Source organism: Pseudorca crassidens, chromosome 14, assembly GCF_039906515.1.
Source record: "Pseudorca crassidens isolate mPseCra1 chromosome 14, mPseCra1.hap1, whole genome shotgun sequence".
In the NCBI taxonomy this organism is placed as follows: domain Eukaryota; kingdom Metazoa; phylum Chordata; class Mammalia; order Artiodactyla; family Delphinidae; genus Pseudorca; species Pseudorca crassidens.
Window position 1 is genome coordinate 37076084 of NC_090309.1, and position 212524 is coordinate 37288607.

The window sequence follows — 212524 nt, forward strand, 5'->3', positions numbered from 1 at the left end:
GAATAAAGCCTTGAAGTGTAAGGAAGCACACTGGGAGTCCCAGAAGAGAGGGTAGCACTAACAGGGGAAAGACTATTTACTGAACTGTGACAGAAATTGTAGTCTGTAAATAAATACATAACAATTATGCTTCACATCTTTATGGTTACAAATTTAATTCAAAGAGACAAAGCATTAAAACTAAAATCACATAATGTTCTAACATTCAAAATCCTGATAATCTTATATTGCTGGTAAAGACTGTTTCAGCATTCACTGCATTGCAAATCCTGATAGTTTCATCAGTCAGTATTAAGTAAATTGTCACTGACACAATGCTTCAGAGACCTTACTAGAATGCATTCTTGGATATCTGTTTCTTGGATATCTGTTAATTGTTTTGTATCTTTATGATCACCAAAAAAGGGAATCTCTGATTTCTCTTGCTCTATCCACAATGAAGCTCCTTTTAAATTTGGTACTGACACTAAGGGGTCGTCCATGAAGAAAAGATATAAAACAGTGAATTCATATTTGCTTCTTTTTTGAAACTGTACTAGGTATCAAACCAGCAGAAACATTTACCCCTGGACTGCAAAAACTCTCCAATATTTCATTATTTAAATACTAATGTAAACATTTATACAACCCAATAAACCAATTTAACATTAGAATCCTACTGGTACCATAAAACAGTAAAATGAATCATCTTTATAAAGTAAACTTCAAGAAACCATTGTCAACTTACAGTACAGAAAAATCCAAAAATTAAACCAAATTATTTCTTTAAAAACCAACATTTGAAATATTACTGTTCCACAATAAACATTCATTTTACGTATCAGTAATTTATTGCTTCATTAGTTATAATGTTTACAGATGTGTGTGAGTACTAAAGACCAAATTTGTAAATCCTGTACTTTCCAAAAACTCAACTATGTTCTTTGGTGTAGTGTAAGCCAAGGGTGTGAAAATGACTATGAAGTGATTACTTATAAAATGTACGGTGTTTCTAGGAACAGAAGAAATTAGGTCATCTAATGCACAGGTAAAGTTTTTTCTATATTTTCCTGGTGCTATAAATGAGGGCTAAAAATGAATGTTAACTTAGTGTTGTCATGGGACTTAATATTAAGCCAACAGGAATGAGATCAACTGCAGGAGAATAAGCTCAAGCAACATCAGAAAGGACCTGTTTATTTTCTCCAAATTCTTCTACATAGGTCCAGGCTGAAGAGATTGTGTTCCCTGTCCAAATGAAGTAACGTAAGCTGGGCTGCCAGTTCCTTTGCATCTTCCAACGTAGTACAGAGTTTGTCTGGCACGAAGTAACTCGGATCCGTTTGCAATAGCAGGAATAACGATTTTATATGCCAAGAGTACTTTCCCATCTTGACTTGTTGCTGAATATAAATAATACTCTGGTGGTGCCCAATTATTTTTGTTGCAGTAATAATCCAAATGCATTACTTCAGAATTGAAATGATTGGATTTTAAAGAATACATACTAATTGGAGTAAGCTTTGTTCCAGGAAAAAATGGATAAGCGCATCTTTCAATTTCGGGGAGGCTTGGGCCATGCTGGCCATTGAGACAAGCTGGAAGAGTTGGTACCATGCCTAGAGTTTTTGGGTGGCTCTCTTCTTTGTTAGCAAACACAATCAGGTTTTCTGAATTGGGGCTAATCTGACCATTAAGATGCTGTCTCCAAGTGTTTTCTTTATTTACAGGTTTTCCCAGTGTTACCTCAATACTTGCTCCATCAATGCATTTTCCATTCATAACAGACATAGCAGCCACTGCATCTTCTCGGTTGAAAAAGTGAACAAAAGCATAATCTCTACGTTTCTTTACTCATTCAACTGCACCAGGTTTGAATTTATTGAATTCTGCTTTAATTGTTTCCTCTGTAGTTGAGATCATTACATTTCATACATAGAGAACTTTAACTCTCTGCATGGTTTCCTCATCAACCTCTTTCTCTGGGTCAGTCCAATCTATCTGAATGGTATGGCCCTACAGTTTGAAGGTTCCTGGAATTAGTTTTCTCCTAGCCATAGCAGTAGCTCTGTGAGATTCATACTCAACAAACGCAAAACTGCGATTTTTGGTCTTATCAGTTGCGCTTGGGTAAACAATGACATCTACAACTCCTTCTGTAACTTTCTTCATTTCATCCAAGATTTCTTCCTTCTTCTTTTCCTTCAGAATAACTCCAATAAATAATCTGCAATTATCCAAGCTTACACACACACCGATAAACTTCCCTGGTCGAATCTCATAATTATTAAGAATTCTGATGGCTAACTGGGCTTCTTCTTTTGTAGTACACATCACAAAAGCATAACCTCGATTTTCACCACTAAATTCCATCGTAAGTCGAAATTCATATATCTTCCCAGCTCTTTCAAATACAGGAACTAATTCATCTTCATACATATCACGAGGTATTTTTCCTACAAAAACTTCACATCCTCTAGGTGGAGGTGGACCTTCCCAACCTGGAGGCGTACCACCAAACTTCCTTTGCCCATTTTCTTGAACCATGTTGTATCCAGTCTTTTCCATCAAAGCAAGTAATGCTGCTTCATTCTGAGTACCAGTTCGGACTTTACTGCATCCATTTGTTCCATCTGTATTTTCTTCATTCATGGTTGCAGTTCCCCTCGGGTCTTCAAATGTTGGTGCTAAATGCCTGGGACCAACGACCACAAACCGCCGCCACCGTTTCGGGGCCAGTCGGTGGGAGCGGGGGTCACCGCAGGGGGGAGGGGAGCCCACGGGGAGGAGCTCGCGAGGTCCTCGCGCCTAGCCTGGTCTCCCTTTAATTTATTTTATTTTTGGCTGCATTGGGTCTTTGTTGCTGCGCACCGGATTTCTCTAGTTGCGGCGAGTGGGGGCTATTCTTCCTTGCGTGCGCAGGCTTCTCATTGCGGTGGCTTCTCTTGTTGTGGAGCAAGGGCTCTAGGCGCACGGGCTTCAGTAGTTGTGGCTCATGGGCTCAGTAGTTGTGGCTCGCGGGCTCTAGAGCACAGGCTCAGTAGTTGCGGTGCATGGGCTTAGTTGCTCTGCGGCATGTGGGATCTTCCTAGATCAGGGCTCGAACCCGTGTCCCCTGCAATGGCAGGCAGATTCTTAACCACTGCGCCACCAGGGAAGCCCTCAAACTTTTATTTAAAACAAAGTGAGAATAAATAAGCAATACAAAACAAAACAAAACAAAACAAAACAAAAAAACTTCCAAGCTGAACGAAAGCTTTCTATGTGTGCAGCAAACAGAGACAGACAGCATACCAAGTCCAGAGGTAGACTGCTTCAACAGATAACAACTCTCCCACTCAGGAAGCTTCCCGGCTAATAGACTTGCCCAGTATGGAAAAGGAAGGCTTTCTGGGGACAAGGAAGGAGGAGCAGAGGCTCTGAGACGGGCAGAAGGTGTTTGGGGGGAAAAGAGAGACTAGGCTGCTTGGAAAGGATTCCTCTTCCCCCTCCATCCTTCAGGCTAGGAGGTCAGATCTGAGCAGAGACTCAAGGCAGGGCCTGAGGATGATCACAACAGTCAGATTACCTACCCTGGTGTACTCAGTTTTCCACTACCAGTGGATGTCTGTCCAACCTCTAGATATTTAGATGTGGAAGTGGTACATGCAGGGACCACTATCAGTAAAAGAGGTCTTCTGGGTGGTCTCTAAGGGGTGGGCTTAGGCTTGTACTGCCCCATTCCTACACTCTCAAAGTTCCTGTAGTGACCATAGTGATCATACCATGGGGCACGATCAGCATCTAAGACCAGCTGTAGATGTGGACCAGAGCAACCTCACATGATGCAGCTGGAGGTCAACCCACAACAGATCATTGGAGCAAAAGATGACCCTCGTTAGCAACATTATCTGTCCCCTGCACTGGTAACAGGACATATCATTATATGGCATCTTTCACTAAAGTGGTTCCTCGTGCTTTTTATCTCCCCTGCTCCAAAATTCTCCTCCTCTGTATTGTCAATCTTCTTTGGTAGTGTCATCATTCACAAAATCACCTAAAGAAGAAATTTTCTAGTTATTTTTTGCTCTTTCTCCACCAACCACATTCTGGCCCAGCCAAGAAATCCTGATTATCCTCTCAAATAAGCTCTATCCTCTCTCCTCCACAGACACTAGTTAGTACACATCTGGATGGCTGCTGGCCTCTGTCTTCTCTAATTCCATCCTCATCACTGATTCTAGATGCTCTAAAAGTCATATTTGATCATGGAGCCTCCCATGCTTAAAAACCATTGGTAGCTCCCCAGGGCCTGTAGAATATGAGGCTGCATTGCTTTTGGAAACCAGGCAGGGTATAGATAAATGAATGAGTGAATGAATAGAAACAAAGAGATGGGGAAGAGGAATTGGGGGTAAGAGAGTTTTATTGAATTCCTGTCATGGGGGAGACCACCCACCGTAATCCTGTAAGCTCTACTATGCCCTGTAGTTGAATTCCAATCCACACAAGGGGATAAAAATTGTATTTAAAATCTTTTATTCCTCTATTCATGCCACCCCAGCCAGGCATGCTTCCAATTTCCTTCCTCACTCTCCTTATAGATTCCAAAAGCACTTCACACTGCTTCCCTGAGACCCACATGAGTGAGAAATGAAGTGCCATGTGGTCAGCTCCATGTAGCCTAGCAGACTGTCCCCCAGGGTGTCCTTCTGTAGTTAGTTGGGCGGGTGCAAAATTCTAACCAATTTTCCCTTCTAGCCCTGCCTAGCCTCTTGCTAGAGAGAAGAATGTGGTCTTAGAAGGGGAGAAATATTTCCTCTTTTAACACAGTCCCTTGTCTTATACTCACCTTAGAAAATGACCACTTTTTCTGAACACTCACACACAAACACACACACACACACTGCTTAGCTTCCTATAAAAACTGCTGTTATTGTGTTTTTGTCCTTAAGATCTGCATTTTGGGGGTGGTTGGCCCTTGCTGCTGCACTTGACAGGAGCTGACAAGTAACCACTTGTGGGTGTCACAGATGCTGTGACTGGACTGTCTCAGGGATGAGGTGATGAGAAGCTGGTTTGGTGTTTGTGCACCCAGGCAACCGTCATGTTTACTTGCTGTCTCTTTGGTAGGCTTCCAAACCAGCTGCACCACACCCGTTAACACTGGGCTCCACACTGGCTACTGACGGGTTCTTCTGCCAGTTGTGAGGAATTACTACTTTTCACTTGAGAAATTGTGGTTTCATTGGAGGAGTAGTTTTACAGACACACATCAGAATTTCGCCTGACAAAAATCCTAAATGCCCAACAAGGTGGTGTTCTGGTTGGGTGTGTCCTGCTTCCAATCAGACTGTCTGCTCCTCTGCTTGAGAGGCTGATATATATTGTGCTTATCAGCCCATTTGGATCTGTTGAGATCCTACTGTGTGTTTGGCATGGATCTAGACCTCAGGAACCCAAAGATAAATAAGGTATGGTCGGCCAGGAGTGATAACTAGGTGAATAGGTGAATATATTGCAGGGCCATAGGGCTAGAAAAGCAGGCAGAAGTAAAGTGCTGTGGGAGCACAGAGGAGGTGGAGGGCAACTGGGGACAGTTTGTGGAATGGAGGATATTTGAGCTGGGTGTAAAAGGCAAAGAAGAACGTTTGAAGAAGAACAGCACATGCCAGGCACGGTGCTTGGTGCTTTACCTCCGTTGACTCATAGGAGTGCTCACAACAGCCCTGTGAGAGGAACTATTATTACCCCCATTTTACAGATGAAGAAGCAGAGGCTTCTGGAGGGTAAGTCACTTGCCTAAGGTCACATACCTAGTAAGTCAAGAAGCTGAGATGTAAGATATTGCCATGTGTGTAGTACACACTCAGTAATCATTAGATATTATTATTTTATTATTATAATTATTAAGCCCAGGGCTACTGCCTCTAAAGCCCATGTCCCTGAGACAGTATTATCATGGCTCCAGCAGCATGTGAAAGAAGCGAATGTCTGAGTCTTACCCTGGGTCACTAAGGCATGAGTCCTTTTTGGTGGCAGTCTTAAGGTTCTGAGTCAAAACTTGGAGCCTTGCTAAATTACGAAGAAGGCAGACTTGGTCTTTGGATTCCATAGATCATAGGAGTGCCCCTGACCCCCTTATGCACTCCTCTTCCTTCAGGCTGCTGCTTCTACTCTTTCCCCATTTCTGAAAAATCTATTTCTTGATAAAGGATCAGACCATTCAAGTCCAAACCTTAGAACTTGAAACGTGGAAAAAGCCATGGAGATCATTTGGTTTAGATCCTTGATTTTACAGATGCAAAAACAGAGGCTGAATTAATCAAGTTTCTTTTTGCTTCAAGAGACATAACCCAATTTAAACTATCTCAAGTGAAAAAGGGTGTTACATTAGCTTTCAGGGGTGGAACTAGCTTCAAGGGAGAAAAACAAATGTCATTAGTTTATTTGTGCTCTCTTTTTAATCTCAGATCTTTTGTCTCTGCTTCAAAATGTGATGTCTTCAATTGTTCCTGGTACAACTGGAATTCTTTTTTTATGGTTGGTAGAGGATATGGCCAGAGAAAACCCCAGGCTACATCATTCCATGTTAGTGATTCAGATGAAAGAGAGAACTTCTGTCTCCTTGTTTCAGTATATATAAATCCCAGGGAAAGACTCTGATTGGCCCAGCTTGGGTCACATGGCTACTTCTTGGACCAATCACTGTGGCCAACTGGATGTGCTGCGATGATTGATGACCTGGGTCTCATGTTATCCCAGTGTGGGGTGGGGTGGGGATGGCAGGTATTATGGAGAGTGATCTTACCAGAATCATGTGTGCTTTTATAGAGGGAGGAGGGTTGCTCTCACCAGAAGGGCAGTGAGGTAATCAGCCTTCTAGGTTACCAGAGATCACCACTTCCTGATGTCTAGGCCTTCATGTAATCCCCTCCCCTTGAGTGTGAGCTTGACCTAGCGATTCACTTCTAATGAATAGAATATGGCAAAAGTGATGGGATATTCCTTCTGACATTATTTTACTAAAGTCTGTGATTCCCCCTTTTTCCCTTGCTCACTCGGATGAAGCAGCTCCCATGTTATAAGCTGCCCTATGGAAAGGCTCATGTGGCAAGAAACTGAGGACTACCTCTGGCCAATAGCCAGTAAGGAACTAAGACCCTCAATCCAATAGCCCACAAGGACCTGAGTCCTGCCAATAACCACTGACAGAGCTTGGGAGTGGATGTTTCCCACCTGAACCTTGAGTGAGGGCAGCCCTGGCCGACTCCTTGATTGCAGCCTGTGAGAGACCCTGAGCTGGACGATCCAGCTAAGCTACACTCACATTCCTGACCCATAAGAACTGTGAGGTCATCAATATACATTGCTTTAAGCTGCTAAGTTTCGGAGTAATTTGTTATGCAGCAACAGAAAACTTAAACAGGGAGGAAGGACATTCAGCAGACAGAAAAAATACACAGATATCCGCTGCAGAACCTACTAGTACACAAAACACCATCATTGTTCTGGTTTCTGAATGTCCTGAGCTTTCCTTATCAGACTTTCCCTGCCAGCTCTGTCTTCCTGCCTGCCTGTGTTACCCTTTCATTCTTCATAACTTTTATTTCTTTCCATTCTCCTTGCCTTTGTGAGAGCCAGCAGGAAAGGGAAAGGAACAGGGAAGAGACATATGTTGAGAAACTAACAATAATGAGGGCCTACTATGTGTCAAGCACTTTGCAGCCCACTTTCCATGACTCGTCTCATTTAGTCATCTCCCCAAACCCCATGAGGCTGGTTTTACTAGTTCTATTTCATAGATAAGAAAATTGAAGCATGGAGAGTTGACATAACTTTCTCAAGATCACTTATCAGGAAAGTGGCAGTGATGGGACACAAGCAAAGCATGTTGGTTCCACTGCAGCACGCTGCCTCCTGGCATGCAGGTTTTGTTCTTATACAATAATAGGTCCACTTGTTCCTGCTGATGGGGCACGGAGCTAACTCCAACATTAGGCCTTCATTCAGAGAGGGCTGACCAGTTTGATTGTACAGCTTTGACAGAATTACTCTGTTCTTTTCTTTCTGTGCCAACAGGTAAATTTCTAACCAGAACTGCTGCCAGCTAAACAAATCCCTTGGGGAAGGAATCCCTTCTTCACTCTCCAAGTCAGATGGCTTCTGTGTTAAGCCAAAGGCTGAATGTGCCAGGGAGGATGCAGTGCCACCTGCTCCCACGGGTGCCTGCAACAGCCCACCCCAGTGGAGAAGGACAACCAGGAATTTTGGGGCCCAGAGAGATTGTCCCAGGCCTACTCACCAAGAAGCGGGAGCCCTCAGCCTTGGCTTCTGCCACAGCAAATGGGACACATGATGGAGTGGAGGGGTTCTATTTGCAGATATAACTCTGACTCCTTCACCAAGATGGCACCATAAAGCCTCATCAGCTGAACAAGAGAAACCAAGAACAGAGACTAGACTGTAGGCCTAGTTTCAGAGACAGAGAAAAGCTATTTCCCTGAAGTGCCATTCTGAGCCATGTGAGTCATAGCTGAACTGCCAAGGGAAGCATTTTTAGAACATCACAGAGGGGACAGTCATAGGCCTAAGCCTTTAAAGAACTACATTTTTTTAAACATCAACTGCTTTTTCCCTGGAGGGAGTCCTTCTAATAGGGAGTATAGAAATGGATAATTAATAATTGTGATATTGAGAAAGTGGCCTGAAAAAGGAAAAAAATTACATGGAACCAGCTTCTCATCCAAGACATGCCTCTTCCCTCCCTGCTTTGCTCTGATCTAGGGATGCAGTGATGCTTAGCTCAAGTTTCCAGACCCCAGCTCTCACAGTCCTTACCAACTTACACTTGCATTTCATCATCAGTCTGATTTATAGAGCTGAGAGTCACGTTTTATCAGGGAACCACTAACGTGGAAATGTATCACAAATTCTTTTTCCTCCATTTGTATTTTCAATATTCTGTGTTAATTACCTAATCTTTTCCTCGTGACAAACATGTGATGTATTTGTGCGTGTACCAGTATTGAGCACATACCTTCTGTGTACCAGTAGCCTAATTAGAAAAATATGGGGGGAAGGAATTGGATGTATTAGGTTTGAAGGCAGAACTGCCTCCACATTTCTGGACAAGTCACTCATTTTCAGTTTCCACCCTTTCTTTAAGTATTTCTCCCAGGCTCATCTTCCATCTCCACTGCCCCTGAATTCCAAGCTTTTTCTGTCCCTGCTCGTTGGGCTGTTCTGCTGCCTCCTTCAGATTCTCCAAGGTCCCCTCTCTGCTGGGACTATGACCTGCTGAGGCCACATCTTCTCAATACTGTAGCTGACCCCAGAATGGATGAGATACTTTTTGCTCAGCTCCTGCAGCTGGGGATGTTCTTGTCAGGCTCACTTTCCAAGAGTTGCTAATAATGAGAACCGTCGTTGTGCGCTTAGTATACGCTAGGCTCGTGCTAAGCTCTTTATATACTTTGTTTTCATTAATCCTCACAAGAAGCTTGTCCCTCTGGTCATCCTCCTTTACAAATGCAAACACTGTGGAACAGAGATGTTAAGTAACATGCCCAGAGGCGCAAATCTAGTAGTGGTGCTGGAAGTTGAATGCCGTCAACTGGCTCCAAAGCCCCTATTCTGCACCGTGATGCTATTGGTTGGTTCCAGATCTTAGTCCATTTCCTGAAGGGTCCTTTGGGTCCTAGTTGTTTGGGTCAGGTACAGCTGTATCGTGGGATAAGACAGGTATTCAATAAATTCTATTGAAGAAGCTAGTGTTGAACATCCACTGGGGGTGCAAAGCACTGTTAACTAGCAAACGGGGGGTGTGGGTTTTGGTGTGATGAAGCATGCTAATCTTTCATTGAATGATTGGGAAGGGAATCCTTTTGCTTGCAAGTAGATCTGACCTGCGACAAAATTATGAGGTCTCTGTGTGTCCCATTGTCTGGCACTTCTTGAACTCGGTTCTGTTCTGTCTTCAACTTAGCTGGCTTTTCTTTCTCCTCCACCCTGTATTTTCTCTCTGTGCTCTCCACCCAGCACTTCACTCAGAAATAGGTCACATGCACCCCAGTGCATCTTTATTATAAGCCTTATCTTCAGATTATCCAGGAGTGCATTCTTTAACATTTATTTAGCCACCTGGCTCTGGAGAGGCCGTGATGAGTCATGGTGTCCCCAACTTCACTGAGCTTATACTTTGGTAGGTGAAGGCTGACATGAGTTCGTATAATAAGATACAATGAAATGGGAACTCTTAAGGGGAATACATAATATAAGGTAGGACCCCAAGCTGATTAATAAAAGGCATTGTTATTTTCTGGGGTGATGGAAATATTATAAATCTTGATTGGAATATTGGTTGCATAGGGAATATATATCTTCAAAGCTCATCAAATTGTGCACTGAAGACCTGTACGTTTCTTTGTGTGTAAATATTACCTGAGTAAAACCTGTGTTTTGTTTTTTCTTCCTGCTTTTGTTTTTTGTCTAAGAAATGAAAAAAGAATCATCAGTAAGCAGACACAGAGTCATTCCCAAGTGCCATTTGGTCAGTCATCTAAGAGCCATTCATTCAGCAAATAGTTATTGAGCACCTAATATGTACTAGGACTGTCCTAGAATCCATCAGTGAAGAGACAAACGTCCCTGTCTTCATGAAGCTTACATTTTACCAGGACCCTTTGGGGGCAGAGGAGAGAGAGATTTCCCCTGGTCTCAGCTGGAGTGCCGGGATGCTCTGATTTCAGATGGCCCTGTGATCTATGAAAAAGGGGGATTAGTGAAAAAGACTCACAAAGCAGGAAACAAGAAGTCGTCACAAGCTTCATAACCTAGAACTTCTCTTTCAGGTGGAGCCCAGAGAAGAGTCTGCAAATCTTCCAGCCCCAACTCCAGAGTCTCCTGGTGACTTTCGGGGGGGGCAGCATCCACATCACCTCCCACCAGCCACTCCGTGGGCTGAGAAGACAGTGCCTCCACCAGAGGGCCTGGGCTCCCTTCCGACGCATCTGCGAACAGGGCGTGGGCTCTGGCCAAAGCCCCAAACCAGAAGGTGGAAACTTTTGCTGAGCACTGGGAGAGGCGGGGAGGTGTTGGTGTTTTAGAAACCAAACCTACGTCCTTAGAAACACCGCAGAAGGGCTCGGCAGAGCAGCCAGGAGTTGGATGGTGCTGCAGTGAATCACAGAAACTCCAGGGAAGAAGAGGCCATCAGAGAGGGGAGGCAGGCTCTTTTTTTTTTGTGGTATGCGGGCCTCTCACTGCCGTGGCCTCCCCCGCCGCGGAGCAAAGGCTCCGCACGCGCAGGTCCAGCGGCCATGGCCCACGGGCCCAGCCGCCCCGCGGCATGTGAGACCCTCCCAGACCAGGCACGAACCCGCGTCCCCCGCATCGGCAGGCGGACTCCCAACCACTGCGCCACCAGGGAAGCCCGAGGCAGGCTCTTTTGAAGTCTCAAAATCTTTATTAAATAAAGGATCCAAGAGGCCTTGATCATAGAGCAAAGTTTAATAACGTTATATATAATAAAGGAAAATGAAGCAACAATAGCTATTGTTAGTTAAAAATGACCTAAGTGACGTATAATCTTTGAATTTACAAAGATAGCACAACTTATGCAATAAATCATATTTGCAGTTAGTCTTTTTTTCAGTAGCAACAATAAGATGATTTTACGGGGGTAGAGTTGGGGTTGCAGTTTGTGAGACTTGTCATAACATTTCTCAGCTCTCTTTCCAATTTTTGCTCTTCCTATACCTTTTTTTTTTTTTTTTGTCATTTAGTTGACCACAGTCACATTGTCTGCTTTCTCTTCCATTTTTGAAAACATATAAAACTTCCAAATGATATGGGAACTTCATTTGGAAGTTGAATAAGTGAAAAGAATTAAATTCAGAAAGTTTCCTTAAACCTAAAAACATGGAAAACTTCAGCAATGTTACGAAAATGACCAAAATGCCCCAATGACCCGAGGAATAAGCGAGCATCCAAGTTCTTCCCCAGCACATCGGAACCCTTCTCCAGAGGTGGTCTCATCCACTGGTTTGCCCAGCGCAGCATGCTGCACCGCAAGGGGAAAGAAACAGAAGAAAAGTCACAGTTCAGAGAGATCAACACACTTTTGGAATTTGGAAAGCTGATGTATTTTTGCAGGAATTGTCAAATTTTTCTGTAAAGGTCTGGATAGTAAATGGTTCAGGCATTGTGGGTTACTGTGGGCTCCGTCAAAATTGTTCAACGCTGCCATTATCACAGGAACGCCGCCAAAGACAATATGGGCATGGCTGTGTTCCAATAAAACTTTATTTACAAAAACAGGCATGGGTTGGATTTAACCCACAGGCCGTTTGCCAGTCTCTGGATTATTGGTTCCATGGCAGCAGGCCAGAGACAACTCCAAACAGGAGTTGGGGAAGAAGGGCTGAACAATGGAGTCAGGGACTGCTATGTTCACTAGCATTTCCTTTTCCTTATGGACATGTAGGTGGCCTATATTTTCCCAGCCTCTCTCATAGTTAGGTGGGGCTACGTGACTGAGTTCTGAATGCTAGTGGCATATGAACAGAAATAAAGTCTGCCATTTTCAGGCCTGGATTCTTAACAACATCCCAGGAGATCTCCGTGTTCTCACTTGCTCTTCCCTTATCTGCTGGCTGGGTACAGAGGATCCGGTGGAGAACTCTGAGACTCTGGAAGTAAGATATGCCAAGTGGCAAGAGCACTTGGTAGAAGAAACCTAGGTTCCCAGATAACGGGGTGGAGCACAGCTTCCTTGCCAACACCCTTGAACTTTGACAGGAAGTGGGCATTAAATTTTTATTTTGCAAATCACTGAGAATTGAGGGCCTGTTGATAGAGCAGCCAGGGTTATCTACTGTAATACAGAATCCAAGGATCATGTTACTTTGTGGTACAGCAACTCCCCTCTGAAAACCCAGACATTGAATACAACATGCACTTTTGAACATGTGGTGAGGGTGGGATTGAAATCAGCAGAATTTTTTGAATTTGGGGATTAAAAAAAAACAGTCAGAACCTGAGATCCTGCCCTAACTGCAAATTCAGGAGTCTTTTAAAAGGAGTTTTCAAATGTTTTGTGTAAAATGAATCTATCTGATTTTCATAGAAGCTTTGTGAGCAAGGGTATTCATTAGAGCTCTTCAGTTATGAGAAGCCGAGACCATTTAAGCTAGCATGAGTAAAATTGGGGAATTTATGGTAAAAAGATAAAAGCATTTCCTTAGACTTGAAGATAGGCATAAAGCTCAGCCTCAGGCCAGGCCAGGCCAGGGTTCAGGAACTGGAAATCCGTCAGGATTGTCTCTCAGCTCTGCCTCTCCCAGCAAGCTGCTCTGTTCTTCTGTAGCCCAGCTTCTTCTCTGGCCAGCTTCCTTTCTGGCCAAGCCCAGAAACTAAGGTTTTTCATTTCTTCCTTTCAAAAAATCAACCCATTCATCTGTCGATGGACATTTAGGTTGCTTCCATGTCCTAGCTATTGTAAATAGAGCTGCCATGAACATTGTGGTACATGACTCTTTTTGAATTATGGTTTTCTCAGGGTATATGCCCAGGGGTGGGATTGCTGGGTCATATGGTAGTTCTATTTTTAGTTCTTTAAGGAACCACCATACTGTTCTCCATAGTAGCTGTATCAATTTACATTCCCACCAACAGTGCAAGAGGGTTCCCTTTTCTCCACACCCTCTCCAGCATTTACTGTTTGTAGATTTTTTGATGATGGCCATTCTGACCAGTGTGAGCTGATACCTCACTGTAGTTTTAATTTGCATTTCCTGATGATTAGTGACGTTGAGCATCCTTTCATGTGTTTGTTGTCAGTCTGTATATCTTTGGAGAAATGTCTATTTAGATCTTCTGCCCATTTTTGGATTGGGTTGGTTTTTTTTTTGATATTGAGCTGCATGAGTTGCTTGTATATTTTGGAAATTAATCCTTTGTCAGTTGATTCATTTGCAAATATTTTCTCCCATTCTGAGGGTTGTCTTTTCATCTTGCTTATGGTTTCCTCTGCGGTGCAAAAGCTTTTAAATTTCATTAGGTCCCATTTGTTTATTTTTGTTTTTATTTGCATTACTCTAGGAGGTGGGTCAAAAAGGATCTTGCTGTGATTTATGTCATAGAGTGTTCTGCCTATGTTTTCCTCTAAGAGTTTTATAGTGTCTGGCCTTACATTGACAGATGAATGGATAAAGATGTGGCACATATATACAATGGAATATTACTCAGCCATAAAAAGAAACGAAATTGAGTTATTTGTAGTGAGGTGGGTGGACCTCGAGACTGTCATACAGAGTGAAGTAAGTCAGAAAGAGGAAAACAAATACCGTATGCTAACACATATATATGGAATCTAAAAAAAAAAAAAAGTTCTGATTAACCTAGTGGCAGGACAGGAATAAAGATGCAAACGTAGAGAATGGACTTGAGGACATGGTGGGGGTGGGGAAGGGAAGCTGGGACGAAGTGAGAGAGTAACATTGACATACATACACTACCAAATGTAAAATAGATAGCTAGTGGGAAGCAGCAGCATAGCACAGGGAGATAAGCTCAGTGCTTTGTGACCACCTAGAGGGGTGGGATAGGGAGGGTGGGAGGGAGGCCCAAGAGGGAGGGGATATGGGGACATATGTATACATACAGCTGATTCACTTTGTTATACAGCAGAAACTAACACAACATTGTAAAACAATTATACTCTAGTAAAAAAATAAAATAAAAAGGTTGGGATGTATTAATAAAAAGAGTAAAGTTAAAAAAAAAAAAATCAACCCAGACTGAGCCTGAACCTCCTGGTGCTTATTCTAAAATCCCAGGAGAGGAAGTCTGATTGTGCCTGGGTGAGGGTGGTGTCCACTCCCAGTCCAACCAGCTGTGGCCACGGGATATAAACATGGCCCATCCTGGGGCAACTCCCCATGCAGGTAGACAGGGCAGATATGTTTTCCTCTTTTCATACGATTAGACATACAGGCAGGGCAGACGTTCCCACAAGGGAAGTGTGGCACAGAGACGTTAATGACTTTCTGAAAGCCACCCAGACGCCTCAGCAGGGCTGGTACCACAGCCACCCTTTCTCTTCATCCCATTGTTCCATCTCTCACCACAGGTATCCTGCTTTCCACACAAATTAGTAATGCCTTTTGATATTTAACAAAAGTATAGCCTTCTCCAAAAGCAGGTCTTGCTTTCCCTACTGCCCTGCCAAAGCTTTTGCTTGGTTTGTCATGACAAGCAGGAATAGGGTGTGGGAGAAAGAGGCAGGAGGGCCACGGGTTTCAGCACTGCAAGGTGCTTTGTAGACTAAAACGTTTGGAGAGCCTCTGGTATAACTCACCTTCTGGACTCTAGACTGAAAATTACCTAAGTAGTATGGTTAGTACTATTTGTACTATAGTACTAAATAATACAATTAAAAATTTAAAAAAATTGTACAAGTATTAATAAACCAAAAGTTCTGGTGGACAGGAATCTTATCTCTCAGTACCAACCTAGCACAGGCCTTGATACCTAGTAGTTACTCAATACATATTTGTTGAAAGATTGAATGTATTTATGTTTCCTGAAGAAAAATTAATTTAAAAAAAGAAAGAAAAGAAAAATTAGAACGTACTGAGCAGTAAAAGGAAGACAATAAAATTTACACATAATCCCACAACTACCTCTTGAAATGTGTCCTTCATACATTTTTACAAAAATAAGATTTTATGGTACATACTATTTTGTTTGTTTCCTTCCTTCCTCTCCCTCTCCCCCCACCTTTCTTTTCTCCTTTCTTTCATTTTACAATATTTTGGGGCATCACTTGTAGTGGCAGCCTAGGTAAGATTCATCTTATGATCACACTTATTTATTGAAGCTGCTCTCCTTTAAGTTGTTTCCAGCTTTTTCCCTATTCTAAACAGGCTGTAACATATTCCCTGGCACCTCAGTCTTTAGGCATATCTTAGACTGTTTCCTTGGGGTAAGTTCCTGGAAGTGGAATTCCCAGCTCAAATGGCAGATGCACTTTTGATGCTTTTGATACTTTTTGCCAAATGTCTTGCCAACCAGGCTCTCCAATGCACGCTTCTCCTAGCGCTGTTTGAGAGTGTCTCTTTTTAAAGGTCTGATTTTTAAGAAGTGTTCTCTTCTGCTTTATCAAATGCTTTTAGGAAGCCTGTCTGTTCTTCCTGTCCAGGTGAGACTCCTGACTGGAAAGACTGGCCCGGACATCTTGGTGCTTCAGGAGGCTGTGTGCTGGCAAGTCCGTGGGAAGCTTGTCAGGAGGGCTTTAATCTGGAACAGCCTCTTGGCCCATCAGCTGCCCTTTGCATTTCAGAAAAGGAACAGAAGAAAGGAAGTCTCAGTGTCCACACTCTCTGAAGCTTACAAAGTGTTGTTTGACAAGCAGAGAGATTTCTTTTTACAGTGTTTTCAGCAGAAATTGAACCCTTTTGAGATCAGAGGCCACAGGATACTATGGCTACAGGTATTTCTCGTTGATCAAGTGAGTGTAGCGTGAGTCCGAGGACCACACAAGGCTGCCACCTGGCTCCTTCCCACCTGGGAATGGAGGTGAGCCTGAGTCCTGCTTGGGCCAAAGCCCTAGATGACCAGGCTCATCACCAATGACCTGAGAATCACCAATGAACTGAGAGCCAGAATGTGCTACGCCTGATGAGAAAGCCTACATCTTTAAAAATAATTTTTTAACATCTTTATTGGAGTATAATTGCTTTACAATGGTGTGTTAGTTTCTGCTTTATAACAAAGTGAATCGGCTATACATAAACATATATCCCCATATCTCCTCCCTCTTGTGTCTCCCTTCCACCCTCCCTATCCCACCCCTCTAGGTGGACACAAAGCACCGAGCTGATCTCCCTGTGCTATGTGTCTGCTTCCCACTAGCTATCTGTTTTACGTTTGGTAGTATATATAAGTCCATGCCACTCTCTCACTTCGTCCCAGCTTATCCTTCCCCCGCCCTGTGTCCTCAAGTCCATTCTCTCTGTCTGCGTCTTTATTCCTGTCCTGCCCCTAGGTTCTTCAGAACCTTTTTTTTTTTTTTAGATTCCATATATATATATATATGTGTGTGTTAGCATACGGTATTTGTTTTTCTCTTTCTGACTTACTTCACTCTGTATGACAGTCTCTAGGTCCACCCACCTCACTACAAATAACTCAATTTCATTTCTTTTTATGGTCAAAGCCTACATCTTAATGCACACTCACACTGAGGATAATTTAATCATCACAGTGACCAAAATCAAGGCCACAGAAACAGTTCATAACATGTATGAGGTGTCCTAGGTCACACAGCTAGAAACTGGCAGTTTCAAAAGGGGGAATCAGTCTCCTGAACCTTTGTTGTTTGGCTTTCCCACTGCCCTGTGCTGAATATGCTCATCCTCTCTATCCCTGATTACACCATCTTCAACAGAACCAACTCCAGAATGAGAACGCTAGGTCCATTTATTGAGTGCTTACTGCCAGGGTGACTGGTGACTTTCTAAACAACGGAGGCTCCATCAGCCCGGATCTTTGAATGAAGATGATGCAGAGCCCAACACTCTCCACCGACCTGAGAGAGACATGTAGTGATGAGCATGATGTAAACCTTTGTGTTTTCAGTCACTAAAACTCAAGGGCTGTTTATGGCTGCAGCACACGGTCTAAAGTGAAGAGGGCCGGGGGAGTGGGTGGGCTGCGATGGAGAGAAAGTTCCCTAGCAGCAGAGCCAAGCCAGGTTCCACTTGGCCTTGGTGTCTACTACTACCCACAACTCCCACATTAAATTACTGGTCTGTTATTGGAAGGAGGACGCTCATCCTCTTGGGCGTGTGGTGGTGAAGAGGAGGCCAGAAACTGGAGGGTCTGGCTGTGAGGACAAGAGTCTACCTCGCAGAACCATGCGTGCCCCAATAGCAGGTATGTGGCACTGCAGAACTCAGTGCCCTCTCTCTGTTCTCCTCAGCCTTCGTGATGGTCACAGATGCCGCAGGCTTGACTCTGCAGTTCAGCCTCAGTTCAGCTTCCTGCCCACCAGGGAGCCAAATACATGCACTGTCCCTCCTCCACATGGACTGTTCAGGTACCTGCTTCAGCGTATGAGTGCGATCCCAATACATTTAGGGGAACTTGGGGTCCAGCATCCTCATCCTCCTTATTGTCCCCACTCCATTCCTCTCATGGTCCATATTCCCATTTGCTGACCTAATATGGAGGCCCTTAGGGACTTTTGCCCTTCCCCATTTCATAGGGATGAGCAGTCCTCTGCAAGGTGGAGAATCTCAGGACCCATGGGTGAGTCATCCCTGCAAGCCAACGGCTGTTGGGAGTGTGGGTGGTGGGCATGCCTCGCAAAGTTGGCCTTTGGCACCTGTCTTTGGATAACCATGTCATTCTTAGATACCACAGATGATCAATTTATCTCTATTCACTTAAAACATACTTTCTGCTGGAAACAGCTCTATGGATCTGAACTGCCTGCAATTCTTCCATCAGACTACTGTATTTGCATACAGCCTCCCAAGGTCACCAGACAGTACTTCATCTCAGCCCTTCTCTTTTTTGGGCGTCTAACTAAATTGAATAGGCCCTTCTCTATTTCTGCATCTTTTTTCCTTATGCTTGAAGCAAAATACAATTTCTTGGAAGGTTGCCTTCATTATCCTCCCTAAACTGGGATAATCCCTGGAAAACACGTGAAGTATCTGGAGTGCCCAGCTTCCTGCCTTTCAGTGCCTCTCCAGCAGCCTCGGAAACTCCCATCTCACCTCTACTTCTCATGCTGCCTTCTCCTGCTCCTGGTTTTTCTCCTGCAGAGTCCTGGCCTAGGAAGCAGGATTATGGCAAACTGTGATTTTAAGCAGTTGACTTCATCTCCCTGGGCCTTAGTTTTCTAAAATGGCAATATCGGATCACCTTAAGAATGATCTATGTCTGCTGTCGGTTCCCTCTCTCACCTCAGAACCATCCTTCCAAGTCCCAGTCCTGCAGGGCGAATATGCTGTCCTTCCAGACATTTTCTTTGAATTCTTCCCAAGTGCCTTCTAGAGGGAGGGCCACGTCTCCAGAGTGACTCTCCTGGTGGGAACAGCACACCCTGCATCAGGTGGGTGAGTGATGTTGTGGAGCCTGACTTTGTGGTGTCCACCACTCATTGCAAACAAGCAGCTGCCCAGAACTTGCTAGTCTCAGTGGTGCTCTCCTGGTATAGACACCCCACTTGTACAACTTCATGCATAAGTAGAAGTTTTCCCTCTTTTAGGCCATGGGTGGAGTGGGCTGGACCTTGATCCTATTGCAGTGTGAACACAGATCAACTTGCTCTTTAACTTTCATGGTGGTGTCTCATATACAGAGTTGTTCATAAAAGCCTGTTCAGAGCACTCCATCCTACCCTTCTGACCTAAAAAGTGTCCAGTGTTTTGTTCCTTGCTTAACCAGGGAGTTACTTTTTCTGGGAAAGAGAAAATCTGGCCCCTTTCTCCTCTAGAGCCCTGGGTGGTTTGTCATAGGTTCTAGAATGGCTTCAAAATAGAAGTGTGTGCTCTTTGGGTTAAAGATGGAAGCCATTCAGGTGAATGGAAGGCAGTCTGAACCCCGGCGAATGCAAACCGTCTCATAGTCTCACATTTGCAAATGGCTGAACGTCTACCCAGAAAGTAGGATGTGACAGCCTGGTTGAATAATCAAAGCAGGAGCCTGCCCAGTGAGGAAAACTGTAAAAAATGTAAATGAACAACCCCCCTCCCCACAAAACACCATAACAAACAAAAAACAAAACAAAACCTAGAAAACCCAAACAACAACAGTAACAAGACGGGATGATTAGTAAGGCTCTCAGGATTCCCCAGAATCACAGCCGAGCAAGCTCATTCAGGCCTAAGTGGTTGTTTTGCCTCTAGCAGTAGCTGCTGGTGACCCTCCCTTCCTGAACTGATTCCTGCCCAGTGTCCTGGGAGAGCCCTGCTCAGGATCCCAGCAAGCAGTGAAGAGCAAAGCCACACCGTGGACAAGCCCCCTGAGTGCTCTGGACTTGTTTTTCTCATCGGCAACAAGAGAACCTTGCCAGCTCCACTATTCAGGTAGCCTCAGAACTGCTAAGCTGAGGTCCAGAGTATAAAACATCAGGTGAGGGAGACGTCACTCTGATGTAGTTCTAACAGCAACCATTTATGGAGCTCTTATTACACACCGGGCACTCTGCCTTATGAACCTTCTTTTGCTTAATCCTTACGAGTGTCTTGCAAAGAAGATTTGTGCAACCCCATGTTACAGAAGAGAAAAATGAGGGTCAGACTTGTCAAAACTTATACAAAGAGATCATAGAGCTGGTAAGTGGTGGGATCTTAGAGCTGGTAAGGCCCTTCTGTCTGTCCTAATGCTCTTTTCCTTTGCACAGTACCTCTGAGTAAAGAGAAATTGATTCCCCTCAAAAATGTTTCCAGATACAAAGAAGGCACTCATTATGGAGCCCCAACCAAGCCTTCAGATGACTGCAGCGCTGGCAGGTAGTTTAACTGTCACATCGTGAGAGACCCTGAGTTAGAAACACCCAGTAAAGCTGCTCCTAGATTCCTGACCAGCAGAAACTGTATGAGATAATCATTGTTCATTGTTGTTTTAAGCCTATAAATTTTGCGATAATTTGTTGCCCAGCAGTAGATAACGAATACTGCATCTGTCTACTATTCATTCATCTGACAGACATCCATTCATTATTTATTGTGACAAGCCCCAACCTACGTGCTTGGGATGCAGTAGTGAACACGATCAGTATGGTACCTGCCCTGACGGAAATGATCATTTGGCAGGAGAGATGAACATTAAGCAAGGAGACAAACAGGTAAAAGAACATTGAGAGCCAGGAGGCATCTTCTTTAAAATTAAGTTGTTGGGGAAGTTGCAGAGGAAACATTAAACCTGAGTCTTGAAGATAGAAAGAGCCAGAAGGTTCTGGCATTTTCCTCCCCACCCGTCTTGATGTCCTCACTTTTTGGCTGCCTTGAGTTCTTCTGGAAAATGACACAGGGTGTTAAAGAAACTAGAAATTGAAATGATAGAGAATTCTTATTTCTCTTAGGGGCAGAGTCTCCCCTGTGGAGGAAATGACCTTTGCTGGATGAATGCTTTAAAAATCCCCCTGGGAGAGCTGGTACAGGTCAAATAGCTCTGCATAGGAAGGGAATTAGGGAGATTTAAGAAGCAGCCAAGGAGAGGGTTGGAGAAGGCTACAAGCTAAAGAAGAATTTGGGGAGAAAAAATATCTAACAGGGATTTTTATTCCTTTGTTTCTCAAGTAATGTGCGGTAAAATGCTCTTCCTCCCAGTAAAATCTCTTGCTTTCTGATGCTTTCTGGAGTAGGTTGGCTTTTTGAAGATAAGACAAAGGAGAATATGCCTTCCTTCAAGACTGACTTCAGGTGAACCCAAGGCTGTTCACAGGAGACCAGCCACTTACAGGTTAAACAAACACATAAACACAGTGGTGTTAATCATAAAAAGAAAAAATGCTTCTGATCATCACTGCAGTTCCGAAATGGACAGCTGTGCCCCTGACGTTCGTCAGTGGCATCAGTGTCACTGCTGACAACTGTACAGAGGTTGCTGAAGGCTGAGGCCCAGGCAGGTGCTGCAGCAGCTGTCAACGCTGCTGGCATCTGGCACCATGCCTGGCACTTAGGAGAAGCTCAGGAAATGTTGGCTGAATGGGTGACTGAATGCTGCCTGCGCTGCCGCTGCCTTGTCCTTCAATGCTCCAGGGAGTGGGGTTCACGGGGTGCAGGGTGTGTATTGTAGCCCCTTGTTCTGAGATTCAGGAATGCCTCCATTGAGCTGGGCCTGGGACAATGTCAGTGACGACACAGAAATGACCAGAGAGCTGCCACTTTCTTCTAAAGCTTGCTTGTCTTCTTGAAACAAACCACCTTGTGGACATTTTTTTCCCCTGGGGTGAGTTCTTTCCCAAGGGCACCTTGGTGTCTTCTATGAATAGGCCTCCACTACTCTACTAGCCTTGAGGAGGTGCCTAGACTTTCCTGAATTTGAGGGTGAACATGGCTTAGGTTCAAACAGGAACTTCTGCTACCTACAATATTCCCTGAAGATCTAGACCAAACATAAGCCCAACAGGGCCTGATGTTCTAGACCTGAACTGTCCAATATGGTAGCCATGAGCTACATGTGGCTCTTTAAAGTTGTTAATGAAAATTAAATAAAATTTAAAATTCAGTTCCTCAGTGGCACTAGCCACATGTGAAGTGCTTCATAGCCCATATTGGACAGTACAGATTATAGATAGAACCTCTCCGACACCACAGTTTTATTCAACAGACCTGTGTCTAGAGCCAGAGCTCATAAAATGGATTCTGCTATCAAAGAACTGACCATTATGTATAAACAAGAAAACTATTCACTAGGGATAAACAGAAGTCTGTCTCACTCATGGGTTAGGCACAAAAGTCAGCATATAAGGCAAAAATGGCTTCATGTCAAATTTTCCCTTGAAAAATCCCTTAGGAAAATGTCACTTTGGAGACAAGCTCTCAGTAAATTCAAGACTGCAGTACTTCATCCAGCGTTGGAGCAGAAGAAGAAGGATCTGATTTGTAGTTAGGAGCAATGCACAAGAAAGATCAATGGTATCTGTGAACATGGGTGTGACACCGCAGGGAGCTAGCCTTCAGCTGTGAGAGACCCAGAAGCACCTGAAGGCACATCTGAATCACATCTGCATTCTCAGGCTCTCTGCTACTTCCATGGGATGGCAGGTGGAATTGCCCATAGCATTTAAGGGTCCTCTCTCTCTCTCTCTCTCTCTCTCTCTATATATATATATATATATATATAATATATTATTAATATAAATGTATATAAAATATATATTTTTATATATATATGGTGTTTTTTGTTTTATGCTTTGGTGCCAAATGTGTAGAGGTGAAGTTGAGTACATTAAACGTATTTACAATACGATTTCCCCACACACATTCCATGAGGCCGTCCGTTCTTTGCTGGGGGCTTGGTTAAAGGAAGGGACTCCCCTCCACCAGAGACCCATGTGTTTTGTAATTAAAGAACACCAGGTTTCTCCTTGAACTCTTTCTTTGGGAGGCCAGAATTTCAACTACATCACTGAGCTTTGGAAAACACAACACTGGCCCTCAGATCAAACCTGAAGTTGTTCTATACACTGGGGTGTTTGGGGGCAGCACAGAGGGCAAGGGGCATTCAGGCCCTTGGAAGCCCAGCTAAAATCCTTTAGACCCAGATGCCCTCCTGGGTCACCCCAGCGAGCGGCAATCTCTGTCCCTGGGAACTCCTGTAAGGTGCAGTGTTCTGCCCGCTTGGTCTGGTCCTATATATTGACAGTCATCTTTATGTATATTTTATACATACAACTGTCTTTCCAGTTTGATCATAAATTCTTCAAGGGCAGATGGCATAGGTCTTTTATCTCTTTTTATAACCCACAGTGTCTAACACGGTGCCTTCATATAAAAGTGCTCCATTCCTATGTAGCTTCATTAGCAACAGTTATGAGTGATTCCCTCAGGATATGAACTAACTCTATAGACATGCTTTAAGAGTACCAAGTACATGAAAAGGCCAGTATTTGCCCTTTCAACTTAGGAAGCTGAATTTTTAAAATCATTTACTTAATTTTGAAGTTGAGGATTGCAAGGGAGTTCCCAAGTCAGGAATTTACATCATTTGCAAAAGCAAAGAGAATGTTAGTTGCCTTAAAAAACCCCAAATGGTGAGGTAACCTCAATATTTGACATTAATCAAAGCCTTACCAAAAAAGCAGATCTGTTTCTAACCTTCTCAAAGAAAGAGACTGTGGTCTTGTATGTGGTTTTTTGTTTTGTTTTGTTTTTTTCATTTGAGGATTTAAAAAAAGCGGGATAAATGAATGGTTAATTAGAATCTTAGAGTAACAGACCACACAACTCCAGGAAGATTCTCATTTAAAAAAATTATTTCTTTTCAGTAATTTCTCATCATGTTGTGCATATCTTCCTTGTTCACCTTTTAACAACATTAAAAATCATTTTATGCTGAACTAAATATAGTTTTTATTGCATTAGGGGAAACCCATGCTTTCTAATGTTGGAACAGCTGTAATAATTCAGAGTAAAAAATCTCTGAGTACATTTTACAAACATCATTCTAAATATTGCCTAATACACTGCTAATTTTGGCTAGATTTTAAATAAAATAGGCTTCAATGAAATGATATGAAAAGCATGTTCCAATGGATTAGACACAGTCTCAAGGATTAACTCTTTTAATGCTGTTTCATTACAAAATCATGGAAGAGTATTGTAGAAATTGGTATCATGATTATTTTAACTTTGGCCTTATCAGCTGTAAGAAATGTTTTACTCCGTTGTCACCTATGGCTCTCCAAACACAGTGTCACAAGTTTCATTATTTCCATTTCCCACAGGAGGCAAATTAAGACTGGAGATTTAAAGTGCCCACCTGGGACTTCCCTGGTGGCGCAGTGGTTAAGAATCCGCCTGCCAATGCAGGGGACACGGGTTTGAGCACTGGTCCGGAAGGTCTCACGTGCCGCGGAGCAACTAAGCCCGTGTGCCACAACTCCTGAGTCTGCACGCCACAACTATTGAGCCCGCACGCCACAACTATTGAGCCCGCACGCCTAGAGCCCGTGCTCTGCAACAAGAGAAGCCACCGCAGTGAGAAGCCTACGCACCGAAACCAAGAGTAGCCTCTGCTCACCACAACTAGAGAGAGCCCGTGCGCAGCAACGACGACCCGACGCAGCCAAAAATAAATAAGTAAAATTTATAAACAAAAAAAAATAAAGTGCCTGCCTGAACACACACAACAAATCCCTGAGGCCCAGGTGCCTCTTCCTTCTCACCTTATCACAGCCTCACTGCTTCTCTTCTTCCCCTTTCAAAACCAACTGTTCAGGTAAGCTTTGATTGTTTGCATCTGTCTTTTTAGAATTAATGACGGAATACTGACAAAAAGGGAGGTGCTGGAGTTACTGAAAAATGTTTATTATTGTTCTTACTCATGAAAGCTTGGAAGGTCCCCAAAACCCCATATCATCCCCAAGGCCTGTGGCTGGCTTGCCACTTCCCAGAGCCCATTATTTAGAACTGTCTGGGTTGTCCTATCAAACAACGATGCCTCCTTACCTTCTGTGTTTGCTCACCTAGTCACCATCTTTCCCCGGGAGATGGAAGTGCATATCCAAGCAAGAGAAATTGTCAACAGCTATTTCTTCCCCTTCTCTCTCTCTCGGTTGAATATTGCTTCGGCACCTTGTATATACCCATTTAAATTCATTATGAAATATATGCCTCGCAAGACAGTTCTTTGCCTTTTGCAGGAGACATTTTCTTTTGTAGGAAAAAAATCATCGTGAAATTAACATGGTGATTAGGAAGCAAGTTAGGCATGCAGTACCTTGTACAAACTCAGCTACATTTAGTGAAAGGAAGACTTGAAATTCATTTCCGAAATGCTGTGAAAAGCTCATTTGGGCCATTACCACTTGCCCTCTGCCCTCTTCACAAGTTATAAGCCACCTTGTGTATGTGCCTTGCAGAACGTTTGGGAACTACCGTGGTGATTCTGCAAACGAATAACTAATTGAAATGCTTACGAACCTTAATCTTTCTCAGAGAATCCACTACTTACAATAGGTGTCAGGGTTCTACTGAGGTCCTAAACCAACCCCAATAAGGAGGATTCTTTACAAAACTCGACTGAAAGGCACTTCCTTTTACTACAGTGTTTGTATTGAGGTAGGGGCGGGAGTGAGGAGAGGTTACATCAGGGGTGAAGACACTTAGTCGTAAAGTTATAATGAAAGTTGCATGATTGTCTTTTGGCAGAGCAGGATGCCCCAGTGTTGAAATGAAATTCCCACAGAAAGATATCCACAGATCAGAATCCCACAGCCTGGCACAATTCAAGTTTGATTCAGTGAATGTTTTTGGAATTCCCAAAGTCAGAGCTGCTTAATTTGGGATCTGGGACCACCAACACCATACAGGGTGTTTCTTAAAAATACAAACTCCTGAGACCTTCTCCAGACCTACTGAAACATAATTTCCCTGGGTGAGATTGGACTTCTACTCCTGGGTGATTCTTAAGCACACTAAAGTTTAAAAGCACCAGAGTCTGTTTTACTCACTGATGTATCCAAGTACCTAGAATGGCAATTGACAGAGCTCAATAAACACCTGCTGAATGAATGAAGGTCCTAAGTGTTTGTGGCACTCAGAGGCTCCAGTTATACATATCCTCCAGACTGTCTAATTCAAAATGCTGTCATATGACAGGTATAATGTTATATCCCACAGGGGCGGGGGAAGCTCTCCTATCTCTGCCCAACAGTCTAAGCAAATTGTCCCCACTTTGACAGGACTTTCCCTGCCTATACTTCACTGCAAAAGCTGTGACAAAGACTGGCCTCACAGCTTTGCTTCCTTAAAAAATAAAAATGAAAAAAAAATAAAGGAAAGGATTAATAAAACCAACTAAGGTATAAGTAGGTACCCTAAATCCAGCATATTGAGTAAATTATCTCCGCTAAATCACCCATAACTGAAGCTAGGCAAAATTCTATAAGCCAGTTTTATTTGTAGTCAAAATAGCTAAGGGATCAAGTTTCCTTCCTAATCATTCAAACCACAGGAAAGAGAAGGCAAGAGAAATGCAATCTTGCTTTTGTATATACACTGTTCTAATAAGACTATATTAATGATTTATTAAGAACCGACTGCATCCTTAACAGGTGAATGAATAAAGAAACTGGTACATCCACACAATGGAATACTACTCAGCAACAAAAAGGAAAAACTTGATACACACAACGTGAATCTCAAATGCATTATGCAAGAAGCCAATCTCCAAGGATTATATGTGGTATAATTCTCTTCAAATGACATTCAGGAAAAGGCAAAACTACAGGCAGGTGGAATGGGTCAGTGGTTGCCTGATTAGTGCTAGGAGTGGGGGGCAAGTTTAACTACAAAGGGGTAGCTCAAGGGAATTTTTGGGGGGTGATGGAAGGATTCTACATCCTGATTGAGGTGATTGTTACCTGAATCTATGCATGTGTTAAAACTCCTAAAACTGCACACCAAGAAAAATGTGAATTTACTGTATGCAAATTATATTTTAAAAGAACCCATTGCACACACAACATGAACTCATTAGGTCTCTGAGGGCCCTCAGACACTTTCCTTCCCTTGATCAGTTTATTAATGTTGGCAACACACAAACAAGTGGTCTTGGAGTGTGTGCGTGAAAGTGAGGGAGGATTGCTCTACCATACGGTCCATGCTAAGTACATTACACCCCGTGCCAAATTTAGCACCTTATAAACTGGAAACCCTTTTGTAGAAAATTCCTTTATTATAGTGCAAATAACTTTCAGCAGTGACATAATAATGTAAGAACACATTTAGCAACATTTTACACCACGCAGTAAATAAGAAAGTGTTTCTTCGAAAATATGTCATCATAGGAACATTATTTCTACATTAATAATGTAGCTGGAAAATGCCAAGGCTGTTTCTCTCAAGGCAACAGGGCTCCCTCCCTCTTTTTGGATATTTGCTTTTTAATACAAATGAAAGGACTTGCCATTTTAACAAATCACCAATAATTCTAAGAGTCATCTCTTAGGAGGTTTTGAACTGAGGTTGGCAAGATATGAAATGGGGTTTCAAATTAAAAAAAAAAAAAGTTAAGACAATTCTGGGATAGCCCAGAAAGTAGAAGTCACTTCTATTAACTTTTAAGTAGATATATACATTCACTCCAATTTTGATGCAGAAATGAACAGATTGTCTAAAGCCTGCCTATTATTCCCCCAGAGCCTGATTGTTATCTATGTTCCTTGGTTTTGGTCATATTGCAAAATTAGGGCTCTGGTCAGAAATAACACCTTACGTACCCAAATGCTTTCCTGTGAAGCTTAAAATTGCACTTTCCATCCTGAATTCCCACCTTAGACCTCGCATGCTGATGAGAGGATGTGAACATTGTTTCCAGTTTACAGCTAATGATTAGTACAGCTGGATTAGCCCCTTGCTAATTTAACTATACCTGAATCAAATCATCACATCATTTAGATTAATTCCAGTAGGCTTAACCAAGAGGTTCCCCACACAGAAATGAAGGGTTAACAGTGAATCTTTACACTAGGCTGCCTAAGGGCTTGGCTGCTAACCAGTTAGCTGATAGGTAGAGAGAACAGTGTCAGTTCCAAACAGTTACACTCCCAACTCCTCTAGTTTCCGCTGAATTATGCAGTGGGTGGGAATGGATGGCCACTCAAAGGAAACCTCCTGTGGGGGTCTTCCACCATAAGGAGAATCAAAACCCCTACCAATATATTTCAGGGTACCCTCTAAGTCTCTCTACAAACACACATCAAAACCTAGTGGCTCTACAAGTTAATCACAGGCTCAAAAATAGCCGGAGCCACAGAACAGCCCTCCTGGCTGAATATGGCTGCTTAACTCAGCTGGTACATATAGCTTTTCAATACTCAGCCAGCCTTGTTGGATAAAGCATCTTCTTATATAACACAGTGGAACTGTGCTAAACAGTTTAAAAGTTGAGAAGAATCCAAATATATCACCTCTAAAAAATTCATGATTTTAGTTTGCTTTTTCTTAGACTTTGGTACCGAAACACTGTCTACATTCTCGACACATGAATATGACATGGTCACTTCAGTGCCTCTGCATGTTGTGTAAAGAAACTCAAAAGCAAAGCAGGAGAAGGACGTGTCATAACAAGACGCAGTATGCTCTACAGACAAAACCTAAATTATATATAAATACACACCCCACCCCAGCACCCCCTCTTCTCCCCACCAGCTGACCAAAGCAATGCCAAGGGTCCTTCTCTCCAGGGCCAGTAGAGTTTGTGAAATCCAGCACCCAGGACTCCAACCATCCCTTGCTGTGTGGTGACATCTTATCACTGCAGGCTTCTCCTAGAGACTCCCTGCTGTCTAACCAGTTCCACAAGTACAGGGAAACACCTAAAGCTTAATTGGGAGCATTCACACTATTGGCTGGACTCAAAGACCTAGAGTCCTGGGAGTTAATTTTTCAGATAAACTAACTGGATCATTTCCTAATTTGGATCCTGTCTTATCCTAATATCTCAGCAGAGCCAACACAGTAGGAAGCACCCTCTACTCCGAAGCTCCAAAGGCATTGCTTAGGGATATCAGTGAGGGTCACATAATAAAAGTGATACAATGAGCTAACAGCTTAAGTTGATATAAATTATTTCCGGGTAAGTTATTTGGGGCCATTTGCTTCTGCTTTCCATTGCATTCCAGAATCATTTTCATACTGTACTTTCAAAAGTTTATATAATAGTCATTTAAAAATTGTCTATGCAATCACTTCTTACGTGTTTTCAATTAGCTTAATAACAACTTAATGAGCTATTATGTAGGTCTAGGGAAAAGTAGTTAGTCTTAAGGAAGCCAATACTGTGCTACTTCACAGTAAGGAGAAAAAGCAATGTAAATAATCATCAATAACTTGAAAAGCAGTCTTACGAAACGTTGCAAAGCTTTCCCTAAAGCACTTACAGCAATTTATATCAAGATATCCTAAGTTTAGGGGTACGGAGGATAAGACTCAACTCTTTAAGGTAGAAATTCACCTTTATCATGATGGAATAGGTAATTTTCCCCCCAGACCTAAGATAATTGTACATTCAAAAGTTCATAACTTGCTGTTCTTGAGACATTAATCATTCTCTCATACACTGAGTAGAAATAAATAACTACAAGAAAGCTTTAAAAATCTGAATTAACATTATGCTGTGCAACAAAACAAAACAAAACAAACCTTGAACAACCTACATTCTATGTTAAATACCCTGACTAAAATGTCGGTTGTGCTACACAATTCCACTTCAGTGCAGAAATGAGTTGACTTCTGTGTACCGTCTTTGTTGTTGTTGTTTTAAGTCTTTAGCACTTTTGTTCTAAACATCAGCTTGAAACGATGAATAACTTACTACCAACTCACAAATCCAGTTCAGTTTAGTCTGAATAAAATCCAGCGTAAGTGTATTACTTTGTTCTGGAAATAATGGCTCGGTGTCTTTGTTCCGACAGCTTCCTAAGGGCAAACCACCGTTGAAGTCATTTTGGGTTTAAACCGCACAGAAAGAAGAGACGGTGAAGTTTCCCTTTTCGTTTTTGTTTTCTTTTTAAGTCTTCAGATCTTGCTAGGACACTTCTTCCAGACCAACAGTCATACAGTTGTGGCACCTGATGCTATCTGAAACAGACGTGGTTTAAACAACGTCAGCCAAGCTTCGTGATCTGGAGGTCCCCGTTTATCTTTATGGTGTCGATTGCAGATAACGTTTGAATGCGGTGGTAAAAATCAAAAAGTTGGTGTCCATCCACAAACACTCTGAAACGTGGGTGCTCACAAAGGATTTCCACCTGGAAGAAACAAAATAATAACCTCAGTTCATAATTTCAATGAACCCTGCTGGGGAAAACGAACAAACAGTACTGCATTTTGGAGAAAGGCAACATCCTCAGTGGTTCTCAAACACGGGAGTGCACTGGGATCATACAGAAGGCGTGTTAGAACACAGACTGCTGGACTCCACCCACCAAAATTTCCATTTAGTAGGGCTAGGGTAAGGTCTAAGAATGTGCTTTTCCATCAAGTTCCAAGATGATGCTGGTGTTGCTAGAATAAGGAACACACTTTATGAAGCATTGCTCTACACTATTCAATGTCCTTTAAAGATTTAAAATTGCTTTACTCTTTCTCCCTTCTCCTTGCATGCCAGAAAGTGATGGAAAGTGGCAGAGATTTATTTATACGGCACTTAATGTCTCCATCCTCATCCCCTGAACAATTCTATCCCACCTTCAGAGAAGCCCCTCGCAAAGCAGAACTGGTACCCATTAGTAGCATGTAATAATAGTCTAGACACCCCTAAACACTAAGCAGAGAGAAGGTTACACAGTAATTACCATTCGACCAAGGATGTGTAATTAATAAGGCTTTGCTAAGCCAAACAGAAATACTGATTCCACATGGTAAAAGCTTTTTCTTCCTCCTTTTTTGAAACTTAAGTAATTCACCATAGAGTTTAATCATTGGTTCTGTGCTATGTATTTATTAAAAGCATTTGTATTCATCATGCAAGGAGAGACTCCGTATATGATATTAGTCACATTTAATTCATATTATTACTAAAATTATATCACCAAGAAGGGGTGATTTCATTTCACCCCTTCACCCCTAGTGTTGGGGAGCACTATTCCTCCTGGCAGAAGCTTTGGTTACTCACACTCACGAGCTCTGCATTAAGATTCACCAGTAAGAAACTGACACAGTTCAGGGGAGCCTCAGGGTCATTACCATTCTAGAGAAGGGTAGGGGTGTCTTCCCCAGGCTACAATTAGAAGGGCAATTAGTCTCTATTCTATCATTGATGTGACAATCACGGATTCTTGCTTTCCCCCCAGACTGTAAGATGGGAAGAAAAAGTATGACTTATTCACAGGCCCCTGTAAATTTTTAGATGAGGAGCAACAGGTTAAGGGTAGTTCTGCTTTGTTAGGTGTTTATGCAACAGGGAGCTTTTAACTGGGTTGTCATTATTGTGATGTATGTTAACAAGGTGTAATGTAGACACTTCATCACCAGGTCTGACACGTCAGTAAATTCTTTCCTAACACATTACTGACTTGCATCTCTTACTTGGTATTGTCCTTCATAGAGGAAGGTGCTGCTAATGCTGCTTGATTGAAATGGAAGTTTGGGCTGTGCTTCCTGCCTGACAGATAGTGGGGAGCAAATCTATACTCATCCAGGCCCAAGGGAAGTAATCTGTCAGCCACAGAGACTGTGACAGTGAAACAGACTGAGGCTACTTAACCCAGAGAGGGAAACAAGGACATGACTAAGTCCTCACTAGCAAAGGGAACAAGAGAAAATAAAATGATAATCAACTAGATTCTTAAAAAAAGACATAACTGATATGGTTTGGTGCTACTCAAAGGTTGAGGAAAAAATGAGGAAAATTCTAGATACTTATTATTATTTATTAATCAAATATATTTTGGGACAGGTGTCTATTATATGCCTAGTACTATGTTAAATACTACATAGAAAAGTATTTATTTTTAACAATATAGACATGTAAATATGGGTTTATTTACACGTATTGGCTAAATAGAATTGCAAAAATTCTGGCTTAAAGTGTTCTTGGCACATACTAGATGAGAACATCACCATCCTGCCAGTGGTTGGAGCAGAAGCACTCGAGGCACTCACCCTGAATGGTTGGTCTGGGATGAATGGGAAGTAAGGGATCGCTGACTGTTCTTCACCCCTTTCCCCAGATATACAAGAATTTCTGAGTAGCTGCCGATCTGTGAAGACAGCTTTGAGTTCAATTGCCACATCGGCGGGAGGATCCTCCGAATCACCACAGGTCAAGCTGATGGCAAAGCTGAAAAGAAAATCATTTCACTTATTCACGGTGAGCAAAACAACATTAACAATGACCCAGGCTCCCATTTCCACAATGACCCAGGCTTCCATTTCCTTCTTCTTCTTTGGATTTGTCAGCTTTTAATGGGCCACTACTCTTCATATGGGGGCAGGCGTTGGGGGGTTTAGACTATGGAGAAATAGGATTACAATCAAACTGGTTTGTTACCCAGAGGAGGCCCTGGTGAAAACTTCAGTGGAGATGAAAATAACTAACTGTAGACATTTCATATACCCCAAACTACCCACACATCTGTGTCTTAATCCATTTCAGAAGACTCAAAAACAGCCCCATTAATTGACCAGGGGAAACGATATCTCGTAAAGTTTGGTTCTCATTTATATTGATAGTTCTTACTCCAAACACCATGTTTGGAAAAAAAAAAAATCCTTTCGCCTCCCTAAGGGTCAAAGAGAAAATGATGTGGGTCTATATTTATAATCTCTGATATAAATAGCTGTCTAGAGAAATGATGGCTGGGATTCATACACATTCTTTTCATGGGAACATAGTACTTTCTTGGCACTTCAAACTAGCAACACTGGCCACAGGGGTGGGAAGAGGAGGGGCAGTAAACCACAACAGGAGTGGGCAGGACCTTGTAACTGCCTGATAGGTCTAGGTGACAAGGACTCTGCCTTACCTCTCAGGGTTGAGGTCTACGATGCCCATCACTAATACCTTCTTGCCTGGTCTCATGCCACCTTTAATGTGCCCACAAAATGGCACGATCTGCAAAGGATGAGAGGAGAAACAGAAAGTTTACAGCCTGTTAGGGAAGAGCCAAGGCCTCAGATCCTTAGGACCTGACCTAAGGAAAGAAGAAAGAGGGTACAGGCAGACAGAGCACAGAACAAAATCATTTACCAGTCGTGGGAAGTACACGTCGGCTTGAACTGGAGAGCCCAAGGAGTTGTTTAAATGCCCATCATCTAGTTTCTAAAAATAGAAGCACACAGATTGGCTTTCCAAAAGCTTTTGTAGGGGGGTGTTAGAGGGAGCGGGGAAGAACCTACACAAATCTGGAGGAATCCAGCAGTCCTCCATAGAACACAGGAAGCCTCTGCAAAAGCTCCCACCTCACAGCCCACTGAATAACCGCATAAACTCCCGGAACAAAACCCGTCCTTTCCACCAGGTAGCTAAGCCTCTGATGATCCTCAGACCCTTCAGATCTAGATCAAAATGAAGGTCGAGGCCCACTGGGGAGCCAGAGCCCCGCGCCGAGGGAGGGAAGGCCCCTCTCCACCGCAAACGCCCATGGAACCGCCGTCGCCCAGGCCTGTCCTCGGGGACATGGCTGGAGTGCAGCGGCCGCGCTCAACTTCTCTCGCGAGCCCCTGCCGCGGACCCATTTCCAAGGGGGAAATCCCCGGAACGGCGCGGGGCGGGCGCGGGGCGCGCGCGCCGGACACACACACAGGCGCACGCTCACACGTGCAACATGCACACACCTGGCCGGAGGCTGCACAGCGCGGAGGGAACTGTCGGTCACCCCCCACCCCACGGGCCGCCCCCAACACCTCCCCTCAGCCAGCGGCCCTCCAGCTGGGGCACCCCTCCGGCCCCTCACGTCCGCCACGCACAGCCGGCTCCCGCTACCAGGTACTGGGGCGCCTTCTCACGCGTGGGGCGCGGGGCTGGGCCTCTGCCGAGCCGGAGCCGGCGAAGGGGCCGTGCGGGCTGCGGGAAGGGGGCGCCTCGCGTGTCCCCGCCGCACTCACCACCACTGCATCGCTGTCGGCCACCGACCCCGCCATCTTCTCGCGCAGCGCGGCGGGGTGCGCGGCTGGCGGCCGGGCGGTGGGGGACGTGGGACACGGCGCGCGGGCTGGGCTTCAGAGGCGGTCCTGCGCCGGGCGGGGGCGCGGGTCCGAGACTGGCTCGTGCGCGCACACACACACGGGCGCGCGGGCGTGCACTCCCGGGGGCCCGGCGCCGACCCGGCTGGCGGGGCCGGGGGGAGGGGAAGGAGAAGGCGGAGGCCGGGAAGGCGGCGCGGGCCCAGAGGTCGGAGGTGGCCGCCGCAGCCCGGACCGCGCTGACGAGTCGAGGCTGCTTTCTTCCTCGGGGTGCTGCTGCCCGAGGAAAAAGGAGTCGAGGGTGCGCCGTGCTGGCCCTGGGCTGCATTTAAAGGCCGCCGGAGCCCGGCTGGGGAACCGGGAACAGGGCGGGGAGCCGGCTGGGCTGCAGCGGCTTGCTCAGCTTGCCCTGCCCCTCGGCCATTGGACGGTGGCAGGAGGCTGGGGCGGGAGGGACTGGCCTACCAGGGTCGGGGCGTGCGAGAGGGCGGGCGCCCGGTCGACACTCTTCGGCGGCAGGGTGGGTGGGGCTGGGGCCTGCCAGGTGACAGGTGCTGGTGACATCACCGCTCCTCCTCTCCAGCCACCTCCCCGCCTTCCTTCTCAGGTTGTGTCTTGGGGCAGGTGGGACAGTGGAGGGCGAGGTCAAGGGAGGATTGGAGGTGGAGGTGATATTCCAGAGTTCGAGATTTCTTTCAGAGAATGCCAACAAAGAGCGAGGAAAGATTCATTCGGCTTTCTAGGGTAGAAAGATAATGAAAGGCTTGCATAAATAAATATTTGACCTAAAAGCAGGAGGCAGAGAGGACTCACAGTAGGGACTTTTATATTTATACAGGAGATGTACAGAACACACCTCCCTCCCCTGTGGAAAGATGGGCAAGTCTGGGGGTCCCTGGAGGCTCTCTCAGGCAGGGGTCTGGTTAAGTCTTACCAAATTGAACTGGGCACAGTGACTGCTCTCAGAAAGTCTTCATTGGGCCGATTTTTACAAGTCACCTTTCCAGTCTAGGCTAGTGAATTTCACACTGAAAATCTCCTGATATCCTTTGTGGAGTAATTCCTAGGGGGTCCACCTCTCTTTATTCCAAGGCACAAATTCCTTTATGGCGTTTCCACAGTAGGACGATTATGTAACTTCTCAGGTAAAGCTGTATCAACATAGCCTCTATTAGGTGACATCTTGGCTTAAACATTCCATTGTGTGAATCACCCTGGTGTTTTATACTAATAAGCAGGGAGCATGTGTGACCTGCTGCAATCCCAGAGGGGCCCTCAGAGGCTCCCTTCCTGCCACTGTTGCTGGCTGTGTGGCCTGGAACATCACTGAGGCTTTTGTGTCTTAGCTTTCCCTTTATGGACCAGAGCTAATCATGGTAATCTCAGTTGAGTAGGGAGAATTACCTGCACATGCTTGTAAACCAAAGTCATATCCTTTGTGTGCTCTGAATTTGAGTGCAGCACAAGTGGCTCACACTTTTGCTCTTGTTTACCAGTCTTAGCTCAAAATCATACCTTATTGATTATTTTAAAATGTTAGGCAGTCATAGGAAGCAACTGACATTTTGAAAGCACACTTTGATATATCTCAATTTCTGAGAGTTTGGTATAGGGGACACTCATTGAAGTATTTTTTTGTCATTAGCTAAGCTAAGAGTGACAGAATACATCATGGTGGTTAAAGAACGTGTGCCCTAGGTTCAAATCCTGGCTCTACAATTGACTAGCTGGGTGATCTTGGACATGTTACTAAACTTCTCTGTGCCTCAGTTTCTTCATCTGTGAACCAGAGATGACAGCAATGATGACAATAGTGCCTATCTTGTGTTATTGGGAAGATTAGGTAAATTGGTTCCTGTACCTTCCTTAGAATAGTAGCTGGCACTTAGTAAGCGCTACTCTTCATATGTACAAACATCTTGAGGGCTTGCCATGTACCAGGCACTGGGGAATACAGGGGGGACATTTTTTTGTGCTTCTACTTTATTATTATTTTAAAATTGTTTTTTAAATTGAAATATAGTTGATGTACAATGTTGTATTAGAGTCAGGTGTACAGCAAAGTGAGTCAGCTGTTCTTTTTCAGATTCTTTTCCATTTTAGGTTATTACAAGTTATTGAATATAGTTCCCTGTGCTATACAGTAGGACCTTGTTGTTTATCTATTTTAGATATATTAGTGTGTATCTGTTACTCCCAAACTCCTAATTTATTCCTCCCTACCCCTTTCCCCTTTGGTATCCATAAATTTGTTTTCTATGTCTGTGGGTCTGTTTCTGTTTTATAAATAAATTCATTTGTATCTTTTTCTTAGATTCCACATATAAGTGATACCATATGATATTTGTCTTTTTCTGTCTGACTTACTTCACTTAGTATGATAATCTCTGGGTCCATGCATGTTACTGCAAATGGCATTATTTCATTCTTTTTTATGGCCGAGTAATATTCCATTGTATATACGTAACACATCTTCTTGATTCATTTATCTGTTGATGGACATTTAGGTTGCTTCCATGTCTTGGCTATTGTAAATAGTGCTGCTATGAACATTGGGGTGCATATATCTTTTCAAATTAGAGTTTTTATCTTTTCCAGATATATGCCCAGAAGTGGGATTTCTGGATCATATCGTAACTCTATTTTTAGTTCTTTAAGGAACCTCAGTGGGGATTTTTTTTGTTGATCTTACATTCTAATGGCGAAAGGCAGTTAATAAACAAATAAATATATAATATGTCAGGTGGTAAAAGTATTAGAAAAAAATAGTAAAGCAAGTAAGGTGAAAGAGAGAGCTAGGAGGTGGGGCGATGCTCTTTACAGTGTTATCAGGGAAGCCACCTATGGTAGAGTGAGTTTGAGGACCTCTAATGGGAGGGGAGGGAGTGGGGGAGGCATTTGGAAGTCTGGAAGAAGAGGTTGCTGGCAGAGGGAACTGCAAGGGCAAAGTCCCCAGGGTGGAGTAAGGGAAGAAAGTGTTGGGTGCAGCTGGGGTGCAGAGGCGGAAGAGGTAAGTAATTAGAAATGGAATAGGCCATGTAGACACTGCGAAGATTGGCTTTTCCTTGGGAGAGGTGGGAAGATATTGGAAGTTTCTGAGCAAAGGAGTGACATAGCTTGCCTTCTGTTGTGGATGTATCCCTCTGGCTGCTGTGTGAAGTGGTCTCTGTGAGGAGGGCAGTGTGTAGGAGGCAGGTAGAAGCAGGACTTAGGAAGCTCCTGCAGCAATCCAAGCAAGATATAATGGTGGCTTAGACAACGGTGGGAATGATGAAGATAAGAGAAGCTGTGCGCCCTTGAAAAGTCCTAGCCATTGTCATTACATAGCTCTGAGAGTTCAAATTGACTTCTAAGCCTCAGTTTCCTCACCACAAAATTAAGAGGTTGGGCTCATTCATCATTCCTTCTTAGCTCTTAGAAAGTTCTTCTGGGGCTTCCCTGGTGGCGCAGTGGTTGAGAGTCCGCCTGCCGATGCAGGGGACACGGGTTCGTGCCCCGGTCTGGGAAGATCCCACATGCCACGGAGCGACTGGGCCCGTGAGCCATGGCCACTGAGCCTGCGCGTTCGGAGCCTGTGCTCCGCAACGGGAGAGGCCACAACAGTGAGAAGCCCGTGTACCGCAAAAAAGCTGTGTAAATGCCATCTAAATTTAAATGGTAGGTGCTGCTGAATGAAAATAATCTTGGGTTGAATCTTTCAATAAGTGGTTTTGTAGGGTGAAGAATAACCCTTTGATTTACATTGTCGGTGGAGTTGAAGATACTTGGATTGCTTGAGATGTTCTTTACATTCCTAAAATTCTTACATTTTAGGAATGTAAAGAACAGGAAGGTACTGAACCTGCCCAGAACATTTTAAACTGGAAAATTGCCTTTTATTCCAAAAATGCTTTGTTCCTTCTCAGTCATTCTATAGAATAGTTCATTTTCAATATGGAGAGCAGGGAGAAAGCCTAAATGAATTTTTTGTTATAATTAAAGCTGAGCAGAGTCAGACTACCCCTGACAGGGAAATTCATTAGCAAATAAATGAATTATAGAGCTTGAATTTTTAAAAAGTTGTAGAGAGAAGGACAGGCAAACTTTGCTCTGGGCTTTGATTACGGGCATTTTTGTCTAAAAAACATTAACCAAGATTGTGACCCTTTTATGAAATGCAACAGTGAACTGTATTACTGCTAGAAACTACTAAAAAGGCTAAAGAAAGTCAGCATCGAAAAAGAAATATACACAGGTCTTTGAAGATAGACTTTGCTAAATGATCTTCCCAGATGAAAATAGTAGATCACGTCCTTCTCTCCTTCCCATTTAATATGTTTTATTCAAATGTAGGCATGCAGAATTTCTAATACTGTGGGGAGAATATGGCATTGACGTCAATTCGGCAGCCATGTTATGAGCATTGTGCTGTGATACCCTGGACCAAGAAGAGATATATGAAAATGCATGGGTCTTGTCCTGAAGAAGGTCACAACTCACTCTGGGGACCAATGTAGAATGCAGTGGGTAAGATAATAAAGGCCTCAGATCTACAACCTGAGCACTGAGCGGGGAGAGTCACTCCCATTGGGAGGATTAAGGCAGCTGTCTGGAGGAACTGGCATATCTCTGACCACAAGCACGGCAGCCCCTTCCACCATCCCACCAAAGCAAGTCTGCAAAGACTGCACAGCAGCTCTATTCGTGGCCCGAATTCTAAACGCACTCCGCCTGGTCTGGTCACCAGCTGAACCCCTGTTTCCAGAGGCTGGTTTTGTCTCCTGCCCTGGTCCGGGTAGATATGTGCCTTCTTCCTTTACACTGTGACTGTGGGCCCGGATCCCCGAGGCCTGCCTTTGACTTTCAGACCACTTGTTTTCTGCGTATATATACACATTGGCAGCAGCAGGGTTTCTCGTCCTCAGTGCTATTGATATTTTAGGCTGAGAAATTCTTTGTGGTAGGGAGCTGTCCTGTGCATTGTAGGATGTTGAGCACTAGATGCCAGTAGCTGCTCCCCGGAAATGGTGACAGCCAAAAATTCCTCAGACATTGACAAGTGTCAAATGTCCCTGAGTGGGGTGGGGAAAACTTGCCCCCAGTGGAGAACCAGTTATCTAAAAGGTGCTTTAAGATTCCTGTTACTCATATATATGATATGAAATCCATCTGATCTAATCTGGAGTAGAAACTTGCACATCAGAAACATTTGCCTTTTTATTTGGCAAGTCATTGCTTCCTGATATTATGGGAGCACTTTACAAATGGTTCCACAGAGAACCCCCTACAATGAAGGAGGACCTGTGAGGACCCCTGTGGATGTAGCTGGCAGCTCAAAATGTCTGTAATATTGAGAAATTTGTGTGACTTTTGCACTCTGTTCAACAGATCGCCATGTTTATTTTTGGTATAAACATAATGTGCTCCCCACACCCATAAATACAGCAAAATTAAAGCATCTAAATGTTTACCCTGTTCATCTTGTGGCTTGATTCCCTCCCTGCCCCAGACCCCAGAAGGTGGCTGCAGCCCACTTTGAGGAAAAAGATAATGCACCATTTCACAGGCTGGTCAGGCTTTCATCTCTTCATAATTGTTTTCATCAGGCCAGTCTCTGCTCAGGATAAATATTCACGTAGGCAGAAAATATACAAACTCAGCATTCTTTGGTTACCTCGTTAGGTAGGAGGGCAAATAGTTATCAAGCTATTTTTCTGTATTTCAGTACATGATTAAAGTTCTTAATTATTCTAGGAACTATGGTCACGGTTATCAAATATTATTTTAGACACACACACAAATTTGTGTTGTACCAGTGTAATTAGGGGACAACCATAAAACTTGGCAGTCAATGCCAGTAGCTAACATTTCATTATTTTCAGTTTATTTATGAGGAAGCTAGAACCAGACTCCTGCTTGCGTTTTAATTACTTAGCGCAGGAAGGACTGATTGCAGAAAACCTCCAGACTGAAAAGGGTACTAATGAGCCCATTTCCCAGGAGGAGTTCAGGGCTTCAAAGGTATGCACTGCTTCCTACCCTGGGGATGTCACTGTGGGCCCTTTATCATGTCTGAGATGTCGCAGGAGCGCACCCCGAGCTGGCTCACTCCTGTGGAAGGTAGCAAGAGCCCTCGCCCAGAAAGAAGCACAAAAGAATGCTGCTTCCAGTCTTTGGAACTGGCAGCATGAATGAAAGATATTTTAAGATACAGGGCTTTGTGCTGGGACTGAGAGCCACGGATGTGCTTCTGTGCCTCCTCTCCAGCCTTACCTTTCAGCAATTCCAAGAGGCAGATCTGTGCTCAGCCAGCCTTGTACCAGTAAGGAATGGGACAGGCCTACGTGGCGGAGCCCCGGGCCTCATTTCACTCTTCTCATTATGCTTGATGTTTCTGTTTTCATCTGCTGGTTTATAGTCCTCCTTTTTATTGCCTCTGTGATTTTACTTTCTCGGTGTCCAGTGGCGTAATGGATTTCTTAGTTTGGTAGTTTCGTGGAAACTCATGTGGCTTGGCTGCGTGGAAGGAGACGAAGATTCAGAATTAACAGTCTGCTGGAAATCCTGACTAATGGGCAGGAAAACTCAGGAGTCAGGCTGCCAGGTGGTCATTTGATTTTTAGAGGAAATGTGTTTGAGTGACACAGATTTCTAGATTTCTTAAAAGGTGAACCACACAGAGAAGGGATTAACACAGACAGCTTCTGAACAAACCACCATCCAGGAGGGACCTGGGAATTTACACTTGGCATCCAAATTTGACTAACCAAAGAGATTCAGAGAAAACAGACTTCATTTATTTATTCAACAATTCTTTATTGAGCTGGGCTCCATTTTAGTTGTGATTATGATCTTTTTTACTTTCTTAAAAGAGGCCCAAACAACCATATACATATTTGGACTTAAAATACTTGCCCTCCTTTTCCATATGAGTTTCTTCAGGGCATCTCTACTTCCTCATATTGTAGATTCCTCCCTGCACACTGCCTGTTCCATCTGACAATATTCAGAATGGGTCTAAGAGCTCCGCTGCCAACGTGGCAGCATAGCCTCAAAAATAAATATAAAGTGTTTTGAATTCAGAGGCTGGTTTAATTCCACCTCCAAATGATTAATTTATTCCATAGAGAAAGATTAATTAAAGAGTTGAAGAAAAAAAAAGAGTTGAAGAAAATATTTTAAATTGCAGAAGTTCAAATTGGTAATCTACACTGATTAAACTCATCACATTTCATTCATTCACAACCTTGGCCTTGGTTGGCTCAGTGTTACTCTTAAACTTAAGAATTAATCGGAACTCTATAAATTCAGGGGGCTTTGGGGTTAGGCATGATTTTTCAAGATTGCCTGGTGTGTGTTTGTGTATGTGTATGTGTATGTGTGTGTGTGTGTGTAAGGCCAGTTGGAGTGGGGAAGGAGGGAAAATTCCACCTTTTCTTAAAAGCCAATCCTCATTTTAATACCAGGAATAGATAAAAGTAACTTCGGGGGCTTCCCTGGTGGCGCAGTGGTTGGGAGTGCGCCTGCTGATGCAGGCGACATGGGTTCGTGCCCCGGTCCGGGAAGATCCCACATTACGCGGAGTGGCTGGGCCCGTGAGCCATGGCCGCTGACCCTGCGCGTCCGGAGCCTGTGCTCCGCAACGGGAGAGGCCACAACAGCGGGAGGCCCGCGTACCGCAAAAAAAAGAAGAAAAAAAAAAGTAACTTCGGGAGAGGAAGCAAAGTCGTTGTCTGTGCTTGTTTTTGATTCCATTGATTTTAATGCCAGCAAAAACTCCATCAAGAGAAGAACCTCATACTTTTTTTTAGATGAGTGAGGCAGAGATACAAGTATTAAATTTTTATTCTTTGACACTTTCTCTGCTAACAGGGGTTCTCCTTGACACTGGTCTGGAATCTTCCCTCACACGACTCGATTCCCGGCCAGTTATGCCCACTTTAGACATCAGCCTTATGGGCACTTTCCCCAGTAATGCCAGCTTCTCCCCTCGATAGGCTCCCCCACTTCATTGCCAGCCCAGACTCCTCCCCACTCCTTCCATTCGCTCTGGGCTCTCCTCTTGGGCAGGCTCCTCCTCCACAGCATGTCTTCAGTGAGTAGACTCTCACGAGCCTGAAAGAGAAAATTTAAAACAGATAAACAGATTGCTTTTACAAATGGTCCTTCTCTGGAAGGCAGGAGTTGCTGTTTTTCAGGAGGCCAGTATGCATCGTTTTCTCTCTTAGTCACTGTTGACAGACTGGTGCCATAGCCAGGACAGGCCAGAAAATGTGTCATTCATTTCAAGCCAAAGTGATACAGCTAACAGTTATTCTAGAGAAGCTACAACTAACGGTTGGCTTTAGATGATTTATACAGATTATCCAATGTCAGGTGATATTCTATAATTAGAAATAAGAAGGGATGAGCTTAGTGAGAAGAGAGGATGGGTGGAATTTCTAAGTATGCGAAGGATGGGTGTTTCTTTAGGTCTAGTGGATGGTTTTAATCTACAATGTCGTTTATTCTCAGTGCCCTGATAGCAGCTTATAAAACAGCCACAGTTCACCCAAAAGCCCTTAGAAATTACTACACAGTGCTAAAATAAGGCATCGCCCAGGAATCTGAGAGTACCCACATCTTTTGTAAACTGTAATTCAACTCCCTTCTTCAATGTTGAGTTCATGTTAAGGCAGCATGGTCTCTTAAAAACATAAATCATGTACCATCAACCCTTCTTAAAATCACGTGGTGAGGGCTTCCCTGGTGGCGCAGTGGTTGAGAGTCCGCCTGCCGATGCAGGGGACACGGGTTCGTGCCCCGGTCCGGGAAGATCCCACATGCCGCGGAGCGGCTGGGCCCATGAGCCATGGCCGCTGAGCCTGCGCGTCCGGAGCCTGTGCTCCGCAACGGGAGAGGCCGCAACAGTGAGAGGCCTGCGTACCGCACAAAAAAAAAAGGAAAAAAAAAATCACCTGGTGGGTTCTCATGGTATTTAGGATGAAACCCTAATTCCTTTCCATGGCTTTTAAGGCCCTGTGGGGTCTGGCCCTCTTTCTCCACCTTCTCTTGGAGGCCGTGCTCCTCTCCCTTGCTCACTCTCTTAAGCCAAAACTGGCCTCCGTGGGGTTTTCCCAACAGCCGAGCACACTCATTCCTCAGGGTCTTTTCACTTGCTGGTCCTCCTGCCTGGAGCGTGCTTCCCCAGGCACTTTTTTGGTTTCTTATTCTTAAATTCTTCACTCAAATGTCACCTTCTGTGAGAAACCTTCCCTCATATACGCCCCTGCCAGGGTTCTTTTAGCGCATCCTCATCTTCTCCACTTCTTACCTCAGTCTTTAATTGTCTTGTTTATTACCTGGTGTGATCTTTCCATATCAGAGGGTAAGAGCCTTGAGAGCAGACTCTTGTCTTTCTAATTCATGAAGTGAAGTGAAATTGGGAGCAAAGATTTATTGACTGACTGAATGAATTAATGAATAATGCACAGCCACACATCTGCAGATGAAATAAAACCTCAGAGCTGTTGAGGACTCCAGGGTCCCAAGGCCAGAGTCCACTCATTTCCCTGTTACACAGCCTGAGAACAATCCTCTTTGGGTTGACATATAAAGACTCTGCCCTGAGATGTCCTTTCCACCACTGAGGAGTCTTGATTCTAGATGCCATATGGGTTACATATAAATTCGTCCTAGACATTAGGCAAGGTTGTTGACCCTAAAGTTTAAATGTTACTTATAAGCAATGAAAAGTTGAATTGGTAAGATCAAGTACAGGAAAGATAATAGTGAAAAAAAAAATCCCAAAGCACAAGCATAGCAATGTCAATAGCTTTATTAGCAGTATTATTGTTTCCTCATCCTGATTAGATAGACGCTTAGGCTCTTTAAAGTAACCTGATATTGAACATTAACTATAGCTTCTTCTCTAAGAGGGGTGAGCAATGAAGGTGCTGCCTTTCCCGATTACTTATTTAATTTTATTTAACAAGCACTTGTAGAATGTTCATCAAGCTCCAGGTACCTTTCTAAATACTTGACAAATGCTGTCTCGGGTTGAGTTCATTGGAAGCTATAGGGGAGACAGAGTTTGGGGTGTAAGGTGCTTATTAGGGATTAACACCTTTGAAGAGGAGGCAGAGAAAGCAAGAGGTCAAACTGCACTACAGGCTCAGGGAGTCTGGGAACCAGGCAGGGACTTGAGGCATGTGCTGCCTGTCAGAGTGTCCTGCATGGGACTGGAATGGCCTGCCTTTCTACCCCCACCTCTTTCAGGCACCAAATGTGGGCTCCCCCAGGAAGGGCATGGCCTTGGGCAAGGCTGCTGTGTAGCGGAGGCACACTGGAGTTGCTGAGAGCTGGAGTTTGTCTGCTTCCCATCCTCCCTGCTTCTGGGCAGCAAGTTCTCCCTTGAAGTGCACCTCTGGGTCTGCTCAAATATTAACTCATTTAACCCTCGTGATAACCCTAAGAGGTAGGCCCTTTTATTAGCCCCATTGTACAGATGACAAAGCTGAGGCATGGAGAAATTAGTTCACTTGCCAGACTAGGTCAGGTAGCAGAGCTTAAATTTGACCCTGGAAGTGTGGCTCCAGAATCAGAGTTCTTAACTGCTCAGCTATTCTGTCTGAGCTATTGCTTCATAGAAACTGTTGATGATAGCCTAAGAATAATAACAGTGACAATATTGGTTGTTATTTAGTTATTTCTAAGGTAGTGTGTGCATGCGTGTGTGTGCGCGTGTGTTTGCCTCGTATTGGTGCATTTCTTAAAAACAGCATCAAAAGAATGATAATTTTGGGTTGCCTACCGTATTTGAATATGAAATCCTGCCTGTAAAAATCTAAGTATCCAGACTAGATGCTGAGGGGTAATGACTGGGTTTGAATTCCAGTACAAGGTAGCCTGTGCTGAAATTCTCATGTTGGCCTGGAAAAGGCCAACCCCTTTGGAGTTTAGGTCAAGAGAATTGAGTAGATGGAAGAAAAGCTATAAAATACAGGGCAAGGCCAACCAGTTCTGTGCTCTGCCAGTCACAGGAGTGAGGTGTTAGTTAGATAAGGGCCTGAGGGAAAAGCAGGTGACACCTTGGGAAGAAGGTAAAGAAGGAGAGGGGAATTTAACATATGTGAGCAGGGTGGGCCCGGAGTGCTCTTGAGAGGGTCTGGAAGACAGTCCAACACTGAGAAGAACCAGGAGGGCAGAAGAGGAGGTAAAAGGAGTCCAGGCTGCTCCTAGAAGGGAAAGAGAAAACCCAGTGGCGACAGAACATTTTTTCCATCACTGTTTTTGGACTTATACATATACATGATCTTTTAAAGATATTTAAAAACCATTTCCCACTTTACATAATTAGATTTCTTAGTTCTAAAGACCAGGCTTAGGTAAGGAAGGAATCCAAGGATGACAAGTTTTATTTTGGATGATGTAGAATACATATTTCCCCCTATTTGCAATTCTCTTTTTGTCTGTAAGAGTCCAGGCAATAGAAGTCATTATCCTTTAGACTTTTCATTCCAGTGGGATTAACTGGTTTCACATTCTTTTTCTGAAGTTTGGTGAAATCCCCTCTTTAAACACAATAGAGAAATTCTGTTTTAACCCCTCACTATCTTTATTTGTATATAAAAACATGTTCCAAAAGGCTGGAACAACATCTTGGTATTAAGGGCTCTTTGCAAAAATAGTCAGCAGGGATAAAATTCAGCAACAGGACATGTAAACTTCCCAGCAGACCAAATGTGTCCTCTGAGCCAGAAGGATTAAAGGATTCTACCTGGGATATTAATAAAGGTCATTCTGGCTGCTGAACTGATTACGTCGCTATTGTTGACCCTTAATGTTAACAGGTTTTTTTCCCATGTCACATACTCTATCTATGGATATTTCAACACAGTTTGCCCATTTTCGTAACACATAATGCCGTCTTAGAAACTTACTCTGCAGCCCACAGAATAACAATGCTCTAAATAATTCACAAAGCAAAGCAAATATGTAGATGTTAAAAAGTAATTTACAACTGCAGGAGAAATCCCTGGCGGTTCAGTGGTTAGGACTAGGTGCTTTCACTGTCACAGGCCGGGGTTCAATCCCTGATTGGAGAACTAAGATCCCACAAGCCGCGTGGCTCAGCCAAAGGAAAAAAAAAAATGTAATTTACAACTTCAGGAGAACTCACGATGCCAAGTATGGTTCTTGCTTAGAGTACATACTCAAACTCATCTATTACGCTGCGCCAAATTGGGAGGATTTGTATCTGGAGCATAGTATATTTCTAACGCCATCCTCTTGAAAATGAGCATGGTTTCAGAGAAACTTAGTTGTTTCCTGGAGTTAAATGGTTTGTATTTGGGTCGGGGGACAAATAACTTCTTTCTGAACTCCAGGATTTTATTGAAGAACATTTCCCCCATACGCGACAGGCTTTATGAAGGCAGAAGCAGGAATAAGTGTGGAAGGTCAACCGTTGAGTGGTAGGGATTGGAGTGATGGGAGGGAGAGGAGATATCTTGGAATTCTTCATGCTCCCTATTGACCCTTTGACAATTCTGACTTGCCTTTCTGCGGTCATTTCTCAGCTGGGCATCGTGCATGGGACCCAATGAAAATAAGCCCTATTTTAGGGAGCACTCAGAAGGTGGGTTGTTTTAGGACATCGAGGTGCCTGTATTCAATCTTTGGACACTGCATTTGGAATCCACTTCTTCTAGGACATCTGTCTCTTCCAGAAGCTGAATTCAGTATCAAAAAGTGATCTGTTTCATAGACTATACTCACCAGGAAAATCAGGACACATTCTTGTGAAAAATCAAAGCATTTGACTATTTAGAGGTGAAATTGCTTGATTATAGGGTACTTGCATCTAGCAGTTTTATAGGTGCCGCTGGGCCAACTAAATACATTTTCTGCTCTCGTGTGGTGCATCTCCACTCAGCTGAACCAACCCTAGGATAAATTTATTTTCTTCTTCTAAAAAACAAAGACAGAATGCAACATCCAGGTCACCAAAATTCAATCTCTAAAAGATATTTGGTCACAGATAGATCTAAAATCAATTCGATGGGCATCTGATACCGACCCTTGGCCCTGTGCCTCTCCCCTGTGATGCAAGCCACACACACACACACACACTCTTCAGCCTGGTGTTGTCCTAGAATTAACTGTACACCTCTTTCATGAGATGACATTCAAGCCACACAAAGCAAGGTCAGTGAGTGCTGGAAGGGAAAGTGAGCATGGTTCATAAAACCAAGAGGCACTTATCATTTAACAAGATTAACAAGTGCTGTTGAAAAGAGCTACCCGGCCTGAGTCACAGAGGGAGAAGGATGCCAGCTCAATTCTCTGGGCTTGGCTGTCACACCACATGAGTGCAAAGCTCCTGAAAGCCTTGCATGAAACTGCAATAAAGCAATTTGGAAAATGATTGTATCTTTTTTTTAAAAAATAAATTTTATTTATTTATTTTTGGCTGCGTTGGGTCACACAGTGACAGTTCGTTGCTACACACAGGCTTTCTCTAGTTGTGGCGAGCGGGGACTACTCTTTGTTGCGGTGCGCGGGCTTCTCGTTGCGGTGGCTTCTCTTGTTGCGGAGCACGGGCTCTAGGCACGCGGGCTCAGTAGCTGTGGCTTGCGGGCTCTAGAGCGTAGGCTCAGTAATTGCGGCACACGGGCTCAGTAGCTCCGCAGCATGTGGTATCTTCCCAGACCAGGGATCGAACCCAGGTCCCCTGTGTTGGCAGGTGGATTCTTAACCACCGCACCACCCAGGGAAGTCCCAGTGAGTGTGTCTTTAATGATTATTTCTTTGGGATCTTTACAGAAAGAATGAGTCGTTCCTTTTCACTGGCCCAGTTATTTGCTGTTAACATTTCTTTTGTCTGCCTTGTTAGGAAGTTATGTCTGAAGCTTGCCCAAATTCTTAAATCCAAGTCATTTAATACATGGTCAGCTCACACTGGACTCTTTTAAAACATCTTCTACTAAAAAACTATAGTGGATTCAGTAACAGCAAGGTAAGGAAGACAGTTCTTCCCCTCTTCATGCTGTGTGTCAATGCATGAATTAGTGGTATTCACTAAAAAACTTGTCACTCAAATGTCTATCAATCTTTTTGTCCCTGGGCAAAAGGAGTTCTTCCAGATCAGCTTTTATAACAACTTCAATTTTCAGAACACACTATGCTTTTTGTTTCGTTTGCTGAAAGTTTATTTTAAATGTTTAGTGACTAGAAGATCTCAGGAATGTTCAGTAATCCTTATGTAAGCAATTTGCTAAATGTTATATATAGAGAAGGAACTCCTGAAGATAAGCTGGGTGTGTGTGCACATTGCAATACAGGCAGGTAAATAGAACCACACATTTATTTAGATGCTTTTTAGATGCCTGATTTTTGGGGTTATATCCATATAGAGATTACAAGGACTTTGCCTGCTGGTGCAGGTAGCTTGGTGCTTCCTTTACATCAGACACTTCCCACTGATTACCTAATATCTATCCCCCCTTTTTCTCCTTTCCTTACAAAAAGAACCTATTTGAGGTGAGCGGCTACTTGCCAGCTATAATGCTCTATTCCCCAGACTTCCTTGTTGTCAAGGTAGTCATATAATGTCCGTGTGATTTCAGTGGAAGCCTCATTGATGGGGCATTCAGAAAAGCCACTGTTTTCCCCATAAAGAGCTGGCCAGTGCCTTTAGTTCTTTGTTCTCCCTCCTTCTTTCTTACTGGAGCATGGACATAATGAGGGCAGAAGCTACACGCTAATCATGGCAGAGCAGAAAGTTAGGAGGAATCTGGTCCTTGATGGAATCAAGGACCCTTGGATGGCTAACCTGGAGTGCCATCCCCGCAATTTTTATGTAAGGGAAATAAGCTGCTTGTTTTAGGCACTGTAATTTGGTTTCTGTTTCACGTGATGGAAGCACTCATACACGTTGCCTAATTTCCTTATCATGGGTGCTTCTCTAAGGAGCCTGGTTCTAAACGAGGGTGGCTCAGTTGTCCCAAGAAGTCACTGCATTTAGGGTTTGAGGGAGATCAAATTTCAAATATCCTGAGGATTTGATTAACCACAAGAAAGAAAGAAAACTCTGAAATTCCTCTTTTAATCCTTAAGTTGTTTTCAGTGGTCCCTGTGACCCAGAAGTCAAGGAGTTATTTGTCTGATGGTCTCAACTTTGCAGAGATTGAATGGAAGAAGATAACTTTATGGAGTCTGTCTGAGTAACTCCTGGTAATATTTATGTCATTATTTCCCAACAATCCAATAAGTTTCTCTAGTAAACAAATAAGAATATCAAGGACAAAAGTCAGTTCCATACCCTGCAGCACCAAATAATCAAGACTTCCTTAGTGTGTACACATTTGTGAACGTGCACGTGAGCGTGTGTACACATGCATCGTGGATACCATTTTTTGGTATAGAAGGGAAACCTGGCCTTTTTTTTTCTAGTTAAAGGTCAGTTTAAATTGCATAAACATACATTTTAGTTTGGTAAGTAGAAATGGGCCTGTGATTGAGAGGACAAGAACCCAGAGTGGTGGACTTCTGTTTGACTGTCATGATAAAGCCCTTTCTACCTCAAGAGAGAAAGAACAAGATGTGTTGATAGAAGAGTGAATGGTTCATTCTGGGTAGGGTAGTTGGAAGCTGTGCGTGACAAGGCTGGAAAGGCAGACTTGCGTTTGACCACAGGCTGACTTGGGCCAGGTTCAGGAGTTTGGAATTCATCCCGTGCTAGCCTTTCCCAAAGGCTTTCTTAGAACTCTAGAGCAGTGAGATGTTTCGCAAAAGAAAGGTTCCATGGTCAGATAAATTTGGGAACTATACATATATCTCTCCTTGAACATTCACAATGTATAATTGTTTATTAAAGGCTGAGAAGTTCTGCTTTAAAGGAACAGGACTCCTCCCACCCTCCTTCCGTCATAACACCTGATAGCAGGAAGGTGCTGCCGGGGCAGTGGGGAGCCATTGGAGTTCTTGAAAAGAATAATGTAAGCAGATGCTTTAGAAACATTTCTGAAAGCAATGTACAACCTGGATCAATATTTGGGGAAGAGGGTGCTTCAAGAAAAAACTAGAGGCAAGGAATCAGTAAGTCAGGGGCTCCTCAACCTGTCTACATATCAGAATCACTTGGAGATTAAAAAGAAATTCCCAACTTTATTGTACTTTGAAGGGTTCTGATTCAGTAGGTGTGCCTTGGGCCTGGGAATATGTGTGTATATGTACTTCTGATGCAAAAACTAGTGAATTTATGAGTCCAAACAAATTGTGAGGATTATGACAGTCCAGTTGAAAGTTTATGAGACCAGCACTTGGAGAGAGGCAGTGGGAATAGGAAAGGTGGGGAAGGATGCAATAAGCAAAGTGAGGCCAGAATCTACGTGCCTTGGCAAGTGATGGAATGTGAGGGAGGAACAGGGAGGAATTCAAAGAGGTTTTACACCTGGGTCACTGGGGAGAATGATGGTATCATAATGGAGGTTGAAGGTTAGGGGGTAAGAAATTACTTTGAAGGTAGAGGATGCTCTGGTCTTGGATGTGTTTAGGTTGAGACGCAACATATGTGAAGGCCTACCAGGCAGTTGTAAATTCAGGTTTCAAATGCAAGAGAATGAAGGGGTCTGGATCTACAGAGAGATGGAGTTACAGCTCTAGGGATAGTTCAGTGTTCTAAGGGATGAAGTCTAATGAGAGAGAAAGCCACGAATAGAACTGTGGAAATGCCTTCATTCCAGGCTCATGCTCTTGGGATTCAACAGGAACGGTCAGAGGAGAACAGTCAAGAACTGTACTACGAAAGTAGGGGAAGAAAGCCTGTAGAAGGGTGCATTGGGTCAGGGGCCAGATCTTATAGCAAACAGTGCTACTGCAGGCTTTATGGCTGACTCTCTGCTCCACTTCTTACTTTCATGGTGTTCTTGAGCCAGTTTACTTAACCTCTCAGGGCCTCAGTTTCCTCATGTATGAAATGAGGATTACATTGCATCCATGCTATAGGTAAGTGCCAAATGTAATACCATGTAGTATGGTATATAGTGGTGTATAATAGAGTATATTATATTACTGCAATACATACTATATTGTATATATATTATTATCTTAGTGAGGTATCCTTTGACCCCTTAAAAATTAGTTATATAGACAAAATCAGTGAAATGAGGAAATAACCATAATTCTATCATCTTAAAAATCAATTCTTTTTATTTTAATTGTTCCATTTTAGTCCTTGATCACATGTATTTATCATTTTACATAGTTATAGCATCATTACAGTTTTGAAGTCTGCTTTTGAACTTAGCATTATACCCTAAGAATTTCCTCTCATTTTTAATTTTCTTATCATTAATTTTCTTAATTATCATTTTCTTTACTCAACAGTTTTTCAATCAGTAGACATCTAAGTCATTTCCAATCTTGTTTTCTGCTTTATTTTAAATAATTATCTAAGTAACTTAAACATTAATATAGCCCTTTAATTTTTATAAATTATCTCCTCTTAGATGAACTATCAGTGGCAGAATTATTGTGTCAAAGGGTATGAACAGTGAATGATTTTCAAAATATGTTGCTGAGTGGCTTTGTAAGAGTTGTATCAATTAACACAGTTTCCAGGGGTTATACCTGTTAACAAAGTATGAGTGTACCAGTCCCTGCATCCTCACCAGAACTAGTAATCTCATTATCTTTTATATTTTTGCCAGCATAATGGGAATTGACCAGCAGAAAACAAAGTTCATTGTTGCTTATTGTTTTGATAACAATTGAGGCTAAATATTGAATATTTTCCATATGCTCATTTTACTAATTGTACCTCCTCTCACAGAGAAATCCTGTTGATACTTGTTTAAAGGTAAACTTGTTGATCACACATTTGTTCACTTTCTAAAAAGAAAAGCTTATAGAAGTCACCCTTGGAATGTTGAAAGAAAACACAGAATTGGGTAGGATATTATGTCAGTCAAGGTTTTACTCTTCAGCATGGTCAGGAGTGCTTAATAAAGGGGATATTTTCAAAGGTGTGATGTGCCAAGGGAAGCTAACAGGGCATGGTGTAGTACCCAGGACTAGCAACAATGGCACCATTTCTAGGGGGGACCCAGACAGAACCCAGAGAGACTGCTGTAGGAAATGGCTGCCTGCCATCTGTAGAGCTATGACCTTTCAAAGGGAGACACAGTCAATCCATGGTGACCCAGCAGAAAGGGAACAGGAAATGAATATCCTGACCTTGATGAGTTCTACTCACCCTCTGATTTCCTGGGGTGCTTCCCACTGACCCAGTCCAACAGCCAGAGGTTAGTTAATGCAATCCGTAAAGGTCAATCTCCTCAAGCCCTCAGCAGGATGAGAAAGAGAGGTGGATGGATATGGAAGGACAAATGGAAAATATTCAGCATAGGTATTATGGCATTAAGATATTTTAGAGTGGCCGGTAATATGAGCCTTCACAAATAGATGCAAGATGATGGATCTGAGGTCTCACTTAATTCAACTTTTGAATGTTATTAAAAATCATTTAATTTACATAATTAAGCCTTCAAATGGAAACAAAACAGAATGTTAATGCCATTACTTGATTTGTTTTTAAGGAATCTGGATAGGAGAATTTATGCTTCACTTGAAGGAAGTTTTATTAAACCAGAATTTCAGAAACAAGTAAGAAAGAAGCATTCTAAATCATAGAAGTCAGTAAGAAAGCAAAAGGATAAGCAAAGGGGAAACAGTCCAGGAATGTTAAGAGTGAAAGGGATTATATTGAGTCTACCAAAAACTTTTTGATTCAGTAGGTTGATGGGCCCTGGAACTTTGTAATTGTAACAAGGGCTCCAGCTCATTCTGATGGAGCCAGTAGACTGTCATTTAGAGCAGCTGGACAACAAAAGCTTTAGAAAAAAGCTTCAAAATCTACAACCTCACAGATGTTAGTGGACTCGATCCAAATGGAAATGGAAAACTTGAAAATGATAAAACAACTCACGGGCAACAGGGATTTCCTTGCATTAAAAGCCAGCGCTTGGACCCACAAGTGTATATGACCGTTAATAACAGTGATGGTTCTAACATTAAGCACTTCCTACAGGCCAAACCCTTCTGACAAGTATTTAACATTAATTTTCTCCCTGAATCCTCTTAACCTCATGAGGTACTATTAGTATATACATTTCATAGAAGAGGAAATATAGGCTTATGAAGACTAAGCGTAAACCAGAGGACACACCACTGCCACTCCTCAGGCCCTGAGGTGCCTAGCCTGTTTGCCTTCTTCTCTCTACCTTTCAGAGTTTTCTCATGTTTGGTTTACATATAATATCCAGAGTTTTTAGAAGTACCTAGTGGGAGGAATAGAGAACAGTATGTCTACTCCGTTTCCCTGGAGGTAAAAGTACTTTAAAATATGTTTTAAATAAAAAGGGTCATCATATTTCCCTCCAGCAGAATTACTATTCTCATGCTTCCGTAACTCCCCAGTCTTTGGCCATATATAAAAGTACTTGTGTAAAGTTATAATCACAGTTTCTAGCATTATGATGGAGCAGTTAAGACCTTGGACTCTGGAGACTAAGATACTTGGGCCTGAGTCCCAGCTCCACAACTTACTAACTATGGGTTCTTGGATAAAGACCACATGGGGAGCCTGGACTTCTACCTCCACCTAGTTATAATTAGGTACCCATCCCCCTCCTTGCTGGGGTGGTATCAGAGGAGGCCTAGAGAAGAGTCAGGACGTTCACCATCACACAGCAGTGATGAGGCCATCCCCACCACAGTGTCAGTGATGACCATGTGAGGACCTGGAACTCCCACCCCTGCCCGGCAGTAACAAAGAACACCGCCCTCCCTTTTCACTGGCTGAGTGAGGGAACCTGGACTTCTACCTCCACCCAGGAGTCATGAGACGGCATTCCTCTCTCACCTGCTAGAGTTGTGTCAGAGAAAGCTGGCTAAAACAGGTTTAAATGAGATCCAGTCTCATAACATAATATGAACACGTCTAAGATTCAATCAGAAACCACTCATCGTACCAAGAACCAGGGAGATCTCAAACTGAATGAACATAGATGTCAACACTGGGATGACAGTGATTTTTAGAATTATCTGACAAAGATTTTAAGCAGCGATGATAAAATGTATTTCAACAGCAATTATGAACACCCTTGAAAAAGTGAAAAAAAAAAAAAGAAAACCTCAGCAAAGAAATAGAAAGTCTCAGAAAAGAAATAGAATCATACAAAGAAGAAACAAATGAACTGAAAAGTACAAAATGAAAACAAAAAACTCACTGAGTGCACTCAACAGCAGAATGGAAGAGACAGAGGAAAGAATCAGTGAATTGAAAGAGAGAACAATAGACATTACCCAGTCTGAATGACAGAGAGAAAGACTGGAAGGAAAAAAATTAATAATGCAAGAAAAGGAAATAAAAGGCATATAGATCAGTAAAGAAGAAATAAAACTGTCCCTATTTGCAAATAACACGAGTGACTGTGTAGAACATCCCAAGGAATCTATACAAAAAAACCTTCCCAGAAGCAGTAAGTTCAGCAAGGTCACAGAATACAAGATGCACATGATACAAGATGCAAAACAACATGCAAAAATAGATTGTATTTCTATATGAAATATAAGAACCATGGTCACTGAAATTAAAAATACAATATTATTTATAATTGCTCAAAAAAAGAGAAATGCTTAAGTGTAAACCTGATACGATACATTCAGGACTTTATAGTGAAAACTACATAGCACTGATGAAAGATATCAAAGAATATCTAAATTAATGGAAACATGCCATCTTCCACGGATGAGAAGATTCAACAAAGTAAAGATGTAAATTCTCCCCAAACTGGATACAGGCTTGGCGCGACTCCTATCAAAATCTCAAAAGGAGCTTTTATAGATACAGCAAGAATATTCTAAATTTTAGATCAGAAGGCAAAGGAACTAGAATAGCTAAAATAATCTTGAAAAAGAAGAATTAAGTAGGAGGACTCAGTCTGCCTGATTTCAAGATTTATTATATAGCTACAGTAATCAAGACTATGTGATAATGGTGAAGGAACAGAACAGAGAACCCAGAAATAAGCCCACACAAATATGTCCAACTTATTTTGGAGAAAGGTACAAAAGCAGTTCAATGATGGAAAGATAGACTTTTCAACAAATGGTGCTGTAGCAATTGGACATCCATAGGCTAAAAAAACTGAACCTTGACTTAAGTTGCACATCTTTTACAAAAATTAACTTAAAATGGATCATGGATTTAAAAGTAAAATATAAAACCATAAAACTTTTAGAAAGAAACATAGGGTAAAAGCTTCCGGATCTTGGGCTAAGTAGAGAGTTCTTAGACTTGTCACTAAAAGCACAATTCATAAGAGTAAAAATTGATAAATTGGACTTCATCAAAATTAATTTTTGTTCTGCAAAAGGCCCTAGGAAGAGGGTGAAAAGACACATTACAGAGTGGGAGAAAAAATTTGCAAACCACATATCTGACAAAGGACTAATATCTAGAATATATAATGGGCTCTTGAAACTCAATAATAAAAAAACAGAATCCAATTAGAAAATGGGTAAAAGACATGAAGAGACATTTCACTGAAGAAGACATACAGATGGCAAATAAACATCTGAAAATATGTTCAGTATCAGTAGCCATCAGGGGAAGGCAAATTAAAACTGCTGTGAGACATCACTACACACCTATCAGAATGGCTAAATAAAAGTAGTGACAACACTACCAAATGCTGGCAAGGATATGAAAAAACTGGGTCCCTTGCTCATTGCTGGTGGGAAAGTCGATTGGCATAGCCACTCCAGAGAACAGTTTGGTGGTTTCTTAAAAAAATGACATGCAGCTACCATACAATCCAGCAACTATACTCCTGGGCATTTATCCCAGAGAAATCAAGACATATTCACACAAAAACCTGCATATGAATGTGTAGAACAGCTATATTTTATGTAAATGCATCTTCAAGTCCGCTGGACTAATCTCTTTTTAATACAATTGACACCTCTTATATAGAAATTCTGGAGTCACTACTTCTGCCTTTGTAGGCTGAAAGAGAGAAAAAAATGTATAAAATAAAACCAAGTGAAGACTTCCGGGAAGATGGCGGAAGAGTAAGACTCGGAGATCACTTTCCTCCCCACAGATACACCAGAAATACATCCACGCGTGGAACAACTCCTACGGAGCACCTACTGAACGCTGGCAGAAGACCTCAGATCTCCCAAAAGGCAAGGAACCCCCCACGTACCTGGTTAGGGCAAAAGAAAAAAATAAACAGAGACAAAAGGATAGGGACGGGTCCTGCACCAGCGGGAGGGAGCTGTGAAGGAGGAAAAGTGTCCACACACTAGGAAGCCCCTTCGCGGGCGGAGACTGCCGGTGGCGGAGTGGGGGAGCTTCGGAGGCGGAGACTGCGGGTGGCGGAGTGCGGGAGCTTCGGAGCCGCGGAGGAGAGCACAGCAACAGGGGTGCGGAGGGCAAAGCGGAGAGATTCCAGCGCAGAGGATCTGGGCCGACCGGCACTCACCAGCCGAGAGGCTTGTCTGCTCGCCCGACGGGGCAGGCGGGGCTGGGAGCTGAGGCTCCGGCTTCTGTCGGAGCGCCGGGAGAGGACTGAGGTTGGCGGCGTGAACACAGCCTGCAGGGTGTTAGTGCACCGCGGCTAGCCGGGAGGGAGTCCGGGGAAAAGTCTGGACCTGCCGAAGAGGCAGGAGACTTTTTCTTCCCACTTTGTTTCCTGGTGCACGAGGAGAGGGGATTAAGAACGCTGCTTGGGAGAGCTCCAGAGACGGGCACGGGCCGCGGCTGGAAGTGCGGAGCCCAGAGACAGACATGGGCCGCTAGGGCCACTGCTGCCGCCACCAACAAGCCTGTGTGCGAACACAGGTCACTATCCACACCCCCTTCCGGGGAGCCTGTGCAGCCCGCCACTGCCGGGGTCCCGGGATCCAGGGACAACTCCCCCGGGAGAACGCATCGCGCGCCTCAGGCTAGCAGCGTCACACCGGCCTCTGCCGCCGCAGGCCCGCCCCGCACTCCGTGACCCTCCCTACCCCTGGCCTGAGTGAGCCAGAGCCTCCGAATCAGCGGCTCCTTTAACCCCGTCCTGTCTGAGCAAAGAACAGACGCCCTCCGGCAACCTACACGCACAGGCGGGGCCAAATCCAAAGCTGAGCCCCTGGGAGCTGTGAGAACAAAGAAGAGAAAGGGAAATCTCTCCCAGCAGCCTCAAAAGCAGCGGATTAAAGCTCCACAATCAACTTGATGTACCCTGCATCTATGGAATACATGAATAGACAACGAATCATCCCAAATTAAGGAGCGGTGTGGATGAAAGGCTTTTGGTGCTGCAGCCAGGAGTTAGTGCTGTGCCTCTGAGGTGGGAGAGCCAACTTCAGGACACTGGCCCACAAGAGGCCTCCCAGCTGCACATAATATCAAACGGCGAAAATCTCCCAGAGATCTCCATCTCAACTCCAGCACCCAGCTTCACTCAACGACCAGCAAGCTACAGTGCTGGACATCCTATGCCAAACAACTAGCAAGACAGGAACACAACCCCACCCATTAGCAGAGAGGCTGCCCAAAATCATAATAAGTCTACAGACACCCCAAAACACACCACCAGACGTGGACCTGCCCATCAGAAAGACAAGATCCAGCCTCATCCACCAGAACACACGCACTAGTCCCCTCCACCAGGAAGCCTACACAACCCACTGAACCAACCTTAGCCACTGGGGACAGACACAAAAAACAACAGGAACTACGAACCTTCAGCCTGCAAAAAGGAGACCCCAAACACAGTAAGATAAGCAAAATGAAAAGACAGAAAAACACACAGCAGTTGAAGGAGCAAGATAAAAACCCACCAGACCTAACAAATGAAGAGGAAATAGGCAGTCTACCTGAAAAAGAATTCAGAATAATGATAGTAAAGATGATCCAAAATCTTGGAAATAGAATAGACAAAATGCAAGAATCAGTTAACAAGGACCTAGAAGAACTAAAGATGAAACAAACAATGATGAACAACACAATAAATGAAATGAAAAATACTCTAGATGGGATCAATAGCAGAATAACTGAGGCAGAAGAACGGATAAGTGACCTGGAAGATAAAATAGTGGAAATAACTACCACAGAGCAGAATAAAGAAAAAAGAATGAAAAGAACTGAGGACAGTCTCAGAGACCTCTGGGACAACATTAAACGCACCAACATTTGAATTATAGGGGTTCCAGAAGAAGAAGAGAAAAAGAAAGGGACTGAGAAAATATTTGAAGAGATTATAGTTGAAAACTTCCCTAATATGGGAAAGGAAATAGTTAATCAAGTCCAGGAAGCACAGAGAGTCCCATACAGGATAAATCCAAGGAGAAATACGCCAAGACACATATTAATCAAACTGTCAAAAATTAAATACAAAGAAAACATATTAAAAGCAGCAAGGGAAAAACAACAAATAACACACAAGGGAATCCCCATAAGGTTAACAGCTGATCTTTCAGCAGAAACTCTGCAAGCCAGAAGGGAGTGGCAGGACATATTGAAAGTGTTGAAGGAGAAAAACCTGCAACCAAGATTTCTCTACCCAGCAAGGATCTCATTCAGATTTGATGGAGAAATTAAAACCTTTACAGTCAAGCAAAAGCTGAGAGAGTTCAGCACCACCAAACCAGCTCTACAACAACTGCTAAAGGAACTTCTCTAGGCAAGAAACACAAAAGAAGGAAAAGACCTACAATAACGAACCCAAAACAATTAAGAAAATGGGAATGGGAACACACATATTGATAATTACCTTAAATGTAAATGGACTAAATGCTCCCACCAAAAGACACAGACTCACTGAATGGATACAAAAACAAGACCCATATATATGCTGTCTACAAGAGACCCACTTCAGACCTAGAGACACATACAGACTGAAAGTAAGGGGATGGAAAAAGGTATTTCATGCAAATGGAAACCAAAAGAAAGCTGGAGTAGCAATTCTCATATCAGACAAAATAGACTTTAAAACAAAGACTATTAGAAAGAGATAAAGAAGGACACTACATAATGATCATGGGATCGATCCAAGAAGAAGATATAACAATTGTAAATATTTATGCACCCAACATAGGAACACCTCAATACATAAGGCAAATACTGACAGCCATAAAAGGGGAAATCGACAGTAACACATTCATAGTAGGGGACTTTAACACCCCACTTTCACCAATGGACAGATCATCCAAAATGAAAATAAATAAGGAAACACAAGCTTTAAATGATACATTAAACGAGACGGACTTAATTGATATTTATAGGACATTCCATCCAAAAACAACAGAATACACATTTTTCTCAAGTGCTCATGGAACATTCTCCAGGATAGATCATATCTTGGGTCACAGATCAAGCCTTGGTAAATTTAAGAAAATTGAAATTGTATCAAGTATCTTTTCCGACCACAACGCTCTGAGACTAGATATCAATTACAGGAAAAGATCTGTAAAAAATACAAACACATGGAGGCTAAACAATACACTACTTAATAACGAAGTGATCACTGAAGAAATCAAAGAGGAAATCAAAAAATACCTAGAAACAAATGACAATGGAGACACGACGACTCAAAATCTATGGGATGCAGCAAAAGCAGTTCTAAGAGGGAAGCTTATAGCAATACAATCCTACCTTAAGAAACAGGAAACATCTCGAATAAACAACCTAACCTTGCACCTAAAGCAATTAGAGAAAGAAGAACAAAAAAACCCCAAAGTTAGCAGAAGGAAAGAAATCATAAAGATCAGATCAGAAATAAATGAAAAAGAAATGAAGGAAACGATAGCAAAGATCAATAAAACTAAAAGCTGGTTCTTTGAAAGGATAAACAAAATTGATAAACCATTAGCCAGACTCATCAAGAAAAAAAGGGAGAAGACTCAAATCAATAGAATTAGAAATGAAAAAGGAGAAGTAACAACTGACACTGCAGAAATACAAAGGATCATGAGAGATTACTACAAGCAACTATATGCCAATAAAATGGACAACCTGGAAGAAATGGACAAATTCTTAGAAAGGCACAACCTGCCAAGACTGAATCAGGAAGAAATAGAAAATATGAACAGACCAATCACAAGCACTGAAATTGAAACTGTGATTAAAAATCTTCCAACAAGCAAAAGCCCAGGACCAGATGGCTTCAGAGGCGAATTCTATCAAACATTTAGAGAAGAGCTATCACCTATCCTTCTCAAACTCTTCCAAAATATAGCAGAGGGAGGACCACTCCCCAACGCATTCTACGAGGCCACCATCACCCTGATACCAAAACCAGACAAGGATGTCACAAAGAAAGAAAACTACAGGCCAATATCACTGATGAACATAGATGCAAAAATCCTCAACAAAATACTAGCAAACAGAATCCAACAGCACATTAAAAGGATCATACACTATGATCAAGTGGGGTTTATTCCAGGAATGCAAGGATTCTTCAATATACGCAAATCAATCAACGTGATACACCATATTAACAAATTGAAGGAGAAAAACCATATGATCATCTCAATAGATGCAGAGAAAGCTTTTGACAAAATTCAACACCCATTTATGATAAAAACCCTGCAGAAAGTAGGCATAGAGGGAACTTTCCTCAACATAATAAAGGCCATATATGACAAACCCACAGCCAACATCGTCTTCAATGGTGAAAAACTGAAAGCATTTCCACTAAGATCAGGAACAAGACAGGATTGCCCACTCTCACCACTCTTATTCAACATAGTTTTGGAAGTTTTAGCCACAGCAATCAGAGAAGGAAAGGAAATAAAAGGAATCCAAATTGGAAAAGAAGAAGTAAAGCTGTCACTGTTTGCAGATGACATGATACTATACATAGAGAATCCTAAAGATGCTACCAGAAAACTACTAGAGCTAATCAATGAATTTGGTAAAGTAGCAGGATACAAAATTAATGCACAGAAATCTCTGGCATTCCTATACACTAAGGATGAAAAATCTGAAAGTGAAATCAAGAAAACACTCCCATTTACCATTGCAACATAAAGAATAAAATATCTAGGAATAAACCTACCTAAGGAGACAAAAGACCTGTATGCAGAAAATTATAAGACACTGATGAAAGAAATTAAAGATGATACAAATAGATGGAGAGATATACCATGTTCTTGGATTGGAAGAATCAACATTGTGAAAATGACTCTACTACCCAAAGCAATCTACAGATTCAATGCAATCCCTATCAAACTACCACTGGCATTTTTCACAGAACTAGAACAAAAAATTTCACAATTTGTATGGAAACACAAAAGAACCCGAATAGCCAAAGCAATCTTGAGAATGAAAAACGGAGCTGGAGGAATCAGGCTTCCTGACCTCAGACTATACTATAAAGCTACAGTAATCAAGACAGTATGGTACTGGCACAAAAACAGAAATATAGATCAATGGAACAGGATAGAAAGCCCAGAGATAAACCCACGCACATATGGTCACCTTATCTTTGACAAAGGAGGCAGGAATGTACAGTGGAGAAAGGACAGCCTCTTCAATAAGTGGTGCTGGGAAAACTGGACAGCTACATGTAAAAGTATGAGATTAGATCACTCCCTAACACCATACACAAAAATAAGCTCAAAATGGATTAAAGACCTAAATGTAAGGCCAGACACTATCAAACTCTTAGAGGAAAACATAGGCAGGACACTCTATGACATAAATCACAGCAAGGTCCTTTTTGACCCACCTCCTAGAGAAATGGAAATAAAAACAAAAGTAAACAAATGGGACCTAATGAAACTTCAAAGCTTTTGCACAGCAAAGGAAACCATAAAGAAGACCAAAAGACAACCCTCAGAATGGGAGAAAATATTTGCAAATGAATCAACTGACAAAGGATTAATTTCCAAAATTTACAAGCAGCTCATGCAGCTCAATAACAAAAAAACAAACAACCCAATCCAAAAATGAGCAGAAGACCTAAATAGACATTTCTCCAAAGAAGATATACAGATCTCCAACAAACACATGAAAGAATGCTCAACATCACTAATCATCAGAGAAATGCAAATCAAAACTACAATGAGATATCATCTCACACCAGTCAGAATGGCCATCATCAAAAAATCTAGAAACAATAAATGCAGGAGAGGGTGTGGAGAAAAGGGAACCCTCTTACACTGTTGGTGGGAATGTAAATTGCTACAGCCACTGTGGAGAACAGTATGGAGGTTCCTTAAAAAACTACAAATAGAACTACCATATGACCCAGCAATCCCACTACTGGGCATATACCCTGAGAAAACCATAATTCAAAAAGAGTCATGTACCAAAATGTTCATTGCAGCTCTGTTTACAATAGCCCAGAGATGGAAACAACCTAAGTGTCCATCATCGGATGAATGGATAAAGAAGATGTGGCACATATATACAATGGAATATTACTCAGCCATAAAAAGAAACGAAATTGAGCTATTTGTAATGAGGTGGATAGACCTGGAGTCTGTCATACAGAGTGAAGTAAGTCAGAAAGAGAGAGACAAATACCGTATGCTAACACATGTATATGGAATTTAAGAAAAAAAAAATGTCATGAAAAACCTAGGGGTGAAACAGGAATAAAGACACAGACTTACTACTAGAGAATGGACTTGAGGCTATGGGGAGGGGGCAAGGGTAAACGGTGACAAAGCGAGAGAGAGGCATGGACATATATACACTACCAAACGTAAGGTAGATAGCTAGTGGGAAGCAGCCGCATAGCACAGGGAGATCAGCTCGGTGCTTTGTGACCGCCTGGAGGGGTGGGATAGGGAGGGTGGGAGGGAGGGAGACGCAAGCGGGAAGAGATATGGGAACATATGTATATATATAACTGATTCATTTTGTTGTGAAGCTGAAACTAACATACCATTGTAAAGCAATTATACTCCAATAAAGATGTTAAAATGAAAAAAAAAAAAAAAAACCAAGTGGTACTTGATTTGAAGACTTGATACTAAGGCCTCCAGGGAAAGGAGAAATTATACACTCTATAAACCCCAAGGAATTACAGTGTTGCTGTTGTAATCATTGCTCTAAATCTGGACACTACTGGACATAATTCAGAGTCCTGAAAAAATAGAAGGTTTTAAAAGTTTAATGAATATTTACTGAGCATGTACTATGTGTGAAGCATGAGATTTCTGCATTAAAATAACCTGTGTACCTAATAATTATCCCCATTTCACAGATGAGCAAATCTGGTGCAGAGAGGTTTAGATTTAGGTACTGGTCTGTGCCAGGCACTTTGATATTCAGCCATTATCTGATTTCATTCTCACAGTTAGTCTTGGTCAAAGTTTCCAACCTCCCGTTTCTCAGGTCTTTGGTCATCATTAAGAAAAGTATAATGGGAATGCTCTGAAATTAGACCCCAAAATTAGGACCATGAACCTTGAAGAGCTCTACATTAAAAAGTACAAAGCAAGGGGTTCTTGAAATATTAATCTTTGTGCTGTTCTTTCTCCCCTTGCATTCTGGGTTCTTCTTTTAGTGGGCTTGTTATAGTAAGAATACAAAAAGAAGAAAATACTGATATTGAGGTTATTATAAACTTCCAAACCAGGTTTTTGCAAATCAAAAGACAGGGCTCCGAGGGCCTAGGTGCACAGAGTTTATGCCACGGCACAGACAAGAAAGGTGAGAAAGGGGAAGCCATCCTTTGCCCAGCCCCCTACTCTCCAGGGAGGCTACTGGGGATCTCCTGCCCTGGAGGGGGAGAGCGCTGGGGTGCCTTGCTACGAGAGCCATCCTGCACCATTTGACTAGGAATATCACTTGTGTGCCAGGCAGGTCTTCTCCTGTTATTATGGGCTGAACTGTGTCCCCTCCTCTCATTCATATGTTGAAGCCCTCAATTTGAAGATAGGGCCTTTAAAGAGGTGATTAAATTAAAATGAGGCCATTAAGGTAGGCCTTAATCCAATCTGACTGGCATCCTTATACGAAGAGAAAACACAGACACAAAAAGAGATACCAGGCATGTGTGTATACAGAGGAAGGACCATGTGAGGACACAGTGAAGAGGCAGACATCCACAAGCCAAGGAGAGAGGCCCCAGGAGAAACCAGGCCCGCTGACACCTTGATCTTGGACTTCTAGCCTCTAGAACTGTGAGAAAATTAATTTCTGTTGTGTAAGCCACCCAGTTGGGGTATTCTGTTATGGTGGCCCTAGCAGACTAATGCACCTGCTATTTGGCGAGGCTCTCCCATCAACCATGGAAAAGAAGACTTCCCATGGCCAAGACATTTGCTGAGCTCCATCTGCAGCTCGGCAGACTCCTTCAACAACAGCCCGGGGCGCTTGTTAAGTCCCCCCACAACAGAAGGTCCTTGGCCCTGAGAGGGGTGAGGATGTTGTGGAGAGGAAGATCCATCAGAGGAACTGAGGTGGGGCCGGACTGGGGTGGGACGGAGTTGCGGGGAGCTTTCCTGGTTCCAGGTGCAGAAGTTCCTCTTGGTGGGCAGAGCTGCGTCTCTATGGAAAATGATTAACCTGATTGTGAAGCAGCCCGAGCTCCTGGGAGACGAGGTTGAGGGGAAATTGGTTTCTTTCTCTCGCTGGGCCCAGGATTCAAAAGTTGACTTGATGCGGACGTGCCTTGTCTAAGCAGACTCAGGGCGGCCGGGAGGAGCCGGTGATGAAATGGCCAGTGACTGGCAGGGCTTCTGAGCGGCACCATCCATGGAGAGACCCATGGGTTTGCCTTCCTGAGGCGTCCCAGGATGCCTTGGGTAGAGGATCCAATGAGAGGCCGGCCTCCTGGATACGTGGTTCAGGGGCTCAGACACTGTCTCTTTGGCCCCAAAGTGAAGGGTGGCATCTGAGTGATGAGAGGTTTCCTGTGGCCTACATTTTCTCACTTTACTCTGCGCCTCAGCTGCCACAGCAACTTTATCCTTAGAGTTTTGGGATCTGGATTTGGTGCTCAAATTGAAAAATAAATGACGAGACTGCATGTGTTGGGAGCAAAAGGAAGCCCATGGTTTTCTGCATGGGTAATGAGAGGAAGCAACAAATTCCTTCCTTTCTTTTTCTTTAAACTTAAGTCAAAACAACAGTCGCACAGATGAGTGTGTGTGTGTGACTGCGGCTGAAGTCTCAATCAGAGTGGATCTTTCTAAAACTCTAGGAGAGGCACAGTGAGGGCTTCCCTAGCACTGAGATGGGAGGAAAAAGCTCCAGCCTCCTACTTCTGGCTAAACCCCAACTTCTTTGCCTATAAAATAGAGAGGTTGGATTAAATGATTGCAAAATATTACAATTCTAGGATTTGTAATTTTACTTAGGTTCTTACAAGTGTTTAAGTCAAACCCTACATATCACTGTGTTTCTCTTTCCAAAGGTTAAATGGCTGTGTGTGTGTGTGGTGCGTATGTGCGTGTAGTGTGGGTGTAGTGTAGTGTGTATGTGCATCATGTATATGTGCTGTGTGTATGTGGCCTATGTGTGCCACGTGCGTGTGTTGTGTGTACAGTATGTGTGCATTTGGTGTGTCATGCACTATTTACTCTTGCTGTCCAGAGTGACCCCCCATTGCCCCATCTATGCTAGATTTCCAGATCCTTCAGAAACCCTGTCTCCCACCCCCAGCCAAGTAAGCAAGAACACATGTGAAAAGCCTTTCTTATTCCACGGCCTCTTGAGATGCAGCCAAACAGCTGGAATTACATGCTTTGTAGAGAACCAGGGACGTGGCATGGCAATAAAAAATTCAGTTTGTGTTTGAAAACCAAATTCCTTTTCCCAAACCTGAGAGGACAAGAGAGGGTAGAGGCTGGGCTACCTCTTGCTGGCAGCTAAGGGTGTGTGTGTGTGTGTGTGTGTGTGTGTGTGTGTGTGTGTGTGTGTGTGTGTGTGTGTGTGTGTGTGTAGGGGGTATCTTACATTAAAATCTCTGTCTTTTCTAGTGTTCCCCCATTTACACGTGTATTTGCATTTCAGGCTCCAATTTAAAAGTCAGCCTCTTCTTTCCTCTGCATCTCTTTCTCTAGTTCTTTTGTTCTTCATGCATCTCTCCAGCCCCCCTGCTTCCTCTTTTGCCTTGGAACAGCATGTCAAGCTCCTTGTGACAGCAGCTCAGTGTTCTTAATCTGCTGTGTGGAGGGGGCCCCAGATTAAAGCAAGGAAGGTTAGAATGGCTTATAGTTGCTAGGATGCTGGGCATCAGAATCTTTAACACCTCCACCTTCCTGGCCACAGAAGGGTTTCCTTTTGATTCTGGGGATGTACAGAGCTGCCAGGGTCCAGCTTGCCATTCCACGTGTGTTCCAGTTCTGTATTGCTGCTTAGCAAGTCACCCCAAATTAAGTGGCTTGAAACAACAATCATTTGCTTTGCTCATGAATCTGGGATTTCAGCATGGCACTTGCTGGGGTGGCTTGAAGGTGAGGGGTGACTCCACAGTTGGGGGTTGGAGTCATCTGAAACTCATTCATTCACGTGTCTGCTGTTTATTGCTGGCTGTTGGCTGGGACCTTAACTGGGACTGTTGGCTGGAACGCCTTCATGTGGCTTTTCTATGAGACTGGTGTTCTCACAGCTTGGTGGCTGGGTTCCAAGAGAGAATGTCTCAAGAGATAAGGTGGAAGTGCATATTATTTTTATGACCTAGTCTCAGAAGTCATTTAGTGTTACTCTGTCATAATCTACTGGCCAAGGCAGTTACAAAATTCTGTCCAAGAGGGGGTGACATAGACCCCACTACACATTAGGAGGAGGGTTCAATGTCATATTGTAAAAACAGCCTGTGGTGTGTATGTGTGTGTGTGTGTGTGTGCGCGTTCGCGCACTCTTGTAGTGTACTATGTACTCTATTGTAGTAATGTAGTGTATATGTATTAAGCGTAGTGAACATGCACTATGTTGTGACAGCTGTGTTTGAAAGTTCAATCTACTACCTCTCTTTCCACATTCACCATCACTTTCTTTGCCACTTACAGTCCTAGTGGTTTAAATTTATAGACAGAGATGGAATTTGTAGTAAGGTTTGTGTAACACATGGATGTTAAAGCTTACACTTTTGCTTGAATCATGTAGTAGGAAGAATGGCCTCGAGAGGGACCCCAAGATTCTGCCTCCTGGTGTACACGCCCCTCCCCTTAGGAGTGTGGGGGACCTGTACATATGATGGGATTTTACTGGGGTGATTAGGTTACGTGAGATGGCAAAGGTGAAGGGATTTTGCAGATGTAATTAAGGTCCCTAATCAGTTACTTTGGGTTAATAAAAGGGAGATTGCCCTGGTGGGCATGACATTATTAGGTGAGTCCTTTAAAGGACGGTCAGGTCTTCCCTAAATTAGAGAGAGATTCTCCTGCTGGCTTTGAAAAAGTAAGATGCCATGTTGTGAGAAGGCCATGTGGCTACAATATGAGGGTGGCCTCTAAGAGCTGAGAGCAACCCCAAACAACAGCCAGTAAGAAAACAGGGGCCTCAGTCCTACAACTGCAAGAAAATTCTGCCAACAACCTGAGTGAACTCAGAAGAACTCCAGATGAGAACATAGACCAGCTGACATCTTGAGACCCTGAACAGAGAACCTAGCTACTCCATGTCCAGGCTCCTGACCAACAGAAACTATGAGATGACAAATGTGTGTTGTTTTAAGCCACCAAATTTGTGGTATGTGTTATACAGCAATAGAAAACTCACACGAGGATGACCATGAGCTCCACCGACAAGAAAACGTTATCGAATGGGTAATTGGAGAAACACTCAGCAGATCTAGTAGCGAGACTGTGCACACGCTGTCAGACCCAGCTCAAATGTCACCTCCTGTAAGATCTTCTTGGAGTCTCTTCAGCTAGAAGTAATCTCTTGCATCTGAAATGCTATAGCTTGTTTGTCCCTCTTTTGTGGTACTTCTCATATTCTATTTGTGTGAAACCAGTGAACATGTTTTGACTCCCTGACTGGATTGTAGGGTCCTCCCGATGGAAATTGTGTCCTAGTTTTTGGCACCAAGGTACTTAGCATAGTTCTTTGTGTATCAAAAAATGTTCTTGATAATTTATTAGGTAGTTTTCTCAGTGATGGAACTTCAACTTTTTTGTGTGAAGGCAGTCTAAGAGTACATTTTGAAATAAGGAAATTCAAGAGATGGTATTCACTATTGTTTTAAGGCTGTTAGTTTAAAATATCAAAACTAGCCAAGCATTCTGGCCGTCACTGCAGTCAGTGAGAATGTTTCTGTCATTTGAGATTCTGAAATTAAGCCTCTGAATGTTCATCCAATAGACTCTGGTTCCCAGGCTCTGAAACTCTCTGCCAAGACAGAATCACAGATCTATCTGAGTAATCTTTATTTTTATCCTGAAAACGGAGAAAAGAACTTCCTAAACCACTGGGACAAGCTGCTGTTCAGCTGTTACCCCTAGAATCAGGACCACTATGTTCATGCAGGTAAGGATGACATTTCTTCTTAGAGCACTAACTACACGTCTATTTAGAGAAACACATAGACTTTAGGTTCTCTTTTGAATTTAGTCTGGGGACACTGAACGCAGAGGAAGAAGAAAGGCCAAAGGACATAAAAAAGTCACGCTTTTCATATAGCAAAACTTCTGTAGCAAAAGAAGCCAGCAGTTCCTGGGGGCTGGTTGGTTTGAGCCCCAGAGGTCTCTCATGTCTCAGGGGTGTGAGAACCTGAACACCACAGGGTACTGTTTTTGGCAAGCTTGATTACTAATAACAAAAAGCATTGCCATTAATAGTCTTCCTTGTAGCTCTTATAAAAATAGAATGGTATTACTGTGAGGGTTTCTTTGGGTCAAGTTGTTAGTCAGGTCTACACTTAACGTGCTTGAGGGGAGCACCAGCTGATTACTCTGGGCTCAGGAACACCTTTCGAGGACTTCCAGATCTGGGCCTTATAAAAATAGTGAATAGAAACACTGCATTTGTACTGCTTCTGAGAATTGGTAAAGAGTTTCATATACTAGGAAAAAGCTGTCCTCTGCTAATAACTTGGTCTACCAGGGGCAGGTGAAGTTCAGGGACCATGATTGTTAAGGCCTCAAATGGCATCCACTTTGTTTGGAAATTAGGAGTGTGTGTCCTGTTCTGGTTGCCAACCTCATGAGGCCCCAGATATCTGGAGCTGACAGATCAGATCACTACTAGTTATCATCAAGATGGTGTTAAAGGCCTGAGTCAGAACTTAATCACACCAGCTATTCTCTGGTTCACCCTGTGGTTATCCCCATGGTCAGTAATGAAACTGGATATGACAGGTCCAGCTTTTACATTTCATATGGAGGACAAGTAAGCATTTGTGAAATCTACTGGGAATTATTTTGCAAAACTCCTGGTATGGGATCTGTGGTCTATTTGCTGTTTAGACTCTAGATAATCCTTGAGCCTCACTAGGTATTTATCCTTATAAATGGTTGTAAGCTAAAGGTGTTAGGAAAAAAGACCACAGTATTGCGTACAAGCGTGTGAGTGTGTGTGTGTGTATGTGTGTGTGTGTGTATCTGGTGGGAGGTGGGACAGTAAGAAACTAAGAAGAGGGCTTCCCTGGTGGCGCAGTGGTTGGGAGTCTGCCTGCCGATGCAGGGGACACGGGTTCGTGACCCGGTCCGGGAAGATCCCACATGCCGCGGAGCGGCTGGGCCCGTGAGCCATGGCCGCTGAGCCTGCGCGTCCGGAGCCTGTGCTCCGTAACGGGAGAGGCCACAACAGTGAGAGGCCCGCGTACCGCAAAAAAAAAAAAAAAGAAAAAAAGAAAAGAAACTAAGAAGAGACCTGGCAGCTGCCGCTCCTTTCCCAGTTATATTGGGAGATGTGGGGACCAAGAGGAAAGAGAAAGTGTAGGATTCGAGAAATAAGAAGGTTGGGATACTTGAACTAGCCCCATCCACCTCTGCCTTAGCTTCACTTAGAGAGGTTTTTTAAAACGTAGATATTTAGACCTAGATTTAATGAATTACAATTTCTGGGAGTGGGGCCCAGGAAACTGCATTTCAAACAGACAGGTAATTTTGATGCACTGGTTTGTTTGCAAACCACTGGAATAACAAATAGATTACAAGTAACAGTGTAAAGAGCACTGGATGGGGAGTCAGGGTGCTGTGTTTAAGTTCTGCCACCAGCTTGCTGTGACCTTGTGAAATTCACTTTGCCTCTTTGGGTCTCAGTTTCCTCATCTGTAAAATGGGTGGTGGTCCAAATAAGTGGTAACATTCTATCCAGCACCCACATTATAATTCAAAGACTGTCTATGACACAAATGTCTGAAGCCACTCAGGGGTTCTATGAAGATCACTATGCAGGTGCAGGGAAGCAAGACACTGGGAAAGAGGCACGGGTATGAGAGACAAGTGGGGAGAGAGTCTCATGCAAAGGGCCTCTCCGTTGGGGGAATCCGCGTTTTGCGGGGCTTGACACATGTAATTTGAAGTGTCCTCTTTAAGAAAAAGAATGCAAAATTACCATGAAAATTTAGTATAAAAGCGAATATTTGCTTATCCAGAAAAAAACCATAATATCTTTATTAGTTCGTTGCCTGACATACCTTTATAATACTTTTTTTCCTATAGCTTTGGTCTTCATACATTTTGATTTTCTCTTCATGTGACAATAATTTTACACTATCACTTTATTTGGAGAAAATAGAAAGACAATTGTCTTTAATGTGTTTGAAATTTTTTTCTAAGCTATTGATAGTTTAGCAAAGTTTCTTTCAGCTTCACAACTCATTATTGGTCATGTTGTATACAATGTTAGGATTATAGTCAAATCTGGGAAAACCTTAATCAAGCTTCTTTCGTATTAGAGCTGTAAGAGTTGGAAGAATTTTTCCATGTACTAGCTTCCACCTTTTAATCCTTGTTTTTTCTCCTTTACCTGGATAGTTCTGGTGCTGAGCACTATGGTGCTGGTGCCAGGTTCATAGCACAATGTCCCCTCTGCACCTTCAGGTTGGGACACTGGGTGAGCTGGCAGAGAGGGCTGTCGAGGCCATTCTTACAGTGGGACGGCTCACCATCACTGAACTGCACGTGGAAATGAACACAAACATTCCCTTAAATGCACACCAAGTGTATCTCCAACTTGAATTCTTCTCAGCGAGATCCCCCAAATGCCCATGATCACTCCAGGGCTGCCTGACCTCTGAGGGATGCATGATAGAGGAGGAGGGAGAGTGGAAAGAGACTGTCATCTTAAATTATGGTTGTCAGAAATATATATATTTATATATGTATATTTTATTATTTGTAAGTTATATAGTATATATTTCAGGTGGACCCTGTGACTTGTATATAATATACATACTATATGTATCAATGATATATAATATATATACACACTATATATACAACTGTTATATATCATACATTAATAATATTATATATTATACTATATACATACACCATATAAATTGGTATACACACATATATATTGCCAATTTTACAAAAATATGTGGGCTGTATGATCCCATTGCTAGGGCCCTTCGAAAGCCATGGAGGAGCCAGTGCAAGGGGAGTCCCAGGATTTTAGAGCTTCGTTAGCTTTACAGTAGATCCACACCTGCTTTGATACTGGGACAGAGACCAGGGTTGATTGTGGGAATCACAGGGCTGAGATATTTCCCCAAGGGCGCGGAGAGTTTTGAAAGGCTTGGGCACATACCTCTAGGGTGAAGTGCTGTGACTCTGACTGCATTGTTGGTATGGAGTTCATCTGTATTCCTTCCCTCTTCTCCTCTCATCCCCCACGTAGGAAGGTTAGTGTCATGGCTGTGCAGGTAGCTGAGCCGACATTCCACAGTTAGTTATCCTCGCTGCCCCGCTCCCCATGAAAAGGTGGAGGTTAATCTTTCAGAGGAGTGGGAAGGAGGATTCTGGGATAAATACGTATCTTGGAAAAGGGCTGAGAAACAGAAGCACTTCCTTGGAGCCCACTTAAAGAGAGCATGGGCAAAGCTAGATTGTCAGCAGGGGATCCTGCAGAGAATATGGTTGGCTGTGTCATGTTAGGAGCAGAGCAGGCAGGAGGCTTTAGCAAAGACATAAGAGGGAACTCTGCTGGGGGATGGAGGAGTGGGATTGGGCAGTGAAGCTGCCTGTCTGGGTGATTGACTTCAAGAGGCAGGAGATAACTGGAGACCTGCCAGAATCCTCAAATATGTGAATACCCAAAAGTATACACTATACACAGTGGAATGTGGACACAAAGACAGTAGAGAACAGTAAAGTCCCCTTGCAATGCGGTTGCTGCACAGTTGGCCAGGTTCACTCACACTAGCTAAGTGACATTCTGGAGCACCAAGCTTCCAGAGGGAGATAGTCACAAGTGAGCCTCATGCAAAGGACACCTGCATCACAGGCATTCTGAATTATGAAGGACTAGTCAAACCCTCATCATTAAATTAATACCCTGAGCCTGCTTTTAAAGTTTTGCTCAGAACTCTGCAGTGGCTTCCTTTTGTAACTAGGGAAGGAGCAGTGTGGGGCAGGGAAGTGTACCTCAGCTGGGGGAAGACTGAGGTAATATACTAGAACCCAAATCCTGGGAACCCCTCTTCGCTGGAGGCTCAACTGGATGCAAGACTGGTGAACGGATAGACACCTTCTTCAGAAGGGATCCTTCTTCAGAATTCTTGCTCTCCTTTGGTTTTCTTCTTATTTTTAAAAATTTCAAATCAGAGAATATAATATATACAGTAAAGTGTTTATAGAGCATTAACCTTATGTGTACAGCTCAATGAATTTTTGTCTACATGTATATGCATGTGCCCACTGCTCAGATCAATATATAGACATTTTCAGCATCCCAGAAAGTAACCCTTGCTCCTTCCTAGTTAATTATCCTTCCTTCACTGTAGAGGTAACTAATATTCTGATTTATATTACCATTGATTAGCTTTTCCTTTTCTTGAACTTCATAAAAATGGAATTATTCAATATATTTTCTGTATTAGTATTCTATTGTGGTATAACAAATAACCATAAATTTAGTGGTTTAAAACAACACACGTTTATCATCTCACATTTTCTGTGGGTTAGGAGCTAGGGCACAGCTTACCTGGGTTCTCTGCTCAGGATCTTACGAAGCTGCAGTCAAGGTGTTGGCTGGGCTGTGTTCTCATTTGATGGCTTGATGGGGAAGAAACTGCTTGCAAGCTCATTCAGGTTGTTGGCAAAATTCACTTCCTTGTGGTTGTATGACTGTTTGCCAAAGGCCACTCTCAGTTCTTAGAGAATACCTGTAGTTCCTTGCCACATGGCCCTCTCACAGGCTCTCTCACAATATAACAGCTTACTTCATGGAAGTAAGGGAGAAGCTCTCTCTCTAGTTTACAAAGACAGAGTCTTGAATAAAATAACATAATCATGGGAGACGTGGTATCCCATCAATTGTGACATATATTATAACCTAATCAAAGAAGCAGCATCCCATTACCTTTGCTGTATTGTATTTGCTGGAAACAAGTCACAGGCTTTGCCTGCAATCACAAGGACAGGATTGTATAAGGATGTGACTTGTTGGGAGGGGGTCACTGTAGAGTGTGTCTGCCACATTCTGGGTTTTTTTTTTAATAAATTTATTGATTTATTATTTTTATTTTTGGCTGCATTGGGTCTTCGTTGCTGTGCATGGGCTTTCTCTAGTTGCAGCGAGCTGGGGCTACTCTTCGTTGCAGCGCATAGGCTTCTCATTGTGGTGGCTTCTCTTGTTGTGGAGCATGGGCTCCAGGGGCGCAGACTTCAGTAGTTGCAGCATGTGGGCTCACTAGTTGTGGTTCGTGGGCTTAGTTGCTCCACGGCATGTGGGATCTTCCCGGACCAGGGCTCGAACCTGTGTCCCCTGCATTGGCAGGCGGATTCTTAAACACTGCGCCACCAGGGAAGCCCCACATTCTGTTTTGTGTTTGACTGCTTTGGTTCAACTGAACACCTATGAGATTCACCCATGCTGATGAGTGTATCCATTGTTCATTCTTTCCCATCATTGTGTAGTATTCCTCTACATGAATAGACCACTATTTCATTATCTATTTTCCTACTGATGGATGTTTGGGATGTTTCTACTTTTTGGTTATTATGAATATAACTGTTGTAAATATTCTTATACATGTCTCTAGATGAACGTGTGCATTTGTTTCTCTGGGATTTATATTCAAGCATGTTTAGTTTTTTTTCCCCTGTAATTTAATTCATTCAACACTTATTTACACTGAGCCCTTCTTGTTGCAGTTTTAAAAATCATGACTTAGGATCAGGCTGGAGGATTAAAGAGGGGTTGACTTTTGATGTGACAGTTATGATTCACCTCCTCTCCCCTTGCCAAGGGCGGTGATGATTTGATCCCTATTTTATGGAAGCTTTCCTGATGATTCCTCTCCCCTCCACCTTTTCTTTCAGCAGCCAATAAAACGTAAAACAGCAACCACCCACCCTAACCCTGAGACACTGCATTGTGGTTGCTAATCTGGTTTCAGTGGGATACAGGTCTCCAATACTCAGGGACACCACTTTTTGTGCTTTTCTCTGTGCATGGTTTTCAGCCGTAGAGTCTTAGACAACAGAGGACCCCTATAGAAGCATGCGGTATCCTCCAAGGGGCTAGAGCCTAACTCTGTAACCTTCGGAGGACTGCCAGAGTCAGGCCCCACTCTCTGAGGAGCCTTTCACTTTACAGTGCAAGGAAATGGAAAGATTCAGTCATATATGAAAGGAAAGTCCAGGTAATGAATAAAACTTAGAAATACACAAAAAGAGGAACACATCTGCCTTTCCTTATAGTTTGGAGTTGAAGAGGGAGGAATTAGATCTCTGACTAATACAACCAGGGTGAATGGTGGTGCCACTTACTGAGAAGAGGAGGGGCCAGGGAGGAGCATATCTGGGGAGAGAAATAAAAAATTCTTGATCTATTAAATTTGGGATGCCCATTAGACATCTGAGTGGAGATGTGGAATAGGCAGATGGCTATAACAAGTCTGAAGATCGGGGGAAATGTAAGAGCTGGAGGTATAAACTTGACAGTCATGTGTATATTAGTGGATTTGAAAGCCAGGGTGTGAATGAGCTCATTTAGGGAGAAAGGGCAGAGAAAGGAGTTGCGAGCCTTGGAAGACACCACATTTGGATATCTGGCAAAAGAGGAAGGATCAAGAAAAGAGACTGAGAAGGAGTAGCCAGCAGGGTAGGAGGAAAACCGGGAGTCTATGGTGTCAATCAAAAGAGAAGAAGGTTTAAAGAATGAAGAAATGGTCAACTGTGCTGAATGCTGCTGAACAGTTGAGTGGGATGAAGATAGGAGAGTGTTCCATAGATTTGCCTACGTGGAGGTGGCATTGCCCTTGGCAAGAGCACTAGAGCAGTGGTTGCTGAGACAAAAATGAAGTGGATTCAGAGTGAATGGGCAGTGAGTAAGTGGAGATAAGATGTGTAAATATTGGCTCTTAAAAATTTGGTTTTGCAAACAACCCAATCAAAATATGGGCAGAAGATTTAAATAGACATTTCTCCAGAGAAGATATACAGATGGCCAAGAAGCACATGAAAAGCTGCTCAACATCACTAATTATTAGAGAAATGCAAATCAAAACTCCAATGAGATATCACCTCACACCAGTTAGAATGGGCATCATCAGAAAATCTACAAACAACAAATGCTGGAGAGGGTGTGGAGAAAAGGGAACCCTCTTGCACTGTTGGTGGGAATGTAAATTGATACAGCCGCTATGGAGAACAGTATGGAGGTTCCTTAAAAAACTAAAAATAGAATTACCATATGACCCAGCAATCCCACCCCTGGGCATATACCCAGAGAAAACCATAATTCAAAAAGACACATGCACCCCAATGTTCACTGCAGCACTATTTACAATAGCCAGGTCATGGAAGCAACCTAAATGCCCATCGACAAATGAATGGATAAAGAAGATGTGGTACATATATACAATGGAATATTACTCAGCCATAAAAAGGAATGAAATTGGGTCGTTTGTAGAGACGTGGATGGATCTAAGAGACTGTCATACATAATGAAGTAATTCAGAAAGAGAAAAACAAATATTGTCTATTAACGCATATATGTGGAACCTAGAAAAATGGTACAGATGAACCAGTTTGCAGGGCAGAAATTGAGACACAGATGTAGAGAACAATATGGACACTAAGGGGAGAAGGTGGCTGGAGGGGCGGTGGTGATGGTAGTGTGATGAATTGGGAGATTGGGATTGACATCTATACACTTATATGTATAAAATGGATAACTAATAAGAACCTTCTGTATAAAAAAGTAAATAAAACAAAAATTTTAAAAAAAGATTTAAAAAAAATTTGGTTTAGGAGAGGAGTAAAGGATGAGGCAATAGCCAGAGGGGTTGGACAGCAGAGAGTGAGGAAGAGATTGGTGTTGCAGGAGAGGGAGGAGAGACATGAAGGATTGAAGATCTTCTTGGGGAGGACAGGATGAGATCATGAGTGCCCCTGGAAAGACTGGGCTTTGGCAGGAGGAGGGATACTTCCTCCTCACATATTGGGTTGGAAGGAGATGCTGGTGGATTTAGGCTCTGATGCCTTCCATTGTCTCAAAGAAGCAGGAGTCAGGACATGAGCTGTTAGGAGGAAGAGAAGGGAGTTGTTGAGAAGAGAGAAGAAGGGAGGAAAAGAGCCAGTTTAGAGAGTGCTGTATTGGTCTAGGTCTTGCAAGAAGTAGATGCCAAGACAGGAGTAAACATGCAAGGATTTTATTTTATTTTATTTTTTGCTTTTTTTTTTAAACATCTTTATTGGAATATAATTGCTTTACAATGGTGTGTTAGTTTCTGCTGTATAACAAAGTGAATCAGCTGTACATATACATATATCCACCTATCTCCTCCCTCTTGCATCTGCCTCCCACCCTCCCTATCCCACCCCTCTAGGTGGACACAAAGCACCAAGCTGATCTCCCTGTGCTATGCAGCTGCTTCCCACTAGCTATCTATTTTACATTTGGTAGTGTATGTATGTCCGTGCCACTCTCTCACTTCGTCCCAGCTTACCCTTCCCCCTCCTCGTGTCCTCAAGTCCATTCTCTACATCTGCTTCTTTATTCCTGTCCTGCCCCTAGTTTCTTCAGAACCTTTTTTTTTTTTTTTAGATTCCAGTTATATGTGTTAGCATACGGTATTTGTTTTTCTCTTTGTGACTTACTTAACTCGGTATGACAGACTCTAGGTCCATCCATCTCACTACAAATAACTCAATTTCGTTTCTTTTATGGCTGAGTAATATTCCATTGTATATATGTGCAACATCTTCTTTATCCATTCATCTGTCAATGGACACTTAGGTTGCTTCCATGTCCTGGCTATTGTAAATAGAGCTGCCATAAATGTTGTGGTACATGACTCTTTTTGAATTATGGTTTTCTCAGGGTATATGCCCAGTAGTGGGATTGCTGGGTCGTAAGGTAGTTCTATTTTTAGGTTTTTAAAGAACCTCCATACTGTTCTCCATAGTGGCTGTATCAATTTACATTCCCACCAACAGTGAAGAGGGTTCCCTTTTCTCCACACCCTCTCCAGCATTTACTGTTTGTAGATTTTTTGATGATGGCCATTCTGACCGGTGTGAGGTGATACCTCATTGTAGTTTTTTTTTTTTTTTGCGGTACGCGGGCCTCTCACTGTTGTGGCCTCTCCCGTTGCGGAGCACAGACTCCAGATGCGCAGGCTCAGCGGCCATGGCTCACGGGCCCAGCTGCTCCGTGGCATGTGGGATCTTCCCAGACCGGGGCACGAACCCGTGTCCCCTGCATCGGCAGACGTACTCTCAACAACTGTGCCACCAGGGAAGCCCCTCATTGTAGTTTTGATTTGCATTTCTCTAATGATTAGTGATGTTGACATCCTTTCATGTGTTTGTTGGCCATCTGTATATCTTCTTTGAAGAAATGTCTATTTAAATCTTCTGCCCATTTTTGGATTGGATTGTTTGTTTTTTTGACATTGAGCTGCATGAGCTGCTTCTAAATTTTGGAGGTTAATCCTTTGTCATTTGCTTCATTTACAAATATTTTCTCCCATTCTGAGGGTTGTCTTTTCATCTTGTTTATGGTTTCCTTTGCTGTGCAAAAGCTTTGAAGTTTCATCAGGTCCCATTTGTTTATTTTTGTTTTTAGTTCCATTACTCTAGGAGGTGAGTAAAAAAGTATCTTGCTATGATTTATGTCATAGAGTGTTCTGCCTATGTTTTCCTCTAAGAGTTTGATAGTGTCTGGCCTTACATTTAGGTCTCTAATCCATTTTGAGTTTATTTTTGTGTATGGTGTTAGGGAGTGTTCTAATTTCATTCTTTTACATGTAGCTGTCCAGTTTTCCCAGCACCACTTATTGAAGAGGCTGTCCTTTCTCCACTGTATATTCTTGCCTCCATTATCAAAGACAAGTTGACCATATGTGTGTGGGTTTACCTCTGGGCTTTCTATCCTGTTCCACTGATCTATATTTCTGTTTTTGTGCCAGTACCATACTGTCTTGATTACTGTAGCTTTATAGTATAGTCTGAAGTCAGGGAGCCTGATTCCTCCAGCTCCGTTTTTCTTTCTCAAGATTGCTTTGGCTGTTCAGTGTCTTTTGTGTTTCCATACAAATTGTGAAATTTTTTTGTTCTAGTTCTGTGAAAAATGCCATTGGTAGTTTGATAGGGATTGCATTGAATCTGTAGATTGCTTTGTGTAGTAGAGTCATTTTCACAATGTTGATTCTTCCAATCCAAGAACATGGTATATCTCTCCATCTGTTTGTATCATCTTTAATTTCTTGATCAGTGTCTTATAACTTTCTGCATACACGTCTTTTGTCTCCTTAGGTGGGTTTATTCTTAGAAGGATTTTATTAGTAGAACCATCTGTGAGAGAAAATGGGGAGGGAGCCAGAAGAGGATGGGAGAGCTGTCAGACAGTGATGCAGGTCTGACTCCAAGTCAAGAGAGAGGAAAGGAAGGGTGGGTAGAAGTGTACTAGACTGCCATGAAATCTAGAGAACTTTCAGTAGGCCAATGGGAAGCCAAAATTGGCCATCAGAGGAGTTCCCTGTTTCCTTGTTGTCCCTGCTGAGCTCAGCCATTGGGAAGCAGCATCTGGGAAGGTGGTCTTAGCCTCAACACAGTGATGGATTTCAGAGCACAGCTGCTGGGGCCTTAGGCTAATTATGCTCCCTGTGAGGCATTCTCATGACTGCAACAATGGGGAAGATGAACTTACTAGAACAGATGTAGTCATGCTGCCAGGCAGTGTTGGGCACCCATTTGAAGTTTGTGATTATGAATTTAAAGTGAAAGCCAGGGCTCCCCTGGTGGCACAGTGGTTAAGAATCCACCGCCAATGCAGGGGACATGGGTTCGAGCCCTGGTCCAGGAAGATTCCACATGCCACAGAGCGACTAAGTCTGTGCGCCACAACTACTGAGCCTGTGCTCTACAGCCCGCAAGCCACAACTACCCACATGCTTCTACTTCTAGAAGCCCATGCATCTAGAGCCTGTACTCCACAACAAGAGAAGCCATTGCAATGAGAAGCCCGCACACCTCAACGAAGAGTAGCCCCCGTTTGCCGCAACTAGAGAAGGCCCATGCATAGCAACAAAGACCCACCACAGCCAAAAATAAATAAATAAACAAATTAATTAATTAATTTAGAAAAATAAGGTGAAAGCCATCTTTCCTTGGAAACTCAAATTTAAACGCTTCATGAATGCATGGCTAAGCTCTGTGGCTCTAGTGGACAGTTGGCAACTTCTAATGTGAACAAAGTTTAGGCCAACATCAGTGTGGCTAGTATTCCATGGGTGAAGGTTTGAGATCTTGACTTCTCATTGGTTTGTGTTCTGGATTGGTCCCAGCATATTTGTTGAGACAAAGTTCATTCCTTCAGTTGTACTGCCCCAGCCCACCTTCGGACAGAGATGGGATTGTCATTGTTCAGGAGAGTCATGGTCAGCTATTTAATTCTCATAACAGGTGCCAACAGATATCTTCTGACAAATTGATTTTTATAAATATTTTCCCAATAGCAAAAGTAATATACGTAGAAAACTTGGAAACTGCAGTGTCTGTCATCTGCCCATATTCCTCAATCCGTCCTGGAGGTCCCCTACAGTTGATGTACAGTTCCCTTATCTGTCAGTGACTTCCTTTCTTCAGCATCTCTGTCACCTTTGGGAGGACTTTATCTTCTTGAGGCCACAGGGTCCTGTTTGGCCTCCACACAGGGCAGGTCGAAAGTGCCGGGGAGTTAACACCTCAGGAGCAATCCTCAACAATGGGGATGAGAGTGGGTAGGTAAATACCCCAGCTGTCTGACCCTTAGTGCCAGACAGCACTGAGGTATGTTCCACATGGCCTCTCAGAGAGTCCCTGGGGATTTCATTCCAGTTGCTTACACTGGCAACCCACTCACCAATGCACTGCTTTTTGGCTTTCTTCCCTTCTCTGTTTCACTTTCCCACTTCCCTTCTAGTGCTTCCTGGGATTATCTCCAAACATACTACCTGCACCCAAATCCTTGTCTTAGGAGTGAGGAGAACCCAAACTATGCAAGAGCAAAGTGGTAGGAGTCTACTACCTAGAGAGAGACAGTTAGCATTTATACTTTCCTTCTACTCTTCTCTCTCTCTATCTATATTCACATTTTTCCACTTAGAAGTAACCAGTTAATATTTTATATCTTTCCTTTTCCCAGGGCTTCATGCTATACATCATATTTTGTTACTGAATTCTTATCTAACTGTAGTATTACGGACATTTGTCAGATCGTGAAAATTATGATATAGAAAATAATCGTTAATGACTTTCTAGTGTTTCTTTGGATATGTGTTAGATTGATTTTTAAGATTAATGATTTGCTTTTAATCAGTAATAGAACATTATTCTAGCTGGGTTCTTTTCAAATAATATAACTTCTAATTATGTATGACTCAACTTTTAACAAATATTTACAGAGGATTGCTTGAAAGATATGCAGTCCAGTCTTTAGATAAGGTAGATCTCATTCGTGGATCCACATCAGGTAAGTCTAATACCATGGGTAAATGTGTTTGGCTTTCCTCCTCTATCACCTGACAGAATTGCTGTCCTAAATTGAGCTTTGGAATATCTGTCACCCTCAGTGACCCTACGGAAATTGCCATAGAAACTTAGTGTTGCTTGGATTTCTGGAAAGCTGTTGAGGGCACTGGGAAACTGCCCTTTATGAGGACTTGGAGGAGAAAGATCACTAGAGTCTCAGAACAAAGAAGAGTAGAGTATTCCTGAGGAACTGGGTTTTGATCTTTTGTGCAATGTCAATTTTGTTACTTTCACATTTTCATTTTTGCTGTGTTTCATAGGAAGCTCACAACCTAATTTAGAGCCTACTTTTGAAAATTTTATAAGATCAGTTTAAATAACTGAGTACTGACTTTCCTTCTACATGAATCTCCTTTCTTCTACCTCTCCCCCATTTTCTCCTTATACCTTATTTCTTTATCAAATTTAAAAAGATTTTTTACAGTGGGTAGATTTTGTAAGTCACCTGAAAAAATATTTTAATGATATGCGGTATATCCCCACCATTCGTATCATATAATGATATGCATATTTAATGATAGGTGGTATATCCCCACCATTCCTTCCTCTCTTGTGTGGCGTCTCAGAGACTATACTTCTGGGGTATTTTTGGAGTGGGAGAGCAGTGAGGGCTGTCCTAAACCGTCATCTCAACCAGTTCAGACGGAGCTCAACAGTTTCAGGACCCACGTGCCCCTCCTCCCTGGGGTGGGCTCCTCCCCCTGTGGTGTGGCCCCTCCCACTACTATGTGACCCCCCCCCTCCAAAGCACTCAGCCAGCTGTTGATGTATAACTTCAACCCTTTCTGCCCTGGCGTGGAGATCTGCTGGTGGGAAGACACTGAACTGGCCGCAGGTGCGGGCATCATTTCTGCCCCGCCTCCTAGTACTCAACATGCTAGGCGCTGGCAGTCTGTCATGCAGACTCTTCCGCAGGCCGCCTGCATCTCCAGCCTCCCTCTGTGCCATCCCCCACGTCGGTGGTGGTGGGGGGGCTGAGGGGGCGGGGCAGGAGAAGGCCCCCTTGGAAGGGTTGTCGTCTGCCCACCCCTCTCTCCCCTCCTCTTCCAAATTCAGTTCCCTAGAGCCTTCCTTATTGATTCTCAAGAGCATCGTTTGGAAGAAAGGGAAAAATACCCCAAATGAATATTAACTATGTTTTTCTCTTTATATTTCTGCTAAGAGAATCGTAATTCTGGGCAATGTGCAGGCTTCTGACTGAAAAGGAGAGAGTGAATAGAGGAAGAAAAGCATAGTAACTGATTTATCTAGATTTATAGGGGTGAAATATATGCAATATGTATTTCAAGTGTGTATACATTTAGAATAGATATTTTAGTTTATTTTATAGATATCTATATGTGTATATGTGTGTGTGTAGTATATATGTATGTATGTATGTGTGTGAGTGTATCTCTCAGATCTGATTATGTCATGCTTTAAAAGCCTTCCATAGTTCCCTCTTGTAATAGGACAAAGTCTAAACTCTCCTTGGCACCTCCTCCATACATACCCTCCTCCTCGTCAGGCCACCCCCACCCCCACACGGCAAATACTCTTTGGCCTGCTGTGAACCTAGCCTTTTTTCCTGTCTAAGCCTTTGCACAAGTTATTCACTCTGACTACCCAGCTCCCGGCTCCCTCCCCATCAGGTGCCTCCCTTGGAAAGTTCTATTCATTTATCTCAAATAAGCTCACTGTCCCTCCTGAGCTAAGCCTGTTGAGATCCCAGTGCCTAGCACAGTGCAACCAACACTGGATGAACTCTCAGATCTCCCCCATCCCCAGGGACACTTGAGTGCCTTCCTGTCTGTCCCAGACACTCAGCTCACTAGTCCCTCCATGAGAGCATTTCTTAGGTGCCTGCGTCTCCCATTACAGCCCTCAGTGCAGGGCCCATGCTCCTCCTCCACAAGAGCATTCTCAGCATCCTGCACAGGGCCTGGCACATGGTTGCCACCCTGTGCATGCTCCTTGAATGAATGTGTACTTATAGATCACTATCCACGTGACAGAAAAGCTGGAAACTGAAAGCAAAATGTTGAAGGCCTTACCCAAGAAGCAATAATCAGGAACAGTGGTAAAGGCTCCCACCCAGGTGACTAGTTCACTGTGGAAAACTTAATTTGGTTTGCAAAGACGTAGACACCACCACAGCTCTCAAGGAAGGCAGTGGCTGTTTCTTTTTGGGTCCCCCCCTCACCCCCACCCATCGTCATGGGCGACCTGTGGGTATAATGGATTCATAGTTCCTGTAGCAACCAGAAAAGCAGCACCAGGGAGGGAGGTCAGAGGCCCCTCCCCTGGTCTGGGGGAGACTCTCTAACTGCCAGCTGCCCCCCAGACGTGAGCAGGGGGTTCTGCTGCTGCTGGGTCCAGGGCCCACCCGTCTAAGCTTCAGATGGCTCGCGTCCATACACGTGTTGGGGGAAATTCAAAGCTACACTTCCAGTTTCCCACTCCCATTAGCCGTTACACTCTGGGCAGGTTTTTCGGCCTTCTTGATTGCTAGATCTGGGCTTCAGGCCTGGTGAGCCCTGGATGCACCTATAAGATTGCAACAGGGTCAAAGGATATTTTCATACTCTGGGACTGAGCAACCTTCTAATTATTCTCTTTGTTATCATTTTGCTGACTTCCTGTTCCTTCTTTCCTTGTATTAAATTTCTAACATCTCTCAGTGCATAAGATCCACGACAGCACAATACTGTGAACAGCAGCTGGTACATGGTAGATATCTTGTTGGACAGAAAATGAATGAATGAATGGCTGTGTATTGGAACAAAATGAATGAAGGCTGTAGGTACTCCTTTGGTTGTTTTTTCAACTGGACTATCTCCCTGTAATCTGTGCTGGCTTAAGTCTGGCTCTGTCTGAGGGCTAGATGAGCTGGTCTAATTCTTCTGGCCTCAGGATTCTAGGACAGTGAGGCAGGGGGAGAAGGAAATGAGGGGCCTGAGAGAAGAGGTGGCTGGAAGGCCTTTCGGGAGCCTCACTGCCCAGTGAGATTTCCTCTGGCAGCTTACCCCCATTGGCCGGGGGCCTGCGCCTGCCCACTCCACGGAAGGAGCTTGGCTGTGGTTACACTGTCAGGCTCCAAAGTCAAGAACAGTGAAGGGAGGAGGGGCCTGCTCTGTGGGGCCAGGGGTTGGGAGGGGGGTTGAAGGGCAAGGAGTCCAGGCTCCACGTGGCATCCGGTTTTAAACAACTTTACTTAGAAATAGAAGAAATCCCTCCGGAAAATGGGAGGGCTCTGGCATGCTGCCCAGGCCTGAGGAACAGTAAGTTCCTGCCAACTTGTGACGGAAGTGGGGGATTTGTGGGAAGGGCAGAGGGAAGAGGGCATTGAAGGGAGTGGACACAACCCAGCAACATTTTTCCTGGTTAAAAACCCTGTTCGGAGGTAAACATGTTTCTGAAAATGAAGAGGGTTTTTATTCTTCCAGGCCAGCCTACTTCCTAGGCTGGGAATAATACAATTATTCCCAGGTGTGTGTGTTTGTTTTCAAAGAAGGACTATTATAAACTATTCACGGTCCCTGCCTGAGAATGCTTTGGAATAACGGAGTGCAAAAATCAGCCCCACCTCTTCGTGTTTCTGAGGCATGAACATGCCTTCTAGATTTTCTCTTCCAGGACAAGGCTGGGAAACTCTTCTGGGAAGCTCCTTTCCAGCCCATTAGAGCCAGAGCCAATCATGGCCTCTTCAGGGCTTTTTTAGGCTGGGGAGGGTAAGGGATACAGACGTGCAGACAATCTGCCTTGGCTGACTGCTCCGGCAAGGTGAACTCAGGGAAGGAAAGCTCTGAGGGGGAGCAAGGGGCCTTGATGAAGAGGGGGAAAGGAGTTACACATTTATCATTGCAGAGAGGTGTAAAATCAACATGGTTCCAACGAGACCCTAAGTGGATAGTCTGCAATAATTCATTCTCCTGTCCAGAACCCCAACCCACAGCTGTCCCTGGTGGGTTGGGGCATTTCATAATCTCTTTGACTTCAGAGCCTCATGGTGGCCACCAGAGCCAAGGGAGCCTCCTCTTTTCAGGAAGTGGACTGTTAATCTGGTTCACCTGGGAAGCCCACCTGGAAAACCTGTGTGAGGGCAGGGGAAGGCAGAGGGGGAGGAGTGGATGCTTTTTAAACCCACCCCCTTCACGAGGCTTTCTGAGAAGGTGGATCGTCTATGCTGCTATAGGAACTCTCAGGTGTTGCTGGTGGGAAGGTGACTTGGTACAACCACTTGGGAGAACTTGTCGTGTTATACAGGGAAGACGAAAATGCAAAACCAACCCAGAAATTCCATTCCTAGTTATTTGTCCTAGAGCAGCAATTCTCAAACCTTTTGGTCTCAGGACCCCTTTTCACTCTGAAATATTGTTCAGGACCCCAAATAACTTTTGCTTGGATGGGTTATATCGACCAATATTTACCATATTAGAAATTAAACCTAAGAATTCAAAAACTTATTAATTCATTTAAAAGTAGCAATAAAAACTCATTACACACTAACAAATAACGTTTATGAAAAATAAATATATTTTCTAAAACAAAACAGTAGGAAGAGTGGCATTGTTTTATAGTCTTGCAAATCTGACTTAATAGAAGACAGCTGGAATTCTCATATCTGCTTCTGCATCTGTGTGTTGTGATATCTCATGTGGTGGAAAACTCCACCATTTACTTATGAGAGCTTGAGAGTAAAAATGCCAAAAAACCCCTTTGTATTATTATGAAAATAGTTTTGACTTAACAGACCTCCCCTGCCCACCCCCCACCCCCCCGCTGAGATCATCTCAGGGGCTCCCAGAGGTTCTCTGCTATTCCAGAGAACATTTCTTACTTCTATCCCAGTAGATATATATGAGCATGTTCAGAGTGGTATAATTCATAACAGCAAAAAGAAACTCAACTTAAATGTTCATAAATAGTAGAATTGATAAATAAATTGTGAAATATTCATAGTATTGCTGAATCTCACAGACAATACTTTACAAAAAACAATAAAATATGATTTCGTATTTATAGAGATCAAAAACATAAAATATATTATTCAGTGATAAAAATATATGGCAAAACCTTAAAGAAAAGCAAGAATAGTGTTTATCTCTGGGGAAGAGGGAAAGGAATACCACTGCCAAAGGATATACATGAAGTTTCAGAGATATTTCTGTTTCAGTTATGATGAGCTAGTTATGCTTCAGTAACGAACAGCCCCTGAAATCTCAATGGGTTGGATACAACAGAGGTTCATTATGGGCCAGCTAATAGGGACTCCACCAATTGGTGTGTCTCTAGTAAGTGTGGTGGGGGGAGGGAACATGACAAGGCATGCACTGGCTCTTAAAGGCCATCCAGGAGAGGCACTTGTTGCTTCTGCTTACATCCTATTGGCCAGAGCAAGTCACATGGCCATGTATAACTTCAACGGAGTGGGGAAGTGCCATCTGATCATGTGCCCAGAAGGAGGGAAACTGAGACATTCGGGTCATTTGGTATTGTTCTACTTCCTTAGGACCATTTGGCTTTAAGTGGAGTGGTAGGTTCACAGGTATTTGCTTAATTGTTATATACATATAAATTTATAGATAAACTTATGCTTATTATTATATACTATATATGTATATATGTCTTATTTAAATATATATGTATCTTTATTTCTTTTTTAGGTATAAAATATTAGAAACAAACAAAAAGGGAGAGAAAAAAGAAGAAGCCTTTAATTGTGATGTACAAATTCATATATTTGGATAAAGGAAAATAGAGACCAAGAGAGGAGAGTGTGAGAGCCAAATTGAAAAACATTTGGAATTCCTGGAGCAGTGGTCTTTAAACTGGGGTAAGCATATTCCCAGGGTCCATGAACACATACTAAAAGTTTCCAGTACAGATTCTATTAAAGAATTAATTTCTAGATGCTCACTTCCAGATGTCCTCTTTACTGAAACTCGTCTCCCTGAGAATACTCCTGTGTTTGAGCTATTCTCCTTTCCCCTTTCCTCTTTTCAAAGTGTCCTTCTCCCATGTTTTTTCAGAAGAAAGATGTGGTCCATCCTGTCATTTTGTCATTGGTAAAAATCTCCAGACTCCAACCAAAGAAACAATTCAAAGTACTGGTTCTAGCTGAGAAAGTAAATTACTCTAAAGATAGGATTACAAATCCGTTTGCAAATCAGATATTATCCCATCATTTTAACAAAGGTGGAGGAGAAGCTAATGAACATTTAATAATATCACATGATAAATGATTAATAATAATATTGTCATTATGCATGAACTCGGAAAGAGTTCAGAGAATCAAATAATACCACTACAATAAAATCCCTCCATTCTGAACAAGTTTTCTTGGCACTTATATATATATTTTTTTTTCTGCGGTACGCGGGCCTCTCACTGCTGTGGCCTCTCCCCCTGCGGAGCACAGGCTCTGGACGCTCAGCGGCCATGGCTCACGGGCCCAGACGAGCCGCTCCGCGGCATGTGGGATCCTCCCGGACCGGGGCACGAACCCGTGTCCCCTGCATCGGCAGGCGGACCCCCAACCACTGCGCCACCAGGGAAGCCCCGGCACTTATACTTTTAAAAGTGAAAAAGCTAGAATTGAGGCTGAACCCACTCTCATTCTAGAGAGAGTAGTATTCATCCATGGATATATGGATAAAACAGCACCAATGCTTTCTCATTAAGACAAGCATTTCCTAATAAAATTCTTTGGGATAATAGTATTTTATCAAAATATTTAGTAATTGTGTGATATATTTATGTTATTTTGATGAATTGTGTGTTACTACTAATTGTAATGATAACTCATTCTGGAAGAAAATCTTCATGCTGTAGACCAGCGCTGTCCAATAGAACCTTCTGTGATGATGGAAATGTTTTCTATTTGCTCCATCCAATATAATTTCCATGCATCACGTGTGGCTATTGAATGCCTGAAATGTGGCTAGTGTGAATGAGGAACCGAATTTCAATTTTTATTTAATTAAAAAAATTTTAATAGTCACATGTGGCCAGTAGCTACAGTATTGGACAGCAGAGCTTTAGAGCTTTATGGCCACAGAAAAGGAAAAAAATTAAATTTGAATCTGTATACATTTTTGTTTTTTTATATTTTTAATTTTTTTTACATCTTTATTGGAGTATAATGTATACATTTTTAAGAGAACTATGACAAGGTGATTAATAAAATATTTAAATCATAAATTTATGTTATATTAGGGTAAAGTTCTATGGGGAAGAGAAATGGAAATACAGATTCAAGGAGATAAAGAAATAATGTAAAATTTCTGACTGTTAAAGGAGAGAGCATTCATGATATTTTTAAAAGGATGATGGAGGGTATCAGTTACTTTAGTGTTTAAATTCTATTTGGATACATTTAAATGAGTGACAATAGTAATTTTTAAATGTTTAAGCTATTAAAATATTTCACATTTACAATGGGCTTTAATCTTTTGCAGTTATTTAAACTTAAGATGAAAAATTTTAGATACCAACATAAAAATGTTTGAGGGGAGTGCAGTGTCTCACGATTCTTTTGAGCGATATGAAAGCAAAATGCTTGAAGACCCCTGAACTAGATGGTGTTCATTGTTCCTTTCAGCTCTTTGGATTTTGTGCATGTGGTCTAAGAGATCACTCTAGGGAGTGGGCACTGTAAATAATATAGGAAAACAGCCCCAAAGGTAAAGGTTCCCTTACAAACAGGAGTCCTAACAAAAAAACAAAATCCAAACAAACAAGCCAAAATACAAACTCCCCTTGTCTCTCTCTTACGCGCACACATGTACACACACACACACACACACACACACACACACACACACACACTCCCCCCAACAGACCCCACTTCCACACTGGGAATTCTGGTGCAGGCGGCTCATGAACCACACTTCTGAGAAACATGGTCTTGATTAGCAACGTGGGGTGGTCTGGCCAGTGAAAAATCTCCGGAGGTGGGGCAGCCTCAAAGAGGATCATTAAAGATCAAAAATTCCTTTTGAAGTCGTTTGAATTGCTGCAGCCTAAACCCCCTTGGTCTGAATAGAACCTCAGCAGACACACACAAAGGCCTCCCATGGGTGGTTGGTTTGGTTTTGGTGGAAATTGAAGCAAGGGCCTGAGTTCCACATCTGGGTACAGACCCAGGACAGTGCACGCAGGTCGCAACGTGACTCGAACTGAAAGAATCCAGCAGAAGCAGAAACTAGGAAGCAGGGGTGATCCCAAGAACAGAAGTCTTCTCTCCCCCTCCCACCCAAGGCAATAGCCTTCTCATGGAAGTGGGCCTTAGGTTGGGGTTCACATGCTTTGCGTTTTGTGAGGCATGATGAGCACACCTTGGTTATCCTCATTCTCCCATGGCATCCCTGCAGTGTTGCTCAACTCCAGGTGTCAGGGATGGTTCAACCCATTCCCAGTGGCAGCAGGAGGGCAGGAGGCACAGAGGAGACTGAGCAGGCAGGGCCCTGAATGACGTCAAGTCACCACAGCCACCACCCCACCCTGATGCTGAAGGGAATGGGAAAATATTCCTGTGACCCAGTGAGTGCTTCCCATGCAGGTGAGCGCTGACAGCCAGAGAGGGGCTGCTGGGTCATCCTGGCAAGTGAGTGGTGAGGAGAGTATCGTTACGTTGTGGGACTGGGATTCCAGATTGGCAGCTCTGACTCAGCCTCCAATTGGCAAAAGTCAATGGGCCTCCCTTTCCCAAGGGCTTCCATTCTCAGCTGGGCCCTGCCCAGGTCAGGCAGGCGGGAGGCCTGGTGCTCAGCACTGGCCCTGGGACCAGCTCCCAGGAAGCAGCAAGCGACCCAGGCAGCCTTGGCACCATTTTAAAGGCTGGCTTCATACGCTTATCAGTGGGCTTTTGTATAAGGCCCAGGCTGAGTTGCATAAGAATGTACAAAATGCCAGGGAAGTCAGAACTGCTTTTTAAAAATAAGGCTCAGACCATAGGCAAGGTGCTTCCACACCACTTGGGCCTTAGTGAAGGAAAATGCAAACATTAGCCCAGAGGTGGAGAAAGAAACAGACACTACCCTGTAGGAAAATGAGGGAATGACTCAAAGAGACGGGATGCAGAGAAAGGCAGGGTCGGCGCTTCTTTCTTTGACTGTTGTGCCATTTGTCATCTCTGAATGCCTCAGAGCCTGGTGTCACATCACATGGTGAATGCCCAGGATAAGCTGAAAAGAGCTAAGAGTCAACAGCAGTGCTGATGGCCACTATGGAGAGAATTCTGGAGATTTGAAGCTATGGTGACAAGGACAGGGAGGCATGCCTGCATTTAACAAACATTGAATCCTTGAAAAAAATCTAGAAAACACAATCATTCTCAACCTTTATTTTAACGCAACTCACATGACCTTTACCTGCATGAGTCACCCCACAGACACTGCCAGATTTTGACACAACCGTCAAATTTGTGTGCAATCCCTGGCTCTCTAGCCCGCATTCCATCTCTTCCTCTCCAGCTTAGGAGCTCAGGAAGAATGCATGTAAGAGTATTGGCATTATATGGTAAACTTGAATTGCTCTAATTCATTAAAACAGTAAATTCTTTGCAAAACTGAGAATGAAATGAAGTTGCATCTCTTTCATCAGTTCTATTACTTTGGCTCCAGTTTCATCCCCTCTATTGTAAGGATGACCTTCTCTCTTTCCCCAGGTCACTTGTCCTGTGATAAGCCCAAGAAGTCCAGGTTCCCAGGATGATTACCTGGAACCCAGTGGTCACTCCTGGTCTCTTGGGCCACTGGTGCCACCTCAGATGCATGCCTTCAGGCTGGGGGCTCCTCAGTTACTGCCAAACCCAGGGGTCTTGGGTGGCCACCAAAGCCAGAGGGGCCAGAGCCTGGGCAACAGCTTGTACGGTTGCTGCTGTTGCTGCCAGTTTGTAATTCCATGACCTTGTTTGAGCCCCAAAGCCTGTCCTGGTTGCTCACACTTCCTCTAACCCTGAGACTAGGACTTTTCTTGTTGCTGAACAAGTTTGTGGCACAGCCGGCAGCCCTGGTGCAGGTCCCACTGGCAATTGTCCTTTGAGCCCAAGACAGGACAATCCCTGGCCCCTTGAATGCTATGCTCAGCTAAAGCTACTGCCCAGCTGGAGCCACAGGGAGCCACTTCCCCTGGGCAGGCTGGGCCAGGACAGCATATGGGGACAGGTTCCCATGTCTGCCCCTGGCTGACTGAGGACCACAGTTCCATTCTCCTCTGCATTCCTACAGCCCAAGCCCACAGCCAGTTCCTATCACTGAATGAGTTATGTGTCTTTCAAGGAGACAGACTCCTCTGGGTTTCCTTAGTAACAAAGTCCTTGGAATCCATCTCATAGCCAAGGGGTTGTGATTCAGTCTTTGAGAACTGCTGAACTTGGAGATGGGCCCTCAGCACAAAGATCTACTCATCCCCAAACCAAGCCAAGCTCTGAGGCATCCTCCGTCTTGTTCTCAGAGGACCGTGTCTTGTTCTCAGAGGACCGTGTTGCAGTGGTATCATGCTGTGACATCAGCCATGAGTATCGGCCACAGGTCATGTTAGTCAGCGTTCCACTAGCTTCTGTAACAGTTAAACCCCGATTTCAGTGGTTTAACACATTAGAAGTCTACTTATCACTCATGTAAGAGTCCAGTGGCAGACTCCCAGTCAGCAAGTGGCTTTTTGTCATGTGGCTATTTCCATCCTGTGGCTCTTTCCATCCTAGGACCTGAAAGTGCTCTGCATCTAACTGGCGGATGTAGAGAAATCACATCCTCTTCTTTTTTTTTATTGTGATAAAATATACATTAAATTTACCATTTTAACCATTTTTCAATGTACAGTTCAGTGGCATTAAGCACATTCACATTGTTGTACAACCATCATCACCATCCATCTCCAGAACTTTTTCGTCTTCCCAAACTGAAACTCTATACCCATTAAACACTAACTCCCCATTCTCTGCTCTCCTCCAGCCCCAGGCAACTATCATTCTACTTTCCATCTCTATGAATTTGGCTACCCATATAAGTGGACACATACAATATTTGTACTTTAGTGACTGGATTATTTTGTTTAGCATAATGTCTTCAAGTTTCACCCATGTTGTAGCACCTGTTAGAATTTCCTTCCTTTTTAAGGCTGTATAATATTCCATGAGATGTGTAAACCACATTTTGTTTATCCATTCATCCGTTAATGGACACTTGGGTTGTTTTTACCTTTTGGCTCTTCACACCCTCTTCTTAGCCATCTTAACCTGCAAGTGACACCTTTCATTTGATCACATTCCTTAGGAGAACCTATTACATGGTCCCACCTACATACAAGGAAGGGTGGGAAATGTAGTCCCTGGCTCGGTAGCCACTTCCCAGAAGTAATTAAGCCTGTGGAAGGTGAGGCACAATTTGTTGGTGGACAACTAGCCGTCCTTTCCATCCCCTCACCTTTGGACTTCCTATAACAGCTATTTAGCATGGCTCAGGAAAAATGTCTTTTTTTCCAGTTTCAGTTCCTAACAGGACGAAGGTTTTGAAGTCTAAATGTGCTTTCAGTAAATAACTGTAGTAACATTTGTGTAGTCTTTTGCATTTTTCCATGTCCTTTTCATATGGTGTAGTGGTTCTGATTCTGTCTCTATTGCTTTCTCACCGGCTGATACTTATAGAGCCTGCAGTGCTACAGTAAATCCAATAAATAGTAATTATTAATCTTCACGGCAACATGAGGTATGATTATCTCCCCATCTGTACAGATGAAGATACTGAGGCTCAGAGAGATTACGTAACATGTTCAAAGTCAGCCAGATCGTAAGTGGCAACTCCATCTCTCTGTACCTCCTGCTTAGGGAGCCATCCTCATGGATTTGAGAAACAACCTTGATTTCCTTCAAAGGACACTTTGAGCCCCCAAACCAAACTCTGCCCCCAGAACACCCTCCTTGCACTAGAACTGATGGACTGTCTCCTGCAGGACCCAAGCTGAGCCCCTCTGGAGAATGTGGTAAGAGAGGGAGGAGAGATCCTGTCACTCAGGAGCCTGTGCTGTGTTCCTGGTCCCGAGGAGCTTCCCAGGGCCCTTGGAGCACAAAAAATATCTCCCAATGCTGCTGCTCTCATCACTTTCCAACAACATCCCTGGAGCACCTCCCATGTTCCAGGCCCCAGGGATGTTCATAGGGATGCGAAATGATCCCTCTCCTCCAAAGAGTGCATTGTCCAACCACCATGAGACAGACACAGGAACGAATGCTCTCATATCATAAGACAAGCAATATAGGCAGACAGAGTGCTGCTGTGGGAATTTGGACGAGGGAGGAATGAATTTTGCTTTGTTGTGGCAAGCTACAGCAAGAAGGTGACATCAGTGGTGGCTGTAGACAGCTGGGAGAGGATTGGGGAGAGCTCTTTTAGATACAAGGGACAGTAAAGTCTCGATGGTGTCAAAGAGCATGGTGTGTTTGAGGATAAAGAGTAGGTACTCTGAGGGTAAAGCACGAGTGGAGACAGGGTAGAGGAAGAGACTTGGGGAGATCGGGTGGGTAAAGGGCCATGATTCTGCAGATGAGGCAAGGAGATTATTAACTGGGGGCTAATACCACCAGAGCCATCTTATACAATGCTTCCTCTGGCTGGGATGAACAATGAGAAATGGAGCTGGTCACCCATTTCATTCCAACCGCACTCATTCTCAGAGGGCAGGCTCAACCCAGCCATCCTGGGGTCATCCCAGACACCACGTACCAGGGTCATTCCGAGAAAAGGCCAGCAAAGAGACCACTTGAGGACATCTGTAGTCCCATAATGACCCTTCTCCCTTAGTCTATAGGTGAAGGACTCGTGATAGACGTTCTCTCCCTAGTTGGCTTACAGGCCCAGACCAAGCTGCATCCTAAGTTGGTTGTCTCGAAGCCAGGGTCTCTATCTGATACCTGCAAAGACAGGATTGAAGTCTGGGGCGTGCCAGGACCACTATGGCTTCTCTCCTGCCCCATGGACTGAGTGTGGAGAAGGAAGCAGAGGGAGGCAGGAAAAAAGGTGGGGGAGGTGACAGGAGTATAGTGTCAGAACCCAGTTCACCATCCACGGCAGGTACCCACCAGCACCCCAGCACATGAGGCCCGGCTTTCGCACCCCCCTTATGTCAGAATGGGATTCCCAGACACGTTTTTCTAAGTGATTTACAACTAGAGGTGGAAAGCAAAGGGATTCTGGGTTGACAGTGAACCTGTGGTGAGAAATCCAAATCTGAAGGCAGCACCTGCCCCGCCTAAGAAGCCGAAGCCCTTCTCGCACGGAGGCTGTGGGCCAGAGATGCTTTACTGAGAACCCGCCTGTGCCAACCCTGAGGGTACAGTGATGAAGGGGACATGCTTCCTGCCTCCAAGGACTTCACAGTCTGGTGGCAAAGGCAGACAGGTACACAGCTCCTAGCCTCCCAGGTGCCATGCATTGTGTAAACTGTGATGAATTCTAGTCTCTTCAAATGGAAAATCTAATCAAGGTACTGGGTTATCTGGGTTCCCCTTCCACAAACTGGCCCTCAGTGAGATCCATGTCTAATATTCTGAAAGACACACTATGTCATCCTTAACTACTCATAAATGACACTGTCAAACTGATACAAAAATCTATTCAGAAAAACAACTCAGATTGTCTCATCAACACATGTCATTCTGTTGGCAAAGGCTGTAATTAATTATTTTATTTTCCTCTCCAATTTTGTTCTAGTCTTCAAATGACTTTATACAGCAAAGTTCTGGATTCCTTAATTCCCCTGAGCCCTACCAGGTCTGGGGCTGTGGTAGTGTTCAATGGTACGGCTGCTGAAACATTCAAAATTCAAGGCAGGCCCATGACTGGGCTTCATAAGAAACCACAAGTCTAAGCTGCTGATACCTTAGCAGAGCAAGTTTTTTAAGATCCAGGATCTATTTTGAAGGAGTGGAATAGAGGAATTTAAGAAATGACATTGATAAGGATAAAAGGATCTTTGGATGAAAGTTATAGGGAAGTGGGTTTGGGCTCAAAACAAGGAAGAGTTTACCATAGTTGGAGCCATCCAAGACTGGTGGAGGTAGTGGGCTTTCTGTTGTTCACAGAGGCCAAGCAGAGGTGTGATGACAGTAAGAGGTTCTTATACTGGGTGGGAGGTTGAATGAGATAAACTCTACAGCCCTTTGTGCTGAACTTAAGTCTTCACCCTGCTTTCAGCTGATGGAATAAACCTGGCCTGGAAACATCACCTCTCCTGGGCTCCATTTTATCATTGCTGAGTTGGAAAGAGGGAGCAATTGTCAGATCCCTTGCTGGCCACTGTGGGTGAAGCCCAGATCATTAACCCTGGACCTCAAAGGTGAGTGAGCATAGTCTTGGGATCTCTGCATCCTCAACTCCATCTGGTGACTCCGAAGTTCCTTCAGTCCTCAACACTTGAGACCAGAAAGCCTGGTTTGTCTTGTTCTAATTATTATTTAGATGACTATTTGGCTCATTCCTGAGCAAGGCTTAAGTCAAGTCAGACCTGTTAATTGAATCAAGGTTATATAATCATATTTGGGCATTTAAATGCAAACCAGTTATGTTGGAGCCCAAGCATCTTATATACAAGGAGGGAGTTCTATTACATGTCAGGAATGTATGATAATACACAAAGCCTAACCCCGAAAGTGGAGGGTGGAGTACTCCAGGGCACTTCTGTTTCAATGACGTTGTTGTAATAGTTATTGCTCTGGGCACGTTCTGGGAAGATACTGGAAACATCTCAAACAAGTATGACATTGACATTACCCCATCTTGTCAAACCCATTACGTTTGGAACGTGCCTTTCTGTAGCATTTGTCTTGGCATATAAATGTGTTATCAAAAATTGTAGGAGGCATTACAAGGAGCCCTCTCATGGCCTTTCGGGTCCTCAGCATTCCCTCCTCTTCTCCCTTGACAAACATATGCCATAGGGCCCAATTAGGCATTTCTGTTTTTCACTTGGGCCTCTTTCTAGTTTCCAGGCTGAGTCTAAAAGCCTCCAAATCTTGAAGTCCTCAAATATTAGCCTCCTCTGGAAAGAGAGAGGAAAACACGGAGGAGTAGGTAAGGAAGTCATTGGCGAGTTGAAGGGGGGACTAGTAACATAAAGCAACACATCAGGAAGAAGGCACCAGACTCAAGACTGAAGTGTTTGTCCCTAAACGCTCTAAGATTCATCCAGGCATAACAGCCTTGTGGGGCCTCTAGCCCAGAGGCTCCCGTATATTCATCCAAGCTCCGTGCTTGGATGGTGAGATACCAGATGCCTGTTTTCTGTCCAGTGTTAAGAACTGAGCTGGCAGGCTTTGTCAGGATCACTCAGCCTGAAAATCAATCAGATGCCATCACTGGAGATGAGGAAGAGGAATTTTCTGCTCTCACATTTTGTCTATGTCTCTGACACGAAAGCATCAGTTGCCTCTGAAGAGAAGCATTCTGGGGAGAGTTTCGTCTTCACCACCATCCTGGTTAGGGAGCTCTTACAGCCTTAGAATTGCAAAAGTCATGGAGGGGCCACTCACTAGAGGTGGGGACCTTGCTGCAGGTTTCATCGTAAACACATGGCTGAAATGTGTCACACGTGGGCAGGCATGCTAGTGTGTCCAAAATCAGCCTCTAGCCAGAGGACACTGACTTCAGCAAGACCAAATGAAACAGAAAGCTGATTTTTTCCAATAGGTTTCATCAGACCCACAGAGGACTAACCCTAAACCTGATTTTGGATTATGCTTTTCTTGCTAGGAATTATATTAAATGATTCTGTCTGGAACTGAAGGTCTTGATAGACTGGTGTAGCTTCTCAGTCTTTTGAGAATCCGCTATCAAGGGCTCATACTTATCCCAGGTCAGCCCTTAACCCCCTCCCCCGCAGGGCACCTGTGACACGGGCAAGTGCGTGATGTCTGGCAAGGCTGGCAGGATTGTTAACTTTAGGTGAGAATGTGGGTGTTAACACGTCAGAGTAGATCTGAGAAAATATTCCAAACCAACCTGGCCACACTGGGAGCTCAGTCCCTAAGAAAGAATCAAGATAAGGGTGAGCATCTTACCTCTGAGAGGGCAGTGCAGGGTAAAGGCCACGCCTGCAAAGTGCAGAGCTCAGGGAAGACGGAGGCTCAGCTGGGCCCTGCTCAGTCACTTGATGGACTTCCATAAACGCTACACTGGAGACTAGGGCGTGTGAAGTAGGAAAGAACACCATCTCTGCCCTGAGCTCTGAGATGGTGGCTGTAAGCCCCCAAGATGCCTGCAGAGCTGAAAGGTGGCCTACATGTTGCTTGGCTGAAGGATAATGGACTCAGGCCTAAACTTATTTGCCTCATTCACCCAGAGAGCTCTGACCAGGAGCTACTTTCAGATGACATAGATCCCCACAAGGCACTTGTCTGTTTCCTGTGACACTTCTAAGAGTGACTCTTGCCACATGACTGTAGTGACAAGTAGAGCTTTTCTCCAGTGATGCCATTGAGAATTCCAAACTTCCCCAAAAGGAAAAGGCTGTGACTGGGAATACAGACTTCCCAGTGTATCCTACTTCTTACACTCCCAGACCTGTGGGCGTAAAAGGAAATCTTAGAATGATGAGTATCCTGAAAATGAAAAGAAAAATACTTTTCAAGTTATGAAATCTAGTTGTTATCATTGCTAGTTTTAAATATGTGGTGTCGCTTAAGTTTCTAACACAGGAGGTGGCCAGATTCAGAGTTCGAAGTACCTAAGTGGTTGTTTTGGAACAGGTGTTTTAAGGACACTTAGTGGAGAATATTGGGGCAATAGGTTGGTAGTCACTTTCGCAGCAGTGCTCTGAGGTCTTGGGTTTCATAAAAGATAATTTCTCCTTTTAAGGGAAATTGAGTCTAAATGTAGTTTTTCCTTCCTCTAACTCCTTATTTCTTAATCCTATCCATTCTTCAAGACCTAGCTCAAATGCCACCTCCTTTCATAAGCCTTCCATGATTAACTTTAGTTGGAATTTCCCTCTCCCTTGTGTAACTCCCATGGCCACTTTGATCTACACCTCTTTGATGGCCACTTTCCACTTTCTATAAAGTAAGTTACACACTTGTTTTATGTTAATACATTTCAAAAGATTGAAATCTTACAGAGTATGTTCTTTGACAGCTATGGAATTAAATTAAAAATTAATAAAATAACTAAATAATTCTAAGTATTTGGATATTAAATAACATACTTCTCAATAACCATGGGTTAAAGAAGAAATTTTAAGAGAAATTAGAAAATATTCAAATTGAATGTTAATGAAAATTCAATATTACATTTCAAAATTTATAGGGTGCAGGTAAAGCAGTGCTTAGAGAGGAATTAATAGCACTAACCTGATCATATTAGAAAAGAAGAAAGGTTTAAAGTTAATTATCCAAATTATCACTTTAGAAAGAAAAACAAATAAGGAAATTAAACCCAAAGAAAGTAGAAAAAAAATAAAGACAGAAAATCAATATATTAGAAAACAAACTGTAGGGATTTTTAACAAACTTGAAAATTGGTTCTTTGAAAAGTTTCACAAAATTTATAAACCCCTAGCAAGACTGATCAATTTTTTAAAAAGAGAGAAAATACAAATTACCAATATATGAGATGGAAGAAAGGCTATCATTACCAATCCTACAGGCATTATAATGGTAATAGGGAAATACTATGAACAACGTTATGCCAATAAAGTTGAAAACAGGTGAAATGAACAAATTCTTTGAAAAATACAACTTACCAAAATTGACACAGAAGAAACAGAAAATCTAAATAATCTATGTTTTATAAAGAAATTGAATTTCACTGTAAGAAGCTTGCCACAAAGAAAACCCTATGCCTAGATGATTTCACTTGCAAATTATTGATTAAGGAAAAAATATAAATCTTGCATAAACTCTTTCAAAAAGGGAGAAAAAGGAAAAGTTTTCAAATTCATTTTATGACGTCAGCATAACCCTGATATCAAGACCTGACAAAGGCATCTAAGGAAATGAAATGACAGACCAGTATACCTGTGAACATAGACACAAAAATCCTTAACAAAATATAAGCAAATGGAATGCAGCAATACATAAAAATAATAATTCATTGTGACCAAGTGGAATTTATCCCAGGAATATATATAAAATGCATAAAACCCCTCTTTAGTAAATTTTCTTTGAACTTTTAAATGTATGGACATTTTTTATTATATTGGTTTCTAGCATCTGTTAAGAACCAATCTCAGGAGTACATAAAACCTCTTTTACTATTTTTGTAATTTCCTGTGTCTATAATTATTTCAAAATAAAGAGTAAAAAACAAACTAATCAAAAACAACAACCGAGTTTAAGAACACCATAACAAATCTTTATTGCAAAATTATACTTGAATTAAGTATTACATTTCTTGTGGAAATCAGCTCTATTACAAAATTTAGAAACCATTTAAATATGGGTTTGATATATCTGCATATTGAACAATACTTATACATGTATGAAATAACATTATTTTCCCCAAACATGTTCTTTTTCTTTATTTCCCATATTTAATCCTAGTTTTAAATGCCATTTAATTTCAAAATTATCTTATCTTTGTAAGATAAAATCTGAAAATTTAATAGTTTATTTCTTTTTGAAAAATAATTTTCAAGCCATAACTCAGGGAGGGGTAAAGCTCTGAACGCAGGTCCAGCTTGCTGACTTCTGTAAAAGAGGCCACAGCACAGCATCCCCCCATATTCCCTTCTGAACTGGCCCCCTGCAGTGGCGAGAGTAGTTTGTTGGGTCATCACTGTGATCTGGTGTCAGTGGAATTGGGGGAGAGAGTGGGAAGATGGGAATGGGCCCTGTATTTGTGGCTAAGGTTAGTTGGACTTCATACTCCAGGCAAAAGAGAGTCGCTAAGGCTTTTAACAGTGAGAAACACCATTAATCTCTGTTTAGGAAGGTACCACATTTCATCTAATCTAAGGTACCTGATTGTGTAACCTACTATTATTATGAGTACCTACCATTATTATGAGTACCTCTAAAAAAGAGGAAAGTGCAGCTCAGAGAGATTAAGTCACTTGCCCAAAGTCACACAGGTAGAAGCGAGACTTTGAATTCAGGTAGTCCATCTCCTGAGCCAGCACTCTTTACTGCCACACTATTATTCACACTCACAAAAGGCAAAGGAGGCTGCCAACACTGTAGGGATGTCAAATAAGATTAGGTCATCCATGCCCGGCAAGGAACAATTTGTAAAGGGGACAGTGTGGTGGGCAGAAACCAGGTTGCAGCGGGTGGTGGAGGGACTGGGTTTGAGGAAGTAGAAACACCACGGTGGACCTCCTTCATGAGGTGCAGCAATTAAAAGGAGTTGGTGGTTGGATTTTTTTTTTTTTTAGTGTTGAGAAGGACTTGGGCGGCCTTATTGGTTGAGGAGAAGGAGCCAGGGCAAAGAGAAAATGACCAAGGCCGGGAAATCTGCGGAGGTAACAGGAATAGGAACAGGAGTGGAGGTGAAGCCTGGAGGAGACAGGGGACACGTCCTCTTAGGCTGAACACATGGACCCAGGGCTCTTTGGAGATACCGGCACGTTTACGGGAGCAGGAGGTCGAGGGGCTCATACACTATTTCCTTGGTGGAACAGGTGGTGAGGCCGTTAGCTGAGAGTGAGGGAAATAGGGCCTTGATGATGAGGTGCTTTGGTATGGTGACTATGGAAAACAGGAAAGAAAGGGACAAGGAGCTATATACCCCACATTCCCCCAGGAATGCCCTCCAAGACTTTAGCCATATTATGCATTTCCAACTCATTCCACAAAGCCACCTCTGACCCCAAATGCCTGACTACTCCTGGCCCATCTCATCCTGAGAGGAACAGTCCACATCTCACCTGTGGGAGTAGCTTGTGGACATGCTTGGCTGGTGCCATGGCATTACTGGAAAGCAGATTTGGTTCCTTTCTTTAGGAGGAGCGATTAGAAAAGAGTATAGTTTCTAGATTCCTAGATTGAATCCTGGCTCCAATATGCCCCAGCTGTGTGACTTTGAGTAAGTGACTTAACCTCTCTGTGCTTCAACTCCTAATCTGTACAACAAGGATAAAAATAGTGCCTATCTTATAGGAGTGTTGTGAAGATTAAGTGAAGTTATATATATGAAACATTTTAGAACTATGCCAAACACATAGTAAGTGCTCAAAAATGTAAGCTATTATAATGAGATCTTATTCTGATCTCTTATCCTAGTTGGCCTTGAAAGAGGCAGAGAAAGGTCTGGCTGAAGGTATAATGGACCAATACTCATGGGAAGGCTCTAGAGGTCACTTATTTTTTCAACCAGCCAACGCAGATTTTTCTCTAGCTAGTGTCCTATCAATTATGTGCCAGATGCCAACGCAGGATGCCTGGCTTGCACTGACTGCTCTGGCCCCACCCCTCCTCTCTGCCATCTCCTCTCTAGTGTCCAAACATTTCTCCCTTTCTCAGGCAGAACAGTTTTCCAACCCTAATGGTCCCAGGAGAAGCTCAGAGTCTGCTCTTAAGTGCCATGTCGATGAATTTCTTCCCTCCAAATTCTTTTCTCCTTCATATCATTGTGATTAACTCCTTTATGTGTGTGTATATTTTTTCTTTTGAATGAACTTTCAAAGAGTGAGATCACATCTTTATTCCTATGACCGCTTTGCTTTCTTAAGTTGGCTGTACTCAGTCACAACATCCAAGGGATTTTCATACACAACAATTAATTCTCATCAATATGTAGACCAGGAAAAAAGACCACTCCTGAGGGCACCAGCCTGGCCACTCTTAGACCATTTCCCTGAAAGTGATGATACTTCTCTAGACTCGAGGTGACTGTCCATCTCAAACATGTCATCATCCACATTCATGCATTCCACAAGCACTAAGTGTCCACCCGGAGCGTGGAACTGTGCTGTGTGCTAGGCTGAGCGTTACAATGGTGTGCAACCAGCATGGTGATCTCTGCTTTCTGGCAATGTGACCCATGCATCTTCCCCCTAAAGTAACCACTACTACGACATCTGTTACCATAGCTTAGTTTTGCCTGTTTTGGAACTTTGTATAATGGGATCATAGAGTATGTGTCATTTTGGGTCTAACATCTTCTACCCAGCATTACCACCATGAGCTGCACTGTATTGCTCCCTGTAGCAATGGTCTGTTCTTTTTTATTGCTGTCTAGTAATCCATCAACCAATTATACCATAATTGATTTATGTACCCAAGCTTTTATTTGTTACTCCTTTACTGGATTGATGTGAACAGATGAGAAATAGCTTATGAGCATGGAGGCAGAGAGAAGCTTGAGGAAGTTCATTGTTAGGAATTCACAGAATTGAAGGGGATTTTTTGAACTCTCAGGGGCCTTGAACTGGATTTTGGGGGAAACTTTAAGTCTCTAGGGAGAAGGGATGCTTCTGTGTTATACTGACTGTGTGGCAGACCCTCTGCTAAGTGTTTGACCCTCTTTACTTCAGCTAATCCTCAATAACAACCCCTCTAAGTATTATTAGCTGCATTTTAAAGATGAGGAAACTGAGGCTCTTTGAGTTAAATGACTTTCCCAACAACTGCAATAGGTATGTAGAAATATGGGGAAGCATAATTAGAAATTTTAAAAGTTGAATAAATTTGTAGATAAGATTGATAATTATGGGTACAAAGACTTGAAGGGATAGATATATAAAAGATTCTTCTTAAAGTTCCGTTAAAGATTAGTGAAATCACAGAAGCTTAACATTTTCTTTCACTATTATATTGATTTTTCAATGAAAAAAGTGATTTGGAGGGCTTCCCTGGTGGCGCAGTGGTTGAGAGTCCGCTTGCCAATGCAGGGGACACGGGTTCGTGCCCCGGTCCGGGAAAATCCCACATGCCGCGGAGCGGCTGGGCCCGTGAGCCATGGCCGCTGAGCCTGCGCGTCCGGAGTCTGTGCTCCGCAAAGGGAAAGGCCACAACAGTGAGAGGCCCGCGTACCGCAAAAAAAAAAAAAAAAGAAAGAAAAAGTGATTTGGAAAAGCAATTTGAATCCTTCTTTGCACCTCCCAAACCACCATGCTCAAACCTTGTGACTCAACTTAGCCTCCTTCACCTCACTCTACTTTTCTCTTTCCCAGTCTTCAGATCAGATAAGACTGCCTATCTAAATTACCACATGACCCAGCAATCCCACTACTGGGCATATACCCAGAGAAAACCATAATTCAAAAAGACACATGCACCCCAATGTTCATTGCAGCACTATTTACAATAGCCAGGTCACGGAAGCAACCTAAATGCCCATCAACAGACGAATGGATGAAGAAGATGTGGTACATATATACAATGGAATATTACTCAGCCATGAAAAGGAACGAAATTGGGTCATTTGTAGAGACGTGGATGGACCTATAGACTGTCATACAGAGTGAAGTAAGTCACAATGAGAAAAACAAATATCGTATATTAACGCATGTATGTGGAATCTAGAAAAATGGTACAGATGAACTGGTTTGCAAGGCAGAAATAGAGACACAGATGTAGAGAACAAACATATGGACACCAAGGAGGGGAAAGTGGGAGGGTGGTGGTGGTGGTGGTGGGATGAATTGGGAGATTTGGATGGACATGTATATACTAATATGTATAAAAGAGATAACTAATAAGAACCTGCTGTATAAAAAAATAAATTAATTAAAAAAAAAGCCTGCCTATCTAGTTTCTCCTGTGATCTTACATTCTCTAAATATACGCACACACTGTTTTGTGAGATGAGGCTGCTTTTTGGAGTGTCAGCTCTTTGCTTAGGAAGCCTTGCTCTGGTTTGATAATTTTCTGCTTTACACTCATAAAAACTACTGGGACATTTATGGTTCTACATAAATAAAATCATTAGCACCCTGTTGTGGAGATGGGCCCCTCCCCACCTCTAGCATGTGAGTCTGGCTTGTGCAGCCTGGTGCAGTGGTCTTCAGAAACCTCCGACCTCACACAGAGACCGAATCGGCCCCTTGGCACATCACAGCTTCTGAGACGCGGACAGGCAGCTGTGCCACTGGCAAACCTCTGTTTTCTAGGTTGATTTGCCCACTTATTATTACAGATATTGACCCAGCTGTTGTAATGAAGACATGACATAACAGAGACTTAAACCAGGCAGAAGTTGATTTCTTTCTCCCCTAAGCAATCCAGGATGGATAGAAGGGCTCCATCTTGTTGGGGACCCAGGTTCCTTCTATTTTCTTGCTTTGTTAAACTTCAGTTATTGCCTTCACCTGCTTTCTCCAAGGTGGCCTGCCACCATATCTACATCCCAGCCAGAGAGATGGGGGAAAGGGGTAAGGAGGCCATGACCCTCCCTTTAACATCCTGACCAGGTACTGCACCCATCAACCCTTGCTTAGGAGGTAGAGCTGCACTGCAGGAACATGGCCACAGAGAGTAGTGGTTAAGCACTTGGACTCCAGGGCCAGGCCACTTGGGTTTGAGTCCTGGCTATACCACTTGATAGCTAGTTCACCGTGGACAAATTATTTATTCAATGCCTCAGTTTCCTTATCTATAAAGTGAGGCTAGGGCTTTCCTGGTGGCGCAGTGGTTAAGAATCCGCCTGCCAATGCAGGGGACACAGGTTCGAGCCCTGGTCCAGGAAGATCTCACATGCCGCGGAGCAACTGAGCCCGTGCGCCACAGCTACTGAGCCTGTGCTCTAGAGCCCGCAAGCCACAACTGCTGAGCCCACGTGCCACAACTACTGAAACCCGTGCACCTAGAACCCGTGCTCTGCAACTGCAACAAGAGAAGATACCGCGGGCTTCCCTGGTGGCACAGTGGTTGAGAGTCCGCCTGCCGATGCAGGGGACACGGGTTTGTGCCCCGGTCCGGAAAGATCCCACAGGCCAAGGAGCGGCTGGGCCCGTGAGCCATGGCCGCTGAGCCTGCGCGTCCGGAGCCTGTGCTCTGCAATGGGAGAGGCCACAACAGTGAGAGGCCCGCGTACTGCAAAAAAAAAAAGACACCGCCATGAGAAGCCCACGCACCACAATGAAGAGCAGCCCCTGTTCGCCTCAACTAGAGAAAGCCCGCACACAGCAACGAAGACCCAACGCAGTCAAAAAAAAAAAAAAAAAAAGTGAGGATAATGATGATGATAATAATAGTACTTTCCCCTCAGCATTGTTGAAGCTTAAGTGGGCTATTATGTGAAGCTTTACATTTATATGTAAGTTAAATTTATATAAATTATATATAAATTTGTATTTCAAATGTGATGCTTAAATGAGCTATTATGTGGAAAGTGCTAAGAATAGTGTCTGCCATACTATAGGAGCTTTGTATGTATATACATATATACACGTATACATTAACTAGTATTATTATGGAGGCTTTTTTGTGGTGTAGCATGAAGTCGTGGTGGTGGTTGTTGGTGGTGGTGGTGATGATGGTCATAATGATGGTGGTGGTGTTGATGGTGGTTGTAGTAGCAGTGGTAGGAGATGAGGAACCAGGTCATGTAGGTCCTCATATGCTATGGTAAACAGTTTGGAATTTATTCTGAGTATAATGGGAAACTGTTGAAACCTTTTGAGCAAGGCAGTGGGGTGAACTGATTTATAATTTTAAAAGATCTCTCCGGCTGCTGTGTGCTGAACAGACAGAAGAGAAGCAAGAGTAGAAGCAGGGGGATTAGTCAGGAGGCCCCTGCAGTGGTGCGGGGTGGCTTAGACCAGAATGCTAGTGAAGGAGAGGGTGACGATAGTCAGGTGTCACCCAGAATGGGTCAAGCTCATTGGGGTCATCACACAGCGTTTGCATGGCTGTTACCGAAGCCTGGAAAATCCTTCCCCCAGAACATCCACTGGCTCACCTCCATCCCTTTATTCATGTCTTTGTTCAGATATCGCCCCTCCCAGAGGCCTTCCCTGACCATCCTAGCTAAAACAATAAATTGCCCTACCCTGATGTATTATTCTTTATAGTACTTATCTAAAGTCATGTGATTTATTTTTTCACTCACTTGTTTGTCTCTTTCCCCCACCCTATAACATAGATTCTGTAAGAGAAGGGACTTGCTTATCTCCCACCACACCTGACATATTTTAGGTGCTCAATAGATGCTTGTTGAATGAATAAATAAGCGAAAATTCAAAGTGCTGGTGAGAAGGCTGGAAAGCATCACCTCCAGAGGCAGCTGCACTCGCAGGAAGAAGGAGCCATTGTATCAGCCACCTCTGCTGGGTGGGGGTAGAGAAGACATGTAGGTGGTTTCAGTTTAGCTCCGAGGTCAGGTACCCCACCTCATTCCACAAAGGATTAAATGTGGCTTATAGGAAATGCACAGTGCTTAGTGAAATATAAATGCAGAATAAAATTAGGATGAGGGAAAAGACCAATCAGAATAGATTCTCTGGACGACAGGGTCTTATACACCTGAGATATCTGGTAGCAAATGTATCTCTGAGTTTTCTGGTGGCCAAAAGCAGAAGGCACTAAACTTCCTATGAAACTAGGTAAGGACACAGAAATGAAAGTAGGACTGTGGCTGGTGGGAGATTGTCGGTGGTTCACTGTGGATCTCATTAGAGGAGCTGGGTTGGTGGACCCGGTCTTACATTTCCTCTTGCTCCAGTATTTTGGGGGTGGAGAGGAAGAGAGGGCTGGGAGGGAGGAATCTCTTAATGTCTATTTAGGTCTTCTGCCCATTTTTTTGTTTGTTTTTATAAATTTATTTAGTTTTGGCTGCGTTGGGTCTTCGCTGCTGCGCGTGGGCTTTCTCTAGTTGCAGTGAACTGGGGCTACTCTTCGTTGCGGTGCGCAGGCTTCTCATTGCAGTGGCCTCTCTTGTTGCAGAGCATGGGCTCTAGGCACATGGGCTTCAGTAGTTGTGGTGCGTGGGCTGTAGAGCGCAGGCTCAGTAGTTATGGCACACGGGCTTAGTTGCTCCACGGCATGTGGGAATCTTCCCAGACCAGGGCTCGAACCCATGTCCCCTGAATTGGCAGGCGGATTCTTAACCACTGCGCGACCAGGGGAGCCCTGCCCATTTTTTGATTGGGGTTTTTTTTTTGCTATTGCGTTGTATGAGCTGTTTGTACATTTTGATAATTAAGCCCTTGTCGGTCACATGATTTGCAAATATTTTTCCCAGTCTGTAGGTTGTCTTTTTGTTTTGTTTATGGTTTCCTTTTCTGTGCAAAAGCTTATAAGTTTGATTAGGTCTCATTTGTTTATTTTTGCTTTTATTTCTGTTGCCCTGGTAGATTGACCCAAGAAAGCATTGGTACGATTTATGTCAGAGAATGTTTTGCCTATGTTCTCTTCTAGGAGTTTTATGATGTCATGCCTTATATTTACATCTTTAAGCCACTTTGAGTTTATTTTTGTGTATGGTATGAGGGTGTGTTCTAACTTCATTGCTTTACACGTGGCTGTCCAACTTTCCCAGCACCACTTGCTGAAGAGGCTGTCTTTAGAGATGTATCCTCTTGAAAGAGATCACATTCTAGGAATGCGGTGATTTAGACTAATGAGTTTAAGATAAGACACAATCAGAAGTGTGTTTCTGTGCTTTCACTATAAAATTCCTATCAATAATTTAACATGACTAGAAAACAAATTACTGTTTACATTCATCTGCATACTCTGAATAAAACTTCCATTTGTGGTCGTCATCAAGGAAGCACAGAACAGCCTTTGAGAGAGTGATTGGCAGCTGGTGGCATGATGAATGATGCAGCATCATGAGTAATGATATAACCAGTATTAAACAACAGTATTAGGGAAGTAAGAAACCTGTACTGTTTAATTACAAAGGTTTCCAAAGCACCATGGAACTGTGAGAAATAATTGTGTTGCTACCCTTTTGGGTGCTTGAACTTTACAAAGAATCTTCGGGTAAGCAGCTTTACTGATTGAACGATAAGCACAAACAGAAGTACCTCTTTCCTACCCATTATTCTAAATCTTCATGGATACATGGCTATATCTAACACGGACCTGTGAATTTAGTAATACGTTTTTAAACCATATGTTTTTTATAGACAGAGACCCGAGGGGTGGCCCTGGTATCTCCTCTTATCTGTGCCAAGCTTGTTGCCTTGGTTCAAGAAGCAGCTCCCACAGCCAGGTCCCCCAAGTCTCTCATGAAACCATTCTCCTCAATTCCTGCAAGTGCCTCTCAGCACCAGGAAGCCCATTCCCGTGATGATAGTCCCCAAACCAAGGAGTACTCTTCGCCAAAGGTGAAAAGAAGTATCCACCTCTAGAGGCTAAAAAACCCCTGGCACCTTTAAGGTAATGGTCATTTTCCAGGCTCTTAGCCCCGCCACCAGCCCACCCCGCTTCCTTTCTTGTCATTCCAGTTTTAAAATCTTTAAATCAGCCTCGCCACTCTGTGTATGATGAGTGTGTTATCGACAACTTTTGAAGTCAAAAACATTTCTCTCAAAACCTAATCACCATCTTGCAGGTATGTAACCTCAGGAAATCTACTTAACTGAAGCTTCACTTTCCTTTTATATAATATAAGGACACTTCTCTTTATTTTGGTCTGAGAATGAAATGTGTTAACATTGAACTACCTAGTACAGTGCCTGGCATAGAAGGCTAGATGTGTGATTGACCTCAGTCCCCTTATCTTTCTTCTCTTTAGCGACAGCAACTTAAATTGTTTCTCAGCAGGTGAAGTTTGCCTATTTGGATTGTGAAAAACACACTTTCCCAAAGGTGTTTTACATCCTCTGGGCTCCACTGGGTCACGTTGTAGAGCAAGTGCTGGGTTGAAGGTTCAGGGCTGTAGTTGCAAGGGAGGAGGGAGAACAAACCCAGACTGATTGTTTTTGCTGAAGCCTCCTGAGACAGCAGCAGAAAAATAACTGCTAATTTAGAAGGTTCAAAGCCAAGCTCATGAAACTTTCCCATAACTGCTAATAAAAGTCTTAATGAGGAGAAAACAATCATGTTTTGGGAGACAGATTTTTCTACAAATATAGAGGTTCTCCAGGTTCAATATTCTCTCCGTGACAGGACAGGATGGAGGGCAGAAGGATTAGAGCTACAGTAATAACAACTCTCATTAGTTCAGCACTTGAGGGCTTAACAGAGCGTTTCCACCACACTTGGTCCTACAACTGCGTGAATCAAACAGGCCACGTATTATCTTCATCCCCAAAGAAGACTTGAGCCCTGGTGTCAAAATGCTACTCTTTCTGTTCTACCCTCTCCCCAGCATAAAGTTCTTGCATTCATTGGTCAGGAGAAACTGTTCTTTTTTCGCTTGTACAGCAAGCTCAAGAAGACAAAGACACACTGAGAAATCAGCCCACTTCTTCATGGACCTGGTTTCTAACTGGGCTTGAGATATAAGTGTGCCTTCACTGCATCAGACAGACTGAAGCTGGTGAGGGGAGTGTACCTGGCAGGCCCTTTCTACAATTTTGTTTGAGCTCTTCTCTGTGCTGGGCACTGGCCCCAGCTGCAGTGCTTAGTTCCAGCTCACAGCCTAGCAGGGCCAGACCCGACAAGGGGAAATAAGTATTACATAGGAGAGCAAAGGGGAATTGGAGCCAGGCTGGTCACGAACTCCACCTGCCATTTCTTAAGTCTGCAACAGGATCAGGGGGATCTTTTCAGGCTCATCTTTGTTCACCTTCCCAGGAGAGAGTCTCATAAGAAATGATCTTGCTGGACACTGTGGGAGGAAAAGAAAGACCAGGCCGAGTGGATGGGCAAACCAGTATTGACAGTTCTGTCCAGCGCGACTGGGGCTACTGTTCATTGAGGATGGAGAATCTGAGAAAGCACGTGGGCATTATTTTCTCAATGACAGGGATAGACTGTTGGTCTCTGATTCTATTAGACCGACTTCAGACAGAAGGGGGAGAGATGAAAAGAGAAAGACGTTGTCTTTTGAGACTGCGAAGATGAGAACATTTCTAGGCAGAGCATGAGGGAAGCAAGGTTGCCAGGTCAGAAGCTAGATTATAGGGAGCCTTTGTATGAATTAGGAAAAGGTGTCCCTTCTAGGTACACAGCCCAGTGAGCAAAGAGGGGTTTTGTGCAAAGGAATAAAAAGGATGCAGCCTCATACCAGAGTATATGGCTTGGCAAAGAAAGCTCTGGCTGAGTTTCAGCCTCCACTCATCCCTTCAGCAGGGCAAACTTGTGCAGTATGCCACCTACACAATAGTCCACGATGGCCCTAAGGGTCAACTGAGTTATTACTGAGAGAATCTGAAGTTACTGCTTTTCCTGAATGGAGGGAAATATATCACTAGGAACTCTACCTTTCCTGCTGAAGATTTTCGCAGCCTACTCTGAGGCCTGAGTTTCGCTGTGGGAAGTATCAGTGGAAGTTCTGACGAAGGAGGAGGAATTGTACACTACCTTAGGACCTTCCCAGACTGAGAGGAGGAAGCACGTTCCTGGTTCATGATGGATAAACACCCACGAGTGGAGGATAAGCTCCAATGAAGGCCACACCTAGCATCACCCAGGGAGGGAGAATTGCCAAAACTGCAGGAATGAGGAAGAAGGCAGGAGACAGCATCCCTCTGGGGCCAAGGGAGAGACTCCTCCCCAGAGGTGAAACAGCTGTTCCTCTCCTGCGCAAGGCTGTGGAGGGAGGCAGCTGCATTCCGCAGGCAGCAGGTCACAGTCTCTGAGCAGATGTGGAGTGAGAGTCGAGATGATTTGAGCAGGGGAGGGGCCCACCACTGTCAGCCAGGTCTCAAGGCCCTGTGGTGCTCCACGTTCTTTCTCCCAACCCCACCACTTTTCCTGTGACCTGAGCTGGTGTTTATCTGGGTCAGGCTGCCAGATAGGGCTTTACTCAAGCAGGAAAACGCAGGCACCCCGAAGTCTAGCTTTACAACCGGCCTCAAGGCCTGGTCACCTGCCTCGACCCAGCTGGCCTTGACTGAGGTCAACGCACGGTTGAGAGAATACAGGAAGGGTGTGTGTGTGCGTGCGTGCGTGCGTGTGTGTGCATGCATGTGTGTGCATGTATGTGTGTGTGTGTGTGCAGGGGGTGATGTGGAATCTCCAAAGAGGGAGTCCTAATCACTGTGTGTCTTCTCATCAGAGTCTTTGTACCTGAAACTCAGGGAACATGGCTCCTCAGGTGAGGTAACCCCCGTGGGAATCACCACCTCCTCTCACCTTAGTGTGCCATGGTTGGCAGGAGTAGGATTTATTGAAGGAAGAAAAGGCTCGTATTCAGTGTCTGTCCCAGTTGTGGGCTGAGGGCTCTGCAGGTGGCCTAGAGGGGTCTGACCTTCAGTGAGCAGGCTGCAAGGCCGTGGCCCCAGGTCTAGCTCCACTGATGAATGGGAGACCCAAGAGGACCTCCTCCTCAGTGTTCATCTTGTTTCTCTCCCAAGAATACTCTCCCTCACCTTTTCTCTATCCTTCAGGAGTCACCTCGTTTCCCCTCCTCTGTTCCCGATAACTTGAGCCCCTCACATGCGTGTGACGTGGGAATCAGCAGGGCAGGAGAGCAGAGTCCCTTCTCTGAGAGGAAGGCCCACGGCCACCCCAGAAATCGTAGCTATGTGCAGTCGTAGACAGGCGCTCCTGTGGGAGGGGTGAAAGTCGGTCCACGTCCCTGCCCTGCTCTCCAGAAGCTCTCCCTCTTCCTTTAGGGGTTCTTTGACCCACAAATGTCCCTGGAGCCTCAGGCTTGGCGTGGTGTCCTGTCAGCTCAACTCAACTCAGCCTCCCCAGAGATGTTGCTGGAACTTCACAGCCACACTCTCTTAAGTCTGGTTCCTGGGAGCAGACCCTGAGATGAGGTTTGTGCGCACGTGATGATGTGTGTGTGCACGAGAAATTTCTCGTGGGAGCAGGGAAGTAGGCAGGGCAGGGATATGGATATGACCTGAGATGAAGCCCAGCTCCAGCCGGGCCCCGAGGAGCTCCGGAGTGGAAATCATCCCTCAGTGTCTGTACCACCTTTAGGGAAGGTTGCTGAGCATTCATCCTACAGTCATCCACGGCTACAGGTGACCCTGGCAATGGGGTTTACACATTCCCAGGGCTTCCAGCTCCTGAAGGAGAAAGTGGCTCCATTAGCCCAAGGGCGGGCCTTTAAGGAAGCCACAGGTGCAGGTTGTTAAAAGCAAAGCCCGCACAGAGGGATCTGGGAGGATGGGGTGGAGCACTGGCGCACCATCAGAATACTCAGAGCCCCTGGGAATCGTCTGCAATGGGTGGGGCCTGGGAGCAGACAAGGGGCTCCCACACTGGTGGCTGGGATGGCCTGTCAGACTGGAGAGATTGGGCACAGCTTTTGAGATCACCACAGGCACCCTTTCAATATCAAGCTTTCAGTGGAACTAATGGATTTTCAGGGCAGAGTCCAAGGCGTTCTTTTCCAGAATTATAATTCCCCCTCCCACTCTGCTCTGTCCCCTTCCTCTTATCACCTGTTTCCTTCATTCTTCTGAATGCCCATATCACATACTGTGCCACTCTTGGGGCTGCTCAGGTTGCCTGGCATCCTTATGGGGGAGCTCATAGCAGTGGTTCAGTCACAGGCTTTGGAGATGGACTTGGGCTTGGACTTGGACTTGATGCTTGGCTTAGCCACTTACCTACTGTGTGACCTAGAGCAAGTCACTTAACTTCTCTGAGCTTTACTTTCCTCTGTAAACTCTCGTAACAGCAGTACCTGCTTCAGGTGTACTGTGAGGATGAAAACGGGTCATCCGTGTAACGTGCGAAGCACATATATCTGGTGTGGTCCCCACTTCCTAAATGCCAGCTACCGTTTTGAAATGATAGTCGTTATTCTTGTGCGCAGATATGTGTTCCACAGTACACTGCGGTCTCCTTGAGGGCAGGCGCCAGCTACGGTCCCCTATGTACCTAAGTAGGTGCTCATACATGCGTGGGGTTTAAACACAGAAAATTATGGGCAAGGAGAGAATACAAGGCTTCGGGCCCCACAGTCAGTTTAATAACAAAGCCCAGGATTTCCATGTTCCTCACGTGAGACCTACTTCTCCGAATTCAGGGCCCGGCATCTGCCAAGAAAAGTGCCCCCTGGCACCATGCTGCCTTTTTAGTACCCCAGCACCAGGGACGTGAGGAGGGAGGGCTGCCAGCCCTCGGGTAGGGAATACAAGGCTGTGAGCCAAGAGGCCACGTTAGAGGCTGATGTCCCCCGACCCCCTGCCCGCCCCAGGCAGTGAGGGAGGCCTCCAGCGTCGCGCTCTCCCCAGGACATTGGTGGGCCCAGAGCAGAGAGGGAGCAGGCCTGGCGTTTCCAGCACTGGCTGCCCTCCCCCAACTTCTCTGAGTCGGGCGCTGCCTTCCCGGCCTCAGTCCTCCGCCGGCCACTTTTTACACCGCGGAGGAGATGGAGCCGCCGGCCACTGTTTCCACCGCGGAGGAGGTGGGGCCAAGCGCTGGGGCCACCACTCTGCGGTGGGAACAAGGCTTCGCTTCATCCGCGGCCCCTGCCCGGGGAGGGGGAGGGGGAGGAGGAGGGGAGCGGGCGTGCGTCCTGCTGAAAATAAACCCAGCCGGACCTAGAGAACCGGGTGATGGGGCTGGGGCGCTGTGTGAGGAGTTCAGGGTGGACAGGGGTGGGGGTGTTGGTGGCAGCAGGTTCGTCTTGGAGGAGAGTCCAGTCATTCTGGGTGAGTGTCACAGAGCCTGGGAAAACTAGGGCTGTGAACACGGAAAGGCAGGCACATGAGATACGGCCGCCTGTCGTGTGACACGCACGCTCAGTGGGAGGAGGACTGCAGCGCTTGCTCGCTCTCACACTCACATCGTCTCACACTCTCTCACATATTCTCTCACACACACACTCTGCCTCACACACCCGTACACTCTCACACACTCGCACACTTTCATACACTCTCATACACACATACAGTCACACACTCCCTCACACACCCACACACTCATACACACACTCACACTCTCATATCATACACACATGCACTCACACACTTTCACACACACACTCTCACTCTTTCACACTTTCTCTCACACTCATACACACTCACACACACACTCACACTCTCACACCGTCTCTCTCTCTCACACACTCATCAATGTTCAAGATAGAGGGTGACAGGTGGCCACTAATATGCTCCTCTACCTTTCACGCTCTCAGAAAACCAAGTAACCCATAGTCTCTTTCTGTGTCCACAGAGGCTGGTCTAACCCAGATAACCTCATTCTGTACCTTGTGCCGGAATGATGTTAGAACTTACCCGCTCAAGGCCTTCTAGGAACAGCGGAAAGTTAAAACTGTGGGGAAGACAGTGGGAAGTTGATGGGCCAAAACTTTTGCAGTTTCATGGACAATTTAAAATATCTGAAGAAAATTAGAGGGCTCTCTCTTTAGAGAAATGTGCTTAAAGCCTACAGATGCAATACCCCATATATAATTTCAGGGAGTCATGGGCCCTGCTCCCCAAGACCCATCTATCAGCCCTGGGTTAAGACACCCCATTCTGAAGGATTCAGTCCCAAGGAATGGAGCTGCCTAAAACCAAACACAAACAATGCCAGCACCACCTCCTACCACACCCAGAGACCTGAGCTAGATGATGTCATCCTGAGACTCAGAGAATGACAGGTGACAATGTCAAACCAGTGACACATCCCAAAGAGAAACCATCCCTCACGAAACACTTGCTTCCACGGCATCTAGGAGCTTTCTCAGAACCACCCATTTGGTTGCAGACCTTCCAGCGTTCAGGGAACCACATTCCTGGGCCAGTGGGAGAGCAGGCTTAGAGTGGCTGATGAAACGTTCTTGGCGGACAGTCCCCAGCCATAGCAAATAGGGAGCTAACCTACTGTGGTGAGTTTCCTGCCCTGTGGAGGAGGCAGCAGCAGAGCAATTCTACACGGATTGCCCCGCTTGGGAACCTGGGGACCGAGTCTGGAATGTACTGTGATGCAAAGTACACACCCAATGTGCAGCAGGTGGTGTGGGGTCTCTGAAGGTGAACTTGAATGCCAGGGCATGGTATCTGGGGGCAGCCATCCACTTCACCTTACTTGGGACGTGCACCTATGCATTGAGCTAACATTTATTGAGCGCCAGGGTATACTGGACATAGAGAAGCAGATGCAGTGACACAGCCCCAGTCTTCAAAGTACTCACAGTCTACTGGGAAAGAGAAATCTACACTGAACATTACAGGAAGGTACCATGTGATAGATGCAAGCCCAAGGCTCTCTGGAGCTGAAATCCTACTGCTAGAAATCATCTGTGGTGAAGAAAAACCTTGTGAAGCTGGTGCCAGTGTGTCCCAGAGTTGAGCTCTCAAACTTTGCTGTGCATCTGAATCACCTGGGAAACTGAAAACCAGGCCACACCCAGGCCATGTAAATCAGAGTTTCTGGGGAAGGTCTCCGCCCTTAGCACTTTTTAAAGTTCCCACTGTAATTCCAGCATACCAGGTTGGAGAGCTATGGGCCAGAGCTTCACGGCCCCTCTCATGTGGTCTTGCACCAGAGAATCCCCCTTGTTGGAAACTTCATGGTTGATGAGTTAGGACCTTAGGGGACAGCCACGGTGGGAGATGGACAAGTGAGTAAGATGACACACGAAAAAGCTTTCAAATGTTGTTTTATGTTCGTGTAACTCAGGAACCTGCCCACTACTAGCCTTTTCAGTGTCCTCAGGCCTTGAACCCAGAGAGATTATGGTTTCCCTAACTTACATCTAAGGCGCAGAACTAATTCTTCTGTGATTGAATGGCAGTGAGAACATCTCTTCCCTTCAGGGAAACCCTCTCTCAAGTCCCACTGAAAGGGTATGACCTGGCCCCGTGGTCCCAGCAAGGCAATCATCATAGTTTATAGAACATTTTCCAACATTCCAGGAAATATGTGGGAAGTGGACTTTTGTTGGTATTGGGGCATGGAAGTCATGATTCAAAATATCATGGAATCAGTAGGAAAAGGGTAAATAGTCCAATAGAAATAAACCCAGGGAAAATGACACACAGCTGCCTATCAGGATACTGTACACATGGCGAGTGAGGATAGAACTCTAGGTCACACACCCAAACCACACTTCTCTCTCTCTCTCTCTCTCTCTCTCTCTCTCACACACACACACACACACACACACACACAGATTTTAGCAGCAGGCATTATCACCCAGGATGAAGACAAGAATAAATTCGTTTAATTTCCAAATGCTCAGAAATGCAGATCAGCCCTGGTTTTGGATTGGTTGGCTGTGAGACATCCTTGAGACACTGACCAAGGAGAAGCCACAATGGCAGGTAGTTCTGTGAGCCAGTCTTGGACTGGAGAGGTCTCAGTTGGTAGAAATTTGGGCGTCAACAGCATAAAGAGGGAATTTCAGTCCCTGGGCACTGATGAGATGACCCAGGGAGGGCATAGGTAGAGGCGGACAGAGGCTGAGACAAAACCCTCCATTTGTCCCAACATATGAAGTTGGATGGAACAGGCTAAGCAGATGGTGGCAGGGAGGGAGGAAGGAAGGAAACCAGCAGATAGGTTGACCTGGAAGCCAAGCTAGGGTCCAGGAGGAGGGAATGGTCAGATCAAAAAAGATTAGGACAGGGCTTCCCTGGTGGCGCAGTGGTTGAGAGTCCGCCTGCCGATGCAGGGGACACGGGTTCGTGCCCCGGTCCGGGAAGATCCCACATGCCGTGGAGCGGCTGGGCCCGTGAGCCATGGCCGCTGAGCCTGCGCGTCCGGAGCCTGTGCTCCGCAATGGGAGAGGCCACAGCAGTGAGAGGCCCGCGTACCGCAAAAAAAAAAAGAGAAAAGATTAGGACAAAAACACAACCATTGCACTTGGGCAGTCACTGGGGACCCCGAGACGGGTCATTTCAGTGGTGCCATGAAGGCAGAGGCTTCGGCAGTGGGCAGAGTATTCTAGAAATTTGGGTACAATGGGAAACAGGGAGGTGGGGCTGTAGCCAGGGGATATGAGAGGATGGGAATTTTTCATGTGTATTTTCTTTGTGAATGGGAATGATTCAGGAGAGAGAGAGGTATCAAAGCAGCAGAAAAAGAAGGACTTCACTCCTTGCGGAGTGAAGACCTTGGGAAGATGAGGGGAATCATCCCGTGGGAAGGAGAAGCTGACATTTGGTAAGATGAGGGATATCTAACTGTTCACGTGCAAAGGAAGGAAGTTAACATTTATTCAACTTTGCTGTGAGGGAAAATATTTCTTGATTCTTTTCCCCCCAGGTGGTGTGTGTATATGAGGTGAACCTGGGAGAAATCTCCTCTAACAGCAAGTGGAATGTAAGGTAAGTGATTCAAACTCTCCTGCCCTGAGCTAATCAGAATTTCAAAAGGCATATTTGGATGTCCTGTATTATATCAGAATGGTACGGGTGAAGCATGAGCTGTTCATCACTATCTGGGTCGAACTTATTAAACTATAGAACTCTGAGCTCTCTTTAATCCATAAGATGAAAACAAATATTTCCAGACAGCAGCAAGAGTACAAAGGAGCATTCCATCAATGTGACCTCAAAATCATAGAGTTTTAGAAAAAGTATAGCAAATGTCATAGTCCAACAGTCAGGAAAGCCAAAGCAACACCCAGATACTGTTTTTGTCTAACTTTATGAGAGAATGTTCTACGCTTTACCCCACTCACTGACAGAAGAATAGCCAATAACCCTTGACAATTATTTATGAAAATGTGTTAAAGTGTTCCTGGGACATAGCACACGAGATATGTCCTGAGATACGGTATATCTATGGAAATGGACTGTTGGTGATGAAATCAGTCTTCCAGAGAAAAAGTTGTTTCTTTATGTTTCTTCTCAAAAATGGAGGAAGAGATATCCAGGGAGACAGAAAAAATATGCCGAGAAATACATTATTTGTGTCAATTCTTGAGTGCCCATAGTGAAGCAGGTGCAAATAGGCACTGCACAAACGAAAGAAGGGGGAGGCTTGCCTGGGTCTGAGGAAAACAGGGACAGTGCTTGGGATCTTGCTTCTTCCGGTAATCTCCCTTCAGAACCCACCCTGCAGCTTCTCTTTCCTTCACGTGGATTTCCTTCAGCATTTAGGCATTTGATCCTTGTCATGATTTCACAGCCTGTCTTTCCAGAGACATTTCCTGTTCTTTGAACACTGGCTACCACTCGTTGTCCCTCCTGCTCAACAGAGGGTTCTTACTCTTAAATTTGCCTCCACAGCAATCACCACTTTTCTTTTTTTTTTTTGCGGTACGCAGGCTTCTCACTGTTGTGGCCTCTGCCGTTGTGGAGCACAGGCTCCGGACGCACAGGCTCAGAGGCCGTGTGGTTCACGGGCCCAGCCGCTCCGCGGCATGTGGGATCTTCCCGGACCAGGGCACGAACCCGCGTCCCCTACATCGGCAGGCGGACTCTCAACCACTGCGCGACCAGGGAAGCCCGATCACCACTTTTTGAACGCATTAATTAACACTAGTTGAATTGAACCAAAAAACATGTCTGCTCTAGGCTAGGTAATGCTGCCCGAGGGTGGAACCACAAACTCTGCTTGCTTTTTCTTTACCCTGTAGTCTCTGTGTCCTCCTAAATTTGAATTAGACTGAGGGCTCAGAGAGAGCAGAGGGGTTCACTCTACTCAGGACTTACCGTGGCACCTGGGTGTTCACACACCACCCAAGTTTTCAACAAAGTTTCCAAGGCCTTGTGAAGGGTGGGAATGAGTGGAGAAGTCTGGGAGGGGCCTCTCAGCTGAAAGCCAGAAGGAATTGAAAGTTTGCCAGCAGGCCCTAGAGGGTGTCTCAGTGGGCAACAACTTTATAGAGAAGAGTGGTGAGTAGGGATGTGGCCAAAAGAGGCGTGAGGAGAAGATGCCTTCCACACATTATAAAGCTAATGTGGCTTGGTGGTTCAGTCAGCATTTCTCCCCAGTTGGTATTGAGATCTCTTCCAGCCTGGCTTCCGCTTACCCTCCAACTCTGGGTCTTGTGGGACCCTGGCTCTAAGAGGGTTCCTCCCTCCTACTCTCCCAGTGACCTCCTCAACCATAACCAAGAGAGCAGAGGAAATCAGTCACCTTGGGAGCAACTGATATCTTGAGGGTACATGGTGACCACAAAAACAAAGAGCTGTGTTTGTGGTTTGGAATGTCATTCCAGTTGCGAGGATGCGTGTAATCCCGAGTATGCAGAAGCTTGCTTGCGGTTCAATGGGGACAGATTACAAACTCCGTCATGTGTTTCTAGGAAACACTGATACCCTTTTCTTTGGGGATTGTTATTATTAGACCAAGATGCCAACCGTGCTGACGGCCTCAGACCTGTTCCCCATTGGCTTGGCTCTGGGGTATCCAGTAGCACTGACACTAGATCCTGTGCCAGTCTGGAAGAGAGGCCTGGATGCCTGTGGGCTCCGGTGGCACCTGAAAAGATGCTGGCTCCATGTTGCCAGTGTCAGCCACATACACAAAATGTGACACATGTGACTCTGCTCAGCCCTCGTCACCAGCTAGATCGTCTCATCCAGAAGGAGCTGGGTGGGTCCCAGTCTAACTCATAAAACCTATTCGAATGCTAATTTTAAAGAAGCCGCAATTGCCAGTAAATGACTAAAAGTTATTGCCTATTTGTACGTGAGGAGGAGAGTGTGGAACAAGGGTGGGAGAAAGGCTTCTCAATGTTTACCTTTTTACTTCTTTTTGAATTTTGAACCATGTGAGCATATTATATGTTTTAAGGCAAAAGAATAAGAAAAACCTCATTATCTCAGAAAGTTTCTTCTATCCAAGAACCTCCAAATGGTGTTTCTTAAAGTTGTTTGGTGTACAGAAGTACTAGTCCTATGTTCTGTATCAAGGATGTGCTATGTGCCCTTGGACTCCAGGTGACTCCTCCCCAAAAGTCAGAGACTCCCACACATCAAGCAGTGAGGGTGGGATAATGTCTCCCCAGTTCCCAATAATCTCGTGGCCTATAGAAAGGTGTGAAACGGGACGAGATGACTTCCTGAATCCCCAATCCTAAAGGGCATCCCCAGAGAGCCCAAGGGTTTTTTGTAGACCCAGGGGCGTAGTAATCGGCAGGATTACCCAGGTTTGACACAGACACACCGTGTTTCCAAATGGAGACCAGCGGATGTGGCTTATTTACCACCCAAGCCATGGGGGCCGTGTTGGAGTCCAAAGCAGAAGGAAAGCTCTGTGCCCCCATATGTAGTTGTTAATTATTACTTTTTTCCAGAACATTAAAGTAGTTGAAAAAATATTGAAAGATTGGAAAGTAGGTACATTAAAACTCACATTATTTTAAGTTTGAATATTTGATTTATACCCCAACAGAATTTATTCTGATTTTAGTTCTGCTTAATTAATTTAAAATTATTTAAGATTGTCACTTAGTCAAGAGAAACTGTCAAACATGACAATTCTCTCAATTAAAAATGAGAGAAGCAGAGAAGTAGATGTGGAAAATATGACTGATGAGTTTGCTTCCACTAAAGCCAGGGACTTACATTTTTCCTTTTGCCTCAGGCGCCAATATATTACGGCCCCGTAATAGTCTTTGTTCATCTTGGATTTTTTTGCATTAATTTTTATTTTTTAAAAATATGGCATTAGGGCTTCCCTGGTGGCGCCGTGGTTGAGAGTCCGCCTGCCGATGCAGGGGACACGGGTTCGTGCCCCGGTCTGGGAGGATCCCACATGCCATGGAGCGGCTGGGCCCGTGAGCCATGGCCGCTGAGCCTGCGCATCCAGAGCCTGTGCTCCGCAATGGGAGAGGCCACGGCAGTGAGAGGCCCACGTACAGCAACAAAAAAAAAATATGTGGCATTAAAATATTATTTTTCTTGATGACTGAGTTTTTTGGTGTCCCCTTAAATTTTGCACTGGAGGTGAGAGCTTCACCCTAGTCCTGACCCAGTTAACCACAGTGGCCCAAAGGCGGCCCTATGGATTGCTTCCTAGATCGATGTTGTCAGACTTGTATCTTCATTCAAATCCTACACAACCATCAACCGTCCTCAGTGCCCATGACTGAGGAGCCACTTGCCCTCAGAGAACTTGTCTCTGCATCACATCCTCATGATTTAAAGCGCTAAGCCCTGGAACCATCTTCAGTTATTCTTATTTTTCACGTGTAAAGCTATTCAGAGGCTTGCCTGCAGTTGTCCTTCAGCCATTGGCTATATGGAGCATACAAATGTAATTCCCTTAATCTCTTGCAAGGCCTTTAATCATTCATGACACACTTAGCCTGATCTGGTGTGCCAATGGAACCCCATCCTGACGAGGTAGATTACAGGAATAAAGAATGACACCGACAATGCAAGAACAACTGACGCCCACCTCCTTCTGAGCCCCAAGCCCCTAACACCATCCGCATTCCTCCTCCTGATGCTGCCTTGGGAGAAGGGGCATTACAGTGACTCCTTTTCATTTTCCCAGCTGACACCTACCCCCCGACCCCTGCCAGCCAGATGTTTTACAGCTGGAAAAGAGGGTGGGCAGTAAGTTTCCTTTGTAAAGAGCTGTGATATGAATATAATTTCCACATGCTGAATCATGAGGCTATCGGTGCCCTTGACCCCAGCTCCAACTCTTTGGCTGACTTAGCGCTGGGGTGGAGAAGTGACTTTGATCTAGTAATTTAAGTTACTCTTGCCTCGGTTTTCCTGTAAGGAGAACACTTACTCCCTTCTGCAGGCAGGGGACAGACTCATTTACCTCTCACAGTCTCTTCCAACCACAGGATTCTATCAGGCTATTTTTAGAATCGTCTGGACAGAGCTGCAGTGTGACATGAGGCTTCTAGGGTGTGCAGAGTCAAATGAAAATGTTTACGGGTGTTTGGGGGCACCAAACCGTCTCTGACTGTCTTTCTGTTGTCATTCAAGTTTACTAGGGTTATTTCTCTGAGCATTTCTTTCTGCTAAATGTCTCTGTTTATTTTCCTCAGTCTGTTCATTTCTTTAGCCTTTCTCTCATGTTTTCCATCTTGACTAGGTTCCACTTACATAAAGGCAGGGAAGCCTCATTCCTGCTGGTACCCACCACCATGACCCACATCGAATCAGGCAGAGCTGGTTGGTTCCCAGCCTGCTCTTTGCTACCTAGATGGGCCGTTGGGCAGATGACCTAACCAGTCTTTGGGCTCCAAATTCCTCTTTTATAAAATGGGATGACAGTATGTCACTCATGGAATATTGCACGGATTTCGGCAGATCAAGTACAGAACACAGTGTTCAGCATCGAGTGAAGAGTAAAAAATATTAGCTGTTTAGTGAATCAGTGAGCCTTTGCATGATAAAAAATATAGTTGCACAAGAAATACGTGTGTCCCTGATGCATAAGTTCAAATAATACGGAAGTATACAGAGTCAAAAATGAGAGTCCTTTCATTTGTTGCCCCTCCTCACTTCCCTCCCTTCCTCAGCATTAATAATAATTCTTTCTTTGTCTCTCTTCTTTTGGGAGGAAGGAGTTAATTATCTGATATGTAAATATAGTCCTACTGTAAAGATCCAAATGTTCAGAAGCAAACCACCTCCCCAAATCTGAAGAAGTTCCCCTTCATCATCTCTTTCACTCTTACCTCTGCCTCTGGAGGTAAGCACTCTTGACAGAGATTATCCCCATCTCTAGTCTGTTAATTTACATGTATAAAATATAGATACTATATATATGCATACGCATATATACACATACACACTTATACACCTTGCTAAAAATACGTCTTTTAAAAAATATTTTACCAGGGATGGTAGGCTACTTCCAATTCCATCTTAGAAAAGTGAAAATGTGCCGGTCACCCAAGAAAGCCCTGGATTAATGTCCCTGGTACTTTCCTGCAAGGGGGTGAGGGTGATTTTTGCAAAGTACCAAGGAACCAGGAACACAGCTGTAAAGAAATCAAAACCTCTGAATACAAGCTTGGCCTTGCCCTTTGAGGTGGACCACTGCGAATGTCAGAGAGGGGGTATTTGGGACATTAGGGATAGGAGACCTTGCTTCTCCTCTGGATCAAAGGTTCCTGAGCAGAAAGATGAAGCATGCCACCAAGTCCAGGAAAACATATTTTTCTCAGGGGAATGGTGAGTAAGATTTTATCTATAATCCATAAAAGAGAATGGGATTAATAAGTATACTAAAGATTGGTTATCAGCCAGTAGACCAGTGGTTCTCAACCCATGTACTGTCCATTCACAGGTTTGCTACCAAATTTTTATTCATATGTACAATTTATTTTTGCTAAAACACAGGATGCATATTACTACAGTGCTATTTGGCAGATAAAACACTTTGTCAAGGAAATTATCTAATGTCACATCAAGTGGAGTACAATTCATTGCAAGTAAGAGGTACAAGGCATGATATAATAACAACCTAGAACCAAATGAAATTTGTGGATTTACGAAAACATGGGAGAACAACACAGGCTAGAACAACATAGTGGTTAAAGGTTCAGACTCTGGAGCCAGCTCCATGGGTTCAAATCCTGCCTCTTCCAGTTATGGGATCATGGGTGAATTTTCCTGTGTGTAAAGTAAGGGTAATACTACCCAAACCATAGATTGGTAGGAAGATCGTAGTATTTCTAACATGCTCAGAACTTTCCTGGCACATAAATATTAGCATTATCTACTAGATTACACTACCCGTTATTCACTGTTCACTTAATAAATGCCAGGTATCTATTATGTGTCAGGCATTATGCTAAGCCCTGAGGATAAGTGGTAAGAAAAAAAGAAACCACTTGCCCTCATGGACTGGGAGAGAAAACATTAATTAATTATTACACAAACAATATAAAATTGCAACTGTGATAAGTGGTGGTACTTGGAGCCACGAGAGCTGGTAATGACCAACTGGGGGCAGGCCTTCTTGAGGAAGTGACATTTACATGCTATTTGATGCATTCACCAGGTAAAGTTTCACTAAGTAAAGACGGAAGGTCAAAGACCAAATATATATCTCGTATTATAAATCACAGTGTCACAGGCAGGTAGAGGTTAGGGTCAGAGACATCCTTGAAAGGGCTGTAGATTCTGGGGGAAAAGGTGACAGATGGCCTGGATAAAGATTGTGGTGGAAACAAAATAAATGGGGCACACCATTTCCCTTCTTAGAAGAACCTCTGAAAGGAGACCTATGTACCCCACTGCCTCTATGGGCCACATCCATAGAAATGCAACTAAGTCCAGGGTAAACCCATCAGCGATATCTTCTCAGCACTCATGGGTTCTGAGCAGGCATCAGAAGAAATGCAAAAGAGAAGCATGTGTTCTTTGGGTAATGTCTGTTTTCTCTCTTGGAACTCCTGTTTTCGCCAGCAGCAGGCATGCTCTTTACAGTACTGTAGGCAGCAGGTGTGAGGATGCAGGCAGGGCCATGCTGCACAGTCACGAGCGGCTGGGAGTTAAAAGCCTCTAAAATCGAGACTAGAGCCTGTACTCACATCTGATTCATTCAGTGTGCTTCTAGCTCCAGCTTAGCCTACACAGAGCCGGGTGTGGCAGCCAGGAGAGAGCTTTTAGGTTGTAGATAAACAGGGCTAGAATAAATAAAGAAATTTTTTTAACATCTTTATTGGAGTATAATTGCTTTACAATTGTGTGTTAGTTCCTGCTTTACAACAAAATGAATCAGTTATATATATACATATGTTCCCATATCTCTTCCCTCTTGCGTCTCCCTCTCTCCCACCCTCCCTATCCCACCCCTCCAGGCAGTCACAAAGCACCGAGCTGATCTCCCTGTGCTATGTGGCTGCTTCCCACTAGCTATCTACCTTACGTTTGGTAGTGTATATATGTCCATGCCTCGATGATGGGGGAGGAGGGCTGTGAATAGCAATTCCACCCCATCCTGTCACCAGATGAAGACCTGCTCTGAGAGAGGAAGGTGTGTAGGGGTTTGTTATGTAACTGTATGTAAACCAGTGAGCACAGTGTCTGGCGTTTAATCTATTTAACTTGATAGGTTCTACTTATCATTATCTTCTATGCATAGAACTGAATCATTTCACTTCATTTAAGATCTTGGGCTTCGCTGTACGCCTGAAACTATCACACCATTGTTAATCAACTATACTCCAATATAAAATAAAAAGTTAAAAAAAAAAGATCTTGGGTAAATGCTTGTGGTGTCAACTTTTGGAGGGGGAGACTTCCTACCTAGTGTCTGATTCTTTCCTGGCTCCTGAGGCCCACATCAGTGCTAGGGTCTCCTTGCCTTAGAGAAAAGTCAGACAGGGGCCCCCAAACACCATCATTCTCTCCCACATGGTCTGGCCTGTACCTCGGAGTAATCATTTCGTCTCTCTCTCCTCTCACCAGGGTGCTCAGGGCAAGAGAACTGGGAGAACTCATCAGACTATAAACAGCCAGCCAAAGGGGGCATTGCTCGCCTCTGAGGTGAGTACTATTATTACCCCCATTTCACTGATGAAGAAACTGAGGCTTAAAGAGTTTAAGTACCTGGTAAGTGAATAGAGTAGGAATCTGACATAAGCTGTCAGACTCCAGGGCTCATGTTGTCAACACTATTTATCCAGTTTTTCCAGGAAACCACCAAGGCTAGCTGTCCCCAGCTTTCCTTTTCCTGTTCCTAAGCAGCTGAGTGTATCTTAGTAGCTGGGGACTGCAGGGTATTAAACAGGAGATTGCACACATCTCATCGACTAGTGTGCCTGGACACACACAAGCTCTCCCCACCCCGGTTCTCAGCACCAGGGATGCATTCTGGGTAACAGATCCCATCCTTCACCCATCTGCTTTGACTGAACTTGGGGCTGTTGGTGAGAGGTGGGTAAAAGAAGTATCCACTTACCCATTCATCCAACAATAGTGATGGAACACCTACCCTGTGCCAAGCTCAGTGCAAGAGGCTATGTGCCAGAGGAGATAAAGGCAGGAACAAAACCCCTCTCTTCTAGGAGCTGACAGCCCGGTCAGGGGCGAGAGACAAGCAAATTTCATGGAAATTCTCATGGGGGTCACACCGGGTTGGGTGGGGACAGGACGGAGCAGGGTGGTTCAGGAAGGCTTCTTGAGGGCCTGAGCTGAATGCTGAGAGGAAAGTGAGTACGTGAAGGACATTCCAAGTAGAGGGATCATTGTGGTGAAATAAACAAGAAGAAATGGGAAGCTATGGAAAAGAAAAAAAAAGCAACAAGGCATGGCTAAACCAGTGGTTCTCAACTGAGGTGATTTTGTCCCCCAGGGGACACTTAGAAACATCTGGAAACTTTTTTCTTTCTTCTTTTTTTTTTTTTTTGCTTATCACTCTGTGTGTGTGTGTGTGTGCACGCCTGCTACTGGTATCTAGTGGGCAGAGGCCAGGGATGCTGCTCAATATCTTACAATGTGCAGGACAGCCCTCCACAACAAAGAAGGATATCTGGCCCAAGATGTCAATAGTGCTGAGGTTGAGAAATCCTGGACGAGATCAACAAACATAAAAACAAACTATAGCACTTTGATCATTAAAAACGTCATAGGGAATTCCCTGGGGGTCCAGTGGTTAGGGCTCTGTACTCTCACTGCCTAGGGCCCAGGATCGATCCCTAGTCGGGGAACTAAGATCCCACAAGCCACGCAGAGTGGCCCAAAGAAAGAAAAAAGGAAATCTGTAAAACAAAACAAAAAACCTTCAAGGCACATGAATAGACAGACCAATGAATATATATATTTTATGAAGACTATAAATACATTTAGTATATGATAAATGTGGCATTCCAAATCCAGTGACTCTTCAATAAATGGTGTTGAGATTCCTGGGTAGCCATCTAATAAAAAATTAAGTTGAAGCCATACTTCACACCATATACCAGAATAAATTCCAAATGGATTCAGCATTTGAATGTTGACAAGAGAACCACACAGGTACCAAGAGAAACCATGGGAGAATTCTTTTATAATCTTAGAGTGAGAAAATTATTCCTAATTATGACTCAAAAACCACAGGCTGTCACATAACAAGCTGATAAACTCAGCTGATAAAAGTTAAAAAAAAATTAGAGCTTGTGCACACCAAACAAACGAGCAAACCTGTATAAGCAAAGTAACACACAAGTGAAAATCTGCAAAGAATATACACAACTCAGCAGAGGGCTAATCTCCTTAAACCATGAAAATATAAACAAACCTCTAAAGAAAAGATTTATAAAAATATGGGCAAAGGATGTGAAAAGACAACACTCAGAAAAAAAAAAATACAAATGGCTGTGTGCTGAGATGCCTCTTATTTTTTTAAACCTATTAGCTTGGCAAAAACCCAAGTTTGGCTGTGAAGACATGACATTCCCATCCATTGCTGGTGAGCATGTCCACTAGTACAGCCCTTAAAAGGGTAATTTAGCAATCCTCATCAAAATAAACGCATACACCTTCTGACCCAGCAGCCCTGCTTCTTAGAGCTGACCCTACAGGGAGAAGTATTTGGATGCATATAAAGTGACATATGTACATGATTATAAATTGCAGCAAAAGATTAGAAGTGATTTAAATGCTCATTAATTGAGAACTGGTTAACTAAGTTAGGGGTCAGCGAACTCTCATTAAACTGGCCCTCTGCGTGCTTTTGCAGGGCCTGCAGCTGTGAATCGTTTTACATTTTTTAATGGTTGAAAAAAATCAAAAGAAGAATTCTATTTCATAACACATGAACATCATATAAAATTCTAACATCAGCATCTATAAGTACAGGTATATGGAATACAGCCGGGGCCCTTTGTCTACGCACCATCCAGGGCTTCCTTTACACTAGAGCAGAGAGGGGAGTGGTTTTCACAGAGACTGGATGGCCCACAAACCCTCAAATATTGACTCTCTTGTCCTGACTATCCTTGACTATCTGGTCCAAAAAAGTTTGCCAGGTTAGAGTATATCCAAGCAATTGATTACCACAGAGCTATGAAAAACAATGAGAAAGCTCTTTATGAATTGCTATAGAAAGGTTTCTAGGATATTATTACTAAATTTTTAAAACACAGATGTAGAAAGTGTCAATTACATTTATCATTTGAGTAAAAAAAGGGAGAGGAATATGCATAAAAATTATCTGGAAGGAACTACAAGAAATTAGTGAATAGTGGTGCTTAGGGAAGTAAGATATTATATGTGTGTGTATTAGTATTACCTACTCAAAAAAGTAAATTAAAAATTATTTTTAAATACACACTGTGCCAGATGAGAACATGGATTTAGGCCACTGCAAGTGCTTGGGCCTGGCTGGAACAAAGCTTGTGAGTGGGGCTGGGGGTGAGAAGGTTGGAGAAGTCTGTGGGGCCTGATAGGAAAGGGCTTGTAGCTTGGGCCAAGGAGTTTGCATTTTCACATATCCAAGGACAAAGAAAAACAGGATCAATTTATGCTTTAAAAAACAAGATTCTGGAAAGCAGAAAAGGGTGGTTGGACAAGGCTTGGGCCGGTAGGGAGAGAAGCGGGTGGACTGGAGGTAGGGGATCAGTGGCTGCTTCTGAGGGAGGACCTGGGAGGCTGGGGACCAGGAGTGCAAGGGAGGCTTACTTTTACTGTAAATGTTTTTGTCAGATTTATGCATGTGCATTCCTTTCCATGTGCATTTATTTCCTATAGAAATCATTTTGTTTATTTTTAAAAGGAAAGCCCTTCAGACCAGGTGTGATGAGGCCTGAACTGTGTCAGTGGTGTTGGGGGTGGAGGCGGTGGGGGGAGCAGGGAAGAAGGGGAAAGTTAGGAGCAGAGTTGCCAGGACTGACTGGAAGTGGGGGTGATGGGCCTAGAACTGCACCCACACCTTCGAGGACCTGGGGAACAGAACCTTGTAGGGAGGAGGGTTGGAAGGTAGAAAATTCACCTGCCCCAGGTGACTTCCCTCTGACTTCCTGAGGCCACAACACAGGCATCTGGAAGGTACAAAACATCACCCAGGCACTCTGACCCCAGCAGGATATTTATAGCCTGGACATGAACTGGGGGCAAGCACCATGTTATGCAGATGATAAGGTCCAGCCCAGGCCACCAGGAATCCCAGCTGGTCCCTTCCTCCCATCTCCTTCCAGCCCTGCCAACCCCTTCCCTTCTCATAGCTCCAAAGGGAAGCCCTGCACAACCAAGCTAGGATATTCTCTAGAACTTCTGTGAGTCAGTAATTTTCTTTTTATCTGTACATGCTATATATGCCCCAATGACAGTGCACCACAAGCTCTTTGGAGGCAAAGACTGAAAGGTCTTTGTGACCTCACAGAGGCACACCGTTTCTTTTCTGTATGGTAGGTACCCATGAATGTGCTGTTTGGCTGGTTGATGGGGACTCCCCAGTTGTCTTCTTAACAGCACTGCCAACATACCCGCCCTCCCAACACATTTGCCCTCCGACTCTGCAGAGCCCCACCTCCACCGAAGGAAACTCTCGCTCGTCCAAGAAGTCAAGGGTCTGCTCAGTGTTCACCCCACTTTGTTGGTTCTCCACATTCAGCCCTCCTTTGCCCAGGTAGTACCACCCAAACAGAAACCCAGTAGCCAAAAGCTGTCTTTAAGCAAGTGTTCTGTTTGGCCTCTTGCACATGGAAGGGAACATAACAGTGAAAATGATAATAAGCAACAATGATCATCACTATTTCAAAGAGACAACATCAGTGCCAGCAGTTCCAGTGAGACCCCGGGGTGTCAGTCACTTTATCTGCAAACAGAAAATGAAACTCACCTGCCTCTGTGGGTATAAAGAGTGCTTATAATGCTTAGAAAACTGGAAATACTTTATAACTGCCACTTATTGCTATTGTTCATAAGAGCGTTGTGATCACAGCAATCAGGATGCCAGTATGCTCTTGATACATGTGAGGGTCAGTACAATGAAATTAAGCGGGTACTAAATGTCAACCTCAGCTCAGAGCCCTGGACAGAAAATAAACCCATAACTCAGCTCCTGGGGCCACTGAAGATGGATGGTCTCACCCTTAGAGGGGGTGGGGCCTGGAATGTAATGGACTGGGGTCAGGGTCAGAAGTCCCTCAGCTCCCTTCCCAGAGGGAAGGGCAGATTCTGGGCAGCTCACAAAGGAGCATCATGGATCTGCCTCTTTTTTTCCCCCCACCTCCTCCTAAGGGAGAAAGTTCTTTTCTTTCCTGCCCCTCTGGGCAGAGCTGAAATTGAAAAGACCTTCTTGTTCCTAACAAGTTATATATATAGCTCAGCAAATGACTGCTGGGTCTCCAGCCTCAGGGCTGGGAGCTGCCTTTTGCAGCCACCCCGGACAGTTGTCCCAGTTAGCAGAAAAGCCAGGGGCGATCTTCTGGTGGCCCTTTATGCTTGTGGCATAAACTGAAATAGCGTCCCACGTCTCTGGGAAGGAGAGGACCTCACTGCAGAAATAATTTTCCGGAAAGGGATGCGGTGTTAGCTGCCTGAATAACATGGGGTCCAGCGCCACCTAGTGTCTACTGTGGGGCTTGACGCGCGTCCCGCTCCTTTGATGGGGTGTTTTGGAAACTGACTGTAACCACCAAAGGGGCTGAACTGAGGAAACACAGTACAGAGCACAGGGTTGTCCTCAAGCCCACGACGAGGGTCTATGATTTTGGTGGGAGAAGCTGAAAAGTTACAATTCTAATGCGTCATAGATGGGGGTGTGGGGTGAAGGAATGGGGGTGTCTTTCTCTTGGAAGGAAGATGAGGTGACTCTCAAGTAATATTTAGAGTCTTATTCCCAGAAGATTGGCTTGGGTTTGTCTGCTTGAATATTTTTGCTCACACTAAGGAAAAAAATACTGGTGCTATTTTATGACTTTTATGCTTTTCAAACTAGGTTCTCAGTGTTCCCCCAGAGCCAGCATATGGGCTATTTACACAAGTCCTTGCAAGCTGTCTCATCACTGAACCCACTCCTACCCCTTGCTAATGTCTTTGTGGGACAAGCAGTCTCCTTTTATTATCCTCCCCCTTCCTGGCTGCTTCAAACCATCTACTAATCAAAGCCACCATTTGCTCTTTGCTGTACATCGTTCATTTAAACCTCAGCACAGCCCAGAGAGTGGATGTTAGTATTCTCATTCTATATGTAAGAAAACTGATCCTTGGGGAGGTTAAGTGACTTACCCAGGATCTGTCAGCTAATAAGCAGAGGTGCGATTTGAACCCAGTTATTTAGCTTCATATCTTTTGTTCATTTCACCAGAGTATTCCATCTGCACCATGAGGGGGTAGCCAGCTAGTGCAGAGGAAGCTACCGTATCCAGGAGGTTCTGCAGAAGTCAAACACCCCTCCAGCTCACAGGACACTTCCTACTTTGGACCAGTCCCTGTGACCCCAAGGCTTGGCTGGACTCTTGGTGTTAACACCCCTCCTTCCTCACAGCATCAGTCCTGCTGCCTCTAACCCCAACACAAACACTTCCGCAGACTACACTCCACACTTGGAACCAGCCCAGAGGAATAATGAGAGCAAAGAGCAGGGATTTGGCAAACGTTCAGATTGCCAGGAGAATCGTGGATTTGTCTGCCTCCCTGGGTCTTGGCCTCATCCAGTGGAAAACTGAGAAAATTCCCTGCTGGCTCCTCCCTTCCCCTCCTCCCCCACCCCCTTCACCACTCTCCACCAAATACACACACCCTCCAGAGGAAGGTTAAGTAAGGCCACTCTCTGGAGTCCTCTGAAACAAAATTGTTGCTTAAATATACAGATTCAGAAATAAAGTTTAAATGGGTAACACACTGTAGCAGGATACAAATGCCGACCTCCACAAATGGGGTCAATGTCCAGGCTGCCGGCAGCCCGTGAGAGGTGGTTTGGGGTATTGGAAGGAGCACAGGATTAAGAGAGCTGGACTTAAATCCTCAGTCTGTCACCCCCAGCTGAGTGACTTTGGGCAAGTTGCTTAACCTCTCTGAGCCTCAGTTTCCTCATTTGTAGAATTTGTAGAATGAGGGCAATTTTTAAATTACCTACAAGGTAATAGATGAACAAGTGCTTTGTAAAGGCTGCAGGGTCGGGGGTAGCATATGAAGGAACGAACAGTGGGCATTAGCAGGATTTAGTTAAGAGATTTTTATTCACTTGGCCCTTTCCTTACTGCCCCCCTACCCCGCCATCCAAAAAGAGAGACGTCTCTTACAAAGTGTATCTTAACACACACATGCGCACGCACACACACACCCACACACATTCTCGCAGTCTCTGAGGGCTCATCACTTTTTTAGAGCTAACTGATCTTGGAAAACAGCTTTTCCAATAAAGACCCAGTGGCCAGGGACTGCTGGATGCGCTTTCTTTAGAGGAAGCAGGAAAAACGGAAGCAGGAAGATCGATGGCAGCACATCCATTATTTGCAAGAGGAAGGCCCAGAAAGGCTATTTGCTCTGTTGCCGGCTAATAAAGATGGACGTTTGTGGCCAGCACAGGAGCAAACGCATCCACAGCAGCCCAGCAGAACTAATGCATTCAAGGGGAGAGGAATAAAACCCTGAGGAGGAGCTGTTAGAGAGCCGGAGGTGGGGTGTGGCATCCTCTCTCCCCCTGGTGAAGCCAGCTTGAAAACTTCTCGATTTCTTCACACGCTCCACTTCTAATTTAAGGCGTCTCCACCCAGTTTGGAAAACGCTGTGCCTCTTGCACAGAGGGAGGAAAGAGCTTCCTAAGAGAGACTCAGGAAGAACAAAGACCTCATTAGAATCCACCACTTATTCTGACTACGCATTCCCAAGAATCTCTATTGATGATCTCAGGTACAAATGAAGTGGTAATTAAGGATACGATGCAAATGATTTTCAGCTTAGTAACTCTCCTTGTAATTGAAATTTACTAAATTAAGTCTGAGATTTTTTTAAACTGGGTCTTTAAAAAAAATTCCCACAGCTATAATACCCACTCTCCTCCCTGCCACCCACCCCTCTGTAATGTAATTACTTAAAAAAAAGATCTACCGTGGGGTTGACAGTGCACTGCCTACGGATATGTTAAAGTTGGCGCTCGCTCTCTGAAATGCTGGTCTCCAATAAACAATCCCCAGGAAGCAAATGAGGAGGGGGCCTTGCATCAAGCTGCTGTTGTATTATCACACATGGGACAAGGAAACTGGACGTAGGGCTGGTGGCATTGGCAACGCTGGACACAAATTTCTCAGCTTCTCTCTCCTGGTCCTTTCCTCTGATCTGGAGCGAACTGAGGACGGCTCAGTGGAAGGAGTGAACGATTATTGCTTTATTGGGGTAGGAGAGGAATTGGAATCTTTCCGAGGTCCTGACAAGGGTGCTGACTCGGGAGACGGAGGGTTTAGGGAAGATCAGAAAGCCGTCTCTGTTTTCTTAGAGGCCAGAGAGCCCAAGCTCAAACTGGAATAGCCCTGGGACACCTCCAAATCCTGTCCCCTGCCACCTGGTGCGACCACCGCTCGCCTTAGCTGGTTTCTTCCGAGCGGAGGGCCATGCCCACCAGGCTCAGTCAGCCGGGTGGGAAGCGATAGGAGCCTTGTGGCCTGAGACCGGGACCCCAGAGGCGCTCCAACCTCCCATCCTCACCCCCACTTTGGCCCTTGTCCAAACAGTAAAGAGGACTGAAAGTTGTCCGGAGGATATCTGACCTTCCAGAAGAGCACATTAGCTGTTTCATTGAACTCAGATGAAAACACCTGTTTGCCTTTGAAATCAAGCTCCAGTTTCCTCGAGAGCAACCAGCAGAATTGATGTGGGAGAACAGGACCGAGTCCCCAACAGCTGCCGCCTTCGTTCTCTTCCCCTCCCCTCGCCGCCCCACCCTCTGGGCACACAGCTTCCTGAAACACCTGGAGCTAATTGGCCCTCACAGTCCAAAAGTCCAAGGCTGCAGGTCCATCTGAGAACTCAGTAAAATGCAGCTCTCTGGCAGGAAGCACAGACTGAAGGAAAATGCTTCCTCCCACTGACCCCACCCCTTTATTTAAAACAAAAAATTAAATGAGATATAATTGATATGTAATAGTGTATTAGTTTTAAGTGTGCAACATAGTGATTCAATATGTGTATATATTGTGAAATGATCACTACAATAAGTCTAGGTAACTTCCTTCACCTCACATAATTACAATTTTTTTCTTGTGATGAGAACTTTTAAGATCTATTCTCTTAGCAACTTTCAAATATACAACACAGCATTACTAACTATGGTCACCGCACCGTGCATGACATCCCCCGGACTTATTTATTTTATATCTGAAAGCTGTTTTCTCTCCATCAGTTCCCATCACTAGTGTTTGAAACTTTAGTAAATGTTTAACCAAACAACTTCTGTTGGCAGAGACAAGCAGCAGAGTTGTTTCTGGAGAGCGTAATAGGTGTTTGTTCCATTAGTAAATCAGATTTAAAAAAAAGACAGGCAATAGCAATCTCGTCTACAGATAAGCTCGCACTTAAAACACTGGCCTGAAGTAACATGGGCGTGTTTTCTGTTGGGTCCCAGTGCCCAGTATGGGGCCTGGCACATGGAAGGTGCACAGTAAATATTGGCTGGATGAATGAGTGAATAAATGACTCATGGTCACAAACTTTTAGTAGCTTCTCAATGGTACAGGGAAAATGCCCTAATTCTAGAATCTGGTATTTAGGATCCTGCAATCAGACGCCAGCCCACCTTGCCTGCCTGGCCCCCTCAGACACTCTCTGCATGCTGACCGCACTAGGCCAGACATCAGAGTCACCTGGAGGGCTTGTTAAAACACACCCAGCAGGGGCGCACCCCTGGGGTTTTTGAATCAGCAGATGTGGGGTGGGGTGGAGGATTTGCCTTACTAACAAGTTCCTGGATGCTGCAGGTGCTGCATGTCAGGAACCACACTTTGCCCACACCTCTCCATTGCCACTAAGGGCACCCCTCCCCCCTGCATCCCTCCAGTTGGTCAAGGTCAAATGCTACCTTGTCAACAAAATTGAATAGGCTAGCAGAAACTGCTCCTTGACCCTTCCACACCTCCTAATGCTACAGACCCCTACGCCCTCCAGGACACTTCTTATTTTATCTGTTCAGCTGTATCTCCCTGACCTTGCAGGTCTACAGCGCCTGCTTCCCTTGACCCACATCTGCCCGATCTTCTGCTTCATTCTCCACATTTTGGAATCCCACTCACCCTCTGATGCCAGCAGAAACCCCACTCTCCCGGCCTTTCCAACCGCTCAGTAGAGAGCGCCACCCCGTGGACTTGGAACCTTATCTTCCACGATACACTGACTTCCCCAGTGCATCAATTTCCTCACCTCCCTCACTCCGATGGAGCTCCTTAAAGGCAGGAGGCAGGTCTCAAGCCTTTTCAACTCACCCCTTAAGGGCCTTGTGCAGTGTGGCCTTATAACCGGAGTGAACTAAAGACATGTTCCTTGCGTGCTCAAATTCCTTCCGCTTACTGAGACCTTAATAGGGAACTTAATAAAGTACCTGATACTGCACTCCCACCGGGGATCCAAAGGTGACTAAAACACAGAAAGTGCCCTAGTATTAATATCTGTTTTCCAGTTTAAATGTCACTGCTCATTATGCCCACTTTGCTTTTCTTCCAGTCCCTGGCCTGGGCTGTGACTGACCTACAGAGACCACTGGATATCCTTCCTCATCTAAACAGGTGAGGGGTCCCCATCACTAAGACACAGTTCAAGTTCTCGCCTTACTTGTTGTCTCTGAGACTCGGAAGGGAAGGGTGACTTTCGGTGGTGAGTCAAGTGATGTGACTCATCCAGGACAGGTGAGAGGCAGATGAAAGGAGACTTTCTGCAGCCTGCTGAAACATCAGTGACTAAGACCCAGGGAATGTACCAAGAACATTCTCAGTTCTCAGTTGTGGGCACCTGAAAGGGCGGTGCCTCACCCCATCCTCCTGTCGTTCGGGCTTACAGCTTCATGCCCTCACAACCTCATGATCCTAACAGTTTGTTATAGAAACCCAACTTAAGCAAAAGGGGAACTTTTTGCTCACCTTTGTGTCTTGACTCAGGGAAGCTCATGGAATTGAATAAGGAGCTATTGCATAGGAACCCGGATTTAGGGACCAAAACTGGTCCCAAGTATGCCAGGACCCTCTCTCTGTCCACCCAACTTTCATTTCTGCACATTTTTTGCATGTTGGCCTAACTCTCTCCTGCCACAGGTGGGAGAAGGGGTACCACGATCAGCCCAGTCTGGGTTCCACGCCTACCAAGGCCATATGAAATGGGAGGGGGACTGTTCCCCAAAGGAGAGATGGGTGTCAGGCAGACCAACATCAGAGATCCACTACAAATAGTTATGTCTTATAACATTCCAGGCACTGAGTTAAGTGTTTTACATACATGATCTCATTTGATTCCCAAGCTGATTCTATGAGGCAGGTCCTATATAAGACATTTGCCTTTCTTTTTTCTTTCTTTTTTTTTTAATATTTATTTATTTGGCTGTGCTGGGTCTTAGTTGTGGCAGTCTGGCTCCTTAGTTGCGGCTCACCCACTCCTTAGTTGTGGCATGCGAACTCTTAGTTGAGGCATGCATGTGGGATCTAGTTCCCTGACCTGGGATCCAACCTGGACCCCCTGCATTGGGAGCATGGAGTCTTAACCACGCGCCACCAGGGAAGTCCCTGCCTTTCATACAACTGAAAAGGCACAACACAAATTGTAGCTAGGTCCTTTCTGCCAGCTCCAGTGCTGGGCTTGGGACACTCAGAAAATATGGTCTGGAAATGAGAACACATTTTCTTTGGAAATAAACACATTGCTTAGGAAGAGAACCTGTAAACCAATGTTTTAACTCTGGTTGTCTCTATATCAGTAGCTAAGAGGCTAAGACAATAAATGTTGCTTATGTTTCCAGTTGTTAATTCTGGATAACTTAAATCTCTCTACGAAGCTACCAGCTCTCTGTGAATCTACATTGAAGGGAAGTAAGTCTCATCATGGAAGATCAAAGGGGCTTCCTCCCCTGTCCCATCCAGTCAAGAATACACATCCTTTGCGATAACATTTAAAAGGACAGTCAGATTAGATTAGAATAAGGCATGGGATTTTCTCTCCAGCCACAGGATATATGCCATCAGGAGAGGTTTTCATGGGTCCTGGGACCCCACTCAAAGAAGACCCTCTCCTCTCTGCTTTATTTCTATAACCAGTTCTTACCTGTGCTTCCTCCAAGAAGAAAGGCTTTGAGACTTGCTCACAGCTTTACCACTAAGAGAAAATGGATCATAACATACCCTGGTCACCGCCTGCTTGAGAGGTCCTGTGTTCCACCAGGGGTGTGGCTCTTTGGGTCCCAAGATTCTCCAGGGCTAAGAGCAACCTCTCCAGTGTTCGTACTAGACTGTGAACTTCATGCAGTTGCAGACTTGGCCTCTTACGTTCACCATCGCATCCTGACTCCCAGCACAGTAGCTGGCACACAATAGGTGCCCAATAAATGACTGTTGAATGAATGAATGATATTCCATTCTCAAGTGATGCCTCATGTAACTACTGAAATTAGTTGGTAACGATGAGCCAGGGTCACTGTGCTGGCCACTATAGTTATGAGCAGAGGGGACCATCTTTTTTAGTTTCAAAATAAGGACCCAAGTTTGTCAAAGACACCCAGCACTGGTCAGACCTGAGGGTCCTACTACTTTGGTTTTCATCAATGCAAATGCCAACTCTTTTGGTAAATATTTTCATAAATTCTCTATAATATTCTGCCATGTATTTGTTCAATATAAACATACTGGCCACAGACTTCAAATCTGGGGCAAAGAACATTCAACTGAAGTCAGATGACCAGAGTTCACCAGTTCTATCTCCACTAGCAAGAGCTAGTTTTACTGAACACTTACTATGTGCCTGGTGCTTTTATGCATGATCGCATTTAATCTTCAAGAAAATACTATGTAAATGATGCTATAAACATCTCCATTTTACCTATGAGTAATGTGGGGATTCTAGGGCATGAATACATAGTTCAGTGCCACATAGCCACATGGTAACTAGGGCAATCGAGGCTATAATCCGTCTGTCTGACTTCCATGCTGGTGTTCTCTGCAGCAGTTCACACTGTAGCCTTGCAAGTCATTTAACCTCCCGAGCCTCACTTTTGTCTTCTTTCTAATGGGGATAAAAATCATCTCACGGGATAAATATTATGTTGCTACATCGTGTAAACTGTAAAGCACCACTTACCTTTTAAGTTAACATTGTTATTGTTCCAGATTCAACACGAAGTGTTGGAAGCTAGCAGTACACTGATAAATGCTTTTCTTCCCCCATAGTCATCTTGCCAATGCTTCATTCGTCAACAAACTTTACCAAACGCCTGCTTTGTGCCATTCACACAAAGATGAACGAGGGTGTCCTTGCCCCCAGGGGGCTCACAACCTTATGAGCATTTCCATTGCTTAATGAGGCTCAAGGTTGGGTCTACACTCACCCCAGGAGTCACCATTGCCTGATAGCGTTCTATTCCTCTGGAAGAAAGGCAAAGGTGAAGTTTGAGCCTAATGGTCAGACCCCTCCTACAAATGATGGTACAACAGCTTGTTTAATCGGTTCAAACAGCTCCTTGCTTTCCTGGCCACACGACCTTCGGTAAATTACTTGACCTCTTTACAGCTCAGTTTCCTCGTCTTTTAGGGGGGATGATAGGGACAATTTTTAATAATATGTGTACAGAGTTTAGTTCAGTGCCTGGCATGTAGCAACCGTTAGCTGATGTGCAGGCAAAGGCAGTGGGAACAGCAATACTGGCTGCTGCAGGGACGAGCGTATGAGCATGTGAAAGGGGACACAGTGGCCATTGCCTAGAAGGAGGGCAGATCCTTAAGGAAGGGGGAGGGAGATGCACCCGCTCCTCAGTGAATTGGGAGGGGGCATTTGGAACGAAGCACCATTAGACAGCCCTCCCTTACACAAGGTAGCCAGAGAAAAAAAGGGCCAAAGCACCAAGTAATAAAATCGGAATGCCTTTTCCACACTGAAAACTATTGTTTGTTGGCAGGTAGGGAGTATCAGGTATTTGTGTTATGCTTTCAAATTCATCATCTCATTAGATCCTCAAAACACCCCTTACCCACCAGGCACACAAGAAGAAAATGATCACCCCCATTTTATAGATGGTGAAATTGAGATTCATGAGGTGAAGCCGTTTGTTTGAGGTCACACTGTTAGGAGTGGTGGAATTGAACTAGCATCCAGTGCTCAGTTCAGGGTTCAACACCATCTTCCCAAGCAAATCTTTGCGGAGAAAACTTGAAAAAATGTGGACGCACATCTGAGTCACCTGGAGGAGCTTTAAAACTCCAGATTCCCAGGCCTTCCTGAGACCTACTAAATAAGAATCGATATGTTACAGGAGCTCAGGAAGCTCCCTCGGGGGAGCTGATGCAGTTGGGCTGGTGAGGTGGACTGGTGTCTGGAAGCCAGTCGCAGAAGCAATAATGCTGTGTTTCTGGCTATAAGAGGGTTTGGAGGCTGCTATATGTCCGGCTGCTTCGGCCAGGAGAACTGCAATAGCCCACCAGCTGGGGTTACACCCATCAACAACGCTGCCACTTCTCTTGCCCTGCCCCGTCCACTTTCCGACTGCAACAAGCGTGAGCATGCCTCTATCCCCCACTGACCCACATGCTCGCAAATCCTGCTTAAACCCTCCTGAGTTTTCGCAGACCCCTAGCCTGACTGACAAACACTGCCTGATTCCACTGCATTATCCACCACTTTCTTCCTCACAAGCCTTCCTTCAGTCCCTAGAAATGCAGAGATCCTCTCCTACCACAGGGCTTTTGCACTGCTGCCATCTGCAATGCCTAGGGCTCCCCATCCTACTGCCCCACCCCTTCCTCTAGTTAACGCCGCCTCCTTCTAATCTCAGCATTATTTCGTCAGGGGAGTCTTCCTTAACCCCCATCTAGGGCAGAGTCCTCTGTTACATGTTCTCTTAGAACCAAGTTCCTTTCCTCAGCACTTCTTGTCACTGATTACAATTGTGCGTGAAGTGTGTGGCTATTTTATTTAGGTCTATCTCCCTTCACCACCGGCCGTGGAGAGGCGAGATCTTGGAGAAATCTGTCTCCTGTCTGCCCTGCTCATCAATGCCTTCTCGTTGCTGGGGACTCAGCGAACACGTGTGGAACCGTGTTCCATGTATGTCTTTAATAGAAGACATGATTTGTATAGTAGGACGGGCCAGCAGCCTGCTGCCTCCACCTCACCATCCCCAGGAGGCGAGACGTTTGAAAGAGGCCTGTGTGATGAAGCCATTTTGACATTAGTGCCCCGTCAAAGTGCAAAGTCTCGAGATTTTATTGCCAAGTGACACACACAGCAGACACTCCTGGCTTTGTGCTGTTCATAACCCCCAACCCTGACCCTGAGGGACTCCCACAGTCTTCTTGATCTCTGTTTGGTTTGAATTTTTATGAGGTGAAGTATTTTTATAACCAGAAAAGGCCATAAAGAGAATTTTTAAAGTCTGCCAGAACTGGGTAAGACTCTAGGGCTACATTAGTTTTGTCTCTAAAAAAATCATAAGTTGGGAGGAAGCGTAATGTATTTAATGTATGTCTTTAATAGAAAGTATTTTTTAAAGCCCTAGAAATTTAATTGACGTTTTTCTGGGCATTCTGAAGTAAGAAAGTATGGTTCAAAGGTCCTCATTGTCCCCCACACAACAGTGTGTTGTTACCTTTAAGGGATGGAGCAGAGAGTTTGAGAGGCGGACCATTAAGATATGAGCGAACTCTCAGAGAAGGGGCAATTGCTGTCTGTCTGACTGATGGCACCTGAGATGAGCAGAGCAAACACAGGAGCCTGGTTCTCTGTGCCAGGTGGTGTCAGCCCTTCCCCCTTTAAGCTCCCCCTTTCTTGGCCCTCACTTTCCTCCACTGCATCCTTCCCTATCCCCTGCCTCACCCCAAACCCTGCCCTGCAGAAAGGAAGGCCAGGGATGGAGTGAGATTATTTGACTTTGCACAGCATTTGTTACTTTTTAAAGCCTGAAGATTTAGTAGGTGTTTCTGTTTGGCTCTGTTAAAGGATAAAATGACTGCATTTGAATTTCACTCACCCGAGATGGTTCCTCCCCTCTGCCTGCAATGACCCTGGATTCTGGCTCACTTCTGGCTTCTTACTGGTAAGAATCTCTTTACTCAGTTAGTAGAAAGAAATATCAGATAGCTGTTAAAGAATTCATGCTTTTAGTTGGGTCTGGAGGTCACGGCAAAAGGCTGCTTTGACAGGAGCAGAGCAGTTAATAATGGCAAGAAGGTCAGGGGACCCAGCCCCAGCTCAGTCAGGCAATTCTCATCTCCTTTAGTGTCGGTGGCTCTTACCAAGTGACTTTTCTCCCTTTATCTCTGATGGGCCAGATCTAATGGTATCCCACCTGCTAACCTGTCATTGAGTTTTGAGCATTGGAATGGGAGTGGGTGATAGAAGGAAGAAGTTTTAAGCACACCAGATTTTTGGAGAGTCAGAGGAAACAATTCTTCCTGGATTTAATGATCAGGTGGGCTGGGAGACTGGCAGGCAGTTGAAAAGAAATGTGGTGGACTGGTGTACCCTCCTGGTTCTTCTCCGCAAGACCACTGTACAGAAATCTGTAAGAGTTTATGTGACCAGCCCTTATTCTGAATTGTATATGTCTACCATTTGATTATGATTCTATTGGATGGATCGATGGATGAATAACAGCCTTATTCTCAGTATTCATCCACTGCAGCAGACACTGTCAGTGCCTTGCCCATATTATCTCTACACACCAAAGGCTGCTTATTTCGCATACCTGCCACTCTGTCTCTGAGAGCCTTTGCCTGGCCAGGGGAGCACATGAGGCCTGGGAGCCAGAAGAGGAGAGTTAATGTTCTAGAAGTAGCCCTCAACCCATGGTGGATAGGGACTTGGTGGATAACAAGCCCAGTTGCCTTGCATCTCAGTTGGGGTGACCGAGGCATGTTTGCATGTTGCCCTCAGTGGTAACTACCTAATTACATATCCTTTAGAGCCTTTCTTTCCTTCCCTGTATCCCTTCTCCATTGCCCTTCCAATGTTTCCTGGGATCACCTTCCAAATGAACTACTTGTCCTGGAATCCTTGTTTTGGAGCACGAGTCTGTGGGAACCCAAACTAAAACCTCCAACTTACTGATTGCTCTGACATATGACTGAACAGTCCCCAGGGGTCACCCTTAATCTTCTATCTGCTTCCTAAAAACAAGAATAATCTAGTTGGAAGAATAGTGACATTTAGCCTCGTTGGAATAGTATTAAACCCTGTCAAAGTGCAAATTCACTAGATTTTATTGCCAAGTAATGTGCACAGCCAAACTTCCCCACCCTTGAGCTGTCAGTAACCCCCTCCCTGACCAGAGGGACTCCCACAGCCTACTTGATCTCTGGTTTGAATTATCATGCAGTGCATTATTTAGCCCACACCTAATTGGAATAGTATTAAACTCATTCTTAATTAATTCTCTCTGGAAACTCTCATCTTATTAAGTATTTAACAGAACTTCAGTTTCATTACTGAAGCTGATCAGAATCTGTTATTTAAGGACTGAAAGGAGGACAAATGTCAGACCTACAAGCCCATTTTCCTGGTCAACCTTCTCTGATGACATGGTTTTCCCATCTCTAAGGCAGTCATGTTTGTTAAAGGAACAGTCCTTTTAGCTTTTCTCTGATTATTAAGTTTCTTAATTCTCTACAGCTCCTCAGAAAACTTTTGATAGTTTCAAGCAACACTTTAAAGTGATGATTCTCTGCCCTAGGTGTGCATTGGAATCACCCGGGGAGCTTTTATTTCCAGGGACTCTTGGGACCCATGCCAGACCAGTCAAATGGCGGTGTCCGGGCAGCAGTAGTTTTAAAGGTCTCCAGGGGGTCCTAATGCGCAGCTAGGGCTGAGAACCACTGATTTAAGGGGCAGAGCTTCTGAGGCAATGAACACCAGCTGCCCCGGGAGCTGCAGCTCTGGGCAAAGCAGAAAGGGTTAAGAGTGTCATAGATGGCAGCCTCACGTGACAGCACACATCCTAATAATCCAGTCTCTGCACGTGTGGCCCCTCCACGCCTCACTCCACCTTCCACTCACGCTTCGCTCCCTGCACTTGAGCCAAGAGGCCTCAGGAAGCCTCTCAACGAGCTGCCCACGCTCTAAGGAGAAAACATCCACTATGCAAGGCAGTAACCTTTTGTTCCCATCAGAGAGCAAAGAACTCTGCTCCCCAAGGAGATTTCAAATCAGGAATTTTATTTTCTCGTTTGAAAGTTTGTGCCGTTGAGCCTCATGCATTTTCATTTCCCTATCTTCCAATCTGGGTAATTTGTGCTCCTGGCTGAACCTTCGGGTATTTTCTCAGCCCTGGTGGATGTGGCTGCTTTTATCCCTGGGGCATCATTCTAGAGTAGGAGTTCCTCATATTCCCAGAAACAAAGAAATCCAAAAAAAAAAAAAAAAGAAAGAAAATGGAGCCTACAAGCTGTGACATCAGTCTACGACTGGCCTCTATTAAGCCTGGCCCTTAATGAGCTTAGGGCCTTGGAGGACTTCTTTAAGCTTGATAATGCTCTCTCATAAAACGTTAAGAAACCACAGTGACCGTTTGGGACTTCAAGCCAAATGATAACACAATTTAATTAAGTTGGTCCGTGAACTTTCCAAGATGTTTGTGGATTTTGGTGTGTACATGCATTTTTCTGAGGAGACAGTCTCGAATTTTCATACGGGTAATGTGACCCCACAAAGTTTAAGAATTAGCGATTTCACGCTTCCTCCCTCTCTCCCAAGAGCCGAAACACAGATGTTTGACCTGAGGGACTAATGCTGAAACTTTCAAACACCCTTGGCCTCCTCCCTCACCTCTTTACCATACAGGGGCTCTGGAATGTCATAGCATGTAAATTCCTGGTCTAGAGAAAGGGGATATAATGTCACAGAGCACCTAGAAGCAAAGGGTGAAGGGACAAAGTGCCCTGGCTCTGAGGGTCCAGCAGTCCTTCAGCATAAAGACCTGGCATGGATTCTCAGGTGGCCCACGAGGTTCCCAGCAAATATTGTCCAAGACAAACGTACCTGAAGGCTGAGGGCCAAGTTAGTCAGAATAACCTCCCTCTCTTCTGGAAGTAAGTGGGGTTATTTTCTTTCCATGAATTCTTAAAAAGGCTTGAGAATGTGGTCATCTGCACTGTCAGGCTTTCTCTTGCATCAAAGCAGACGCTGATGAGTGGAGGGAGAGAGAGCTGGAGCCCTCACCCTGGCAGACACTTCACTCCCTCACCTTGGCCAAGTCTCATCTCCTCTGTTATGGGGAAGTGATTAATGATGTCTCCCCATCAGGGTGGTGGCACAGGACTTTGTAACTAAGTTCCATAGAGGGGAGGGGAACCGTGAGTGTGGATGAGGGCATGGCGGGTAGGGGGCACATAGGGAAGCGACATCTCGTGACTGTCTACTTGTGCCAGGCCTGTGTTAGATCCAAGGATACTGCAGGGTGCACAGCTAGCTCAAACGAGGGGGCAACCACAGCACAGAGCCGTACTGGACAAAGTCCCCAACCCCAAGGGACTTACTCTTGAAAGGGGCAGAGTAAATCTTTATACTGCTGGTGACAGTGACTGCCAATCGTGCCCCTTTCTCTTCTAGCAGCACTGTCCAGTAGAACCTTCTGTGATGATGAAAATGTTCTATATCCACCCTGTGCAGTGCCGTCACCATGAGCTACATGTGGCTGTTGAGCATTTGAAGTGTGGCTAGGCTGACTGAAGAACTGAATTTGACATTTTATTTGATTCTTTTAGATTTAAATAGCCACATGGGGGTAGTGGCTACCAGTATTGAGCAGTGAAGTTCTGGCATAGCCCCAATTTTCAGCTGGGCACACCGTCACTTGAAATAAAGACTGTTTCACAGCCTCTCTTGCAGGCATGTGATAATGTTTTGGCCAATAGATGTGAGGGCACGTGGTGTAAGTGACTTCCACATTATGCCCTGGAAGAAAACGGCTTCCCCTGGCTTTCTACTCCTTCTTGCTGGGTGGAATGGAAGGTAGCCATGCACCATCTGGAACCAGGTGATGAAGACAACACCTTAGGGGCAGCAGAGCAATCAGATAGAAGGAACCTGCATCCCTGAGGATGACTCCAGGTAGCAGAGTCCCAAGTCCAGCTCAGACGTCTACGTGTGGAGAAGCTAAGATTCGATTCTTTTAGCCACTGTTATTGTGGGTCTCTGACATCGAGCTGCACCGATATCCTATCCTAACGAATATACTGTCCTCCTCTCTCTTACAGAGATTGTGGGGAACAAATGTCCTAGTTATAACTTTGATCATGCGATTGCAAAGCTTCTGTCAGGTCTTCATGCAGCTTAAGGGCAGAACCCCGAAGTCAGAGACCTCTGCTTAGCAAAGCACCTTGGTGAGCTGGTAGATCTGCAAAGGTAGACGTGAGCTTAGTTGGGAGCAAGGGATGGAGAGCTAGATGCTATGCATGAGAAAGAAATCAAAATCCGGAGAAGACTGGCCCCTACAAAGGGAAGAAAGGCCTGGAGAGAGGAGAAGGATGCAACTGAGAAACAGCATCAAGATGGGCCCAAGGGATGGAACGGCCAGCGGGAAATTTCCCCAGGTGGCAGTAATTGATGGGCTTTCACACCAATGAGGTCTGTTGTTCCTGTTTTTCCTGTAACCGCTCCATTGCTCCAAGCACTGTTCTACGCCACTGCTTCATGTTGTGCTTTGGAGAAAATGAAGGATTTAGGGCAGTGTCCAGCCTGGGACAAAACAGTGGGGAGAATGGAGCAGTTCTAGGAGGCAAGACACACGGTAGCTCAAGAGTGCAGTGGAAGCAAGAAATCTGAAAAAAGAGGTGACTAGGAGACAAGTAAGCTCCTTGTGGGGAGGGGCACGCTGGCTTCCACCACATGTAGGATGGGGTCCTTGCCACTCTGCTTGATGCTGGAGAAAAGTGTCACCCCAGAAGTCTGTATAACCTGTGACATCCAGGCAGCTGACACTGGGTTTGCGGTTTCCTGTGGCACTATCTTTCCTCCTGGCCAGCTCCCAAACACCTGACAGCCAAGCAGAGAAGAGAAACAAATGTTTTCTTCATGCCTGCTCTGCATTGGCCTGGATGAAAGGAGATACGCTCCTCTTAAATCTAGAGCGCACAGTCATTAGGAAGAGTGAGAAAATCTGTAATTGGTCAGAAGGCCAAGATGGAATGATGAACCTCGTGTTTGGAGACATAGGGAGCAGGACCTTGGGAATTCTGGATTTGAGATGGGCCAGAGCCCTACGTCTCAACTGGCTCCTGAGGCAGAGCATGTAATACTTGCAGAAAAGTGTTTGCTGTTGTTACTGCTAATAGTAACACTTGTGTTCAACATCCAAATATACTCTGTTGACACTTGCTCAAGTGATGGAATTTTAGGAGCTGTACCTGGGGCAATAGAAAGGTGACCGTTTTCTATGGTAACCCTCCTGAATACGGTCCTATCATTATCTTTAGTCAGGTCAAGGCATAGACTGAAGGTTGGGATCAATTGGGAGAAAAACATTTGGGGATAATAATCATTGATGTTTATTGCCTTCTATGTGCCAGTATTATTCTAAACACTGTATAGTCTATATATTCTTCACAACAAGTCTATGATGCTTTTTTTTTTTTTTTTTTTTGCGGTACGCGGGCCTCTCACTGTTGTGGCCTCTGCCGTTGCGGAGCACAGGCTCCGGACGCACAGGCTCAGCGGCCATGGCTCACGGGCCCAGCCGCTCCGCGGCATGTGGGATCCTCCCGGACCGGGGCACGAACCCGTGTCCCCTGCATCAGCAGACGGACTCTCAACCACTGCACCACCAGGGAAGCCCTATGATGCATTTTAACAGATAAGGAAACTGAAGCTAAAGCAGATTAATAACTGGTGCAAAGTCACACAGCTAGTAAGTGGTCTGGCAAGGATCTGAACCCAGGCCAGCTGCCATCAGAGTCCACACACTTAGCCACTACCATTTTCTGCCTTTTTGCTCTGTGGGTGTTGTACTTGGGCCTTGGGTGCACACAACCCTTCAGAACCATTCAGAGCCCTCCCACGAGCACAGAACCTAGAGCAGAGGGCCATAACCTCAGATGGCAGATATCCTGGGATGAAACCACATGGCTATTAAGGTGCAGCTTAGAAGGTTTTGTTTTTGTTAGCTACATACATCTGTTTATCAGCTTAGTTACTAGTCACATCATAAAAACAGTGTTTCCAAAGCACTTCTGTTATTTGATGTTTCAAGCAGTTTGGATACCAGGCAAACAAGAATTTATTGTAATTCGAACAATAAAGGGTCATTTTTCAACCTCAATTTTAATTTTACTGAACTTGTAGCTCCCTCATCTTGTTATTTGTTGCCTGCCAAAATAACGACACCCATTTTTATTAACTTTTCCATTTAGTGGGAAAATATTTCTTTTAAATATACATGGATAGTAGTTCTATTGAATACAAACCTTAATGAAGCTCATTTTGGAGCATAGCAGAGTATCTGACTGAAGATTGTATACATGGTATATTTCTCTCTATCCTTTCTTAGGTTAATAAATACCTAGAGACCAGCTTAACTGTCAGCTTGACTCTTTTATCGCATACCTATCCAAGCACGTAATGATTCTGGAAGACAATTTCTTCTATTTTGAGATAGCATCACTAATCCTAGAATTAGAATTTGAGGTTTATCTGATACTGACTTTGCATGGTCAAAAAATACTTTGGAGATGATGACATTAATTTTTAAAGAGGGAGGTCCAGGATGGTCATCCTGTTATATAAAATCTGTATTTTAAATTTGTAATACGTCTTAAGTTCTGTATTTTGGCGTATATTGAACCCATATAACTCCATTGGTAGAAAGCAAGGAGAAGGTTTTAAATTTTTCTGTTGTATTAGCAGTTACATCAGATGTTGCAGAGGAGAAGGTAGACTTGAGCAGCTTGTAAAAGTAATGCATTTGATTTTCATTTTGTCAGATTCGTAGAGTGATTTGAGGATTTAACCTCATCCTAAAAAGGCTCTAAGTGAGAAGCATGTCAGTTGTATTGAAAAGGGCCTCAAAAGACCTTCTCCCTGCAGGATTCAGAACTTGTACGGTATCATCAGCTAATGTCAGTGCCACTGGTGAAATCTGGTTTCTCAGATAAAACAGGATCCCAAGAAATGACATTTACAAAGTGTGCGTCTAGGCAGTTTGGAGCAAGAATTCACACTGCAGTCCTCACTGCTGGCACAGACCAAATTGTGAACGTTTTTAGCATGAAGAGCTGGCGCTTAGCTCTGACCCCTGTGGCTAGAACCTGTGAAGAAACAGATAAGGGGTTGTACAGTTTGCTGCTAATAACCATGTTCTCTCGACACTGTGGAATTTTGCACAGAATTACCCAGAAGGCATACAAAAATGCTCCTTACTTCAGTAAAACCCCCTGTGAGTGAAAAATACATAGTGATCATTGGAGAGATTGGAGTTTCCTTTTTCTAAAGTTTTTGGAGCAGACTCTTAAGTTTCTTCCCACCCAGGGAAAAACTGCTCCAGCACTTAGGCGGAAAAAAGTAAAATTTGTTTGTTTTCAGTGTGAGTCATGACAAACCTAGGGATTAGAAACTTAGGAAGAGGAAAGCTTATCTGAGTGAGGATAGTAGCCAAAAACCTCAGAGCAGCGTTGGACAAAAGATCCTTTTCAGACGTGTGTGTCTGATGATGTTGGGATACCCTGCACCCAACTACCCACACTTTGTTGGGCTACACGATGCCTCAAAGGCTCAAACCAGTCTCCTTTTAGGTGAAGGCACATCTCCACAAAGTCAAGTAAAATGTTATCTGGAAGAAGGGATGTGTTAATCCAACATTGCTGATTTTCAGACTCTCAGAGTCCCTAAGGGAGAGACTAAGGACGGGTACGTTTGGAATGTGGTACTGAGTGGAGAAGGGAAAGGGGATCCAGTAATGGGTTCAGAGCATGAGATGGGCAGTGCCAGGCATGAAGGAGGACCTGGGTAGCCCAGGAAGCCTGGGTGCCTACGTTTTGGGAATAGGAGGTGAATAGAAGCAGATCATCCCAGGCTGCCTCTCCAATGAGTCCTCATTGACTATGACACAGGTATACAGATACTTTAAAACCAGCTTTTCATAAGCTGTTGTTATGCAACACTTGTCCTCATCAGTCACAAAGCCTCAAACCTCGCTGCACCACACAGTGGTGTGACTCTTTCCGTCATGTCTACGCAGTCCTGGTTTCAGTGTCTCTGCCGATCACAGGCGTTCTGGATTGTTCCCTTCCAAAGTGCTCTGAGCACAGGGGCAGCGGGGGTACCTGAAATCAACAGAGGTTGAGACTCATTGCAACCATCAGCCCTGACCTGCTCACATGGATTTTCCTACCAGAGCTGCCCTTAATACCTAAATAACCAGGCAACGTTTCCCCCTCCGGCCCCACTCCACCGCCTCCTGCCCTCTAATAGGGGCGGGAGGCGAGAGGAAAAATGTCAGTGAGTCTGAATTATCCTCACCCAGGACAATAAGCCCTGTAATAACCAGGAACCGTTGGGGTTCCCCTAGATATTTGTTCAGCATCCTCCCTTCACGCTCTGCTTCGCAGATGCATCACTCATCAGGCCCTGAGTCATGGATGATTTACCAGCTTTTTTACCAGTCGCATTACTTCACAGTGGGTGGAAGCTTCCAACTGGCCTGTAGCCCTCCGAGGCTAAAAAACAAGCCTATTTTCTACCACGTTGAGCTTTTAGGCTCTAGCAGTTAATATACCTGAGCCCCAAAGGGCGTCCTTAAAATAGGGGCGCTCCAGATAGTAGCCCTGACCCGTAGACTGATCTGTTTCTTGCCTAAATTTTAAAAGTCCAAGTCTGCCTTTCCCCCTCTTTCTGGGAAGCTGACCTAAACAAGTAAGGATGTGCTATAAATGTCTTTCAAGACTTGACTTGTAGGTTCTAATTATAATTAAGGCGATAATAATATTACTTTGTATTTTCACTGTGCCTTTCTTCCAAAGTGCTCCAAGCACTCTCAGCTGTGAGAGTCCGTTTGTGTCTACTTGCAGATTCTAATTACACCTTCTTTGGATTCTGGTTCCGAACTAATTTTCCTTCCCAGAGCCTGGGGCACAAGGTTCGCATCACCGGGCTAACTTTCCTGGGTGTTTGGCCTGCCCTCCACCCTGTTATCAGATGGAGGAGCTTTTCACCTGGTGGCTGAACCTGACCTTGCAGGGGGTAGGGTTCAGAAGCGCTGCGTGACTCCGTCCTGTCCCTTCCTGCCAGGATCTGGGAGCCTCTCCACTGGTGCCCTCATTTCCCAGACTCCCCGGTGCCAGAGTGAGCTCGACTTCCTGCCTCTGCCTCCAGGGACAGGCCTCTCCTTTGAACAGGCTGGAATCCTAAGCCTGCCCTCAGTGGACTCTGCACCCTCCTTGTCCCAGCTCCAGGGAAGGGATGGGCTTGGGCCTGCTCATGTCCCTGCTACTTTGTGCCAGTGTGACTGGGGGCAAGTGTCACCCAGAAGCTTGGTTTTGTCTTCTGGGATCCCTTAAAACTCGTACTGTGGGTTTTCCCCTGGCCCTGGAAGGAAACTCAGGCAGGCCCTCTGACTTTTCTGGTCCCTCTTAGCTAAAAAAAAGAGGACTGTGGTCATTTAAGTCACAAAATAGAGTCTCAATCCAGAAATAAAAATGTCCAGTCCTATGTAATAATAAAAACTCTGAACCAGATTTAAAGTTGAGGTCTCTCCTGGCTTCTAGGTCAGGCCAACCATGGGAGGGAGGGCAGCTGTGTTTCACTTTCCTTCCCTACTTCTTCTCTTCCCTTAAACTGCTGACTGCATTTTCTGACCGCCACCCTCCCAAACACACACACACACACACACACACACACACACACACACACACACACACACACAGTTGGAGGAAAAGAGGTCTGGAGAAGGGAGCAGGAAAGTTCTAGGAAGGGCCTTTTCAAGACTTGGCCAGTATTACAGTTCAGTCTTCAGAGACCTCCCCCCGTCAGCATCCCTGGGTTCTCTCACCTGTGGACCCCTGGACAACAAGATCTAGATCCCAGCAGTTGCTTATACTCCCTGGAAATTCAGTGATGTCTCTGCTTCTCTCAGCTGAGGTCCCTTTACCCCACCCCTAGATGACTCGGGGGGCAGCATCCAAGTCCCCATGCTGCTTTTCTCAGCATACATGGTCTGCTGCCTGCATTCTTTGACCCACACCCATTCACCCAATCCTGTCTCCTCAGTCTGCCATCAAGGTGGCTAGCCAGTCCATGTAGGTTTCCCAGGCTGGTCCAATCCACTGTGTCCCCCAAACTGAAGGTGACACACATTAAGTTCTCCATAAGCTCCTCTATTGTGAGGGGAAGCATGTGCATCTCTTCCACTTGTGTGAAAGGATGATGGAGGTCCTCAGCATACCATCAGCTTTCTCTAAAATTCTCAGTGAAAATCTTGCCTCTAAACTCACTTTCTTAAGTCTACTTTTAAGTTGGATGTTGAGAGGACATTAAGAATAATCTGTTTTTTTTTTCTATACCTTTGTACCTAATTTTTGAACTTTGAACTTTGTACCTCATGTTGAATTGTGGTTTCTTTGGATGTAGCCCAAATCTGGTAGGAGAGGGATGCATGAGCAGAAATCCTACCTGGCCTCCCTTTGGGATTTTAACATCACATGGTCCCTAGAGCATTTCCAAGTTAGAGCTTTTATGAACCAATGGTGTTAGATCTCTGAGGAAAATGGAACTAGGGTTTCTGTATGTGTTTCCTTGTGAAAATCAGTATAGCTGGTCCTCCTTGGCCTCCACCAAAGTGTACTTAGGCTTTCCAACTAGGGCAAGAGACCCATGGTATTTGAGTCCATTTTACGAATTTATCTTGTGAATGCCTGATACCCAGAAGGAGTTTATCCCATTCAGTCTCAATTCACTTCCCTAATTAAGATAGCTCTGGTATGTCTTGGAATACCTACCCTTTCTATTAGTATCCTCTAGGTGTCTAAAAGAACAATTTGGAGAAGCATCTAGACATTTTGAAAAATGATGGTCAAAGAAAGTGCCCAGTATATTACTAATGTCCCTTCCTTATAAAGGTAACTGTATGATAGAACACCTACTAAATTCAGTACCAGAAAATATTTCTATCCATACTTTATTCTTACTCATACTTGTAAGCTTCCTTTTATTTGCCAGTGAGGAAATATATAACCTGATGTATTTCTCATTTTGCTTTGCCTACCAGGAAGCTCAGAACTAAATTGAATGTTCCATTGCAGTAACTAATTCATTCCAGGAAGCTGGTATATCCATCTCATTCCACTTTCATTTGGTTTCCATCATTTCTTTCTCTCTTTAAATGTTTTGTTATATTTTTCTATATATTTTAACATTATAAACCACCTTCAGTCCTTTTCTTGAGGCCATCAGGATACAAATCCTAAATAAACATGAACAAAACTTATATTTGTTCATTCCTTCAAACATATTTGTTGAGGGACTTCCCTGGTGGTGCAGTGGTTAAGAATCTGCCTGCCAATGCAGGGGACACAGGTTTGAGCCGGGTCCGGGAAGATCCCATGTGCCATGGAGCAACTAAGCCCGTGCACCGCAACTACTGAGCCTGTGCTCTAGAGCCCATGAGCCACAACTACTGAGCCCATGTGCCACAACTACTGAAGCCCACGCGCCTAGAGCCCGTACTCCACAAGAGAAGCCACTGCAAGGAGAAGCCCGTGCACCTCAATGAAGAGTAGCCCCTGCTCTCCACAACTAGAGAAAGCCCACGTGCAACAACAAAGACCCAACACAGCCAAAAAAAAAATAAAATAAATAAACAAAATGTTATAAATAAATATATATATATTGATTGATTGATTGATTGATCACCTTCTACGTGCTCAGCATTTTGCAAGTCTTTCCCCAGAGATGGAGAGGAGATGGCACCACCAGCTGCCCTCTCTGCTCTTGGAACTTTAGCCAAACTGTAGAGAGAGAAACAATGGAGAGCAAGCAGATCTTCCCTCCCCTCATAGAGCTCACAAGGCAGCAGGTTTGCATGCAGGGGGAGGGGCACTAAAAACTCAGGGCCCGGGGTCAAGAACCTGAGAAGGAAAGTCAGGAGATGATGGAATTATGGATGGAGTTATGGAAGCGAAGGGAAGTGCATTTCCAAAGAAGGGATAACCCTGCTACAAAGAGACCAAGGAAGACAAGAGCTGTGCCCACTCAGAAACAAGGTCATTAGCTACTCTGTCCAGAGCAGTTTCACTGGAATATTGGACGGGTGATAAAGAAGTAGAGACAGCAAGTGTAGACAATTCTTTCAAGAAGTTTGGCTGTGGCAGAGAGAGATAGGGTGGTTGCTGGAGGAGGGTGTGATGGCTGTGCTCGGAGTGGACTCAGCCCCAACAGGGAAGACCATCTTGATACCTTCAATGATTATTTGAATTTCTGTTGAGTTCCAAGTCTTCTTGTGCTTAGAGTCAATACCAATTTCCCAGAAAACAGAGGGTGCCAGGATGCCTGGGCTATCAGGTCAAGGAGACAAGGAAGGGTTCAGGCACTTGCACTGCTAGCTGGTTGGCTGTCTTCTCTTCCCTTAAATATCATGGTGGCTGTGGCTAGTATCTTCCCTGAGTACCCAAGATCCCAGGAGCATCTAAGGACTCTATTCCCGACTCTGACGTCTGGCGCACTTGGCTGCCTGTCCACAGCTGGCCTCCATCCCAGCCTTCCAAAATCTGCACAATCAACTCCTCCACACAGCAGAGGGAGAGGGGTGCCAACAAGCCCCATGAGCGCAGGAAATATTATTGCACTATTGCAGCCCTGGGTTCAAGTCCCACCTGGCTCTGTTCTGGTTGCTTTCTTTATTTACCCTGCACTAGCTTGATTCATCTTAAGGATGGCTCCATTGACCTAGGGAAGCAGTCTGCATTGTGGTTTTAATATTGTGAGCCTAAGAAAAGAGCCAGATATCTTCAAGGCAGACAGAAGGCCTGTGCAAAGCTTTTCCAAATTTACTCTCCAAATTGATGAAAGAAAGGCAGTGACTTTCTCCAAAATCACAGTGACGCCATATGTAATGACATGACATTTCACCTCCCCTTCCTATTCTGTCATGCACTTACCTTGTACATCATATCAACATTCAATCAACTCCCATTTTATAATGAGATTTTTGCAATTACTTGCATTTCTTGCTTTTTCTTGGCTGCTAGGAGGATCATATTTTGGGTTTATTTTCAGATATAGCAACTTTCTTGACTTTTTTGTTGGCATCATCCCTTGTCCACTTTCTTTGGCTCTTTTCTTACTTTGCTCATATTTTATTTAGTTCCTAGATGTGACACTTTTGGAAGCTGCTTTATATCTTTTTTGAAACTGAGGTAGAGAATAAATAAAAATCAATAAACGATTATGCATCCCTTTGTTTTGTGAATTCATTCTACTTCCAGCTCACACTCATTTGTGGTATAGGAGGGATCCTTAACCTGTTTTCAGCGATAAACTTGCTATTTCACTGAAGACTTCAGGCAGGTGTGTGTGTAGCCAAAGTGTAGAGAAGAAGGAGAGGGCTGTGCAGTGGTAAATGGCTTAGAGATCACCCGACTCTGCTCAACAGGCCTCAGTTTCCTTGCTCTGCACACTCTTCTCCTAATTTCCCTGTTTTATTGGTTGGACCAAAAAACTCCAGAGGGAGCTGTGTCTATTCCTCAGTTTAATCCATCTCTTGAGCTTTTGATTCCAATGGTTTCATTTTTTATTCTAAGACTTTCAATTTGGTTCTTTGTTATTATTTATCAGTCACAGAGTCAGTTTTTATTGTTATAAAGTTATATGTGCTCATTGTTAAAAGAGGCAAAGAGTCCTGTAAGGGGATCCTGTGTTCTCCTCCCCAGAGAAGTCACTTTCAGCTCTTTCAGCTGATTGTTTGGGGTTTGCTCCTCCATCTCTAAATAACACATTTGTGTTGTTGTTTCTCGTCTGCTTATTAGTTTGTTTTGGTGGGCGGCATCATGTTGCAATCCCACTGTAGAAAATAAGGGTTTAGTTCTCTTTCATCCTCATGCCCCACCAGCCACCCATCCTGCTCCATATTCCATCCTTCCAAGTTTTCTCCTTATTTAATTAGATTGATTCATTGTTTAGATTACTGTGGTTATGTAAACACCTTTGATTGCTGGGCCCTGTAATGTACTAAGAATGCTTTTCCTTTCCTGTAACAGTTTTTGATTTCCATGGCATCAGTAACTACTTTTCTCAATTGCATAGTTTTCTATGAATTTCTCTCTCATTTAACCCCAACCCTCTAACAGTTGTTTCAGCCTCCTCTTAGCCTGTTCAAACATATCAGGTATCCCATCAACCTTGTCTTTTTCTTATTAATTCAGAGATTAATTAGAATTCTTATTCAAAATACTGATTTACGTATTCAAAATACTAATCTTTTGCTACTTACATTTCTTTCAAGTATCTTCTCTCATTTTATATCTTGTTTTTCACTCTTTTCGTGACATGTTATGGTAAATACATTTTTATGTATTCAAATTATGAATGTTTTCTATTTTTACACATTTTGTGATTTATGGAAATTTTCCTTACTCAGTGTTCATAAGAACATTCTACATTTTAAATAAAATGTTTGTTTTGCCTTTTCAATCTACTTAGAATTGATTTCTTTGTGTGGCATGTTGTAGGAACTCTATTTCTCCTTTTTTTTTTTTTTTTTTTGGTATGTTGACCAATTGTCCTAGCCCCATTAAAAATTTCTTTTTCTTCTAGTGTTATTGAGATATAATTGTCATACAGCACTGTATAAGTTAAGGTGTACAGCATAATAATTTGACTTACATACATCATGAGATGATTACCACAGTAAGTTTAGTGAACATCTATCATTTCATATAAATACAAAATTAAGGAAATAGAAAAAATAAATTTTTCCTCGTGATGAGAACTCTTAGGATTTACATATATAACATACATCTGTGTTAACTATATTTATCATGTTGTACATCAAGTCCCTAGTTCTTATTTATCTTATAACTGGAAGTTTGTGCCTTTTGACGCCTTCATCTAATTCCCCCTCCCTCCCACTCCCTGGTAACCACAAATCTGATCTCTTTCCCTATGAGTTTGTTTGTTTGTTTGTTTGTTTTAGAAGTATAATTGACCTACAACGCTGTGTTAGTTCCTGGTGTACAACATACTGATTCAATATTCCTATACATTTCAAAATGATCACCAGAAGTCTAGTTACCATATGTCACCATACAAAGATATTATATAACTATTGACTATATTCTCCACATTGTATATTTCATACCTGTGACTCATTTATTTTGCAACTGGAAGTTTGTATCTCTTAATCTTCCTCACTTATTTCTCTCCTTTCCCTACCTCTTTCTCTTTTGGCAACCAGCTATTTATTTTCTGTATTTGTGACTCTGTTTATGTTTTGTTATGTCTGTTCATTTGTCTTATTTTTTAGATTCCACATATAAGTGAAATCATACAGCATTTGTCTTTTTCTGTCTAACTTATTTCACTTACATAATACCCTCTAGGTCCATCCATATTGTCGCAAATGGCAAAATTTCATTCTTTTCTCTGGATGAGTAATATTCCATTGTATATACATCACATCTTCTTTATCCATTCATCTATTGATGGGCACTTAGGTTGCTTCCATATCTTGGCTATTGTAAATAAGGCAGCAATGAACATAGGGGTGCATATATCTTTTCTAATTAGTGTTTTTATTTTCTTTGGATAAACACCCAGGAGTGAAATTGCTGGATCATATAGTAGTTCTATTTTTAATTTTTTGAGGAATCTCCACACTGTTTTCCATAGTGGCTGTACCAAATTACATTCCCACCAACAGTGCATGAGGTTCCCTTTTCTCCACATCCTCACCAACACTTGTTATTTGTTGTCTTTTTGACAATAACCATTCTGACAGGTGTGAGGTGATATCTCATTGTGGTTTTGATTTGCATTTCCCTTATGATTAGTGTTATTGAGCATCTTCTCATGTGCCTATTGGCCATCTGTGTGTCTTCTTTAGAAAAATGTCTATTCAGGTCCTCTGCCCATTTTTTAATTGGGTTTTTTAATTGATGTTGAGTTCTTAGTATATTTTGGATATTAACCCCTTGTTGGGTGTATTGTTTGCAAATATTGTCTCCCATTCACTAGCCTGTCTATTCATTCTGTTGATAGTTTCCTTTGCTGTGCAAAGGCTTTTTAATTTGATGTAGTCCCATTTGTTTCTTTCTGCTTTTGTTTCCCTTGCCTGAGGAGAGAGATCCAAAAAAGTATTGCTAAGACCAGTGTTAAAGAGCAAACCGTCTATGTTTTCTTCTAGAAGTTTTACGGTTTCAGGTCTTACATTTAAGTCTTTAATCCATTTTGAATTTATTTGTCCCAGCTCCTTTTCTGATCATCCCATTCCTTTCTTTACTTATCTGTAACGCTTGCTCTGTTATGAATCAACTTGTTCTCGTACAGTGAGTTTATTTCTAAGTTCTCTTCCATTCCCCTGGAATGGTCTCTTTGCCTATCCCATCCCCATCAATTCTCCCCTCACCCAAGTCTTCATTGCTAGAGTTTTACAGTCCATTCTTGCCATCTGGCAAGGCAAGTCCTCTCCCTCCTTCTTCTACTTCTCCCTCTTCAGGATTACCTCTCCTTTTTCTGGCCCTTTGCCCTTCCATATACATTTTATAAGCAGCTGAGATTTTTCTGCAGAATATCCACAAAATATTCCCATTAAAATTTTGATTGAAACTGCTGATAAACTTGGGCAAATTGATTTTCATATTAGTGAATCTTCTTATCCTTGAACCTGATTTATTTTTCATCTTGACGCCTTTTAAACCTATCTTTTAATGAACTCATATTTTTACATCGAGGTCAAGACAAGTTTTTAACAGTAGTATCACAGCTTGGGTTTCCACATTCTGTAGATAATATGAGATTAGATCTCACCTTATACACAGTACAACTCCCATTCACCTCTGACTTTGAATTCTCTTTTTGCTTCTGCAACTTGGTGATTTTCCTTTCTTGACTTCATGCCTATTTATATATTAAAAACACTTTGATTATGTTTTGTCCAGAAGTTCTTAAGTGTTTGGAGTGAGTCAAGGGCTTCCACTTGTGTGTTTATCATCTTTAGCTGAAGTCCTCCCTAACTCTCTGCCACTTTCACAAATGAACCAGAGCTTTGGAAATTCTGTGATGAGATGTTATGACTTTCTAAGATTGGCCATGTCCGTCTGGGCTAATTCTCATCCTTCTCCTTTGGGGCTTCCTTACTTGTATGAATTGCCAACAAGGGCACATCTAATTCTTCAACGTTCTGATGACTTTTAAGAAGCATTTAATTATAGTAGAAATAAACCTATTAAGAGCTGACTGTTAAGGTTGTGCATATTTTATTAGTCACTTCCTCATGGATGGAAAAATTCAGAAACATCTATGGTAATAGCCAATAGCAGAACTTTTCTGGACTGCAGATCACAGGTCTTCATTCTCTTCTTGAAGTAAACAAAAATGCTCATTAACCCCAGAGGCTATCAGACAAATACCCATTGTGCTGACCTTGCTTGACTCCTTTTAGAAACGATGCATACCATTAAATTAATCTGCAGAGCTGTGATCCCAGCCAGCAACTACAATGTCAGTTTTCAGCAAGCTCTTGCTGAGTAAGAAAACAGAAGATTTAACCACGTTGGTAAGAAAGTCAATGTTTTAGTTACAGGGCCACGGAGTTGTGTTGCTGGCTGCCTTCTGCAGAAAAATCACAGGCAAACATACTTCCTTTCTTGAGATGATCACACTCAACAGACCCACACTCTCTCCCCAGTACACAGTACAGTCAAGTGAAATATCTCATAGATGAGTTGGGAAAGTTCTCTAACAGAGAAGCGTAAGCAGAGGATATTTCACAGAGAATTTAAAGCACGGTGCTATCTTGAAGGGAACAGGAAACAAAGAATTAGAAGACAGATTTCTGTATCTCAGTGGGCCCAAGTGAATTTCTGCTCTGTGGGGCTAGATCTTCATTTGGTATCAGAATGAATGGGATTCTGAGAGTGTTCATAACTCTCAAAATAAAAATATGACAAAAGAGTCCTAAATTCCCATGGTAAGATGATAAATCCTGTTCAAAAATAATAATGATAATGATAATGGAGTAAAAAGGTGAATTAAGAGGGAAATGGCCCCATTGGAGGGAGATTACCTGGTGTTTGGAGGAGTAGAAGCTGAAGCAGCCCTGCCTGGCCCCCTCCTCCCTTCCAGGAAAAGAAGATAGTCCCTGAGCCCGAGAAGGGAATGATGGTTTGGGCTCCAGGAGTCTTTGGGACGCTCAGGTTAATAGAGTCCCTGCTTCTTTGCAGTCACCCAGAGAGATGTCTCAGTCTCAGAGGAGAATAGCTAGGAGGTAAGCTGGAGGGCTGGGGAGGTGGGGGGACTGGGGTGCTAGGGGCTCTGGCTTCCAGCCCCTGCAAACACTGTGAACCTAAGCAAGGAGTGGAGGCAGCAGTACAGCCCCCCTCTGAGTGCTCGGACAGTGAACACATCAGCAAGTGACCAGTGTGGGCTGAAGGCCAGAGAGCCTCCTGGTTAGTTCTGCTCTGTGTGAGGGTCCTCAGACCTTCTCATGACTTGAGGAGAGTACGCTAGCCCCAATAATGAATAAGATGTAGAAAGCAGAGGCTCAGGATAAGATGTAATTTGATTTAGAAAGTAATCGGGTAATTCTGTACCCAAGTGTGGTGTTTGAAAACACTTACCTACCACCAAAAGCCACTTTTTTTTTCTTCGCACTTATATGCGAGGCATGGAGCTAAATATTCATATGCTTAATTCTTACAAAAATCATTTCAATGTACATATTACTATCAATTTAGACATGGCTTTGAGGGAGAGCAATGTCTGACACCCTACATCCTAGAGGGCAAAACTATTTAAACTGTTGAAAACAAGGCAGTGTGTGGATTTTGCTGTGTAAGTAACGTAACATGTGACATAAATCACATTTCTACCTGTTCTTTGTGCAAAAATTGCCAGCTTTCCATTAAGATAAAATATAAAAATGAAGAAAAACAATGAGTACTCTCCTAGGAGAGGATGAACAAGATTCAGCAGGATCCTGGATTTTGGAATAACTAACCCACTCAAAAAAATGAGCGTTTAGAAGCATGACCATGCACGGGCTGCCCCCCACCAAAATAAAACCCTCCAGTCCTGGCTTCTTCCCACTTTACAAATGAGGGAAATGAGTTGCAGAGAGGTTAAGCACCTGCTTAAGGTCACACCGCTGATAATGAAAGAGACAGGAATTGAACTCAAATTCATAGGATTTCAAAGTCTATGAAATTTTAGAGTTGAAGTCAATCCTTCCCTTTCCCTACCTCCCCATGATGTTTTGATGACCTTCCTTAAGATCTGATCACTTTCTTTCAAGATTACTCATTCTCTGTCAGGAAAAAGAATTGCATCTTGGCCCCCTGCAATGACATTCCAGGTTGGAAGCAAGAGAAACAGTTGCAGAAGCTGCACTGATATCCCTAGAGTTTTCATTCTTTCTTTCTGGAAGGAAGGTGGTGTTGGAAGCACACAGAACTACAATGTCTTCAGCTTACTGCTCCCAAAATGCAGTTTCAGAGCCACTTCCGTCCCTTCCTCCTCCACCCAGAGCCAGCCAGACGTCCTCCCGCCCACCTACCATGTGCTGGCCATGTGTAGTTAAGCTGCCTGTCCCTAGCACCTCAGCAGCGTGGCAACAGCTTGGGCCTATCAGTAATCGGCTGCAGAAACCTCGCTGCTCATCAGCACCCCTGCATCTCGAGCTAGAAATAGCCCTGGTGTTTCCATGTATCATAAAGAGCAGAACAGGGGTGGATGTGGGTAATTGTTTTTTTTTTTTTTAGAAAAGCTGTTTGATACTAAACAGTTTTTCTTTTAGGCTGTGTACATGAGTTCTTTGCTGTGTTGATAGAGCCTCTGCACATTTGGGGAAAGGAAGCCTTATGCTGCCAGCCAGGACACAGACCTGGGCCTGCAGCCTCATAGCCCTGCTGTCGACCATCCCATCCCCCTTCGTCTTCAGGGAAACGGGGTGACTCTTTTCCCCTTGCTGACAGTTTTGGTTTTAGACGTCCTCTTACAAATCTCCCTGCTCCTACTAGGAGACAAGCCCTTATCACTCTGAGAACTGGGTGTGCTGGAGTGGGTATGAGCGGTGGGTGCAGGCAAACAATGGTTCACAGAGAGTGAGGCCCTCAGAGTGGGCAACACTCCACCTCTCTGCTTTCTGACTGAACGCTAAAGGCAGGTTCTTTCCACACCCTCCTTTATTACTTTGTCAGTCTTCTTCAGAATGTGAGGATTCCTCACTAAAGGGCTACCTCCTCCTTGGGGCCCCTTTGACACAGCCTCTTGCCCGAGTTCATTGTCAGCGAGAAGAGGTTGGCTAGATTTCAGCCCCTACTTCCCCCTTGTCTGGGTGCCTGGTGGAGGATGTGACCTGCACAGCCATACAAGGAATCTCTTGTCCTCTCTGCCCACCTCCTCCTGCCAGTCTAAAGATGGGCATTTCACACATCCACGTCTTCTTTCCACGGTCCATTTCCTCAGGGTCAGAGAATCAGCCGCATTCTATGAACCCCCCTCTCCTGAGCAGTTTTAATCTGAGAGCTACCAAGAAAGGAAGGGTCCCTAGACGCCAAGGATCCACATTACAAGGGAGGATTCTTGTTACCAGGTTGTTAGCTCAGGCACCTGTCACAGAGCTTGCAGTTTTCAAACACTGTGGGACATTAGTCACCTAGCTTTCAAAATGTAATTGCCTGATTCTCCTATAAAATCTCCTTTTCTGGAGTAGGATATAATAAGGGTTAAATAAAAACAGAAGAAAGACAATTCTAAGTCTTGAATAGACTGAAAGCCCTTTATTCATTCTTTGTTCACCAAATGTGTATCAAGTGCCCATTGTGTGCCAGGAACTCTGCCAGGTGCTAGGATACAAGAGTGAACCAAAAAAGACATGATTCCCGCCCTTATAAAACTGACATAGTCAGGGAGAGAGAGATTAAACAAAGAATCCTACAAATGCGTATAATTACAAGCTGTAAAAATTCTGTGAATGAACAGTACTCACTGCCCTTGAGGACAGAGAGTATGTCTTATTTGTCTTGGTATTTCCAATGCTTTTTACTTAGTAGGTGCTAAATGAATAGTTGTAGAATCAATGGATGGCGGGATGGCTACAGGAAAGAAAGAATGATTGTCTAGCAGAAGGATCATTGAAAAGTACATCATTAATCAGATGTTGTGAGGATTGAGAGCCATTACTACTGGTCAATTTTCTCACCTTGGTTATTAAACTTTCATTGTAATCTGAGATGATCAAATCTCTCTGCAGGTCAGCTGTAAATTGGAGTGGTACACAGAGTCCCAGGCATGCGTTATCTCCTCACCAGACCTTGTTTGTTACTCTCTGAAATATTTTGACTAAATGTACATTTCTGGAAACAAAGTAATTTAAATAGTCCTTCAATAAGGACGGGCAGAATCTGCTGCAGGTGCTGTGTGATTTCTTTCACCTTTAGTCTTCATAGCCTTCTTTAGGTTTTCCTCTGGGCTTATGTCATTGTGGTCATCTCTGAAGCTCTGATTTCTACTTGTTTTGGTTGAAGACTCTTTGGTTACAAGATACTGAAACACAAAGGAACTAAAATATTTGTAATTAAGGAAAGGGGAAATCTCCTAGGAGTGTCAGTTTAGAAAGTAGGCATAATGATTCTGTCTCTCTCTCTCTCTGAAACCATGATGCATCTCATCTCTTCTTTGCTCTGTTTGTCTTCTCCATTCTCTTTGTAGGCTGCCTTTCTCTGCAAGGCTCTTGTTAGGATTACATTGAATCTATAGATCAAACTGGGAAGGACTGACATAGTGACAATACTGAGTCTTCCTATCCATGAACGTAGAATATCTCTCCATTTATTTAGTTCTTCTTTGATTTCATTCATCAGAGTTTTGTGTATGGATCTTGTACATATTTTATGAGGTTTATACCTAAGTATATCTCTTGGGGGATGCTCATGTAAATGGTATTCTTTTTTATTTCAAATTCTACTTGTTCATTGATTCTATATAGGAAAACAATTGACTTTTGTATATTAACTTTGTATCCTGCAAACTTGCTATAATCACTGATTAGTTCCAGGAGTTTTTTGGTCCATTCTTTGGATTTTCTACATAGATGCTTATGTCATCTGTGAACAAAGACAGTTTTATATCTTCTTTCCCAATCTGTATACCTTTTATTTCCTTTTCTTGCATATTACATTTGCAAGGATTTCAAGTACGATGTCAAGCATGATGATAAGCATGACGTTAGCTGTAAGGTTTTTGTAAATTGTCTTTATCAAGTTGAGGAAGTTACAGCATTTTCTAACACATCAATTTTTTTCTACCTTTAATTACAGTTATTTCTGTTAGCATCTTGCCTCCTTTGACTTGAGCTGTTCTCATTGGGTCTAGCACAAGGGCTGATTCCTATCTATTCTTGGCACTCAAGGACCTGCGTACGTTCTTTGGGAGTATACCCCATAGGTAAGAAGCTCTGGAGTTCCCTGCTGAATCATGGAGTCCTTTGGGACAGTCCCTCTTCCTAGGACACTCTATTGGAAATGAGGGTCCAAAGGGAAGTTTGTTGTTGTTGCTGCTGCTGTTGTTGTTATCCAGGGGTTACAGGAGATGGCGCTGGCCTCCAGAAGCTAAGATGTAAGGAAACATTCCAACTGCTGAGGATGTGGGGGACAAGTGAATGGGATAGAGGAGTGCCTCCCAGACATCCAACCCCTGTGGACAGCATATGAGTTAGAAGATGCACAGCTTGAATCTAAAATAAAGGACTGTTTTGAACATTCTTCTGGATGTCGAGCCTGTGCCTGGCCAACTGAGATAAACCATGGTACTCGTCTCTTCCTGTTATAGTCAGTAGATTTGTCCCGTTTCCCTAGAAAAGAGGAAAAAGCCCGGGGAAAGGGAACAGGAAGAGGGAAGAGAAACATTCTGTTTTGCTATGCACATAACCAGGGCATACAACCTGCACAGCTGTGCAGAGTGTGGCCCACCAGAGCCGATTACCAAATGACTGCCACATCAGGGTTGGTGACTGCTGTGTGCTGAACCTTGGCCAGAGAGTGGGTGTCATATAGGTTATAGAATGTCTAACGCCACTTCACACCCTCCTCTCCCTCTGCCACAGCCACCCAGACCTTTCGTCCCCCAGTATGCCACGTTCCTTCTCACAGCCAGGACTTTGCACATGACACCCCTTCCTCCTCCATTCTCCTCTCCTCTTCACCTAGGTAATTCCCACTGCTCTCTTAGATTTTAACTTGAATATTGCTCCTCAGGCAAGTCTTCCCTCTGATAGACATCCATGGCACTGTGCCCTCTCCACCCCAGCACATAATACTGTAGCAATTTTACATTTGTCCGATACTGTCTCCCACACCAGAATGTGAAGTTCCCCAAGGGCAGTGATTGGTTCTGTTTTGGTTCACAAGGCAGCTCCTGCCCAGCACAGTGCCTGGCACCTTGGAGGCCCCTGGTAAATATTTGCAGAGTCTACATACTTGACGTGGAGGCTGGGAGGCTTAAGCAGGCAGCCGGTACTGGGAGATGGTGGGGAAGCTGATGCCAAGAGGGGAGTGTGCAGAGCCAAAATCCAAGTCAGGGTGTGGGAGACTGTAGAGCAGGGTCAGAACCCAGAGAGGAGAGCCTGTGTCCAGTAAAACATGGAGGAGCCCCAAGGCAGCTCTGGGGAGGCAAAGTACAGGTGCAGAGGGTCAAACTGACAGCGATCAAAGTGGGGAATAGCAGGCTAAGCAGGCGAGTGGGAGGGGTCAGCAAGCAGAGGCTGCTGCCCAGGGCAGGTTTCTGCATGCCTGGGTGGGCAGACCACATTTAATGGGCAAAGGTTAAAGAGCAGGTAGAATGTCATTAGAGACTGTCTAGAGCAGTTCCCAATCCTGGCTGCACATTTGAACCACTGGGGGTGTTTTTTAATATAAAGACCACAGGTCCATGTCCAGAAATTCTGACGTTTGTTTTCTTCCTAAAGGGAAGGAGAAGCTATTGAAGATTTTAAAGGGGTGTGTGTGTGTGTGTGTGTGTGTGTGTTGATGTTTATTTGGATAACAGACTGGGGAGACCGGTTAGAAAGTTATTAGGCATATGAATCAAGAATAGATATTTTGCAAAAGTATCCCATACGTTTAAAATATGCAGTAGGGCTGGGAACCATTGTTCTAAAACGATAGTCTTTTTTTTTTTTTTTTTGGCTGCGTTGGGTCTTAGTGGCGCACGCGGGATCTTCTTTGAGGCAGGCGGGATCTTTCATTGTGGCGCGTGGGCTTCTCTCTAGTTGTGGCGCGTGGGCTCTGTAGTTTGTGACACGCAGGCTCAGTTGCCCTGTGGCATGTGGGATCTTTGTTCCCTGACCAGGGATCGAACCTGCCTCCCCTGCATTGGAAGGTGGATTCTTTACCACGGGACCACGAGGGAAGTCCCACAATAGTCTTTAATCTTGGCTGCGCATTGCGTTCATCTGGGGAGATTTTAAAACTGTTGATGCCTGGACCTCACTCCTAGAAATTCTGATTTCACTGGCTGAGTGTTGCCTGCGCATGGGGATTCTTTCAAGACCCCTCCAGATGTTTCTAATACGCAGCCAGGGTTGAGAACCACTGCTTTAGAGACTTGCCTCTCAAAGTGTGGTCTGAAGACCAGAGTACAGATATCATCTGGGAACTTGCTAGAAATGCAGAATCTCATCCCAGACCTACTGACTCAGAATCTGCCTTTGAAGGAGGTTCTCTGGGGGATTCTTGTATATATTAAAGTCTGAGAAGCATTGGTCTAGAGAAGTGATTCTGAAAGTGTGCTCCTGGGAGCAGAAGCAGCAGCAGCACTTGAGAATTTGTTAAAGGTGCAAATTCATTGGTCACTGAATGAGAGACTCTGAGGGGTGGGGTTCAGGATTCTGTTTTAACAAGCCATCCAGGTGATCTGGTGCATGCTAACATTTCAGAACTATAAATCTAGAGGGATAAAGCAATGTTTCAGACTGTAGTCCACTGGGGAATCTGGCCAGCTGAATGTTTTAGAGGCTTACAGGTTAACTCAGTTCCCTAAACTCTGTGTGTAACTCTGGCTTCCAAATCCAAAAGACTGAGATGAATAACAGTTTGTCTTCTGTGAGACCCACCTTCCTCCCATCTTGGGACATTTCCAGTCAGAGCAGGGATTGACATTTTTCTCACAATCTCTCTGATCTCCCACTCAGGATCCCTACCACAGGCTACAATGACTCCTGCCCCAAGACTGACTTACTGATGAGTTGCATATGAAACAAGGAAAAGATGGGGCAGACCAAGCAGGGAAGGGGAACAGCACAGCATGGAGACTCAAAGGTGCAACCCAAGAACTAAGGAAGCAAACAAACACTTCCCTGCTCACAGGAAGTGGGTCTTCTCTGTGGCCCAGATGCACAAAGTGAGACCTGGGGAAGTGAGAGAGACCATTGCAGTTGACTTAAGGAAGGAGAGTTCTCCCTACAGGTGCATTTCTCTGGCTGCTCCCCTCTGTGTAACAATGTGCAGCTACAGGTGTGATTTGTCACAAAGTATCCAACTCTTTTCTTGTGACTTTAGCCAGGCTTTGGGCAGACAGCAAGCAGTAGTAAGAGTGCAGATTTTTTGTGTGTGTGTGGTACGCGGGCCTCTCACTGTTGTGGCCTCTTCCGTTACGGAGCACAGGCTCCGGATGCGCAGGCTCAGCGGCCATGGCTCACGGGCCCAGCCGCTCCGTGGCATGTGGGATCCTCTCGGACTGGGGCACGAACCCGTGTTCCCTGCATCGGCAGGCGGACTCTCAACCATTGCACCACCAGGGAAGCCCTAGAGTGCAGATTTTGACAATGGAAGAGGGGGCTAACGTCTCACACTAATGAGATCAAGGGTGGACCTTCCCTCTGTTCTCTGTTTTTGTGGATTTTCAAGCAGTGTTCAGAAGGATCTGTAAATGTGCTTCAGGGACAGGATAGAGGGCTGAGTCTCCACTGGAGTGTTTAATATGGTACAGGAAGAGGTTCTGTGTCCTCATCATCCTCCTCCCCTTGTAGGAAGTGGAGGCTTGGTGAGACAGAGTAAAGATATAGATACTTTGTTAGCATAAGAATGGGGTCATATTAATGAGGGTCATATATTTCTGTGATGGGATAATTGAGATATTATTCTGAGGTTTGTTCTTGCTATTTTTTTTTTTCCTCCCACATTCCAAGAAGGTAGCTGGGCTCTTTGAGGTTCCTTCTGCCAGAAGAATTTTCCAAAACTGGGAAATAGGCAAGAGAGAGTAGTGCTAGGTGTTAAATGCAGTCCTTGACTTGACTTTCTGCTTCCTAAGGCAATTTTACAACTCTGTAGGGGTGAGGTTAACGTATAGATTTTTATTGGGTAGAGACACAAATAATTTCTGTCCAGCAGAACAGATAACCCCCAAAGTCATGGTTTATGGCCCTGTTGGACGTTAACCAGTTTTGTATCTAACCCAGCAATCTAATAAGTTGTGTATAGATACGAGGTTCTCAAATGCTCTTTAGACTAGTCTTAATGTCTTACCAGTTCCCTCATAAATTGGAGTTGAATGTAATCTTTGACATGTGTTCATGCTGTATTTACATGAGACTCATGCTTTTCAATCTTTTGAAAAGTTTTCACTCCTTCAAAAATGGTTTATATTACAGACAAACTCTTTTTCTGGCTTTTGTTTTTCAAAACCCTGAGCTGCCTCTGAGTTTATGCAAAGTGGGGAGGAAAAGAAGGCAGAAGTGGGGAGACAGAGTTGGGAGATTCCCCAAGGCTGGGAAGGTGATGGTCCCACAGACCCTAAAGAGTCTGGGACAGAGTCTGGGACAGAGCCCCAGAAGAGAAGCAGGATTTCCAGAGGGAAATGCTAAACAGGGCAACTAGAAGGCTAGAACCTAAGCATGGCGTTCCCAGCCTCCACAAGATCCAAGTACAGAGCAACAGTTCTGATTAAAGTCACTGGATTGAAGGGGCCTTGAAAAGGGACCAACGTGAGCTAAACATCTGAGGGTCTTTTGGGATCTTTACACCACCCTAGAGGTATTAAGATCTCAATGACTGAGCTCAAATTTCCTGCCAGCCCAGTGGACCAGAGACTTAGAATCAGATGGAAATAAAGCAAATAAATGTGACATTTCTCAGGTGTCTGTATAACGGAATAAGATTCCTGCCTGCTCCATTAGCAGGAGAAAGATTTGTCCTACGACTTGAAAGTGTCTGAAAGACCCCAGAACCCTCCCACAAAGGGGAGAACAGAGCACCTGGTAAGGAGGTGTCCCTAGTCCCCTGGGGAACCTCATCAGCCACTTCAAATCCATCAGAAATGCTTGAAAAATAGCTCTAACCTTCCTGGAGGGGCAGCAACTTGTCCACTGAAAGGTAGGCTCAATCGAGTGTGCAGTCATGGTAATCACTCTAGGGTGATTTGAGAGAATGCTTGGGAGGGTCCCTGAGCAAAAATACCAACCTCAGCCCCTAACCTTCCTCAGTCGTATCTTTATTCCTTCAAGTCTTCAGATTTTCAAATATCAGTACACGTATTTCTGGGAAACCATGAACCATATAAGTGTTTGTATTTGGTGTTTCCAGGTGGTTCATTGAAAATACCTGGATCAGAAACAGCTGGGGAACTTGACAAAAATGTGTATTCCTGCACCCTGCCCCAGGCCTATTGAATCTGGTCCTCTGGGAATGAGAAAGGGGGCAGGTTGTCTGTATTTTTAAACAGGTGACCCAGGTGATTCTGATGTCCTGTCAATTCTGAAACCTTCTGGGATGGAGTTAGGGGAAGGGCAGCAACTTAACAATAACCATGTGGTGCACGGGTCACTATCCTGGGGGGCAAACCACAAGGAATAGCTTCCACTGTCCATGTGACTCTCACCTGGTGTGAAGGGTCTGTGCGTATGAGCTGATGTGATTTCAGAGGAAGAGGAGGTCCTCACCCCATCAGGCCTCTCAAGCCTTGCTATTTAGAGCGTGGTCAGAGCAGCATCAGTGTCAGCGTCACCCTGGAACTTGTTAGAAATGCTGACTCTCAGGCCCCACCCCAGCTCTATGGACTCAATTTGCATTTTAACACAATCCTCTGGTAATTCTCTTGCACATTAAAGTTTGAAAAGCACCGGCCTTAGGTGAGCGGGGACACTGAATGATTTTGTGTGTTGTAGCAGATGCCCTCTCCGGGCTCTGCCAGGAGCCCGGGTCTGCTCTTCTGTGTGGTTCTGGGGCTCAGCCAGCCTGGGCCTCCCACCGGGCAGCCAGAACCATCCCCGTCCCGGGCTTCGGACCCTGCACCGGGAAGGTGAGGTCAGTATGGGGATGCCGCCGCGTCTCCCTGGTTCCCCTTCCCAGGCAGCCTGGAGCAGTGCCCACCTGGTCCTGCGGCTGCAGGGCCGCTCCCCGCGTAGTGGTCGAACTGCGAGGCGGTACGAGCAATGAGTGAAACTGCACCGCACCCCTTTGGCTGCAGCTGTGTAGGCTAGAGAAAGGGGGCGCAGGGGTGGCATCTCTTGGCCCTTCCCCTGCAGGCTCCCGCAGAGTTTGCTCCTTCTGAAACCGTTCCCAGCTGCTCAGCGCTCAGCCACACCATCCTTTCTCTTCAACGACGCCTGCCAGAAGACTCGTTACTCTGCTCCCAATATGTGGCTGGCCAGGGGCCAGGGTCTGGCTGCTGACAGACTGACTAACCGCTTAGCCAGCAATGGCTTCCCCCTCCACGAGCAGCAGCTGGCATCGCCTTGCCACCCCGTGGGCGTGGCTGAGGCTTCTCCGGCATGGCCTGCAAAGGCTTCTTGGCGCCACTGTCTGTGTCACCACTTTCCTACCTGCTCTCTCCCTTTCTCTTCTTTTTTTTAATTCATCTCTAATTCCTTCTGTTTTTTTTCTCCCCAAACCCCCGCAATCCATTGTCCCCATCTACACATGCATACACTTCACTACCCCCAAAGCTACCCTCCTTTAACCCCACATAGCCTTCTAGCCACTGCCCTAGTTTTCTCTCCCCAGACAGCAAAACTCCTCGGAACAGTAGTCTTCATGTATTATTTATCATTCCTCCTTTCCATTTGTTCCTTTACTCAGGGCAACTTGCCTTCTATCCACATGTCTCCACCCAAACTGCTCTTACAAAGCACCCCATGCCCACCATGGTGTAAATCCAACCATCACTTCAGTCTTCGTAGCAGAATTTGATATAGCGACACACCCTCAGTGCTTGTCTCCCCTTGCATCCCAGACTCTGTTTTCTTCCAAGCTCCTCCTGGGCTCCTTTTGTCAGCTTCCTCTTCTGTTCGACACATAAATGTGTCAGTCTATCTGCACTCAGCTCTGGCCCCTCTTTTCTTTTCTCCCTGCCTTTTTTCTAAAATTTAGGGCCTAAATTATTTCATTATAGAAAAATAAAGTCAGGTTTTTTTTCTAGAGCAGCTCAATGTGGGCTGAGATTCATCCCTGAAGAACAAGCAAACATAAATCTCAATTTCTAACCGCGATAAGTACTTTGAAGAAAAAATTTAAAGAGAGAGAGCCTAGTAGAGCACCTAATTCATACTGATGTCTACTGGGGGAGGCGGAGGGGAGGCTTTGCCAAGAAAGCAGCATTTAAGCTGACACCTGAAGGATGAATGGGAGTTAGGCAGGTGCAAAATAAAACAAAATAAGGAAGAGCAAAGGCTAAAACTGATGACAGCCACATTCCTACCTCCAACCCAGACTTCTCTGTGCTCTGTTTATACCTTCTGGACATTTCCATGGGGTTGTCTCTCAGGTATCTCAAACTTATTACATCCACAACAGAAATTTGGATTTCTTCACATGTACTTGTTTTCTTTCAGACATCCCCTCCTTCAGTAAATGGCTTCATTTTCCACTCGTTGCTTAAACAGAAACCTGACAGTTCTTACCACTCACTTTCCCTCATTCCCCAGATACACCCCAATGACAAGACCTGTTACTTCTACACTAAAACATATCAATAATCCATCCCCTAGCTCCACTGCCACCAACCTGGTTCGAGCCACCATCTTCTGTCACCTGGATGACCGCAGTAGCCTCTCAAACTGCTCTCCTAACCTGCATGCAGGCCACGCCCCATCCATTCTCCATGCAACAGCCAATGTGACCTTTAGGAGTTGGGAAGTGCTTGAAATCCTTCAACAGCTTCCCATGTCACCTGCAATACATGCTCTATGCAGGCATGTGTGAGCTGGCCCCTGCTCATCTTCCCAACCTCAGCTTGGGCTACCTTCCCCTCACTCACTGCACTGCACCATCATGGCCATCTTTCAGTTCCCCAAAGCCGTTCCACTCTCATATCTTGTCACAATTCCGGTGACTAAGACATATTTATTCTCTAAACCATTGAGTTCCCATTCTCCGGAATCATAGAAACTTATCTAAGGCAAGTTGGAGTTTCTCTGGCAGTGTCTAACTTCCTTGACGTTTAAGTTGTATCAGGTCACTGGGTTGGTGACAGTCCGTTGGTCTTGAGTCACCTGACCATGAGGGTGTCCACTGAGACATCCTTTGTTCTCCTAATTGTAGGCCATGGAAACCTGTTGGTCATCACTGAGATGTGTTCCTGGTCTCTTTGCCTCTTCACAAGTGGTCCGGGCTCTCCTGTGGCTTTCATGTCTCATTTGGGAGCCAGGACTCTGCCTGGCTGTGTAAGAACTGTTTGTCCAGACTCACTGCACAGCCATTCCTTAGCTAGGGTCTTGCTTCCTCTTGACCCACACCCTCACCTCCCACAAGATCTTCAGGACTAACAAAATCTCTGGCCTATTTATGTCCCTTCCACTTCCCCTTCCAAGGCCTGGGGTAACTTATCTAGTCCAGAGGAAACACTGCTCTTCTGAAACCCCACATCTCCCAAATATTTTGGCTGTGAATGGAGTCTGTACAGTCCCCTAAGGACCATAGGGCTATTGGAAACCAAAGCAAGAAAGACTCATTTCTTTCTGTTACATCTGCTGTAAAGCAGTGAGTACTGAGCACCTTGGCTTGAGGGATGGGCAAAAGGGAGAAGTAATAGGAACATAAAACACCAGTAAAATTTCAGGAATATTATTCTGCCCCATTTCTTCAGTGTCCACTTCTGTCACTGTATTAGTTAGAAACAGCACCAGTAGTGAATGGATAGGTGATAGATGACAGATGGAATGACAGATGGAGCGAAAGAGAGAGACAGACAGAAAGAGAGACAGAGTTAGTTTCAGGAATTGGCTCACACAATTGTGGGGGCTAACATGTCCAAAATCTGCATGGTAGACTGGAGACCCAGGGAAGAGGTGATGTTGCAGTCTTGAGTCCAAAGGCAGAATTTCTTCCTTCTTAGGGGTTATCAATCTTTTAAGGCCTTGAACTGATCAGGTAGATGGGCAGGGAGAAGGAGGGATTGGCATTTGCTTTGCTGGTGGCCGAAGCACAGGCTTATTCTGCTTTGTAGGTGATCCTATATGCCTCACTCCATGGTGGTGTGGAGTTAATGGAAAATCACGCAGACCCCTAGCCCACCTGCTTATGACAGCTATCATAGCTGTGGAATTCCTGGACCAGTCAGTGGCCAAGTCCCAATCATGGTCCTGAACCTCCTCGATGTCCAACTGCACAGGGATACAGCCTGAATCTTCTAGCTATGTTTTTTGAGCTATAGCTGTGTAAGTGTAACTCACATCCTCAGATACCTTCTAGTATTATTTTTATAGCAGTCAGTATACAGTCAAGAGATTCAAGTAGGATCGGGGGCCAGTACGTTAATAATCTCTGGAAGCAAAAATGGGAATTGAAGTAATTAATGAGAGCAAAGGCAATAGCTACTGGGGTCCGTTTACAACCACATGACTCTCGTCAAGGTCCACTCTGCTCTGAGTGCTTTAACTTAAATTCTAAGGGGCAACACTCATTCTGTTTATGTTACATATTATGTAACCAAATAACAAGAATCAGGCAATCCTGGTTTCAGATTTCACCCAGTCTCCCCTACCTTGCTCAGTGAAATGTACAAACAAGACTAGTCTAACACCCTGATGTCTATAACACAAGCAAGTATGGTAGGAATGGAAAGATCATAAGTATTCTGTGAGTTCTTGAGGAAACAGTGGGTCTGATCAGATGATTACCAGCTTTTTTACTCCTCCTCCAAGGAAGTGAGTTGAAACATTTTTTAAAGCGTGTTTTTTTTTATTAATTTTACATTCCTAAATGTTCCAGACATTGGAAAGAATTGAAGTAGACGGATTTTAAACATTCGCAGATTGATGCATCAATGTGGTTTCACCTTTGACCATTTAGGGGCAGCAGGTATATTTGTGTTCTGTCCAACTAAAAACTAAGTCATTTTTCTCCTTCCACTTTCTCCCTCCAAAATTCTGAAGGCTAAATTTAGGTTCTATGAAATAGTGTAGCTCTAATATTGAGATTCAAATTTAGTCAATTTTTATTTCCTCGGCGTAGGTTAGATACTGAACTACTGAATGGTCCAGTTTTTAAGGTAAATGGTTTTTATGTTATAAAGAACATTTTAATCATCAATGTACATTCCAAATTACAAGAACAACAATAATAAATTTAAAAAGACATAAAATAGCTGAAATCTATTGGCTAAGATAATTATAAAACTAGTCTAGAAAATAAAATATGACAAAACTATATAATTTCTATAAATGATATATTTTTTTACTTGTTCAAATGATGAGGCAAATAGCTGATAAATTAATTAGATCTTTAATATAGAATGGGGATTTCAATTTGTCTCCCTAAGTTTGCAGCAAACAGATTAATTCCTCTTTGATGTCTTTATATTCACAAATGGAGTATGTATGATAATACATCACATCACATCTATTCTGGGTTTGCTTTTAATAATGGGTACGATTAAAATTCTTTAAAACCATTCTTTTTGGAAGTGCTAGAGTTGGAAAGAACTGTGTTCTGTCTCAAACCACTTAACAAGAGTTAATGAGGAAGCCCTGAACCAAGATGGCAGAATAGAAGGACGTACTCTCACTCTCTCTTGCAAGAACACCAGTATCACAACTAACTGCTGAACAGTCATCGACAGGAAAACACTGGAACTCACCAAAAAAGATACCCCACATCCAAAGACAAAGGAGAAGCCACAATGAGATGGCAGGAGGGGCACAATCACAATAAAATCAAATCCCATAACTTCTGGGTGGGTGACCCACAAACTGGAGAACACTTATACCATAGAAGTCCACCCACTGGAGTGAAGGTTCTGGGCCCCACGTCAGGCTTCCAAACCTGGGGCTCCGGCAACGGGAGGAGGAATTCCTAGAGACTCAGACTTTGAAGGATAGCGGGATTTGATTGCAGGACTCTGACAGGACTGAGGGAAACAGAGACTCCACTCTTGGAGGGCACACACAAAGTAGTGTGCGCATTGGGACCCAGGAGAAGGAGTAGTGACCCCACAGGAGACTGAACCAGACCTACCTGCTTCTGTGGGAGGGTCTCCTGCAGAGGCAGGGGGTGGCTGTGTCTCACTGTGAGGACAAGGACAGTGGCAGCAGAAATTCTGGGAATTACTCCTTGGCGTCAGCCCTCCCACAGTCCGCCATTAGCCCCACCAAAGAGCCCAGGTAGGCTCCAGTGTTGGGTTGCCTCAGGCCAAACAACCAACAGGGAGGGAACCCAGCCCCACCCATCACCAGTCAAGTGGATTAAAGTTTTACAGAGCTCTGCCCACCAGAGCAACAGCCAGCTCTACCCACCACCAGTCCCTCCCATCAGAAAACTTGCACAAGCCTCTTAGATAGCCTCATCCACCAGAGGGCAGACAACAGAAGCAAGAAGAACTACAATCCTGTAGCTTGTGGAACAAAAACCACATTCACAGAAATATAGACAAGATGAAAAGGCAGAGGGCTATGTACCAGATGAAGGAACAAGATAAAACCCCAGAAAAACAACTAAATGAAGTGGAGATAGGCAACCTTACAGAGAAAGAATTCAGAATAATGATAGTGAAGATGATCCAGGACCTCGGAAAAAGAATGGAGGCAAAGATCGAGAAGATGCAAGAAATGTTTAACAAAGACCTAGAAGAATTAAAGAACAAACAAACAGAGATGAACAATACAATAACGGAAATGAAAACTACACTACAAGGAATCAATAGCAGAATAACAGAGGCAGAAGAACAGATAAGTGACCTGGAAGACAGAATGCTGGAATTCACTGCCACAGAACAGAATAAAGAAAAAAGAATGAAAATAAATGAAGACAGCCTAAGAGACTTCTGGGACAACATTAAACACAAGAACATTAGCATTATAGGGGTCCCAGAAGGAGAAGAGAGAGAGAAAGGATCCAAGAAAATATTTGAAGAGATTATGCTCTAAAACTTCTCTAACATGGGAAAGGAAATAGCCATCCAAGTCCAGGAAGCTCAGAAAGTCCCATACAGGATAAACCCAAGGAGAAACATGCCAAGGTACGTACTAATCAAATTCACAAAAATTAAAGACAAAGGAAAATTATTGAAGCAGCAAGGGAAAAAAGACAAGTAACATACAAGGGAACTCCCATAAGGTTAACAGCTGATTTGTCAGCATAAACTCTACAAGCCAGAAGGGAATGGCATGATATACTTAAAGTGATGAAAGGGAAGAACCTACAACCAAGATTACTCTACCCAGCAAGGATCTCATTCATATTTGACAGAGAAATCAAAATCTTTACAGACAAGCAAAAGCTAAGAGAATTCAGCACCACCAAACCAGCTCTACAACACATGTTAAAGGAACTTCTCTAAGTGGGAAACACAAGAGAAGAAAAGGACCTACAAAAACAAACCCAAAACAATTAAGAAAATAGTAATAGGAACATACATATCAATAATTACCTTAGGGCTTCCCTGGTGGCACAGTGGTTGAGAGTCCGCCTGCTGATGCAGGAGACATGGGTTCATGCCCCAGTCTGGGAAGATCCCACATGCCGCTGAGCAGCTGGACCCGTAAGCCATGGCCGCTGAGCCTGTGCATCCGGAGCCTGTGCTCCGCAATGGGAGAGGCCACAACAGTGAGAGGCCAACGTACCGCAAAAAAAAACAAAAACAAAACAACAACAGAAAAATCTGATGACTAATAAGAACCTGCTGTATAAAAAAAAATAAAATTCGGGCTTCCCTGGTGGCGCAGTGGTTGAGAGTCCGCCTGCCGATGCAGGGGACACGGGTTCGTGCCCCGGTCCGGGAAGATCCCACATGCCGCGCAGCGGCTAGGCCCGTGAGCCATGGCCGCTGAGCCTGCGCATCCGGAGCCTGTGTTCCGCAACGGGAGAGGCCACAACCGTGAGAGGCCCGCGTACCGCAAAAAAAAAAAAATAAAATAAATAAAATTCAAAAATTCAGAAAAAATAAAATAAAATAAAATCTTTGTCTGCTAATCCCCCCCCCTGCAAAAAAAAAGAGTTAATGAGGAAAGTAAGAGTGCTATGGGGTGATATTTGTCATAACAGGTACCCATTGGTGGTGACACCTACAAGGTTTCCCATAATCTCTTAGGCAATAAAAGAAATGTAGAACTGAGTGATAGTTTACTATTTGAAAATATTTTATTTTATTTGGGACATTGATGGCTTTCCCTACACTCCTGCATAAACATATGAAAAATTGAGGCAAAAGTATCTTTTTCATGTCAGCAAGTTCAGTTTTCTAAAAAATATCAGTTAAATTTCTAATTGTTAGAATAGTACCAGCTCCAATTAAAATGTAATAACCACAGTTTTCAGTTTTCATCCACTTAGGGAAACATGTAAAATGAAAACCAATTTCAAAGGGAAAAAGAACAATAAGAAAGTCCCATTCAAAATGGAGCCAAGTCATCTGGAATTGGGTTGGGTTCATTTTTGGTGGGTGGCTCTCCCAAGTGCTTTCCTGCCATCTCCTTCGGCATTCCATAGCTCCACTGGGGGTTGGAAAGTAAGTATGGATTCCACCCATAGGCTAAACACTAGAATAATCTGTACCACCAAGTTAGAAAAAGGAAACCCCTCAGTATTCATGCTGAGGAAACTACATACGAGGTGAACTACTACTGCTGATCTTCTAGCAAAACAGTTGAAGTGTTATTTCCCAAGGCTATTTCTCTTAAATATATATATGTATGAATATATATATTCATACATAGATATTCATATATATATATATATATATATATATGCCATCTACTCACTGTATCCTCACATGGCAGAAGGGGCAGGGGAGCTCTTTGGGGTCTCTTTTTATAAGCATATACTCCCATTCATGACGGCTCCACTCTCATGACCTAATCACCTCCCAAAGACCATCACCTCCAAATACCATCACACTGCAAATTTGGTTTCAACACGTGAATTTTGCAGGGACACAAACAGTCAGTCCATATATATGGCAGGCAGCACCTACTGCCCAAGGTGTGTTAATGTTTCTTCCTAACCAGTGAACTAAGGTCTCTAAGCTTACTAAGGTCAGCTTGTCATAATACATGTATCCTTCCTATTCATCAGTAGGTACTCAATTAATGCTTCTTTAAGGAGGAAAGGACATCTCACAGCCCAGCCTCACTGGTCCACAGAACCCTGAGAGCATCCCTTGGCTCTCAGGATATCCCCAGATCTCAATTCTGGAGACACCCTAAGGCCAGTTTGTACTGAAGCCTAAGAGCTCACTTGGACTGCCCCTCGCTGACCCAGATGGAAAACCCAGGTCAGTGAGCCATGGCTGGCTTCCAGAGCTGGAGAATGAGACAAACCACAAATCTCATGACTCAATGATCTTCCATGTCGGGGGTAGATGAGTGTTTCTGGCCCTGGCTTGGTAGGATCCCAGGGAAGGATGCAGTTAATTCCCTTTAGTCACTCTGGGTCATAATTTCCTAAAAGATAGACCCAGCCTGAGGCTACAAGAAAACAGAGGCAGCTTTGGGCCCATCTCTGAGAAACACATTTCACCGTATCTAATCCATTTTCCCTTTGGGTGAGCAGCTTCAGCTGGCAGGAAGCCTCATTTCTTTCCTCTCTGCTGGAACTCCTTGATTTTAGGCCTTTGTCTTAAGCTGTGGCAAAACTGATCTCTGACTGCACAATATGACTGAGACTGTTGAATCCCATTAAGCCCAGTGGTGGTAATAGATCAGATATCCATGTAAAGAGTTAATCCCTGACTTGTCACCACAACTTCCTTTAGACTATTATTAATATTGAAAAGAATAATTCTTCTGTATACCATCCTGGTCTCCACTTATTTAGGACTTTTAAAATTGTTGTTACATAATGAGGTGACTTAAATGTGAAGGCTTCTGGGACTGGTTTTTGTCATTTATCTCTTTGTTCATGTTTGTTTCCCCTTTGGCACTTACCAGAAGAGTCAAGAACTAGAGAGGAAAACCCCAGTGAGTTCAATGATCCAAAAGGGACTAGGATTTACTAGAACCAAAGGCTTATTGAAAGAGTTACAAAGGAAAGCACAACGCTGAGATTGTGTGTGTGTGTGTGTGTGTGTGTGTGTGTGTGTGTGTGTGTGGTGTGTATCACAAGGGCAGAAGGAGAGAGGATGAGAGAGCAAAATGGCCTTGTGTGGGGTGGGCAGGTGGAGGTGTGACATGAAATACCTGTGACCAGACACACACCTGGCAGATTTGAAGCCTGAGAGTAACACACATGCTCCCTGTTACCCATCTCCTGATATTTCCTCAATTAGCATCCAGCCTCCCACACTTCTTCCTGTGTCCTCTCCTAACCTAATTAGTAAAAGATTAAAGTTCTCCTGAGTAAGTGGCAGAATCTCTTCAGGTGCAGTCTCTTTTGGCTGGGACCAAATATATAACATTACGGATAGCAGTAGGAATCCAGTAATTAATTTAAAAACAAGTCAACATTCAAGATATATGCAAAAGTCCCTAAAGCTGTAGGCCACATTCCAAATAGGGCTTTAATGGCTACAGGCGAGCTTTGGGTCCTGCTCCCTCCCAGTCTAGCAGAAGGATTTTCCTTAGCTAATAAGCATTAATTGAGCACCTACTGATGAATAGGAAGGATACATGGATTATGACAAGCTGACCTTAGTCAGTTTATAGACCTTTATTTACATGTTGCTGTCACTTCATCCTTGCTGCTAAAAACCTGGTCCAGGCTTATTACCTTTCATCTGGACCAGAACTGAAAGTAGTTTCCATCTCACAGGCCAATTCCAATTAATTGGTAGTGGCTACTAGAGCCCTATGTTGAAAAGGATTTTGTGTTTAGCAGGAAAGAGTGTGGTTGACCATTAATGGTGATCGCCATGGGCACAGGAGGGAGACTGCAGCATGCCCTCTGATCTACACCGTTGCATTAGCCTTCTAAGGGGTATGATTACCTCTATTTTCTTTCAGGAAAAGGTTAACTTTCTAAAAGATTATTTGACAACATCTTAGCAGAAAACTTCAACCCTACTCCACTTTAGCAACTCAGACCTGTTCTACCTGTCATCTATCAATCTCTCTATCATCTATCTTTATCACATCTATTCAATATTTATCATCTCTTTCTATCTCTGTCTCCTCTCTCTTTCTCTCATCACACCCATCCCTTATTCTTTCAGCTCCATCACCCCTTTCTCCCAGTTCAGCTGCTGCTCATCTCTACTCTTTTCTCCTAGTCCATCATTGACAACATGGCTGGACCTCAGGACACAACTCTTCTGTCACTCTCTTGTGACCAGCCTCAGCCTCATTGCCCCCTTCCTTTTGCTGTGTCAGTCCCACAAACCCTTTTCTGTGGATCACCCCAACCATTTTCCTACTTTCTTCCTATGTGAGGGCCCCTGAGGGTGGCATAGGGATTCACAGTCTTGTGGTTTGGGTTTGACAACCCATGTCCTCTGACCTCAGCTGGGTTCTCAGCACAGCCACCCTTTCACAGGCCCTTGATCAGCATCCTTTCCTCCCCTGATTCTCCCAGCTGCCATCTTAAACCTTCACCACTACACCCCAACCATGGCCACCTTTCTCTCAGCAGATGACCAAGGCTTCTGTTTTAGGCAGTTTGGGCTGTTATAACAAAATACCATAGACTTATGGGTGGCTTAAAAATAGACATTTATTTCTCACGGTTATGGAGGCTGGCAATTCCAACATCACGCTGCTTGCAGATTTGGTGTCTGGTGAGAGCCCTCTTCCTGGTTTGCAGATGGCTGCCTTCTTGCTGTTCTCTCATGTGGCAGGGTGAGAAAAGGCTCTGGTCTCTTCCTCTTCTAGTAAGGACACTAATCCCATCATAGGGACTCTACCCTCATGACCTCATCTAAACCTAATTACCTCCCAAAGGCCCCACCTCCAACATATCATCACATTAGGGATTAGGACTTCAACATATGAATTTGGGGGACAGAAACATTTAGTCCATAACAGCTTTTATTTAATGAACTCCCTCAACACCCACCCTTGAAACTTCAGGCACTTCTGCAGTCACACTTACCTTCCAGCGTTTGCAAAGGAAAAGCTGGATTCTCTCCTGCCGAGAGCCTCCTCTGGGGCTCTGGATCCAATCTCTCCTGGGCCTTTGCTCTCTACTTTTTACTTCTTCTCCCCACTTCCGGTCCCTCCCTTGCAGCCTAGAAACATGATCAGGTCTCTCCCTTCTTAAAACTTCTCTCCCCAACCTGCCTGCCATTGTCCCTCTCCCTCACAGCCAAGTTCCTGGAAAAGTCCATTCCTTCATGACCCCATCCACATACCTGTCTTACGTGTCCAGCTTATGGCAGACTCTGTCACTTTTATTGGCTTTCCAGATACCAGACCTTCCTCTTCTCCCTTGATTTTTCCTCCTCGAGCCCTACACTTTAAATGATGGGGTAACCTGGAGATTTGAAAGTTGGTCTGTTCTAACACCAAAGGCTGATCCTGTAAGCATCATTCCATGCTCTAGTCCTTTAGGAGCTCTCACCATATGAAGAGTGAGCATTGTCACACCAGAGGATAAAGAGGATGGAGAAGGTACCGCTGTTTCCAACAGAAGGAGAAGTATGAAGAACATTCACATTCCACAGATTCCTAATCTGCACTGCTGCTTCTGTAGCATCCTCTTTAACTCTGGCTAAAGAATGTGTAAAATGTGAATTTCCTGTTTGAATAAGATGCCTGTATTTAACTGCAAGTATTGTCACAAAAAGGGTACCTAAGTACCTGTTTACAGGGAAGGCAGCAGCCGGAACTCACCTACCTGCCTGGTTCTGGGACCTGGAACGTCCAGGCGACCGCCAGCGTTTTGCTCCAAAGAGGATCTGAAGGAAAAGGAAGACTTTTCTCCAAGTCCTGGACTTTGCGATTAGGATCCTCATGTAAAGGAGAAGAAGAAAGATGAGACTCCCGAAACGCCTTTATGAGATGGAGAACTTGCCCTGAGTGGGAGGGGTTGGGCTCAGGGTCCCAAAAAGGGTGAGAAAATCAACCCTGGCCCCTTTCCAACTGGTCTGGTTGGGACTGGTCTCTGGTTCATCAGACAGACATCTGATACTAGCAGGCCTATGCTTTCTGAGGCCCATGGGGAGGACTGCCTCTCTACGGGGCCACAACCTCAGACCTGGGGCGGGAACAGCCCAAGCAGCTTCTCTGAGCTCTGGCAAACGTTGACATCCTGGGAAACCAGGTGGTGCTCGAAATCAAATACCTCTTTGTAACTCAGACCCTTGATTTCTTTCCCTGTGGCTGGTGAGGCCTAGGAAAAATGCTCCCCTTGGAAGTGAAATCCAGAGATAAACAACTGAGAAGCTCACCAACCGGCTGGAGAAGTTCCACTTCCTCTGCAGAGAGTGGGTTTTGGAATAATAATGCTCTATTTCATAAGCTACATTCCAGTTTCAAGAGCCCAGTGACTATAACCATTCATCTCCATAGACAATTAGTCTCTCAAAGTTCTTTTCAAGCGCTGGAGGCTCTTGTGTCTGCCCCACAGCCTCTCTGGATGAGGCTGTGCCATAGCGAGGTAGGTCCCAAGATGTGAAAATATAATCAGACCCAATATTCAAGAAACCAGAATGCTAATTTCCTAAAGTGCTTAGTCACTTTTAGCCACTGATTGCCTCCTCTGTGATTGGGCCCAGTGTGAATCTGAGTGAGTCATCTATTGGGATAAGTATATACAGGAGAGACCAGCAGGACTTTTTACCAATCTCAGGTCTACTGGCTAATGAATTTGGCATCTGGGCAGTGTTCCTTGTACCTCATCATTTCATTCATTTATATATATATATATATAGAAAGCGGGCTTTCAGACACCAAATGTGCTGGTGCCTTGACCATGGACTTTCCAGCCTCTAAAACAGTGAGAAATAAGTTTCTGTTGCCTATAAGCCACCCAGTCTATGGTATCCGGTTACAGTGGCCTGAACAGACCAAAACAGCACCTCTGCAAACTATCCACAAGTTCCAAAGAGCATGCAAGATATATATAGATATATAGAGAAGATATATAGAGACATATAGAGAAGATATATATAGATACATAGAGAAGGAAATGCGTGAGGTTCAGAGAAAGAAGGAAAGTTTCTTGAGGATGTGAGCTATGAACTGATTCTAAATACAAAGCAATGAATTGTTTTAGTTTTTAAAATAACTTTGGAATTTTTTAAAAAATATTTATTTATTTATTTAGGCTGCTCCAGGTCTTAGTTGCAACATGCAGACTTCTTAGTTGCAGCATGAGGACTCCTAGTCATGACGTGCATGTGGGATCTAGTTCCCCAACCAGGGATCGAACCCAGGCCCCCTTCATTGAGAGTGCAGAGTCTTACCCACTGGACCACCAGAGAAGTCCCAACTTTGGAATTTTTAATTATAAAACTAACTGTTTATATTAGGAAATGCAGGTTAGAAAAAAAAAAGTTTAAACTCCCAACTACCTCACCACCAAGAAGTAACTGTTGGGCATCACCCTGCAACCCAGGCCCCATTTTTTCCACCCTTCCCATCCCTTTCTATCATTTTGATCTACTTCACACCTACAAAGCATCCTCACTAGATTTCATTTCACAAAATGTTTTCAATGCTAAAGCAAGTTTGAAAACTACTGCTAAACACCAGGGGCAGATAAGCCTCCCTGAATCCTGACTCCTTTGTATCACGGTCCTTCTGATCAGCCTCCAAAGGCAACCTCCTTAGCTTGGTCATTTGGGGCCTCTGCTTCTGGCCACCGTCTATCTTTGCACCCTGGGCACAGCTCTTCTATTCAAATATTTGCATTCATTTGCAAACATTTTCATTCAAAACCTGAGTTTGTCTAGCTTTATTGGCCTATGTGTCACAGCAATAGCAGCTTCCTCCGTTGCTCCACCTGAGTGCTGCGAGATCTCTGAGGCCTCTCAGAGTCACACCCGGAAATTTCACCCCATGCATTGTTTGACATGTACTCACAACATGCCACAAACACATGGCCCCTGCCGTGTTCTTCCTTTCCCATGCCAGCCACCCTTATGCCCCACGTTTATGCTTTTGGCCAAGGCCACCACTCCTGTATGTACCCTCCACAAATACTGTAATGTCTTTTCTCTCGATGAGCCCAAGACTCAACCCTCAAGGTGCCAGCACTGTGTCCCCTGGAGTCCTTAAGGCACAGGTGGTAGGCCAGCTTGCACCCCCTGGACTCCAGGGGACACTACTCACAGCTCTATGACTCAGATCCTTCCTCATAGCAGCTCCTTGGTCATCTGCGCTCTTTCAACAGGCTCAGACCAGAGTCCTTCCCAGTCTCCTGTCCCTGACCCCCCACAGGGCACCCTTGACAGTTTACTCATGCAAGTGCACATCCGAGAGCTATGTGTCTGGCTGTACTTGGATGTACTCAGAGGTACTTGGATATATTCTAGTCTTGCTGGTAGAAAGAGTTTAGATTCAAACCAGGAATCCCACTACATTCCCTTTAAGACCCTCAGATTTAGCACCAACCTTTATCAAATCTTCTCTGTCTCAGGCTAAATAAACTTATAAGCCTCTGTAGCAATCATGGTTGTACAACTAATTTGATAATTAATCATGTTTTCGCTTGTGACAACTCTTTTGTTCTTTCCTCAAATTGGTGTTAAAATTTTTATTGTACTAGAAAAAATATATTTTAAAGGAATATCTTTCTGATTCTGAGGATATTGAGCAAAGATATTCCCCTTCTCTATTAGTCCTTAAGAATATAGGCATAGCTTGAATAATTTAAAAGCATCAACATTTCATGTTTATGTCTTGCTCCATCATTGATATAAGGACCGTGGTTTTGACTGCTTTCCATTTGTAACCATGCCTGGTATTCAGTGGGCACTCATATACCAGGTGGTTCTTTCATTTTAGAGAGGTTTAAGGTTATTATTTGTACCTTAAGATAGCAGAGGATAAAAGACAAGACAAAGTAAAAGAGGACAGAAGAAGTTATACAAAACAAAAAATTCCAGAAAGAATAACCATGGAAGAAAGCTTACTTTAGCATTTTGGTGATAGGATAAGATTCCTGAGGTAATCTCCCTTCTTGTAGGTATTGCTTTAAATGCACATATTGAGTATCTCATTCACCCATCCCACAAATACATATTAAGCACCTACTGTGTATCAAACAGACAACACCCCTGCCCTCCAGAAACTTCCAGTCTAATAGAGAGAGGCAGAGACTAAACCAGATCCTTTCAGACTGTAGTAAGTACAATGAAGGAAATAAATAGAATGGGGAGTAAGGATGCAGCTCCTTTAGATTAAATGGTCAAGGAAGCTTTTCTGAGGAGGTGATACTTACGCTGAAACAGATGGTTGACAAGGCAACAACTACAGGCAGAGTCAGGAAAAGAATGTTCCCAGAGCTACTACATGCAGTCCCACAGGTTGTGCACTGCCCATGCACTCCATTCACATGGACAACAGTGGCATCCCTGAGAGCTGTGCAGCGCAGCAGCTCAGAGTGTTTCAGGCACATGTAAGTCAGTTCACTTGTATAGTTAATTTCCTTTGCTCAAGTTGACTTGCACATCTACTGACATGCACCTAGTCCATCTGGACACAATGGCAATCAAATTAACCATGTGATGGTTCAGACAAGTCAAGAAAATGACCCTCAGCAAATTGCAGGCTGGACTCGATCGATCGGCTTATGACTATATGTTCTCCACTTCTGGAGACATGGGAGATGAGCCTAGAAATTAACACAGTTTAAGTGGGAAAAGCTTGAGGTCATTTTGGGAACCAATCCATTGTCTACTCCTATAGTCATAATGCCAGGAAAAGGAAAGATGAGTAATTGCTATCCAAGCCTAAAGCTGGTTTTCTGGGTGAGAAATCCTCCCTCTTCAGGAATGATCAAATGTGAGGTTTGGAAAATAGCCTTTATAATTACAGACTATACTATTAAGTGCACGGCAAATTAATCATTTGACTCCATGGCATGGTGGAATCCCATAATGACAGGTTAATGGATTCCATGCTTAATTAAAAAAATAAAAGGACCATTAGACTTCTAGTAAAGTCAATACTGTAGCTCTTTGCTGGCCACAGATCCCCTGTTAAACTGGCCTCAAAAGCAAATGTATAGAGAAAATTGAGGTTCCAAACTGGTTTAATGGGTTTCACAGAAGGGGTTCAAAGGTAGCTTTCTTGTCAATTTACAGTTAGGCAATGGAGGCTTAAATAGAGCTCATATGCTGACCTCAGGCTGCGCTGGAAATGAGACATCTGGAAACTGACCCCCTGTTCCCTGAATCTCTCAGCTGATTCTACTTCCTCTCTGAACTGTGCTCATCAGTGTTTGAATCTGTCCAAGTCAGTTCTGAAGAGGAAGTTCCAGTCTCTCCTCCCCGCCACGTCTGCGTGTAGAACGTGACAGGAGTTCAGGGGGCAGGGAGCTGGCAGGATCAGAGGGCAGGATGGGGCAGAAGTAGTGCTCCTGGGCAGGCGCTGAGAATAGAGTCATGCACAACCAGGCGAAGAAAAAATGCAGGCCAGCTTTGGCAGGGGGATTATTCAAGGGCTTCCAGTTGTGGAAAGCAGGGTGGAGGTGTCCATCCACCAGCACCAGGTGGAGCAGGGTTGTTCTGGAATATCTGATTCAAAATAGGTGGAAAGATGGGTCAGGATTCAAGACCTAAACATTGAGGGTTGAAGGACTGTAGGCTCCACATAGCTACCTAGAGCATGCTTGCGATCTTGACTGTACATATGAATCGCCTGGAACCTGGCTAAAAATGCAGATTCTGATTCAGTAAGTCTGGGGCTCTGCAGTTCTAACGAGTTCTCAGGTGATGCCAGTGCTGCTGGTTTATGCATCACATGGATTACAGGGGCTACAGCACAGGGCAGGGTCCCTCCTCCTTTTCTCCTAACCATCATGGGCCCTAGAGGAACCGGGAAGCCTGGAGATTGGGCAATAGCACCACTCTTGCCCAACAAAACTGCTGACAGGACACAGCAGCCCAGAGGCTGGGAGCAGTCCAAGCCCTCTCATGCATTCCAGGGCAGGGGCTGAGCAACTGGCTGCTGGCTGAGGCTCAGAGCAGAAAGAGCCTGATCAATGGACATAAGAAAATTATCAAATTAGAAACAAAGATGGGTTATATTCGGTGAATCAGAGGGAAAAGCTTAAAAATCTCTGTCCCTTTTTAACACCTCAAATAAAAGATCCTCATCACTCCTACCCACTGTGGTCCGTGCTCTGACTGAGGTCCCTCTGCAGAGTGGAAGTCGTCAAAGTACGTTGAACAAATGCTTACCCGGGCAGAGGGTGGGGTTTATGAGCTGTTGCTCTCTCGTACTAACCTTCTAGGATAATGAAAAGGGAAGATTTCCTCCAGGTCCATTTTCCTGGGCTCTAAATTGGGTGCTTAATATATGAACTTGGCTATACGATAGCACCCTGTTGTTCAATTAAACACTAGTTTAGGTGTTGTTGTGAAGGTATTTTGTAGATGCTGTTGACATCTACAATCAGCTGATGTTAAGTAAAGGTCTTGACAGTCTGGGTGCCTCATCCAATCACTTGAAAGGCCTTAAGAGCAAAAGAGGTTTCTCTGAGGTAGAAATTCCACCTGTCAAGTGCAGCTTCAGCTCCTGCCAGAGAGTTTCCAGCCAGCTGCTCCACCCCACAGACCACAGACTTGCCATTCCCCACAATCATGGAAGCTACTTGCTTTGAATAAATCTTGTTCCGTATACATTTGATCCTCATTATTCACAGATTCTCTATTTGTGAATTTGCCTACTTGCTAAACTTTATTATAATGCCAAATTAACACTCACAGTGCTTCCACAGTTATTCCTGGACACGTGTAGAGTGGTGAAAAATTTGTCACCTGATGCAGCTGTTTTTCCAGCTGAGGTTGAACAACGTGACTCCAACTTCTTGTTCAGCTCTCAGACTGTAAACAAGTGTCCTTTACGTGGTCTATGTAGCGCCATGATTTTCATATTTTTGTGCTTTTTGTTGGTGATTTTGCTGTTTACAGTGGCTCCTAAGCATCTTGCTAAAGTGCCGTCTAGTGTTCTTAATGCCAGAAGGCTGTGATTTGCCTTGTGAGGAAATATGCTTCATTCAGACATCAGTTATAGTGATGTTGGCTGTGAGTTCAATGTTAATGAATCAACAGTGTATATTAAGTAAGGTGTCTTTAAACAGAAATACAGATAAAACAAAGTTATATTCTGATCGGTTGAGGAGAATGTGACCAGAGGCTCACAGGAACCTAACCCTGTATTTCCCCTAGGAACAGTGGCTCAGTATTTCCTAATTCAGTGTTTGTGGGGACTTTATGGGACATAACTACCATGAATAACGAGAATTGACTCTGTGTGTGTGTGGGGGGGGAGGGCAGCATGCACGCGGGCATCCGCACTACTGGTTCTGTTTCTCTGGAGGCACCCAAACTGATGCAGGTGCAGTACCACCCTCTCCTCCAGGGCTGGCTGTACACTGCACAGATGATGAGGGCCTTTTGTCCTTTCTGCATTCAGATCTCTGACAATATTCTGCAGAAGGAGGAAACCAGTTCACTATAAACCATCTAGTGAATGTTAACAGTCCCCTTTTAAAAGCAGTTTTTCCCTTACTGGGTCATACTTAGGGACACAAAATATACACAAACCCTATAATTTGGATGGTATTCCATCTCCCTGATAAAGAAAGAAGTAGGCTAGATTAGGTAATAGCGAGAATGCATTTCAGCATTTTTAATGTAATTTGGATGATAAGCCCCAAATTACTTTTCCAATATAAACCAATCAAGTCGATTCCAGTTTGAGTGACTTTACCAAAATAAACTTCTTTATGAATGTATAAAAAGATAATTAGACTGTCTCCAAGGCATTGGGCCTATTCCCAACAATGGAGAGAAGCCAGCATGTCTCAGAGTGACATGCAGGCACCAATTTAACAACCCACTGCCCTTCCTCTCCCCACCCCAGTGGTCAGCTGTAGTCTTCTCAGAGGCTGTGGTTATGATTCTCACTTGCCTGGTCCACAGCTGCAGGCTCCATTGCTAATTCTAAATTTGTCATCTTCCATGTTGCACTGTCTGACACAGAAGGAACTGGCAAAGAGGAGTCATGTCTTAGTCAAATCCTACCCCGCTCCTGGAATACCACCCAAGCTCACACCCTCCATGGCGTGAGTCAGCTGTGCCAGCTCTGTGGATATCGTGTGCTTTTCCCCACGTGCCCACTGACACCTGAATGAGGCTTGAAAAGGCTTATAAATAATTCTCTTTTTCCTTCAAGAACACGTCACAGCTAAGACTAAGCACCATGTATCAGCTTCCACTGATCCTGAAAGAAAATACTGTTTGAAAAAAGCTTCTTTCATACACAGCTTCAAGAAAATCAGAACACCATTCACTTCTCAAACCACCCATAAGTTAATTCAAGTGTCAAAAAGTGTTCAATGCAAACAGAGGAAGGGGAGAGGGAGCATAATACAGTCTGAGAATTTTTTTTTGTATTCAAAAGTGTTTCCCTTTTAATGTTCAGCAATTTTCATGACATGTGAATAGTATTCTAAGCTGTTAAATGGTAGAATGGGAACTGCCTTGTCCTGTGACTTTTTTTTTTAAATAAATTTATTTATTTATTTTTGGCTGTGTTGGGTCTTCGTTTCTGTGCGAGGGCTTTCTCTAGTTGCGGCGAGCGGGGGCCACTCTTCACTGCGGTGCGTGGGCCTCTCACTGTTGTGGCCTCTCCTGTTGCGGAGCACAGGCTCCGGACGCGCAGGCTCAGTAGTTGTGGCTCATGGGCCCAGTTGCTCCGCGGCATGTGGGATCCTCCCAGACCAGGGCTCGAACCTGTGTCCCCTGCATTTGCTGGCAGATTCTCAACCACTGCGCCACCAGGGAAGCCCCGTCCTGTGACTATTAAATTGATACACTAAGTAAGAATGATATACTAAATACAATTAAAATGAGTATCACCCTTCCACCAAATAAAAAATTGTAGAAATATATGTAGTAAACAAACTGATTGAGTCAAATTATTTCGACCAGAAAAAAAAATGTCAAAAATGCCTAAACAGGACTAACTCTTATGAAGTTTGGCTTATAGGGCCCATCTCTCCCTGTGGCTCTTTGTCCTACATTTTCCCACCCTTCTGGTCACCTCCCTTCCCCCACACCAGGTATCAGGTCCTCCTTCCCCTGCTCTCAGCTGGTTGCTCCTTTCAAAAGGATTCAATTAAGTCAGGGGTTGGAAACAACAGCCGTCGGGCCAAATGGAGCCCATCTCTTGTTTTTGTAAATGAAATTTTATAGAAACCTGGCCATGCTTATTCCTTACCTCAATGGCTGCTTCTGCCTTACAATGACAAGAGTTGAGTAGCTCCAACAGAGACCTTATGGCCCACAAAGCTTAAAATATTTACTATTTGATCCTTTATAGAAAAAGTCTGCTAGCCCCTAAATCAAGTCCCTCGCACTAAGGTATTACAGTTTTAATATGTTACTTCTCCAGGAGAAGAGATCCATTACTTGGATTTTAATAGGAGGTAACTTCTTAATTTAAAGAAAGTAATGGCTAATAGCAGGCTTCTACTCATCAGCAGTGGGATACTCAGGAGATACTTTGGGGTAGGGGCATTTCTTAAGTTCAGTTACTATCTATTCCACCTGCCCATCAACCCAGTTGTGGGACCACCTACTGAGGATTTTGATAAAGGGTTACAATTGTTTGGAGAAAGACTTGAAAGCGAGGTCGGTCTGAAAGCAGTTTGGGACTGCTGCAGCTGGCATTGTGGAGAGGAAAACACACAACCCAAGAGATTATAATTTGTCTCCGCCTGACTCAAATGTTTATTCTTATCACTTAAAGACTAACAAAAACATTCTGAGGTCCAGTTAAAGAGAGTCAGATTCCTGACTTTGGTTGTCCCCTAATCTTTTGCCTTTTTACTTTTCACAGATATCTAACTTCACAAAATAAATCTTTTTTATGGCACACCGAAAATTTTCTCTCTGAAGTTCCTGTGAGCGGTGTTATTTATCTATAAAGAAGTCTCCTCCAAGAAAGCAGCAACAGCGAGCTCATGGTGCAGCCTTTCTTCCAGAACAGAGGGGCCCGATTCTCACTGGCATTATTAGGCAGACTTCATGAGACTTTGAAATGGCCGCTGTACCAAATGGAAACAGAGCATCTGGTTTCCCATCTCAAGGTGATGCACGGGATTGATGGTCACTCCTAACATTCGTTTGTTCAGTATATTACATCCCAAAATGTTCTCCTAAACATTCTCTTGTTTAATCCTCAGGACAATCCTTTGACATGAAAATTGTCATCCCCTTTTTACAGGTAAGGAAATGAACGATGTGAAGGGTTAAATGACTCACTTTAGATCAAACAGCTGTTGAAGGTGGATTCAGAAGAAAAAGTCAGGTCTTCAGAGTCCTCTCAGGGTAGGGGTTTATTCTCTGAGCTCATGCTGGAGGAAACCGGGGGCCTCGTCAAGAGCAGTGAGACTAGTGCAGTCGTTTGTGGAAGTCTTGAAGGTCACGGTTTTGTCACTCTTCCGGTACAAGAGTGGTAAGTGGCAGCCTAAAGAGGTAGAGGCTTCATTCAGATGTGCCTATGAGCTGCCCAAGGTGAGCACCAGGATGTCATCCCACACGGCTCCTGGACCCTCCTGGGATGGGGCTCATATAGCACTAGCACTTCAGCGGGGCTTTGTGCAAACTAGAAAATGGCAGGCCAATTATACAAAGGTGCTCCTTCCCTCAGCTGACTCAGCCCTGGGCCAGGCCTCAGCTCAGCAAGCTGAGTGGGCTAGATCCAGCCCCTGCTCGAGTCCCTCACCACGAAAAGGCATCATTGCCCAGGCACAGCTGGTACAACCATCCTGGGCCCACACAGTTCAGAGAGCTCCCTTCACCAAGAGGGGATGTTTCTCAAAAGAAAGATAACCTTACTGAGAAGAACTGAATCCATACGGGACCATAAACACTGCACGGTTTACCAAGAAGGTGCCAGTTACAGTCTAAACTTAGTATGGTTTGGGTAGTGAGGACAGTCTTTCTGAGCTGGAGAACTAGAGCTGGTCCCAGTCCAGCACATCTCCCTTACCTGGTCCTCCCTCTTAGCTAAGCCCCTCTCTGTATCCCACTCAAGCCCATTTCTCCCATTAATTTAAGTGCTGCCTCACTGAATGGAAACTTCCTTGAACTGGAGGGAACACACAGCTAGCAGAAGGGTGTAATTATTCTTTGTGAGTGGATGGGCGGCCACCCCCTCCAGCATGTCTCTGTCACACCAAGGCAGGCAACCCTGCTGGGCTAGGACATCTCCTCCAAGCCTACACATTTCCAAGACACCAGCTGCCATCAGAACATCCTGGGTCTCTCCCCGTTCCTCCTCTAAATGTTCTTGGGAGCCCATATCATCCTCTAGGCCACTGGGCAAAGTCCAGCTGAGCTCATTAATCATATACACTCACCTTTCCTTGCTCAGAGATCAAAGGCAGCAAGAGCTCACAATCCTCCGTTGCATTGTGTTTTCATAGGATTTGAAGGAAGAATGGATCCAAGAGCAAAAAGGCAGCTCCACCTAACCCTGGGAAGGACCGGTAAGCAACTCAGGGTGCAGCTACTAAGAAAGCAGGAGGAAAGTGAGCTGGAAGCTACTCTTCTTCATGTAGGAATGAATCCTCAGACTAAAAGTTTCAATTTACACTGAACACATTCAATTTTTTTAAATTAATTTTTATTGGAGTATAGTTGCTTTGCAATGTTGTGCTAGTTTCTTGCTGTACAGCAAAGTAAATCAGTCATATATATACATATATCCACTCTTTTTTCGATTTCCTTCCCATTTAGGTCACCACAGAGCATTGAATAGAGTTCCCTGTGCTATACAGTAGGTTCTCATTAGTTATCTGTTTTATACATAGTTGTGTATATATGTCAGTCCCAATCTTCCAGTTCATCCCACCCCCACTTCCCCGCCTTGGTAACCACACGTTTGTTCTCTACATCTGTGACTGTATTTCTGTTTTGCAAATAAGTTCATCTCTACTGTTTTTCTAGATTCCACATATAAGTGATATTATACAATATTTGTTTTCCTCTTTCTGGTTTACTTCACTCTGTATGACAGTCTCTAGGTCCATCCACGTCTCTGCAAATGGCACAGTTCCATTCTTTTTTATGGCTGAGTAATATTCCACTGTGTATAAATATGTACCACATGAACACATTAAATTTAAAGGTGCCTTGCCTTGCACTTATACAGTGTGCCAAAAGGGGTGCTGAAATCATTTCTAGTCTTGTTCTGATAACTGCTACCACCATGGTCCACATAAAAATGGTTGAGCAAGTGAGTATGTTTCAACTTGCCATCACCTTTTCTTTTTTTTTTTCCCCGCCACCACCAACCGCCCACCCCCCACTTTCCCCCCTTGGTGTCCATACATTTGTTCTCTACACCTGTGTCTCTATTTCTGCCTTGCAAACCGGTTCATCTGTACCATTTTTCTACATTCCACATATATGCGTTAATATATGATATTTGTTTTTCTCTTTCTGAGTCACTGCACTCTGTATGTTAGTCTCTAGGTCCATCCACATCTCTACAAATGACCCAATTTCGTTCCGTTTTACGGCTGAGTAATATTCCATTGTATATACGTACCACATCTTCTTTATCCATTCGTCTGTCGATGGGCATTTAGGTTGCTTCCATGACCTGGCTATTATGAATAGTGCTGCAATGAACATTGGGGTAGATGTGTCTGTTTGAATTGCGGTTTTCTCTGGGTATATGCCCAGTAGTGGGATTGCTGGCTATAAGGTAATTCTATTTTTAGTTTTTGAAGGAACCTCCATACTGTTCTCCATAGTGGCTGTATCAATTTACATTCCCACCAACAGTGCAAGGAGGTACCCTTTTCTCCACACCCTCTCCAGCATTTGTTGTTTATAGATTTTCTGATGATGCCCATTCTAACTGGTGTGAGGTGATACCTCATTGTAGTTTTGATTTGCATTTCTCTAACAATTAGTGATGTTGAGCAGCTTTTCATGTGCCTCTTGGCCATCTGTATGTCTTCTTTGGAGAAATGTCTATTTAGGTCTTCTGCCCATTTTTGGATTGGGTTGTTTTAATATTCAGCTGCATGAGCTGTTTATATATTTTAGAAATTAATCCTTTGTCCATTGATCCATTTGCAAATACTTACTCCCATTCTGAGGGTTGTCTTTTTGTCTTGTTTATAGTTTCCTTTGCTGTGCAAAAGCTTTTAAGTTTCATTAGGTCCCATGTGTTTATTTTTGTTTTTATTTCCATTACTCTAGGAGGTGGGTCAAAAAATATCTTACTGTGATTTATGTCAAAGAGTGTTCTTCCTATGTTTTCCTCTAAGAGTTTTACAGTGTCCAGTCTTATTTAGGTCTCGAATCCATTTTGAGTTTATTTTTGTGTATGGTGTTAGGGAGTGTTCTAATTTCATTCTTTTACATGTAGCTGTCCAGTTTTCCTAGCACCACTTATTGAAGAGACTGTCTTTTCTGCATTGGCTCTCCTTGCCTCCTTTGTCATAGATTAGTTGACCATAAGTGCATGGGTTTATCTCTGGGCTTTCTATCTTGTTCCATTGATCTATATTTCTGGTTTTGTGCCAGTACCATATTGTCTTGATTACTGTAGCTTTGTAGTATAGTCTGAAGTCAGGGAGTCTGATTCCTCCAGCTCTGTTTTTCTTTCTCAAGATTGCTTTGGCTATTCGGGGTCTTTTGTATTTCCTTACAAATTTTAAGATTTTTTTTTCTAGTTCTGTAAAAAATGCCACTGGTAGTTTGATAGAGATTGCATTGAATCTGTAGATTGCATTGGGTAGTATAGTCATTTTCACAGTATTGATTCTTCCAATCCAAGAACATGGTATATCTTTCCATCTGTTGGTATCATCTTTAATTTCTTTCAACAGTGTCTTACAGTTTTCTGAATACAGGTCTTTTGTCTCCCTAGGTAGGTTTATTCCTAGGTTATTCTTTTTGTTGCAATGGTAAATGGGAGTGTTTCCTTCATTTCTCTTTCTGGTCTTTCGTTGTTAGTGTATAGGAATGAAAGAGTTTTCTGTGCATTAATTTTGTATCCTGCAACTTTACCAAATTCAATGATTAGCTCTAGTAGTTTTCTGGTGGCATCTTTAGGATTCTCTATGTCTAATATCATGTCATCTGCAAATAGTGACAGTTTTACTTCTTCTTTTCCAATTTGTATTCCTTTTATTTCTTTTTCTTCTCTGATTGCTGTGGCTAGGACTTTCAAAGCTATGTTGAATAATAGTGGCAAGAGTGGACATCCTTGTCTTGTTCCTGTTCTTAGAGGAAACGGTTTCAGTTTTTCACCATTGAGAATGATGTTTGCTGTGGGTTTGTCATATATGGCCTTTATTATGTTGAGGTAGGTTCCTCTATGTCCACTTTCTGGAGAGTATTTTTTATCATAAATAGGTGTTGAATTTTGTCAAAAGCTTTTTCTGCATCTATTGAGATGATCATATTGTTTTTATTCTTCAGTTTGTTAATATGGTGTATCACTTTGATTGATTTGTGTATACTGAAGAATCCTTGTGTCCCTGGGATAAATTCCACTTGATCATGGTGTATGATCCTTTTAACGTGTTGTTGGACTCTGTTTGCTAGTATTTTGTTGAGGATTTTTGCATCTATCTTCATTAGTGATATTAGTCTGTAATTTGCTTTTTTTGTAGTATCTTTGTCTGGTTTTGATATCAGGGTGATGGTGGCCTCATAGAATGAGTTTGGGAGTGTTTCTTCCTCTGCAATTTTTTGCAAGAGTTTGAGAAGTATGGGTGTTAGCTCTTCTCTAAATGTTTGATAGAATTCACCTGTGCAGCCATCTGGTCCTGGACTCTAGTTTTTTGGAAGATTTTTAATCACAGTTTCAATTTCATTACTTGTGATTGGTCTGTTCATATTTTCTGTGTCTTCCTGTTTCAGTCTTGGAAGGTTATACCTTTCTAAGAATGTGTCCATTTCTTCCCAGTTGTCCATTTTATTGGCATAGAGTTGCTTGTAGTAGTCTCTTAGGATACTTTATATTTCTGTGGTGTCCGTTGTAACTTCTCGTTTTTCATTTCTAATTTTATCGATTTGAGTCCTCTCCCTCTCTTTCTTGATGAATCTGGCTAAAGGTTTATCAATGTTGTTGATCTTCTCAAAGAACCAGCTTTTAGTTTTATTGATCTTTACTATTGTTTTCTTTGTTTCTATTTCATTTATTTCTGCTCTGATCTTTATGATTTCTTTCCTTCTACTAACTTTGGGTTCTGTTTGTTCCTCTTTCTCTGGTTCCTTTAGGTGTAAGGTTAGATTGTTTATTTGAGATTTTTCTTGTTTCTTGAGGTAGGCTTGTATAGCTATAAACTTCCCTCTTAGAACTGCTTTTGCTGCATCCCATAGGTTTTGGATCGTCGTGTTTTCATTGTCATTTGTTTCCAGGTATTTTTTGATTTCCTCTTTGATTTCTTCAGTGATCTCTTGGTTATTTAGTAACGTATTATTTAGCCTCCATGTGTTTGTGTTTTATACATTCTTTTCCCCCTGTACTTTATTTCTAATCTCATAGTGTTTTGTTCGGAAAAGATGCTTGGTATGATTTCAATATTCTTAAATTTACTGAGTCTTGATCTGTGACCCAAGATGTGATCTATCCTGGAGAATGTTCTGTGTGCACTTAAGAAGAAAGTGTAATCTTCTGTTTTTGGATGCAATGTCCTGTAAATATCAGTTAAATCTATCTGGTCTATTGTGTCATTTAAAGCTGTGTTTCCTTATTAATTTTCTGCCTGGATGATGTGTCCATTGGTGTAAGTGAGGTGTTAAAGTCCCCCAGTATTATTGTGTTACTGTAGATTTCCTCTTTTATAGCTGTTAGCAGTTGCCTTAGGTATTGAAGTGCTCCTGTGTTGGGTGCATATATATTTATAATTGTTATGTCTTCTTGGATTGATCCCTTGATCATTATGTAGTGTCCTTCCTTGTCTCTTGTAACATTCTTTATTTTAAAGTCTATTTTATGTGATATGAGTATTGCTACTCCAGCTTTCTTTTGATTTCCATTTGCATGGAATATCTTTTTCCATCCCCTCACTTTCAGTCTGTATGTGTCCCTAGGTCTGAAGTGGGTCTCTTGTAGACAGCATATATATAGGTCTTGTTTTTGTATCTATTCAGAGAACCTGTGACTTTTGGTTGGAGCATTTAATCCATTCACATTTAAGGTGATTATTGATATGTATGTTCCTATTACCATTTTCTTAATTGTTTTGGGTTTGTTTTTGTAGGTCCTTTTCTTTTTCTTTTTTTTAACATCTTTATTGGAGTATAATTGCTTTACAATGGTGTGTTAGTTTCTGCTTTATAACAAAGTGAATCGGTTATACATATACATATGTTCCCATATCTCTTCCCTCTTGCATCTCCCTCCTTCCCACCCTCCCTATCCCACCCCTCTAGGTGGTCACAAAGCACGGAGCTGATCTCCCTGTGCTATGCAGCTGCTTCCCACTAGCTATCTATTTTACGTTTGGTAGTGTATATATGTCCATGCCACTCTCTCACTTTGTTACAGCTTACCCTTCCCCCTCCCCATATCCTCAAGTCCATTCTCTAGTAGGTCTGGTTCTTTTCTTCTCTTGTGTTTCCCACTCAGAGAAGTTCCTTTAGCATTTAGAGCTGGTTTGGTGGTGCTGAATTCTCTTAGCTTTTGCTTGTCTGTAAAGCTTTTGATTTCTCTGTCAAATGTGAATGAGATCCTTGCTGGGTTGAGTAATCTTGGTTGTACGTTCTTCCCTTTCATTACTTTAACTATATCTTGCCACTCCCTTCTGGTTTGTAGAGTTTCTGCTGAGAAATCTACTGTTAACCTTATGGGAGTTCTCTTGTATGTTATTTGTCGTTTTTGCCTTGTTGCTTTTAATAATATTTCTTTGTCTTTAATTTTTGTCAGTTTGATTACTATGTGTCTTGGCATGTTTCTCCTTGGGTTTATCCTGCCTGGGACTCTCTGCGCTTCCTGGACTTGGGTGGCTATTTCCTTTCCCATGTTAGGGAAATTTTTGACTATAATCTCAAATATTTTCTCGGGTCCGTTCTCTCTCTCTTTTCCTTCTGGGACCCCTGTAATGTGAAGGTTGGTGTGTTTAATGTTGTTCCAGAGGTCTGTTGACTGTCTTCATTTCTTTTCATTCTTTTTTCTTTATTCTGTTCCATGGCAGTGAATTCCACCATTTTGTCTTCCAGGTCACTTATCCATTCTTCTGCCTCCATTATTCTGCTATTTATTCCTTCTAGTGTATTTTTCATTTCAGTTATTGTATTGTTAATCTCTATTTGTTTGTTCTTTAATTCTTCTAGGTGTTTGTTCTTTAATTCTTCTAGGTCTTTGTTAAACTTTTCTTGCATCTTCTCAATCTTTGCCTCCATTCTTTTTCTGAGGTCCTGGATTGTCTTCACTATCACTATTCTGAATTCTTTTTCTGAAAGGTTGCCTATCTCCACTTCACTTAGTTTGTTTTTCTGGGGTTTTATCTTGTTCCTTCATCTGGTACATAGTCTCTGCCTTTTCATTTTGTCTATCTTTCTGTGAATCCTATCACCTTTTCTACACCCCTCCCTTTAAATCTCTATTTTCTTCCATAATTCAGATTTGGGTTTTCATTCTTTTGTTATAAGGTTTGGGGTGTAGTTATCTTTTTTATGACATAATATTATATGGTGCAGATAGTGGCCCTAGATCCCTTACCATCAACTTTTCACGAGTAATGAGGTATCTAGAGAACTTTGACATTTTACTGTGCTTTCAGGAGTATATCCTACTCCAGGTTAGATTGCCTTTCTTGTATTTACCTGCATCCATTCAGCCAAGATTAGGTAAAATATAACCAAAGTATGTTTTCTGATGACATAAGAGTTTGTGAAAACAATTTATAAGAGGGTTGTGGTTTTTTAAAATGATTTTACAAAAATCAGCCTTTTGATATTATGTATAAATACAGTCACCAATGGGAGAGTAAACTCTACACCCCTTTCTGTGATGACAGCAGCTGCCATAATAATTGTGCTAAAACTATGCGATAGACAAGCCAGTGGTGTTCAACTAATCTAGCTGCATACTATGAATTGAAGACTATATTAGAAAACAACCATTACTAGAAAATAACTGACTGGCATATAGTCAAAATGCAGAACAGAGAATTTTGTCAAGGTTGCTGCTTTGTAACCACCAAAGATAAACTAGAATTTATTGATGTGCTATTGCACATCACAAAATCCGAGGTAGGAAAAATAGATAAATATGTAGTTCTGGAACATATTAACAGAGAGTATCTTAGTTAAGGCTGCTATAGCTAAGTATATAGACTAGGATGCTTATAAACAGTAGAAATTTATTTCTCACAGTTCTGAAGCCTGGAAGTCTGACATCAGGATGCTGGCATGGTCAGGTCCTGGTGAGGGTCTTCTTCTGGATTGCAGACTGTCATCTTTTCCTTGTAACCTCACATGGTGGTGAGCAGAGAGAGGAGGCAAGCTCTCTCATGACTGTTACAAAGGCACTAATCCCATTCCTGAGGGCTCCATCCATATGACCTCATCTAATTCTAATTACCCCCCAAAGGCCCCACCTTCTAATACTATCACATTGTGGGGGTAGGCTTTCAACATATGAATTATGGGGAACATAAACATTCGGTCCATAGGTGCAGGGCATCCAGGAATATTAAAATACAGCAAGCAAGGTTTGATCGCTTCACCCCTAGCACACTACTGGACAAAGAATAGGTGCTCAGAGAATGGCTGTTAAGGTAAATCAAGTTATTCTTTTCTGTAAATGGTGTGGTTATATATCTACAAATTGAGTAATTTGTGTGATGATCTAGAGGCAGATCATATTTCACTGTCAATTTCCTTCAAAATATGTTAATAAATATTCTTAGCCAATAGGCCATTTCCAGAAGAATGGATTTATATCACCAAAAAGCCACCAATGGTGCAAAATTACTGAATTTTTACTATCACCAAGGAAGAGGATTTTAATTTCCCAAACTGGAAATAATAAGGAAAAAAAACCTCTTTCAAGGCCTTTTTGGTATGGAGAGAATTTCAAGAAATTGTCAAATAGGGTAAAGGTGGGAGGAGTCCTACCTAAGACTCACTTCCTGTAATTCATACAGTTCCCAGACTTTCCTCTCCTGCAGACACCCGCAGGGCAGCTGCTTGCATTTGAAGCCTGCCGGCTTCCACGAAATGCTCCTGGCTATGCTCTGTGGCTGGGTGTCCCACTCTGACAGGTCAGTGTACAAAAGCTGTGAGCAAACAATGGGGCCTTTGCTTTTGCTTTCAAGCTGTCTGGGGGAAAATGCTGACGTGTCTTGCTACCCGTTCCTGTCTCTGTCTTCCTGTTGATCTGTGTGTGCTTTTATAACCTCCTCACTTATGACTCATTCCACTTCATCCCAAAAGAATAATGGAAAGGAATAACGAATTCAGACAACCTGTTAGTACCAGTTCAGGTGAACCTTAAGTAAGGCAGCCCAGAGTCAAAATTCTGGATTTAAAAAGATGATGGACAAATTATGGGGTGATTGTTTACACTAAAAACAGTTTTGGAACACAGAAGGATAAAGCTGTGATGGAGTCTTAGAAATCATTCATTGCCCTCACCTCTGATTCCGTAGATGAGAAAATCGAGCCCACAGAGGAAAAATGACCAGGCCAATGACCTCATTCCTAACTCATACTTTTCAGAAAGGAAAGTTTTGTCACAGGAATTTTCATTTTTTAGAGCAAGCAAAATATGATTTCATTTGAAAATATTTATCTTATAAACACATTCCTGGGAAAATACCTATGTACAGTGAAGGACCATGGCTCATGAAAAAGAGTGTGAATTTGTGTGGTACCATATTTATATATGTGGTTCTAAACCCTAAAATAATGGACCCTATTCCACATCTAGAGCAGTTTTCATACTTTCTATTAACAACTTATGTTTGAGATAAATACATATTATGAACAGAAGCACCCAAATAGGCAATTAATGAACATTTTGGGGTTATATATTGACATAAGTATATTTTTAAACCTTGAGAGGAGACAAAGTATTAACAAAGTCAAGGTCACCTCATTTGTTCTTTTTTTTTTTAATTTATTGTTTGCTGCATTGGGTCTTCGTTGCTGCGCACGGGCTTTCTCGAGTTGCGGTGAGCAGGGGCTACTCTTCGTTGTGGTGCACGGGCTTCTTGTTGCAGTGGCTTCTCTTGTGGCAGAGCATGGGCTCTAGGCATGCGGGCTTCAATAGATGTGCCACGTGGGCTCAGTAGTTGTGGCTTGCGGGCTCTAGAGCGCAGGCTCAGTAGTTGTGGCGCACGGACTTAGTTGCTCCGCGGCATGTGGGACCTTCCCGGACCAGGGCTCGAACCCATGTCCCCTGCATTGGCAGGCGGATTCTTAACCACTGTGCCACCAGGGAAGCCCTACCTCATTTGTTCTTGGTAACCTTGATGGGCATCCTCTCAGCTGCCTTCTTAACACTTTCTAGCAACATCCCTACAACTTGCCCTGTGATTTTTCAGGTAGCAGCTGTGTGAGCAACTAGTCACACGCATGACCACAGGCTTGTGTGCACGCACACACACACACACACACGATGCTTCTAGGAACAAAAGCTGGCACAGAACATTAACTCAATTCCATAGAAAGGAAAATGCTTTTCTTTCTTTCTTTTTTAAACCTTGGTGCAGGCACCCTTCTTAGGGGCACGCTGTCAGTCTGGGCTTTTGTCCTGCCCGGCTGCTGATTTTTTAATGCATGCTGAAAGTGACACTCCTGCAAACGCACTCCATGGAGGCCATTTTGGCTTGCTGCCACCTGCCTTCCCTGGATTAAGAAGCGCGGATCCATTGCTATTATGGAGCCTGAAGCAGAGCCAAGAAGAAATCTCAGAGGGCCCTCTCCCCAGACATATGCGAGTAGAATAAAAATGAGACACAAATGATGGCACGAAGCCTCCAGCACTCCTGGGGCAAAGTGGGGGGCTGTGTTGTAGGCTAGGAGGATGTTCTGGTTCTTGGGAGAGAAATGAAATGAAAACATGTTATTCTTTACATATGAAGTTCCTTCAGACCTCTTATCAACAGGGTGGGCCTTTTTCTGTTGTTTACTCTCAGAGAGGGACTTGGAATTCCTTATAGCAAACGTACACATTCCAGGCTGTCAGGGCTGAGTTGAGAAGTGTCTCCATGACTTTCTAGTTACCCAGGGTGCATATCCTGCTAATCAGGTAACAGAAGGAGCAATCAAATACATTCATTTATACTAAAGTGTTAGAGACTTGATGTGTTACTCCTCCCAGAGGTACCTACACTCCAGAGGTAGCTGCTTTCCAGAGGCCCGTGGAGAGCAAACAATATTTAACCTAAAGGAATATACAGAACTAATGGTAGAAGTTCAGGCATGAGCACTTTTAAATTGCCCTACCCAGGAAACCATCTATCAATATAAGGGTGGATCTAAATATATGTCTGATGCGGTGACAGGAAAAAAAGGGAGTGTCATACATAGCAAACCTAGAAGGTTAAGTCGTGACTTCTGCTATTTTTTTCTTCCTCCTTCCCTTACCAATCATTCTAGCCCTCGTAATGGTTCCTGCAACTTCACACGTCCAATGCCTTTGCCCCATGACTAAACCAGTTCTGAAGACGCAGCAAAGCATGTCACATGTTTTATTAGTAAAAATAAATTCAGTGCTGAGTTCAGTGCACAGTGAAATTAGGCGTCAGAAACAATGGCCCAGAATAGAATAAAATAGCAAAAAGTTCAGGGGAAAATGTCAGGCTACACAAGAGCTATATGAATAACATGCAAAGCTGCAGGAATCACTAATGTTTTTATGAGAAAGAAGGATACTTAAGCTATGATGCTTGATTGTTTTTTCCTTTTATTATGAGAGTAAAAAGTGAAAAACAATCCATTTGGTTGTATCAGGGTCAGAGAATTTACCAGATATTTGCTGACCAACAGCCTCTCAGGGTCTGTCATTCCTTCAGTTCCCTGCATCATCACCTTTTACTGTGCTTTGGCTCCAGCAAGACACAATCAGAGCGATTCTACTTCAGTGCAGTGCCGGGGCGGGTGGAGTGGTCCACCCCAGAGGCCCATCCAGGGGTTCATGGCCTGGAGAACACTTAAAAAACAACAATAAAACCAGCTAAAAAGCCAGTCTGCTTTCTATTATCACCATGGCAAGCAATTCTAAACAATGTCAGTAATAAACTGCTCTCTCTTCACCAAAAAAAAGTCTTTTGTTGGTCTAGTTTCCAAACAATTGCTCTTGAGTTTTAACAACATAAATGTAAGCTTCAGTTTAGCACATTTTTTATTGCTTTTCCTTTAGTAAACATATTCTACATGGAAGTTGATTCAGAGAATTAACTCTGTGCATTTATTTTGAGAGTGAGTACATAAGAAAGCTTGCTTTGGGCACAAGTGTCCAGCCTGTGTGTCCTTCAAATTCCTGCGTTCAAACAATTGATTCACAATAAATAACGATAGCACAGTGATTGTAAAGACAAACAGAACTTGAGTTACTTCAATTCTGTCATTCTCTTTGACCACTTGGAGTTTTTATTGTGTTTAAAGTTTCTGGGGTTTACTGTGAAATGGGATTTTTATGCATTTCTCCCAAATGTGGCCTTATGTTGAAGACTTCCTATTTATTTAAACTGTTGTTCATGTGAAAGAAACCTTCCAAAATTAAAATTTCTAATGAAAAGTATTCTTTGATCAAAGGTGGATCGACACATCATGAATATGGGAAGAAAAACAAGTTTGACAAAGTCACTGACAAATTTGCAGAAGTTAATTGCAAAAACAGACACTGTAACATTATTATTCATTACTGTAAAAGACCAATAGGTAGGTCTAAGTTTTCATCTCTTTCTTCAAAAATACATTAATGAAATTGAAAATATTACTTCATAACTCTTCCTTTTTTAGATTGTGATGTTTATTTTATTTTTTTAATTGATATGGCACAAAGTTTCATAAAGTAAAATTTCTTTAATGACTATTGTTATTGGTTTCATTGTGTGATTATTACTAAAAATAATTTTGTCATGTAGGAAGGAGGTGTTAGAAATTATCAGCTCTGGGTGTCACATATTAGCCCTAGCACCCTAATCTGTTATATGTTCTGTTTGAGGGCTCCCTGACTCTCTCCCTCCCACACAGCCTCATTCCCATCTCCACCCCCACTCCCCCACCCATCACTCCAAACAGGACCTGTTAGTCAAGTGTTGGAAAAAGGTAGATCAGATGTACTTAAAATAATTCATCCTTCCTCCCAGGTTCTTCCAGCTTTCTCCCACTTTTTCTTGTAGAGAGGAAGTTAGGTTACAAAATCAGAAAGGTTAAAACTCATTCCTCTACCCTCTTTTCCCATTTGTTGAGGGCAAAGACGAGCAGAAGACTGAACCTTCAGGACCTGCCTACCCACCTGAGTGAAGCTGGGGAGGGAATGGGAGTGAGGAGGATTCAGCCATAGCACAAACCCTGCTTGGACTCTCAGACCCCTGTGTCAAGCCATGTCCAGCCAGGAGCACTCAGTGGCTTTCCTCTCTGGAGGTGAGTCTGATGACCCAAGTCTTAGCACCCTCCTGAGACCACGAGAATACTTGGTCCTGAGATGCAGCATTAATCAGCACTGCCTGAAGCCCACATCCCTCCTGCCCTCCACACTCAGGCCCCCAGCATCACCTTTATTCCCACAGAAAGAAGGGAGTCTACATTTCAATCCACGCACATCTCCCCAACCCCACCCCAACTCTGGTCAGCCTGATGTCCCTAACTCTGAATAATCAACTCAAAGCAGGAAGGAAAATATTTCCCAGCAAAATTTAGCACGGGATTATCATCACTCTTCGGTTCTCAAAAGATTCCTAAGTCATCCAACAGCGATTCATTATGTCATTAAGTGTCACGTTTCCTTCATGTTGGAGATGGGGAAAAGTTATGATACTTATTTTTCATTTTTACTTACAAAATGTAATGAATTCCACTGATGACCTATTTCTAAAATGCACCAATCAAAGGAAATTGTAAAGTTCACCATAGTAACAGCTCAGTGTCAGTCACCCAAGCGAGAACCACACCGCTTAGGAGGCCCCCACCAATCGCGGGGCAGAGTATTGTTACCATCTCATAGCAACCAAGGGATCTGCATGGCAACATCAGTTGCTATATAAAAGAAAAATTAGAAACAATATTCTGCTAGGGAGAAATAAAGGTATCTACTGCTAAGTCATACTTGAGTCACGTTTGTGAAGACCCATCCTAAAATATCCACCTAAATATAGCTCAGATAATACTTGTCAGATCCAAGAGTCCATGTGCTAGGAGCCCAACCACCACCTGCAACCACCTGAGAGGGGAAGAGAGGCAACTCTCCATAGAACAGACGGTCTCTGAATAGGAAGGGAGAGAGTCTTTGAATACTAGGAACTGTAAGGCATATTGGGAGGGTAGATTACCCATGAATCATCACATTTAATCCCGTGAGGGAGGCAGGGCAGATATTATCATTATCACTCAATTCTCCATCTCCCCCCGACCCCAAATCTGTTCCTCCCCCAGCTTTCCCATCTCCATTAATGGCAACACAATTCTTCCAATTGTTCATACCAAAACCCTCAGAGGTCTCCTTAACTATTTTCTTTCTCTCATGCTCAATCCAATCCATCAGCAAACTCTGTTTGTTCTGCTTTCAAGATATGTCCAGAATCCAGCCACCTCCACAGCTATGCCTTGGTCCAAACCACCATCCTCTCTCGCCTGAGGCAATAGCCTCCTAACCTGTCCCTGCTTCACACCGCTGCCCACCTACAGTCTATCCTCAACACAGCAGCCAGAGTGACCCTTCCAAAACATAAGTCCTTGGCTCATGACCCTCCAAGGACTTCCCATCCTCTCTCACAGTGAAAATCCAAGTCCTCACTGTGACCCACAAAACTGCACACAGTTTAGCTCCCTCTTGTTTCCCTCTGCACTATTGTCTGCTTTCCTCACCAGCATCAGTCACACTGGTCTCCCCACTGTTCTTCCAGCACAACAGTCTCCCTCCTACCTCAGGGCCTTTGCACTAGCTACTTCTCTGCGTGGAACATTCTCCCCCCAGTTGCCCTCAAGGCTCACTCCCTCACTTCCTTCAAATGTTCACTCATAAGTCACCTTCTCGGTGAGCCTCTGTCTGACCTATTTTTAAAACTGGACTCTGTACCCACACCCTTTACCCACATCCTCTAACCCCCTTCTGTGGCACACTGGGTACTAGAACAATGCCTGGCACTTACTAAGTGCTCAATAAATATCTGATTATGAAAAATGGAAGCACTGTTTTACAGATAAAGTAACTGGGCTCAAGAAGCTAAATGATTTACTCAAAGGCTCACAGCCAAAGCATATTAGAACCCAGACTTGAAGCTAGATTTGCCAATGACTCCCCAAACTGTGTTCTGCCCACTCTACCACATTTTGGTTTCCTTTTCCAGATCTACCATCTCTTCTAATAGGTGTCATGAATGCGTTAATTCCCCGGGAAGGGAGGAAGGATTGCTGCGCTGAAGGCATGGCCAAGGCAGGAGTGTAGGGTGGAGGCGAGCTTCCCCAGAGCCTGAGTGATACCCAAGGGACACTTGCAGGTGAGTCAGGAAGTGTGGCTGAGGCCATGTCAACTGTCAGTGACACCCCACTGGTGGTGACCTCCCCTGCTTCAGGCCCCCTTCTTGGGGGTAGACCATTCAGCATTCTTATCCCTTTATTCGCTCAGGTCAAAACCAAGGACTTAAATGGAATTTTTAGTCTGTAAAATGTTTCATCAATTCCTGCTAGTTTGTTCTCAAAGAGTCTCAGAGTTCTATTAAGTGTACATTGCATGACTGGTTGAAAAAACTTTTTAAATCCAGTTACCAAATATGTTTTTTGGTCTATACAAATAATTCTGGGTCTTGTTTTGTTTTTTAAACAGAAACCACCTAGTGTTAAGGGAATATATGGAATGTCTTTTGATTAAAACTATGCTAAAATGCACCCAATATAGGAGAACCTCAATACAAAAGGCAAAATGTCTTTTGATTAAAACTATGCTAAAAAGCATGCAACATAGGAGCACCTCAATACAAAAGGCAAATACTAACAGCCATAAAAGGGGAAATAGAGAGTAACACAATCATAGTAGGGGACTTTAACACCCCATTTTCACCAATGGACAGATCATCCAAAAGGAAAATAAATGAGGAAAAACACAAGCTTTAAATGACACATTAAACAAGATGGACTTAATTGATATTTATAGGACATTCCATCCAAAAACAACAGAATACACTTTCTTCTCAAGTGCTCATGGAACATTCTCCAGGATAGATCATACCTTGGGTCACAAATCAAGCCTTGGTAAATTTAAGAAAATTTAAATCATATCAAGTATCTTTTCCGACCACAACCCTGTGAGACTAGATATCAAGGAAAAAAACTAAAAAATACAAACACATAGAGGCTAAACAATACACTACGAAATAAATAACCAAGGGATCATTGAAGAAATCAAAGAGGAGATCAAAAAATACCTAGAAACAAATAACAATGAAAACATGATGAACCAAAACCTATGGGATGCAGCAAAAGTAGTTCTAAGAGGGAAGTTTATAGCACTACAATCCTACCTCAAGAAACAAGAAACATCTCAAATAAACAACCTAACCTTACACCTAAAGCAATTAGAGAAAGAAGAACAACAACAACAAAAAAACCCCAAAGTTAGCAGAAGGAAAGAAATCATAAAGATCAGATCAGAAATAAATGAAAAAGAAATGAAGGAAACAGTAGCAAAGATCAATAAAACTAAAAGCTTGTTCTTTGAGAAGATAAACAAAATTGATAAACCATTAGCCAGACTCATCAAGAACAAAAGGTAAAGACTCAAATCAACAGAATTAGAAGTGAAAAAGGAGATATAACAACTGACACTGCAGAAATACAAAGGATCACGAGAGATTACTACAAGTAACTATATGCCAATAAAATGGACAACCTGGAAGAAATGGACAAACTCTTAGAAAAGCACAATCTTCTGAGACTGAACCAGGAAGAAATAGAAAATATGAACAGACCAATCACAAGCACTGAAATTGAAACTGTGATTAAAAATCTTCCAACAAACAAAAACCCAGGACCAGATGGCTTCACAGGCGAATTCTATAAAACACTTAGAGAAGAGCTAACACCTATCCTTCTCAAACTCTTCCAAAATATAGCAGAGGGAGGAACACTCCCAAACTCATTCCATGAGGCCACCATCACCTGATACCAAAACCAAACATGTCAAAAAAAAAAAAGAAAACTACAGGCCCATATCACTGAGGAACATAGATGCAAAAATCCTCAACAAAATACTAGTAAACAGAATCCAACAGCACATTAAAAGGATTGTACACCATGATGAACAGGGGTTTATCCCAGGAATACAAGGATTCTTCAATATACACAAATCAATCAATGTGATACACCATATTAACAAATTGAAGGATAAAAATCATATGATCATCTCAATAGATGCAGAAAAAGCTTTTGACAAAATTCAACACCGATTTATGATAAAAACCCTCCAGAAAGTTGGCATAGAGGGAACTTACCTCAACATAATAAAGGACATATATGACAAACCCACAGCAAACATCATTCTCAAGGGTGAAAAATTGAAAACATTTCAACTAAGATCAGGAACAAGACAAGGTTGTCCACTCTCACCACTATTTTTCAACATAGTTTTGGAAGTTTTACCCATGGCAATCAGAGAAGAAAAAGAAATAAAAGGGATCCACATGGGAAAAGAAGAAGTAAAGCTGTCACTCTTTACAGATGACATGATACTATACATAGAGAATCCTAAAGATGCTACCAGAAAACTACTAGAGCTAATCAATAAATTTGGTAAAGTAAATGCACAGAAATCTCTGGTATTCTTATACACTAATGTTGAAAAATCTGAAAGAGAAATTAAGGAAACACTCCCATTTACCATTGCAACAAAAGGAATAAAATACCTAGGAATAAACCTACCTAAGGAGACAAAAGACGTGTATGCAGAAAATTATAAGACACTGATGAAAGAAATTAAAGATGATACAAACAGATGGAGAGATATACCATGTTCTTGGATTGGAAGAACCAACATTGTGAAAATGACTCTACTACCCAAAGCAATCTACAGATTCAATGTAATCCCTATCAAACTATCAATGGCATTTTTCACAGAACTAGAACAAAAAACTTCACACAATTTGTATGGAAGCACAAAAGACCCCGAATAGCCAAAGCAATCTTGAGAAAGAAAAACAGAGCTGGAGGAATCAGGCTCCCTGACTTCAGACTATACTACAAAACTATAGTAATCAAGACAGTATGGTACTGGCACAAAAACAGAAATATAGATCAATGGAACAGGAACAGGATAGAAAGCCCAGAGGTAAACCCACGCACATATGGTCACCTTATCTTTGATAAAGGAGGCAAGAATATACAATGGAGAAAAGACAGCTTCTTCAATACGTGGTGCTGGGAAAACTGGACAGCTACATGTAAAAGAATGAAATTAGAACACTCCCTAACACCATACACAAAAATAAACTCAAAGTGGATTAAAGACCTAAATGTAAGGCCAGGCACCATAAAACTCTTAGAGGAAAACCTAGGCAGAACACTCTTTGACATAAATCACAAAGCAAGATCCTTTTTGACCCACCTCCTAGAGAAGTAGAAATAAAAACAAAAATAAACAAATGGGACCTAATGAAACTTTAAAGTTTTGCACAGCAAAGGAAACCATAAACAAGATGAAAAGACAACCCTCAGAATGGGAGAAAATATTTGCAAACAAAGCAACTGACAGAGGATTAATCTCCAAAATATACAAGCAGCTCATGCAGCTCAATATCCATAAAATACAGTCCAATCCAAAAATGGGCAGAAGACCTAAATAGACATTTCTCCAAAGAAGATATACAGATCTCCAACAAACACATGAAAGGATGCTCAACATCATTAATCATTAGAGAAATGCGAATCAAAACTACAATGAGGTATCAGCTCACACCAGTCAGAATGGCCACCATCAAAAAATCTACAAACAATAAATGCTGGAGAGGGTGTGGAGAAAAGGCAACCCTCTTGCACTGTTGGTGGGAATGTAAATTGATACAGCCACTATGGAGAACAATATGGAGGTTCCTTAAAAAACTACACATAGAACTACCATACGATGCAGCAATGCCACTACTGGGCATATACCCTGAGAAAACCGTAATTCAAAAAGAGTCATGTACCACACTGTCCATTGAAGCACTATTTACAATAGCAAGGACATGGAAGCAACCTAAGTGTCCATCGACAGATGAATGGATAAAGAAGATGTGGCACATATATACAATGGAATAATACCCAGCCATGAAAATGAACAGAATTGAGTTATTTGCAGTGAGGTGGATGAACCTAGAGTCTGTCATCCAGAGTGAAGTAAGTCAGAAAGAGAAAAACAAATACCATATGCTAACACATATATATAGAATGTAAAACAAAATTTTTTAATGGCTCTGAAGAACATAGGGGCAAGACAGGAATAAAGACACAGACGTAGAGAATGGACTTAAGTACACAGGGAGGGGGAAGGATAAGCTGGGACAAAGTGTGAGAGTGGCATTGACATATATACACTACCAAATGTAAAATAGCTAGTGGGAAGCAGCCACAAAGCACAGGGAGATCAGCTCTGTGCCTTGTGACCACCTAGAGGGGTGGGATAGGGAGGGTGGGAGGGAGACGCAGGGAGGAGATATGGGGATATATGTATACATATAGCTGATTCACTTTGTTATACAGCAGAAACTAACACAACATTGTAAAGCAATTATACTCCAATAAAGATGTTTTTTTAAAAAACTGTGCTAAAAACTAGTAGTGGTATGCCCACATTTTCTACCCTGATTCTGAAAGTGGGTGATAAAGGGGTGGAGGACGAGGTAAGTGGGGAGAGGGGAGAGACCACCCCACCCACAAGCAGGGCATGGAGAGGAATAAACCTGAAGCAAGAACATCTGCTTCCATGACTTATGTTGGTGATTAGATAATGCTGGTATAGACACAAACACCATCAACAATCTTGTTGGGTACGAATGGAAGAAAAAAAATAGTCATGATTCTTCCACCAAGAAACTTGAAACATGAGACAAAATCAAGAATAATAGTAGCTACCCCTTTTTGAGCATTGACATTGTGGCAGGCATTTTGTGAAGTACCTTCATACAGTTTTACCTTTAAACCTCTCAGCAGCCCCGGATGGAAGGAGTTATCTCCCTGTTTTGCAAAGTCAGCTCAGAGAAAGGAAATGACTTGTCCCAGGTCATGCAACTAGAACACGACAGAGTTGACCCACTTGCCTCCAGAGTCCTTGTTCTTAACTGTTACATCGCATCTCCTCTCTTCAATAAGATGAATTCACGTGGTATTTATAAACATGGAAGAAATATAAAATTTGGAGGTGACATAAGGTAACATTTTTTTTTTTTTTTGTGCGGTACGCAGGCCTCTCACTGTTGTGGCCTCTCCCGTTGCGGGGCACAGGCTCCGGACACGCAGGCTCAGTGGCCATGGCTCACGGGCCCAGCCGCTCCGCGGCACGTGGGATCCTCCCGAACCGGGGCATGAACCCGTGTCCCCTGCATCGGCAGGCAGACTCTCAACCACTGCACCACCAGGGAAGCCCAAGGTAACATTTTTTAAAAGCCTCAGCAAAATTACTGATTCATTTAAACCATCCAAGTAGGCAGAGTTTGGTAGGTCTGTGGAGGCCCTGAAAGGGCCATGCCCACAGTCCTGCTTGTCATCTCAGTGACAACGCCATCATCGTCTCCATTTAATGCCACAAAGTTAGCTCAATACCGATAGACAAGGAAATGCCAGTGCCTTGCTCACAAAGGTTCAGGTTGACAAAAGTTGTAGAACACAGGTTGTTCTGTAATCGATTCCCTGTTGATATAAAACTCACAAGTAAGATGTTTCATTACACTGAGAACTCAGGATGGTTAGGTTTCTCCACATAGTGGGGGAACCAAGGGTGGGTACCAAAAGCAAATGGAATTTTGGGGGATGGAATGTTCCACTGAAACTGGTGGGGAGGAAGGAGTGGACTTGTGTTAAAGTGACCACTACTTCTGCATCACATTCTTTCTAGTATTTTGCCTCAAAAGCAAATCTAAACCTCAACAGATAAAAATAAAAGACCTGTTATGGATTCCTGATTTTTAAAAAAATCTAGCCTAACTTTACACTTGAATGTGAAGTCAACATGCTGTAGAATCTGGCTTTTTGACATAATCCAGGGCAGTTTCTACCCGGACTAAACTTTCTGGCTATTTAGCCTGAGAAGCAGACGTTCCTCTGTTCAAAGGTAGTTAGCTGCATTACCTAATATCAGGATCACCTTTTAGCTC

At 43.7% G+C, this 212524-nt stretch overlaps 2 protein-coding genes and 2 long non-coding RNA genes across 5 annotated transcripts; 2 read left to right on the forward strand and 2 right to left on the reverse strand.

The window, feature by feature from the left end:
* Positions 1-1007: 1007 nt before the first annotated feature.
* On the reverse strand, positions 1008-2631 carry LOC137206184 (probable RNA-binding protein 46). Its single transcript, XM_067704900.1, is given in 2 exon segments — positions 1008-1314; positions 1316-2631. Coding segments are annotated over 2 exon segments (1455 nt in total). The 3' UTR covers positions 1008-1175.
* Positions 2632-20692: 18061 nt separating this feature from the next.
* LOC137206189 (uncharacterized) lies at positions 20693-27316 on the forward strand. The gene is made up of 4 exons (XR_010934519.1): positions 20693-20821; positions 21341-21927; positions 24428-24921; positions 26759-27316. It is a non-coding gene; the product is annotated as an uncharacterized lncRNA (long non-coding RNA).
* Positions 27317-27361: 45 nt separating this feature from the next.
* Positions 27362-34761, reverse strand: LGALSL (galectin like). The gene is made up of 5 exons (XM_067704906.1): positions 34257-34761; positions 33400-33471; positions 33176-33264; positions 32313-32490; positions 27362-30457 (listed from the first exon to the last, which is right to left on the reverse strand). Exons 1-5 carry the CDS (start codon positions 34290-34292, stop codon positions 30314-30316), a joined length of 519 nt encoding a protein of 172 aa, XP_067561007.1. The 5' UTR covers positions 34293-34761; the 3' UTR covers positions 27362-30313.
* On the forward strand, positions 33616-211843 carry LOC137206187 (uncharacterized). Of its 2 annotated transcripts, XR_010934515.1 has the most exons (15): positions 33616-34137; positions 87095-87264; positions 95624-95765; positions 117601-117662; positions 125679-125756; positions 135846-135907; positions 141309-141405; positions 190876-191125; positions 191222-191262; positions 192467-192529; positions 199389-200278; positions 203778-203903; positions 204438-204611; positions 206534-206683; positions 211362-211843. It is a non-coding gene; the product is annotated as an uncharacterized lncRNA (long non-coding RNA). The 2 variants fall into 2 exon arrangements; XR_010934516.1 differs by lacking the exons at positions 199389-200278; positions 203778-203903; positions 204438-204611; positions 206534-206683; positions 211362-211843 and adding an exon at positions 192780-193915 and having other exon boundaries at positions 33620-34137.
* The last annotated feature ends 681 nt before the right edge of the window (positions 211844-212524 follow it).

Coding starts and splice junctions, on each gene's coding strand:
- LGALSL (XM_067704906.1), bottom strand. CDS start 34,292: ATGGCGGGGTCGGTGGCCGACAGCGATGCAGTGGTG. Junction 33,472..34,256: donor CCGACAGCGATGCAGTGGTG/GTGAGTGCGGCG, acceptor TTCTATTTTTAG/AAACTAGATGATGGGCATTT. Junction 32,491..33,175: donor GTAGACCTCAACCCTGAGAG/GTAAGGCAGAGT, acceptor TTTTCTTTTCAG/CTTTGCCATCAGCTTGACCT.